The sequence below is a fragment of the Leiobunum rupestre genome, chromosome 11 (assembly GCF_980474605.1).
Source record: "Leiobunum rupestre chromosome 11, qqLeiRupe1.1.hap1, whole genome shotgun sequence".
Taxonomy (NCBI): Eukaryota; Metazoa; Arthropoda; class Arachnida; order Opiliones; family Sclerosomatidae; genus Leiobunum; species Leiobunum rupestre.
Genome location: NC_143394.1, coordinates 19,745,471 through 19,985,814, shown reverse-complemented (window position 1 = coordinate 19,985,814; position 240,344 = coordinate 19,745,471). Strand labels below are relative to the sequence as shown.

Genomic DNA, 240,344 nt, shown 5'->3' with positions numbered 1-240,344 from the left:
AAACGAACTGGTGATTAGCTCGGCCGTAGGCGGCAGCATTCTAGTTACCTATGAGATTTCTATTTTCCAACCACTGCCAGATATCCTGCTAGTCGCGGCGCTTATAGAGATATGAAACTCTAAGGAGTACGAGTCAAGAAACATTCAAGTATCAGCGCCGCCGCTCGGTCGGGAGGAAACGCATTTTTCGCTTATGGCCTCGCAACAGCTTTCTCCGAGACGTCGAGGGGCGCCACCGTCGGGAACAAATAGAGGGTCGCTGGGGGTATTGGGAATTTCGTTCGCCGTTATTTTTTTGGGCAGTTCTAATAAATTCTTATTTTAGCCCTTGCTGTGAAGTTAGGAACAAAGGATATAATATAAGGTTTGCTCAATGACGTGTATATTGAAAGTGGATACTCACAATTACCTAATGCAATTTTTGGCGGTAACTGAGCCCCCCGTTATTGTAAATGCTTTTTAAAATTTTGGCCCTCTCCAATAACTTCGGTTCATTTACTTCTGGTGGTAATAGATAAATTTATCTAAGTTTGCTTTACAAATCTCTAGTGTCTGGGAAATCTTGTTTTTCAGTACCATAAAGCAACTAATTTGATTCTTTAGGGTTCACAGTAAATGTAATTATGAGCTAGAAAAAATAAATTTGTAGTGATCTTTAAGGGGGTTGGACATTCAGAAAATATGTATGGGAATATCTAAAAATTTCCCACCCATAAATCACCTTAATTTATCACAATTTCAATGTACTAATTTTAGTTCCCCAAGTCTTTTATGTTAATGGTCCAATCACCATAAAAAAATTTAAAATTACACATTTTTGAAAAAGTTTCATATTTAGTTTTTTTTTACTGGGAGTTAAAGAAAATAATGGTCAAATATCAACACACCACCGCAAGCGCACCAACGTCTGTTCTACTTTTTTTTTAAACTCTAGACGATATTGAACATTTTGGTATCAAAATTATTGTTTTTGAAACCGTTAATTTTCAAAAGAAAAAGTTAATTTAAAAAAATTAATATCTCCGCGAATTTTCATTTCCGCAAAATAATTTTGATACAGGAATGTTCGATTGTAGTTTACATCTGCCCCAATACTAGTTTTGGGTGACGTAGGGTACGCGACGATTGCATTAATAGTTGTAGACAAAACTAAGATTTTAGTTTCTTATAAAATGTTTTCTATTTGTCATTTTTGTTTTTTCACCAGTATTTTTTTGTTGTTCTAACATTAGGTTAGGTTAGGTTTAGGTTAAGGTTAGGTTAGCAATTTCTGGTACTTTTGTAGCTGATTCGTAATTAATTATCTTGTTCTACATTGAAACCAGCCATCTTTGTAGCTTCTCCGAATGCACATTCCCTGTTTTTCATTAAAATAAAAAAATCATGTTTCTTTTGTAGTTATTCCGTATTTAAATACCCTGTTTTCTAATGAAACAAGCCATTTCTCGCTCTTTTGTAGCTGCTCCGTATTTAAATACCCTGTTTTCTATTAAAACAAGCCTTAGTTTAGTCTACAACTATTAATACAATCGTCGCGTACCCTACGTCACCCAAAACTAGTATTGGGGCAGATGTAAACTACTTCCGAATGTTCAGTATCGTCTAAAGTATCAAAAAAATAAATATATAATGTGTTGATATTCAACCAAAAACGTCTATTAATTTTCTCTATAAGGGGTCAAAAGTCAACGGCCAGAAAATATAGTGGAATTCTTATTTAGGTTCAAATTTGAAAAATTGGCGAATTTAGACTTCCGAAAATTAGGAATATGGTTTCTACACTTGAATTAACCCACTCTAGAAACAATTTTGAGTAAATTTGTTGTGGTTTCTTTTCATAAAATATTCGAAGAATTGAAGTTGACGGATATAGTTTATTTTAATTTCCAAGAAATACAATAACTATCCATGTTATAGTAATGATTTATGTACAATGACTTCTACTTTTTGGTACCATCAGTTTTAAAAGTTACACGTACTTCTCTTCAATAAGTATTACATTTTCTGACAAACTTTCTTAATTTTTACCCCCATAAACACGTATAAAAGAGAAATAAAACATTTACATTCTATTTACAGTAAACTTTCAAAACTTTATATTCTTAAATAAAATACAAAAAAAAGATTTTTTTCAATCTGAATTTCATAGTTTCAGGTTAATTTTAAAAAAGCTCATCGAAATCCAATAAAATTAACTTTGCTTTTGGGGTATGTTGAATATTTACATATATAAAATTTAGTTAATATTTTTGTACAACCATTTTTAAATTTCCAGTGCAGGTGTTATTAACCAAAAATAATGATGCAAAAATATTTAAAATATAAGAATGCTTTACACTTTTCTCGCAAACTAAAAAAGAAATTACGTACTTAAATGGGCAACAAAATAGTTAAATTAGCACTCAATAAATTACCACTTTATCTAGTGATATAAGTCGATAAATTTAAAACTTTAGTTCAAATTATGTTTCGCATAAATTTAGACTTGTGTTTAAATTAAAAAGAAATATAGTCATTATCTGATGTAATGTTTATTCCTTGCCTCTTTTGCATTTTCTGATGATGTTTCATCATCAAGCTGGTCATTTAGTGCTTTCCCAGAATGACCATTCTGGGAAGCTGTTTCATAATTGTCAATCTAGAGAAATGATGTCTGGTGTGGTGCCAGACCCTTTTCTATTTGACATATTAGGTGGTACAGTGTTGTACGAGGCTATCTGAAATGGTAAATGACCATTATTAACTTAATAGTAAACATAGTGTCCTCTCCCTTTGGCCCCGAGTTTGATAGAATTGGCCTTATAAATTTGCATTATCTACATCAGTGGAGCGTTTTGTCGCAACAAAGTGATTATTTGTTTAATTGGTCGATTCCAAGTGTTAGGGGATTTGGGGAATGAAATTAAACATTATTTAAAGAATAACAGAATATATAAATAAATATAAATGTTTCTCATTTAAATCGAGGATCCTGGTGACCCCTTACAAAAGATTTATTTCGAGGTTCGCAGGATTTATTTTGAGAGTCATTGACCTCCTCCATTGCCCCTATTTTCAAGTCTGCTTTCGTAGAGTGGGAAGGAAGACCATTACTTTATGGAAACATATTTATTATGTAACAGAAGTCATAAAAGTATTTAATTATGAGATGAAAGTGCTGTACAGTACTTTCAGGCCCATGCACAGTACAATCGTTGATTTAGTCTTTTTAGTTGAAATAGGGCAGCATAGCAGCCAATACGACTTTATTTTCTTCCACTATGTGCCTGCTAAGCAGACTGAATCCAATGGTTTATGAACTTATCACATTGGCCTCTCTGCGGCTCAATCTAGGTCTAAATAAATTTGGTTCTCAACACCCTGATTTAATGAAGGATCGTAACTGATTAGTCGCCACCTCCCCTTCAAAGTAGGTTTTGTATCTTTGGGTGTACTAAAATTTCATCTACTATTTGACCCTTCAGTAAATTTAAAATAGTAGGTATCACCCTGGGACTAGCGGCACCAATACTGCACCCCTTCCTTGATGAATTTTAAGCTATACTATTATGTGCAAGCCATTGGCACTACATATAAATTTCTTGATGAAACTTTCGAAAGGTGTTTCGAAACCTACTTAATTTCTCTTCCACCCAACAAATTTTGAAAACTAACTTTACAAAATAAAATTTCATCAAGCAGAAGAAATACCATGAGGTATTTAAAAATTAAAATACTAAATACTATCATGAATTCATTGAAATAAATTGATGATACTACGGTAGTATTTCCGTCCCTTCAACCAAATTTCATGATTAAGGAAAAGAAATCTCTACCTCTCTCTCAGTTTCCTTTATTCCTCCATGCTGTTTGCTCCCAGGGTCGTTTGCGACAAATGATTACTTTCCTGGTGTAAAAAGAACTCAACATACACTAAGGCCTAACTACGCTTTAGAAGGTTTAAAGACTTAAGATTCTTTATATTGATTCACAATGCTTAATCTTAGGAACAAGAATATTATTTAGCAAAATTAAATGAAACCGACCACTTGGCCCACCCAATTGTAAAGTTTAAAAAAATTTGCTAAACTCATTCGAAGAGCCTATCAGAGAAGTTCATCAAGAGAGGGGTCTACAAGTCTAAGAATTAAGTTCCAGCTTTTTCCAAATCCAACGTGAAAAAGTAAGAGAAGATCAATATTTTGGGGAAACTAAGCTTTATTAGGTATAGGCCATGGGCTAATAGTCCATGTATAGTCCGAAGTACAGCGTTTGTTTCCCTTATAAAGCTTAGTTTCCTCTAAATGTTGGTCTCTTACTTTTTCACGTTAAACTTACGTCGTTAGTACAACAGTGGTTTCAGTCTTTTATATGCTTCAAGAATTAAATTGAATTGAGGTGAAACTTAAGTAGAGTTAAAGCTATGAAACCTGGGCCAATGGAAGGGAGTTCAGAACCAACTATACTTTTGTCTACACCACTGGAACCAGATTTTTGTACTTTTAAATGCCAAACCCTAATTTGTTGAAGTGCAAAGCGAACTGGCCTAAAACCCAGGGATGAGCCCATAGTTTTGGTCTTATTACAAAAGTAATTTTTTAAAATGGGATTTAGAAATTGACCAGGAAAAATTGTTGGGGAAAAATGCTCTCTCACAATTACGACCGCGTTTGGTGCTTCCCAGCTAAGACCCGTAATTAATCTTTTCAGTTTACATAGAACCACTAAGTGGCCAAAGCAAAAACTCATGAGCAGGCTTGGAAATAAGGGTGGTTTAGTAGTTAAAAACCACAAAATTGCACCACTTTTTAGTATCTAGCACTCATCACTAAAAGCTGCTGCAGTTACTTAAGACCTTTCAATAAAACATCTTCAAGAAAATAGCCAAGAAGTAATGTTTCCAAGAACCAGGGCCTGCAAGTTACTGTTTATATAGTGCTTATTGAAATAATGGAAACTTTTCAACTGTGGAATGCAACAAGTGTTTTGTTTTTAACCAGGTAACTTTTTTGCAAATTAAGGCTTAGCAAAAAACACTTCTGTTCTGTATACAATAGGCCCTTCAATAAAACATCTTCAAGGAAATCCCCCCCCCCGAAGTAATATTTTTGAGAACCAGGACCTGCAAGTTACTGTTTATATAGGGTTTGTTGAAATAATGGGAACTTTCAACCTGTATGGTATGCGTAAGTGTTTCCTTTTAACCATGTAACTCTTTTTGATATATTATGGCTTAGAAAAAACAAGACGTTCTGTTTAAAGGTGAAAAGTTTCCATTATTTTCAACAAGCACCAAATAAACAGTAACTTGCAGGTACAGGCTCTTCGAAATATTAGTTCTTGGCGATTTCCTGGAAGATGTTTCATTTATTCGCCTATTGAAAAGTTTCCATTAATTCAACAAGCACAAAATAAACTAACTTGCAGGTCCTGGCTCTCAGAAATATTACTTCTTGGCAATTTCTTTGAAGATGTTTTACTGAAACATCTATTTCCCAGAAAAAATATAATCAAATCAATCATTAATCTAGCCATAAAACAAGGAATAAAATAATTTCAAGATTCAGTGCTCCAAACGACCACTTTGAGAATTCGAGGCGCTAGGGGTTAGTAGTCCCTAGGACCACTTTCAAAAACTTATTTCGGAGCCCACTACTAAATTGCTGGATTTTTATCTGCTAAGCAGACGCTTTGTGCTTTATAAAAGCAAATTATCTGCTTAGCAGACGAAAATCCAACCAGTGTAGCCAGATTGTGGGAAATTTTCCATATTGTGTGAATTTTTGGGGTCCAATTTGGCTCTTTGGGAAAAAGGTAATTTTTTTTTCAAAAACGTTGATTTTGTGGGAATTTTAATGTCTGCAGGTATTCATCATATGTTTTTTTTTATTTGACTATCAATACTCAATAGAAGGCCCAAAATTGTCTAGAGCAGCAGTGTATGTTTGTGAATCTTGTGATTTTAAAAATTATATCAAGGAGGCGCCTCCTCATACTACAATCAAACAATGCATAGGCCTAGTAACCAAAATGTTTAAAAATTGTAATTTTCCAAAAATTATTTCATGTTTTCCGTTCAGTTTTCGTTGTGGGCAGAGCTAAATAGGGGTGTGGAAACTTTACTATCCAGCAATGGGAATTTTGACTTTCAAATATTGGCTACACTGAATCCAACAGTTTATTAACTTTATACCCTGGCCACTGCATGGCTCTATGTAAACTGTAAAGCCTAATTACTGGATCATGATGTTTACAAACCATACTCTAATAAAATATAGAAAGACTAACCTGTCGATCAGATTCCGTATTTTGAAGCATAGAATATAAGTCAAAACCTAAAATTGAAGATAAAATATGTATGCTTTTGTATTTTATAAAGATTGTTTCCATAACTTACTAGGGTAATTGTTGTACATTGGATTAAGGAAATCCTGCAAAGGGCTTGATACAGGTGGATAATACGGGCTGTTGCTCTCGAGTATAGGCATTGCCGAATACGGGTTAGACGCAAGAGACAAACCCTGGACGGATGCGGTGGAGTTTGTTATCCCTTGATTTGAGCTTGAATTTCCATCCATACTAAGAATTAAATTTAATATTCACATTTATAAATAGATAATTCTTACTATAATATATACCAATATGCGAATAAAATAGTTTTGTTTTTGCCGGGTATCTTAAAATTTGCTACGCTCATTGAAATAAAGATGCCAGAGCTTTTAATCATAGATAGTAACCAAAACAAAAAAAACCCCTTGACCAATATTATATTGAAACTGCAATTAGAATTTCTAATATCTATCAGGCTATTTAAAATGCTGGTTAACAAAATTAAACAAAGAAAATTGCCATGTCTAAATTAACTATTATAAAGAAATTTATTTACTACCAAACTATACAAATAAAGTTTTATGCACCGAAGAATTATGATACATTTCAATTCAATTGGCAAGCTAGCATTTTGCGCCACGTGCAAACCTTGGAGGGGGAGGTAGAAAAACACAAAATGAAATGAATAACTTGGCAGTCAACTCTCCCCCCCACAAATGTTTGATTTTGAACCGCCTGGAATATGGAATATTTAGACATGTGCGAGCCTTGATTTTTGGGTTTCAAGCTGGGCTTCGAGTATGAAAAACTCTTCGGGTATCGAGCGAAGCTTTAAAATTTCATCGAGCTTTCAGGCTTAGCTTAAAAAGTGGTTTGGGGAAATGGAATAATTAGGCTTAGTTTAAAATGGGGGTTTCTAATACTAGAATAATTAGCCTTAGTTTAAAAAGGGGGTTTCTAGTACTCGAATAATTAGGGTTACAGCTTTACCACTAGGTTGTACTATTTCTTCATTAAAAGAATATTTACTGCCACGGCTTTTACATTTGAAGAAATATTTGTTAAGTCTTAACAAGGGATTCCAACAAGAAAATAGTGGACTGATGAACCCCAAACAACTGACAATAAACAGCTAGGACACTGTACATTATGTAACTTATGGTTTTGGTTTAGTTTTATACATTTAAAATCAGTGACCAATCAGAAACCACTAGTACTTGTACCTCACCCAATAAAAAAGCTTACTAGTAGTGCCTTGGTAAGAATCACAGTTTTGAGTACTCGAAAGCTAAGCCTAGGACTCGATTTGAGGCTCGAACCATTTTAGAGCTTTACAACTAAGGCTTTTGGAGCTTTGAGCCGAGTACTTGCACATGCCTAGGAATATTTACTTTCGGTTCTTGGTGGAAAACTACAATTAAAAACAAAGTGCACGCCTATACCTTCGACTGGTGCTTGAATGATGATTTGCAGATGAAATGCAGGTTGTAGTTGTAGTAATGCTCGAAGTTAAAACTGTTTGAGGAGTGTTTGCTCTGGCATTGGTTGATGGAGTCGTAGCTACTGGTGGAGTGCTAGAGGATGTTGTGGCAGCTGCGGTTGTGCTGCGGGACGAGTAGTTGGTTGATGTTGAATTGTTTGATGTATGCGATGAGTTTGAAGAGTTCGAGCACGACGATAATGACGAGGGTGATGGAAGTGAGATGACCTGAATTGATACTGGAATGTTGGGTAAACAGCTTGATGAGTTTTCATTGTTCGTATTGGTGCTGTTATATTGAATAGCGTTGCTATTAGACTGATTTGAATTAGTGGTTGAGTTGGTGTTGTACACAGCCATAGGCGAAGAGGTATCCGTTTCATCGTCATATTCGTCAGTACTGCTGTCGCAGGTCAGATCTATTATTTCCACTTTTTGTTTCTTTTTCTTCTCCTCCGGTTGAGAAGACGCTACAATAGTAATGTGTTAAAAATAATTTGAAATGTCAATGACTTGTAGTAACGTACCAGGTCTCTTTGGTGATGAGTAGGCCGAGCTTGATGGTTGTTTCACGGAACTAGTAGGCGTGCTGATAGTAACTGCCTCTTTCTTCGCTACTAATGGGGTCCAACTTCCATCATCGTGAAATTGAACTTCATTGCACGATGATGGTGCTTTGGTAGTGATTTCCATAAAAAGGCTATTGAGGGAAATTAACATTAGAGTGAATCCATGATTAATTTTTCAATAGAACATACCCATCTATGACAAGATCTTTAAATATTGCAGGTTTGTCACACACAGGACATATCCAAGTTGGTTTTTTCTCGTTCATTTGAAGATACAGAGAGGCGTCAAAACATTGTAAGTGGTTGCAAGTTTTAGCGCGGCACGGGATATGCATTCTCATTTTACCCAACTTTGAAAGAAAGAAAAAAATTAATCCAAGTTATTTTGACTCCGGATATGTAAAAACCTCTAACCGGACACATCAATGAACCTCTTAGACTAGTAGTAGCAATCTCAGAATCGGGATCTTGTTGCAGTTTTTCTTTGACTATTTAAAAAAAATTTTTAAGTAAGCAGGAAATTTTTATAGTTTTTAACCAATATTAAACACATACTCATTGCCCTCGTGTGGTCAGGATTTCTTACACCAACAGAGCGTAGTCTTTGTAAAAGCGTATTGGAGTTTAATCTTTTAACTAGGTATACTCCTATGACATAGCCCTTTACAAAGAAATTGGTTAAACCTAGGCCTACTTTTTCCAATGAAAAAAAATTCAGACTCACTCTGCCATATTCTGATGCCCAGGATACAGTAACATAGTTTGGCACCGTCGGACAGAGTTTGCATAAAGTTGTGATATTGACAGGTCTGCTGGGGCGCTTTGGTTCAACTCCAGGTTTATTAGTTGGAATTGGGTTCTACGAAGGTTTCAGAAAAGTTAAACGTGCAAAATGCAGCGTAGTTCCTTTTTTATTAATCAACATTAAAAAGGTACTTACTGGTAAAGGACATATTTTGGAGTTGACTTTAACGCAAATACTCGGAGGAAAGTTATCTTCCTGTTCGCAACTTGTTTCAAGCAAACAAAAGCGTAGTTGGATTTGTACTGAATACTCATTTTTTATGTTTGGTCGTACATCTCTGAAAACAATTCAAATTAAGAATAAATAACGAAATATATATAGGCACTTTATGGATTAAATGATGGTATTCTAAAAGGCAGGAATAATATAAAAATTATTAACAATTCTTAACTATGATAAGCACCATCATTAAATATTTATTAAGTCACTGAAATTAATTTGGGGTATAAATAGGGTATATTATGTGTGGAAAATGAGTTTGTAATACTAACCTTGACATTGCCACATCATTGGCTTGTTGAGGAGTGAGATGAAATACAAAGTTAGTTTCTTGAAAACGGTTGCTAGAGTTAGGGGCTGAAATTTAAAAAAAATTACTCATTTTAAATTATTAATTGTACCAAAAGCAAATTATATACCAGTGCATAAGCTTGTTGGTTTCAACAATTCTGCAAGTATATCGTAGAAAGGTAAAGCTTTAAAGCGTACATCAGGATGGACTGGAAAGCCAGATGAACCTGAGCTAGATGATATCATTGACGAATGCTTACTACTTCCACTGCTACGATATCCCATTTGAGGATTGCCTGGATGTATGTTCATAGGTACCTGCATCATTGACTGATGCGGCATTACGTAATGAGACACTTTGACGGGTGAAGAAGGGGTGTTGTAATTAGAATCAGATGTCTCGTTATGACTACTGCTCCCGCTATTCAAATCTATATTACTGGTACTTGATGGGTAACGCCTACAGAAACGTGTAAAATTAGTTTAGCTATTTAGCTACAATATTATCCGTTTAAATACTTGTGGAGTTCTCGAATTTTCATAAATATGGGAGTGTTGCGTTGTCTTAATAGTTCAATGGCACGAGCTTGTAGCTCATTCTTTTTCCCAGTTTTATTTTTGCCAGCAAATCCAAGTAGTACTTGAAGCTCAGTCACTCGAAATGATAACACCATTTGCTGTACATAATTTTACCGTTAGACTCCATTCTTATGTAATGTGTGAAAATTTAACCCATGGGCCTCGGTTAAAAATTTCGCGAAAATTTTCTAAAAACCCTAAAACGGGCCTTAGTTATTGCAAATGCTAATGCAAACAATGAACTTCACCCCCTCCCCGCACTCTTAAAAAAATACTAAATTTAATAAAAATAAAATGATAACGAAATAATAAACTTAAGAAATACTTTACATGCAGCGAGTCTTGATTTGAGGCACCAAAACTGCCTAATGTGCGAAAATTTCTACGAAACAAAGTTAACTTACTCTTAAGACCTCCGCTTCCGACATTTTGGCATGGGGGTTAAAATTTTAGAATTTAAAATTTTTATTTTTATATTAACTCTAATTTGCTTTTGCAATAAGATTACCGTTAGATTAATAGTCTTTTTCGAGAAACGTTTGTTATATTTGTACTAAATTTCACCTACGTTTTAATAATCGCGTAGAACATCACAAATACGTTGCCCTCAAATTTTCTTGAATTGTGTGACGTCAGATTTTCTGATTCAATTCAATGACGTTACCTTACCTTTGTTAATAGAGTTGACACACGTACAAATTCAATTCAATTTCAGTTAGCCAATAGAGTCCCTTCTCTCAAAAATTCGAATGTAAGTTTTCATATCATTGGTTTATTTATTTTGGCGCGATTGTTTAAAAGAAGGGATAGTTCTTAAAGGTAAAATGTAGGCCATTATTATTTTTTGTTAAAGAGTATTTGATCAGTTCCATATTATAAAATTTTTATTTAAAACAAAAGCAACATATAATCCTATTTCTCTGAAAAAATAATGTTTTAGTAAAACTGCTATATTATTTAATTATAAAATATATCTTACATTTTAAATACATTAAACATATTTTATCATGTCCAGCGAAAGTTGAACATTTCTTTACAGTTAAATACAAATTTTTATTCTGAAAAGTACCAGTACCTGTTAGTTTACTTTTATATTTGGTTTCTACCAAACTTTAATTTATCTGTTACTTAGATTTTCATGCCTTTTAATGACTAGGTTTGTTATTTAAAGTTATAAAATTCCACTTTTGTGGAATACGGAAAGGTATAACGCTTTAATGAAAGTCAAGACGTAGTTTAAAAAAAATCAATGCGTAAGGTTTGATCTAGGAGTTAGTTGGTTTCATTCAAGGTTTCTTGCAACATGCTTTGCTTTGCATAGTGGGGTATATATGTTTTAGACCTTATTTCAGTTTTTTGGGTAGGGGAGGGAATGCCAAGGAAAATATAGATGAAAAATTAAAACTGTAGCTTTCTCTAGGCATAAAAGGATGAAAGCTACGTATTTATGATACAAACTACTGGCTACTAACATTTAAATACTTTTTTTCTCACTGACTGTCATGCCTTAGCTAAGCATACTGCCAGATATTTGACAGAAGCTTCAGCATTATAAAGATAAACTAAATGTACGACCAGATGTCTGTAAGCCTAACATATCCCAAGATTCTTTCCTCATATCCATTTTCCTTTTTACCAACAGCTTTCTATAATCTCAAAGCATTTGGGGTAGGCATGGTTTGTACTCCGAGATACTGAACCATTATGAGCAGAATTGTTTGCTCCATTTGACCTTACATTATTTATAGTTCTAACAGGAATATAACCTCCAACACGTTCTTTGCGAAAGACCTAAGTAGCAAACCAAGTAGTAAGAAAATGTCTAAAACCATAGGAGGGAGCGGCGAATATTGGAACACTTTGGGGAGGGGGGTGACACAAATACTAGAGTTTATCTTCCCTTTAAAGGGAAAATCTACTTTTTAATTCGCGCCTATCTTTTAATTTTTGTTATCAATCGTCACTATACCAAAATTACAATTTTTTTAAAAGATACGAATGTACAAATGTCTTGTAATGGAATAAGCAAAATAAATAAATGAAGGTTTGGATTGAAGATTATTAACATTTTTCAATGTAATTTGAAGGGAATAAGCCTTCTTTCATTTTCAATTTTCCTTGCCACCAGCCAGAAGCATCTAAAAAACATTTTAAAATTATTTTATAATACTTGTAATCTCCAGTACTTTAAATTAGGCTTAAAGAGAGTATGGACTTCGATGTTTATGGTGCTTTAATGAATTTTAGATTCCTGCCACTTGGTTTAGCAGAAGCTAAGGGAGGTTGACACTTATAACGTTAAAAATAAGTTGTAGCGTGTGTTAGAAGACCTTTTTTAGATTTAGTTCAGACTCCCTTTAGTTAAAATCAATCAAAAACGATGGTGTTATGAAAAATGGTAAATTGAAATTACCTTCTTTAACTATTTCAATAATATCGCCAGCTTTAAGTGATAGTTCGTCAGTGTCTTGAGCATCGTAATCGTATAAAGCTTTACATTTTGGGAGTCCTGGTTTAGGTCTAAGAGCTGGTTTGGGTCTAGTAATATTTGGTGGTGTTTTTTGCCTTGAATCTTTCCTTCTCATACTACAATTGAAGTAAAATAAATTTTACAAAATGAAATAAAAGACAATATCATAAGTCTACAAAATTATTCCAAAAGTATAACTGTTTTTTGAACTAATTATCAGTGAGCTATACACAAAGTGACGTCATCACCAAGAAATTCGCCCACCCACTATAGGCTTTCGCTATGTGAGACGCTAGAGCGAGTGGACGAATAACTGAGTTATTTAGTCTGAGTTACGAATAGCACTGGATAAAAGGTTTGGTATGTGTGTCATACTTGTGGGATAGTTTACTTATGTCAATAGCTTACCCTGCAACGCCAGCGTCGGGAGTAACAAGAAAACTATGATCAATTTTGGAGGGTTGAGACGAATTTGCGGTTTTTTTCAGAACAACTCCTTGGGGTAACAATGGTATTCTTTGGGATGATGTATTTGAATCTGGAATATGAATGGACATTAGCATACTTAACATAATAATTCATATAGCATCAAGAATTTGTATATTTATACACTTGGAATGGATAAGGCTTCATTGCCGGCGTGCTGCATACGGGAAGCATTGCTACGTTTAGTCTTTTCTGGAGAAACGCAGGGGGGGGGGGACAATAAGCTATGGCGAATGTAAGACCATAAGTTTATAATTATTTCGACCTAAGTCTGTCAGTTATCTATAACACATAACTATCAATATAAAATATGTAACATAATCACTCATAAGCATCCCATAAAAGTATTTTCGTTAACGAAATCTTGTTCAAGGTATATGACGTAAATTACGTTATTTCCAGCTCCGTGACGAAAAACGCGTCATCAGCTTTACAATGGCTACGTTCAGCGGGACTCAGCGGACTCAGCGCTGAGGTCAGCGCTGAGCGTTGAGCTTACTGTACGCTTTTTTTAACTTCCGGTTTCTACGTCATGTTGCTCAACGAGCGGTCGGAGGAGCAGGTTTTTCCGTTGCTCATCGGTGTCGTGACGTCATTCGACAAAGTTAAAGGAGGGGTAGCAGACGATATTTTGTTCGTTAAGTCAGCGAACTATGAAATCGTACAACAACTTTTAGATTTTTGTGACGTAGCGTTGATTAAAAGAACTCAACGATAACTCAGCGGTTTTTCTCCGTTGATCTAGTTGTTGAACGCAGCCTTTAACAATCGTTTAACTCGTGTCTCGCAATCACGTGAATTCGTTTCCATGGTAACCTTCTCAATAGCCCAAGGATTATAAGAAATTTTGCATTTTTGAGTTTGTTTATTTTATGTCCTGTGTGAAACAAGGTCTCATTGAATTTTTTTAATATGTAAATGTTATAAGGACGCATACATTATGTTACATATGGCCTAAGCTCATAATTATATTTCCCGTAAGTTTGCCAGTTATATATTTTCCGCGTGTTCAATTTTTAATTTCCAGAATGATAACACATATTTGGCGGACCAAATGATCAGCAGTGGCGTAGCTAGGATTTTAATTAGGGCAAACATTTTTTATAACGAGGGCGTAGTCCTTAAAACTTAATGAGGGACCAGCAACTCTAGAATTTTGGGGTATATTTAGGAAAAAATCGATTATTCGATTACTTGAAATCAAAATAAATCAATAAAATTCCAATATTTTTAAATCTCTAGAAATCCGTGAAATTAAAAAAGAATCGAAAATAACCTTCAAATTAAGAAATCTGTAGAAATAGAAGAAATCTTTTATAATCAGTAAAACAATCTAGAAATTCATGGCACATAAATATAGCGAAATCTTTAATGGAAATCATAAAAATTCTAGATTAGTTTTGAAATCATAAAATCATTGGGAATCGAAGAAATCTTTAGCTTTCGCTGTAAATACCAAAAGTGTGAGAGCATGGACCCTAAACCATTTAGGGTCCATGGTGAGAACTAAGCGCCCTTAAAATTGGTCAGATTCCCATGTTATTTTCAATGGGAAAATTTCCATTTTAATATGTTTTTTGCTTATATTTTGATTAGTTTATTTAAGAAAAAAAGGTTCTTACGAAGCTAGCGCCGTTACGTCACCTAGACTCGTTTCGGTCACGAATTAACCTAACCTAAGCCTTATAAGCAAAGTGAGTAGGACCTATTTTCTGTTATACTACCTCTGGTGGCTAGATTCATTTGACGTAGTTTAAAGGGAATGTAACCTGAGGTATTTGGTGTGGAACACCAACGCAACGTTTGCAGCTATGGCCGCTCTTGCCTTTGGCTATAGAAATGTTTGACACCACTGTAAAGGGATATTTGAAAAATTTAAGGGGTGTTCCATAAATATTGCTTTGCAGGTTATGTTCCCTTTAAAGGACCAACGAATCGTTTCAAATTTTGAAGGTAGGGCTACAGAATAACGTATTCTTGGGCACCCCACACAAGGAGAACGCAACCCGTCAAAAGTTGTGCATTTTATTGTGTAAATTTTTCATTAGTTAAGACGCTTTAGCGCCTGCTGCAGTCGGAAGGGGAAAAAACGGAAATTGTCTTCCCCCTTTACGTAAAACGTTCAGCGTAAAGGTTCGTCCAATGAAATTTGTACACAACACTGCGTTAGCGTGTTTAAAGGCTAGCTGTGTTCTCCTTGTGTTTGTTGCTTCTCGCGGAAATATTACCCGAATTTTTCAGACGATTATGTTAACTTTTAACAAGCACCGCCCGTTTATTCAAGTGGCAATGTAGCATTAGACATTCCGAGTGTATACACTTGTAATTAATTTGCAGGGTTCGTACGAAAATTCAAGAATTGAATTCTCTGACCAAATTACCAACTTTTCCCTGACCATTTTTTGTAGAATAAAAGAATAACAAAAAACAATTTTGTCCAATTTTTTTTGGGGTCAATTTAAAATTCCCTTACTTTTATGGACCATTTTCAAATTCCCTGACTTTTGGAAACATTTTGAAATTCCCCTACTTTTCCCTGACCTTTTGGAAACGTTTTGAAATTCCCCGACTTTTCCCTGACCTTTTGGAAACGTTTTGAAATTCCCCGACTTTTCCCTGACCTTTTGGAAACGTTTTGAAATTCCCCGACTTTTCCCGGACCTTTTGGAAACGTTTTGAAATTCCCCGACTTTTCCCTGACCTTTTGGAAACGTTTTGAAACTCCCCGACTTTTCCCTGACCTTTTGGAAACGTTTTGAAATTCCCCGACTTTTCCCTGACCTTTTGGAAACATTTTGAAATTCCCCGACCTTTCCCTGACCTTTTGGAAACATTTTCAAATTCCCTGTCTTTTCCAGGTCGTGTACGAACCCTGATTTGGGATAAAAACGCGGGTACTTACTGTTGGTCGTAGAAGGAGGGTTCTTTTGATTGGTAGTAATGGGACATTGAGGGGGTGGGTAGTTTGGAGGGGGCGGGGCGTTCCTGTTGGTGGCAGTCGTCTTTTTGGAAGCGCTTTTGTTTTGTACTTGATAGTTATTCTTCGGTGGCTTGTTGTTTCTCGTTTTGAAGGGCATCGCGCTGGGACGCGAATCTTTGGCCAACCCAGGCCCGATGGAAATTGTCAGTAGTTTCCCCGATGCTTTCAAAAAGGCCAAATCAGACGTTCCACTCGTGAATTTCACTTCTCTGATTCCACCACCTCCAAATCCTTCTTTTTTAATATTAAACTTAGTGCTGAAAGGGTAAAGAAGTATTTATCATAAGCTGGCTGTCTATCAGGAAAGTTGGCAGACATACGTGTCAGTGAACAGTAAACCCAGTTTGCGATTGCACTTTTCCTGTAGTTTTTTATTTAACTGGCTGAGAAATTCCGTTTTAAATGCGCTTTCCAATAAAGTGTCGTAGTCATTTTTGACGTGAATTATGAAAAAGTCATCTTGCTTCGTACTACATGATAGTTAAAAGAAAAAATAAAACCATTTTATGGTAGGAAAAATAATTGTATAGGTTAAACCCGTTTTAGTGAATGCGTTGCTTTATTTCGCACAAACTGTTTAATAATTCAGCGTTGCCAGACGTACGATAATTATCGTACACGTCGATAATTTCGAGCTCATTTTAGGGACGTACGATAATTATCGTACACGTCGATAATTTCGAGCTCATTTTAAGGACGTACGTTAATTATCGTACACGTCGATAATTTCGAGCTCATTTTAGGGACGTACGATAATTATCGTACACGTCGATAATTTCGAGCTCATTTTAGGGACGTACGATAATTATCGTACACGTCGATAATTTCGAGCTCATTTTTGGGACGTACGATAATTATCGTACACTTCGATAATTTCGAGCTCATTTTTGGGACGTACGATAATTATCGTACACGTCGATGATTTCGAGCTCATTTTTGGGACGTACGATAATTATCGTACACGTCGATAATTTCGAGCTCATTTTTGGGACGTACGATAATAATCGTACACGTCGATAATTTCTAGCTCGTTTTTGGGACGTACGATAATTATCGTACACGTCGATAATTTCACGTCCTATATTTTCAATGGCGTATTATATAGTACACATTTTTCGATAATTCAGCTTGCGCGTATGATAATGTACTATAATTTGATTTAACAAGTTTAACGTCAGTATTTCACAGAAAATTCAAATTTACCGCCAGTTTTCAGGCGTACGATAATGTATTTTTGAAATCGATAATTTTTAGGATCTGGTACGGTAATTTGAGTTTAAGGAACTGGCAACGCTGCTGTTTATCCTAAACTTTTTCTACGCGTTTTCCAGCGCGGTCTAAACTTGTCTATCGATGGATAACTGTTTTTTTGCCATGGTCATAAAGATGTAGTTAAATATAACTGAATTTGTATTTAGTATTAGTAGTCCATAGCATCTAGGAGCAACAAACACAAGGAGAACGCAGCTAGCCTTTTAACACGCTAACGAAGGGTTGTGTACGAATTTCATTGGACGAGCGTCACCAGCCTTTACGCTGAACGTTTTACGGGCGGGGGGGGGGGGGAGAAAATTTCCAAATTTTCCCCTTCCGACGGCAGCAGGCGCTAAAGCGTCTAGCCAATGAAAAATGTACACAAGAAAATCCACGACTTTCGACGGGTTGCGTTCTCCTTGTGTGGGTGTTGTGTTTGCTGTAACTCGGGGCAAAAATATACAGCAATGGTGTGTTTTACATCGTCAGGTGTTATCAGGAATAGTTTTTCGGTTTCCCCTAAGCCCACCTGAGGCTTATTGAGGAATAATTTTTGTCATAAATAAATAAATATCGTTCTACGCAATGAAACCGAGCTATCTGACGTTTTCGTACGGTGGTGCCTTGGGTTAGTAATAACATAACAAACATAATAACAATAAGTATGACACTTACTATCGCTTTAAAGTGTTGGTTGCACGAAATTTTAGCTATGGCTAATTAATGGTTCATTAGAAAGAGCAAACATTTTATAGCAAGTACAGAAAATATCATCAAAATCGGTTAAGTGGTCTTTGAATTATTATAAAAAGAAGTCAAAATGGTGGAAATCGAGTTTTTCGGCGAATTTCCAGACTTCCCGGCACCCATGACGTCAGAAAATGCGAAGCGTATCATTGGCTAATTGTCTGTAATACATTTCTTTACATCTGGGATTAAAAGCAGGTTGATTTAACACCCAGGAAAAAGTACTACGCGGTAGTAATTGAAATAGGCATACACAAGCCTACGTAGTAGAAAAACGATATGAAACCGAAGGCTCCTTGTAAATTCTTCTTAAAGCGTCGGCTCGCGCGCGCCGCGTAGCGCGCGCGTAAAAAAAATATTTTTTATTTCGATAATAAGCCTAATATTATGATTAAAAACCTCTGGTTTGAAAACTTCTACAAGTAAACAGAATCTCTCCACTTCAGTTCCTTCTATTTTAGGAATAAAACTACAGCTTTGATTTGCCCCAAATTGCTCGTGCTACGGAGGTGAAAATTCGCCGAAAATTTCAGGATTTTGGGGAGCGAAAAAGGTCAGTTTCGGACTCAAAGTTAATACATTTAGGCTTGGAAATTTGTTTCGACAATGACATTTTTGGAAAGAGAATGTCCTGGGCTTCAAAACAAGCCCGCATTCATTCGTTTTTATTACTATCGATTTTTCGTGCAACCAACACTTTAATGCTAATTTTTAGCCGAACCTTTTTTTGGCACTGATACTCTCTTCAAGTTGTGACTTGGACTCGCGACTTACCGTTTTGGATGACTACTTTTTGATAAAAATTTAAGATTAATATCGGAGAGCACGTTCTGGAGTCGCGAGGGGCTTTGGATTTGTTTTGAAGCCCGCGTGCGAATCACGCGTGATTAAAAAACCTGAGCTCGTGGCACCGAGAAAAATTCTTTATTTTTTATCATTTTAGCCTATTTATCGGAAACCAGATATTTCGGCTTAGCGGAAGTCTAGCATATTTTAGACACTAGAGGGCTCTGTGCTGAGAAAACATCTTGATTACGCAATAACTGTGAAAATCAGTTTGGTTGTAAATCTCGTTAATTGTCATGCTTATTGTTATTATGTTACTTATGGTAATAATAATAATAATCAGCTAGGCTAATACCCAAGGTCAACGTTTAATGGTTTTATGTCAGGTGGCCGGGTTACAAGGCGCAGGAGGGTGGTGGAAAGTCAAAACACTACCGTTAACCCCAACAAATTTTTATGGAAAGGAGGAAGCCAAAGAAATCGAGGGAAAACCCTTTTAATTTGCACACGTAAACACCCGAAAAGGTGCAACATTTCGAGAATAATATCAACTACACCAACCTTAAAGTAATTGCCTGTAGATTTTCCAATTCAATCTTACGTTTGATAACTTCTTCCATTCTTCCTTTGTGAGGACCCTTCTTGATCTAGGACACGACGGGAAAATGTTAAACAAAACACCGATGTGACATATGGGCACACCATATTAACCCTACTTCCTTAGATTTTACTGCAATTTAAAGACCCCTGAACTAGGGAAAATGACATTTTTTTATGTAATCACTCCATTTTAGATATAAGGCGAAAACTATTCGCTAGTTTTAGTAAGTTTTAGGAAATAGCGAGCAACTTCAAAATACAGTTTGGCTGTAATAGTATGGAAGAAGTTGGTAGTTTGGGGTAAAAGGTGTACTCTTTTCGTCCCAAAGCGAGCGAACAGTTTTGGCATTTTTCATGCTCTTTGCAACGCGTATTGTAGAAAATATATGAATTCCACCCGCTTCCACCATTGGCTCTCTAAATCCAACCCCAAATATTTGACCTTTGACCTTGACGTGTAATTGTTTTATACAGGGTGTTTCAAAAGGTTATGCAAAAATTTGAAAGAGTTGTAGGGGGTGAGTTGAGAAGTATGCCTGTTTTTCCCCCATTTTCCTACGATGAGTGTAAAGAGCGCCAGAGAGCGTCAAAGCTTACTAGCCCCGGGAAATAGGCTGCAACAACCGCAAAACCAAGCAGCAGGGACTTTAAATACTGTTTAAGTTTACTTTATTTACGCTGGTTACCTCAATTTGTTTACTAAGTCCTTTTTTACCTATCACACGAACCCAAACCTTAATGTTCGCGTTTCCCTGCTGCTTGGTTTTGCGCTTGTTGCAGCCTACTCAAATCCCAAAGTATTAATTTTAGTTCTCCGAAAAAATCTTTAAATTTTGTATGTATAAGGAAGTAAGATTTTGACCATGTGTCCATTTGTCAAAAGTGTACCGATCGAATGTCACCTTTTCACGTCCGATGAGGTACAGATATTTATTGGTGAGAATCATGTCTCTTTTAGCGGCTTTGAATCTGCGGTCGTATTTGTTGACCGTTTCGGCAAACTCGACTTTCTCACGTCGTCCAATCAGAGCCTGAATACTGGGCTGTTGTTCCAGCCCGATGTAATCGCCCACGAAATTCCGGTTTAAGCTGTAACGTCGCCTTTCTTTCTTGTTGAAGAACAAGTCCGAAGCCTGCTCTTTCATCCTCAAATGCTGCTTGTGGGCGAAGTATTTGATGAAGGCTTTTTGGATGACGCGGGCGTAATGGTCGTATTTCCTGTCTCGCATTTCTTCCAGCAGAAACATCTGCGAAGATAAGATCGGCAAAATTTACCAATTTTAAGAAATTATTGGTTGTTCTTAAAATTGCCTGATTTTGTTCGGTTATTCTTAATATTCCCTGATCTTTTCGGTTGTTCTTAAGGCTCGCTGACATTTTTACTTGTTCTTAAATATCACTGACATTATTATTTGTTCTAAAATATCCCTGATATTATTACTTGTTCTTAAATATTCCTGATATTATTACTTGTTCTTAAATATCCCTGATATTATTACTTGTTCTTAAAATTCCTTTACTTTTTATAGTTGTTCCTAAAATCCCTGACATTTTTTACTACTTAAATTTCCCTGACCTTTTTTACTACTTAAATTTCTCTGACCTTTTTTACTACTTCAATTTCCCTGACCTTTTTTACTACTTAAATTTCCCTGACCTTTTTTACTACTTAAATTTCCCTGACTTTATTACTTCGAATCGTTCTTAAAATTGCCTGATCTTTACAGACACTGTGGTAACCTTGGTGTCGAAAAAGGAGAAGCTACCTGATATTTTCAAAACGACTCTGAGGATCACAGCTGAATTCGACGCTTACCGATTCAGGGGTTTTGATGAAAAGTTTGGTTCGACCAAACTGGAACTGGTCTCTGTCCATATTGACGCTTTGGATGATGTGAAGACACCCTTTTTTGACATCACCGACCCAAGCAGGCCACGTCTCTGCCGTTAAAATTGCGTATCTAAAATGTTTTGGAGATATTTGTAAAACATGAACTTCTACTTATTAGTGATAGATTTGTAAAAAAACCTTGAAATACCTTTGCATGAACTTATCGAAAGGCCGTCGGTAGGCAAACCCTGCCCTTCGTACCCGGATATTTTCCATCAGCCCTAAATACTCAACTTGATGACGCACTCTATACGAAATAATTTCGTATTATTAAATGATGATTATAATATTCGTATTGTCGTAACGTACTTGCTTTCTTCCCAATCGTGAGCTTTTTTGGTTTCGTTTGGTTTGATGCAGCGAATATAATGCGGAGTGCAACGCATAAGAGCTTCCACTAATTGGTTTGCTTGATTCTGTCAAAAAAGACATTGTAATTCACGGTTAAGACAGTGTGTAAGAACATTTCGTGGGTCGGGAAATCTTGGAAATGATAATATAAACCTCGTACCCTAGAGTCGAAATGACTGCTTCGCGCGTAGTCAAGAGCGTTTACCCACTTACTGCCGGAACTCCGAAAAAATAGCTCCATAGTGACCATGGTAACCAACTATAGATAAGACTTTAAGGACGCGTTGTTAGCGCAACAGCGCATCATCAAAGTTGGCCGTGATATAACAATACAGTTACTGACGGAGCCCGAGTTCTCGGAGGATACGTGCCGGAAGTGGGTAAACGCTTCGTTAAAAAACCGTCCATCAGAAAGCTCTCAGAATTCGAATCTAGGGTACGGAGTTCTATATTATCTTTGCTCCTCGGGTCCCAAGCTCTCCGTAGGGAAAGGTTAATTTGGTGCTAACATAAGGTAGCGTGGGTGCTCGCGTCACAAGGGACTTCATGGGGATTGTGGTTGGGAGACATTGAATCAGAAATTAATATTCTGGGGCACCTGGGATATCGTATCACTCTAGAGCCACAGTAGTATCATCAACAGCCATAGGCAGAGAGAGAACGCTACTGCTAACCGTCGTACCGTCGACGCGAACCACCCAGCCCCACTTCGCGCACATCCGGGGGGATTAGAATGATTAATGTAGTACCACCGAGAGACACCCAGACCACAAAGGACGGAAGTCAACGTCCAGAAGTGAAGGTACCAAAAGTCGGACATACTACAGCCCAGCGCCCTACGAACAGCTGGAGTAGGAAGTCGGATGGGGGTAGGACGAAATGGTCAATGGTTAAGTCTCTAAATGACCGACCACCTTTGTGCGTTAAAAGTACCAGATACCGACACCCTGGTAAAGCCACCAATTACTGCACCCCATGGCAGTGGTTGGGATACAGGTTCACATAATTGATGCCGTCAGAGGTTTTTGAATGGGGGAATGTGTTTGCCATACAGGGTCGCAGTGATAATTGCGTCACAGGTTTGATTGCGACTTAGGTTCTCTTTTCCTGAGTCGATCGTGTCACTGGTTCGTGGGAAATGGTCCACCCATTGCTGCACCTTCTGCTGGGTTGAGTGGCTTGCGTCACAGTAGTAGGGTACTACTACCCATGCTGGATTTGTCACCTGTCCGGGCTAGGTGGACGCTGGCGTAGGGCACTATGATGATAGACCTCCGGTGGTATGGTCTCTGTTACTAGGTACACCGGGCTATAAATTCTGACACACTGTCACTGGTTCTGTCTGGAGAAGAATAGTGTCACTGGGCTTTAGGGGCAGAATGTATTTGAGACAAAGGCTCACATTAGTGATTCACACGTTGGATTTCTAAGAGTGGATTGTGTTTGGGGTACAAGGTGGTGGTCACATCACTGAGTCTCGGGGGATTATGTATGGCACGCCAAACCGGACAAAATTCTCAATTGGTTGTTACTAGACTCAATCTAGCGCCAACATAGTCAAGACGGTCGAGTCGATATACTCGAACCTCTCGCGTCGACATACTCAAGCCTCTCGCGTCGATATACTCGAGCCTCTTACGTCAACATAGTCAATTCACTCTAGCGTCGACATAGTCAAAACACTCTCGCGTTAACGAAATTAAATTTAATAAACAACATGTTATTCCATAAAATTTCCCGAAACCGGCTTTAAATATGAATAAAATCACGTTAAATATTGAAACATCTTACAATACGCACTGATTACAAATAATGGGAGTACACAAATTAAATCTGAAAGCCCCAGAATGACTGTTATTGAAAAAAATTGTTCGCTAACTATTAGATCTAACAATATAAATAAATTTAATTAACGCCTTAAAACTTAAACGTTCAAAATCATTCGAAAATCAACCGAAAACTATTTTCTTGAACTTGGTGAAGTTCACATTTATCTAGGCTAAGTATGCCAATTCTCCTATTGTACCTTTTAGTAACACCCGGAATTGACTATGTCGACGCGAGAGGCACGAGTGTCGACACGAGAGTGTTTTGACTATGTCGACGCGAGAGTGAATTGACTATGTCGACGCGAGAGTGAATTGACTATGTCGACGCTAGAGTGAATTGACTATGTTGACGTAAGAGGCTCGAGTATATCGACGCGAGAGGCTTGAGTATGTCGACGCGAGAGGTTCGAGTATATCGACGCGACCGTCTTGACTATGTTGGCGCTAGACTGAGTCTAGTAACAACCAATTGAGAATTTTGTCCGGTTTGGCGTGCCATAATTATGCTCATATATGGTTGGTTATCAACGTCGCAATTAGAGTGATGTCTCATGGTCAAATTCTGTTGCAAGTACAGACCCAATGAGGGTCATACGAGATAAAACGGTCTAATGGGATTATGGGAGCAATATTTTGGAATATCCGTTTGTCTATGGACGAGAATAAGGAGAGCTTACCTTAATTTTACTTCCAGCAGTCGTTGGACGGCCTTTAACAGTTCCTTTTAAGTTCTCCATAAACAAACCTTTGACAAATGGTCTATAAAGAAAATATTTCATTAACCTACGAACAAACGTGCCATTTCTGCAATTTTTGTTATTACTTAGTACTAGTTTGCATGAGTTGTATGATATCATTGAATAATACGTCACGGTTCTTTTCGCAAAAGCCATCAACGTCATAGGACACTTTCCCGGCGTAATGGTGGATGGTGAAACCGCCTCCGCATCTTTGGAAGTGTTCATGACTGCTCACAGCCGCGTTTAATTTCTACAGTATGGAAAGATTATTATTAGCAAGATCTCTTTATTGCGCAACACGTTCGTCAGTTTTAGGCCGGGTGAAATCTCACTGCTCTGTTTTGCGCCATCTATACTGGAAACCCCAAACTACTTATAAGAAATTATAGGAACAAATTGTTTTATGGTACTAATTTTGTCTTCTTTATAATTTGTAGTAGTATCTTAGTAATTAAACAGTAGAAATACAATAAAATGATAAGATTCTATAGATGGCGCATCGTAGTGTACAATATGTATTCAGTCTAGCATAATTTTCGCTAGATGGAACGAATTTACGAAGTTATATTTCCCTCTCTACGTACTCGCTTTTCCCCCACCAGAAGCGGGTACGTTTGTAAGGAACGGTTTGCGTTTCGTTATATGTCAGAGATAAGGGGGTGCTCTGACCTCTCCATAAACAGATCTTGTCAATTGGTGTAAGTATATGAAATGAGGAATCTCACCTGTTGAAGTTGACCATCGGCGCCTTCACTAACAGCGTGCATAGTGGCGCACACATCGTCGAGCACACTCATAATTCCGGGAGGAGCTTTGCTCTCAATTAGATCGCAGACTATTTTATTATTAAAATAGTTAATCGGCGTCCATTTAATGCCCTCTTGATTGTATTCTTCCTGTAAGAATATAAAAGTGTTAATTATTTTCTTGGATTTAGTTAAATTGTGAAATATTAATTCTTTCTGAATATGAGATCAGTATTAAATATATTTCCCCTGTCAGAGATGGAATCAGCGCCGTGCTTGGACATTTCGGGCCCCATTTCATATTATGTCATCGTGGGCCCTTCTAACTGAAATTTCATGGAGAAGGGCGAGACGATGGGCCCCCTATCGTACCGGGCCCCTAAAGAACGTGCTTGTGGGCTCGTTTCTGGCAGGCCCGCGGATATTTATCCCCTCTGTTAGTTTCGCTCTAGGAGCAACAAACACAGCACCCGTCAAAAGTCGTGTATTTTCTCGCGTACAGTTTTCATTGGTTAGACGCTTTAGCGCCTGTTGTCGTCGGAAGGGGGGAATTCGGAAACTGTCTCTCCCCCCCGCCCGTAAATCGTGCAGCGTAAAGGTTCGTCCAATGAAATTTGTACACAACACTGCGTGCTTAAAGGCTAGCTGCGTTCTCCTAGGTTTCTCTGTACGAGTTTAGTATTGGGTCTATTGAAATACACCGACATATGTATTCAGAGGAGCGTCACGAAATTGGTCTACAATTTTCTCACGAACTTTAATTTGATTCTACCTTTCACAGATTTGTAGGCAAATGGTTTAGTATAGCAAAAATTCGCTTGATGACTTAGGCTTAAGGTGGTGTTAAATAGGAACATCCTGTTTATTTGTCGAAGTGAAAGAGCATTACCAACCTGTTCGGCTTTAAGGGTGAGCTCGATGAAGATTTGCTGCAGTTTCTCGTTGACGTAGTTGATGCAAAACTGCTCGAAGCCGTTTTTGATAAATATTTCGAAGCCGTAAATATCCAATATCCCCAGAGACAGTTCTTTCTCGTCCGTTTGCATGGCGTCGTTTACAACCTACCGAACCAATTATTTACATGTTAGGTTCACTTTAACCAGGAAACTATAGAGGTATACACTTGGAATGTCTAAGGTTCTATTGGGACGGTTATACGAAAGCGCGTCGAGAAAAAGGCGGGGCTTAACTACGTAAAGTGTAAGACGTAACACGACATTTCGAATTCATTGGTTCGAGGTTTGACGCGAAAAGAAAGCGTCGTCATGGTAACAAATAGGCGGTATTCCCGCGCAAAAAAAGGCTTATAAAACAATGGATTTAAAAACCTCAATATCTTATCGTACTTAATATTTTTCAGTATTTATAATGTTCTTCGCGAAAGAAGTGTAGTGATACCTAATTTCAGGTATTTGTATGGCTTAATGACGAGTTTTCGTCGAATTAGGGTAGCGAGGCGCGAGAGTTTTTGTCGTGAGTTTTCCCGCTTTAAGACACGCCCATTTCTACGAGCTTCATCACGGCCGTAAAAATCTTCCTTAAACATTTCAAGTGTATACCTATACAGGGTATCTCCAATTGATCGGCCCAGGCATTTTTCTCAAAAACTATACTTTCTAGAAATGTGAAATTTGTACTCTCTCGGTTTCCCGCTTTTTGCAGCCTACTTCCACGGGTTAGTAAGCCACACTTTGAAGCTCTCTCGCGACTTTTCCTTGACCTGTTCGAAACATTTTAAAATTCCTTCACTTTTCCTTGACCAAATTCCCTGACTTTTCCCTGGCCTGTTCGAAACATTTTAAAATTCCCTGACTTTTCCTTGACCAAATTCCCTGACTTTTCCTTGACCAAATTTCCTGACTTTTCCCTGGCCTGTTCGAAACATTTTAAAATTCGATGACTTTTCCCTGACCTTTTGGAAACATTTTAAATTCCCTGATTTTCCCTGACCTGTTCGAAACATTTTAAAATTCCCTGAATTTTCCCTGACCTGTTCGAAACATTTTAAAATTCCCTGATTTTCCTTAACCTTTTGGAAACATTTTAAAATTCCCTGACTTTTCCTTGACCAAATTCCCTGACTTTTCCCTGACCTGTTCGAAACATTTTAAAATTCCCTGACTTTTCCCTGACCTGTTCGAAACATTTTAAAATTCCCTGACTTTTCCCTGACCCGTTCGAAACATTTTAAAATTCCCTGACTTTTCCCTGACCTGTTCGAAACATTTTAAAATTCCCTGATTTTCCTTGACCTTTTGGAAACATTTTAAAATTCCCTGACTTTCCTTGACCTTTTGAAAACATTTTAAAATTCCCTGACTTTCCTTGACCTTTTGAAAACATTTTAAAATTCCCTGACTTTCCTTGACCTTTTGGAAACATTTTAAAATTCCCTGACTTTCCTGGACCTTTTGGAAACATTTTAAAATTCCCTGACTTTCCTTGACCTTTTGGAAACATTTTAAAATTCCCCGACTTTCCTTGATCTTTTGGAAACATTTTAAAATTCCCTGACTTTCCTTGACTTTTTGGAAACATTTTAAAATTCCCTGACTTTCCTTGACTTTTTGGAAACATTTTAAAATTCCCTGACTTTCCTTGACCTTTTGAAAACATTTTAAAATTCCCTGACTTTCCTTGACCTTTAGGAAACATTTTAAAATTCCCTGACTTTCCTTGACTTTTTGGAAACATTTTAAAATTCCCTGACTTTCCTTGACTTTTTGGAAACATTTTAAAATTCCCTGACTTTCCTTGACCTTTTGGAAACATTTTAAAATTCCCTGACTTTTCCAGGTTTTACAGGTAGTGTACGGACCCTGTTACCTGATAGTTTTTGTGAATTCGAATGGGAGTTGAATTACCTTGACCAAATAGTCGAAGAGGCGGGCGTAGAGGGCTTTGGCCAGCGCGTCTCTCGTGTGGGACGCTTGTTCCACGTTCAGATTGACGTTGATGACTTCCTTCTGGTTTCCCCATTTACTATCCATCACTCGTGATATTAACTTCTCGTTCAATAAGCCGCCATCGACTCCGAGCAAATAAGCCGGGAAATCCAAAACTATGAAATCAAATAAAGTGCTTTTCAACCATGACTATGAAACATAAGCACGATTGCCACAAAATTTTTAGTTTCAAATTCTCTGACTATTCCCGGTTTTCCCTGACCATTTTAAAAGATTTTCCCTGACTTTTAAGGCCAAAATCTTTATTTTATATTTTACTTTTATCAGAAGTTAATAAATTCAAATGGACTTAAATTTCAGTAAATGTTGAAAGTTTTTGACAAATTTTAAAGGAAATAAATGATAATCATAGAAATTATGATAGATCTAGAGTAAACTTATCTTCAAAAAGTGTGAAAAGAAAATCGAGTTCTCTGACCTTTTAAAATTCTTAAAATTCCCTGACCTTTCCCTAACTTTTTAGGCCCATTTTTAAATTTCTTGATTTCCCTGACGTGTGGCAACACTGATTAGTAACAAAACTATCGAATAAAACCTTTTTAACTATTAATTTAATTCCAGTTTATTTTTAATAAATATTTCACTTTATATCACGAAAATATACTTAGAAAGAATGACTATTTTGAGACGATCCCCTGGTGTGCGAAAAGGGAGGAGCTTAAATCGCTTCCAAATACGTCAGGGAAACAATGAGGTCAAAATTTACTCCAGCTCTTCAATCGCGTCATAGGATGTCCGTTTGAGGGCTGATTTCACTTTGGTTTAGGGGGAAGGAGTTTACTTTTTGAGCGTAAGGGAGATTGTACAAATAAATTCTTAATATCATAACAGATTGTCACCGGAAGGTGGACATTGTCGAAATACCACCACGGAATCAATATAGTCCGCCCGGGTATGTGATCGCGTTGTTCGCAGTGTTCGAACTCGCAGACTGAGACAGCTCTGCTAAGAACAGTACACGAGACAACATTTTACCCAAGATCGTTCCAAGGGATCTAGTCATTTCATTTCATACATTTTAAGATACTTTTAATGATGAAATCTTTTAATTATTAAAAGATACTTGATAATTCTAAGACCACATGTAAAACTCTCAGGATAGCTGGGACCGTATTTGGGGTAAAGAAATATATACTGGTATTTTAGACTTTTCAGATAAAGTCCACATCTTTTGGGCTAGCTTCTTTTAAACTATGAATTGATTGAATGGGTTGGTTTTTAACCCCTTTCCGATACAATCTAATAATCTGGTTGAGAAGTAACCTATTTGAAATTCTAACTTTAATCCAACCAAACCATGGTATCCGACTAGACAGGTGGACCAAATTACTATAAATGGAAATGAGATAGCGATGTTTCTCCCAAAACGGAAAGGTTGTACCATCAGAAGTTCATAGTAAACCTCTTCGAAGGCAACTATTTTACGTGTGTACTGGAAAAATTGTTTCGACGAGTGTGTGCTGGCGGAGGTGCATCTAAATAAAGTGCGTCGATTAATGAAGGCACTGCTACCGTTTGCGCATGCCCGGTAAGTATAGTTATTGAAGGAAATACTACAGACTGTATAGCAGACGATGGGACGTTCTAAGACCGCGTCCGTAGTTGACGTTGTGGCAGTGCCGGATTAAGGACTAAGCCTACTAGGCCCAGACCTATGGGCCCCCACCACTGATGAAAACAATGGATTTCTCACTAATTCGGATTAAGAGAAAAACATATCAGGCTTGTTGCTTTATTATTTGAAAAATCATTATTCTCGTGACATAAGCTCAGCTTCGAGTTTCGCGTTTTTAGGCTTTCCTTACATATGCCCCCATCAACTTACAATTGTTAGTGCATAGGGCCCCACCTTCAGTAAATCCGGTACCGCGTTGTGGTCACATACCGGTGCGATACAAATTAAAGTAATCCTGTTGACCACACTGATACTCTTCCGTATTGCTTTTAGAGAGCTACTATTCCAGTGACGCAGTGAGAGGTAATAATTTGGATCAGCTCGGTCGGAAATTCATCTTTTAAATTTAAAGGTCCACAGCATCGTTGGGATAATTCCGGACCAATTTTCGGTAGCACCTCCCCTTTCGTCACGTGACTCAGGCATACCTTCCCGCTTCTCAAAACCTTAGAGAGGTTAAGCCAGCCCCAGTAAAAGTGAAAGGGACACTTAAGCCTGGACCTCCCTTAACCCACCTATTAGGCTCGGCTCTAGATCCACTCAGAGCTACTCAGACTTTGAAAACCTATTTTGGATTAGACGCCGACGCCGATCGTTTTTTACGCCGCCAACGACGCTGCCGATGTTTTCTCGGCGCGCCGCCGACGGTGTATAATATTTTTTAACAGGGCTACAGCAGCTTTAACAAAAATGTAGTTCTTTCTTTATCACATTTCAATTATTACTTTGATAGTGCAAATAAAAGAGTTTATTTTCTACCGAATTTTAATATAAACGCCGCCGCCGCCGCCGTTACATTTTGGTTCAACGCCGCCTCCGACAAAAAAAAGTCGGCGCAACGCCGATCGTGCCGCCACCGCCAATGGAAAATCACCGGATCGCCGCCGCTGGTCAAAAGTTCGAAGCGTCGGGGTATATTTTGGATCATCCTCTCTAAACAAACGCCATTAAAACCGATAAATGGCACGATATTGTCTTTGCTCGGGGGTAGTTGGGAAACAGATACTTCTTCCGGAAGGAGATATCTTATTTACGTCTGTTGTTATCGAATATCGAGGTAAATATTGGATCTTGCTGGTGGGAGTCGGGGCGGGGGAATGGAATATTTATTGGTAACTTACAGCCTGGGTCTGAAACAGCAGCGTAGTTTCCGTTTTCGTCGAAGAGAACATTTCCCAGGTGGAGAACTCCCGCCACGATTTCAAGGACGTTTTGTTGGTCTTTCTCGGTCATGCCCATCACAGACATTGCTTTCTGTAATCGGAAAATAAAGAGGAATCAGTTAGCGGGAGTGACTGGGACCTAGGAGCAACAAACACAACACCCCACACAAGGAGAACGCCACCCGTCGAAAGTCGTGCATTTTCTTGCGTAGTTTTCATTGGTTAGACGCTTTAGAGTTTGCTGCCGTCGGAAGGAGAAAATTCGGAAATTGTCTTCCCCCTTTCCGTAAAACGAGCAGCTTAAAGGCTTGCCCAATGAAATTTGTACACAACACTGCGTTAGCGTGTTTAAAGGCTAGCTGCGTTCTCCTTGTGTTTATTGCTAATAATTGAGTCAGTGTTGACGGATATGACGCTATTGTTCCAAAAGTTTGCCGAAATCACTCAATTTCCCGCCAAAACTTATCGGGACCAGTGGCGTAACCAGAATTCGGGTTCGGAGGGCACACACAATTGAATAAATTAAATTAAAAATAAAAAGATTGTTCATATAATCATACATTTCGAGGGGGCCGTGCCCCTTGTACCCCCTGCCTACGCCACTGATTGGGACCCAAATAATGGTTTAGTAAGCAATAGGCTTAGTTAGTGCTTCCAATGAGTAGAAGGAAAGTAAGGGCGAGACATCGATCCCGGGGTCGGGGTCAGGTTCGGGATCGGGGTCCGGGATTTAAGGGGTGAAATGGGGGTAAAATCATCGAAAAGTCAATGTATTTAGGGTATTTCTCGCGACGATTTGTTTTCTCATATATCAACATATTATGTCCAGGCCAACTTGTTCATATATCTCCGCTTATCTCGAAAGATACTTGAACGTATATCTTATCGCGTTTTATCGTACGGAATAAGTTGAAATGATGTAAAAAGTGATAACCTGAGTGGGAGATAGCGCGCGTGCGCGGATTTCCTGGGGCGCGGATTACCCGGGAGGCGCGGTTAATTTGAATTTAAGAGTGTTTTGACGTTATGGAATATGGGACGCGGTTAACGTGCGCGGATTGGGGCGCGGTTAATTTGAATTTAAAACATGGATTTGAGTGTTTTGACGTCATGGAATATTCGTTGTTAAAGTAGAATGGAAATATTTTTAAACTTCATTTTAATATCATTGTAGAATGCTTGACACTTGAACCTATCTCACGAGTATTTCTTTAAACGAATATTTTAAGTATGAGAAACGTATCGTTCTCAAGTATTGTAATTGAGGATCGGGTAAATTCCTATATACGTAACGCGATACACTTCGAAATGCGTATACGTAGAATGGAATTAATTTTAAACCGCGCGCGTGCGCGGATTACCTGGGAGGCGCGGATTGCCCGGGCGCGCGGTTAATTTGAATTTAAAACATGGATTCCCTCTCCGAAATAATTTATGTACCCAAAATTGGACCGCAAGTTTTTTTCTTTTAGGGGAATCTCTATGGGAGTTTAACATTACAATAAAGCTAATAGGTCCAGTTTGGGGTACTTTTGGTCCGAAATGGGGTACATAGGGCCGAAAATGGTGACTTTGGTCGTTTTAAGGGTACTTTTGGTCTATTTTGGTCCATTTTTGGGTACATCAGAAAAGCAGTTGGAAAAACGAAGAGCCTTATTTTTTTCCACCCATCTCCAAACTCCAAAAATTTATTGCTATAATTTATTTATCCCTTCCGTAGGTATAAAATAAGATAAAAACCACTTACCTATATTTTAATTACGGTAAATTAAAAATACTTAATTAGTGTACTAAGTTACGTTTAAAAGAACCTTTTGTAACAATTCCAATATGTAAATATAGGTATAAGGATTGAAAAAATACTTAAAGTGGTTTTACTGATAAACTCTAAAGGAATTTAACTTTAAAGGGTATCTTAGATTATTGTTTTTAATTTTATTCAAGTTGAAAACGTATTAAGAGTCCTTCAAAGTACTATAAAAGGATTTTATTTACGAACTTAATTCATATTTTCTTCAAACTTTCAATTCACTTTTATTACTATTTAAATAAGGTAAAATATAATTCTTATACACAAATATAGTCAGAAAGATACTATAAATCACTAAAATTAAAATTAAATTAAATTTGTGTGGATAAGATTTGTAAATATCATTTTGAAACTAATAACTTTCACGCTTTATTTAAGTCAAGCCAATAAAAACAATTACCTATATTTTAAATACGGTAAAATATAAATACATTTCCGATATGTAAATAGGTAGGATAACACTATGAAAAGTTCCTTTTTCTTCTTTTAATACGACAACACACAACTCTGATACGCGAATATATAAAGAAAATATAAAAAAAATTTACTCTACGTTCGATACGTTAAAATACATTTCCGATACACAAATATAGATAAAGAAATACTATAAAATGTAAAAAGGTAGAAAAATACTACACATTAACCATTATGAATTTAAGCTTACAACATCCTTCACGTATAGAGCATAACATATATGTTCAGAGTTAACTTGTTTCCTCGTTATCTTTATCGCATGTGTTTTAAATAGCGTATGGAACAAGTTAAGAATGTACTGAAATGGTGTATGTTTAAACCTCGTAGAATAAAGAGTAAAACATATGTTCAGAGTCGGCTTGATTACTAAAGCGAATAACACAGAGACGTTTCCGGTAGGAAGAAAAATACTACAACACTCTCTATACTCTACATTCAACACGTTAAAATATACTTCCGAAATGCCAATATAGGTAGTAAAATACTACAAAATTTCTATACTTTACCTTCAATACGTTAAATTACATTCCAATATGTAAATATAGGAGGAAAAATACTACAAAAGCCTCTTTTCTTGGCGTTCAATATGTTAAAATAGATTTCTGAAATGCAAATGTAGGTAGTAAATACTACAAAATCTCTATACTCTACCTTCAATACGTTAAATTACATTCCAATATGTAAATATAGGTAGTAAATACTACAAAAGCCTCTTTTCTTGGCGTTCAATATGTTAAAATAGATTTCTGAAATGCAAATATAGGTAGTAATTACTACAAAAGCCTCTTACTCTACGTTCAATACGTTAAATTAATGATATGCCTCCGATCGAATCGTTCATTTTTTCCTATTTAAATATACGCATTTAAATTAGAATTGCTTCTAGTGTTCGGCAGTCGATTAATTTTTATCCAAAAATTTTCCGATTTATTTAAAAAACGTTGGTAAAAAGAATATCATTTTAACTTATTTAATTGTGTTTTTTACCCAACCAAGCATTTATTTGAATAAAAGTGGTATTTATTTAAATAACCAATAGTTAAATAAAAATTGTTAAATGTTTAAATAATCGAAAGTGAACAAGCCTATTTTTTAAATAAAACAAACAGACTTTAGAGTTGATAAGATTTGTAAATATCATTTGTAACTAATAATTTTCACGCTTTATTTAAGTCAAGCAATTACATTTTTAAAAATGAAAGAAGTTAAACAATATAAAAATTTGTAAATATTGTAAATATTTTTAGGTAATAAAGAAATTAAGAAATGTTTTAATTAATTAAAATATATATATATATATATATTGGAATTGTTACAAAAGGTTCTTTTAAACGTAACTTAGTACATTAATTTATTTTGGAAGTTCAAAACGTATTAAGAGCCCTTCAGAGTACTATAAAAGGATTTCATTTACAAACTAAATTAATATTTTCTTCAAACTTTCAATTCGTTATAATTTGAATTTAAATGAAAACATCATGGATTATAGGTGCGTAATCTACTATTTGACCGAACGGATTAAAAAAATACTTAAAGTAAGTGGTTTTACTGATAAACTAAAGGAATTTAACTTTAAAGGGTATCTTAGATTATTGTTTTTAATATTATTCAAGTTCAAAACGTATTAAGAGTCCTTCAAAGTAATTTAAAAGAATTTTATTTACGAACTAAATCCATATTTTAGAAGTTAGTTTGTATGAAATACTTACTAATACCTGAAAAATGGACTTTAGAGTTGATAAGATTTGTAAATATCATTTGAAACTAATAATTTTCACGCTTTATTTAAGTCAAGCAATTACATTTTTAAAAATGAAAGAAGTTAAACAATATAAAAATTTGTAAATATTGTAAATATTTTTAGGTAATAAAGAAATTAAGAAATGTTTTAATTAAAATATCTTTCATTTTCTACTACATTTTTAAAAATGAAAGAAGTTTAACAATATAATTATTCTAATATAATTTCAAAATCAGGTATTATTTAAAGTACAAATGCATAATTTCGTGAAGCAATTCTTATTTAAATACTTTTATTTAATTAATTTGTGTATCTGAAATGTATTAATTGAAAAATAAGTGGGTTTTACTATTTATCACGGTTTTTTATATATATATATATATTGGAATTGTTACAAAAGGTTCTTTTAAACGTAACTTAGTACATTAATTTATTTTGGAAGTTCAAAACGTATTAAGAGCCCTTCAGAGTACTATAAAAGGATTTCATTTACAAACTAAATTAATATTTTCTTCAAACTTTTAATTCGTTATAATTTGAATTTAAATGAAAACATCATGGATTATAGGTGCGTAATCTACTATTAGACCGAACTAATTAAAAAAAATACTTAAAGTAAGTGGTTTTACTGATAAACTCTAAAGGAATTTTGGAATTTTCTAGAATAGCAAAGTAAAACTAAAACGTAAACCAAGTTTAAAACGAAACTAATAACTGGGAGAAAGGTTGAAATAAGTAATTCTAATTTAAATGCGTATATTTAAATAGGAAAAAATGAACGTATTGAACGTAGAGTAAGAGGCTTTTGTAGTAATTACTACCTATATTTGCATTTCAGAAATCTATTTTAACATATTGAACGCCAAGAAAAGAGGCTTTTGTAGTATTTACTACCTATATTTGCATTTCAGAAATCTATTTTAACATATTGAACGCCAAGAAAAGAGGCTTTTGTAGTATTTACTACCTATATTTACATATTGGAATGTAATTTAACGTATTGAAGGTAGAGTATAGAGATTTTGTAATATTTACTACCTACATTTGCATTTCAGAAATCTATTTTAACATATTGAACGCCAAGAAAAGAGGCTTTTGTAGTATTTTTCCTCCTATATTTACATATTGGAATGTAATTTAACGTATTGAAGGTAAAGTATAGAGATTTTGTAGTATTTTACTACCTATATTGGCATTTCGGAAGTATATTTTAACGTGTTGAATGTAGAGTATAGAGAGTGTTGTAGTATTTTTCTTCCTACCGGAAACGTCTCTGTGTTATTCGCTTTAGTAATCAAGCCGACTCTGAACATATGTTTTACTCTTTATTCTACGTGGTTTAAACATACACCATTTCAGTACATTCTTAACTTGTTTCATACGCTATTTAAAACACATGCGATAAAGATAACGAGGAAACAAGTTAACTCTGAACATATATGTTATGCTCTATACGTGAAGGATGTTGTAAGCTTAAATTCATAATGGTTAATGTGTAGTATTTTTCTACCTTTTTACATTTTATAGTATTTCTTTATCTATATTTGTGTATCGGAAATGTATTTTAACGTATCGAACGTAGAGTAAATTTTTTTTTTAATATTTTCTTTATATATTCGCGTATCAGAGTTGTGTGTTGTCGTATTAAAAGAAGAAAAAGGAACTTTTCATAGTGTTATTCTACCTATTTACATATCGGAAATGTATTTATATTTTACCGTATTTAAAATATAGGTAATTGTTTTTATTGGCTTGACTTAAATAAAGCGTGAAAGTTATTAGTTTCAAAATGATATTTACAAATCTTATCCACACAAATTTAATTTAATTTTAATTTTAGTGATTTATAGTATCTTTCTGACTATATTTGTGTATAAGAATTATATTTTACCTTATTTAAATAGTAATAAAAGTGAATTGAAAGTTTGAAGAAAATATGAATTAAGTTCGTAAATAAAATCCTTTTATAGTACTTTGAAGGACTCTTAATACGTTTTCAACTTGAATAAAATTAAAAACAATAATCTAAGATACCCTTTAAAGTTAAATTCCTTTAGAGTTTATCAGTAAAACCACTTTAAGTATTTTTTCAATCCTTATACCTATATTTACATATTGGAATTGTTACAAAAGGTTCTTTTAAACGTAACTTAGTACACTAATTAAGTATTTTTAATTTACCGTAATTAAAATATAGGTAAGTGGTTTTTATCTTATTTTATACCTACGGAAGGGATAAATAAATTATAGCAATAAATTTTTGGAGTTTGGAGATGGGTGGAAAAAAATAAGGCTCTTCGTTTTTCCAACTGCTTTTCTGATGTACCCAAAAATGGACCAAAATAGACCAAAAGTACCCTTAAAACGACCAAAGTCACCATTTTCGGCCCTATGTACCCCATTTCGGACCAAAAGTACCCCAAACTGGACCTATTAGCTTTATTGTAATGTTAAACTCCCATAGAGATTCCCCTAAAAGAAAAAAACTTGCGGTCCAATTTTGGGTACATAAATTATTTCGGAGAGGGAATCCATGTTTTAAATTCAAATTAACCGCGCGCCCGGGCAATCCGCGCCTCCCAGGTAATCCGCGCACGCGCGCGGTTTAAAATTAATTCCATTCTACGTATACGCATTTCGAAGTGTATCGCGTTACGTATATAGGAATTTACCCGATCCTCAATTACAATACTTGAGAACGATACGTTTCTCATACTTAAAATATTCGTTTAAAGAAATACTCGTGAGATAGGTTCAAGTGTCAAGCATTCTACAATGATATTAAAATGAAGTTTAAAAATATTTCCATTCTACTTTAACAACGAATATTCCATGACGTCAAAACACTCAAATCCATGTTTTAAATTCAAATTAACCGCGCCCCAATCCGCGCACGTTAACCGCGTCCCATATTCCATAACGTCAAAACACTCTTAAATTCAAATTAACCGCGCCTCCCGGGTAATCCGCGCCCCAGGAAATCCGCGCACGCGCGCTATCTCCCACTCAGGTTATCACTTTTTACATCATTTCAACTTATTCCGTACGATAAAACGCGATAAGATATACGTTCAAGTATCTTTCGAGATAAGCGGAGATATATGAACAAGTTGGCCTGGACATAATATGTTGATATATGAGAAAACAAATCGTCGCGAGAAATACCCTAAATACATTGACTTTTCGATGATTTTACCCCCATTTCACCCCTTAAATCCCGGACCCCGATCCCGAACCTGACCCCGACCCCGGGATCGATGTCTCGCCCTTACTTTCCTTCTACTCCAATGGCCAACTGATCAGGTTATTAAGGTCGTAATTTTTAGATAGCTGAAGGTAATCAGTTATTCAGGTCAGGTTAATCTTTAATATTCCCCCTCAGCCAGCAATCTGTTTTCAAATTGAATCTGTTTCATTAATTCATCAGATTCAGTTAGCTGAACAGCACGGTCTGACTTCTACATAAACATGTGGAAAGCAAATCGATAAATGTAAGAAATCTGAAATATGCTCTTGACGAGGTCATGGGGCCCATAATTAAGCTCAAGCCTAGGGGCCCGAGACGAGGTTATGGGGTCCATAATTAAGCTCAAGCCTAGGGGCCCGAGACGAGGTTATGGGGCCCATAATTAAGCTCAAGCCTAGGGGCCCGAGACGAGGTTATGGGGCCCATAATTAAGCTCAAGCCTAGGGGCTCGAGACGAGGTTATGGGGCCCATAATTAAGCTCAAGCCTAGGGGCCCGAGACGAGGTTATGGGGTTTATAATTAATCTCAAGCCTAGGGGTCCGAGACGAGGTCATGCGGTTCGTAAGTAAGCTCAAGTCTAGGTGTCCGAGACGAGGTCATGGGGCCCATAATTAAGCTCAAGCCTAGGGGCCCGAGACGAGGTTATGGGGCCCATAATTAAGCTCAAGCCTAGGGGCCCGAGAGGAGGTTATGGGGCCCATAATTAAGCCCAAGCCTAGGGGCCCGAGACGAGGTTATGGGGCCCATAATTAAGCTCAAGCCTAGGGGCCCGAGAGGAGGTTATGGGGCCCATAATTAAGCTCAAGCACAGGGACGAGCTGCAATTTTGGCGCCCCCTATCGGCTCCTGTCTAGTTGCATTCGCTCCCCCTAGATGTCGTTAGCGTAATAATCAAAACAAGTTCCGTAAGTATCAAAATTTTGCCTAAAAGGTGTGGCAAATTAGGAGCTTCTCGCATTGATTGGCTTCTCGGAATCACGTGACTATTAATTATTTAAACACCTGGTTTCGGGAAGCCAATAGACGGCGGACAACTCGCCATTCGATTTAGGTCCCGGAATTTGCTGCCATCTAGGAGCAACAAACACAAGGAGAACACAACTAGCCTTAAACACGCTAACGCAGTGTAGTGTACAAATTTCCTGAACGAGCCTTTACGCTGAACCTTTTACGGAAAGGGGGAAGACAATTTCCGAATTCCCCCCCTCCGACGGCAGCAGGCGCTAAAACGTCGAACCAATGAAAAATGTACACAAGAAAATTCACGACTTTTGACTGGTTGCGTTATCCTTGTGTGGGGTGTTGTGTTTGTTGCTCCTAGCTGCCACCTAGAAGCGCTTTTAGAAGCATTTTTGTAACCTTTTTTTAACTTTTTTTATTGAGCTGCCAATTGCTTAGTTAGTCACATGTAATCACTATTTATTTTATATTAAAAAATTCGCGCTCAGAAAATATATTGCAGAATAGTTCTTTTTATAAAATAAACTTGGCCATCTTGTTGAAATGTTGCCTCCCCGCTTTAGCTGTGGATCCGTTTTCTCTCCCACTAAAGAGTTTATGAACTCATTCTTAGGCATTGGCTGAACTATTCCAGGGCAACAATTCAACAAGCTAGGCAAGCGTAAAGACATTTTATAAAATCAACGCAGAAGGAGCTATAGAGTAATGGCACTGTGACGTCCTATAGATAAAAAATTTGCGACCAAAATGGCGGCCATGGCCAAAGCTACGGAGTGCTACTACTCTATTCCGAGTTTTCACCCTGTGCCACAAGCTGGGATCGAACCCGGGTGATGAAGATTTCGAACATAAAATATTAAGAACATCTTAAAGGCTGAAAGTGCGTTCTTCTGGCAATTAAACATTTTATTATCCGATATATTTTATTACAAAATTGGCCAACGTAGCTTCCTATTTTTATATTAACTGGAACATTTAATGAATTTTGAACAATTTTGTTTTCTCGATTTATCGATTTTTTAAAACGAAAATACTTTTATTTTTGTCAAATAGATGGCCTTGCGGTTTCTGTAATGGCATAATAACTATGATAATAAAGCTTTGTCATAGGCGAATACCTTTGGCTTGCCCTCGAGCCAATTTCGAGTTGCACTTTAGTTGGGACTGAATATAAAAGTTGGTAGTGGTGTAGCTCTGTACACGTTATATCGATTAAGACCTCTAGGTGTCACCTTTAACGTAGAAGGAATCTATTCCCTAGAATGACACTGAGTTTGATTGATTGGTAGATTAGACATGTTGAGACCGCCTAGAGAATCGGCAAACCCGATCAGGCGTTTGTTAAACTGGGTCTGTTCCGGGCCTTACTATAGAACTTTGATTAGTTCAAATTACTTGAAAATACGCCAATCTTTAAGCCACGCCCACAATTTTTAAAACAAGGGTTTTTTTATTTCAAAACAAGGACACGTACGCTATTTGTGGAAATTGCAAATCTAAAAGTCACTCTGGCAACTTTGCAATGGCGCCTTTTCCACGATGAATATTATTTTCAAAGAACTTTCTTAGTTTGAATTTTACTAGATTCCCTTTAGTGAAATCCTAAAATACAGGAATCCATACCTCTACTTGGAATGCTCCTCGCGGCAGATTTTCGTCTCGATGTGGCTGACGGTTTTTTTGACGTCACTATGTTAACTTAACAAACAACAACGTGAGAGGGGAGCGCGCAGAAGGGATTTTTTTTTATCGCATAGGCGGGGCCAAAGCCGTCAGAGTGATCTTACCATACGGGATACGGCAGGATAAGCATTCCAAGTAAAGGTATGGATTCCTGTAGAATACAATTGGCCATATAGGTCCATAAGAGGAGGAGCTACTCGATTTTAACCCAAATTCTTTTCAAATGCCCGTGTGTCCCTTTAAGATGTATTAAACTTTTACGCCGCTTTCAAATGTTTGTTTGAAACCAGAATGTATTTATTTATATTAGGGAAAATGACGATATTGATCAAATTATACTCCAGCTCTTCAATCGCGTCATAGGATGTCCGTTTTAGGGCTGATTTCACTTTGGAGTTTACTTTTCGAGCGTAAGGGAGATTGGGAGCACGCTAAAAATAGTTTCAAGTATAAATACACCTTAATAATAAATAAATTCTTAATATTACAACAGATTGTCACCGGAAGGTGGACATTGTCGAAATACCGCCACGGAATCAATATAGTCCGCCCGGGTATGTGCTCGCGTTGTTCGCAGTGTTCGAACTCGCAGACTGAGACAGCTCTGCTAAGAACAGTACACGAGACAACATTTTACCCAAGATCGTTCCAAGTGATCTAGTCATTTCAATTCAAACATTTTAAGATGCTTTTAATGAGCGAGAGAGAGAGAGAGATCATATTTCTCTATGTATGCTTGTAAAACTTTCGGGTTAGCCGGCACCGCTACACTATATTATACCACCATATTTCAAACATTTTAATTTAGTGTTGTAAGTCGGAAAATTTTCCGGAAAATGACCGAGGCCTCTTTGCCGGAAAATTTTCCGGATTTCTCCGAAAAAAATAAAAAAAAGTTTTAATTCCATGATTAGTCTAATATATTGTTTACAAATTTAAATAAAGAGGTATTTTCGCCTAATTTTTTCGAATAATAAAGTAAAACTAAACCTCTAGACTAGTTTAAACTTATTAACAATGTAACAATATTATTGTTTTAGTATGTTTACTGATATTAGACATTTCATATCGATAAAAAGTTAAAAACATTAAAAACCTTTAAAAAGTAATATATGTGTTTAATTTTTTTATTTTTCCTATTTGCGGAAAATTTTCCGCATTTCATTTTTCCGGAAAATTAACAATCATTTAATTATTAAAAGATACTTAATAGGGAGAACGCCTAAAATAAGTCTAAAGAAATGTATTATTGTAGAAATCTAAATTTATAGTTCTTTGGGACTGCCAAGTTTTCGCACGCGCTTCAGTTTGCGAAAAGTGTCAAGATGGCAACCCTGCGCCGGTGCAGCGAGTGGTTTTCTCACGCTCCAGAGATGATGAGTTCGCAGTAGATGATGAGAAACGTAGTATTGAGGAAGGCGGAGACCTTTCTTCGTTCCGCGGGAAGCAATAAAGCGCTGCCCCCTGGTGGCCTCCCCGGGAAGGAATTATTGAATCTGATCTTCTTCTCTTTGTTTGGTTGGCGGACCGCTTTTTCTCGTAGCGCGGAGTCCATGTCATATTGCTTACCCCTGTCATGGCCGCGCCGAAGACGGTTCCCAAGCAGGCTATTAGTTGGCAGCGACTCTATCTATATTTCATGGCGTTTATAGAGTTTGCCCGTTATTGATTGCCTTTATTGGAGAGAGACTGATCTAAAAATAACATTTCAACGCGTTTGCGCCTGTTGGCATTCTTCTCCTTTGTTGTAAAAAAGAATATCGGCCGCTTGATATTCGTGGGTATATCCTCTTTGACAGCCCAGTCAAAGGCGGGCTAGACAGTATTCGTTGCCTTTGGGCACTTTTTTGGTACTCATACCGTTGACCCGGTTTTCGACGTGACGGCTTTTCAGCGACTGGACGATTGGACGCGGTGTAAATACTAACACTATGATTGGACGCGGTGTAAATACCAACACTATGATTGGACCCGGTGTAAATACCAACACTATGATTGGACGCGGTGTAAATACCAACACTATGATTGGACGCGGTGTAAATACCAACACTATGATTGGATGCGGTGTAAATACCAACACTATGATTGGACCCGGTGTAAATACCAACACTATGATTGGACCCGGTGTAAATACCAACACTATGATTGGACCCGGTGTAAATACCAACACTATGATTGGACACGGTCTAAATGCCAACTCTACGATTGGACGCGGTGTAATGCCCACACTATGATTGGACGCGGTGTAATGTCCACACTATGATTGGACGCGGTGTAAAGCCCACACTGTGATTGGACGCGGTGTAAAGCCCACACTATGATTGGACGCGGTGTAATGCCCACACTATGATTGTACGCGGTGTAAAGCCCACACTATGATTGGACGTGGTGTAAATACCAACACTATGATTGGACGCGGTGTAAATACCAACACTATGATTGGACGGGGTGTAAATACCAACACTATGATTGGACGTGGTGTAAAGCCCACACTATGATTGGACGTGGTGTAAATACCAACACTATGATTGGACGCGGTGTAAATACCAACACTATGATTGGACGCGGTGTAAAGCCCACACTATGATTGGACGTGGTGTAAATACCAACACTATGATTGGACGCAGTGTAAATACCAACACTATGATTGGACGGGGTGTAAATACCAACACTATGATTGGACGTGGTGTAAAGCCCACACTATGATTGGACGCGGTTTAAATACCAACACTATGATTGGACGCGGTGTAAATACCAACACTATGATTGGACGCGGTGTAAAGCCCACACTATGATTGGACGTGGTGTAAATACCAACACTATGATTGGACGCGGTGTAAATACCAACACTATGATTGGACGGGGTGTAAATACCAACACTATGATTGGACGGGGTGTAAAGCCCACACTATGATTGGACGCGGTGTAAATACCAACACTATGATTGGACGCGGTGTAAAGCCCAACACTATGATTGGACGTGGTGTAAAGCCCGCACTATGATTGGACGTGGTGTAAATACCAACACTATGATTGGACGCGGTCTAAATGCCAACTCTACGATTGGACACGGTGTTAATGCCAACTCTATGATTAGACGCGGTGTTCGTTTTCACAACGTAATTTTAATTTAACACTGATTTTATGTGGTATTCAGTAGGACTTAACTAGGTGAAAATTCTAAGATAAAATAATATTCCATTCAAGGTACCAACTATTTCCATATAACATATGTGTGGTTGCTATTTTTGAAACGACTTATAACTTTTTAGGATTTCCCAAAGTAACTTTTCTGAAGAGTGCACAATTCCGAGCTTCCCAGACGGTTTTAAGGCTTAAGTTAAGCGCGTGAATACAGAGTAGACGTAGATTTTAAAAGACTATCCTCCGTATCAGAAAATGGAAAGTTACGTGATAGCCATTTCCAAGCAATATGAAACCGCGGACTATCTATCATTTTCTCCGAGAGGAAAGCACGCCCAGTCTTCTTGTAGAGAGATTTTTCTTGTAGTAAGAAACGCGTTAGAAAAGATTTTACGAGGGTTTAAATGGAGCATAGATTCGTCGGAAATCATCCTCAACAATAAACAAACTTGCGGAAATAACCAAAGTTACACGAAAAATATCCGCGGTCCAATAAATTTGAAGCGCTTTTGAGTTTTACTATAGCTTCTTTTCAAAGACGGCTTTATCACGGTTATTCAACTTTTAGGAGGTTGGATTACAACGCAATATCAGTGTTTTACAATACGTCAGACTTTTATCTTGATTTGTCAACAGCGCCTTTTTTTGGATAAATTTCTATTAATTATGAAAATAATTTTAATTTACTTTTGTAAATTGAAAAATATTTTCAGTAAATGTTTATTGAAATTATGGGTACATTTACTGAATGTTATTAACAAAGTTAATAAATAAGTTACCTAGATAGCGCTCCCGTGCAATAATGATAAAAGAGGGGAAATTTCGGGGAAAGCGAGTCTGACGTATTACGTGACACAATAGTATATATAGTTGAAACAACTTCCACCAAAGGACACACCATTTGTAACAATAATTCGTTAAATATTTAAAATAAATAAGAAATTAATAAGAACCTTCAAAGCTCTTAGTCCTAATAATTCGTAAAATATTTCATATTTTAAATATTCATTTACGAAGTACCTTCAAAGTTGATAAAAACTGACTGACTTTTAAAACATTATCCGCGTTAAATAAATCCCCGTCAAAGTGCAATATAGAGTTTGTGTTACCGCTACTGGACGTACAACAAGTTTGTCTACGGCTTTTCTTTACTGTACTTTACACTACCAAAGCTGTTCATTTTTCTATTCAAAGTTCTGGCAGCATGTTCGTGACGAAGGCAAATCAGTAGTGAATAATTTTATTGAAGCCCCTTTTAATGACCTCTAGTTTGATTTTATTAATGTAGATGGCGCCATATTTTCTATGTACTTGAGGGGGCATGGAAGGGGGCAGTTAAGAGTTCAACGTGTAAAGCATTTTGGACCAAACGGTGCAAAGGCATGTAGGGATAGAAACGCGTAGGGAATTATTACCAAAGTTTCTTGAAAATCGTGCGCGTCGTTAGTTCCTTCCACCTTGAAAGAGCCGCTCTGGTTCAGGTAGAAGAAGTACTCCGGAGTCGTTATGCCGCACGTATCTAAGACACAAAAGAAAAGTAAAAAAATAAATTCTCTCTCTCTGCTCCGAAAAAGAAAAGTGGGGGGGGGGGGGGGGATGCTACCATTTCTGGGTAATGATCAAGTGTGTAAACTCAAGGAGCTACACCCTAAAGGTGTGTCTGTTTTTGCCCACTTTGCGCTCAGGTAGAAGCCTTCCCCTTATCTATAGACTTTGTTTCGCGCCAAAACGTGTGATTTTGGAAAATTCCGTCTTTGTTCCTACGTCAGATGGCGCCAGGATTTTAAAAGGTGTAGGTTAATATTTTGTCTCAAAATTGGGCAGACTTTAAATTTTTATAAATTTTGCACAATGTAAACGACCTGGCTTGGGACCATATAATAATAATAACTAGAGAAGCCTCTATGGCAGCTATAATCGATTTGCGGGCTCCAAGTAAAATGAAAAGTAATACAACGCTTTGCTTATTTATAAGTTAAATTTTTGAACAAACTATTGCATATAGTGAAATAACGATATCTAATTGGTTGCGAAAATATTGCATTTATATTAATGCTATATTTTGAAAAATACATTTTTCACTAAGGTTACCTTAGCTATATACAAAAAAATATAAGAAAATATACTGCCTTCAAAAATAAAAACCCATCATAATGATTATAGGCAACCATATTGCAACATAAGATTGTAGGCGATGGTATTGCAACATAAGAGTATCATTTTGAAACTGAGATCTTATTTATGTAAATAAGAACTAGCAAGTCTGTCAATAAGTTTGCACAATAATGTAGTGTTGTAAGTCGGAAAATTTTTACCGTATTTTTTCCGATAACAATAAAAAAAGTTTCATTCCATGATTAGTCTGATATATTGTTTGCAAATTTAAATAAAGCGGTATTTTCGCCTCGATTTTCGAATCTGAAAGTAAAACTAAACATCTAGACTAGTTTAAACCAATTAAAAATGTAACACTATCAATGTTTTGTAGTATGTTTACTGATATTAGACATTTTATATCAATAAAAAGTAAAAAACATTTTTATTTTTCCAATTTGCGGAAAATTTTCCGCATTTTATTTTTCCGGAAAATTAACAATCATTTAATTATTAAAAGATACTTGATAGGGAGAACGCCTAAAATAAGTCTAATGAAATGTATTATTGTAGAAATCTAAATTTATAGTTCTTTGGGACTGCCAAGTTTTCGCACGCGCTTCAGTTTGCGAAAAGTGTCAAGATGGCAACCCTGCGCCGGTGCAGCGAGTGGTTTTCTCACGAGATGATGAGTTCGCAGTAGTTGATGAAATTTTTCCGCATTTTTCCGGAAAATTAACAATACTACAATAATGTAATGACGAATTTTAGTGTTGCTCTATATCTCCCTCATACTCTAACAGTAAGCTCTTATCCCCTTAAAAATCAATTCTGATTGGTTTCCTAAAACTGACTTTTGACCTGTGTCAAAGGATAATTAGACTACGATAAATTATCGATTTTCTCTTCTTAAAGGCCTAGGTTTTCTTCTGCCTGTTTTCCTTTAAGTTTACTTCCCGCCGCGCAAATATCCTGGTGGTAGGCCAACGTGTTCCGCGTTGGCCTACCACCAGGATATTTGCGCGGCGGGAAGTAAACTTAAAGGAAAACAGGCAGAAGAAAACCTAGGCCTTTAAGTTATGTATATAATATTATGTATATTTGGGCATACGTCGTTTTGGCTCCCACTCCGTAAATATAACTATGGAGATTATAATAACAAAACGAGCTATCTGTATTTACGGCCAATTACGTTATTAAAGAAGCGTGAAAGGTCTTTGATCAAGCCGGAGTTCTGAGTGCGGATTTGGAAAACGCGCTGCTTGTCGGGCCAAGGGTTAGGCCAAGGCTTAGAAGAAGAGACTGTGGCGCAACCCAGCTGCGTTTGACAGTCGGAAGATGTAAAAATTGGTGATTTTCTTGGAGGGGGTATTTCGAGATGGACGCGGTCGTTCGGGCGGAGACGAAAGGAAGGACCTTTTACACCTGCATCCCGTTGCCACGGAAACGAACCACGTACCTCTTCCTGAAATCTAGGGACCCTCCTCCCAATATTTGGGCTACCGTAACGCCCTCTTCTGGGACCAAAATATGGGACCAATTAAGCCAAGTTATCTGATCAAAGAAAGTTTCTCAAAATTGCGCTTCTTTTGTCGATAAAAAGTAAGTGCCGCTTCCTGGTGACGGCTTTTGGAACTAAAATACGAGATGGAATTGAACAATTTTTATGGGCTTCGTTTAATTTAGTAAGGTGCTCGTAATAATTGATAGATGTCGCTCGGTTATTTTATATGAACGAATTTGAAATTTGGAAAATATTAAATAATATTAATGTAATTTAATTATTTAATTATATTTGTACAATTGTTTTGTAATTCGCCATAATTAAAGATCTAACAAATATTTCGAGAGCATGATCAGTTTTCGAAGTGAGAGCGGCTCAAAGTGAAACTTGAATTGGCAAAATTATACCGCGCAGTTGAACGGACGAAAAAGCATCGAGTGTTTAGACTAAAATAAAAGATACTAGTAAAAAAACCTATATTTTTAATATAGTGAGAGCTTTCAAAGTAATTTCAAAAGAGTAGTTTAAATTTTTCGCGTTTTGCCGTTACTCTTTGGAGCATTTTGCAACCTTATTGGAAACGGGATTGCGACGGATTCAAATGACAGGCATTATTTGGTCTGTAGAAAATACTTACTTTTCATTTCTTCAGTGAAACCGGCACAAAACTGATAGAAAATGTGGAAATTCCTTTCTTCGGGGTTCTGCTTCACTACTCGAGACTGAAAATTTAAAGAAATATCTCATATATAATATAATAATATATATGAAAATAAATATAAAACATAATTTATAATATACATGTAGGAAAATAAATATAAAACATAATTTATAATATACATGTAGGAAAATAAATATAAAACATAATTTATAATATACATGTAGGAAAATAAATATAAAACAATTTATAATATACATGTAGGAAAATAAATATAAAACATAATTTATAATATACATGTAGGAAAATAAATATAAAACATAATATATAATATAAATGTAGGAAAATACATATAAAACATAATATATAATATAAATGTAGGAAAATACATATAAAACATAATATATAATATAAATGTAGGAAAATAAATATGAAACATAATATATAATATAAATGTAGGAAAATAACTATAAAACATAATTTATAATAAACATGTAGGAAATTAAATATAAAACAAAATATACAGGGTGTTTCAAAAGTTGTGCAAATATTTTATGGAGTTGTAGGGGGTGAGTTGAGAAGTATGCCTGTTTTTCCCCATTTTCCTACGATGAGTTAAAAGAGCGCCAGAGAGCTTTAAGGTGTGGCCTACTAGCCCCTGGAAGTAGGCTGCAACAGGGCAAAACCAAGCAGCAGGGAAATGCGAACATTAAGGATTGGGTTCTCAATTGAACGGTATCAGTGGTTCCAAATATTGACTCCTCCCACATTACCCATGCCATCTAACGGTATAAATCGGTACTGAATTGAGCTAGAAATCTATTTTGTATTAAGAATAATAACAAAGGAGTTTAAGGTAGAGTTCTTAATTAGACGGTATCAGTGGTTCCAAATATTGACTCCTCCCACATTACCCGTGCCATCTAACGGTATAAATCGGTACTGAAGGTATAGAGTTTCAAAACCTCGCCGCCTGGCGGGAAAGCAAGAGAAAAATAAAGGTAGACCTCACCTTTTCGAGGAGAAAATTGGAAACTTGTCCACCGTGGGGTTCTCCGCCTCGACTGAATTGGATTTCCACGTACTTGCCCTGAAAATAGAGGGCGCAATATACGGAGCTATATTAAAGCGTCCCTTTAAACGAGCGACCATAAATTTGAAGCGTCGAAACTTACAAATCGGGATGAATTGTTGTTTCTGGCCGTTTTAGCGTTCCCGAACGCCTCCAACAACGGGTTCGACTCCAGAATTATGTCCTTCACTCGCTGCAATATAAAAAATATCTTGTATACTTCAAATTACTTTAACGCTCTTCAGTGGCCGGGAATTTATCTTATGGCAGCGCCATCTCGCGGCGTTGCGAAGAAATCGTTTTAGTGTTTGTTTTAAACCCGAATGTATTAATATAATGACTATATTCCTCGTCGCCAATCGCCGTCATGGTCTTATTGGTTCCTTAAAGCAGGTTCCCAGCCAATAGTGACCAGAAATATATAGGGATTATAGGATTCAAAATTTCAAAATTATAGGATAATTATAGGATCAAAATTACAAAACTTATAGGATAATTATAGGATAAAAATTTCAAAATTATAGGATAATTAAAGGATCAAAATTTCAAAATTATAGGATAATTATAGGATTTAAATTTCAAAAATTATAAGAAAATTATAGGATCAAAATTTCAAAATTATAGGATAATTATAGGATCACATTTTCAAAAATTATAGGATAATTAAAGAATCAAAAATTAAAAATTATAGGACTAAATTACCAATTTAAAGGTGTTTTATAGGATTAAAATATAGAAATGTGTAGGTTTTATCGAGTGCATTTAAACGGAGTCATAACTGCGTAAGACAGATTAGTAAAGGAAATTCCAAATCTTTTAAAATTCGCTCTTTCGTGATTTGTAGATGGCGCCAATTCGTGCGAATATTAAACCCCCACAAAGCTCTTAAACTTTAACATTTTTAATATATTGATTAGCCTCACGCGTACTTAAGAAAAATATCGCTGAATTATTAAATCAAGACGTAAAAAAATTGTTAAGTTCGAAGCACCATCTGTGTAAATTTCCACTAAGTTTATATTGAAATAAAAAAGAAATAGCTACACTAGCGCTACCTATCTTTCGATGTCGAAACTAAAGTATATATCGATAAAAGCCTAGGGCCAGATTCTAATACTATCTTTTATTATTCCTAAGGATCAAACATTGTCCTTTAAAAAAATGGAAATGATCCTTTGTGTCCGAGATTTCTTATTCTACTGCTATACCTAAGAAAAATGTCTTTAGTAAGGAGCAAAAACTGAATCAAAAAATCGTCTACTAAAACGCACTTCGACTTGTTTTTCACGTAACTAGCTTCAGTTACACCAGGTGGCAGAAATCAGAAATTCTTTGAACCATCATACCATAAGTAACATAATAACGATAAGAATGTTAATTAAGAAAAATTATCACTGATTTTCAGAGCTATTGCGCAATCCAGAGCCACCTAGTGTTTTAATATGCTTGATGAGAAATCTACAACTGCCAAAGACGATAACACGCTGCTCACAAAGAGTACCCGAGGTGTTTATTGCCGATTTTGTTCAAAGTCGGCCGTAATGTAGACCTATATGAGATATGAAATTTCCCAAAAGGAGACGTTGCACTACCCATTTTATTTGCCATGGCAACCGAATATGGTTTTGACCACTTATAACCAAAAAATCTCCATTTAAAAAAGCATGGGATTTTCTCGGTTTCACAGGGTCCTAGCTACGAAAAGTTTTAAAAAAAATTTCAAATCACGAAAGGGGTAATTTGGACCACATTTAGGTGAATGTCATCACGTTTGGGTAAATTATAACAAATTTCATATCTCATTTAGGTCTACATTACGCCCGACTTTGAACAAAATCGGCCATAAACACCTCGGGTACTCTCCTTGTGAGTGCGAGTGCAAGTCGAAGTCGGAGGTGCTCAAGAGTGTCAGTGTCGAAAAAAGGTTCGGTCAGGAAATTATAATTAAAACAATAGGAAGTGTTATACTTATTGTTATTATGTTATTTATGATCATACTGATACGCTTTTCAAGATTAGGTAAGGGTAAACCAATATTATTCCTTACACCGTAGAGGTATAAGGAATAATATTAATTCTTCTTATATTTTAAATTGAGCTGCAGAGGTGAATTAGTAATTAATTAAAAGAATAGTGAGTACATTTTCCAAAGATAGTTTCGTATGAATAAAGGTATAGTTATTTATAATTATTTATTTGTAATAGTTCCCCCAATTCAAAGCATTTAAAAATTTAATAAGATTGAAAAAAGCGGAGATTTATCTGGTATCGTTACCTGGTAGTTTTAAGATCTACTAACGAAGATAATTTTCAGTCGTTATCCACATTATGATTTAGGGGTCATTCGAAAAGTAGCGTTGGGAGAATAGAACTTGTCCTACTTTTTACGATAATGTTACTTATGCTAGATGTTGAGTTGCTGGTAAAAAGATTTGGACTTTACCTGAACTTTAGGCCCTCCACCGGAAACTTGGGCGATGTATTGCATAATGAATTTTGCTGCTACTGTTTTGCCAGCTCCACTTTCACCACTAAAATTTAAAGAAATTTTTTATTAATTTTCACCACTAGACTGCCATAGGTTTACTAAACAATGTTTTAATAGACGCTTGAACGTGCAAGCAAAGTTTTACATGGTCTTTGTAAAGGCGGATTTTCAAACGGACGAAAACGCCGCGATGGTAAGAGCGTCGACGCGAAAACCTTGTGTTAGGCCTAACCGAGAATTTTTGCGTTTTTAGGTGTCGACGCGAAAATATTGTGTTAGGCCTAACGGATAATATTTGCGTTTTTGGTGTCGACGCGAAAACCTTGTGTTAGGCCTAACGAATAATTTTTGCGTTTTTTGGTGTCGACGCGAAAACCTTGTGTTCGGCCTAACGGATAATTTTTGCGTCGACGCGAAAAAATTATGTTAGGCCTAACGGATAATTTTTGGGTCTTTTGGTGTCGACGCGAAAACCTTGTGTTAGGCCTAACGGATAATTTTTGGTTCTTTTGGTGTCGACGCGAAAACCTTGATTTAGGCCTAACGGATAATTTTTGTGTCGACGCGAAAAAATTATGTTAGGCCTAACGGATAATTTTTGGGTCTTTTGGTGTCGACGCGAAAACCTTGTGTTAAGCCTAACGGAGAATGTTTGCGTATTTTGGTGTCGACGCGAAAACCTTGCGGTAAGTATAACGGATAATTTTTGCGTCGACGCGAAAATATTATGTTAGGCCTAACGGATAATTTTTGTGTTTTTTGGCTACGCAAGCTAGCGGGTAAAAATACTGAAAATACGCAAAATGTAAAATGCAAACTAGTTTCCTAGAAACTCGAAATGCGAAATGTAAAATGCAAACTAGTTTCCTAGAAACTCGAAATACGAAATGTAAAATGCAAAATACTTTTTCTAACTCAAAATGCATTTTGAACAACCCTGGACATGAAGGCTTTCACCCCACACTATTTTTTCTTCGTAAACGTTTTTTTTAATCAACATAATCCCGCATTCCCGCGTAGGTACATGTTTCAAGCGAATAACATAAGCAAGATAGGTAGATGGATACTTATCTCGTAATATAAATCTTATATACTTCTGGTAGAAATAAATACATTCTAAAGGTCGAAAGTTCCGCGCATGATTACACCTTACATCAATCTGAGTAAAGGTCCAAGGTTACAAAGACCCTTAAAACATTCTTGCAGTAATTCCTGACATATTACGTTCGGTGAATAACGTAGTTCCAGAAAGAACGCGCGTGTTTACCTTGTACAATCTCCATCACTAAAGCGGATTGATCCAATTAAAAAACCCAAGTTTAAACCAGCCGGTTTTTTTTGGTAAAACAAAATTCTTTTACAAGTATACTTTTTCCAAAGTACTTAGAGTGGAGCTCTCAGAGTAATTGCGGCAATGGCCTGACGAGAAAACTGAAACAGGGAGAATGGCCGAACGATGATGGGTACGTGAAAACCAAATTCTATTACGCCGTCTCTTCTCTAATTTCAATTAACGAATTAAGGGGGAGGACCTTGTTGAAAGATACAATGACTTAATTCCTAATTTTAGGTAATTAAGTTGAGAAGTCGATCAGGCAAACGCCTGATCATCCCCGTCTTCCGCGTTTTTACTACGTCCATTTTGGATTACGGACGTAGTTATAGTCTCTCGATTGACGTTCACAATATGGTTTCAATTAATAATTCAAGAATTTTTCACTTTTTTGCTTGACCCAATTACTAAACAAGTTAATCACTTTGATTTCGACAAAATATATCCGTAACTAGCCATTTTTATTTATTTTTATTTATTAATTTTTTATTTTTCTTGTAAACAAATTAACTTAAGTAGGATTTTTTAGAAACTATAGTAGGGTTTTGTAGAAACTTTTGTAGTATTTTGTTGAAACTTTAGCAGGATTTTGTAGTAAATTTAGCAGGATTTTGTAGAAACTTTAATAGGATTTTGTAGAAAATTTAGTAGGAGTTTTTAGAAACAATAGTAGGGTTTTGTAGAAACTTAAGTAGGATTTTATTGAATAAAGTAACATTGGTCTTCTTGTTTTGATGTTGCTGCGGCGTCACGGGTGACGTATCGATGACGTTTTACTACGAAAAAACCTGAGGCACCCGGTTTTTAATGACCTACATAAAAAATGTTCAGCAAGCGTAGTTTAATTTATAAAATACATAGAAAATCTGAGCAAAACTAAAATATTAAATAGTAATTAAATTTAATTCCGATTTCATTTAATTCAAGATTAGCTAATTGATAAAAGTAAAATACCAGTTAATTATATAGGAAAAGAGCCATTAATTTAATAAAAATCAATAAATTCAATAAAATAAAAAAAACTCCGATTTAAATAAAAAAATCGATTGATTTGATTTTGTTGGCCGTTACGTGAAAAAGCCCAAACGATATTAACATTATAATTTATTGGTATGACAATTATTGATTTAAATACTTAAGAGTGAATTCTTTGTCGTAAATAACGTATTTCAAAATCGATTTAATCGGTTATCATAAATTCTATCGATGTTTTATTATTTTGAAATTATACTTTGAAATGCTTTAGACAGATGGCGATATTGTCGGTATATTTATCAATTTATAACCACACTGCACTAATCATGGGCCAATAATCTAAGGGGACTCACTGTTCAGGATTTAAAAAGCACCCGTTAATACTAAAGCCGGCTAAAATATAAACAGCGTAGACTTTTACTTATGTCACTCATTTTATAAGTAGAAAATTGTCTGCTGTTATTGTTGTAATTTATAAATAACTGTATTAAATAATTAAATTATTTTGATTTTCTCATAGTTTTTGTTAATGCCCAAAGCGAGGCGGCGAGCCTTTCAAAATTTAACCTACCCGTGACCTCCTCAATTAGAGGATAATTTGAACTCCCCAGAAATTTGTTCAAATATTGTAAAATTTTAATTTAAAAAAAGCCCAAATAATCTTGATGTTTTCAAGTGGCTATAACCAGTTTTATCCAGGTATAAACGGTATGGCTGGTTCTATGCCAACCCTGACTTGTCCTACCACATAGCTGAATATTTTAAATTTAAAATTTTTTAACACCGTCCTGTCTTATAAATAATTTATAAAATGTTATCGGAATTAAGTTAAGGTAGTGCCTTGGGTATTAGCCTAGCTGATTATTAATATTATTCTATTGATACGGGTTTCTATCGGACCTCCTTAAGTTGATAGTGCTAATTGAGCTGGGAACAACGCTATACGTGAGAGAGGATAATTTTCATAATTATAGTTTAATCTAACTGTAGAGTAAATTAGTCCTTCAATATAGGACTTGGTATAATAACGCAACACCGCATTTCAATTTGAAAATTAAACACATTAGTCCTAATCTCTTCCGGGACTCCATTCTACCAAAACTATTTCGTATTCTTTGATATTTTAATAATTTGCATATGTTTGCAGTTTCTAGTTGAGGTTTCGCAATTTATAAAAGCAAACTTAATATATAAGATAAATCATCCAATTGAAAGTCCCATAATACGTAAGATTTTCACCGTGCCGCCATCAGTAATGAAATAGCGCCACTCGGTGGTCACTTCGGCAACTATACTTTAGCGTATTATATATATATTAAAATATTAAATTCAATTTTATTTTTAAACAAAAGGTAATTTTACATAGATGTAAGGGACTAAATCGAGACGATTTGTGCCCTTTAAACATTTTAAACTAATGAATGTTACTTATGAAGCCACTAAAATTAATTTAAACAATGCAATTACATTTAATAATAGCAAAAAATATCATATTTTCCTAAAGAATATTTAAAGTATATAGCAGAACACTGTTTAAAGTAATCCGTACATTAACCAAATTACCGTTGACCTCACCAAGTTTTTTACACTATATATTTAGTGTATATATGTATAGCAAAACACCGCTTGTATACGGTGGAATTTTGAATAGAAAAAAAGACATCGTTTGAAAAATCGAACTTTCAACTAATATGTGGCAGTAGTTTCTTAAATAAAAAGTCCCACTCTAAGCCTTGGTCTATGGCGTTACCTTTGTGAATGAACATATCGTTGCACGGAGGTAATTAGCGGTTGACTTGTTCGTGTTGGAAATGTTAACGCTATCCGAGAGCGTGGTTTGAGTATGATTGATAACCGAGCAAAAGACAACTTGTCATGCACCTTTCAGAAGCCGTGATGGCTGAAGATACTTTTACAAAACTAACACGAATGCAAGCTCTCTTTTATAGACTGGCGAAAGTTACGCGTCAGAAGCGGAATTTTAAAAGTTGCCTCAGAAGTATTGGAGGAAAGTTGGTATGATTTTGTTGAAACTGTAGAGTCTGTAGTAGGGTTTTGTAGAAACTTAAGTAGGATTTTGTTGAAACTTTAGTGGAATTTTTTAGAAACTATAGTAGGGTTTTGTAGAAACTTTTGTAGTATTTTGTAGAAACTTTTGTAGTATTTTGTTGAAACTTTAGTAGGATTTTAAAGAAACGTTAGTAGGATTTTGTAGAAAATTTAGCAGGATTTTGTAGAAAATTTAATAGGATTTTGTAGAAACTTTAGTAGGATGTTATAGAAAGTTTAGTAGGATTTTTTAGAAACTATAGTAGGGTTTTGTAGAAACTTTAGCAGGATTTTGTAGAAAATTTAATAGGCTTTTGTAGAAACGTTTAGCAGGATTTTGTAGAAAATTTAATAGGATTTTGTAGAAACTTAAGTAGGATTTTATAGAAAATTTAGAAGGATCTTGTAGAAACTTAAGTAGGAACTTGTAGAAACTTTAGTAGGGTCTTGTAGAAACGTTAGTTGTATTTTGTAGAAACTTGAGTAAAAATTGTTTTTTTTATCAGTTGGAAAGAAACGTTTTTAGCAGGAGTTTAAAGTTCTTATATACTGCAATTTAAAGATACCAATTAGCAAGGGTCAGTTGAAATTGGTGCTTTTATAAATAGGCAGTCTAATCCTAGCAGGGAAGAGTGAGCTTACGTCATTATTCAATGCAATTACAGACTAGAACGTAGCAGAAAATACCAATTTTACATACTACTGTGCGGTGTATGGAAATATAGATTTTCTACTGTGTGCTAGACTGTAATGACGTAAGCTTGGCCTTCCTTTTAAGTCCAATATGAATTTATTATTTTAATAAATAAAATCATTTTTTAAATAGTTTTGTCTACTAGAATTTAAACGGAATGTTGAACAATAATTTACTGATGATATGAAATAATTTAATTTACAAACGAAAAATGAAATCTGAACCCCTAAATTAAATGCTATGGATCACTAAAATTATTCTACGAATCTTTGTAAAATATTTATTGAAATAAAATACAAATCAAAGGAAGATTTTTATAAAAGTTTACTTAGAGAAGCTCAATTTCACTAAGGAATAAAAGCACTTTGCAACAAAAAATATACATCATCTGAGGCTTATGGTTAACCATCTAAACTTTAACACGAGCCATGAGCCAAAAGCTACCTGAGAGCGAAACGTCATAGAATTTCGAGGAAAATATTTCCGTTTATTGAGAACTTTCTACAATTCCTAGATCTCATTTTTTGAGAGGGATAAAGAGAATGTGGAAACTAAAAAAAGGAACAAGTCTTAAACGAAATCTCTTTTGAAAAAACGCCGCCAGATGGGAGGGAATGCCTTCTTTTTATTTAACTTTTTTTGTTAATCTAATTCCCGCTCCGGGTACCTGTTATTGTGATCATTCAATGGTGGAATATCTTCTTCAGTTCTCTCTCCCGCCACAAATGACTAAATAACTTGGCAAGAGCTCTTATCTTCCAAGTATCTACATCCCGTATCAGAACGGAAAACTAAGCTCATAATAGCGTTCTAAGCCAGTGTAGGTAGCGTATTCTCAGTTAGTACACGTATTCTTTCATTCGCGATCGAGAGATTCCCCAAAGGTATAAGCGACGTACCCGCTTGCAAACAATTTGGACAGGGACGTTCTTAAAGCTTCACTTTTAATTAAGACGATTACACTACTAAGAACATGTAAATTATTTATTTAATAATATGTCTAGTATTATGGTAATATGATAATTTATTTATTTAATAATATGTCTAGTATTATGGTAATATGATAATTTATTTATTTAATAATATGTCTAGTATTATGGTAATATGATCATTTATTTATTTAATAATATACCTAGTATTATGGTAATATGATCATTTATTTATTTAATAATATGTCTAGTATTATGGTAAGTTGATCATTTATTTATTTAATAATATGTCTAGTATTATGGTAATATGATCATTTATTTATTTAATAATATGTCTAGTATTATGGTAATATGATCATTTATTTATTTAACAATATGTCTAGTAATATGATACCACCCTTTTTTGTTACTAACTAAAATATATTTATGTTATAAATTCGCAACGCATAATTTTCTATATTCAAAGAATAGGTCTTTTTATAAAGTAACATTGGCCTTCTTGTTTTTATGACGTTTTTCTACAAAAAGCCATGGACATAAGGGTAAATTCGACGAGGCACCCTGTTTTTTAGGGTTAATTCGACGAGGCACGCTGTTTTTAAGCCTGAACTGAACTGAACTTCTACGAATTTCGTGACGAATGAACTACATAAAAACCAGTTCAGCAAGCGTAGCTTATTTTATAGAAAAGGCCTATTTTCTTAATTCATTTAGTTGACTTATTTTATCTCAAATTTCAATAACCAGTCGTTACTTTCAAATTATAGTTTTTTAAACTGGCCTGATAGATGGCGACACCGTCTATGTATTTCGATTTCTAGTTAAGCCTTTTCCAAAGACAGCGTAGTTTCTCAAATCCTCTTAATTTTCCATTTTACCAACTGAACTTAGATTTGATCAAAATTATCAAAAAAGGACATTCCTGATTTTACTCGATAATAACAATGAAAGTAAATATTTCTAGAAACAGTTACGCAATCTATCAAGAAAATCTTAAAATTTTCTTCACAACACGCGTAATTTCATTAGCTTCCCACGCCCGTCACAAAGAAGGCGTAAAGCTAAAAAATAATCTAAAATTTCATCTTTATCCGTGTTTCTTCTGGAATTCTAAGAAAAATGTGTGTATGGTTTAAAAAAGGGGAAAATCTTTCTCATCAGAAGGTTCTCTCTCTTCCGCGCTCGCGGGAGGTTGAGAATTCTCCGGATGATTAACGAAGTAGAATTTTGGAATTCATAACATTGGAGACACTCAACAGTATCGCCTCATTAAAACCTTCAATGGGGTCTCTAGCAGCGTCATCTTCTCAATCTAACCTTGCCCGCTTTCGACGTATCTACCCAACCCAAATTCCCGAAAAGAAACACATATTTACTACATGTATAGTTACATCGAGGCTTAGCATCACTTGTAGGGATGTACCGATATATCGGCCTATTTTTCTAATATCGGTATCGGCCAATATCGGCTTAAGTGAATCCGATATTGCAGGGTTGGCGAGGTGGTTTTAACCACCTGGTTTAACCTGGTTTAATCCTCGTTGAAAAAACCCAAAAAAAATTCGGATTTTTCAAAAATTCAATAACGCTCCAAGAAACTATAAAAACAAGAAAATAAACCGGAAACGTTTTGTTAATCAGCAAAATGTTTGCTTTAAATAAACTTCAAATTGTGAGACTTTAGTTAGTTAGTTCAGTGGTTTTTCTTCATCTTATTGATTGTTCTAATCATTAAATATCTATAGTCTATTTAAGTTTATAGGTTCTTTAAGATCTTCAACTTCTTAGTATAATTATTTATTAAGATACCTATTTATCTTAACTAGTTTCTCAGCTTTTTTCGTAGTCCAACTGGGTCCAAAAGTAGAAAACAGCCAACAAACTTTATCTACTTCCATCCAAACTGGATCGATCATTCTACCACAAAATGATGCCAACTCTCTTTAGGCATCTGGATCTTGAGAGGTTAAGGTAAGAGTCGCGGCTGAAGCTTTAAAATACTTAACGGACAGATAAAATAGTAGCAGACACTACAGACCATGACTTTACGCGCTTTGGTAGGGTGCGCCATAGCTTCAATCTTTTCTCGCTCATAGCGCTAGTCTAGAACGATAGTAGAAACACCCAATTCTTCTATTAGAGGAAGAAGTTTTCTCTCTAGAAACCTTTATTGTTTCATATTTAGTGTTTATTTTTTAAATGCATGATCCTTAATTTACATATAAACAACTATATCTGAGCTATAAATTTATTATTTTCATTATAGTTTGGATATTTATTCAAATATAATTTCTTAATAATGCGGTACGTGGTTTTAGATTCACGAAAGGCGTTTAGTGGGAGAATTCCTCAAAAACCACTGGTTAGAAAAATGAGGGGAGGGAATTATGTATTGCCCCGAATTCCTGAAAAAGTTATACTCCCTTTAAAGGGGGTTTCCCCCGAGTTCTTCGGTTTCCCCTTCCATAAAAACTTGTAGAGGTTAACGGTAATAGTTAGCTCGCGTGGCATGTAGGGCTTGCTACCACCCTCCTACGCGTTGTAACCCGGCAACCTGTTTAAAGGCATAATAAGTCGCTAGATGACTTGGGCCTAAGGTGGTGCCTTGGGTATTAGCCTAGCTGATTATTATTTATTTTATTATTAGAAGCAGTAAAGTATGGCAAAAATAAATATTTTAAAAAATCCGGATAAAACCATTTAAATCCGGTTTTACCGTCAAAAACCGGACCAAAGGTTTTTTTTTTCCAGGAAAACCCGGTTTTTTGCCAACCCTGAAGCTTGTCATATAGTAAATATATTCGTCTTACTGGGTGATCTAGTCGTTGAGATCCAAACTATGCTAATATTAACGACCCTCCGACCAGGCTTACCTACTTCGAAGTGTGTACGAAGGCTGTCGACGGGGAGAATCTACGCTTGGAATGTTAGTTTCATCAATTATCTAAACGGTTACGGCGCTATTAATAATATTGATCCATACCGTAGGAGTATATCCAACGTGCTTAAATGTGTAATTTCAAAATTAATATCGGAACTCCATTCAGATTAAATGGCGTTAGCTACTGGTCCGAAAATAGCTAGGTGAAGTATCGTTGCCCGTACGACGGTATTCAATATACTGCGCTTGTTAGAATTTGAAAATGCTCCGAAAACTAACAGCTAGAAAATTTAACTAACAGAAAGGTTAATCATTCACTCTTAAAAAAAGAGGTTTTTTAATGGTATATTAAGGGTCTAATATATATAAAAAACACTCTTCAGGCTCAATATATACACCCTTAAGGGTTTCTTGTCCCAAATTTAAAAACCGAAAAGTTTGTATAAACGGTATACGTAGATAGTTATTTAACACCAGTAGGGTGTAGCTCCCTTAAGGCGGTAGTCTAGTATCCTAAAAAGAGTAGTCTAGTATCCTAAAAAGAGTAGTCTAGTATCCTAAAAAGAGTAGTCTAGTATCCTAAAAAGAGTAGTCTAGTATCCTAAAAAGAGTAGTCTAGTATCCTAAAATGAGTAGTCTTGAACCCAAAAGGAGTATCTATCAGGGCCGTAGCTAGAGAAAATGGCGCCAGGGGCGAGCTGCAATTTTGGCGCCCCCTAATATAATAATAAGGAACAATTTTGGCACCCCTATACCCTATCGCACGCATGGCACCAGCCCTACCTACGGCCCTGGTAGCTATGGACCCGAAAATTAGTAGTCTAGTACCCTTAAAGGAGTAGCTATGGACCCTGAAAGGAGTAGCTATGGACCCTGAAAGGAGTAGCTATGGACCCTGAAAGGAGTAGCTATGGACCCTGAAAGGAGTAGCTATGGACCCTGAAAGGAGTAGCTATGGACCCTGAAAGGAGTAGCTAAGGACCCTGAAAGGAGTAGCTATGGACCCTGAAAGGAGTAGCTATGGACCCTGAAAGGAGTAGCTAAGGACCCTGGAAGGAGTAGCTATGGACCCTGAAAGGAGTAGCTATGGACCCTGAAAGGAGTAGCTAAGGACCCTGGAAGGAGTAGCAATGGACCCTGAAAGGAGTAGCTAAGGACCCTGAAGGAAATAGTTTTATATCACAGACGGTGAAATAAAGGCACGAAAACGGAGGACAAAATCACGCCAAACCGTGTAAGTAAACACTCTAAAAGGAAAAATGCTATTTAAGGTGAAAATAACATCCTTTATAAACCTGTTAACGATATCAGAAAAAAACCCTTAAAGGTTTAAAAATAAACCTTTTTTTTAAGATTGTTAGACATTTGACATGTATAGTAGAAACATGTAGCTGAGTAACTTTATACACCCTAAAAGTTTCCCCGTTCACGTTTCCGAGGGGTGGCTTAACCCGTCTATTAAGAACATAGTGCATAATATAGCAGTTGGAAGTTCCCGTAACGTTTTCATTGCTTAACTTCGCTGGTAGCTGTGGGATTTGCAGGCTGCTCCTGAAGGCGAAAAATGTATAACGCTTTGTTAGCTCTCAGAAACCTAACGAACTGAACACCTTAATCAATTTTAGTCGGATTATCTCCGTTACAAACCACTAATAAGCGCATAAGATGGCGCGGACAGTATTGAAACAATTTGGTCAAGGCGACATTAAGTACTACAGGTTATATTCCCTTTAAATTATATTAAAATTATGTTATATGATAAAATCACCTAAAGTTGAACCGATTTGGTTTCCTGCTTTGCTCAAAGTCTCCAATCCATGAGTTTTTATTATTTCTTATATTTTGTATTAGCAAGAATGTATAGTATTCAGGTTGGGCGTGTCTTTACCCTACCCGCGAAAGATTGCGCAAGGAAAGGTGGAGGGCGTGGTTTTTCTTCCGGGAATCAGTGACTAGGAAAAAATATTTCATGTTTTTTTTTTCAGATACAAGTTCTATGACTTTTCCAGCTTTCCTTGACCATTTCCAAGATTAACGCTAATTTAATTTAGGAAAACATTTGACCAGTAAGTTTTAGACTATATTTAAGTAAACGTTTTCTATTTGCAACTAAAATGAAATTCCCAGACTTTTATAATAGTTCATGAAATTCCTCGACTTTTATAACAGTTCTTGAAATTCCCTGACTTTGTAACTAGTTCCTAAGATTCCCCGACTATTGTACTAGTTGTAAAAAATCCTCGACTTTTATAATAGTTCATGAAATTCCTCGACTTTTATAACAGTTCTTGAAATTCCCTGACTTTGTAACTAGTTCCTAAGATTCCCCGACTATTATACTAGTTGTAAAAAATCCTCGACTTTTATAATTAAAATTCCCCAACTTTTATACTAGTTTTTAAAATATATCGACGAATATACTAGTTTTTGAAATTCCCCGACTATTATACTAGTTTTTAAATTTCCCCGAATATTATACCAGTTTTCAAAATTTATCGACTATTATACTAGTTTTTGAAATTCCCTGACTGTTATACTAATTTTTGAAATTTATCAACTATTATACTAGTTTTTTTAAATTTATCAAATATTATACTAGTTTTTGAAATTTATCAACTATTTATTATACTAGTTTTTGAAATTTATCAACTATTTATTATACTAGTTTTTGAAATTTATCAACTATTATACTAGTTTTTGAAATTTATCAACTATTATACTAGTTTTTGAAATTTATCAACTATTATACTAGTTTTAGAAATTCCCCAACTATTATAATAGTTTTTAAAATTTATCGACTATTGTACTAGTTTTTGAAATTCCCAGACTATTATACTACTTTTTAAAATTTATCGACTATTATAATAGTTCTTAAAATTTCCAGACTATTGTACTAGTTCTTAAAATTTCCAGACTATTGTACTAGTTCTTAAAATTCCCCGACTATTATACTAGTTTTTGAAATGGTTAACTTCAAACCAAAGTGGCTTTCCTCTTTTCAGTTTTAGTTCCAAAAAATATAAAAATTGAATTTATAAGGTTTTTACAAAAGCACACAAATTATTACAAACGACCGTAACTTCCAAGTTAAAGGTCAAATCAAACCTGACTCGCGCACGATTTTAGGTGTAACTAATTAGGGAAAGTGGTAAACAATGAATACGGTAGGTGTCTTTGCTGTGGCCGCTAATTGCCAAACTATTCATAAAAGTTTGATTAGAATCTCGCGAAAGGGTTAGGAAGGGAGCGTTAGCTATTTTTAAACCGGGTAAGATGTGGTAGCGAACTTTATTGGTTCGTAGTTTATTTTTCTAAGATAGCTTCCGAGTGATTTGGACGTAAATCCTGCCCCCTGGTGGCCGCTTCTGGCAACCGATTTCGTCATTTAACTAGACCCCCTGGACCGCGTCCGACACGTTCTGCAATTCACGAAATTCTCCCAAGAGTGGCTCGGATTTTAGGTTAAGCGAATGCCAATGTTTCGGATATGTTTGTTTTGCGACTAAGAAATCGTGTAGCTTCATTTTCATTTTTTTAAACTGTTTATTTAGTTTGTGTAATCACCCTGTTATATTTAAATTTATTAATTATCATTAAATCTTTCAAAATGAACTAGTTTTCAATTTTCTTAAAGGTGCTTTAAATTTTCAAAATAAAACTGGTTTTAAAGTTTCCAAAAAAGGTAGTTTTCGATTATCAGAAAAAAAGGTAGTTTTCAATAATCAGAAAAAAGGTAGTTTTCAATTATCAGAAAAAGGTAGTTTTCAATTATCAGAAAAAGGTAGTTTTCAATTATCAGAAAAAGGTAGTTTTCAATTTTCAAAAAGAGGTGGTTTTCCGTTTATATAAATGAGCCAATATTTACCTTCTTAATGATTATATAATTTATTACGTTTCTTTTACTTTGAGAAGAATTCATCTATATATTTGTCAAAAAAGCCAGTATTATGTTTTTATATCAGCTAATATTCATTAATTTTTTTCAATAAGGCTATACCATTTTCTTCATGTGTTTACTAATATTCATTAATTTTTTCAATAAGGCTATACCATTTTTTTCATGTGTTTACTAATATTTTTTTCAAAAAGGATATACCATTTTTTCATGTGTATACTAAAATTATTTTTCAAAAAGCTCTAGTATTAAAAAGGCTCTATTATTTATTTATGTCTACAAAAAGCTCTAATATCAAAATTATTTAGAATTTATTTCTGTATTCAAGAATCTCTGGTATTTATTTGTCTCCGAAATACTCTAGTATTAAAAAAGGCTCTAGTATTTATTTTTTTAAAAAATATAAACAAATCAGTTTTTAAAAAGCGTACATATTTTGTCCAAAGACGTATTCAATTTCAAACCCGTATTAAATTTAAAAAAATCTATTAAATTTTTCATAAGTAATATTTTCCAAAGAAGAAAATAAATATTAAATTTTAATAAAATAAATATTTATTTTCAAATATGAACTCTTATATTTGATGTTATATTAAAATTTAAATATTCGTAGAATTTCAAAGGAATATTAAAGAAATCCCACCGATATCTAAAATTAATTTGATTTTTCAAAAATCAATTTCTGATTCCAGATAATTCCAATTTTAAAAATATCTAAACATTTACGGTAGATTTTAATAAAACTCTAGAAAATACCAAACCAAATTAAATAATAAAAATTCTCGCAAAGCGCAATTTAAAGGCGATTCCGCGTGAAAAATGGCAAGCCACGAAATTTGGAAAACCGTCAGAAAAAAAGCAATTTTTTTACGTTCCATCGTAGTAAAATATCCGGGAGCTGAAGCTACGGTGAAAGAGGGGGACCAAAATGTCTATTTTCGGTAGAAAGCGGAAACGGTAGGCGATGCTCCTGCGCTCGAGAGACAGACTCGAGGGGTGTCGAGGCGGACCAATGGCAACCCTTTCCGCCAGTTCGAGTACATCTCGACGCGAAAAGCGTGTTCTCTGGCTCTCTCACAATCAGCCAGCCACTCTCAGAAGGAAGGTAGTTTAGCGAGGCAGCGGGATGAATATTTCAGACTCTGCGCTCGCCTCTTCAGTTACTTTTCACGCAGTCGACGTTTTTCTTCCATTTGCCGACGACAAACTTTGTATTTTAACTTCGATTATCAGCGTTATTTGTGATTCACCTTTTACGCTCTTTCGGTGTTGTTTGTAAATCTACTAAGAAGTTTAAATCAACGCGCGTTTTCAAAATCAACTTTCTTCCTAAGCGTAAGTTTCTTTAGCAACTTGTTGATTGACTTGGTTTAATTTAACACTTGTTGCGTCTCTTAAATTAAATTAATTTCATTTTTTATTCTGGTTGGGGATCGCGCGTTCGTATTACGTGGATTTGACTAGTGATAAATAGTTAGTTTAAATTAAACGTGAACAAAAAAATTGATCTTGCAATGGTTGCAAAATCAAATAATTTATTAAATATGGTTTTTAGTGTATTTAAAACTTTGTAAATGTTTATTTAGAAGAGTTTACCAGCGGCGTAGTTTAGTCTCAAACATCCGTTAATATACTGCAACCACAAGTTTATTTGCATTTAGTGTACAATGTTTACTTTTCGAACCGAAATGTTATCTAACATGGGAACTAATAATAATAATCAGCTAGGCTAATACCCAAGGCACCACCTTAGGCCTAAGTCGTCAAGCGACTTTTTGAAGCCTTTAATTCAGGTGGCCGGGTTACAATGCGTAGGAGGGTGGTGGCCAGCCCTGCATGCCACGCGATCGAGCCAACAGCTCCCTACGCTAACTATTACTAAATCAGTAGGGGTCCCTGAGTCTAGTCTAAAAATAAAAATGTCGCGTACTCTACTGTACCATCAATGTTTACTTTTACTTCTACTGCCTTATTTTTAACTGTATTAAAGTAATGTTTTAAATGAAATTGATTTGTAACGTATTTTATTTGATGGTTTAGTTGATCTTTCCGCGGGTCGTGTAACGATTCAATTAGTTAATTAAGCTTTTCTCATTTAGGCAACGGCTCCCTGTTACGTTAATCACAATAAAGCGGGACTAACGACACAGCCAATTAGCGTTTAAGGTTGTAGACAAATATTTGATAGGATAACGGTTTTTATCAGTGCTGTTTCATTTAAATAACTCATTACTAATTAGACCAGATTTGGGGTATTTATAAAAAAAAACACCCCAGATAATTATACTTTATCTAAGAAATTTCATTATTTAATCGAAACTCGCAAACTTTCCTCTTAAATTTCAAGTCACGTTAATTAAAATCCTAAATTTAATTTAATTAAGTTACGCAACCGAAACTAGTAATAGCTCAAACCAATTTGAAAGCTTTCCAATCCAAAATTATTCAAATTTCCCTAAAGTAAACAGTTTCAAATTAGCTCTGCAGAATTTTAAGCTTCGTTCTGTGATTCCAATATGTCTGCGTCAGATCAGCTAGATTATCTTCAAAACACTACAAAAATGTCAAAGTATATGCAATGAAAAGTGTCATCAAACTTCCATTTGTTTAAAAAGGTGATTCATTTTAAAAATGACCTATAATCCTTTTAGACTCTTAAAGTTTTAAAACGCGTCCATGCGTTTTACATTTAATTTTATTTTCAAAATGTTTTGGAAATTCAAAATTTTATAGACAATGCAATATTTTTAAAACTTAAGAAATTTTAGACTGCAATATTCTTTTAAATGCAGTATTTTTAAAAATGCAACAATTTTTTTAAAAATGTAACATCTTTTTAAAAACGCAACAAAATTTTAAAAACGCAACAAAATTTTAAAAATGCATCAAAATTTTAAAAATGCAACAAAATTTTAAAAATGCAACAAAATTTTAGAAACGCAACAAAATTTTAAAAATGCAACAACATTTTAAAATTTCAACATCTTTCTAAAATTTCAACATCTTTCTAAAATTTCAACATCTTTCTAAAATTGCAAAATCTTTCCAAAATTGCAACCTCTTTCAAAAATTGCAACCTCTTTCCAAATTGCAACCTCTTTCTGAAATTGCTACATCTTTCTAAAATTGCTACATCTTTCAAAAAATGCAAAACAAAATTTTAAAAATGCAGCATACTTTTAAAAATGCGATATTTTTTTTAAAAAAAGGCAATAATTTTAAAAAGACTATTTTAAAAAATTCAATATTTAAAAAAATTCTATATTTTTTAAAATACTATATTTTTAAAAATTCTATGTTTCGAGACCCGCAAAATTTTTCGAAAACATAAATTTAATTATTTAAAAATTCTTAAAAAATTCTGGAAATTTGAAAACGAAAAAGATCCCTGAATTTAGTACCCACCTTTTTGTCTGCTCAAACCAATTTTGTCGCCTTCTACATTTTGAACAAACGAATATGAAATCTACTTAGCAACCAAAATAAAACAAAGTTGCATCAGTTGACATTTGAAATCGTCATACAATGAGGCCCCTCCAGATTTTTTATTTTTACCAACGCTTTGACATTCTGCTCATTTATTTATGAAAGAAACCAAACAATAAGGTACTTCAAGCGCTAGCGGAATGCTTGACAATTTTTTCCCTCTGTATGTCTGCGGCTAACGCTACTCGAGTTTTCAGGATGGATTAGGACACGGCCTTAAAAAGGCCAACTCCCGAAAGCCCAGGGACCCGCTGGCCCATTTGAATAGATAACGCCATCTGTGAGAAATATTTCCAAACAAGGATTTTGCAAACGTTTTCAAAATGCACCGCCTACGGGTTTTATAGTGACGAAGTTAAGCAACAACGAGTAGAAATTATCGAGGGAATTTTATAACGTTTTGACAGCGCTGTCAAGTTAGCCTGACGAAACGCTTGCACAGCATCGTGAAAGCCTAGACGTTGCCGATTAAACTATCTAATATTCTAATACCCTTAATGATTAAAATGATGATAAAAAGAACTTAATTAAATTTGAAGAGCTTTAACGAAATCTGTATAAACGTTCAAAAAATTACTTTAAGGGAAACCCTGCGTGTAATTTTAGGAACACGTTTAGATCTAATTGGGAGATAAAACTTTGATATGTATTGTTGAATTTGTTCAGGGATTTTATTCATCATTTATTTTAAATAAAAATCCTTAACTTGTCGAACCAACTCAAAACCATACATTTTGACAATGTATAAATCCATATTTTATGTGAATGGCGTAAGGTAAATGGATGGGCTTTCGTTTTATTTTCATAATAGGCACTAATTTCAGGGCTCCCACTGATTATTATTTTAATTATTGGAATTATAGGAACTTAGCAAAGAAAATATTGGAATTTATGGGTAAACAGGGTTCGTAAAAAATTTCCGGAATTAAAATCCCTGACATTTCCAGGTTTTCCCTGACCAAATTGCCAAATTTTCCCTGACCATTTTTGTAGAATAAATTAATGTTTCGAGGAAAAATATGTAATTTTAATACATCTTCAAAAATTTATTTTCCTTTTTTTTGGACCATTTTAAAATTCCCTGACTATTCCCTGAACACTGCCTACTAAATACTAGGCCTGGAAATAGAAAAATAGAGGGGGTGGAACCATAGATTTCCAGAACGTCCCTAGGTGTCGCCTTTCTGCGGAAAATAAAAGCGGGAATTTTGAATTTCTTATTAAAGGTAGAGTACATTTTTCTATTTCCTACATGTATGGAAGCGAAAAAGAGGGGAAAGCCTGAGTGTAAAACCGAACCTTAAAATTCAAATAACGAGAAATATTAAAATTCAATAAAGTATTTAGTAGGCAGTGCCCTGAACATTTGGAATTATTTTCAAATTCCCTGACCTTTTGGAAACATTTTAAAATTCCCTGATTTTTCCAGGTTTTCCAGATCGTGTACGAACCCTGGTAAAAATATCTTAAAAAATATAATTATATAGGAACATCTTCCCCATAATAAGTGGGGCACTGGGTGAAAACTCTGAACTACTTCTTCCGCGTTGAGTTTGCAAGTTCTCTCCCCACTGGTAAAAGGGGTTTTCCCTGAGTTCTTCCATAAAAACTTGTAGAGGTTAACGGTAATAATTAGTGTAGGGAGCTGTTGGCCCGAGTGGCATGTAGGGCTTGCTATCACCCTCCTACGCAATGTAACCCGGCCACCTGTTTAAAGGCATAATAAGTCGCTAGATGACTTGGGTCTAAGGTGGTGCCTTGGGTATTCGCCTAGCAGCCCTAGCTGATTATTATTATTAAAAATCCGTATAACAAAAGTTCAAAACTTAATTTTTTTCTATCATACTTAATATGGCTTTAATATTAACTTAAAACGTGTTCCATAATTAAAATATGAAACATATTTTAGTGATTTGGTGCATGTAAGCAGCCATGAAAATAAGTGCTAAACACCGTTCTAGAGGTAATATACATAATTAATATCAAGTTAGAGCCCCGCTAAGTTATTTTTTAAAGATTTCCTTTAAGTTCAGGTAGGGATGCACCGATATGGGTACAGCCGATATCGGCTATTCGTGGCCGATAATACCGACCGATATATCGGCGGTAACAAAGTTATCTTTCATAACAATAAAGTATATGATAAAATCAAGACGGTTCAGTACACTGTCATACCATTTTATTATAATTTTTCATTAAAAAAACGTTTGCAATATGTTTCTTTTCATTACACGTGATACATATTTTATCTCACAAATCAAATATCGTTGTTTTGAATTGTTTACACTCGTAACCCCCTGTCTAAAAAAACGAATGATCTAACTTATGAATTCTGGCCAATCAAATTAAATATTATCATTAGTTAGTTAATTGATAATTTTCTTATTTTTAAATGTTTTTCTGAAAATATTTTTCTAATACCGCTATCAGCCAATATCAACTTCGCTTAAGCCGATATTGGGCGATACCGATATTAGAAAAATTTACCGATATATCGGTGCATCCCTAAGTTAAGGTGTTTAGTACATTTCCCATAAGCGTTTCAGCAGCTATCTAATGGCAATTTTTAAAATTATATGGATTTAAAGGTACAATTTCTTAAAAATAGGAAAAAATAAGAACAATTTGAAAATATTGGAATTATAGGAATTCTGAGAGCCATGAAGTTTAAAATCCGCTAAATACACATTTCCATTTTGATCTTTAATTATTTAAAAACATATTTAAAATTGACGTCACACTTTAGATATTTTTAGCGAATTTATAGCGAATTATATATTCTGTTTTTGTTTCAATTCTTCTTAATACGTAACAGCTTTTTAAATTTGCTTATTTTGCGATCGAGTAATTAACTAATTAAAAGATGAGGTTTTGATATGTGCAGGCTCTTATTCGACAATTTATTTGAGCGTTACCGTAACAATACTGCGCGAAGCCTAGGGAATCCTCACCCCATCTAGTGGCAGAAAATGTAACTAAACATTTACAGGGTTTCCCTTTAAGCCTTAACCTTAATTATGTGACACTAAGTGTGAAACGACAAAATAGTCGTAACAAAAAGTCATTCGTGAAGTGAAATTCATCTGATTGAACCGTAACCCGTTTTCCCTGCGCTGAGCAGCAAAGCAGTCTTAATCCCTATAAGGATGTTCTTCTTAATGGAATGGCAAATGCCTAAAAGACACGTGTTGAATGCCAGCTGGTTTTGGAGTAATTATGCTTAATAGTTATGATTAATCGAAAACTGGATTTTATATCAGTTCTGGCCCCTAATAATCTTTCAAATCATGATAAAATTCGATTAATCGTTACGAATTATACAGAAAATAGATTATTCGTAAAGTATTATTTACACAATCGATTAACCCTTTAGTTTTAGATAATAAATGTATTAATCGTTAAACAAGTATTACTTTTCAATTCGATTAATCGTTTATCGTTGCATTCAAATCTATTAATCTGTATGTAATACATTTAAATCGATTAAACTTTAAGTAATACATTAAATCGATTATTCTCTAACCAATATATTAAAATCGATTATTCTCTAACCAATATATTAAAATCGATTATTCTCTAACCAATATATTAAAATCGATTATTCTTTAACCAATATATTCAAATGAATTAATCGTTATATTGCATTTTGATTGATTAATACATAAGAATTTAGAATTAAATATAAATTTGATTTGATTATATCGATTAATTTATAAGAATTATGTATAAATTGGATTTGATTTTATCGATTAATTAATAAGAATTATATAAAAAATTTATTTGATTATATCGATTAATTAATAAGAATTATATAAAAAATTTATTTGATTACATCAATTAATGAATAAGAATTATATATAATTTTTTTTATTATATCGATTAATTAATAAGAATTATATATAAAATTTAATTTGATTATATCGATTAAATACTAATTATATAAAAATTGGATTTGATTACATCGATTAATTAATAAGAATTATATATAACGACTAATTTAAGAATATATATTATGGCCTATTTTTGAGCTACAAACGCCTGTAGAAGTGTTCATCACGCAATACACCGGTGTCCAGGAAGAAGCCGCCTTAAACCCACCTTTCGGAAAGACTTAAAAAATACTCTTAAACCAAATTTATTTCCGGAAATTTCTCTTTAATTTCCTCATACAGCGATTCATGCAACACTTTGCAATTTTATCAGGGAACTAGCGCGAAAAGCACTCATTAGGAAATTGTTAGAAATTTGATCTAATCTCCGCCAGATGGAGAAGCGCTGTAGGCCAGCCGCGGATTTTAAGGTACCATTTCAGCCAAGATTATATTTCGGTGGCGTTCTTTTTCGAGATAAGTTTTTTTAAAGCTACGGCCGGAGAATCTGTTAAAATAGTAATGGTGGAGGAGGTGCAAAAGATCTTTCTTCGAGATTAAGACTAAATTATCCAACTTAGCGTGGAACGAGAAAAGTTTCGTAAGGTACTGTCTTAGTTAAATATTTATATGATTTTTAGATTTTCTCTCTTTCATTTTATATTAGAAGTTACGCTCAAAAAAGTGACACCAAAAATATTTAATATCCGCCTTAAATTTAAGGCCGACCTAATTTAAGGTTATGGTTAGGAAAATTAGATAACAATTGTTTATTTATCTTATTTTAAGTTTTCTAAAAAATTATTTCAGTCTTCGCGTACAAAGTTTTTTAATCAGTTATTTAATAAGATTAAGTTTTAATTTTATTGGGTTAATATTATTAAATAAGATTAAGTATTAATTTTATTGGGTTAATCTTATTAAATAATATTCAATTTTAATATTAATTTAATTTATTTAATGTTTGGATAGTTGTAGTTTCTTATGATAAATAAATATAATTTGTAGTTTCTTTTTAATATTTTTGAGCATTTAAAGTTAGTTTAAACTGAATTTCAAGTATTGTTGGATTTATCTATTTTATTATTTACATTGTCAAATAATTGCTCTTAATTCGTTATCGTTAACGAATTAGTGATCCTAAATAGTCGTTGTTTTTAAAGGGTCATTATCGTGTTATTGGTTTATAAAAAATATTGGCGATTTGTTGGTCATCGAATATTTTCAGGAAAATAGTAGTTTTCAAAATAAGTCTTATTTTCTTGAATAACGTAATCGGTATGGAATAATTGGTCTTAAACAGTCGTTACTGAAAAATTGGTCTTAAACAGTCGTTACTGAAAAATTGGTCTTACGTAATCGGTATCGAATAATTGTTCCTAAACTGTCGTTACTGAAACATTGGTCTTACCTAATCGTTATCGAACAATAGTCATCGAATAATTTTTCTTTCGTAATCGTTATTGATTAAAAGTTATCAAATAATTTTTTTTACGTAATCGTTATTGAGTGATAGTTATTGAATAATTTTTTCTTAAGTTATTGTTATTGAGTAATAGTTATCGAATAATTGGTCTTAAACAGTCGTTACTGAAAGATTGGTCTTACCTAATAGTTATTGAACAGTAGTCATCGAAAATGTTTACTTTCGTAATCGTTATTGATTAATAGTAATCGAATAATTTTTCTTACGTCATCGTTATTGAATAATAGTTATCGAATAATTTTTCGTACGTAATCGCTATTGAATAATTGGTCTTTCGTAATCTTCACTGAATAATCGTTATCGACTAATTGGATTTCAATAGCGTTGATCAATCTCAATGACTTTATTAATAAAAAAATTTAGCAATTAACTTACTTCAGTTCCTTTAGCTATGTAAGTAAATAATTAATCCAACTAATCTAAATATTCTAAGCCCAGTTAAAGATTTAGACACGGAGCAGCTTGGTCGCCTTTTAACTTTTAAAGTTTCGCCCCCTTCTTTAGCGTTGGTCATTTTGCTCTTAGGCGCTAGATACTTTGATACCTCCATTGAGAAGCACTTCCCGAAATGAAGCTATACTTACTTGTTAGTACCAACTAGAACGACAAGACAATAAACAAGACTTTGCCTAAATTTAGACTTCAGGCAGAGAAAATGATGATAGGTAAAAGTGGCTCTCGCTTTCAGCGCTGATTATAATTACAATCACGGTGCAGTTGGGCCAACGACGAAATTAGATTAAATCTGCGAAAGACTACAAAAGGCACCTGCTTAATTCAACCTTCCGCATCCAGACCCCGGAACTAATTAAGTCTTCGCCGTAATTTCTACCATTATCAACTTTATTTTTCACAATTACAATGGGCGATCATATTTTGTCACCCAGTGCGTTATTTCAAAAATTTATTTTATAATTTTTTTTCCGGAATATTTATATCCGAAAGTTAATAATATTATTTCGTAAGTATGACACTCCATTGCCTTCTTATTATAAATGTTTACGTAGCCTTTTACAAACTGGCGTGATAACGTCACTATGCGAATAATTCTCATTAAATATAAGGGCTTTAAACTATGTCTATTTTAGCGTACAGCTCTAGGGCTATAGGCGGCGCCATCTTCGTTAGCGGCGTATTTGAAAAATATAGCAAATAATTTAAAATTTTATTGAAGTGGTTCATAAGCTCTTTAAGGGTCCAAAATCCGTCGAATATATCAGGTATTTTCAGGTTAGTTGCTAAGCTAATGACTTGTAGCTAAGGGTTAACACGGATTAGGCAACCTAATTCTTTCCTTGGAGAATTGAAAATTTTGTCCATTTTCTGTTTTTAATGGACTAATTCCTGGTTTTAGCTTTTGCCTTTTTTATTATTTCCCTAATTGAGTTAATTAAGATTTAATTCTATGGTAATGGTCTCACCGTAGTCCAGTTGTGGATTAATTTCGTTTTTAACGCTAATCCCCAAGCGAAGGTTGAATTTTACGCGCAAGTGGGAACGCCAAGGCTTTTGATGAAAAGTTTATTTAAAAATGTAACTAGATATTTTTCTGATGGAATCTTTTACTGCTTACGCAACCAAATTATAGTTAATGCACAATTGTAATTAAATTAAAAACCCTTTTAAGGAACGAAATATTGAAAGTTCAAGTTAAGCCTTTTTTAAATATTTTTAAACGTTAATAGTATTTCGACATTTTGTGGAACGTAGTTCATAAAAGAATGTATTAGTTTAAAACAAGTTGCCTCTAGGCAAATTCTACTTTTGAGATCAAAGCTGTAAATTCAAGTTTCTTTCAATCGCCCGGTAATTGTAGTATAGCAGTTTTTAACAAACCAGAAAGAAAGTTAAAATTAATGTAATATAATTAATATAATAATAATAATAATAATAATAATAATAATAATAATAATAATAATAATAATAATAATAATAATAATAATAATAATAATAATAATAATAATAATAATAATAATAATATAATTAGAGAACAATGTAACATAAGAGTATAATACTCAAGATAAGAATATTTGGTGTCGGATAAAACCCCTACCAATATTACTACTCTAAAAACAATGACACACTTTTGGTAATTAAGTCACTTTTGAGAATATTTAATTAATATTTTACAACAAGGATATATATTGGTGTATAAATTATGTATAAGTATATATAAAAATCGCGCAAAATGCTTGACATTTTAAGTGTCATATAGTGTCCAAACTGATAATTCAGAGGTAATGAATTCGAAACCCGCTGACGTAACAATAAAATAAAATACAAAACGAATAATTATCATTATTAATTAAGTTATTTTTAATGGAAATAGGATAAATGAACACCAACAAGCCATCCGACCGACCAACCGTCCGGCCTAGCTGGATAAAGCTAACACTTTTGATCCCAAAAGTAAAAAATTAATTGATAAAATCAGGGTAAGAAATTTGAAATTCGCCGAAAACTTGGCCAGAAATGATTAAAAGCATTCGGTCATAATATTATTCAAGAACGTAATTTGGTCTAACTCGGACTAAATTAGGCAGCTCACGTTTCTGCTTCTTGATTTATCACCGACGGCGTTTCTCGATAGAGAGGTTCAGCATCGCGAGTTACCAACGTATAGGTAGCCACATTGCCAAGGTAACGTGGCGATTCCGCCGTTCCAGTTAAAACCACGTAGCTGAACCTCCCTAATACTCGAGATCCAAGCTCGCCAAGCTTAAAAAAGTGGACATACACGGCCTAGAGACGGGATTACTGACGTGTGATGCACGCTGAGGCGGGTTTGACGAATGATGGAAGAGTGGCCGCGTCTCAAGTAGAGACACGACCGAAAATTGACTCGAGGACTCTACGTCCTGGTCGTTTGTTCCTCCGTGCTGGGCTGCTCAACGCCAACCAAGTTCCAGCACGCGATGTTGGTTTTTTACCACCCCCGGAGTCGACGAAACAGGAAAGCCTATTCCACATAAAGGTTGCGCGCCGATGGCGAGAACGCGTCTAGGCTACTGAGAACGTGTGCGTGTTTGTGGATTCTAGTAACCATTTTCGCTACCACCGAATGTGCATAGTAAACCATCTTTATGATTACATTTACTAATTGGCCGAACAAACTCCATATTTCACTAACTTTTCAATAATTTAATAAATTTAATTATAATTTATTAATTAATATCAATTTATGCATAAATAAACTATAACTTATTAATTAATATCAATTTATGCATAAATAAACTATAACTTATTAATTAATATCAATTTATGAATAAATAAACTATAACTTATTAATTAATATCAATTTATGAATAAATAAACAATAACTTATTAATTAATATCAATTTATGAATAAATACACTATAACTTATTAATTAATATCAATTTATGAATAAATAAACTATAACTTATTAATTAATATCAATTTATGAATAAATAAACTACAACTTATTAATTAATATTAATTTGAATAATTTACATGCGTTTTTGCCTTGTGCATATTATAAGTAGAAAAATTAGAAAAAAAATCGACTTTTAAAAATAAAATCTTTTATTTTAACACTACATGTTTTGACGTGCACCCACGTCTAACACCTGACGACGACGTGGGTGCTATAACTATAACTAATTAATTAATATTAATTTATGAATAAATAAACTACAACTTATTAATTAATATTAACAAATAAGCTATAGTTTATTAATAACTTATTAATTAATATGCTATAGTTTATTAATAACTTATTAATTAACAAGCTATAGTTTATTAATAACTTATTAATTAATATTAATTTATGAATAAATAAACTAAATAATTAATTAATATTTTACTAATTAATTAAATGAATCACGTTCATTATAATACTGTTTCCCTGATTGCATGTTCTTAGTTGCGAAAATGAGTTCTTGGTAGGTAGTACGCTATAGCTCCGTTTCTAAACCCGTTTCTAAACCCGTTTTTAAACACCGATTTAATCTGGTAGATGGCGCTCTCGCAATGCGAACATAAATTGCCAAAACCCGTTTCCATTATTCGGGAATAGTTGATTCGATCATGAAGCCTTAAATCCTTGGAGTGACTATCAGCTTCCTCTCAGAAAATCACGTATTTCTCGCAACAAAGCAAAAATCATTTATTTGCGAATGCTACGATATATGAGGCTTTTTGTCAAAATTCCAAGGTAAAGATCTCCAATCAGTTGGAAAGGGGTTAGCCAAGGGATCGCCATTTGCTCATTTTGCGCACGGGATATTAGACTTTTTAAATATTAGGAGCTTAAATTTTCTTCGAGTTGCTTGTACACTGATTCCTCGGAGAGTACGCAAAGCAAGATTACGCGGAGAGTACACGAAGATAACGCAAAGCAAGCTTACGCGGACAGTACACGAAGAGAACGCAAAGCAAGATTACGCGGACAGTACACGAAGAGTACGCAAAGCAAGATTACGCGGACAGTACACGAAGAGTACGCAAAGCAAGCTTACGCGGACAGTACACGAAGAGTACGCAAAGCAAGATTACGTGGACAGTACACGAAAAGTACGCAAGCAAGATTACGCGGACAGTACACGAAGAGTACGCCAAGCAAGATTACGCGGACAGTACACGAAGAGTACGCAAAGCAAGATTACGCGGACAGTTCACGAAGAGTACGCAAAGCAAGATTACGCGGACAGTTCACGAAGAGTACGCAAAGCAAGATTACGCGGACAGTACACGAAGAGTACGCAAAACAAGATTACGCGGACAGTACACGAAGAGTACGCAAAACAAGATTACGCGGACAGTACACGAAGAGTACGCAAAACAAGATTACGCGGACAGTACACGAAGAGTACGCAAAACAAGATTACGCGGACAGTACACGAAGAGTACGCAAAACAAGATTACGCGGACAGTACACGAAGAGTACGCAAAGCAAGATTACGCGGACAGTTCACGAAGAGTACGCAAAGCAAGATTACGCGGACAGTACACGAAGAGTAAGCAAAGCAAGATTACGCGGACAGTACACGAAGAGTACGCAAAGCAAGATTACGCGGACAGTACACGAAGAGTACGCAAAGCAAGATTACGCGGACAGTACACGAAGAGTACGCAAAGCAAGATTACGCGGACAGTACACGAAGAGTACGCAAGCAAGATTACGCGGACAATACACGAAGAGTACGCCAAGCAAGATTACGCGGACAGTACACGAAGAGTACGCAAAACAAGATTACGCGGACAGTACACGAAGAGTACGCAAAACAAGATTACGCGGACAGTACACGAAGAGTACGCCAAGCAAGATTACGCGGACAGTACACGAAGAGTACGCAAAACAAGATTACGCGGACAGTACACGAAGAGTACGCAAAACAAGATTACGCGGACAGTACACGAAGAGTACGCAAAACAAGATTACGCGGACAGTACACGAAGAGTACGCAAAACAAGATTACGCGGACAGTACACGAAGAGTACGCAAAACAAGATTACGCGGACAGTACACGAAGAGTACGCAAAACAAGATTACGCGGACAGTACACGAAGAGTACGCAAAACAAGATTACGCGGACAGTACACGAAGAGTACGCAAAACAAGATTACGCGGACAATACACGAAGAGTACGCAAAGCAAGATTACGCGGACAGTACACGAAGAGTACGCAAGCAAGATTACGCGGACAATACACGAAGAGTACGCCAAGCAAGATTACGCGGACAGTACACGAAGAGTACGCAAAACAAGATTACGCGGACAGTACACGAAGAGTACGCAAAACAAGATTACGCGGACAGTTCACGAAGAGTACGCAAAGCAAGATTACGCGGACAGTTCACGAAGAGTACGCAAGCAAGATTACGCGGACAGTACACGAAGAGTACGCAAAGCAAGATTACGCGGACAGTACACGAAGAGTACGCAAAGCAAGATTACGCGGACAGTACACGAAGAGTACGCAAAGCAAGATTACGCGGACAGTACACGAAGAGTACGCAAGCAAGATTACGCGGACAATACACGAAGAGTACGCCAAGCAAGATTACGCGGACAGTACACGAAGAGTACGCAAAACAAGATTACGCGGACAGTACACGAAGAGTACGCAAAACAAGATTACGCGGACAGTACACGAAGAGTACGCAAAACAAGATTACGCGGACAGTACACGAAGAGTACGCAAAACAAGATTACGCGGACAGTACACGAAGAGTACGCAAAACAAGATTACGCGGACAGTACACGAAGAGTACGCAAAACAAGATTACGCGGACAGTACACGAAGAGTACGCAAGCAAGATTACGCGGACAATACACGAAGAGTACGCCAAGCAAGATTACGCGGACAATACACGAAGAGTACGCCAAGCAAGATTACGCGGACAGTACACGAGGAGTACGCAAAACAAGATTACGCGGACAGTACACGAAGAGTACGCAAGACAAGATTACGCGGACAGTACACGAAGAGTACGCAAAGCAAGATTACGCGGACAGTACACGAAGAGTACGCAAAACAAGATTACGCGGACAGTACACGAAGAGTACGCAAAACAAGATTACGCGGACAGTACACGAAGAGTACGCAAAACAAGATTACGCGGACAGTACACGAAGAGTACGCAAAACAAGATTACGCGGACAGTACACGAAGAGTACGCAAGACAAGATTACGCGGACAGTACACGAAGAGTACGCAAAACAAGATTACGCGGACAGTACACGAAGAGTACGCAAAACAAGATTACGCGGACAGTACACGAAGAGTACGCAAGACAAGATTACGCGGACAGTACACGAAGAGTACGCAAAGCAAGATTACGCGGACAGTACACGAAGAGTACGCAAAGCAAGATTACGCGGACAGTACACGAAGAGTACGCAAAGCAAGATTACGTGGACAGTACACGAAGACAGATTATTCGTAGAACACGCGAAGCGAGATTATTCCTTCGAAATGTTCCTTAATGCAGTACCTTTCTCACTGGTGATAAATCTCGATGCTACCCTAAAAATATCCGTTACTAAAAACAAAATGGCGTCAGACTCTCGTCCGGACATTGAGTGATGGACGCGTAAGAAAAGCGTGTTTCCTTTCGCGAAACATAGATGGCGCTATAATAGTACAGAACGATGGATGTGCTAATGAGCTCGCGCAACAGCAAAAAAAGTAAACTAGATATCGAGTTAAAGCTGCCCTGTCCTTTATTATCTATAGTCTATGCGGACGCGTTTACCCAGCTACGGTCCTTATCGTCACTTTCTTTTCAGAGGACTTAAAGCCTCGGTCCTCGAAATAGGACGAGGCTAGTACGGTTGGCTGGCGCTCTCACAAGCCGACACTCTGGTGTCTTCGGGTTGAAATGATGAGGCCTAAAGTGCCCCTAAACAAACTGTTCTTTACACCAAGTGTTGGGCTTCACTTCACCCGTTAATATATTTTATACGTTTTTTTTTTATCGGATAGTTCTTTCCTATCTGGGGTATATTGATTTACTGCTAGAAAGCAATTTGTTAAAATAGGTTAAGCTATTTTAAAACTGTGGTCGCCATCTTGCTGTAAAATAGGCCAACTGAAGGTCTAATTCTATTAATTTCGATTTAGTTCATTATTAGTATCTATGCGTAAAATGTGGCTATTGTTTCTATAGAAAACCACAAGTAATATGTGGAAACCTGCTCTTGTAAAAGAAATATTATGTACTTCTGGTTGTATTAAGTGGCAAGAGAGTCGTTAAAATTTCACTTATTTCTAGTCTCCAGAAACCGGGCCGGAAAAGTGGCAAATTATGATTGCTCGGAAGCTACGGAAAAGGAGTGAGCTATCTGAGATTTTAAATGATTTTGTGGCCCATTTAAGCTTGTCTAAGCGCTTTTTGAAGGCCCTGTGAAGTGCTGTTATTGTATTTACAATTTACGACTTGTTGATAGTGTCCTAAAGCACGAATTCGTTTCAATCAAAACATTAGAAGGCCGAGAAAACAGCTACATTAAATGGACGGAAATTGAACTATGACTTTTTAATAGAACGCGGTAATCCGCTACTGCCAAAAATATTTTACCTAATAACTAATTAATAATAATAATAATAATAATAATAATAATAATAATAATAATAATAATAATAATAATAATAATAATAATAATAATAATAATAATAATAATAATGGAAATGGAAATGGAAACTTGTTTATTGTGTATCAAAACAACACTATTACAGCGTCAGCTAGTTGACACACATTGCATAAAAAATTATATGTACAAAGTGTTTAAAAATGACCGAAAGGTTAAAAGCATAATATAATTTTAATTGACAACAGTTTTCATGGCTCCTACGTATTAAGAGCCGGTAAAGTTTTAAGTTCAGATAATTTACAGCTAAATAAATCGACTACTTCAGTATATTTGTTTGCAGTTCTTAAAATTCGGTTAATGGGGTTTAAAAGACTTTTAGAAATTTTGAACAATTGGGGGTGCCTTGTATAATAGTTAGGGACAACAAAGTTTATATTGGAAAGTAAGTCCTCGCTAGGAATCTGATTTTTTAACAATTTATATAAAAATATTAGTTCGGATTTTTCCCGGGTTACAGATAATTTATCAATTAATAATAATAATAATAATAATAATAATTATAATAATAATTATAATAATAATAATAATAATTATAATAATAATTATAATAATAATTATAATAATAATTATAATAATAATTATAATAATAATTATAATAATAATTATAATAATAATAATTCATTATTAGCTGACAAAACTTTTCATAATCTATTTAACCAGTTCTTAGTTTCACAGTTGAGCGACTTTCCTGGCTTAAGCGAGAAGAGCATCAAATGGTGGGACGTTTTTAAAACCAAAATTAAAACCTTCGTCAAATAGTTCTCATTTAAGAATAGCAAAAATGATAACGACGAAATTATCAAACTACAAAACGAACTATTAAACCACGATCAGACCGAGGAAGAGCGTTCCACCATAAAGACGCATCTAAACTCCCTGGAGACCAAAAAATCAGAAGCCGCTCTTCCGGGTAGCAAAATTAATCACCAAACTCTCGCTAATACTCCATCACACTACCTATTTAATTTAGAATACGCTAGAAAAAGCATTAACTGCATTAAAACTATTAGAAAATCTGACGGTGAATTAACATCGAATCATTTAGAAATTTTACGCGAAGCTTCAAAATTCTATAGTGACCTCTTTAAAACCTCTAAACCGAGTCCGGAAAAGATAACCGAATACATCCAAATCTTACCAACATTAGACAACTCAAACAACAGCATTTGCAACAGCGACCTAACGTTAGCCGATATCGACAAGGTAATAGCTTCTCTGGAGAACAATAAGTCTCCCGGATCAGACGGTATAACTAACGAGTTACTAAAGTTTATGTGGCCCAAAATTCGTACTTTCTTCTTTACTGTCTACAAATCCTCTATAAAGTTCAATAAATTGCCCGATAGCTTCACCACTTCTATCATTACTTTAATTTATAAGAAAGGCGATCCGCATTGCCTGCAAAACTTTCGTCCAATTTATCTACAAAATAATGACTCTAAACTTCTATCTAAATGCTTCGCGTTAAAATTATCCCCAGCTTTGCAATCTATAATTGATGAGAACCAGACATACTCCCTACCGGGCAGAACGATCCATAGCAACATTAACACCCTAAGAGACATCCTTGATTACGTATCGGACCACCCTGACCAGGAGCTGGCGATAGTATCACTTGATCAGGCCAAAGCTTTCGATCGCGTGGACCATGGCTACCTCCTTGATATACTTCGACATATCGGTATATCAGGTCAGCTTTTCCAGTACATTCAATTAAGTTACAATAACGCCGCTGCTCGACTTAAAATTAATGGTACCCTTTCCGCGAAATTTTCCGTTAACTCTGGGATAAGACAGGGAGACCCCTTATCCAGCCTTTTGTTCATCCTTTCTTTAGAACCCTTTCTTCGCCACTGTCGAGTGGCCCTGACGGACGTTAGCTTCAGGCCATCGCTACTTACCGCTGCTCTGATTTACCTCTGTTTTGCCGACGATCTCAACATCTTTCTGTCGGCGAACGAGGCCTTTGAGCTGCTTGCCGTGGAAATAGCTCGTTATTGCGAAGTCAGTAACGCGCGATTCAACACGAGCAAGAGTAATGGGCTGTGGCTTGGAGCTTGGTCCGGTAGAACGGACACCCCTCTGGGTCTGTCATGGTCAAGCGACGGCATCAAAATTTTAGGCATCGACTTCACCCCTAACGAGAACTGGCAATCTCGCTTATTGGACACTTTCTTAAACAATTTCCAAATCACTCTATCGTCCAAGACTAGTTTCCTGGAGAACCTTTCGTACAAGAGCAGAGCGTTACTATGCAACAATGAATTATCAAAATTGTGGTATTTCTTACCATGCATACCTTTACCAGACCACTACATTAAAAAAATTAAATCCACCTGCAGTCGATTCATTTGGAATAGTAAAAAGCATTGGCTCCCACTTGATATTCTTTTCAATTCGTGCAAGAACGGCGGTATCGGTCTATACGATCCACTCATTCAATTTAAAAAATTTCACATTCAAACCATCAAAAGAATTACTAACATCCAAAATTTAACTGAAACCGAATTCTTTCTTCACAATATAAAACGATCGAACCCGTATTGTTACGGATTAGAGGCCCTCGCGTATAAAATGAACTACACCAAACTTAACACGCAACAATTTTATTGCTCCATTCTCGAGACCTGGAACTCTCTAGATCACAAGATGGAGCCCCCGTCCTCATTTAAAGACCTACTAAGTGAACCATTATTTGACAACCCCTTCATAAACACCCACCTTGAACCGTACTGGAAATTGGCGGATTTCCGATATGTCAAAGACATCATCAACACTACTGACCGAAACTTTAAGACAATAGAAGAAATCTTTCCTAATAACGCACCCAGAATCAGACACGCTAAAAACCAATTAGATAATATCATTACTCAAATCTCCAAAATTTTTCCCAATATTCGAACGCTGTTTAAACGACACTCCCTTATCCCAAACCCCTTTAACATGACAGACCGTCTATTCTACACTCAAAATCAAAAAATCGTCCCAATAAAAACCATCTCCAAAAATGTAATTTCGAAGTTATTCCCAAAGAGCGTAAACCCACTCGAGAATATCCCTCAAATTATTCAATGTGAGGACTCGTCCGGTATAAATTGGAACTTTTGCTGGTCGAGTACCTTCAACGCCCAGGAAAACAACTTGATTTATAGATTATATTTCGGTAAAATACTAACTCCAGTTTCGGCCTCCCACGCTTTTCCAAATTTTAATAAAAACTGTCCCCTGTGTAATGCCTCCCCAGCAGACTTTTCCCACATATATTTCACGTGCCCCACTGTCATCCTTTTTCTAAATTTCATTGAAAAAACTATTCGAGACTTTGATAAAACCTTCTCATTAAATATAAAAAATTATTGGGTTCTAGACCTAACTAAAGATGATTTCTATTTTGTCAAATGTTTAATTCTAACTACAGCAAAATTATCAATTTATTCTCTCTCTCTGTGTCACGACGCTTTGCAACACCCTCTAAATTTTTTTAAAAAACGATTCAATGAAAAAATCAAACAATTTGTCTTAACTGAAAACTGCCAACAGGGCTTAAACCTAAAAAACATAGCGCATACCCTGAATAAAGTAAACATCTGTGATATTGACCCAGGCTGATAACCCATATGAATACTAATTTACTCAAAAAAAAATTCCAGATTGCAACAAGCTATTTCCAAGGTAAAATCTTATACTGCTTTGAACTTGTAAAGTGTTAATTTCCCCGCTTCCAAATGCTACCATTGTCGAAAATGACCCAAAGATTCGGATTCAAATTCCTTAAAAAAAACCACACACGTATAATAATGTTTCTTTCTTCCACCATTTGTAAAACTTCATTGTAAAATAAAAGACGTCTATAATAATAATAATTATAATAATAATAATAATAATAATAATAATAATAATAATAATAATAATAATAATAATAATAATAATAATAATAATAATAATAATAATAATAATAATAATAATAATAATAATAATAATAATAATAATAATAATAATAATAATAATAATAATAATAATAATAATAATAATAATAATAATAATAATAATAATAATAATAATAATAATAATAATAATAATAATAATAATAATAATAATAATAATAATAATAATAATAATAATAATAATAATAATAATAATAATAATAATAATAATAATAATAATAATAATAATAATAATAATAATAATAATAATAATAATAATAATAATAATAATAATAATAATAATAATAATAATTATAATAATTATAATAATAATAATAATAATAATAATTATAATAATTATAATAATTATAATAATTATAATAATTATAATAATAATAATAATTATAATAATAATAATCAGCTAGGCTAATACCGAAGGCGTGGTCTTAATCAAAATAGCGTATCAGGAATTTTACTACCAAACATAATTTTGATCTTGCGAGGGTAATATTAAAGTTTATTCCTACTAAACCGAAAAGTGAATATAGAACTTAAAGTTAATATAGAACTGAATAACTAAACCTAAACAGAAAAGTTAGTATAGAACTGAATAACTATACCTAAACAGAAAAGTTAGTATAGAACTGAATTGTTTAGACTAAACTGAAAGGTAATATAGAAATGAATTACTTAGACTAAACTGAAAAGTTAATATAGAACCAAATTATTTAGACTAAACCGAAAAGTTAATATAGAATAAATTACTTAGACTAAACTGAAAAGTTAATATAGAACCGAATTATTTAGACTAAACCGAAAAGTTAATATAGAACTAAATTGTTTAGACTAAACTGAAAGTCAATATCGAACTGAATTGTTTAGACTAAACTGAAAGTCAATATAGAACCTCTAAGTTTTCCTACTCAACCAAATATGTCGAAATTAATATTAAAGTCTTTTCAAATTGAAACACACGTACTTAGAAATTATAATGATAGTAATTAATGAAAAAAGTATAATACGTTAGTAGAGGCGAAAATATTGGCGAAACATTTGGTATTCACTCTTTTTACTTGAGGTAACAAGCAATAACTAACCTTTTCAGTTTACATAGATTGCCTCAGTAGCCAACTCACACATTTCTAGAATTAAAAAAGTCATGTACCTTTAAATGAGCTTATTTGGATTAAAGAGGGCGCTACGTTATGCAGCACGATACCACGCGCCATTTTTGATAATTTAAAACATTCCCAAAATGAAGTTTCGTGACAGCTAGGAACAACAAAAAACACAAGAAGAACGCAGCTAGCCTTAAGACACGCTAAAGCAATGTTGTGTAAAATTCTCATTAGTTTTCATGGTTTTCTCTAGTGATAGGCTATTTTACGATCTCCAGAATTGTCTGCTAGAACTCGGATTATCGTGCCCTGAATTAAGCCTCGCTTTTCAATAGTCTTAGAATTGTTAATTTACTATAATTTTTAGTTTTAAAACTTAACGTTTATCGTTATTATACCTAAAATATTTATTAAGAATGGTAGGAACTTTTTATTTATTTATTTCAAAATTAAATATAATATTTAAGTTTATAATAAATTAAATATAATATTTAAGTTTATAATAAATTAAATATAATATTTAAGTTTATAATAAATTAAATATAATATTTAAGTTTATAATAAATTAAATATAATATTTAAGTTTATAATAAATTAAATATAATATTTAAGTTTATAATAAATTAAATATAATATTTAAGTTTATAATAAAGTAAATATAATATTTAAGTTTATAATAAATTAAATATAATATTTAAGTTTATAATAAAGTAAATATAATATTTAAGTTTATAATAAATTAAATATAATATTTAAGTTTATAATAAATTAAATATAATATTTAAGTTTATAATAAATTAAATTTAAACTATTTTAAAATCAAAGCGAAGTAGTAAAAGAAAATGCATCAGCAGACGAAACTTTTTCATTGGTCTCTGCATTTAAAAAAATTAGCCAATGAAATCTGTACACAAGAAAATACACGACTTTTGACGGGTTGCGTTCTCCTTGTGTGGGGTGCTGTGGTCAGGGTTGGACATAAAGATATATTTTTTTAATAGTCAGCCTGACTAGTAAGCCTCCTATCTTAATTTATTTATGTAGTCACTGACTAGTGGGGGTAAAAACGGGGGTATAAAAACAATAAGGACAACCAACATTTTGCTTTACTCGTCAAAATTAAAATAGGAGTTTATTATCATGACTTTGGCCGATCACAAATTTTTCATTGATAATATCATCAAATGACGCATTAATTTGAGATAGAAATTCTAAATCAGAATTTGTATGAGGTGAAGTGGACTCTCTGGACTCTTGATTTTCTACAAGCTCTACAAGCATGTTGTGATTTTTTTTAAATCAAATGGGATTCATGAATGATGAATTTATGATACGCCATGTTCGCCATTTTTTATGAATATTTAGGTCAATTTTTCACTAGTCAAATTGACTAGTGAGCCCCCAGATTTCGATTAATTTTAGTAATCAGAGCATTTATTTTAGTAGTCAAATGCCGTGACTAGTGCACTTTCTTGAGTACATTTTTCATTGGTTAAACGCTTTAGCGCCTGCTGCCGTCGGAAGTGGAAAAAGCCGAAATTGTCTCCCCCGTTCCCCCTTTCCATAAATCGTGCAGCGTAAAGGTTCGTCCAATGAACTTTGTACACAACACGGCGTTAGCGTGTTTTAAGGCTAGCTGCGTTCTCCTTGTGTTTGTTGCTCCTAGGAAAAAAGCAGTTGTAAGCTTGTAATATTTTATTTTGGCAGGGTTTCCAAGAGGAACAGTCGGTCTGATGAGCTCGTCGTACCTGGCCGTGGACCCCCTGTCCTCCGAGTCGTCCAAAAACGTCATTTCCGTCCCCGTTCCACGCAACCCTACATCGATACAACTAAGGGAGTTCGCCGGTACAACGCCAAACACTAACAACGACGGTTCGCGGCACGCCGCGGCGGCTAGCCTAACTACCACGTCGAAAGGCGACTCTCCTCTTCCCAGTGTACCTCTGATCGTCACGGATACTCCGGAAGTTAGTCCAAGTTCAAATGACGCCAAACAGGCCGACGACAGCGGCGGTTCGGCGAATAACTCGAGACTGGTTCTGTCGCCAGCGGGCAGCGCGTCCAGCGTGACGTCAGCGGCGGCCGTCGAGGCCGGCGTGCCCCTTCTGGAGGGTCACCGGAAGCTGCGAGCCAGCGTCTTAATGGCCAGGCCCTCGACGCCAATCTCCAGCAGCTGTCCGGCGGCTATGCACTCCTCGAGCCTGCGAGCCAACAAGAAGGCGCTGATTCCGCTGGAGCCCATCGGACATCACCGGAACACCTGCTCCAAGTGAGTTACCATTTTTTTCGACCTTTATATACAGGGTGTCTACATTTGATCGGCCCAGGTATTTTTCTCAAAAACTATACTTTCTAGAAATGTGAAATTTTCAGTGTGTACTCTCTAGGGGGAGATCGTTGTTATTTGTAAATTTCGGAAAAATCGTGAAATTTTTCACGGTTTTAGAAGTGTTAGTTTTTAAACGCTACGTGGTAAACGAAAAGTTTCAAATTTGTTTGTTTTTCATGACCAAATATTTCAGTGACGAAATGTCCGATTTCCCCCCTACCAATTCCGTTAAAGGTTTTCGAGTATGCTCTACAACTTGCTCATTGAAACTTTTCGTCTACCACGTGGCGTTCAAAAACTAACAATGATCTCCCCCGAGAGAGTACACACTGAAAATTTCACATTTCTAGAAAGTATAGTTTTTGAGAAAAATACCTGGGCCGATCAAATGTAGACACCCTGTATATTCGTCGCCTTTCGGCCCAAAGGGGTTTGTCGCGGGGTTAGAGGTCGAGCGTCGGGTTAGAGGCGGCTGAAAATTGAGTCATTTGTCTGATGTCATCTCTTTTCGACCAATTAAAATACGTGTAGCGTACGGGGAATGTTCGTTTGATGTTTCGAGAATGATCCGAAAACGTGGCTCATCCAATTTCGCTAGGAATTTCTGGCGTTAATTCAATTGTGATTTTTCTCCAATTCTACGTTTCTACAAGTTAAATTTCTACGTTTATTTAATTAGTATTTTAAAAATTTCTACGTCTATCCATTTAGTATTTTAAAAATTTCTACGTCTATCCAAATAGTATTTTAAAAATTTCTACGTCTATCCAAATAGTATTTTAAAAAAATTATTCAATTAATATTTCATATCCTACGTGCATTCAATTAGTATCCAATAACGTCGTGATTCCGAAAAAGATTGGTTACTTTCTGGTGTATGGTGTATTTTTTAATTTTCAACGCGCGTGCAAAATCGCTCGCGCCACAATCCATTAATATAACAAGAGCGCGTGCCCACAGAATTAAATCTTTTGTACATGTATTTGTCGATATTATATTTCAGAATCACCTATTAGTATTTTAAAAAACTTACGTGTATCCAATTAGTATTTCAGAAATTCTTACATTTATTTAATGGGTATTTTAAAAATGTATACGTTTATTCAATTAATATTTAAAAAATTTTACGTGTATTTAATTAGTTTCAAAAATTTCTACATATTTCAAACAATTTTGTTTTTCCAATTTCTACATGTGTCCAATTAGTATTTAAAAAATTTCTAGTTTTATTCAATTAGTATTTCATAAATTTCTACGTGTGTCCAATTAGTATTTCATAAATTTCTACATGTGTCCAATTAGTATTTAAAAAATTTCTAGTTTTATTCAATTAGTATTTCATAAATTTCTACGTGTGTCCAATTAGTATTTCATAAATTTCTACGTGTGTCCAATTAGTATTTAAAAATTTCTAGTTTTATTCAATTAGTATCTCTAAAATGTCAACGTTTATTCAATTAGTATGTCAAATATTTCTACGTTTATTCAATTAGTATGCCAAATATTTCAACGTTTATTTAATTAGTATTACAAAAATGTGTACGTTTATTCGAATAGTACATAAAAAATGTGTACGTTTATTAAATTAGTATATAAAATTTGTACATTTATTCAATTAGTATTTAATAATTTTTACGTTTATTCAATTAGTATTAAAAAAATTGTACGTTTATTGGTATCTTCCCATTGCGCCGAATCCCATTAGACCGAATTCCGCCAATGGTTTTGATGAAATTAGCCCAAAGGCGGGTTTTGTATTTTTCTTATCTACCGAAGCAATATTCACAATTGAGCAACCACTTTAAAAAATTTAGTGGAAATAGTTAGGCTTAGGAAAGGAAAGGAAATTGTGGTGGTTGACCACTTTAAAAATTGCCTGGTTAGGTTAGGTTAGGTAACACTGCATGCTGTTCTGACAGATGCTGAAACGGATAAAACCGAATCCTAAACCCGGAGAAGTGCGGGTTTTTCGGTCGAATGGGACAATCCTATTAGACCGAATCCTAATTCTGCCAAAGTGCGGCTTTTTCGGTCGAATGGGATTCGGCCCAATGGAACAGATTTCGTTTATTCAATTAGTATTTAAAAATTTGTACGTTTATTCAATTAGTATTTAAAAAAAACATGAGTGAATTAAATTCCTTTTTGACCATTTTGCTCATTATATTTAGGTATATCCAAATGACATAAATGTTTTCGTTTATCCACTTGTTTTATCTTAGGCTTTATCCAATATTGGCATAAATGTTTTTGTTCATACAAATTTCCAACTTTTGCACAATTGGTAGATATTTATCGCTTTGGCACAATTGTCATTACTTAATTTACAATTATTACCTTTAATTTAACTTTAATTCAATTTATAAAAGCCGCGTAATTGTCTAGTGTGAGTTACGCAATGCTCTAAGGAAGCTAACCAACAAAGCAGTTCGCGCGGCCACCTACCGACACTCCCGCGAAAACTCATATCAATAAAAATGTCCATTTGTAAGACAGCGAGAAACGTAAAACTTTTAAATTATTCCCGACGGAATCTCGGGAAATAAGCCGCGACTGGCTCAAATTAGAAGGCTGGTTCGAAGACAATACCTTTGGCCAATTGGGAAATGGCGGGCTCTCGACGACAGACGGTCGTCTGGGAAGACGAAATAAGAAATACACTAAGTCCCTCTCAATAACTTTCATTGTCTCGTGTAGAGGGAGAAAGTCTAAAGGCTAGTTCCCACTTGGCGAATTTTCGAGACGAATAAAATTTTCGCGCAACGAATTAAGACGCGTTTTTTCGGTCGCTGGGGAAGTGGTTCTCACTTTAGCGCGAAAATTTAAAAACGCTGAAAACAACTCGTGCGGGTTTTTAGCAATGTTTTAGGCCTAACATAAAACATCAGTTCAAAATGAACCAAATGGATGTTCAAATTCAAATTCAAAAAACGTTTTATTAATTTAAATCATTAATGTGGAGTGGAGGGCCAAGTCGTCAAGCGATTTATAGCCCTGTTGATAATTTCAATAAAATTAATTTAATTGTACTTAATGTCTTATTGGTTTATGCAATATACAATAAGTATATGTCCCCAAAAGATAGACGTTTTTGGGTTAGGGAAATTTAAATTACCTTTACTTCAGTATCTTGGTCAAGTTGGCTGAGCCGCTTTTCTAAAGACCTAGGCTTAATAAGTGACGGACGGGAGAGATCGAGGGAACGCGTTTTCTGATTGGCTGAAGCTTTTTATCGCCAAGGTGTGGACGTCAAAAAATAGAACATTCGCTAGATACCGCGGAGACGCGAATTTAGCGGCGAATTTGAAAAAATCACGAATTTTATTCGCGAGCGTCAATTTTCATCGCGAAAATTGTTTTTTTTCGCTAAGTGGGAACTAGGCTTAAAGGAACTCGTTCTTTAGCGACGCGATACAAGTCTGACTCGAGGCTCGTGAAATAACAACAGACCAAGAAAAGCAAGATTGCTTTTTCCAGCCGATTACAAAGCTTCTTGTTTTCTTAATAAGAAAAAATACTATTTCTATTTCTTCGAGTGCTCGCTCTGGTTTTCAGTCGGAGAAACGCGCTACTTTTAAATGTACTGTATTCATACGCTTTCTACTGCCGCTTCAAAACGTGGTTTTTGATTTTTTATAGTTAATATCAAATTAATCAATTTTTTGTTATTTAAATTGTTTATTTTATTTTATTTTATTGAATTTATTGATTTTGAACAATTAATGACTCTATTTTGTAATTGATAAATACTTTACACATATAATCTAAAATTAAATAAAACCGTAATTAAATTTAATTACGATTTAACATTTTAGTGTGATCACATTGGTTTTGTATCGGAATAGTTTATTAACCTAGTTTTTGTTATTCCTCTATTGAAATACAATACGTGATTTAAATCAATGATTTTATGAAAAAATATAACTTGATTCAAGTTATATTTTAAATCAATGATTTTATGAAAATATAACTTGATACAAGTTATGATTTAAATCAATGATTTTATGAAAACTATAACTTGATTTAAATTATGATGGAAATCAAATTGATTTGAATCAGTGTATCCTGCTACAATCTGTCTTTTATCATTAATAAAGATGTGCAATATTAAAATTACCATTTATTTTTTATGCAATCAAAAAGGATACGGAACTTATTAGATTACATTTTACATTAGTTGAAATTCAGCCTTGGTCACAAATAAAAATACCTATTTTAACAGCGATTTAAATTAGGCCAACTTTATCAATCATTAACTCCGGCCACATTTAGAAGGCAATCTAGCGAGCTAGGTTATGTGAACAGGGGCGTAGGAACGTTCTAGAAGTTGGAGGGGGCAAAGTGAAACGAACAGGGGTCTGGAGAATGGTTTTTAATTTTTAATGGAGTGTAGCTTCTCCGAATGCATGTGTACTGTTTAACACTATGTAAATTGGCGGGAAAAGACTGAAATTTAAACACAGTTGGGGTTCTATAAGCTTTATATGCTTTTAAAATGAGAATTTGAGTCTTTTGAAGATTTGACCAAAACGTTGGAGGGGGCAATATCATTAGTTCCCCTCCTAGCAAAATTCTAGGGAAGGGCATTGCCCCCCCCCCGCCCCGGTCTCTACGCCCCTGGATGTGATTAATAGTACTTAGAATAATTTCCGATTTCGCCGTACATTAAGCGATGTTGAAAAGGTCCTTTTCGGAGTTATTTTTCCGTAAGCCCAAATGCGGATTGCAAATGGTTATAGCATCTCGAAGAAAACAGTTTCTTCGCAATTTATGAGCCGTTGAAAGGGACGAAATGCAGAGGCGCCAAACCAAAGCGCCAGCAAAATAGAACAATACAAACGGGCAAAGGCCTAAGTAATCTTCCCGGGTAAGAAATTGAAATGTAGTTGTATTTAAAAACACGACCTTTGACCTTTCAACAACAAAAAAAGGTGGAAAAATACGACGACAAAAGTCGATGGCGGTATTTTAAGTATATTTCAGGTAACGCGGGACCGGCGAAGGGAACAACGGACAAAATAAACGAACTAACTTTTTCCCCCTCAAAAGTTCCTGAAATTTATTTCCTGTGGTGACTTTTCTTCGCTTATACAAATAGGTAAATTCGATTTGGTGGATATAGACGTATGACAAAACTGCCTAAGGCCCGCTCACAAACTATATTTTGACGTATTAGAAACAAAATATCGTAACTTTGAAAGTTCAAAGTTTGATTCCCGTTTTATAGGATCGTGCAAGACTGACGTATCTGCGTATTTTCACATTTTATTGAAATTTTACTTCACATTTCAGTGTGATTAAACTCATGTTTCTGCGGTAGGAGGCTTGTGGTAAGATGCTGAATCAATCTTCCAAATGTAAAAAAATATATATTTGAGCTAATAGAAGCATAATATTGTAACGGCATTATTTCATTTATTATTAAAATTTTTCGGGTACCAATACTGTTTTCCTGGAAGACAATGATAACTTGAATTTCAAAATTTTGTATTCAATAAGTATTCGGTATTGTGTTGACAGAAGTGTTATATAACTGCTAAACAAATTTTTAATTATAATTTTATAATAAAATTTTTATAATTTTATAATTAGCATAGCTATAATTGCATAATTATAATTTATAATTATAATTGCATGGTTATTATTTGGTTAAATATAATTACATAATTATAATTTGGTTTAAATATAACTTAATAATTAGAATTTCATGATAAGGGTTTAAAAATAATTATCAGGGTTTAAATATAATTTGGAAATTAAAATTTTATAATTATAAGGGTTTAAATATAATTTCATAATTAAAATTTCTTAATTATAAGGGTTTAAATATAATTTCATAATTATAAGGGTTTAAATATAATTTCATAATTATAAGGGTTTAAATATAATTTCATGATTCAAATTTTATAACTATAAGGGTTTAAATTAAATTTTAAAACTATAAGGGTTTTAACATAATTTAATAACTATAAGGGTTTAAATATAACTTCATAATTATAAGGGTTTAAATAAAATTTCATAATTATAAGGGTTTAAATGTAATTTCATAACTATAAGGGTTTAAATATAATTTTATAACTATAAGGGTTTAAATGTAATTTCCTAACTATAAGGGTTTAAATGTAATTTCCTAACTATAAGGGTTTAAATGTAATTTCCTAACTATAAGGGTTTAAATGTAATTTCCTAACTATAAGGGTTTAAATGTAATTTCCTAACTATAAGGGTTTAAATGTAATTTCATAACTATAAGGGTTTAAATGTAATTTCGTAATTACAATGTTTTAATTAGAATTGCAAAATTAAAATTTCATAATTATAATGGTTTAATTATAATTTAAATTTTATATCGTAAAATACTGCATAGATTTAAAGTTGCAGGTGTGTCTAGACATTTTCGACTGCTAAAACTAAAATACATTAACTAAAAAAAGTATGGAAGACATATTAGTGTATATTTAACATCGAAACAATGCCATTTAAAAATATCTTAAGAATATTTATTTAAAGGAAAAGTCCAGGTTGGGTAAAACTTGGGTCTATTTGAAAGATCATGTTTAAATATACTCAAAAATATCAGTCGCAAAATTGTATCTTTTTTTAATGACGATAAATTAATTTTTAAACGAGCGAAATTAACCGCCAAGCGAGCTGCCATTTTCTTTCGCCTTCCCTCCGCAGACCGCACGCGGAGCAAGCGCGCGTGGGGAACAGATCGCTGTTAAAGCCTGTTATAACGCGAACAGCGCGTGATTAAAGTCCTGAAACGTCACCCCGAAACAAAAAATGGCAGATCGCTTGGCGGTAAATTTGGCTCGTTTAAAAATTAATTTCTCGTCATTAAAAATTGAGTTTATTTAAACATGATCTTTCAATTAGACCCAAGTTTTACCCAACCTGGACTTTTCCTTTGAAGATTTTATCTTACCCCTTAAATTGACCATTACCAAACGTTACGTTTAAGTAAAGATTTGAAGTTCCGACATTTCCGCTCTGATGGGAATATTTTATCCATCCCAGAAATGAAATGTATCTTATTTTTTTGGGTTGCGAGGGTTCCGTTACGCAGTTTATGTTAAAAAAATTCTATAAATAAATCTGTTGAGATTTTTAGTGCTAGTATTATAAACATCCAATACGGCCTCAAGGGTAACGCATTGATGAAGCCTTCCTTGGCTGTGTCAAAACGCCTAGCGTTATGTATATTTGGAAAATGAATATTTAAGGTATTTTTTTGCCACATTTTTTTGTATGGGGGTTTAAAATTAAACAAATTCCAATCACCAGGGACGTTTTACGAGATTTTAAATTTGTATACAAGAAGTAAATTTTGAAGCTTTGTAAAAACAAAAGCTAATTTAAAATACACGTATCTTTTCGTTTTGGAATCTATCAAAAGTTGTGGAATGATCGAGTGGAGAAAATTCTTTACAAATACGCTGAAAAAGAAATTTGGTGTTTTCTGTAATGTTTACAACCGATTCCCAGTTGCGTTATCTGTACCGAATTAATAATTACACTAGATCATAATTAATAAATTTACGTTCAGATATTATCAAATTAGTTTATATAGGTCAAAAATTTAAAATAGAGATTTATTTAACATATCACGAGAACTTGTTGAGGTTAACTAGTGTTGTAAGCCGGAAAATTTTCCGGATATTGACCGACGCCTTTTTCCGGAAAAGTTTCCGTATTTTTCCGAAAAAAATAAAAATTAGTTTTAATTCCATAGTATAATATTGTTGGCAAATTTAAATAAAGCGGCATTTTCGCCTAATTTTTTCGAATCTAAAAGTAAAACTAAACCTCTAGACTAGCTTTAATCTGATTAACAATGTAACGGTATTAATGTTTTGTAGTATGTTTACGGTTATTAGACATTTTATATCGATAAAAAAATTAAAAAAATTAAAAGCCTTTAAAAAGGAATTAATGTTTCAATTTTTTATTTTTCCGATTTGCGGAAAAATTTCGGCAATATTTCTGGAAATTTTTCCGCATTTTATTTTTCCGGAAAATTAACAACACTAAGGTTAACGGAAATATTAAGTGTAGGGAGCTGTTGGCTCGCGTGGCATGATGGGTTTTCCACCATTCTCCTACGCATTGCAACCCGGCCACCTGAATTAAGGGACTCTTGATCCTACGAAAAAGGGCCCATAAAACAAAAAATTGGCGAAAAATATTTGATAATAATTTGTATATTTCTTAAAATTCTACTGAAGTTTATTAAAAGGAACACATAAAATTAATTTAGAGGGTGAAACTAAATATTTTGCTCGCCTTAGGAGATTACAAAGGGCCCCCAAAAACCTTCTGAAGGGGCCCAAAAAAAAACTTGGGCCCCACGTAAATTCTTGAAAGATAATACGTAGTAAAACCATATATATATATATATAATATTCTCTTTGAGTATGACTTGTTTTTTACATACAAACGTTTAACTGACGAGGAGACTACCCGAGGTGATAATCACCGATTTTGTTGAAACTAGGTGGGTATGTAGACCTTATGGTAACACGAAATTTCACCAAGGGGAAAGTTGCAATGGGCAACCGAAAATGTTTTTGACAACACAGTCTGTATTGGAAATAACAATTGATCAATTTTTACATATTTTGATCAAATTGACCAAAATTCATAAAAATATAATAAAATTCATTTCATTTGTCAATTTTGATCTATTTTTTTTAAATTAAAAAAAAATTTCACAGGGGGTGCCCTTAGAAGTGCTCAGATTCCCATGTTATTTTCAATGAGAAAATATACGTACTGTGTTGTTAAAAACATTTTCGGTCGCCATGGCAAAACTAATGCCCATTGCAATTTTTCCCTTGGTGAAATTTCATGTTACCATAAGGTCTACATACCCACCTAGTTTCAACCAAATCGGTGATTATCACCTCGGGTAGTCTCCTCGTGAGAGTTACCCGCGATGACGTCACTCTGAATAACTCTCAGTAAAATATTTCCTACGGGTGAAATATTTACGGAAAACATAATAAGCCTATGGTAAAACGCCGCTTTAAATAATCCTTCCTCTGGTTTGAAAAACGTCTCGCGTGATGGCGCCGCTGTCGGGACATTCGAACTTGTCGAAACTCGTGTCAGAAAAAATGCCCGAAATGCATTAGAAATGGTCGAATAGGGGGGACCTTGGCCCCGCGAGTAAAAGCGATATCGGCGCGGAAAGTACAACAGAAGGCACTTAAGCTCGCTGGTCTGGGGATCCGTGAGCGCGGTGAGCAACGTTCAAGCCTAAAAAACCCAGGATCGTCTGAAACGTTCTTATTTTGGTTCGCCGCTATGTTTGTGTTCTTTTTTAAGAGCCGTTGATTCCGCGGAGGCTTTGAGTGCTTGTAGGCAAATACGAGAGACTCGCTGTTATCTTTAAATTCGAAACTCGAGGGGGACGTGGTTTTAACTTATTTTTAAAACGGTTCAATTTATTAGCTTACCCAAATACATCTACAATAAGTCTTCCTAATAAGTACTCTGGCCGGTTTTCGTTTTTTTTTACCCGAAAAGGATTAATTTTCTGGTCGAGCCTTCGTGCGTCCTTCACCACTTCTAATTAATTGTAATTAAAAAGAGATGTTTGCCTTTTGTATGAGAATAGAATATTGGGTTCCGTGATAAACTAGAATATTGTTTTCCGTATTAAAAAGGAAGATTGGGTTACGAGATGCACTAGAAGACGGGTTTCCGTAACGAACTAGAAGACGGGTTTCCGTAATGAACTAGAAGACCGGTTTCCGTAACGAACTAGAAGACGGGTTTCCGTAACGAACTAGAAGACGGGTTTCCGTAATGAACTAGAAGACCGGTTTCCGTAATGAACTAGAAGACGGGTTTCCGTAACGAACTAGAAGACGGGTTTCCGTAACGAACTAGAAGACGGGTTTCCGTAACGAACTAGAAGACGGGTTTCCGTAACGAACTAGAAGACGGGTTTCCGTAATGAACTAGAAGACGGGTTTCCGTAATGAACTAGAAGACGGGTTTCCGTAATGAACTAGAAGACGGGTTTCCGTAATGAACTAGAAGACGGGTTTCCGTAATGAACTAGAAGACGGGTTTCCGTAATGAACTAGAAGACCGGTTTCCGTAACGAACTAGAAGACGGGTTTCCGTAACGAACTAGAAGACGGGTTTCCGTAACGAACTAGAAGACGGGTTTTCGTAACGAACTAGAAGACGGGTTTCCGTAACGAACTAGAAGACGGGTTTCCGTAATGAACTAGAAGACGGGTTTCCGTAACGAACTAGAAGACGGGTTTCCGTAATGAACTAGAAGACCGGTTTCCGTAACGAACTAGAAGACGGGTTTCCGTAACGAACTAGAAGACGGGTTTCCGTAACGAACTAGAAGACGGGTTTCCGTAACGAACTAGAAGACGGGTTTCCGTAACGAACTAGAAGACGGGTTTCCGTAACGAACTAGAAGACTGGTTTCCGTAACGAACTAGAAGACTGGTTTCCGTAATGAACTAGAAGACGGGTTTCCGTAATGAACTAGAAGACGGGTTTCCGTAATGAACTAGAAGACGGGTTTCCGTAATGAACTAGAAGACGGGTTTCCGTAATGAACTAGAAGACCGGTTTCCGTAACGAACTAGAAGACGGGTTTCCGTAATGAACTAGAAGACGGGTTTCCGTAACGAACTAGAAGACGGGTTTCCGTAACGAACTAGAAGACGGGTTTCCGTAATGAACTAGAAGACGGGTTTCCGTAATGAACTAGAAGACGGGTTTCCGTAATGAACTAGAAGACGGGTTTCCGTAATGAACTAGAAGACGGGTTTCCGTAACGAACTAGAAGACGGGTTTCCGTAACGAACTAGAAGACCGGTTTCCGTAACGAACTAGAAGACGGGTTTCCGTAATGAACTAGAAGACGGGTTTCCGTAACGAACTAGAAGACGGGTTTCCGTAACGAACTAGAAGACGGGTTTCCGTAACGAACTAGAAGACTGGTTTTCGTAATGAACTAGAAGACGGGTTTCCGTAATGAACTAGAAGACGGGTTTCCGTAATGAACTAGAAGACGGGTTTCCGTAATGAACTAGAAGACGGGTTTCCGTAATGAACTAGAAGACGGGTTTCCGTAATGAACTAGAAGACCGGTTTCCGTAACGAACTAGAAGACGGGTTTCCGTAATGAACTAGAAGACGGGTTTCCGTAACGAACTAGAAGACGGGTTTCCGTAACGAACTAGAAGACGGGTTTCCGTAATGAACTAGAAGACGGGTTTCCGTAATGAACTAGAAGACGGGTTTCCGTAACGAACTAGAAGACGGGTTTCCGTAACGAACTAGAAGACCGGTTTCCGTAACGAACTAGAAGACGGGTTTCCGTAATGAACTAGAAGACGGGTTTCCGTAACGAACTAGAAGACGGGTTTCCGTAACGAACTAGAAGACGGGTTTCCGTAACGAACTAGAAGACTGGTTTTCGTAACGAACTAGAAGACGGGTTTCCGTAATGAACTAGAAGACGGGTTTCCGTAACGAACTAGAAGACGGGTTTCCGTAACGAACTAGAAGACTGGTTTTCGTAACGAACTAGAAGACGGGTTTCCGTAATGAACTAGAAGACGGGTTTCCGTAATGAACTAGAAGACGGGTTTCCGTAACGAACTAGAAGACGGGTTTCCGTAATGAACTAGAAGACGGGTTTCCGTAACGAACTAGAAGACGGGTTTCCGTAATGAACTAGAAGACGGGTTTCCGTAACAAACTAGAAGACGGGTTTCCGTAACGAACTAGAAGACGGGTTTCCGTAATGAACTAGAAGACGGGTTTCCGTAATGAACTAGAAGACTGGTTTCCGTAACGAACTAGAAGACGGGTTTCCGTAACGAACTAGAAGACGGGTTTCCGTAACGAACGAGAAGACTGGTTTCCGTAATGAACTAGAAGACTGGTTTTCGTAATGAACTAGAAGACGGGTTTCCGTAATGAACTAGAAGACGGGTTTCCGTAATGAACTAGAAGACTGGTTTCCGTAATGAACTAGAAGACGGGTTTCCGTAACGAACTAGAAGACTGGTTTTCGTAATGAACTAGAAGACTGGTTTCCGTAATGAACTAGAAGACGGGTTTCCGTAATGAACTAGAAGACGGGTTTCCGTAATGAACTAGAAGACGGGTTTCCGTAACGAACTAGATGAGTGATTTTCGTAATGAACTAGAATACGAGTTTCTGTAATGAACTAGAAGACGGGTTTCCGTAATGAACTAGAAGACGGGTTTCCGTAATGAACTAGAAGACGGGTTTCCGTAACGAACTAGAAGACGGGTTTCCGTAACGAACTAGAAGACTGGTTTCCGTAATGAACTAGAAGACTGGTTTCCGTAATGAACTAGAAGACGGGTTTCCGTAATGAACTAGAAGACGGGTTTCCGTAACGAACTAGAAGACGGGTTTCCGTAATGAACTAGAAGACGGGTTTCCGTAATAAACTAGAAGACGGGTTTCCGTAATGAACTAGAAGACGGGTTTCCGTAACGAACTAGAAGACGGGTTTCCGTAACGAACTAGAAGACCGGTTTCCGTAACGAACTAGAAGACGGGTTTCCGTAATGAACTAGAAGACGGGTTTCCGTAACGAACTAGAAGACGGGTTTCCGTAACGAACTAGAAGACGGGTTTCCGTAACGAACTAGAAGACTGGTTTTCGTAACGAACTAGAAGACGGGTTTCCGTAATGAACTAGAAGACGGGTTTCCGTAATGAACTAGAAGACGGGTTTCCGTAACGAACTAGAAGACGGGTTTCCGTAACGAACTAGAAGACTGGTTTTCGTAACGAACTAGAAGACGGGTTTCCGTAATGAACTAGAAGACGGGTTTCCGTAATGAACTAGAAGACGGGTTTCCGTAATGAACTAGAAGACTGGTTTCCGTAATGAACTAGAAGACGGGTTTCCGTAACGAACTAGAAGACTGGTTTTCGTAATGAACTAGAAGACTGGTTTCCGTAATGAACTAGAAGACGGGTTTCCGTAATGAACTAGAAGACGGGTTTCCGTAATGAACTAGAAGACGGGTTTCCGTAACGAACTAGATGAGTGGTTTTCGTAATGAACTAGAATACGAGTTTCTGTAATGAACTAGAAGACGGGTTTCCGTAATGAACTAGAAGACGGGTTTCCGTAATGAACTAGAAGACGGGTTTCCGTAACGAACTAGAAGACGGGTTTCCGTAACGAACTAGAAGACGGGTTTCCGTAACGAACTAGAAGACGGGTTTCCGTAACGAACTAGAAGACGGGTTTCCGTAACGAACTAGAAGACGGGTTTCCGTAACGAACTAGAAGACTGGTTTCCGTAATGAACTAGAAGACTGGTTTCCGTAATGAACTAGAAGACGGGTTTCCGTAATGAACTAGAAGACGGGTTTCCGTAACGAACTAGAAGACGGGTTTCCGTAATGAACTAGAAGACGGGTTTCCGTAATGAACTAGAAGACGGGTTTCCGTAATGAACTAGCAGACGGGTTTCCGTAACGAACTAGAAGACGGGTTTCCGTAACGAACTAGAAGACCGGTTTCCGTAACGAACTAGAAGACGGGTTTCCGTAATGAACTAGAAGACGGGTTTCCGTAACGAACTAGAAGACGGGTTTCCGTAACGAACTAGAAGACGGGTTTCCGTAACGAACTAGAAGACTGGTTTTCGTAACGAACTAGAAGACGGGTTTCCGTAATGAACTAGAAGACGGGTTTCCGTAATGAACTAGAAGACGGGTTTCCGTAACGAACTAGAAGACGGGTTTCCGTAACGAACTAGAAGACTGGTTTTCGTAACGAACTAGAAGACGGGTTTCCGTAATGAACTAGAAGACGGGTTTCCGTAATGAACTAGAAGACGGGTTTCCGTAATGAACTAGAAGACGGGTTTCCGTAACGAACTAGAAGACGGGTTTCCGTAACGAACTAGAAGACGGGTTTCCGTAACGAACTAGAAGACGGGTTTCCGTAACGAACTAGAAGACGGGTTTCCGTAACGAACTAGAAGACTGGTTTCCGTAATGAACTAGAAGACTGGTTTCCGTAATGAACTAGAAGACGGGTTTCCGTAATGAACTAGAAGACGGGTTTCCGTAACGAACTAGAAGACGGGTTTCCGTAATGAACTAGAAGACGGGTTTCCGTAATGAACTAGAAGACGGGTTTCCGTAATGAACTAGCAGACGGGTTTCCGTAACGAACTAGAAGACGGGTTTCCGTAACGAACTAGAAGACCGGTTTCCGTAACGAACTAGAAGACGGGTTTCCGTAATGAACTAGAAGACGGGTTTCCGTAACGAACTAGAAGACGGGTTTCCGTAACGAACTAGAAGACGGGTTTCCGTAACGAACTAGAAGACTGGTTTTCGTAACGAACTAGAAGACGGGTTTCCGTAATGAACTAGAAGACGGGTTTCCGTAATGAACTAGAAGACGGGTTTCCGTAACGAACTAGAAGACGGGTTTCCGTAACGAACTAGAAGACTGGTTTTCGTAACGAACTAGAAGACGGGTTTCCGTAATGAACTAGAAGACGGGTTTCCGTAATGAACTAGAAGACGGGTTTCCGTAATGAACTAGAAGACGGGTTTCCGTAACGAACTAGAAGACGGGTTTCCGTAACGAACTAGAAGACGGGTTTCCGTAATGAACTAGAAGACGGGTTTCCGTAACAAACTAGAAGACGGGTTTCCGTAACGAACTAGAAGACGGGTTTCCGTAATGAACTAGAAGACGGGTTTCCGTAATGAACTAGAAGACTGGTTTCCGTAACGAACTAGAAGACGGGTTTCCGTAACGAACTAGAAGACGGGTTTCCGTAACGAACGAGAAGACTGGTTTCCGTAATGAACTAGAAGACTGGTTTTCGTAATGAACTAGAAGACGGGTTTCCGTAATGAACTAGAAGACGGGTTTCCGTAATGAACTAGAAGACTGGTTTCCGTAATGAACTAGAAGACGGGTTTCCGTAACGAACTAGAAGACTGGTTTTCGTAATGAACTAGAAGACTGGTTTCCGTAATGAACTAGAAGACGGGTTTCCGTAATGAACTAGAAGACGGGTTTCCGTAATGAACTAGAAGACGGGTTTCCGTAACGAACTAGATGAGTGGTTTTCGTAATGAACTAGAATACGAGTTTCTGTAATGAACTAGAAGACGGGTTTCCGTAATGAACTAGAAGACGGGTTTCCGTAATGAACTAGAAGACGGGTTTCCGTAACGAACTAGAAGACGGGTTTCCGTAACGAACTAGAAGACGGGTTTCCGTAACGAACTAGAAGACGGGTTTTCGTAATGAACTAGAATACGAGTTTCTGTAATGAACTAGAAGACGGGTTTCCGTAACGAACTAGAAGACTGGTTTCCGTAACGAACTAGAAGACGGGTTTCCGTAATGAACTAGAAGACTGGTTTCCGTAATGAACTAGAAGACTGGTTTCCGTAATGAACTAGAAGACGGGTTTCCGTAACGAACTAGAAGACTGGTTTTCGTAATGAACTAGAAGACTGGTTTTCGTAATGAACTAGAAGACTGGTTTCCGTAATGAACTAGAAGACGGGTTTCCGTAATGAACTAGAAGACGGGTTTCCGTAACGAACTAGATGAGTGGTTTTCGTAATGAACTAGAATACGAGTTTCTGTAATGAACTAGAAGACGGGTTTCCGTAATGAACTAGAAGACGGGTTTCCGTAATGAACTAGAAGACGGGTTTCCGTAATGAACTAGAAGACGGGTTTCCGTAATGAACTAGAAGACGGGTTTCCGTAATGAACTAGAAGACGGGTTTCCGTAATGAACTAGAAGACGGGTTTCCGTAACGAACTAGAAGACGGGTTTCCGTAACGAACTAGAAGACGGGTTTCCGTAATGAACTAGAAGACGGGTTTCCGTAATGAACTAGAAGACGTGTTTCCGTAACGAACTAGAAGACGGGTTTCCGTAATGAACTAGAAGACGGGTTTCCGTAATGAACTAGAAGACGGGTTTATGTAATGAACTAGAAGACGGGTTTCCGTAATGAACTAGAAGACGGGTTTCCGTAACGAACTAGAAGACGGGTTTCCGTAACGAACTAGAAGACGGGTTTCAGTAACGAACTAGAAGACGGGTTTCCGTAACGAACTAGAAGACGGGTTTCCGTAACGAACTAGAAGACGGGTTTCCGTAACGAACTAGAAGACTGGTTTCCGTAACGAACTAGAAGACGGGTTTCCGTAATGAACTAGAAGACTGGTTTCCGTAATGAACTAGAAGACTGGTTTTCGTAATGAACTAGAAGACGGGTTTCCGTAATGAACTAGAAGACGGGTTTCCGTAATGAACTAGAAGACTGGTTTCCGTAATGAACTAGAAGACGTGTTTCCGTAACGAACTAGAAGACGGGTTTCCGTAATGAACTAGAAGACGGGTTTCCGTAATGAACTAGAAGACGGGTTTCCGTAATGAACTAGAAGACGGGTTTCCGTAATGAACTAGAAGACGGGTTTCCGTAATGAACTAGAAGACGGGTTTCCGTAATGAACTAGAAGACGGGTTTCCGTAATGAACTAGAAGACGGGTTTCCGTAATGAACTAGAAGACGGGTTTCCGTAATGAACTAGAAGACGGGTTTCCGTAATGAACTAGAAGACGGGTTTCCGTAATGAACTAGAAGACCGGTTTCCGTAATGAATTTGAAGGCCGGTTTCGTGATGAACAATTTATGATCTCGTGTCGAAAGAGACAATTTATGGTTCAGTATCGAAATAGAAAAAGATTCCGCATCGAAATAGACTAATAAAGGTTCGGAATCGAAACAGTCAAATTAAGGTCCCGTATCGAAATATACCATTTATGATTCCGTGTCGAAATGCACATTTAATGGCCCCGTATCAAAATAGACATTCCGTTCTAAAATCGTTACATGTTGAAAGAAATGATCTACTCCATGTTAGAATAGACTATTTCCACGTCGAAATAGGCGATATATTTGGCGTTAAAATAGACGATCTTGCCCGTGGAAATTGTTTCTTAATAGTTGAACCATTCAGCGGGTGATTTATAGCCGCTTCATTCGTCTGTAGCGTATTTATTTGGTTCCACGGACTAACTTTTAAATATTTCACCGCTTAAGATGGTCGGGCGCTTATCAGAACAAAATTTATAAGACGTCTTCGCCGAGGGCTGCGTAGGCGCAGTCAATGATTCCGTTTTTAGCTGGAATCTCCGCCAATGATGGATGTTTGGGGCTCTGGGGTGTACGCTATTAGCCACATGGCCGCCTGAGGTGCAGACGCGTTATTTAGGATAGACTGCTTCTGCTACAAATATGATTTATTGCCCAAAGCACTATACTTCTTATTCGGGAGCGCGATGGAGCTCACCCGATACTTCACGACGTTGTTGTAAGGTGAGATGATAGCGGTTGTAGCGTATTGCCAGGTTAGTTCTTACTTACTTACCTTCTAAAGTTAGCTACTACATTTTTTTTACGGATTCATATTTATTGGCCGACGAAAGTTGGTTGTAGTTACTTTTTATAGGTATGGAACCTTGACAGAGTAGTTTATAATAACTGGCACTGTATTGTTGATCTAAATTTAGTCTTGTAACAAGAAAATAAGATGTTAATACGCAACTGTCTTGTCAATTTGCTTTTCGAATTGTAATAGACATTGAGTCTCCAAGCGAACAAAAGGGCATTGACCACACTTTTATTAGTTTTGCCATTTAGAAATTGCTCTGTTTAGGTTTGTAATCGATCGGGTTTTCTAGTAAGTTGTCAAAAAAGAGATATTGTTCCGTTGCCAAGATAGAGATTGTTCCATTGCGGACATAGATATTGGTCCGTTTTCAAAACAGATTGTTCTATTGCGAAGTAAGAGATTGTTCCATTGCCAAGATAAATATTGTTCCATTGCGGAGATAAAGATTTTTCCATTGCGGAGATAGAGATAGTTCCATTGCCAAGATAGAGATTGTTAAATTGCGGAGATAGATATTGTTCCATTGCCAAGATAGAGATTGTTCCATTGCCAGGATAGAGATTGTTTCATTGCCATGATAGAGATGGTTCCATTGCGGAGATAGATATTATTCCATTGCCAAGATAGAGGTTGTTCTATTGCCAAGATAGAGAGATTGTTCCTTTGCCAGGATAGAGATTGTTTCATTGCCAAGATAGAGATTGTTCCATTGCGGAGATAGAGATAGTTCCTTTGCCAAGATAAAGATTGTTCCATTGCGGATATAGATATTGTTCCATTGCCAGGATAGAGATTGTTTCATTGCGGAGATAGATATGGTTCCATTGCCCGGATAGATATTGTTTCATTTCCAAGATAGAGATTGTTCCATTGGCCAGATTTCCATTGCGGAGATAGAGATTGTTCCATTGCCAAGATAGAGATTGTTCCATTGCGGAGTTAGATATTGATCCATTGCCCAGATAGAGATAGTTCCTTGGCCAAGATAGAGATTGTTCCATTGCGGAGATAGATATTGTTCCATTGCCAGGATAGAGATTGTTTCATTTCCAAGATAGAGATTGTTCCATTGCGGAGATAGATATTATTCCATTGCCAAGATAGATATTGTTCTATTGCCAAGATAGAGAGATTGTTCTATTGCCAAGATAGAGAGATTGTTCCATTTCCAGGATAGGGAGATTGTTCCATTGCCAGGATAGAGATTGTTTCATTGCCATGATAGAGATGGTTCCATTGCGGAGATAGATATTATTCCATTACCAAGATAGAGATTGTTCTATTGCCAAGATAGAGATTGTTCCATTGCCAAGATAGAGATTGTTCCATTGCCAAGATAGAGATTGTTCCATTGCCAAGATAGAGATTGTTCCATTGCCAAGATAGAGATTGTTCCATTGCCAAGATAGAGATTGTTCCATTGCGGAGATAGAGATTGTTCCATTGCCAAGATAGAGATTGTTCCATTGCGGAGATAGAGATTGTTCCATTGCCAAGATAGAGATTGTTCCATTGCGGAGATAGAGATTGTTCCATTGCCAGGATAGAGATTGTTTCATTGCCAGGATAGAGATTGTTTCATTGCCAGGATAGAGATTGTTTCATTGCCAAGATAGAGATTGTTTCATTGCCAAGATAGAGATTGTTCCATTGCGGAGATAGATATTATTCCATTGCCAAGATAGAAATAGTTCTATTGCCAAGATAGAGAGATTGTTCCATTGCCAGGATAGAGATTGTTCCATTACGGAGATAGATATTGTTTCGTTATCAAAACAGATAGTTTCATTGTCAAAATAGATATTGTTCCGTTTTCAAAACAGATTGTTCCATTGCGGAGATAGAGATTGTTCCATTGGGAAGATAGATTGTTCCATTGAGGAGATAGCGAGTTTTCCGATAAAAACAATTTAAACGGAATAAACACAAGGATATGTATTTATTTTGAAATTGAGCTTTCGACCCGTATGTCTTTGTCAAACTAACAGAAAAATAAAATCAGTCATAAGGTTTCTGGCCGTTTTCTCTCGGCAGCCATTTTATTTATATTTTAGGTAGAGAGCCTAACGAATGCTTCTATGAAAGAATACCCTCGCGAAAATAATACGCTTTGAAAATTAATACCCTACCACCATCAGGGCGCGAGCAAAGCCGGAAATAGCCAAACCCCTCCAAAAGGACGTCATAAAAAATAAATATAGGTTGTCGTGTCTACGCTTGTTCGAATCGTCATAATATTCGGAAACCAAATCTGGTTTCAATTTTTAAATCGGATTTGTGGTTGTAAAGGTATTGAAGAAATATAGATGACGGAAAACATGAAAATTAACCCTTATTTAATTTTTAATAGAAACAAAGCACACGACAAATTGATCGAGACTGTACTACACTAACAATTGTAAGATAAATAAATGTTGACACCTTAGTGGTTTCGTTTAAATTACGCACACCGGTTCTGATTATTTATGGGATAAATCGCTCTTAACGTTAGATCTATGGCGGATTCTAACTTATAGCGAGCTAGAATATTATAAACTTATGATGATAGTCTGCATTTTTCGATGCAAATATTATTTTCGACTTTCGAAGTAACAAAAGCGGAACCACCAAAGGAACCTTTTAAAATTTCTCTCAATGTAGATAAACCTTTAAGGTACATTGTAGACCTTTTATTGGGAAACAAAATGAAGCTAACTCGGAAAATGAGGTCAAACGTGGTTATTTTTTCCTCCGCCATTTTATTTTCCAACCAAGGAAAAAGAAAAACGTAGCCCCACAAACACGTTTTGATTCCGTTAAAGGAAACCTCGGTATCAGGATAACTTGAGATAGCGGCTACATTTCATCTTTCGTGTTCTTCCACCTCTAGTTCTCTCAACAAAATGGGACCCCAATATCCAACAGAGATACGGCCATTTTTTAGCGTTCCAAAAAAATCTTGATAGATTTTACTAGCGTGTAAGTAGTAAATAAATTTTGTTTGTGAAATTTTTAATTTTTAGTATTTTAGTAACGTATTTTCAACCTTTCTAAAAGAAGCTAAATTTTCAGTTTTCCACCTCTACGAGTGAGTTCAACAGTTAAGATTACTAAATTGTAGAGCAACCTAGACCTCGAAAATGACCGAGTAGTCGCACAGTCTTAGTAGATAGAGATAATTAATACCAATAGAATGACGCCAGAATTAAATTTATATCGAGTGCTGTTGAAGAGAATTCGTACACCGTAATTTCCAATCGGGGGGCGAAATTTCCCCCTTTGGTTAAAAACCACGGCTCAGCACTGGCCTAGGTAAATAGAAAGAACTAATAGCAAAAGAATGACGCCTTAGATAAATTCGAGGGGTAAGACAGTCCTAGATAATCTGTACACCGAGTTCGTGCATTTAGCACTGTTAAAGGTACATATTTTCAAGAGTTCGTGAGTTCCATTTGTGTCTTACCCCTCGGATAAATTTATATCGAGTGCCGTTGAAGAGAATTCGCCGATTCCCGGGGAACTATACGGAGCTATAGCTGTATTATTCACCACCACCACAGCATACATCAGCAGTGAAAGTAACAGCATCTTCCTCTACAAGAGGCTAAAAAAGCTGACGTGGTGGAAGGGTTGCGTCGCTACTCGCTCTATATTTGCCATCTCTATTTTTTCCAAAAAATTATGTTTGTGATAAATATTACGATAGTTATTTTTTTTTAAAGTTTTGAATCATATATAAGTGTTTTATTTCTTGGTACGTGAGCTCACGTAGACATCGTAGGGCTATTTTTAGACAGTCGTTGGAGAAACCCAAATGGTATTTCGGAGGCGGGTCTCGCTCAGATCGAGCCTTCGCGTCGAATTCTTCAGGCCTTCATTACGATTGGGCACACAGGGTCGGTGATTATTTGTGCAAGGACGTTCTGTCCGCTAAATGACGCGTACCACGGTAATTGGAATGTTCACGTGATGTTCACATTGCGGATGCAAATTCAAGCTATCGTAGAGTTCTTTTCATTTTTGTTATTTGTTCGTGGCGAGATAACGCTTAAATACGCATTTTTATTGTGGTTGTAATTCCGGTTAACGTCTGCTTTAGCAGTATAATTTCATTATGAGGATTAAACGTTTTTTTGCGGTGGTTAATATTTCTTTGGGGTTGAACGAAAATAAATATTTTTAGGGTACATTCTTGTGGCGCGAAACAAGTTATTGGGAGTAAAGAAATTTACTTCTTAATTAACGGTGAAAAAAAGTTTTATTTTTTGGGTGAGAATAGATATCTTTTAACGAAGAGATATTACGGAATACAAAATAATTTTGAAATAAAAGTTACAACTTGCATCGAAAATATTAATTGTTTTGTGAAAATAGATGTTAATTAGTTTTGCCGTGAAAATAGATGTTAATTAATTAATTTGGCTATGAAAATAGATATTCATTCATTAATTTTGCTATGAAAATCGATATTCATTTATTAATTTTGCTATGAAAATCGATATTCATTTATTAATTTTGCTATGAAAATCGATATTCATTTATTAATTTTGCTATGAAAATCGATATTCGTTCATTAATTTCGCTGTGAAAATAGATATGAAATCATAATTTTTCTGAGAAAATAGATATGAAATCATAATTTCGCTGTGAAAATTTATATGAAATCATAATTTTGCTGTGAAAATAGATATTAAATCATAACTTTGCTGAGAAAATAGATAGCAATTCATAATTTTAGAGTGAAAATAGGCATTCATTGATTTTGTTCTGATAATAGATATTCATTAAAATTGCTTTGAAAATAGACATTCTTTTTGGAGTTAAAACACATTTGTTTGTGAAAATAAATACTCGTATTTCTGAGAAAATAGATATTCGTATTTTTGAAAAAAATAGATATTCGTATTTTTGAAAAAATAGATATTCGTATTTTTGAAAAATAGATATTCGTATTTTTGAAAAAATAGATATTCGTATTTTTGAAAATATATATATACATTCGTTCTAGATTGAAAATAGATATTCGTTCTAGAGGTAAAAATAAATAATTTTGTCTAATTTGCTGTTAAATTTAAAAAAGAAAAAAGAAATTACATTATAAAAAACTGCTCAACTGTAAAAGCAGTTACATTCTTTATGCATAAAATTTAAAAACGGACTAAGTACGTTCATAAAACACGGGAGTTTCTTTACTGAAATGTTATTCATCCTGGTTTAAATTTAAAATATTTAAATCGAATATAGCATTTAAAAGTTTTTATTCCAAAGTTTTTGGTGCTTCTAAGAGAAGCCTTACCAGATATTTAGGAGCAATTTCCATATTCATAAAGTATGAGGCCCGGCTACTAACAAGTCTTGATTCTGAGATACGATCTTAATACCGCTCCACTCAAACGTTCCTCATTGGCGCAAAAATGTCGTAACTCTAAAAATGCCAGTTTACATGGGTTCCATGCTTTTAAGGGAGTTATTTTAAATTAAATTATTCTTTCTCAAATACTGCTAATGTTATTAGCTTGAAACATGTACCCGCGCAGGCTCCGGCCTATTTTACAAAATATGTTTCAATAGAAAAAATGGTATATTCCCATTCGATCGAAATCCCATTCGACCGAATTCAATATGTTTCCGAAATATAGCCCAAAAGGCGGATTCGGTTCATTGGGACCTTTTGTTTTGTTTTTTAATTCTGCCCCGAGATATAGCATGGTACGCAAAAAACGTTATACCTAAGGGTTATACCCTAGGGTGGCGCGCTTTAATAAATATATTTATGCTTTGAACTTTTTATTTATATCAAGAATACAAGTCGCGTTTCTACACGAATAATAACTAGATTTATTTACCGTTTTGTTTAAGCGAAACAAATAATCATTCTTAATGTACAAAAACCCTCCTTTGTAAGCTATTTTCTCCATTTTAGCTAACTGGCTCCAATAAGAGGTTAACGGTAATAGTTAGTGTAGGGAGCTGTTGGCTCGAACGCGTGACATGCAGGGCTTGCCACCACCCTCCTACGCATTGTAACCCGGCCACCTGAATTAAAAGGCTTTAAAAGTCGCTCGATGACTTAGGCCTAAGGTGGTGCCTTGGGTATTAGCCTAGCTGATTATTATTATTATTATTATTATTTTATAAGACTATCAACACTTATTTATATAAGAAGTAAACCTATTTAAAAAACGTCTCATAAAAACGAAATTTGATGTACTATAAAAAATAATATAAACGTGCAAAATTGGGCTGTAAAACGCACAATTGGGGTATTTTCGATCGATTGGGGCTCAATGTTAAATCGTTTTCGAACGAATGGGATTTCGGTCGAATGGGACCAAAGCGAAAAAAATAGTGCGTTAGAAATTGTTTATTTTAACGATTTTTGTAAGACCAGGCAAATTTATTTATTCAAAAACTGGTTCCTGCAACCAAATTGTTAATTCTGGAAAATGAATGATTGTTTTTAGCCATTGATATTAAAGGGAATATAACCTCCAAAGCAATCTTAATGGAAGACCCCTTCAATTTTACAAATTTCCCTGCACAGTGGCGCCAAACATTTCTAAAGCCAAAGGCAGAAGCGGCCAGAATTGCAAACGTAGGGGTTCCACGCCAAATACCTGAGGTTATATTCCCTTTAAGTACGTTTCTTCAATTGCTACTTTAATGATCTCAATTTCGCCCAAAATGAGCGCTACCATATTTTAGTCCTCGGCCGTTGAAATGTTTGTCGTCCGAATATATTACAGTGAGAGTTCAATGCACATATTTGAAGAGACGAGCGTGAAAATTGGGCCAGCCAACGGGCATGGCAATGGCGCCGTAAAATTGGCGTAAACAAAGACTTTTAATCCTTTATTCACAAGCGCTTATTTCGCGCGGAAAGTTGTAAAACTGGACTGGTAATATTCTTCAAGCGGCATTAGTTTTAAGCCTACTTAAAGCGACTCCAAGTTTGATCGCGCCCTGGGAAATACGGCCTTGAGTTCACACTTCATAGTGACTATTTTCTTGGATCTTAACCCGGAAAATTCTTCAGCCGTTTCATTTATAATTGGCCGATACTAGAACTTGAATCGTGCACTTTTTACTCCTAAAATCAACTGTTCCGGTGGTGATAATTACTCTACACCGTAAACTATAGACCAATGACAGCGTGATATTTGAACTACACTTTCTACGCCTCCTCAAAAGCGAGAGTAAAGATAAATAATGGATTTGGTCGTCTTTTACAACAGTAGAAGTTAATGAAAAGTAGTTATCGGATAAATTCCAAATTTTTAACAGGCATTTTCAAGAGAGGATTTTTTCGACGTAGGGAAAATGCCTCCTACCCGATAACTTATTTTAATTAACTTCTCATGGCCAGTCAATAGTTAGTATAATGGGTCCAGTTTTAGAGTTCATAACATGCGAAATGTATTTAGCATAAATGTTTTTTATTTACAAGCTAACTTAAATTCCGGATTTTTAGACTTATTTTTAAAATTCCCGGACTTTTCCCTGATTTTTACACCCATATTCAAATTCCCTGACTTTTCCCTGATTTTTAGACCCATATTACTTTTCCCTGATTTTAGACCCATATTCAAATTCCCTGACTTTTCCTTGATTTTTAGACCCATATTCAAATTCCCTGACTTTTCCCTGATTTTAAGACGCATATTCAAATTCCGTGACTTTTCCCCTGATTTTTAGACCCATATTCCAATTCCCTGACTTTTCCCCTGATTTTTAGACGCATATTCAAATTCCCTGACTTTTCCCCTGATTTTTAGACCCATATTCCAATTCCCTGACTTTTCCCTGATTTTAAGATGCATATTCCAATTCCCTGACTTTTCCCTGATTTTAAGACGCATATTCCAATTCCCTGACTTTTCACTGATTTTTAGAACCATATTCAAAATCCCTGACTTTTCCCTGATTTTTAGACCCATATTCAAAATCCCTGACTTTTCCCTGATTTTTAGACCCATATTCAAAATCCCTGACTTTCCTCTGATTTTAAGACGCATATTCAAATTCCCTGACTTTTCCCTGATTTTAAGACGCATATTCAAATTCCCTGACTTTTCACTAATTTTTAGACCCATATTCAAATTCCCAAACTTTTCCCTGACTTTTAGACCCATGTTCAAATTCCCTGACTTTTCTCGGAATTCCAGGTTTTCCAGGTACCGTGGCAACCCTGTATTATATTGCCACTGAAACTGAAATAATAATTTATTAGATAAATGCGCTATTTTTAAAAATATCCCTTATTTTTTCCCCATTAATAAATTTTTTTCTACGCGTAACAAACACCCAAAGACGCGATGTATAAAGGTAATTGCTTCTAATAAAGCTGGTCGTAAAATGGAGCGGTTATACTTCATATCTCGGCACGAGGGAACTGGTCTGGAATACCTTCGTCAAACAAAGCCAGCAAAGGTCAAACTCTTCCAAACGGAACTAATTCAGTTTCGCGCGAGCTATATAAGGAAACTATAGCCGAGGCTTACAACGAAAACCAATTAAGATTTCGGAAACAACTAACTCTCGCGGATTTCAATAGGCCTATACGGAACCCAAGCGACTACGCTTTTAAAAGTGGGTTCGTCTATATTCCTTTTCCTTTCCGCTAGGGTGCGCTCAGACTCGAAATACGATCTCATCCCTGATTGGCCACCGACACGAGCGCCACCTTGTATTACGAGTTGACAGGAATTTAACGGCAGTGTTGCCATATCACGCGTTAAAACTAGCTTCTTGGAAATCGCAAACGTGTTATTTTGAACTAGAACGTTTGCCCGATGCGTCGCTGCGCAAATTGGTACTCCGCTGCGCTTCTGTGGAAATAAAGTAATTACTATTGCTGATTTTTGAAAATGGTCATCTGACCTGATGGCGAACATTGTCCCTTGGTAGTTTTATTATAAATGAAGTGGTATGTTATTTCATTTTTAATTTTTATTTATCGTAATTTAGTTCAGTTATATCTTCAGCTAAAGTATATTTCTGGAGTGGGCTAATACATGGAAGAATTGAGATACCAGATCGATTTGATTAAAATTTAACTGGAGGAGCTTACTAGTTAAAGGGGTTTTTCTTCGGTTTCCCCTTTCCATAAAAACTTGTGGAGGTTAACGGTAATAGTTAGTGTAGGCTAGGAGCAACAAACACAGCACCCCACACAAGGAGAACGCAACCCCCGAAAAGTCGTGCATTTTTCATTGGTTAGACGCTTTAGCGCCTGCTGCCGTCGGAAGGGCCAAATTCGGAAATTGTCTTCATCCCAGCCCGTAAAATGTTCAGCGTAAAGGCTAGTCCAATGAAATTTGTACACAACACTGCGTTAGCGTGTTTAAAGGCTAGCTGCGTTCTCCTTGTATTTGTTGCTCCTAGGTTTAGGGAGCTGTTAGCTCGCGTGGCACGAAGGGCTTGCCACCACCCTCCTACGCATTGTAACCCGGCCACATGAATGAATAGCTTTAAAAGTCGCTCGATGACTTGGGCCTAAGATGGTGCCTTGCGTATTAGCCTAGCTGATTATTATTATTATTATTATTTAAATGAGATTAGGTGCAACGCTAAAAATAATCTGAACATACTCGTACTCCCGAAGTATAAATACCAAGAACGTATTATTTTTAGCCTCGCATCCAATCCCCCTCAACAAAGTAATTCTCCCTGAATATAAATAAATACATTCTTCATTTTTACTTACGTTTTAACATCTAATTATAAAATTTTCAATTTTAAAGGAACCACATGTTTAAGGTTTTTCCTTTCATTAATAAAGATCAAATATTGACGAGATAAATTTTCATTGAAGCCTTTTTTCATCCTCCATTGATACATCCGAGTAAATTGGGTGCGCACTAATCGAAAACGACGTCTTGGAGGTGTGTGTCCGCGCTAACAACGGATTGGATTTGAGGGCCGATTTTATTGCAGCGGGAACAGTTGAATGGAAACGTCCGAATTGGCCGATGGGCTAAAAAGGGTCAGAAAACTCGATTCCAAGTATCGCGGCGTTTGGCCGAGGCTTAGCCGCCCTTTCTTTGTCTGAACGTTTTCTAAGCCTCGCCCTTGTCCTACAGGCGAAAACGCGCGTCTCATCTCGAAAGAAGATGAGCGAAATTGGAGGGGGCATACGTGCCCCGCGCCTTAAGGACTCACTGCCTTTATTATTGCGCCCACGAGAAGGGACAGGTTGGGCAGCGCCCAACTGTTGGCTCCTTCCGTTGAAAAACGTCCGTTTTCATTAGGTGGTTTTTTTCGCCTGTCCGAGGACAAAAAGTGTCAACTTTTTACCCTAAAACGTTTCATTCGTCTGTTCTCGGGATAAGATTTAGCCTATCCCGATTTTTGTTTGCTTGATCCAGAGCTCAAAGCTTATATAGAAAATTCGTCTGTTTAAATTTCGTTTAACGAAAACACGACAGGTTTTGAACATCTTCACATGTGTCAAGCTTTTAATAACGATAATCCAATTGTTAAATGCTAAGGTGGTGCCTGGGGTATTAGCCTAGCTGATTATTATTATTAAATAAATGAGAAAAATATTAATGACCTCACCACCGGTCGCCATCTTAAAACAAAACTACGGCTGCTACGACAAATAAATAACATTTAAAGGCCGACTACATAAATCTTCGGTTTACTCTGTCTTTCACTGGAAGTAGGCTTACTGCAATACACGTGTGCCATGCAGTCAGCCTACTTCCAGTGAAAGACAGAGTAAACCGAAGATTTATGTAGTCGGCCTTTAACCTTTAACTACTCCCTTCTTACTCCAACTCGTTCTTTTCTTTAAGATATAATTGGAGTAAAATGACTACACTTTTTAACCTGCTCAAAAAACCCACAACAGGCGAAAAAAACCACCTATTACCACAAAATTTTCAGATTCAAATTCCCTGACTATTCCCTGTTTTCCCTGACAACTTTAATAGATTTTCTAGTGTTGTAAGTCGAAACATCTAGAAGTAAAACTAAACCTCTAGACTAGCTTTAAACTGATTAACAATGTAACACTATTAATGTTTGGTAGTATGTTTACGGTTATTAGACATTTTATATAGATAAAAAAAATAAACAATTAAAAAGTAATTTATGTTTAAATTTTTTATTTCTCCGTTTTGCTAGGCATTCTCTCTAAGTAGAAATAAATATATTTTTGATCAAATTTAAATCGTAGTTTTCCTACTCATCTCCTCGATTTAAAAGTGGCAAAATGAATATTTAATGCCTATATTGTATATCGGGATATATTAAAAATTGGCAGTATTACCTTGAATAATATATTTATTAGTTTTTTTACCACAGACATCACCGTTACTCGTTAAAATAGTTTTACAACGAAACTCCTTCCTTTGTTTTAATGTTATCACTAAAGTACGAATTGGACGCCAAAAATTCCAATTTTTTTGAGTTTATGTCGTTTTTGACCTAAAACTTTCTAAATTATATTTTAAATTCTCAGCTGGAAAGTAACTTGGCCTAAAATTTGTATTATGTGAACCGGAATTTTGATTTTCGAGCATGCGCCGTGTTGCAAATTTTCTTCTGAAGCGGCAGATGGTCGTATTATAACTCCGTCCTCGTCTCGAAGTCGTCGAGGACGAAATAAAAAGCACTCGCGGGAGAACGCGGGATCGTTTTGAGCACCCTGAGAAAAGTTTTTATTAACAAACGAAATGGAAAAGTATCGAAAGAGCGAGTCCGGGGGGAGTAAAAAGGTGGAAAAAATCTTATTAAAACTCCCGTTTGGTTCGGACAGTCGCGGATAAATTCGAAAAGCGCCCTCTTTTGACGGAAATTTACGGCTGCGAAAAACGTAATAAAGAAACGAAGTAATTGCTTGTCAAGAAAATACATTAAATGTTTGTTGCCTTAAGACCCTTTAAAGGCTAGCGCAGTTTCTTCAGGGATGAAATCAGTGTTCCGTTGACCTTTCAGATCTTACTCTGAGGGCAAATAAGAATCTAATGACATATAATTTGTCCCAAGTCGTACCTGTATTTGTCTTTAAAAATTAAATTTTGTCATATTTTTGATCAGGATATTTCGAAAAAAATATGAATTTTGACATTTTCAGAATATATTGATAATTAAGGTCTAACCAAGGAATTTAGACATTTTCGGAATATTTTGATAATTAGGTTGAAGCAAAGAATTTGGATATTTTCAGAATTTATTGATATTTTAGGTCGAACCCAAGAATTTTTACATTTTCAGAATTTATTGATATTTTAGGTCGAACCCAAGAATTTTTACATTTTCAGAATTTATTGATATTTTAGGTCGAAGCCAAGAATTTTCACATTTTCAGACTGTATTGATAATTAAGGTCGAAGCAAAGAATTTTGACATTTTCAGAATATATTGATAATTATGCAAGAACTAATTAAATTTAATTAAGATTAATTTCCGTTTCAGATGTAAGAAAATATCAATCAGTTGTCAGATAAATTGTCGTTAAAGTTTTTAAAAGGAATAATATAAAACACGTTTAAAATTTCAAATAATATTCGATTTAAATCAAATATATTTCCAAAGAAATGAAAAAATCTTCAAAAAATCTTTTGGAAATCCTCTCAGGATAGTGTTTTTGATTTGCCGTTTCTTATAAATAATGGATTTCATTATTAATTCCGAACCAACCGAAATTGCTTTTTACCTCAAATCTTAACGCAAAGAAACTATGATTTATTTCCTAATTTAGACCTTGTTTTGAACATACGCGTAATAACCTTTCGATAATATTTTGACTGTAATCGAAATGTCAAATTTAAATTATTTTATCGCAAGTTCATTTCATTATCGGAAATAAATTGCATTTTTTGTTCTGTCCATTCACTTTCATATTAAGGCTTTTATACGATATATATATATATATATATTTTTTTTTTTAATTCGGCTCTAAACAAAGTTGATAAGACATTAGATTCAGTTGATGTTTTAGGTAATTTGATATGTTGTTCGATTTCAATAATTTGATGTTTAAATTTCGGTTTGGAAAATAAAGATTTTAATTGAAATGAAAGATAGTTAAATTTGGGTCGTTCTGTTACCAAAATCGAAGCTATAAATTTTGTTGATCTTTAACCAAAATCAAAGTTTTAAATTGTGTTGTTCTTTTACTGGAATTGAGATTCTTTTACCAAAATTATTGGGTTGTTCTTTTACTAGAATTGAGGTTCTTTTACCAAAATTGAAGTTCTAAATTTGGTTGTTCTTTTACCAAAATTGATGCTCTTAATTATGTTGTTCTTATATAAAAATCCAGGTTCTAAATTGGGTGGTTCTTTTACCAAAATTAAGGTTCTTCTACCAAAATTGAGGTTCTAAATTTAATAGTACGGTTACTAAAATTGAGGTTCTAAATTGAGTTTTTTTAGCCAAAATTGGGCTCGACTTACGTTTGTTCTTTAGCCACATTTAAGACGAAATATAAATATCTAAACTCAGTTGAACTAGAACAATGAGGCTTTACACTATCGGCTATTATTCAAAACTCTATAAAACTCGGTTGCTATTCAGCTCAAAACAAGGCTCGAAACTTAGTTGCTAGACTCAATATAATAAGAGTGAACATTGAGTTGGGAATATTAATCTAGAGATCCAATCAAATCTGCTCCCCGCGAAACAAGTTTTTGAAAAATACGAATGTGCCGTCTGCTCTAAAATGACGAGCAAACGTTATCATATGACCCGTGGCGCCATCCATTATTTTGAAGAAAAAAAAATCTTTTTGCTTGAAAAGGCGTCTTATTTGAACGAATCATTGAGAGATAGACGGCGCCACGGGTAGAATGATAACGTTTTCTCGTCATTTGGGACGCCGATGGGAGCAGACGACAGTATTCTTATTTTTAAAAACTTGTTTCGCGAAATACTGAAATCCGACGTTTCGATTGGACCTCTAGATTAATATTCCCAACTCAATGAGAGTGAAACTACGTTATACCTCTGCCATCTTGTTCAGTGAACCAGGCGAGGCTTTAGTTGACGTATGCAAATCATTGCGAGTTCTCGACAGCCGGAATACGTGCTGTTTTCTATACATACTATGACGAATGCCTCGTCTTCCCATTCATCCTGCTCGGAGAGGCGAGGGTGCGCGACGAAGGCTCGAAACTTTAAAACCCCTTCGAAGCGCTCCCAAAGGCCTTTCGCAAACGAGACGGGTCATTTCAAAGCCCTTTGAGGTTGTGTTTACATCTCAATTCACACTTTCCTAAATGAAAACCGCGATGTGGAAACACTAAGCCTATTATTTTTGGGCCTTGTGGACTGACACGAAGAGCGCAAAGGCTTAATGAAGGGCTCAGCGTCGTATCTAAGAGTAGTTTCAATTCGAGTTATTTAGCCTCGCTATTCTAGCCCCTACAAACTGGAAATCTAGAATTTATTTTGGGTTTTTATTTTTAACATTCTAGGTGTTGAAAGTTATAGTCTAACAATTTACGGATTGTAGGAGTGGTGGGTTTAACTATCGTTTTAAACTTTACTCGCTTCATTTGATTATTTAATAATAATCAGCTAGGCTAATACCCAAGACACCTATTTAATATGATAGATGGACTTCTTAAAGGTAATATAACCTCCAACGCGTTCTTTAACGAATTTATAGAGATTACCTCCGAAATAATAGGAATTTTAAAAGTTGGTCAACTCTAGGAAATATTAAACTTGGAAAAGTAATTATTTTTATCAAACCCTAACGTTACTGGGCTTCGTTTCTTTGAATATTTGTACGAAAAATTAATTTATTTAAAAAATTATTTAATTTTGATCTGAAAGTATAATTTGATTCGACCAACTTGTTTTAATTTATGCAGGGAAATAGGAGCTCCTTTGACGCCACCAGCGGATTTGCTTTACAAAAGAAGAAGACACCCACCGTTGGTGAAAGGGTAAGCTAATGCATTTTCATTTTCTGAGTTTACCAGCTGGTTGGGAAAACCACCCAATTGTGCGATATCGCACCTTTCATTTTCTCGTTCCAAAATTATCGAAGTCGGCTACTTTCCATTGTGCTGTATTCCAATATATGTTTTAAATGTTAAATTAAAATGGGGCTCTACGTTATCGAAGTCAGTTTCCACCACTTTTTTATCCCGCACCTTTCATTTTACGTGTTTGCAGCTGATTGGGAAAACCACCCAATTGCGCTACATCGCAATATATTTTTTTAAATGTTAAATTATAATGTGGGCTCTACATTATCGAAGTCAGTTTCCACTTGGATATTAACCAGCAACTTTAATTTCACCTGTTTGCCAGCTGATCGGAAAAACCGTCAATTGCGCTATATCACAATATATTTTTTAAATGTTAACTTTAAAACATTTTATAATTTGGGCTCTACATTATCGAAGTCAGTTTCCACCACGTTTTTAACTGGCACCTTTAATTGTACGTGTTTGCCAGCTGAATGGGAAAACCACCCAATTGCGCTAAATTGCGATGTATTATTTAAATGTTTAAATTTATCGAAATCAATTTGAATTAACAATGGTCCATTTCGACGCCAGTGCTAATAATAGGTACCTACCTTGATATTTATTACCGCGTCCGTTTTCCAATAACGCATAAGCTTTGAATGATAAAGTTTCATAATTACCCGCTCGAAGCGTTTTATCTCATTTTCCGGGATGATTTCAATTCAATAGACAGGCCGGATTCCGCGCCAGCCGTATCGGGCGTTGAATCCGACGCGCCGCCGTTCACGCCGCCGCGCCGCCTTTTTGAATAATTTTCGGTGCGTCTTTTCCTACTTCCTGTGTTTCCTTATAATTACCATTTAATTTTTTTATATAATTTCAAATATTTTTAAGGCTTACGCCGCCACCAGTGTTACCTAAATATCACTTTTTTACCGTGTCAGTGGCCAAAAGTGGCAAAAAGTGACAAATATGGCAAAAAGTGACAAATATGGCAAAAAGTGGTAAATATAGCAAAAAGTGGTAAATATGGTAAAAAGTGGCAAATATGACAAAAAGTGACAAATAGTGACTAATAATCAGTAAATGCGTTTAAATGATGTAAATAATATCTTTCAGATATGTAGCATCACTTTCAGTTTTTCACCAAATAACCATTAAAAACACATTGGGTATTAGCTCTATTTAAAAAAATATATATATATATATATATATATATATATATATATATATATATATATATATATATATATATATATATATATATATAGCAGACGAATTGAAACAAATCGTTGAAAAATAGCCAAAATAAATAAGTTGATTGGGCTATAATTGAGTTTCTAGCCGAAAACCTAGCAACTAATCCAGTATATTTGTCGAAAATAGCACAAATATATTTTTCTTTGGTATGTTTTGTTATTTTTATAAAATTTTGGCATATTAGCCAGTAAAAGTTTTATTCACCATGTCGGTATTTACCACTTTTAGCCACATTATTTGACAGAAGACAATTACCACTTCGGAACCCTGGCCTCCACAAGCCGCCGCCGCTGAACAGAAATAACCGTACGCCGCCGCTGAACGCCCGGAAAATGAGAAACGCCGCCGCCGACAATTTGACATCGGCGTCGGACTCTAATCGGGCGTACTAATTTGCCTATTAGCATTTCGATATGCCATTGGCTTAACTAATTTTAAAAATATTGAAATAATTTTCTTTTTAATTATTTTTTTATGAAATATAGAACCTTTTTTGTTTAACAAAATAGTTGAGTTGAATACAAAACATTTTCTCTTAAAGTGGCTACTCAAAATGAGGCTCAGTCTAGTTTTTAATCTCAAGAGTTCATTATAGTTGAAACTTTTTAATGATTTAATATTTCGAAAACTTTATTTCAAACACCGTAGTTCAATATAGTTCAAGTGGTTTAATTACCTTTGGCATTATGAAGTTAGACCAAATTTATACCCGTGTACTGTTTATAATAAAATGGCTTAATACGGCAGATAATTGTCTCAAACGGTACCAGGACTTTGATCATTATTTTGAAGATAATTGTTGTTTGAATTTGTCCCTTATGAAATTCGACTTTCCGTTGCTATTCAACTCGTTTTGAAATTTTTAATATTTAGGCTTAGCTTCTCTATTCGGTGTTATACGCTTTGTCGGTTTCAAACAAAAATACACGCAGCGCCTCTCGTGGCGAGATCACGCGTAAGTTGGTTAAAAGTTTTTCCCCGCCCGCATTGAAATTAATGTAAAGTTGGCGATAATTAAACGTTAATTAACCTACCAAATGATATAAGAAATATTCAACTGACAATTTTTCCCGTTTATATGAACTTAAATGTGATAAAAAATCGTCTTGAAAAATAGTTTATCGCTTTATAACATTCAAAAATAATATTTTTAACGCGTCATGTAGATAATCGAACAGCTGCTCGTCTAGGTAAAGTTTGCGTTGTCAACGCGCGTATTAGAAAGCAAAATGAGATTTTTGAAAGTAGGTTGTAATTCGGAACGATATTATTACTTTTCGCGAATTTTGTCATCAGTGAATTATAAATATAACTTGAGGAAAAAACAACTGTTCAAAAACAATAATATCCCTTTTTTCCTTTAAAAAAATTAATTTTTAATAGTTCATCCTGGCTAAAGCAGTTCAAAAACTATTTCGCTTTACTTTTTAGGAAAAAAACCAGTTTCCTTTGACCTTTAGAAAATTGCTTTCATAGTATGGCAGTAAAATTTGTTTCGCGCATAATAACGAAACCGTCAAAACGGCCAACTTAAAAGCACGTGATCAGAATACTAAAGTTGTTCGAATTATCGTATCTTGATTAAAGCTGGCTTACTATCACAACAGTGTCAAATTGACATTTGACACTATTCCAAAGTGTCCACAGAGACCTATTCATAATATTTCGGACACCATAATGACTCCAGACAATCGATTATAATTCAAGTGACAGTAAAATCGAAGTTGACATAGAGACGCTTCCTCGGGGAAGTTTAGCCGTGAAGATAGCCAAGAAACAATGTCTTACCTGATGATGACGCATTGATTTTCGTGGTCGATTAACATGTTCCGGTACATTGAGTCCGATAATGCGTAGATATGTGGAGGGTTTTCGTAAGGTGCCTGAAATGGAGAAGGAATTCGAATATCCATTACAATTCACATATTTTAATTACATTGAGTTAAAGCGTGGTTCTTTAATTTAAACAGATAGGCAAAAGATTTTATAAACTTTAAAATATTTTATAGGATTTAAAAGATTTTATAGGATTTGAAAGATTTTATAGGATTTAAAAGATTTTAAAGGATTTAAAATATTTTATAGGATTTTAAAGGATTTAAAAGATTTAATAGGATTTCAAAGATTTTATAGGATTTGAAAGATTTTATAGGATTTAAAAGATTTTATAGGATTTGAAAGATTTTATAAGATTTGAAAGATTTAATAAAATTTAAGACTTAATAAGATTTAAGACTTAATAGGATTTAAAAGATTTTATAGGATTTAAAAGATTTTATAGGACTTAAACGATTTTATAGGACTTAAACGATTTTAAAGTATTAATAGATTGATATTAGTCAAAATCAACCCTGTTTTCCAGCGACTTATTAACAGGGTTGCCATACATTTTCGATGTGAAATAAATAATTTAGAACGAAAAAGGCATGGCAACCCCGTTAAAATAGCATCTGCTTCGCCATGTTCCACAGGCAAGCTTCCGAAAAGCGCCGCTTGAGGGAAATAGGAATAACGCCCATTCTAAGACTTTAATCAGGCGTAAGATATATAGTAGTAAATCTTATAGGATATACTGCTACATAGTAATAATTGGAAACGGATAGTTGTTAATCTCCATTTTATAGAGAACCTACTAAATCATTTTGAAGGTGGTAATAGGATATGCAGAGCAAAATATATTAACGTTTTAGTAGAAATACTACAATATAGTATGATTATTTGAGACGATAAAAGTAAATATTCCAGTTTTTACCTCTCCGAGGGGACTTTGTACCCTAGGAGGGGTTATACAACCACCGTGTCTGTCTGTCTGTCTGTCTGTGGGTGGGTGGGTCTGTCTGTCTGTCTGTCAGGCCTGCGAACGCGTTCGCATTTTCGAGGCAAAGGGTAATCACTGCGTACGCAGTTTCTTAGAATCAGGGAAAAGGTTTTTCCAAAAGCGCCCTCTTTTTGTCATTGTGTGTTGTATATTTTTTTAAACGGCCGGGATTCGAACCCGAGCCCTCTTGAACTACAGGTGAGCGTTCTACCGCAGAACCACGGATACAGTTACGCTTCACTGAAAATTAAAAACTCTTCCGAGGAGAGGTATATTTTGGCTTGCCAACTTGTATTAATTTGGGGTAGGTCCGATGGGCCGAAGACCAACCGATCGAAAGGGGGTCCATCGGATCGAAGCCCATCGACTCGAAGAAAAGCACCAACCAGTCGAAAGTTATTAAAATAAGTTTTTATACGTGTAAAGGGGAAAAGGTTTCAACGGATCGAAAAGGAGTAAATCGTAAAAAAAAATACTAAATACTAAATACTAGTGTTTAAGTTTAATGGTTTCGATGTCAGTAGACACAAAAATGACGCCTTTTGTGGGGTTAGGTCAGGTTAGGTGCCACCTTTTCCAAAATACCATTATGTAAAATCCTACCCTATATTTACACTATGGTAAGTGCATTTATTTAATCCAACAGTCATTTAAAACATATTTTTCGATCCGTTGAAACGTTTTACAGTTAACTAATAATTAAATAATTTAATAAAAATCGGACCCAGACCATTAATTTTACAGTAATTTTATTTTTGATTTTTGGAACTCAATATTGTGATAAAGTGAAAATTAAAATTTTAATAAAGATTTTAATAAAGATTTTAATTTTTTATTTTGATAGAAGATCATTAACAATGTTGTATTAAGTCTTCAAATTCCAGTCACTTTAAATCAAAGTTTTTATGTTTTTAAAAAATCATTAACTTGAATCATCTAAAATAATTCAATGAAATTATGAATATATTCAAAATAATACCAGTAGCAAACTACGTAAATTTTTAAATTATTTAGTTCAAATGTGTAATCGATTTTTTCCAATGAGAAAAATTAAATAAATTGCTAGAAAGACTACTTATATGAATATACTTGGTCCATGTTTAGCGTTCGTCCCCCTATGAATTACAATTGTGTAAGTAGTTCAATGAACTAAAAAATAGTTTTCAGCTGCAGTCAAATTCCATTTGGTTTACGACGCTCTATATGTATTTACAAATATAAACAAACCCAAATCTACGTTATCCGTTGTTCAAATACACCTCCAAAGAAATAGTAAATCTTACGTGCAGATGCCATAAAACTGCTTAAAATGAGTTATTCTGGTTTATTCCCCTAATGCCATAACAATAAAAAGCTTTTTTTAATTCATTGCCAGTAAGCATTTTAAACCTCGAAACGTGCATTTTTTGATATTTGATTTTTTATATATTTCTGTATATAAAATAATGAACTGAATGTTGCTAAAACATTTTTGCCAATTCTTAGCATTAGAGTAGCGTTGATCGCGAACCTCCGCGCGTCCTAAGCCTTTGTCGGGAATCCTAGCTAAGCCTCGGTTGCGATGGAAATGGTGTATATATATAAAGGGACTTTTTTATGTAGCCATCTTTCTTATTCGGAAGATGTTCCGGGATGGAAAATACAAATTGCGGAAGTGATTTCTCTTCTCACTGAGTGCGTCGCCGACATTTTTGCGTAGAGCCGTATTTCATTTTAGCCATATCTCTCCGGCAAAGGATTTACAGACTCGAGGGGTCCTATTTTACTACCATTTGCTGGCTTGTCGGATTCTTTTAGAATAATAAAGCCAAAATATCCCAAATTTCGCTCCCAAATATTTCCAAATGTAGTCTTCGAATATTTCGAATGGTGGTTCCCGAATATTTTGAAATGTGGTCTCCGAATGTTTCCAGATGTGGTCTCCGAATGTTTCCAGATGTGGTCTCCGAATGTTTCCAGGTGTGGTCTCCGAATGTTTCGAAATGTGGTCTCCAAATGTTTCCAGATGTGGTTCCTGAAAATTCCTAAAGGCGATCTCCGACTGTTTCCAGATGTGGTTCCCGATTGTTTATAAATGTGGTCTCCGAATGTTTCCAGATGTGGTTCCTGAAAATTCAAAATTGCGATCTCCGAATGTTTCCAGATGTGGTTACCGAATGTTACCAGATGTGGTCTCCAAATGTTTCCAAATGTGGTCTCCGAATGTTTCCAGATGTGGTTCCTGAAAATTCCAAATTGCGATCTCCGAATATTTCCAGATGTGGTTACCGAATGTTACCAGATGTGGTCTTCAAATGTTTCCAAATGTGGTTACCGAATGTTACCAGATGTGGTCTTCAAATGTTTCCAAATGTGGTCTCCAAATGTTTCCAGATGTGGTTCCTGAAAATTCCAAATTGCGATCTCCGAATGTTACCAGATGTGGTCTCCAAATGTGGTCTCCGAATGTTTCCAGATGTGGTTCTCGAAAATTCCCAAATGCCTTCTCCGAATAATTCCAGATGTGGTTCCCGAAAATTCCCAAATGTGTTCTCCGAATGATTCCAGATGTGGTTCCCGAAAATTTACAAATGCGGTCTCCGAATGTTTCCAGATGTGGTTCCCGAAAATTTCCAATGTGATCTTCGAATGTTTCCATATTTGTTAAAACTTTATAAATGTTTTCAATATTTGATGTAATTGTGCCATAATTGTGAAAAAAATAAGGCGTAGGATGGGGCTCTCCAAATGAGTTGGAAAAATAGTCCAATTGCCGATTTTCGAAATCATTCCGGCAGTCCTGTAAAGAGTAAGGAACGGCCGACGCCATTGACGTAGAAAAGGCTAGACGATGTTAAGCCTCGGCTAAACACAAAAGACGTTCGTTTGAAAGGAAATGTATAAAGGCGGCGGAAGTGAAGCCCCTCGAAAGAATGAAAACTTCTCCTCGTTGTCGTAACTTTAAGCGACTTGCTCTGAGCAAACGCCGCGAACTAAAACTCGTAACGACGGCTCCGTCACTCGCATTATTCGATTCCCTTTTGCCAAAATGTTCGAGTAAAATCGGCCGACTACAAAATACATGTAAACGATAGAGATGCCCGGAATGATTCTCCCGGTTTTACCGCAAAGTTTGGTATGTTGACTAGAGCCTCTCGCTAATACATTTTCGGTCGGTAGACTGTCTTCCGCCAGCCTGTACTAGACGCAGGGACGACTTTATTCGATAACAGACTCGCTTCGGCGGCGGCCTTTGCTCTGGTTATGGACAACCAGGGTGCTCCTTTTATTTGTATGCGGACGGAAATTGCAAAGACGCTTCTGTCTAGGATTGACAATAGGTGGCGGTAGTACCCCACACCCACCCCTGCTAAGCATTTTCTTAGACGGTTCTCGGTTTTAGCTTATAGTCTTTAAGGGTGCGTATGAAATTGGACCTTGTGTCGGTCGCCGTATTTTAAGTTTGATTCTGGTAATAATTTCCTTAATTTTTATACAGTTATTTTGTTCTACATTCTCAGAGTAGTCAAAAGTTAATGAACCCAATTTATTGGATCCGATAGGTTAATTTTTAAGGGGAATTTTCCATAAGGCAAAGGGCAGGGTTCAAATCTGACGCAAGTAGTTGGTATCCCCCACTCGATACCATGTTGTCGTGTCCTTTTAAAAGTTCGAAAAAGGACATTGACGAGTGTCTTTAAAAATGAGCACCCTATTTTGTCAGCTTTCCTTAAAAAATACACGTACAACTATATTTAAAATTGCTGAGGCAATTTGAACCGTTTTCTTTTAAAATTCCCCATCTTAATATTAACCATCTTAAGCTAGGTTTTCGGAAAATTTAAACAAATCATTGTAAACAGTTAAATAACGTTATCTCATTAATTATGTTAATATTTCATTTATTATAATGCTATATTTTGGAATATACTTTATTCGCGTAGGACACCTTAATTATATACCAAAAATTGACCTTCAGAAGATGTAGATACACTATTATAAATTGTACTTTTTTGCTGCATCTAGGTGCACAGAACATATACTGCAAACCGATTTCACTGATATTTCCAGGTTTAGCCAATGATATTTAAAAGATAACGTCAATAACAACTAAGTTTTATCTTATTATGTCGCAAACACTTTCTGTCTATGCCGTTGCTAACTCAATCAACTTTTTCATGTGTGGGTGAAGAGAAGTAAGAAAGACTTTCTGAACCCTCATAAATTTCCCTGATTTAAAAGAAATTTAAATTTCTAGTGTTGTAAGTCGGAAAATATTCCCGAAAAAAAGTTTTAATTCCATGATTAGTCTAATATTGTTTGCAAATTTAAATAAAGCGGCATTTTCGCCTCATTTTTTCGAATCTAAAAGTAAAACTAAACCTCTAGACTAGTTTAAACTGATTAACAAAGTAACACTATTAATGTTTTGTAGTATGTTTACTGATATTATAGATTGTATATCGATAAAAAGTTCAAAACATTAAAAACCTTTAAAAGCTTTTCCGCATTTTGGAAATTTTTCCGGAAAATTAACAACATTAGAAATTTCCCTGACGTTTCTGCAGTTTCCATATATTTACAGGTTTTTCAGTGCTGTATAAAAAAATCCCAAGATAGCAGTGTTTCCCGTCAAAGTTTATTAGAAATTGTTTTTCGCGCGCATTGCCTGTGCACCCTGTGTAAGCAAGCGGCTTTGTTTATGTCACTGACCAACTTGTTTCTATCTAGGTGAGGGATTTTGTAAGGCGGAAGACGCGTAGAGCTTTCCTTTTTATTGCTTTCGACCATTTTCTCGGTCATCTTAGCATTATAACGGCCTAAACGATAATCTCCTAGTACAGAGCACGAGATGTGCTAAGATTACTGAAAAAGACGCGGTTTAACTTATACCTCTGGCCTTCTCTATCGCTTTCTAGTTAAACTGACGATGAAAAGCCGATCTAGCTTCTTGGAATACGAAAACAGATTTTAATTCGAGCCACGATACTTTAAGGAATCTGGATTACACCAAATCCCTGGAAACCCCTTGGAATAAAAACGACTTTTTCGCGTGATTGTAGAGAAAGTTTCACCATCTTCTCGAACTCGTTGACGATTTTGTTTTGGTTAACGTTTTTAAATAGACGTTTAAATAGCTTAAAATATTCAAAATTGATAAATTTTTAGAATCTTCTTGTTGGAATGCGTTAAGAGTGGAGTAGTGTGGTTAGCACTTTCGCCTTACAGTAAGAGGAGCCGGGTTCGATTCCATCTAATGGCACAAGTTGAAAAATCGAAACAGCCTTTACCTTGTTTATTTTCAGACCGGTTAAAAGGGTTTTCCCTAGAGTTTTTCGTTTTCCCCTTTTCAGCAGGGACAGGGTTGGCATAGAACCAGCCATACCGGTTAAAGCCACCTGGTTAAATCCGGTTATAGCCACTTGAAAAAATCCAGATTTTTGTGGCTTTTTTTTTAAATTACAATATGAATATTTTAGTAAATTAATAGTTTTTATTTAGAAATTTTGTTTATTTTTTGTTTCATATTTAGAAACCGGTTTACTTTTACCAGTTCGCTGCCTCGCTTCTGTCGATGCGTCATACACAAAAACTAGGGGGAATTTCCCGGGGAAATCAAAAATAATTCAGTTACTTTATATTGTTATTTCGCTTTATTTGTTTAGTTTCTTATTTACGACAATAACTGCAGACAATTTCTACTTACATAAGTAAAAGGTACTGTTGATATTTTAGCTGGATATAACTGAAAAAAACTGGTTATAGCCCATTAAAACCACTGGTCTGGATTTTTTCAAAAAAAGCCGGCTTTTTTCCAACCCTGAGCAGGGAGAAGCGAACATTAAGGTTTGGCTTTCGTGTGATAGGTTTAAAATGAATTTGTAAATAAATCGAGGTAACCTAGGTAAAAAAGTAAACTTAAATAGTATTTAAAGTCCCTAGTAGGTCACACCTTAAAGCTCTCTGGCGCTCTTTTAACTCATCGTAGGAAAATGGGGAAAAAACAGGAATACTTCTCAACTCACCCCCTACAACTCCCTAAAAAATTTTGCATAACCTTTTGAAACAACCTGTATATAGGCAAATCTTTAGACAGAAAAATCCATTGATGTAAGTTTGTACGATTTAAGTTAAACTTTCTGAACCCTTATAATATCCCTGATTTATACTAACAAATGGAAATTCTCCGGATATTTCGTTTCTATCGATTATTTAATTCCCTGTTATTTCCAGGTATTTCTAGGTCTGTATGAACCCTGTTCAGTATTTTTGTAAGAATTACGAAAAATTATTTTCGTCAGTGAACGTGGAAAATCACGGAAACCAACTTATAAACGAAAAACAATGTTTTACGAACTAATTTTGACCAATGTGAAAAGTTCTAAAATCAGGCAATCAATCAAACGGCATCTACGAATAAAATACTCCCAGTTGCAAAAATATACCACAGATGGAGACACCGTCCGTATACGCCTATCGTACAAACTAAAACGACTATATTCAATCTAACAAAAAACCCGCTAAGATAACAAATTGGAATGCCTCACTACAATTCGCGCAAAGATCCTATAATTAAAAGCAATCCTACCGCTTCCAATTAAAACTTATAATTACGAAGTACGCCTTATAAAAAAATGCTTAAGTGTCCCTATGAAAAAACCAGAACCGAAAGGTAGCCCCCTGTCCCTCAAAGAACAACCTTTTAACCCAAGTTCGGAAAACTTGGATAACAAACAAAGCGAGTCTTTTAAACTTTTATATTTAAAAATTTACGGGGAGGAGTTGGCACCATGAAAGGATTCATGGTCCAAATTGTAGCCCCTATAGGGGCTTAATTAAAACAAAGGACGTCCGTTTTTAATTAGAATCTCGAGCTCTCGCGAAAACAGAATGGGAACAAAGACTTTTTCGAAAACACTAGATCTGCGTCCTCGTCGTCATTCCAGAACCCTCGTGTGTAGTCCCTACTTCACTTTTATAGTCTTTGTAGTCTGTTTCGCTGATGGAGAGTTGTTTTGGGGATAAATTAGCTGGTCTGATAGAAGACGGTATGGCCGTTTGCTGAGGGGTTGTTCATTCAGGCTGGGACTCGAGTTTAAACAAAGAGCCGAGCGGATGGATTTCCGTACACGAATGATTTGGGTATGATTAAAGCTAGTGTCGGCTTTATCCAAAGGACGATGATAGAGTTGGAAAATAGTTACAATCGCTATTAAAATCAAGTGTCCTTGTTGATGATTGGCTCTTTGTAAGTATCGTGTTCACGTATAAATTTGAGTACGTTTGGATCATATTTCCAAATTTAGAAATACAATAAAGACTAAAGTACCCTCTTTAATTATATTATATTACTATCAAGAATGGATGGATATTAATATAAAGAGATACTATTATATTATTATACTATATTACTATCATGAAAATATTAAATCAATATCATTAAAATATTAAATTAATATCATTAAAATATTAAATTAATATCATTAAAATAATAAATTAGTATCATTAAAATATGAAATCAATATCATTAAAATATTAAATTAATATCATTAAAATATTAAATTAATATCATTAAAATAATAAATTAGTATCATTAAAATATGAAATCAATATCATTAAAATATTAAATTAATATCATTAAAATAATAAATTAGTATCATTAAAATATTAAATTAATATCATTAAAATATTAGATTAATATCATTAAAATATTAGATTAATATCATTAAAATATTAGATTAATATCATTAAAATATTAAATTAATATCATTAAAATATTAAATTAATATCATTAAAATATTAAATTAATATCATTAAAATATTAAATTAATATCATTAAAATATTAAATTAATATCATTAAAATATTAAATTAATATCATTAAAATATTAAATTAATATCATTAAAATATTAAATTAATATCATTTAAATATTAAATTAATATCATTTAAATATTAAATTAATATCATTTAAATATTAAATTAATATCATTTAAATATTAAATTAATATCATTTAAATATTAAATTAATATCATTTAAATATTAAATTAATATCATTTAAATATTAAATTAACATCATTCAAATATTAAATTAAATTAAACAAATTTGAAGAAATTAAAATACTTACAAATAGCTCGTACCAATAGGTCTTCTAGCAAACATAAATACGCGAATCTAATTTTGCTAAATATTATTGGTCAACACAGGTCGTAGACCAAGTTGCTCCATGTGTATGGATAAAATCATAAAAATGTGTTGGCCACACAAACCTTTTATAAGTTAAGATTTACAGAATAGCCTACCTACAAATATTTAAATAAAGTACTTTTTGTACAAATTCAAAACGAAATGAAAATAATTATTTTAAATATCTTTATTAATATAAATTGACCTATTATGTTATTTGCGCTTTCAACGGCCAAATTTTAGGTTATTCAGGCCGTAATTTTCAGATGTCGGAAGATAACCAGTTAGTCAGATAAGGTTAATATTTTATATTCCCCTGAACCAGCAGCAATTTGATTCATAATCTCAGGTAACCGATCTGGACTGATTTGCTATAATTAATCTCATCAGATTAAGTTAGCTGAACATTTACATGTTTCTGATTTCTAAATTTAGTATATAATATTTTATGTAAAGCAAATCAAAATGAACATCAATTGATCCGATAAAATCTGAGCGTAAATTTCGATAATCTAATATCTGATCTATCGCAAATATTTTCTCGGTTCAAATAACGCAACTGTTATCTGAGGATCGGTTGGAAGTTCTATATATAATGAGGGAAATGTTTCAGAGCAGCACTAACAAGGAGACATCCCGACGTGTTTCTCCCCGTTTTTTTCTCAAACTCGGGGGTTAATTAGTCGTTCATGTACCTTGAAAGCTTCTAAACTTAATAAACTCGCTCTGTTTGTGCGGATGAAGTTAAATAATGAGTAGTTTAGAAAAAGAAAAGGTTGGGGAAAATGACCCCAGGGCCGTAGCTAGAGAAAATGGCGCCAGGGGCAAGCTGCAATTTTGGAACCCCCTAATATAATAATATGGACCAATTTTGGCGCCCCTATACCCTATCGCGCGCACGGCGCCCGGGGCCGCCGCCCAGCCCTAGCTGCGGCCCTGAATGACCACACGGTTCGGTTCAGAGATCACTTTCCGAAAATGGAACAAGCGTTATTAAAACCCATACCAAGCCTATAGAAGACTCTTTTAAGAAGAGTTAGGCCTAGGCTCAAAAGAATCTGCAAAGACTCCAACCTTGTAGATGCCCCAGAAAAGCTCAACCTGAATTTCAACTATTTTTTTCAATAAACCTGCTTCTTTTATTTGAAAATGCAAATTTATTTTAGAACCTGAGTCTCCAAAAGCTTCATTAATTTGCAAATTAATCGCATTAACAGCACTTGGCAGTATATTGTAGTTCATTTTAGCTCCTAAGCCTTGGTTGTTCAAACCGGTTTGTTTACGAAAATAATGGCCGTCGGTTTATTAGACGTAGAGCTAATTGCGCAACGGTATAATCGGCATTCGAGATTCGATGACGTCAAATATAACGTAGGGTACCGATGACGCAATATCTGTGAAGCAAACCGTTAGTGAAGAAATAGAGCTAGTGGCATAGATATGAGTATTACGTTACATATGGTAGTAGAGTTGTTTAAAGCAAGTGGTGGCTCCTGTCTAGTTGCATTCGCTCCCACTAGATGTCGTTAGCGTAATAATTAAAACAAGTTGAGTAAGCATCAAAATCTTAGAAGGTGTGGCCAATTGGGAGCTTCTCGCGTTGATTGGCTTTACGGAATCACGTGACTATTGCCTTTTTAAACACGTGGTTTAAAAAGGTTTAAGTCCCGGAAGGTGCTGCCACCTAGAAGCGCTTTTAGAAGTATTTTTTTAAACTTTTTTATTTTTATTTTTTTGAGCCGTCACTTGCTTTAACGCCTTTTTGGACAGTCCCTTGAAAAGCCCGTTACTGGTCCCGTCTTTAAATTGAGCAGATACCGGCTCCTAGATTGATATCATCCTCTCTCTGCGGTACAGAGCAGCCGACGCGTACAGAGGGAAGGAGTAGCCGTTAATTAGGCGCTATCCTGGACACCTAATCAAGACAGCGTCGCTCTTATTCGGAGCGGCTGCTCTTTTTATCCATCGGCGACTCTTTTCTGATTAGCGGAAGGCGGCGCTGCGAGCGCTGGTGGCCTGGGGCCAGAAGACACGGGGCCTTTTTGTCTTAATAGATCTCTTTTTATGGTTGCAAAAGGTTTAGTTTATCCGCTAACTGTTTAGGCCGCCCAACAACTACTCCCATAAAACGACGTGACGTACTTTCGCCGATTGCTATTTTATTCTTCCCGGATAAACTATCGTAACTCTCAATTTCACTAAAATGTAGGTAAACCGAAACCAACAGTTGTCTAATTTTCTTTCAGTGCATTTCGTGCAAAAACTATTTTAAAATTTTGGTGTGACTATGTATTGATACCGCAATTTAAGTGCCAATTTCACCAAGTTTAGAAATAAATGCTATTTGCCGTGTTACCAAAAAGTCAAATGTTTCTCTAATTGGAAAATTGTGGAGAAGTGGCCAATATTGACTAATAAAGAAATTAATTGTTTGGTTCAAATTTTAAAAACTCTTTATTTTATACTTTCATTAGGTAGAATACAACGAAAGTAGTACAAGTTTGGTTGCTAGTTCTTTAATCTGATTCAGAGTCTCTCTGATTTATAATTTTCGAAAACTTATTAGTAAAAAAGTTATTGACCACTATTTGTCACATTGCCTCGTAAACTGATAATCATCAAGGCCGGAAATTTTAACTAATTTCCATAATACTACCAACCTGTAGTTTTTCACCTCGCTTTATTGGTTATTTGACGAGAATGATACAAATTTATGAACAGCTATCAATTCATTGTGAAAGGCTCAATTTCAGCCTAAATATTGGCTCATTTTCCAAGTACCTAACTACAAATAATCAGCTAGGCTAATACCTAGAGCGATTAATTCATGCCACGCGAGCCAACACTACACTTATTACACTTATTAAAACCGTTTTAAGTCTCTTTTCACCGTTAACCCCTACTTTTGCAAAGTTGTTCGTTTGATAACGTTCACAACCTACAGCTCTTAAAGAACCATACACCGATTTTCAATACAGGTTATTTGTTTGAGCTTAAAAAAAGTTATTTTTCCAAAAACTATAATAGCTACTAGGCAGTATGACGTATATAATACGTCACCCACGCTTTTTCCAATTGGCGAATACAAAACTTAAGACTAACGACTAAAACAATATCAACTTTTAAAATGGTTTTTGTCGTTAGTCGCCTGGAAGGCCTATAGGCCGAAGTACCGCGCTTGTTACTCTAATAAAGCTTATTTCCCCCTAAATGTTGGTCTCCACTTACTTTTTCGCGTTTCACTTACTTTTTCGGTAACCTAACATTTGGGAAGTTAACGTATTTTGGCACTGAGACAATGGCATCAGCCAATTCCCTGAAACTAATAGGGACAAACAGTGGTTCAACACTTTAGATTGTTCCAGACTTTCAGTAATGGGCCAGGATTGACCAATTAGTGAGACTGAATGTGGAAATAAATGTGGAAGGATTCGTTGAAGTGGTTTGACCCGTTCGGTGACTTCAACTGTATTCTGAAGTGTGTGAATTGTCCTGGTGTCTTGCCTTAGAAATACTTTTCTTTCTAAGCTTGGCAGAAACCTTTAAAATACTTAATTTGGATTATCAAATGCGTCTCAAATGCCCGGAAAAAATTTATCGTATCTTTGAGATGTGTCATTTGCTTCTAAAACCAAAGGCGTTTAAAGAATTTTCATCCCAAACTTTAATTTTTATTTGCTTTTAAAAAATGTCTTCCTTAGAGAAATGCACCCAAGCAACAGTTTAGACATGTCGAATTATAATTTGTTCTCTCGGAAAATGTAGAAATCTTCGAGAAAAAACGTCAGCAGAAATGGGTGCTTTAAACATTGTTAGTTTAAAAGAAACGTCTTTTATTATAAATTACTTCTGTAGACATTTATCTCCTGTAAAATACTTCTGTAGAAATTTATCTCCTGTAAAATACTTCTGTAGAAATTTATCTCCTGTAAAATACTTCTGTAGAAATTTATCTCCTGTAAAATACTTCTGTAGAAATTTATCTTCAGTAAAATGGCTCTGTAGAAATTTATCTTCAGTAAAATGGCTCTGTAGAATTTTCTCTTTTCGTAAAACGCTTCTGTAGAATTTTCTCTTTTCGTAAAACGCTTCCGTAGAAAATAATGTTTGCAAAAAGCACTTCTATACACATTTTTCTCGGTAGAAAGCTTCTGTAAACATTTTTTTTGTTAAAGGCTTCTGTAGAAATTTTTTGTTAAAGGCTTCTGTAGAAATTATTTTGTAAAAGGCTTCCGTAGACATTTTGTTTGGAAAATAAATGTCTCTTTTGTGAAGAATAGAAACGAACCTCTTGGAAATCATTTCTTGGAATTGTTCCTTTCGGAAATACATTCATAGAAATTCCTTTGTGATAAATGATTCCATTCGCCTTTTTGGAAAACGCCTTTCTAGTGTACTCAATATTGATCATTGAGTATTGCTTTTATTCAATTGCAGTTTGATTATTACATCCAAATATTTATCCCCGATAATTTCTTTCATCAGATATTTCTTTAAGATATTCTATTTAAAATACTACTTTTTAATAAAAATTTCACTTATGAAGCTGTTTGATAAAATTCTGCTGAAAAATGCTATTTTATAAAATAATCCTTAATAATTTGTTCTTTGATAAATTCTATATAATAAATCTTAATGAATTTCTCCATGATAAATTCTATATAACTCTTAATAAATTGCTCGATCATAAGTTTAATATAGTAAATCTGAATAAATTGCTCACTGATAAATAATTCTTAATAAATTGTTCTTTTGGCAAATTCCTCTAGAAGGTTATCGCGGAAGCTTTTGAAGAGTTTTATTCGGAATAGCTTTACCTTCTTAAAGGGAGTATGAACCAAATGGAAAAACCTTCAGCTAACGCGGGAAATGTGAAATTCGTTGATAAAATTCCCTTTAATGGCTTCGATGTAAGTTTAAAAATTGCTCACTTGTAAAGTTTAAACAAACCTTCAGAATTTTCCTAGGAGAACGAACCATAGTTTCTTCCGCTTAAAACTAGTTCAGTGGAAAACATGGCGTAGCGTTTTAAACTCAATTTCCTTGCTATAAATATTTCATGTGAATTTCGGTGGATCATCTTCTAAATCTGACATGTTTCGGAAACACAAACTCATAAGCCCGTACAGATGTAATCGAGGGTGACTGCTAGCGACCCCTACAGAAAGAAGCGCTTTCTTCGAAGGCGGTAGCCCTATGAGACACACAGACCTTGTATTGATTTATTTAGTTCACAGAGGTCGCTCGTAACGCGCGAAACTACGCCGCTTTTAACGAGAAGAGATTTCCTGCGAGGATGTAGGCAGCCATCTAGCGGATGTATTAGTTTTCTCGTAATAGAAAGAGAATCCCCATAGAAATTCGGGAGGCAACTTGTCACGAAAGTTGGGCGAGACAAAATTGCCATTCATTAAACCCCTGTAAGGGCTCTTTCCAAGTGCCAGAAGTCGAAATATAGAAACCTTGAAAACCTCATTTTTTCGCGGTTTCTATAAAACGAAAAACATCTGAGAACCGTCAAGTTGATAAGAATGATTACCATTTGGTAGAAAGATTTCTTTATTTCTAGCTAACTGGACGATTTTCCCAAAATAAAATCAGTAATGGGTTGCCATAGTTTTTGAAATCTAATTCCCTGTCTTCTCTAGGTTTTCACTGACCTTTTCTAGAGATTTTTTCCTGATTATTTTGAGCCAAAATTTTGAACTTTTAATCTATACTTTAATAAACGTTTTCCAGTGACATTTTTAATATTTCTTTTCAAATTCACTGAGTTTTCACCCCGTTTTTAAATTCATTGACTTTATGACTCATTTTAAACTTCACTGACTTTTCACCCCATTTTCAAATTTCTTTGACTTTTCACCCCGTTTTCAAATTCACTGACTTTTCGACCCGTTTTCAAATTCACTGACTATTCGCCCCGTTTTCAAATTCACTGACTTTTCGACCCGTTTTCAAATTCACTGACTTTTCGACCCGTTTTCAAATTCATTAACTTTTCGACCCGTTTTCAAATTCATTAACTTTTCGCCCCGTTTTCAAATTCATTGACTTTTCGACCGTTTTCAAATTCACTGACTTTTCGCCCCGTTTTCAAATTCATTGACTTTTCGACCCGTTTTCAAATTCCCGGACTTTTCTAGGTTTTCCAGGTATTGTGACGAGTTGTTACGTTTCCGATCTTGTAACATTTGTAAGAATGTCCTTTAGATAATGCACAACGTGAATTGACAATCCCTTAAAACTTACGATTGCAATGTAAATTGTAGCCAATCTGGTGTTCTTTTTTGTAAAATATAATTCTTAAGTATTCTTACAAATCGTACCAGAGCAACAAGAGTCAGATCTGAAAAAAAACCTCAAGTTGGCAGGGACTGTCGATATTTTAAGATATCTTACCATCTTAACCTCGATCTTAAAGGGGAACGGTCAAGCTTTAACCAGTTAGATAGCCCTATAGTCCGTTAAAAACTAAAATTTATGGCAAAAACCGCAAAAAAAAATATTAAGCGGTTAATTTTTAAAAAATAAAGCAATTTCGGGAAATTGAAAAGCGCGCGTCTGCTGCGACACCTGGTGAGAAATCGGTGAGACACTCCCTGCTTGATTAAAATTAAAAAGCGCGCACTGCTGGAGACGCAAAATATTTTTTTTTTGCACGCGCGGCGCGTTCCCATTATACGAGACCTAAGCTGGCGATATACCATAAGATGGCGGCGAAAATTCAAACCCAACTACTTGGCGTTATTTTGCGTTTCAACTTTTTGGGCCAAAAACTATTTTTTCAAGACAAAATAAGGTACGTGTAAGCTAGGAGCAACAAACACAAGGAGAACGCAGCTAGCCTTTAAACACGCTACCGCAGTGTTGTGTACAAATTTCATTGGACGAACCTTTACACTGAACGTTTTAAGGGGCGTGGGGAAGCCAATTTCTGTATTTTCCCCTTTCGAAGGAAGCAGGCGCTCAAGGGTCTAACCAATGAAAATTGTACGCAAGAAAATGCACGACTTTTGACGGGTTGCGTTCTCCTTGTGTGGGGTGCTGTGTTATTGCTCCTAGGTGTAAGTATATTGAACGTCTTGTTGATATTTTGATATGCAAATAAGGCGATAATTGGAAAAGCTGGGCCGTTCCCCTTTAAAATGTTCAAAACATAATCGGTGATTACAACTTCAATACTACGCTACAATTCCACGGGTGACGGGACTAAGTAAAACATACGGCTTCCTCCAACGCTATGGAAAGGATATTACATAAAAGCGGGAATAAGAAAGTCATGCTAGAAAAACGAGCGTTTCTTTTATACAAAGTCTGTTATAAGTTTCGATAGCGTTTGAGCGATCAACAGATTCTTTGCAAAGGGACCAAAAAGCTCTTTAGAAAGACGGGAAATTGGCAACGAGATTCCGTAAGCCTCGGTCCCGAACAAAAAAGGAAGTCATTAGGGGAAAATATTTCCTTTTTTCGCCGTCTCCGTCACCGACTTTAGCCAAAATAGAATTCTATTGTTTAGAAGTATTTCTTTTTTATTAGCTACGGTACTCACCGCTCCTTGGTAATGCTCCACTTCTTTGTCCGTGAAGTAAGGCATGTGTTTGAACGGATTCACTGATATGAGGACGGGTCCGATATACGTCTGAAAATTGCTGGTTAAGGATTTCACTTTTTTGTTATTCTGGGTTGACGTTATTTCGTCGACATTAAAATGTCGTTACGGTTCTATTTCAATTTTTAACGATTGCCCCTTTTAATTTAATTTAGTAGGTGATATCAAACATAGTCACTCGCTAACAAGGAGAGTACCCGAGGTGTTTATTACCGATTTGGTTCAAAGTCGGGCGTAATATCAGATATGAAATTTCACAAAAGGAGACGTTGCACTACCCATTCGATTTGCCATGGCAACCGAATATTTTTTCAGTTTTTTTGCGTTTAACTACATAATTTAATTAATCCACGGAATAGCACACTTCTGTATCTGATGTTTATTAAAAAAATGTTATACAAAAACCCTTGCAAGGGTTCAACGGTATTGCATTTTTTACTCGATAGCTCTGTTCAGAAAAACCCCAAAATCTACCAATCCAATCGGTGAGGCTATTAAGCAGCTTAAAGCGAACATGATTTCGAACTAACCCATATGATATACATACATATAATGATGTTACTTATAATACAAAACGCCTTTACGTAAAAAGCTCCGGTTTGATTTATAGTTCAACTTTGCGCCGCCAACTTTAACAGGCGCTATAATCGTGACTGCCCGTACTCGTAATAGTTGTAAGAAAAATAAAAACCTTTCCCGTGCCTAGATGGCGTTGTTCAGTTCTTTTTTTTCTGCTTTTATGAATCTCTTGATAGGGTTTTTTCGCGTGTCGCTAAATGGGGCATCCAAATCTCTCTAGCCCAAAAGATATCGAATCTCCCCCCCCCCCCCCTGGCCAGGGATGGTTTACAGGCTCAATGGAGTGCTTAGGAAAGCCCCACTACGCCGCTAAATCTTTATTATGTCTCATTTTTGAAGCGAAGTTCGGCCCTGGTGGCGCGATGGGGAAATGTAATTCCTATTTAGAGTGGCTTTTTAGACGGAAAAATTGCGTCTACGAATTGTAACACCGGCTTTAAACGATCCCTTGGCTTCGGATTAAATTTGGACATGACCAAATTCGTGATTCGCTTTCCAAATATTTCCAGCTTAGTACATTGACGTTTAGCAGAGTAGATTTTTTGATTACCTAATTTATTGACCTCATAATTAGATTTAGATAAACAGTATTACTGTAGAAATAATTTGACTATTTTCGTAAATATTACTTTCATTATATCCCGAGATATTAATTTGATTAGATAACAATTTCCATAAATATTAATTTCATTATATCCCGAGATATTAATTTGATTAGATAACAATTTCCATAAATATTACTTTCATTATATCCCGAGATATTAATTTAGTTAGATAACAATTTCCATAAATATTAATTTCATTATATCCCGAAATATTAATTTCATTAGATAACAATTTCATAATTTTAATTAATATTAATTTGATTAGATAACAATTTCATAATTTCAATTAATATTAATTTGATTAGATAACAATTTTATAATTTTAGTTAATATTACTTTGATTAGATAACAATTTCATAATTTCAATTAATATTTATTTGATTAGATAACAATTTCATAATTTCAATTAATATTAATTTGATTAGATAACAATTTCATAATTTCAATTAATATTAATTTGATTAGATAACAATTTCATAATTTCAATTAATATTTATTTGATTAGATAACAATTTCATAATTTCAATTAATATTAATTTGATTAGATAAAAATTTCATAATATCAATTAATATTTATTTGATTAGATAACAATTTCATAATTTCAATTAATATTAATTTGATTAGATAACAATTTCATAATTTCAATTAATATTAATTTGATTAGATAACAATTTCATAATTTCAATTAATATTAATTTTATTAGATAACAATTTCATCATTTCAATTAATATTAATTTTATTAGATAACAATTTCATAATTTCAATTAATATTAATTTTATTAGATAACAATTTCATTTATATTAGTTTCATTATTTTCATTTATATTAGTTTCATTATTTGCATTTATATTAGTTTCATTATTTAATTAAAAATATATATTATAAATTTTCCCATTAATATTAATTTGATAATTTCCATTAATATTAGTTTCATTATTTCCATTAATATTGATTTCATTATTTTCATTTATATTAATTTTATTATTTCCATTAATATTAATTTCATTATTTCCATTAATATTAATTTCATTATTTCCATTATTATTAATTTGATAATGAGATATTTCGATAAAGTATATAGAATTTTTAAAACACTTGCTATAATTTCCAAGTGAAGTGATTTACCAGTAATAAAATTTAATGTATAGTTTATAAGACTTTTCTCGACACGAAATCAAAGACAAAAGTTATCTGAACTTTTCTACCTGGCCTCATCGAATTCGGGACATAGCGGTATATGAAAGCGAAACAAGGGACAGATAATCCTTTTGTTCCGTAATAATTCAGGCGCTTAGAGCGAGGGGCGCTGGAGAATGAACGGAAATTGGTTACTGGCTCCATCTAGTAGCGAAAGTAACGAAGTACTTATACTTAAGCTTTGAGAAGAAGCTTATATATTTTAGACAAGTGAGTAAGTCAATATTGGAGTTCCCTTCGGTCGCAACGACTTTCCCTTAATGGTCTTTTTCAGTCAATTTATAGAAGGACTTTTGAGTTTATTTCCCAACGCTTCTAGCGTCTTCTTCTTAAACTACTCGATGAAAACCTGGGTGCAAGACTGTTTCAAATGTAGCTAGCCATTGTGATATTGAAACGGAAACCAAATTAATATTTACGGAACTAACCAAATTAATATTTACGGAACTAACTAAATAAATATTTACAGAACTAATTAAATTAATATTTACCGAACTAATTAAATTAATATTTATGCAAATATTCAAATTAATATTTATGAAAATAATAAAATTAATATTCATGCAAATATTCAAATTAATATTTATGGAAATAATCAATTTAATATTCATGCAAATATTCAAATTAATATAAATGGAAATAATCAAATTAAAATTTATTGGTAATCAAATTAATATTTATGCAAATATTCAAATTAATATTTATGCAAATATTCAAATTAATATTTATGGAAATAATCAAATTAATATTCATGCAAATATTCAAATTAATATAAATGGAAATAATAAAATTAATATTCATGCAAATATTCAAATTAATATAAATGGAAATAATAAAATTAATATTCATGCAAATATTCAAATTAATATAAATGGAAATAATAAAATTAATATTCATGCAAATATTCAAATTAATATAAATGGAAATAATAAAATTAATATTCATGCAAATATTCAAATTAATATAAATGGAAATAATAAAATTAAAATTTATTGGTAATCAAATTAATATTTATTGGTAATCAAATTAATATGGAAATAATTAAATACATATTTATTGATAGTCAAATTAATATTGAATGACGAGCCACGGCTCGAAACGTCTCTTCATTTTAATCAAATTATTTATTTTATAACATAATCACGGTTTTAATTCTTCGCAAATTTTCACAAACTGAATTTAAATAAATATTTCTTGATAATCAAATAAATATTTCTTGATAATCAAATAAATATTTCTTGATAATCAAATAAATATTTCTTGATAATCAAATAAATATTTCTTGATAATCAAATAAATATTTCTTGATAATCAAATAAATATTTCTTGATAATCAAATAAATATTTCTTGATAATCAAATAAACATTTCTTTTATAATCAAATAAATATTTCTTGATAATCAAATAAATATTTCTTGATAATCAAATAAATATTTATGGCAATAATCTAAATAATATGTACGGAACTAATCAAATTAATATGTACCTAAATAATCTGGATTTTATATTGATTTAATTCTGATTTTAAGTTGGTGAAATCCAAATTTAATCAAAGACCTATATTTTATCCCGATGATTAATTCTTTTAAATACATAAGGTTAATATATTATAACTATGATTTAATCAGTTAAATAAATCTTTTTTTTAAATAAATACGCTTGTGAACATATTTATTTATTTCAATAATTAGAGAAACGTATTAATCTTTTAATAAAAATGAACATTTCATCATATTAATCACATTAAGTGTAAAATTTTGATCATTTGAAAATAATCGATATTCAGTCCAAGATATTTTTGTAAAAATTAATTCGCTTTACCCGAAAGGTATTTACTGGCAAAGCGTTTTCGAAGAGACTGTACACGACGCTTTGCGATGTTATATCCACTAGTTCCATTAAAAGTTTAGAACCTTAAATTTTTTGGTTTTCGGGAAACAAACATAGTTACACCAAACCTTTGAAGTTCTAAAATCGGTCTTAAAACGGCAAGGACCCCGCTGCCCGCATTTTATTTGTAGAAGTGTTTCGCTAACGGTCTCCCAAACGGAAACTCCAAAGGTTTGCCAAATCGTCTTCACTTTTAGCCTCTTAAGCCTGCAGCGAAGCTACTAAAATTGACCTATGTTCGGAAAATACGGCGAATTTCATACTAGATTTAAGTGTTATTAACGAAAGTGTTATTTTAAGAAAACTCTAAGTAAAGATAAAAGTTATTTAATAATATATTTTTTTATTCTTCCCTATTTATATCATCAACAGTTCAAATTAAAAAAAAATATTGTAGTAGCTAAATAGATACTACACTTTGATCTTTGACTGTGGGAGAACAGCGTTTAGCTTGAAAATCGGAGGATGTAGTGGCCGATCCCGTTGATTAATATATCATTAACTACTAATGACATATTAATGAACCTTAAAAAATGAAAACGAACCAGCCATCCATTTTTTTTTAAACTTTAACTTTGATCTCAAAAGTAAAAAAAGAACATAATATTTGTAAAAAACTCAAGTTGATATCTATAAAATATTAGATCGTTTTTTAACTATGGTAATGTTACCCAAAACATTGAACTACCTCTTTTGTAAGAAAAGCGAGGCCATTTCTCTCAAATAGTGTGTGGTGTGAAACTCCCAAAAACAACACCCGATGACGCGCTTGTTTCTTTTTCTTATAGACGGAAATTTAACGTTTCGGATTAGAATGAAAGGAATGAAAGATATTTCTAAGGTATAGCCAAGGTTTAAAGTTCTCGAATAATAGAGAGGTTAAGAACGTAAAATATTCCTAGATATACGTCGAGCTTCCAGAATATATACTTGAATTTCCTAGGGCATAACGCGTTTATATCTAGAAAGCGTTAGGCTTAGGAATTGAACCTAAATCGCCGGGTATTCTTAACGTATTATACGAATTTCACGAATTTTACGTTCTTAACTCAATTATAAAGTATTTTATTAACCAAGGAAAAATTTTATTTCAAATTCAAACTTTGGTTAGTATCTTTACTAAAAAAATGCGGTTACTCGAAATTTCTGATAATCGTTGTTAATAAATTAAATTAATTATTATAATTAAACTAATTAATATTATAATAGTGCAATTTTGGAATTGACACACTCTCAGTGAAGAACGCTTGTTATGCAACATAAATTTACCAAATTTTGGTCAAGAGAACATTTTTTAATATATTATCTGTTTAGTATAAAGTTACCATCGTTTTCATCGGGCACTAGATAATAATTAAGCTGAAAAGGCATAAAATTGGAACCAAAATTTTTGAAACAGGAACCCACTTGCGACCAATTTTAAACCAAGTTAATTCTTTATTTTGAACTAAATTGCGCCTCATTTTTGACCTTTTTGTAAAGTAAAGAATTAAAATATTTTAAGCCGGTGGTATTTTCCCCTGATTTACTGAAAATACGGTACTCTAGGGAACAAATCTCGATTTTAGGGACTTTTAACCCTGAAATCACTAAGATATCAGAACCCTGAATGACCCATGCGTTGAATTTGCATGTTCTCTTCCCTTTGGCTAAAGAGGTTTTCCAGGAATTCTTCTTCCTAAAAATACTGGCTGAGGTTAACGATAAAAATCTGTTAGCTTGCGTGGTATGAAGGGCCTATCACCATCCTCGTACGCGTTGTAACCGGGCCCACTGATTTAAAGGCATTAAAAGTCGCTTGATGACTTGGGCCTAATGAAATTTACTACAACCATAAGTAACATAATAACCATAAGTATGGCCCAGAATGAATTCGGTTAATGATAGCCTGTCGTGGAGTCATTGCGAAATAGGAAGTTTCCGAACAGGAAACTCGTCCCTTCTTAAAGTTTCCATTGGCCAAATAGTTGGTTATTTTGGTGGCGAGAAATACGAGCGTACACTCGTTTAGGTTTGAAAGTCGAAAAAAAACTAACTTCTGAAATAGTGTTTGTAATAGTTATTTTTATCTTCCGATTTAATAATTCATCATTATTTTCCAAAAGTGAGCGTTATTTACACTTTTGAAAGCATTTAAATTTTCAATAGGCCTTGGCTGGTCCGTCAAAAAGGCGATAATTGTCAGTCTGTCGGTACGTAATGGTTTGCGTTGTCATTGATGAAACAGACTATCATTAACAAATTGAGTTAATAGGAAGTGTCATACTTATGTTTATTATGTTACTTATGCTACAACTAAATTGGAAAATGTTGATCAGCAGCAAAGTTAAACTTATTATAAAATCCTAAAAATTAGGCTCAGATTTTCCAAATCTGTGATTCCGACCCGTAAAACATTAAAGTAGTTTTCAGCCTAGGCCCTCATTCTCAAAAGCAACAGTTTTGAGTTACTATATTTGTATCCTGAGATAGCGGAAACGTTCTAAATTTATTCCTAATATTATTTAAAATCGCTGGCGGAAGGGTACAAACATGATGTTTCATCTACATAAAAAGTAAAGATATCGAGATATAAAATTTCCAATTTTGAATATTTTTGACATTCTTTCGTATGACTGGCAATAAAAAGAAATTCCCCGTTCCGATTAAAGAGATTTTCCTATTATTTGGGGAGGAAAACTTTTTCTACGACAAAGGCTTTAAGAAATTCAAATTTTTTCAACATATTTTCTGACGTGCAAAAACTCGAGTCTTTACAATGTTTTAAACGGTCTGTCATAGCAATGATTTATAACGCTGTAAAATGGGAAAGTCTCGAAATGTAGATTTGTGTCGGGTTTTGCAAGTAGTGTTTGAGATGGAAACCAGACCGTATTTTGTTATAGATTTGGCAGAAAGTCTAAAAAACAGTCGAGGCTAGATTTATTGTCTGCACGTTTTCATCGTCTGGCCATCTGCCCTACGTCCCTTTCGCTAGCTTTAGAAAAAGACCATACACCAATGAATGGGACTCGCGAGGTTGTCTTCGCTATTTCGGTGCAGAAATGTGGTTACTCTAAAAAATTGGGAATTTTAAATCTTATTTTAATAAATTAGATGGCGAAGCCTCAGTAAAAAAAATAGTTTCTCAAAAATTTAATTTTTTATTTTAATAAATTATACGGTGAGACCTCAGTTCAAAATGTGGTTTCTCAAAAATGAAGTTTCTGATTTTAATTAAATAAATGATGAAACCTCAGTACAAAAATATGGTTTCTCGAAAATAATTTCTGATTTTAATAAATTAGATGGTTAAACCTCAGTACAAAATGTGTTTTATCAAAAATAGAATTTCCTATTTCAATAAATTAGATGGTGAAACCTCAGTATAAAATGTGTTTTTTCAAAAACGGAATTTCTTATTTCAATTAATTAAATGTGGAAACCTCAGTACAAAATGTGGTTTCTAAAAAGTTTAATTTCTGATTTTAATAAATTAAATGTTGAAACCACAGTACAAAAATGTGGTTTATCAAAAATGGAATTTCTGATTTTAATAAATTAGATGAAAAACCTCAGTACAAAAATGTAGTTTCTCCAAAATTTAATTTCTGATTTTAATTAATTAGATCGTGACACCTCAGTACTAAAATGTGGTTTCTCGAAAATTTAATTTAATATTTTCATAAATTAGATGAAAAACCTAGGTACAAAAATGTAGTTTCTCAAAAATTTCATTTCTGATTTTAATTAATTAGATGGTGAAACCTCATTGCAAAATGTGGTTTCTCAAAAATTTCATTTCTGATTTTAATTAATTAGATGGTGAAACCTCATTGCAAAATGTGGTTTCTCAAAAATTTTATTTCTGATTTTAATTAATTAGATGGTGAAACCTCATTGCAAAATGTGGTTTCTCAAAAATTTTATTTCTGATTTTAATTAATTAGATGGTGAAACCTCATTGCAAAATGTGGTTTCTCAAAAATTTTATTTCTGATTTTAATTGATTAAATGTTGAAACACAAAATGTGGTTTCTCAAAAATTTTATTTCTGATTTTAATTAATTAGATGGTGAAACCTCATTGCAAAATGTGGTTTCTCAAAAATTTCATTTCTGATTTTAATTAATTGGATGGTGAAACCTCATTGCAAAATGTGGTTTCTCAAAAATTTTATTTCTGATTTTAATTAATTAGATGGTGAAACCTCATTGCAAAATGTGGTTTCTCAAAAATTTTATTTCTGATTTTAATTGATTAAATGTTGAAACACAAAATGTGGTTTCTCAAAAATTTATTTCTAATTTTAATAAATTAGATTAAAAACCTCAGTACAAAAATATGGTTACTGAAAAAATCATGTATGAAATTGGAAATTGAATTTCTGATTTCAATAAATTAAATGGTAAAATCTAATGTGCAAATGTCTCTCAATACAATATTTGGTAACTTCCACTGCTTTCAAAATGCCCAATAGGTAGATAGGATAATATGTAACTTAGAAGATAGGTATTTAATTTTTATAAACAAATTATAATTAAAAAATTTACTTAATACCAATAAAATATTATCTATATTATTTGTGTTAATTTTTAGCCTAAAACGTTTAAGAGACCATCCGTTACATGCAAGCACGTAGATATAGAAAGTCTAAGGGGGGGGGGGGCGGGTTATAACACAACCAGATGAAATCGCGAGCGCGAAATTTTTCGTTAGCAATAACGCATATTTAAAGTACTGGCTAGACTCGGGACGAGTGACAATGACATTTCCGCGCGTGTATCAAACGAAGTTTTTTAATACTTTTGCGAGAAAAAGATAATATTAATGATCCTATTAATATATTTAATATATTAATATATTTTACTGTGCTGCGTTGCGGATATTTCAATTCATTTTTACGTCTTACTGTTTATTTCTTAATGTTGCGCTCCTTTCGTAAGAAAGGAATCGGGTCCTAAGGGGGGGTTTGAACCCCCTAAACCCCCCCCTTATATACGTCCTTGGTTACATGCAATAATAATCAGCTAGGCTAATATCCAAGGCACCACCTTAGGCCTAAGTCATCAAGCGACTTTTGAAGCCTTTAATTCCGGTGGCCGGGTTACAATGCGTAGGAGGGTGGTGACAAGCCCATCATGCCACGCGAGCCAACTGCTCTCTACACACACTATTACCCTTCACCTCAACAAGTTTTTATGGAAAGGGGAAACCGAAGAATTCGGGGGGAAATCCCTTTAACCAGTGGGGAGAGAACTTGCAAACTCTACGCGGAAGGACTAGTCATCTCGAATAATTGGCAAAAAAAAACCCCCATAAGAATTCTTGCAGTACGTTTCTGTTGCTACGTTAATTGGAGATTTGAACCAAATGAAAATTCTTAATTTTAATTTCGTAATCTTAAAAATGAAACTAGTCAGTATTCCGGCCATGTTTTCAGTTATTTGACAAATACCACAAGTACATATAAAAGAAAGTCTGGGACCTGGGTCGGTCAATTGAGAGGCCACCATAAAAAGTAGTTTTTTCCGACTTTTATAAGACAAAACTAAACTAATAAGTTTAAATATAATTAATCAAAGTTTGGCTGTATTAAAACAAGCATCATATTTTTCACATAACCATACAGAGCTACAAAAATATTTTGAACAAAAAGCCGATAATTTGTAATAGTTTTATTGGTTCTTTTGGTATCGTGTTCTGGGGCGCATTTAGATGCAGCTCAACCGCGATGAATACTAAACTTTATCCCTTGTTTACTTTTGGTAAAACTCTTATTAAACAAATTTAAACAAACTACACTCCAACGTAGAATCCCGCGCTTTACGAGTCCAGTGCGTTGGTAGATGGTCTACAATCCATTCCCATTTTAGGTAGTTCAGCGTATCGGGTGTCTAGACCCAGGTTGAAAGAATCGGCGCGCTAGACTACTAACACTTTTTCATTTGAAAGGTTTTGAGAACCATCACGACTTCGGGGACCAATACGGGGGAGTTCTTACGCTAAAATATCCCTAAAAGCTGCCTAGGCTTAGCGGAAAGAATCTAAGCTAAGGAACGAAATAAATATGGCGATAGAGGGAGTTCCCATCGACCCAATTTTATAAAAATTGGCCAAGAGGAAACCTTTGGTAGTAAAGACACGTGCACGACCCATAAAACGGCGCCCCCTACATTTACCCTTCAAATTTGGAAAAGGGAAATTTAAGAGAGTTTTTATTTAAAACTTTGTCCGGTGTATTACTCAGATTTAATTTTGAAAAAACGTTCGGAAAAGTTTTAAAAGCTTTATTTTATTTATGACGTGTTTATAAAGTATTAATTTGATTACTTTAAGCTAAATTGCTCACACCATAAAACGCGTAGAAAATAGGCGAAAATTATGCCTCGAAAATATTTTATATATTTGGTTTTTAAACTGAAATTTATTTTAAATATACTTTTGATTACGATCGTGGTTAAATATCGGTTTTCGTGTAGTACCTGAATTGGCTTCGCAAGTCACTGGTTGACTTAGACCTGTGTGGTTCCTTTGGTGTTAGCTACGCTAATTATATTATAATTAAATGTTGTTTTCAGCAGTAATTTCTACCGCTTCCATCTGAGCCGTGTTAATAATTACGATAGATTCGAAGGCATTATTGTTGTTATTATACAGGTTGTTAACTGAAAAAAGAAACAGGGGCAATAACTCAAATATGTTTTAGCTGGGAATTTGTTACCGGTCTAAACCCAAAGCGGATAGTCGAAATTTCTATTTGCTTTTCAGAAGATTATATATAAACTATACGTATAAGTCAGATAACTGTTTAGCCGTTGGAAGCACCTGTAAGTACAGGCTAGTGTATTAGAGTCCGCTGTTTTAAATAATACAACAGTTTAGTCCTATCAGAAAATAGAACTGCTGAAGATGGCGCCACAGTACAATTTCGTATATTTGCCACGTACATGAGGCGTCACTTTAAAGACATACTCTGTGACATACGACGTCAGGGCCCTCACTCAAATCTTCAAATTTTTTTTATAGTAAAAATAGGATTATATTTAAAAAAATATAGGATTTTACAGAACTATTTTTCAAAATTATAGGATTTTATGGGACTTTTTTCAAAATTATAGGATTTTATAGGACATTTTTTCAAAATTATAGGATTTTATAGGACTATTTTTTCAAAATTATAGGATTTTATAGGCCTATATATGCTATTTCATTTATTAACTTAATGCATTTAAAAACAAAATCTATATTTAGGGAAATAAATCTTTGATTTTCACTTAAAAAATAGAAACTATTTAACCATTTTATCCCAAAATTATAATTGCAGCTAACCATGTTAACAATAATAAAAATATAGACTAGAATGACTTTGTATAAGAATTTAGCCTATAGATAAATCTAGCAATTTAACTGACTTGCGAGTGGCGGCATTTGAAATGGGCGAAATATCAAAATTATAGATTTTATAGGACTTTTTGGGAATTTTGCTAAAAATATAGGATGTTATAGGACATTTTTGAAAATATAGGATTTTATAGGAATTATAGGATCTCTGTAGCCCTGCATACGACCGGCTATTAGCGTTCCATCTTATTTGGATAAACTAAAATAAATCAATGCATTATGTTTATAAACCGAGATTGTTGTCGTTAGTTCTTTCTATAAATTAACCGGTCCCTCTTGTTTTAATGTTAACTACTTATTCGTGTAGTTAAATTTACCCGCGTCTCCTTTACACGTTTAATTGTTCGAACTTAACCTCTCATCCTTATTTAGAATGAAATTATTTAATTGTACCGCAAGCTGTATTGTAGAAGCAATAAATAAAGCCTAACCCGCAATTTTGAAATTCCTCGCTTTGAGATTGATTTCCAGAGCAGATAAAACGGCTTGACCAAGTTTTGGGTTTTTTATCTGGTTGGATTTTTTTGGAAAGTCATTACTTGGAATTGCTATCCATCTAACGGTTTTTTAAACGGATCTGCGCTGCTGAGTGTTTTTTGGTAGCGAAACGAAAAGGCGGGGTACAGGTGTTACTTCAACGCGCGCTCATCAGCCCGTGATTTTTATAAAACAAAAAAATTGCCAAAACAAGATGGTTAAGTTATTGTGTTAAGTTCTTTACACCATCCGGTATAGGCATTTTAAAGTTAGAGCCAAACTAGTGCTCGGAATTGTTTATTCATTATTCACAAAATTTCCGATTTATTTAACAAAAGTTGGTAAAAAGAATATCATTTTAACTTATTTAATTATGTTTTTTACGCAACCAAGCATTTATTTGAATTAAAATGGTATTTATTTAAATAATTGTTCGTTTTGTTTAAATAATATGCTTATCCACTTTCGATTATTTAAACATTTTACAATTATTATTCAAATATTGGTTATTTAAATAAATATTATTTAAATATCGCCGAAGTTATTTTATCCATGGATAAAAGTTAATCGAACACCGACCTCTAAGCCAAACCAATTCGCTACCGAAAACTATCACTACGCCCCCTTTGGTTCGCTATTGAAACCTAGATAGGTAGCGGCTAAAGCAGACGCTATTAGTTTTTCCTCATCGTTATTCGTAAATTTGATTTTATAAATAATGATACTTTCATTTTAATATAATTTTATATTTTCATTCTTGATTTTAACATCGACATTCGTTCCGAATGTAATAGTTACATTTACTTTTTATATTGAAGGGTGAAACTAAAACGTAACTTGTTAGGATGTGCCCCTACTGTCAACGACCTCAGCTAGATGGCAGCAGTTTCTAAACACATTTTTTTACGTTTTGGCGCTAATGTATTCATGGCTTTCATTTTTCAAACTGGGCGGAACTATCCAACGGCACAAATGCATTAACTATTCAACGCATTTCCCTACCGACGCTTAAATACAACCACTAAGCCTTTGCAAACGTAAAGACAGTACTGCATATATTTAATTCACCTGTACTAATTGTACTAGTAACACTATGTGAGTGTTTAAGTAATTTAAATTGAGATTTATCATTCAAATTTTAACGGGTTTTTGTAACTGATTAATAGAGACTTGGCTACATGACGTAGATATTACGTCACCCATGCTTTTTCCAATTGTAAATAAAAAAATCTAACCATAGTTAATTTATGTTGAGTATTTATAATCAAGTGTTGATTGAGATTAAATTAATTTTATCAATGTTATTTTTATGTATATTTTTTAATGAAAGCTTAAGGGGAATATAATCTGATCTGACTAACTGATAACCTTCAGAAATCTGAAAATTACAACCAGAATAATAGTCATTGAATTGGGAATAATACTACTAGAATTACAATTACGATTTCGGTTGCCATGGTTTCCCGGGACCTGTTCTGATAAGACTATACGAAATTCATCTTTATAATTAGGCGGTAGCGCCATCTATATTTTGTAAAGTTATATGGCTAAAAATAAATAATTATGAGCTAACTCACCGTTGAGTTATAAAGGATCGTGTTGACAGAATAAAATTATTTTTAAACAACTTCAAAGGTTTGTTTGTTACGAGTAATCATACATTTCAATTTCGCATCAGGTTCGCGAAAAAATTCAATTGCAACATAATGGCCACCACTAGAGACAGATGCCGCCACGGTAGAACAATAAAGTTGATAAAGTCTCCTTATTGAACGAAATTGGTCCCGCGCAAGCCAGATTTAGTTGAACCTCTATTTATTCCCAACTCAATGATAATAGTAGTTAATACCATAAACTCGTGTAGGTTTAGCCTAAGGCTGTATATTCACCGTTATTTTAATAGTATGGTGTTAATCACATTAACAAACGTGTTCATTCATTCCGAAAGGCATTTTGCCGGTGGCAATTCAACAAAAGTTATGACGCGGTACGTTAGACAGGTTAAGCCACCCTCAAAAACGTGTGTGGAGAAACTTGTAGGAGTGTAGACGTAGGTTTATTATGTACAATCTACAAGTTATCACTACACGTTTTCGAGGAGTGGCTTAACCCGTTTTTTGCGGCAGAAACGGCGAAAATGAACGTAGAAATGTAAGCAGCGCGGTACTGAACAGCGTGAATTACGGGCCACCTTGACACCTTCCTAGTTTGTCAAAAGTGAAATTACAAGCACTCTAGGTGATCTTATTATCTTCGCGTGGTATAAAGCGAGGAGCACCCTAGGGCCAGATTGTTTTTAATTGTGTTTTTTGTGGACTTATTAATCATCTTTTATGGGAGGCGAAGGCGGGGAAAAAACTGTAACAAGAACTCGCGCCTCGACTAAAACATTAATAGAAACAAGCTAGTCATGGGCAAAATGCGAGTGCACCTTTTGGGTACCGTTTCTAGTTAGCGACATCTGGTGTATTGGGTTGGCTACTTTGATATTTCATTAATTATGATTTGCAATAATTGCGCAATTTAATAAAATGTGGTTGGGTTTTGTCAAAAAGGATTTAAATTTTTGTCGATAGAAATAGATACATTGTACTTTTTGGAAGGTGAAGATACCACTTTTGGGATGAGTCATAATTGGATTACGATATTTTTTGGGTCAAAACAGCATTACAGTACCTCTTAGCGTTAAAACAGCATTACCGTACCTTTTGGGGTCCAGATAAAATTTCGGTACTTTTTGGAGTGTAAATTGCATCGCCATACTTTTTGAGGTCAAAATAGCATTTCTATACCTTTTCAGGTCAAAATAGCTTCATCATACTTTTTGGAGTCCAAATAGCATCGCCATACCTTTTCGGGTCAATATGGAATGTCAGTACGTTTTGGAGTCAAAATAGCATTTCTATACCTTGAAGGGGTCAAAATAGCATCTCCATACCTTTAAGGGGTCAAAATAGCATCTCCATACCTTTAAGGGGTCAAAATAGCATCTCCATACCTTAAAGGGGTCAAAATAGCATCGCTATACCTTTTGGGGTCAAGGTAAAATTTCAGTACTTTTTGGAGTCCAGATAGCATCGCCATACCTTTTGGGGTCAAGGTAAAATTTCAGTACTTTTTGGAGTCCAAATAGCATTTCTATACCTTTAAGGGGTCAAAATAGCATCTCCATACCTTATGGGATCAAAATAGTATTAGCGCACCTTTTGAGGTCAAAATAGTATTAGCGTACCTTTTGAGATCCAAATAGAATTAGCGTACCTTTTGAGGTTAAAATAGCTTAACCGCACTTTTTGTGGCCAAAATATCATTTTTGAACTCTTTGTGGTCAAAATTAGTGCTCGGAATTGTTTATTCATTATCCACAAAATTTCCGATTTATTAAACAAAAGTTGGTAAAAAGAATATAATTTTAACTTATTTAATTATGTTTTTTACGCAACCAAGCATTCATTTGAATTAAAATGGTATTTATTTAAATAATTGTTTGTTTTGTTTAAATAATAGGCTTATCCTCTTTCGATTATTTAAACATTTTACAATTATTATTCAAATATTGGTTATTTAAATAAATATTATTAAATATAGCCGAAGTTATTTTATCCATGGATAAAAATTAATCGAACACCGACCTCTAAGCCAAACCAATTCGCTACCGAAAACTATCACTACGCCCCCTTTGGTTCGCTATTGAAACCTAGATAGGTAGCGGCTAAAGCAGACGCTATTAGTTTTTCCTCATCGTTATTCGTAAATTTGATTTTATAAATAATGATACTTTCATTTTAATATAATTTTATATTTTCATTCTTGATTTTAACATCGACATTCGTTCCGAATGTAATAGTTACATTTACTTTTTATATTGAAGGGTGAAACTAAAACGTAACTTGTTAGGATGTGCCCCTACTGTCAACGACCTCAGCTAGATGGCAGCAGTTTCTAAACACATTTTTTTACGTTTTGGCGCTAATGTATTCATGGCTTTCATTTTTCAAACTGGGCGGAACTATCCAACGGCACAAATGCATTAACTATTCAACGCATTTCCCTACCGACGCTTAAATACAATCACTAAGCCTTTGCAAACGTAAAGACAGTACTGCATATATTTAATTCACCTGTACTAATTGTACTAGTAACACTATGTGAGTGTTTAAGTAATTTAAATTGAGATTTATCATTCAAATTTTAACGGGTTTTTGTAACTGATTAATAGAGACTTGGCCACATGACGTAGATATTACGTCACCCATGCTTTTTCCAATTGTAAATAAAAAAATCTAACCATAGTTAATTTATGTTGAGTATTTATAATCAAGTGTTGATTGAGATTAAATTAATTTTATCAATGTTATTTTTATGTATATTTTTTAATGAAAGCTTAAGGGGAATATAATCTGATCTGACTAACTGATAACCTTCAGAAATCTGAAAATTACAACCAGAATAATAGTCATTGAATTGGGAATAATACTACTAGAATTACAATTACGATTTCGGTTGCCATGGTTTCCCGGGACCTGTTCTGATAAGACTATACGAAATTCATCTTTATAATTAGGCGGTAGCGCCATCTATATTTTGTAAAGTTATATGGCTAAAAATAAATAATTATGAGCTAACTCACCGTTGAGTTATAAAGGATCGTGTTGACAGAATAAAATTATTTTTAAACAACTTCAAAGGTTTGTTTGTTACGAGTAATCATACATTTCAATTTCGCATCAGGTTCGCGAAAAAATTCAATTGCAACATAATGGCCACCACTAGAGACAGATGCCGCCACGGTAGAACGATAAAGTTGATAAAGTCTCCTTATTGAACGAAATTGGTCCCGCGCAAGCCAGATTTAGTTGAACCTCTATTTATTCCCAACTCAATGATAATAGTAGTTAATACCATAAACTCGTGTAGGTTTAGCCTAAGGCTGTATATTCACCGTTATTTTAATAGTATGGTGTTAATCACATTAACAAACGTGTTCATTCATTCCGAAAGGCATTTTGCCGGTGGCAATTCAACAAAAGTTATGACGCTGTACGTTAGACAGGTTAAGCCACCCTCAAAAACGTGTGTGGAGAAACTTGTAGGAGTGTAGACGTAGGTTTATTATGAACAATCTACAAGCTATCACTACACGTTTTCGAGGAGTGGCTTAACCCGTTTTTTTGCGGCAGAAACGGCGAAAATGAACGTAGAAATGTAAGCAGCGCGGTACTGAACAGCGTGAATTACGGGCCACCTTGACACCTTCCTAGTTTGTCAAAAGTGAAATTACCAGCACTCTAGGTGATCTTATTATCTTCGCGGGGTATAAAGCGAGGAGCACCCTAGGGCCAGATTGTTTTTAATTGTGTTTTTTGTGGACTTATTAATCATCTTTTATGGGAGGCGAAGGCGGGGAAAAAACTGTAACAAGAACTCGCGCCTCGACTAAAACATTAATAGAAACAAGCTAGCCATGGGCATAATGCGAGTGCACCTTTTGGGTACCGTTTCTAGTTAGCGACATCTGGTGTATTGGGTTGGCTACTTTGATATTTCATTAATTATAATTTGCAATAATTGCGCAATTTAATAAAATGTGGTTGGGTTTTGTCAAAAAGGATTTAAATTTTTGTCGATAGAAATAGATACATTGTACTTTTTGGAAGGTGAAGATACCACTTTTGGGATGAGTCATAATTGGATTACGATATTTTTTGGGTCAAAACAGCATTAGAGTACCTCTTAGCGTTAAAACAGCATTACCGTACCTTTTGGAGTCCAGATAAAATTTCGGTACTTTTTGGAGTTTAAATTGCATCGCCATACTTTTTGAGGTCAAAATAGCATTTCTATACCTTTTCAGGTCAAAATAGCTTCATCATACTTTTTGGAGTCCAAATAGCATCGCCATACCTTTTCGGGTCAATATGGAATGTCGGTACGTTTTGGAGTCAAAATAGCATTTCTATACCTTGAAGGGGTCAAAATAGCATCTCCATACCTTTAAGGGGTCAAAATAGCATCTCCATACCTTTAAGGGGTCAAAATAGCATCTCCATACCTTAAAGGGGTCAAAATAGCATCGCTATACCTTTTGGGGTCAAGGTAAAATTTCAATACTTTTTGGAGTCCAAATAGCATCGCCATACCTTTTGGGGTCAAGGTAAAATTTCAGTACTTTTTGGAGTCCAAATAGCATTTCTATACCTTTAAGGGGTCAAAATAGCATCTCCATACCTTATGGGATCAAAATAGTATTAGCGCACCTTTTGAGGTCAAAATAGTATTAGCGTACCTTTTGAGATCCAAATAGAATTAGCGTACCTTTTGAGGTTAAAATAGCTTAACCGCACTTTTTGTGGCTAAAATATCATTTTTGAACTCTTTGTGGTCAAAATTAGTGCTCGGAATTGTTTATTCATTATCCACAAAATTTCCGATTTATTAAACAAAAGTTGGTAAAAAGAATATAATTTTAACTTATTTAATTATGTTTTTTACGCAACCAAGCATTCATTTGAATTAAAATGGTATTTATTTAAATAATTGTTTGTTTTGTTTAAATAATAGGCTTATCCTCTTTCGATTATTTAAACATTTTACAATTATTATTCAAATATTGGTTATTTAAATAAATATTATTAAATATAGCCGAAGTTATTTTATCCATGGATAAAAATTAATCGAACGCCGACCTCTAGTCAAAAAAGCATTACAGTACTTTTGGGATCAAAATAGCATTAGGATACCTTTTGATGTGAAAATTGTACTAGCGTAATTTTTTAATTCAAAATAGCTTTACCGCACCTTTGGGGTCAAAATAGCATTACAATAAAAATAGAAATAGTTTACTTTTGGGGAATCATAATATCAGCATTCTGTTGTCAAAACAAATATACAGTTCTATCATAATAAAAATAGAATCTTTCTTATGCTTCTATAGATTGATTCATTTCGACTGAAAATTTCCACAATTTTGCGGAAAATACAAGTTAAAATAAACGGGAATTTTTCTATAGATAGTTTCCGTCAAAATAGCCAGAAACCACCTTTTACAAAATTAAACCATAACATATAATAGCGTTATTCCACGCGTAATTAAACCCGGACTTTACAACCGTGCCAATTTTAAAAGCTGCGTCAAAAACCTATAAAAAAGGGGGCAAAACTAAAACATTCCGTAGATGGGTAATTGGCCTTTCTGCCGGGTGGGGGCGCTGCTTATTCTATCAAGCTAACAAAAAAGGCTTAAGCGTAGGCAAGCTCTTCCCAACTTCCGCTAAGAAATTTAAAACCTACATAATGAACCCACACGGAGTCTCGATAAAAAATACTCTTATAAAATCTTAGCCTGTTTGAAACAATGTAAAGTTAAATGGACACTTCGCGTTACAAAATCTGTAAAAAGACAACTTAAGATGGCAACAATGGAAGATCCATTGGGTGTGGTATATAGTTCGTTGTATTTTTTTTTATTAAAGAGGGCACGTGGTACTGGGAGTGGTGCGTTGATAGATTTCAACGTGTAAAAAATGTCATTAAACTTTAAAGACCCCCGTGATGCTAAAAATGATACAAAGCGGATTTTTTTCGATCGGGGCATTTTTAGATCAAAAACTATAAAACGATTTATGTCATTTTAAGGCTATTATAAAGATTAATGGGTCAATTTAATTTTAATACGTGTTAATGGGAAAACTGATCAGTTTCTGCGAAATTTATAAGTTAAGAATCTTACCATATCAGGTATTCAATTGTAAAATAGGCGTTTCAATATGGAACTCTATCACAAGTTCTAAGCTACTAAAAATAGTTTTTTGAAAAATTAAGAAATTCCACATTTTAAAATACCCTGAAATATTCCCATTTCACATCTTAAAATAAATTGAAATTAGCATATTTAACATTTTAAAATACCATGAAATTTTCCCATATAACATTTTAAAATACCCTGAAATTTTCCCCTTTAACATTTTAAAATACCCTGAAATTTTCGAATTTCACATTTTAAAATATCCAGAAATTTTCCCCTTTAACATTTTAAAATACCCTGAATATTTTCACTTAACATTTTAAATATGGTCGATGTGATCTGGGGGTATGTGTGATCACCCCTATTATTTTCCTAAATATTATTATAATAAAATATTTGATGAATAGATATTGAAATATACTTAATTGAACACATTTTGTGTATTTTCAATATTAATTTAAATTAAATTTTGTTTTTAAAAACTTTTAGTTAAGAAAACGATATACTCTTCTACGTGTGTTTAGAGATTTTATGCCCAAAAGAAAAGTTCTGTAACTTTTTTCCTAACTGGCAAACCAATTTCGTATTTTGCTATTTTGTAGTCTGCTTATCTTTTTACCTGCTGGGAAAATGTGGTATTTTTGCTAATAATTTGAGGTTTTCAAAATTTAATCTGTAAAAACTCTTTCTAAATTTTAAGTGTGGGGTAAGTGTCATCAGTTAATCAATGTTAAATTTTGGTAAAATAATTTATGGTTTATAAGACAACTTTTATAATTTTCTTCATGTAAACTAAGGAAAGCAACTTCAGTTTATTATTTTAGAGCTACGAAAAAATATAGTTTTATTGGGACACCATATTTAACCTCTGTATGTAATTTCCTTGCGATTGGTCAAGGATTTCACGTGATCACAATTACCCCACCCCTATCACACTTGAACCGCATTTTGGGGGTAAGTGTGATAAGTAAAAGAGTTAAATTAAATAATTAATATTTAAATAACTATTTATTGGATATTAAATTTGATTGCGTAGTTATGTTGGATAAAGTGGCCATATTAATGGAACCAATTCTTAAGAGGGTGCTATTTTTAGTTTAGGAGTAATTTCAAGTTAGCTCCCAAAAAATATTTTAATCACACTTACCTTCATTGACCTTACCCTGAAAATTTCCATTTGATATTTTAAAACCCATGAAAATTTCCATTTGACATTTTAAATAATATGAAAATTAACATTTAACCTTTTATATACCCTGAAAATTTTGGATCTATGAAATGTAAAGTTCTAGTGAAAAATTCTTTGATTAAGAAATGGTTGACGATCTTAATTAAACACTATTTCATGGAAAACAAAAGGAGCTTTCAAAGAATGTCGAACGCGGGTTTTTGTGAAACATTTTTATCACCGACCTAAATAAAAAAGGATACGAAAATTTGGTCGTCCATGTAACGCTTTTTGAGATTTTCCACAATTGAGTCTTCGTTGATTTTGGCCAGCAAAACCATGTCGTCCACTCCGCTGCGTTTGACATTTTGACTCTGCCAGTGGTACACCTGTAGAAATTCAAAATTCAATTCGGATTAGATTTGTGCATCTACAAAACGCGGATCTAAAGATTTTGATCATAGAATGTGTTTATGACATTGTAAAAGTCGCTTGGAAAGAGAGATTTCCCAAAACCAAATAGCCGTTTCAAAAATTCGATTTTCCCCAAACCGAATAGGCATTTAAAATATTCAATTTTCCCCAAACCGAATAGGCATTTAAAATATTCAATTTTCCCCAAACCGAATAGGCGTTTCAAAAGTTAGATTTTTCCCAAAGCCGAATAAGCATTTAAAATATTCGATTTTCCCAAAACGAAATCTCATTGTAGTTCGATATTTCGAAAAGTCATAAAGTCGTTTAAAAATAAGATCCGAAAAAGTTAAGCTTTTAATTAAACAAGTTAACGTCAATTTAGCAAAATTTGTAGTTCGTAGCTTGGTGAAATAATTAAGAAACAAGCAAATACAGTCTAACAATGTTATTTTAGAACTATAAATAGGCGATACCAAAACCAAACACATCCGTTTTCCAAATAATCTCCTCGATATTCAATTCGATTTTATCTGATATTATAAATACTGTTAATTATATCCTGAAGGGCGCTCATAAATACTCGGTGTAGAGGTAAAATATATCGCGGTTCCACTTCGTTGCAATTTAGGCCTAAAAACTTAATTAAGGAAATGATAGGGAACTTTTTATAACCTCTCAAAACACTATCAAACTCGCTGAAGCAAATAACCCACACTTTTTAAAACTTTCATTTATGTCCCTTTTAACTTGATTCCTCGTTCATTTTGCTTTTAGTATGGTTTTTTTACCACTAATTTCCCTTTAATTTTACGCTACCCGAAATTGCAAATCATTTCCTGAACCGTTTCTACTCTGCAAGCTGAAAACTTGAGTGTTTTTGTACGTATGGATAAATTAGACTTGTTCGTATTACCATTTTAGGCTCTTTCATTTTCACGTTCCAAAGAATTTCATTTACTTAATAAATTTATCCGTTAATTAGTTTTTTACTAAACTTGTACGGGACTAGTTGTTCACATTCCATTTCCGGTAACAAAACCGCCTGGAAGTACGCATCTATGATTTTCTGTATTCTATATACAGAAATATGTACTTGTAGAAAATCTCAATAGTCTCGAATATATGAATTTTCAAAGCTCTTTGGAAATTGGAGCTAGTTAATTATTTCACAGATCTACGGGACCAGATTCCAGTCGATGGCAAAAACTGGTCTCATTGACCAGTGATTCCCAATTTATGACGAAATAATCTGATCACATTTATCTGGTATACCCATTTTTAGAACAAATGAATTGGTGCCATTGACCAATGATCCCCAGTTTTCGAACAAGTAAACTGGTCCTATTGACCAGTAACCCCCAGTTTTGGAACAAGTAAACTGGTCCTATTGACCAGTAACCCCCAGTTTTGGAACAAGTAAACTGGTACTATTGACCAGTAACCCCCAGTTTTGAAACAAATAAACTGGTCCCATTGACCAGTAACCCCCAGTTTTTGAACAAGTAAACTGGTCCTATTGACCAGTAACCCCCAGTTTTGGAACAAGTAAACTGCTCCTATTGACCAGTAACCCCCAGTTTTGGAACAAGTAAACTGGTCCCATTGACCAGTAACCCCCAGTTTTGGAACAAGTAAACTGGTCCCATTGATCAATGATCCCCAGTTTTGGAACAAGTAAACTGGTCCCATTGATCAATGATCCCCAGTTTTGGAACAAGTAAACTGGTCCCATTGATCAATGATCCCCAGTTTTGGAACAAGTAAACTGGTCCCATTGATCAATGATCCCCAGTTTTGGAACAAGTAAACTGGTCCCATTGACCAGTAACCCCCAGTTTTGGAACAAGTAAACTGGTCCCATTGACCAATGATCCCCCGATTGAGAACAAACAAACTGGTTCCATTGATCAATGATCACCAGTTTTTGAACATGTAAACTGGTCCCATTGGCCAAAGATCCCAAACTCAAAAATATAAACCGGTTAATTATTTTTATAATTTGATAACAACAGGGCCCCCACTCAAATCTTCAATTTTTTTATAATAAAAATAGGTTTTTATTTCTAAAAATATAGGAGTTTATATGCTATTTCATTTACTAACTTTATGCATTTAAAAAACAAAATCTATATTTAGTGAAATAAATCTTAAATTTTCACTTGAAAAACAGAAACTATTGAACCATTTCGTCACAAAAATATACTAGTAGCTAACCATGTTAACAATAACAAAAGTATAGACTAGAGTGACTTGGTATAGGAATTTATCCTATAGCTAAATCTAGCAATTAAACAGAGTGGCGGGATTTGAAATGGGCAAAATATCAAAATTATAGGATTTTATAGGACTTTTTAGGGGTTTTGCTATAAATATAGGATGTTATAGGACATTTTTGAAAATATAGGATTTTATAGGAATTATAGGACCTCTGGGGGCCCTGTAACAACCATCTTCTAAATTTTAAAATGATGGACCAAGAAATTAATAGAGGGACTCGCAATTATATATCTCCTGCCAAAGTCGGTAATAGTTCTTTTTATAAAATAACCTTGGCCATCTTGTTGAAATGTTGCCTCCTCGCTTCAGCTGTGGATCCGTTTTCTCTCCCGACTAAAGAGTTTATGAACTTATTCATAGGCATTGGCTTAACTATTCCAGGGCAACATTTAAACAAGTTGGTCAAGCGTAAAGACATTTTATAAAATCCACTATTATTGGATCCATTTAAAAACTAGACCCGTTGTCAAGCGGGTTCTACTTCGAAGGTTCTATGTGGTGTAGGGGTGGTTTTATGGTACGAACAAGAGCCGTGCTAATTAGAAACTTAAAAGGGTATAAATAGTTTGGCTAATCTCATTAGCGCGTGGCGTACGGTATATCAATCAACGGAAGCAATTAAGATTGAGCATCGCATCGTGGCCTTCACGCTCGATCCGGCCAAAAAGAATTAGGAAGTGAATGCTGAAATACGAAAACGGTTTGGTTTCGCTCTCGTTAATCAACTCTTTCGGGGCGAGTCTGGGCTGCCTTGTTTAGTCTTCCGAAGCAAGCCTTGGCCGGGAAAACAGCGACACATAGTGCTTGTTTACCACATTGGTGGAATCTCCAGTAATCTTGGTTGTTTACATAATTTAGGCCTAATATGGCTCATTCACACGACTTTCTTGGCCAGCAGAGAGGTCGGGCATCTCTCCAGGGAAGAGATTTTACACAATTCTATTTTTAAAAGATTTTAGCTCGACATTTGCTACAGATTTCAAAGCCGTGATTTAAATATTTTGGAGATGTTGTTATGTATATTTCCAAGTTTCTAAGTAAAAATATTTTTGTAAATTCCTTAACTTAATTAAAATTCGTTCCCATATTTTTTAAGTTCGTTCCCACATTTTTAAGTCCATTTCCATATTTTTAAGTTCGTTTCCATATTTTTAAGTTCGTTCTTATATTTTTAAGTTCGTTCTTATATTTTTAAGTTCGTTCTTATATTTTTAAGTTCGTTCTTATATTTTTAAGTTCATTCCCATATTTTTAAGTTGGTTTTCAGATTTTTGTAAGTTTATCTGCTAGTTTTTAAATAAATTTCCAGATTTTTTAGCCAATTTCTTGAATTTTGAGTAAATTTAATTTTTTTTACAAATTACCAAATTTTTGAGTAAATTTCTAGGTTTTTGAGTAAATTTTTCTGATTCTAATGTAAATTTTCACTATCAAAAGCGGTGATTTTTCGGACTCCACCAAAAATACAGTATCTTTTAAATTGCTCGATCCAAGCGTTTTTCGCGACGGAAAATTGACAAAGTTACAGGGTATATACAACGCATTTGAATTTGTAAAATTCTAAATGGTCGTTCCGATTCTCTATACTCAGGGCCGGATTACCCTGGCCCTAGAGCACCAAGCCTACAAGGGGCACCAGGAGGTTTCGAAAAAATTAAAAGTACAAGCATTTTATCATTTACTTTTCACAATTTTTTTCGGGAGTAATTTTAGTAAATGTGTCTACATTTTTCGATACCATGTAAAGCAAGCATTTATTAACGTCATTAAAATATTAGCTAAGTCTACAATAGAATTGTATTTTCCATTCATTTGTCAATTATAAATTGAAAAGGCTCAAGCATATGGGAACGTTGTAGAGTCCGACGCCGATGTATAAATGATCAGCGGCGGCGTGTCTCATTTTAAGAGCCTTCGGCGGTGGCACGCCGACATATTTTCAACGGCGGCGGCGTAAGGATAATTTAACCAGCGGCGGCGGCGCTCTCCGGCGTAACAGTGGCGGTCCTGGCGGATGCAGGGGGGGTGGGGCACCCCCCCTCTTTGACGTATAAGATTTGCATGTTATTACACTCATATCTCAAAATGTCATTTAGCGCCCCTTTGAGTGTTTCTGTATCCATCACTGCAGCGAAATCATTAAAAAGGCCCACATTGAACAATAATTATAATGACTTGGATTTTTTTAGAAAATAGGAAAATAGCACGACGTCGCGCCGAAGAAACGTCGTCGGCGGCGGCGGCGGCGGCGGCGGCGCGTCGAGAATAAGGGAAAAGCCGGCTTGGCGGCGTCGGATTCTAGAACGTTGTTTCTCAAGAATAACGAGGCATACTTAATTAGATTGAATAACTTCGAAGAATGATTTGATTAGGCAGTGGTTTCACTGTAAATACTAAATGGTAAACTAACCTTTGTACGTTTAACAAAAACATAAACAATAGCGGTAGATATGCTGGTCTAAAAAGATATACTACGTCCCACAAAGTTGGTTCGTGCGAACAGATCTGTAGAAAGACAAAGTTGGTTCGTGCGAATAGGCCTGTAGAAAGACCAAGTTGGTTCGTGCGAATAGGCCTGTAGAAAGACAAAGTTGGTTCGTGCGAACAGGCCTGTAGAAAGACAAAGTTGGTTCGTGCGAACAGGCCTGTAGAAAGACAAAGTTGGTTCGTGCGAACAGGCCTGTAGAAAGACAAAGTTGGTTCGTGCGAACAGGCCTGTAGAAAGACAAAGTTGGTTCGTGCGAACAGGCCTGTAGAAAGACAAAGTTGGTTCGTGCGAACAGGCCTGTAGAAAGACAAAGTTGGTTCGTGCGAACAGGCCTGTAGAAAGACAAAGTTGGTTCGTGCGAACAGGCCTGTAGAAAGACAAAGTTGGTTCGTGCGAACAGGCCTGTAGAAAGACAAAGTTGGTTCGTGCGAACAGGCCTGTAGAAAGACAAAGTTGGTTCGTGCGAACAGGCCTGTAGAAAGACAAAGTTGGTTCGTGCGAATAGGCCTGCAGAAAGATAAATTTGGTTCGTGCGAACAGGCCTGTAGAAAGACAAAGTTGGTTCGTGCGAATAGGCCTGTAGAGAGACAAAGTTGGTTCGTGCGAATAGGCCTGTAGAAAGACAAAGTTGGTTCGTGCGAACAGATCTGTAGAAAGACAAAGTTGGTTCGTGCGAACAGATCTGTAGAAAGACAAAGTTGGTTCGTGCGAATAGGCCTGTAGAAAGACAAAGTTGGTTCGTGCGAATAGGCCTGTAGAAAGACAAAGTTGGTTCGTGCGAACAGATCTGTAGAAAGACAAAGTTGGTTCGTGCGAACAGATCTGTAGAAAGACAAAGTTGGTTCGTGCGAATAGGATTCTAGAAAGACAAAGTTGGTTCGTGCGAAGAGGCCTGTAGAAAGACAAAGTTGGTTCGTGCGAATAGGCCTGTAGAAAGACAAAGTTGGTTCGTGCGAACAGGCCTGTAGAAAGACAAAGTTGGTTCTTGCGAACAGATCTGTAAAGACAAAGTTGGTTCGTGCGAATAGGATTCTAGAAAGACAAAGTTGGTTCGTGCGAATAGGCCTGTAGAAAGACAAAGTTGGTTCGTGCGAATAGGCCTGTAGAAAGACAAAGTTGGTTCGTGCAAATAGGCCTGTAGAAAGACAAAGTTGGTTCGTGCGAACAGATCTGTAGAAAGACAAAGTTGGTTCGTGCGAATAGGATTCTAGAAAGACAAAGTTGGTTCGTGCGAAGAGGCCTGTAGAAAGACAAAGTTGGTTCGTGCGAATAGGCCTGTAGAAAGATAAAGTTGGTTCGTGCGAACAGGCCTGTAGAAAGACAAAGTTGGTTCGTGCGAACAGGCCTGTAGAAAGACAAAGTTGGTTCGTGCGAACAGGCCTGTAGAAAGACAAAGTTGCTTCGTGCGCACAGATCTGTAGAATGACAAACGCGAGACACTATAGAGGTTGAGGACACCCACAAAACGTCCAGCGTACCAGGCTATTTGGAAGCGCTTCTTAAGCCTAACACGTGTAGAAAAAGCCGTTATAAAAGGCTTAAGGAAGACGCGGGATAAGCCTGGTAGGCTGATGCAGCGTCGTATTTGGAAGTGAAGGAAGGGAAACGTCGCTTCCGCTTCCGGTTTGGGGATGTCGGACGCGGAAGGAGCGACTCGGAGCTCCTCGATAACTCGCCTTGGTTGGATTTCCTTTGTAATTATGAAAGTGTCACAGCTACAACGGCACACGCTGAAAGGCCACCTCGGATTTACAAGAAATATGAACATGCCCTCGATTTTTGTCGTTACGATCTTAACTCGCGTAATAAAATTTACCAACATTTGTTTTACCAGAAGTATATAATATCGCTCTTAAGAGAGAAGTATCGAGTATCCATCGAAGCTATAAAGTGAAACGCGAGCTTTCGCAGGCAGTTTCTAACGACTTAGTGGCAGGGGCCCTTAGGCACAGAAAAATTTGGCGCCCCTTGGAATTGGTCAGCTAAGGAGGGGCGTATCGGTTTATAATAAATAATTAAATATATTTTAGTGTCCCCAAACCTTTTCGGCGTTATTTTGAGTAGGGGCAAGCCAAGTACATGGACCGTGGGGCTTTACCAGAGTTTTGGCGCCTCTAGAAAAATGGCGCCCTAGGAACGTGCCTACTTTTCCTAATGGTTAATACGCCCCTGCTTAGTGGTAACATTTACCACTGATAACGATGTGAAATGTAAAAGATAAAGTATGTATTTTTTAGGGACTATTTGTAGCGTAGTTCCCAATCAGTTTCACACTCCAATACACCTTTAGTAAAAGGTGGGTAAAAATGCCGACCCACCCGTAACATTTTTAATTTACACATGATATCTTGCCATAGACCCCTTTTCCGCAGAAATTTACTACAAAGCACTTACTCGTATTATTTTGCCATAGCCCTTACACGTGAAATTTTTCCATAGCCTTTACACGTGAAATTTTGCCATAGCCCTGACACATTGAATTTTGCCATAGCCCTGACACGTGGAATTTTGTCATAGCCCTGACACGTGGAATTTTGTCATAGCCCTGACACGTGGAATTTTGTCATAGCCCTGACACGTGGAATTTTGTCATAGCCCTGACACGTGAAATTTTTCCATAGCCCTGACACGTGAAATTTTTCCATAGCCCTGACACATTGAATATTGTCATAGCCCTGACACATTGAATTTTGTCATAGCCCTTACACGTGAAATTTTGCCATAGCCCTGACACATTGAATATTGTCATAGCCCTGACACATTGAATTTTGCCATAACCCTTACAAATGGAATTTTGCCATAGCCCTGCACATTGAATTTTGCCACAGCCCTTACACATTGAATATTTTCATAGCCCTGATACATTGAATTTTTCCATAACCCTTACATATGAAATTTTGCCATAGAACTTAGATGTGAAATTTTGCCATAGCCCTTACACAATAAATTTTACCATAGCCCCTACAAATGGAATTTTGCCATAGCCCTTACACGTGACATTTTACCATAGATCCCTTTTGCGTAAACTTTTACTATAAAGCGCTGGCACAAATAATTATAGCACAGAGCCCTTATCCTTAAACATTTACCACAGAGTCCTGAAGCAAAGAATGTAATGTACTGGCAACCAGATCTAATGATATTCATATATACTCCGAGTATATATAAACGCCAAACGGCGTAAATACAAATTAGTAGGGCTTCGATACATTACACCTACTTCAAAGTGTGGTTTGAAAAAGCGCTTTCATCGTGAATACACCTTTAGAGACCACCCCCGAAGGGTTATTTTAACAACAACAACCTTCTTCGCTACCTGCCGCAGCGCTTCAGCCATTCGTCACGAGTACTCCAGAATTAGCAATTTTCGATTAGATCACTCGAAACAACGGAATCGGCGAAATTTGGTTTCGGGGAAAGGCGGCGTTTAAATGGCAAAACCGAAAAATGACGCATCATTTTTCTGGCTAATTACAGCCTTTTCCCCGTGTCTGGAGGGCTGGGCCAAATAATACAGACGCGGGTTTTTGGGATTTCCCTTACGCCTTGCTGCAACTACTGCAATCGCTATTCTTGTGCGTTATTAAAAATGTGGGCAGCAGTGGTCTGATTAAAATGATATAAATTTACATTGAATTAAAAACAAAAAAAAACCACGAATTTAATGCGTAAGTAAAATTAGTTATTTATTTTAAAATAAATAACTAATTTTTACTTACGCATTAAATTCGTGGTTTTTTTTATTTTTAATTCAATCAAGTGGCGTAAGGTGTTTCAACTTAAATTTATATAAATTTACATATTTTAAAGGAATATAAATTTACAATTAATATGAAAATAAATTTAAATTTTAAAGGAATATAAATTTACAATTAATATGAAAATAAATTTAAATTTTAAAGGAATATAAATTTACAATTAATATGAAAATAAATTTAAATTTTAAAGGAATATAAATTTACAATTAATATGAAAATAAATTTAAATTTTAAAGGAATATAAATTTACAATTAATATGAAAATAAATTTAAATTTTAAAGGAATATAAATTTACAATTAATATGAAAATAAATTTAAATTTTAAAGGAATATAAATTTACAATTAATATGAAAATAAATTTAAATTTTAAAGGAATATAAATTTACAATTAATATGAAAATAAATTTAAATTTTAAAGGAATATAAATTTACAATTAATATGAAAATAAATTTAAATTTTAAAGGAATATAAATTTACAATTAATATGAAAATAAATTTAAATTTTAAAGGAATATAAATTTACAACTAATATGAAAATACATTTAAATTTTAAAGGAATATAAATTTACAATTAATATGAAAATAAATTTAAATTTTAAAGGAATATAAATTTACAATTAATATGAAAATAAATTTAAATTTTAAAGGAATATAAATTTACAATTAATATGAAAATAAATTTAAATTTTAAAGGAATATAAATTTACAATTAATATGAAAATAAATTTAAATTTTAAAGGAATATAAATTTACAATTAATATGAAAATAAATTTAAATTTTAAAGGAATATAAATTTACAATTAATATGAAAATAAATTTAAATTTTAAAGGAATATAAATTTACAATTAATATGAAAATACATTTAAATTTTAAAGGAATATAAATTTACAATTAATATGAAAATACATTTAAATTTTAAAGGAATATAAATTTACAATTAATATGAAAATAAATTTAAATTTTAAAGGAATATAAATTTACAATTAATATGAAAATAAATTTAAATTTTAAAGGAATATAAATTTACAATTAATATGAAAATAAATTTAAATTTTAAAGGAATATAAATTTACAATTAATATGAAAATAAATTTAAATTTTAAAGGAATATAAATTTACAATTAATATGAAAATAAATTTAAATTTTAAAGGAATATAAATTTACAATTAATATGAAATAACATTTAAATTTTAAAGGAATATAAATTTACAATTAATATGAAAATACATTTAAATTTTAAAGGAATATAAATTTACAATTAATATGAAAATAAATTTAAATTTTAAAGGAATATAAATTTACAATTAATATGAAAATAAATTTAAATTTTAAAGGAATATAAATTTACAATTAATATGAAAATAAATTTAAATTTTAAAGGAATATAAATTTACAATTAATATGAAAATAAATTTAAATTTTAAAGGAATATAAATTTACAATTAATATGAAAATAAATTTAAATTTTAAAGGAATATAAATTTAAATTTTAAAGGAATATAAATTTAAATTTTAAAGGAATATAAATTTAAATTTTAAAGGAATATAAATTTAAATTTTAAAGGAATATAAATTTAAATTTTAAAGGAATATAAATTTACAATTAATATGAAAATAAATTTAAATTTTAAAGGAATATAAATTTACAATTAATATGAAAATACATTTAAATTTTAAAGGAATATAAATTTACAATTAATATGAAAATACATTTAAATTTTAAAGGAATATAAATTTACAATTAATATGAAAATAAATTTAAATTTTAAAGGAATATAAATTTACAATTAATATGAAAAAAAATTTAAATTTTAAAGGAATATAAATTTACAATTAATATGAAATAACATTTAAATTTTAAAGGAATATAAATTTACAATTAATATGAAAATACATTTAAATTTTAAAGGAATATAAATTTACAATTAATATGAAAATACATTTCAATATAAAATTAATATGAAAATACATTTCAATATAAAATTAATATGAAAATACATTTCAATATAAAATTAATATGAAATTACATTTCAATTTCAATTTACAATTAATATGAGATTATATTTCATTTTCAATTTACAATTATATGAGATTACATTTCATTTTCAATTTACAATTAATATGTAAAAACATTTCAATTTAAAATTAATATGAAATTACATTTCATTTTCAATTTACAATTAATATGAAATTACATTTCAGTTTCAATTTTAATTTACAATTAATATGAAATTACATTTCAGTTTCAATTTTAATTTACAATTAATATGAAATTATATTTCAATTTCACTTTTAATTTACAATTAATATGAAATTACATTTCGATTTCAATTTTAATTTACAATTAATATGAAATTACATTTCAATTTCAATTTTAATTTACAATTAATATGAAATTACATTTCAATTTCACTTTTAATTTACAATTAATATGAAATTACATTTCAATTTCACTTTTAATTTACAATTAATATGAAATTACATTTCAATTTCAATTTTAATTTACAATTAATATGAAATTACATTTCAATTTCACTTTTAATTTACAATTAATATGAAATTACATTTCAATTTCAATTTTAATTTACAATTAATATGAAATTACATTTCAATTTCACTTTTAATTTACAATTAATATGAAATTACATTTCAATTTCAATTTTAATTTACAATTAATATGAAATTACATTTCAATTTCAATTTTAATTTACAATTAATATGAAATTACATTTCAATTTCAATTTTAATTTACAATTAATATGAAATTACATTTCAATTTCAATTTACAATTAATATGAAATTACATTTCAATTTCAATTTTAATTTACAATTAATATGAAATTACATTTCAATTTACAATTAATATGAAATTTTTTTTCAATTTAAAATTAATATGAAATTACATTTCAATTTACAATTAATATGAAATTACATTTCAATTTACAATTAATATGAAATTACATTTCAATTTAAAATTAATATGAAATTACATTTCAATTTACAATTAATATGAAATTATATTTCAATTTACAATTAATATGAAATTACATTTCAATTTACAATTAATATGAAATTACATTTCAATTTAAAATTAATATGAAATTACATTTCAATTTACAATTAATATGAAATTACATTTCAATTTACAATTAATATGAAATTACATTTCAATTTACAATTAATATGAAATTACATTTCAATTTACAATTAATATGAAATTAATTTCAATTTCAATTTTAATTTACAATTAATATGAAATTACATGTCAATTTCAATTTTAATTTACAATTAATATGAAATTACATGTCAATTTCAATTTACAATTAATATAAAATACATTTAAATTTAAAATTTAAGTTAATATGAAATACATTTTAATTTAAAATTTAAATTAATATGAAATATATTTTAGTTTAAAATTTAAATTAATATGAAATACATTTAAATTTAAAATTTAAATTTATATGACATACATTTTAATTTAAAATTTAAATTAATATGAAATATATTTTAATTTAAAATTTAAATTAATATGAAATACATTTAAATTTAAAATTAACAATTAATATAAAATACATTTAAATTTGTTGCAGCCTACTTCCAGGGGCTAGTAGGCCACACTTTGAAGCTCTCTGGCGCCCCCTCGAACGCGTCTCCCCTCTTTAGGAGTTTTTACCCCGCGCAACCTCCTGTTTTTACAACTGTAGTTTTGTTGTCGTCTACTCTTCAAGTTCATCACCCAAAAAGTTACCTAGGAGTTGATTAAAAAAAGTTTCTTTTATTTCAAATTACATTATAAAATTAAATACTTACAATTCCAAATAATCCGTTCAGCTAAAGTTAAGCTACTTTCTACCAAACCGTAAAAAGTTTGAATTTTTATTATTTACTATAAAATCATTAATGCATTTTTCCCACAAAGCTTTGTATAAAGATTCGAACGTGTTTTCCTAATTGTCATTGAATTCCAGTATCTTTTTGTAGCTCTCCGTGAAACTAAAATGGCAATTCCCTATCCAACGTTTTTGTTCTTTAAAAACTTCATCTAATTTAACTGATTTTAATTTTTGTTTCAATAGTTTTAGTGTTACTTTCGACTCCCCGACCATTTCGAAATTTAGGGTTAGGTTTGTCCAGATTATCTAGCAGACGACTATACTAGGGAACTTGAGGTCCAGGATATTTTTAGTAGGAGATTTTTAAGCCAATGAAAATCGTAAGAGAAAACACGTATGCTCTGACGTCAAAATGATGGAAAAAAACGGTCCCCTAGATAGAGACGGAAATCGGCCAAGATAACCATTCCAAGTTCGAGGTATGAATTCCTGACACTATATATACATACGTGTATACACTATATACATACGTGTATACACTATATACATACGTGTATACACTATATACATACGTTTATACACTATATACATACGTTTATACACTATATACATACGTTTATACACTATATACATACGTTTATACACTATATACATACGTTTATACACTATATATACAAACGTTTATACACTATATATACAAACGTTTATACACTATATATACAAACGTTAATACACTATATACAATATTAAATACCATTTTTAATTATGCGCCGAATGTAAATTACACTAGATTCCAATCCAGAAATTTCTTTGTCCAAGGTAAAACACTTTTGTTACCAGTCCCCATGACGAACTTGTTATTAGTGAAATATTTAATTTGTAAGGCGACCGGTAAAATATATATCGACTTCCCACTATAACAAATAGCTGCGCGCGCTCTGGCTTCTGTGGGCAGAGGCGGAGAGAAAGGATTTAACGGGTAGAAGGCCGGGCCCACGAGGGGCCCCCACGCAACGACCAAATTCGACGAACTTCGGAGTAAGCGAACCTTTTCGGGATGCGCCGCTGCCCTTCCACGTAATTCGCTCTAGACCCCGACGCCGCCGTTGTTTTTTGCGCCGCCGCCGAACGATTTTGAACGGCGCGCCCCCGGCGCCGATGTATTCTCGGCACGCCGACGACGGTTTATAATATTTTTTAACAGCGCTACCAGATTTCCCGTTGATATCAGTCTCTTTGCAGTTGTATCAAAAATATAGTTCTTTCTTTGGTGTGTACTCTTAACGTCTTAAGCTCCTAGAAAATGGATTTCTAAAACGTCATACAATGAAAACGAAATTTCATAAAACGCCGCGCCACGCCGCCGCAGACAAAAAACTTGAATAGGCCTTCCTATTAAATAAGCTACGTTTTCTGAACATTTTTTAGTATAGCTCATTCGTCACGAAATACGTAGAATTTCAGTTCAGTTTATGCTTAAGAACAGGCTGAGCGTCCATGGCTTTTTGTAGAAAAACGTCATCGATACGTCACCCGTGACGCAGCAGAAATATCAAAACAATAAGGCCTATTTTATTATTGAATTTACGATTTAAGTTTGGGAAACTAATTTCGCCAACGAAACGAAATATAAATCTCAACACCTGTTTAATAATAGGACGATAATTTACGATTGCAATTTGAAAAATACCGAGCAAATCAATAAAAGGTATAAAATTAAAAATTAAATCAAATGATTTTTTCAAAAATCACGAAATCCGCTTAAAAGATTATGAAATCAAATGATTTTTTCAAAAATCACGAAATCCGCCTACAAGATTATGAAATCAAATGAATTTTCCAAAAATCACGAAATCCACTTACAAGATTATGATATCAAATGAATTTTTCAAAAATCACGAAATCCGCTTACAAGATTACGAAATCAAATGATTTTTTCAAAAAATCACGAAATCCGCTTACAAGATTATGAAATCAAATGATTTTTTCCAAAAATCACGAAATCCGCTTGCAAGATTATGAAATCAAATGAATTTTTCCAAAATCACGAAATCCGCTTACAAGATTATGAAATCAAATGATTTTTTAAAAAATCACGAAATCCGCTTAAAAGATTATGAAATCAAATGATTTTTTCAAAAATCACGAAATCCGCCTACAAGATTATGAAATCAAATGAATTTTCCAAAAATCACGAAATCCACTTACAAGATTATGATATCAAACGAATTTTTCAAAAATCACGAAATCCGCTTACAAGATTACGAAATCAAATGATTTTTTCCAAAAAATCACGAAATCCGCTTAAAAGATTATGAAATCAAATTAATTTTTCAAAAATCACGAAATCCGCTTACAAGATTATGAAATCAAATGAATTTTTTCAAAAATCACGAAATCCGCTTTCAAGATTATGAAATCAAATGATTTTTTCCAAAAATCACGAAATCCGCCTACAAGATTATGAAATCAAATGAATTTTCCAAAAATCACGAAATCCACTTACAAGATTATGATATCAAATGAATTTTTCAAAAATCACGAAATCCGCTTACAAGATTACGAAATCAAATGATTTTTTCAAAAAATCACGAAATCCGCTTACAAGATTATGAAATCAAATGATTTTTTCCAAAAATCACGAAATCCGCTTACAAGATTATGAAATCAAATGAATTTTTCCAAAATCACGAAATCCGCTTACAAGATTATGAAATCAAATGATTTTTTAAAAAATCACGAAATCCGCTTAAAAGATTATGAAATCAAATGATTTTTTCAAAAATCACGAAATCCGCCTACAAGATTATGAAATCAAATGAATTTTCCAAAAATCACGAAATCCACTTACAAGATTATGATATCAAACGAATTTTTCAAAAATCACGAAATCCGCTTACAAGATTACGAAATCAAATGATTTTTCCAAAAATCACGAAATCCGCTTACAAGATTATGAAATCAAATGAATTTTTTCAAAAATCACGAAATCCGCTTTCAAGATAAAATGATTTTTCCAAAAATCACGAAATCCGCTTAGAAGAATATGAAATCAAATGATTTTTCCAAAAATCACGAAATCCGCTTACAAGATTATGAAATCAAAAGATTTTCCCAAAAATCACGAAATCCGCTTACAAGATTATGAAATCCAATGATTTTTCCAAAAATCACGAAATCCGCTTACAAGATTATGAAATCAAATGAATTTTTTCAAAAATCACGAAATCCGCTTTCAAGATAAAATGATTTTTCCAAAAATCACGAAATCCGCTTAGAAGAATATGAAATCAAATGATTTTTCCAAAAATCACGAAATCCGCTTACAAGATTATGAAATCAAATGATTTTTCCAAAATCACGAAATCAGCTTACAAAATTATAAAATCCAATGATTTTTTTTCCAAAATCACGAAATCAGCTTACAAAATTATGAAATACAATAAACCAACAAAAATTGAAAAATCTGAGAACAGATTTGGTTATAGTTCTATAACAGCAGGGATCCCTCCAGTAGCCAAAGAGTTAGCCATACTTATGGAACGGACCGTAAATTATAGACTTATGATATGACAAACGTCGTGAGACTCGTGACAGGCAATTGAACACTAAAGCTAGACATATTTATCATTTCCAGGTACTTTAGTACGCGACTACGCGTACATTGTAAATCTCAACTAAGTCGACAAAAATTTCACTTATTTGTGTTTCAAAAGGTGCCTCACCTTATTTCAAACGTACGTACACTTTAACGCGTTCCCGACCTTGACTACGGTGTCAAGTAAGGCGTAAATATAAATTTCGCTGACAAGCGGATCAGTCCCTCGTTCCCTACTTTATTACGCGACTGAAGCTCCCCCTCGCGAGACATTTGGGCCCATTTTTATTGATAGTTCCCGTTAGATGCTAATCAAATTCGGTATAAATCTTCTTCCCGATGCTTCCCGCATTTTATTGGCCCTATTCTTTCGGTAACGAGCGCCATCTCTCGAAAGGTTCGTTAATTCGCGCGCCAGATATAATTCGATTAAAAAAGAGCCAAGACCCGAAGTGGAGCCAGCACTTTTTACCGTTTTCTAATCATTCTTTACTTTCATGACGCCATCTCGTGGCTGAAAAATGATTCTTAAAAGTAATTGATATTCAGCGCTACGCTTGTACGAGGACTTACAATCAGATATTGTTTTAAATTGGATAGCGCGGAAAATAGAAAGAGGAATAGAAATTTTATGTCAGGATATGCGAGGGCTACTCACTTCCGGTAATTTTATAGCAAAATGTGGTAGTTTTCAAATTTCGAAATAATTTTAAAGTTTCCTGGAAGCTATAGTTCCCATTAATTTAATATATTTTCTTTGAAGTTATAAATAATTTTCAAATTTAAATATGGGATTTGTATTTTTGAAATTTAAATATGGGATTTGTATTTTTGAAATTTAAATATGAGATTTGTATTTTTGAAATTTAAATATGGGATTTGTATTTTTGAAATTTGAATATGGGATTTGTATTTTTCAAATTTAAATATGGGATTTGAATTTTTGAAATTTGAATATGGGATTTTTATTTTTAAAATTTAAATAAGGGATTTGTATTTTTGAAATTTAATATGGGATTTGTATTTTTTAAATTTAAATATGGGATTTGTATTTGTCAAATTTAAATGTGGGATTTGTATTTGTCAAATTTAAATGTGGGATTTGTTGTTTTGAAATTTAAATATGGGATTTGTATTTGTCAAATTTAAATGTGGGATTTGTTGTTTTGAAATTTAAATATGGGATTTGTATTTGTCAAATTTAAATGTGGGATTTGTTGTTTTGAAATTTAAATATGGGATTTGTATTTGTCAAATTTAAATGTGGGATTTGTATTTGTCAAATTTAAATGTGGGATTTGTTGTTTTGAAATTTAAATATGATATAATTAATTTTGAAATTTAAATATGAGATAATAAATTTTGAAATTTAAATGAGATAATTAATTTTGAAATTTAAATATGGTATAAGTATTTTTGAAATTTAAATATGAGATAATTAATTTTGAAATTTAAATGAGATAAGTATTTTGGAAATTTGAATATGGGATTTGTATTTTTGAAATTTAAATATGGGATTTGTATTTTTGAAATTTAAATATGGGATTTGTATTTTTGAAACTTGAATATGGGATTTGTATTTTTCAAATTTAAATATGGGATTTGTATTTTTGAAATTTAAATATGGGATTTGTATTTGTCAAATTTAAATGTGGGATTTGTATTTGTCAAATTTAAATGTGGGATTTGTTGTTTTGAAATTTAAATATGAGATAATTAATTTTGAAATTTAAATATGAGATAATAAATTTTGAAATTTAAATATGGTATAAGTATTTTTGAAATTTAAATATGAGATAATTAATTTTGAAATTTAAATATGAGATAATTAATTTTGAAATTTAAATGAGATAAGTATTTTGGAAATTTGAATATGGGATTTGTATTTTGGAAATTTGAATATGGGATTTGTATTTTTGAAATTTAAATGAGATAAGTATTTTGGAAATTTGAATATGGGATTTGTAATTTTGAAATTTAAATATGGGATAAGTATTTTTGAAATTTAAATATGGGATAAGTATTTTTGAAATTTAAATATGGGATAAGTATTTTTGAAATTTAAATATGGTAAATTTCTGAACTTTTTGCGATGAAAATGTTTGAAGTTTGAATTTGGGAAGCAAAATTTTAAAATTTCATTTGGGGATAATTATATAAAATTTTATGGTAGTATAAATTTGTTTTAAGTTTTATTTTATGACACATAGTTTTGAATTTCGATTAGGAAAATAATATTTTTACACTTTTTGGAGCAAATATTAAATTCGATTTTTAGAGAGATTTATTTCGCAAATTTATCTTCTCGTTAAATTTAGATTAAATTCAATTTTTGAATAGCACGTTTCGTAATTTAATTAATTTAATTGAAAAATCAATATTGAGAGGCAAATAACCAAGAGATAGCGCCCAAAAGAAGGCCAATATTTTGCTTTAACAAAAATCTGCAAACCTCTCCAATTTTTTTGTCCACCAACGAACCAAAACCCAACTTTAACCGAGAATACGAAACCCATTTAATTCGCCAACTTGCGAAGAATTTTCTACTTGTAAATTATCGGCTATTCAAAACGGGCCATCTTTCATCGAGGCGCTCCGTTGAAAATTGATTTAACTACACGCATTGTCCGATGTTCCTCAAATACGCAAAGCGCTTATCATCAGCCCGAAGAATTCGCAATCAATAAACCCATACTTCGACGAAAAATACGGTAACTCGAAAAAGTTTGTTTTCGCGAAATTGCAATGTGGAATTTACCGTCAATCTGATATTACCTGATTTGTGCGACTTTAATTCAAAACAAACCACATTTTGAAATTAATTTTTATGGAAAATATAGTACCAATTTTTAAATATAAATAAAAATGAATTCAGACTTTTTCAATGATCAAACGCAATTTTCTAGAATTAAAAAACTGAAAATTCTATAGAAAATTGATGAAATTAATGTTATAGACAAATCAAATTTACAATAATTAATTTAAATTTTAGCTAGCCTTGATTAATTTAAGTACATTAATTTGACATTCAAATTTTATTAGTTCTATAAACATAAGCTCATGTTCGTGTCTAAGAATCAGGGTTGACACATTTTTGGCTTTTTTGATAAAAAGTAAATCAACAGATTTTAAATTAATCGGATTATTTATTTTATTGAACTTATTGATTTCCATTTTCACTCTAATTGATGGATACGTTGCTTTTAGCGGTTACATAATCAAACATTAAATAAAATCTCAATTAATGTTAATTACTTTATAAGATTTTAGTTTGGTCAGATATGTTTTGTATTAGAATTATTTTGAAACTATTTTTTATATCGCAATTGAAGGAATGATTAAATCAGTTAAAAGCAATTGAAAATTTCTTACCATTAACATTTTAGTTTATTTCAGTTTTTCTTTGTATTTCGAATAGTTTTAAAAAGCAAAATTTTTATTCCTCCATTGAAATGTGATTTAAATCAACGATTTTTTAATAGAATTACTTGTTAAAAATCAATGATTTAAATAAATCACCTAAGTTCACCTTTGCCAAAAATGCGAGTTACTATATTTTGAACTGCAACGCGACAGCACAGAAAGCGGGAAGATTTCCGAAATTAAATTTCTGAAGCGGCATGCGAAAGCATCCTAGCACTCTCTTTAAAAATGAGGAAATGGTTCGACGGGACAGGGCAGGCACAGGGATTGGGAATAAAATTCGCCGCGTGTGAAAAGTGTCAAATTAAATCGATAGATTCGATGACGTTGATATTAAAATCTATTTTCCTATTTTCAAACGTTCATCTCATTTAATTAGTCTAATATTGAAATATTGGGTTTTTGGTCCGTTATCGCCGTTTTCAAATGAGTTTTTTTTATATCGGGCTTGTTTTTTAGGTTTTTTTTGTATTTGAGAAAAGGTTGGATGGGCAATTTTAATTTCGCAAATAAAAATTGCACCTGATATTAAAATAGCACAACATTTCAGATTAAAATTTCCTGACTTATAAGAGATTTCCCTGACCTTCTTAAGGTCAAAATTAGACAGTTTTACCTTTATCTGAAGTTAATGAATTACATCAAACTTATATTTTAGTTATGTTTCAACTAATAAACCTTTTATGGCAACGTTGAAAAAGTGATCAAAGCTAAATAACAATCACATAATTTGTCACAGAATTATAGTACAATTACCTTCATACAATAGTAGAAGGAAAGTGAGGGTGTGGCATCGATCCCGGGTTCGGGTTTGGGTTCGGGATCGAAATCCGGGATTTAAGGGATGAAATGGGGGTAAAATCATCGAAAAGTCAATGTATTTAGGGTATTTCTCGCGACGATTTGTTTTTTCGTATATCAACATATTGTGTTCAGGCCAGCTTGTTCATTTATCTACGCTTATCTCGAAAGATACTTGAACGTATATCTTATCAAGTTTTATCGTACGGAATAAGTTGAAATGATGTAAAAATTGATAACCTAGGCGACGCGTGCGCAGATTACCCCGGGGGACGCGGTTAATTTGAATTGAAGTGTTTTGACGTCATGGAATATTCGTTGTTAAAGTAGAATGGAAATAATTCATGTACCCAAAATTGGACCGCAAGTTTTTTTCTTTTAGGGGAATCTCTATGGGAGTTTAACATTACAATAAAGCTAATAGGTCCAGTTTGGGGTACTTTTGGTCCGAAATGGGGTACATAGGGCCGAAAATGGTGACTTTGGTCGTTTTAAGGGTACTTTTGTTCTATTTTGGTCCATTTTTGGGTACATCAGAAAAGCAGTTGGAAAAACGAAGAGCCTTATTTTTTTTCCCACCCATCTCCAAACTCCAAAAATTTATTGCTTTAATTTATTTATCGCTTCCGTAGGTATAAAATAAGATAAAAACCACTTACCTATATTTTAATTACGGTAAATTAAAAATACTTAATTAGTGTACTAAGTTACGTTTAAAAGAACCTTTTGTAACAATTCCAATATGTAAATATAGGTATAAGGATTGAAAAAATACTTAAAGTGGTTTTACTGATAAACTCTAAAGGAATTTAACTTTAAAGGGTATCTTAGATTATTGTTTTTAATTTTATTCAAGTTGAAAACGTATTAAGAGTCCTTCAAAGTACTATAAAAGGATTTTATTTACGAACTTAATTCATATTTTCTTCAAACTTTCAATTCGCTTTTATTACTATTTAAATACGGTAAAATATAATTCTTATACACAAATATAGTCAGAAAGATACTATAAAACACTAAAATTAAAATTAAATTAAATTTGTGTGGATAAGATTTGTAAATATCATTTTGAAACTAATAACTTTCACGCTTTATGTAAGTCAAGCCAATAAAAACAATTACCTATATTTTAAATACGGTAAAATATAAATACATTTCCGATATGTAAATAGGTAGAATAACACAATGAAAAGTTCCTTTTTCTTCTTTTAATACGACAACACACAACTCTGATACGCAAATATATAAAGAAAATATAAAAAAAAAATTTACTCTACGTTCGATACGTTAAAATACATTTCCGATACACAAATATAGATAAAGAAATACTATAAAATGTAAAAAGGTAGAAAAATACTACACATTAACCATTATGAATTTAAGCTTACAACATCCTTCACGTATAGAGCATAACATATATGTTCAGAGTTAACTTGTTTCCTCGTTATCTTTATCGCATGTGTTTTAAATAGCGTATGGAATAAGTTAAGAATGTACTGAAGAAAAATACTACAACACTCTCTATACTCTACATTCAACACGTTAAAATATACTTCCGAAATGCCAATATAGGTAGTAAAATACTACAAAATCTCTATACTTTACCTTCAATACGTTAAATTACATTCCAATATGTAAATATACGAGGAAAAATACTACAAAAGCCTCTTTTCTTGGCGTTCAATATGTTAAAATAGATTTCTGAAATGCAAATGTAGGTAGTAAATACTACAAAATCTCTATACTCTACCTTCAATACGTTAAATTACATTCCAATATGTAAATATAGGTAGTAAATACTACAAAAGCCTCTTTTCTTGGCGTTCAATATGTTAAAATAGATTTCTGAAATGCAAATATAGGTAGTAAATACTACAAAAGCCTCTTTTCTTGGCGTTCAATATGTTAAAATAGATTTCTGAAATGCAAATATAGGTAGTAATTACTACAATTTAAAAAACGTTGGTAAAAAGAATATCATTTTAACTTATTTAATTGTGATTTTTACCCAACCAAGCATTTATTTGAATAAAAGTGGTATTTATTTAAATAACCAATAGTTAAATAAAAATTGTTAAATGTTTAAATAATCGAAAGTGAACAAGCCTATTTTTTAAATAAAACAAACAGACTTTAGAGTTGATAAGATTTGTAAATATCATTTGAAACTAATAATTTTCACGCTTTATTTAAGTCAAGCAATTACATTTTTAAAAATGAAAGAAGTTAAACAATATAAAAATTTGTAAATATTGTAAATATTTTTAGGTAATAAAGAAATTAAGAAATGTTTTAATTAAAATATCTTTCATTTCTAATACATTTTTAAAAATGAAAGAAGTTTAACAATATAATTATTCTAATATAATTTCAAAATCAGGTATTATTTAAAGTACAAATGCATAATTTAGTGAAGCAATTCTTATTTAAATACTTTTATTTAATTAATTTGTGTATCTGAAATGTATTTATTGAAAAATAAGTGGGTTTTACTATTTATCACGGTTTTTTATATATATATATATATATATATATATATTGGAATTGTTACAAAAGGTTCTTTTAAACGTAACTTAGTACATTAATTTATTTTGGAAGTTCAAAACGTATTAAGAGCCCTTCAGAGTACTATAAAAGGATTTCATTTACAAACTAAATTAATATTTTCTTCAAACTTTCAATTCGTTATAATTCGAATTTAAATGAAAACATCATGGATTATAGGTGCGTAATCTACTATTAGACCGAACGGATAAAAAAATACTTAAAGTAAGTGGTTTTACTGATAAACTCTAAAGGAATTTTGGAATTTTCTAGAATAGCAAAGTAAAACTAAAACGTAAACCAAGTTTAAAACGAAACTAATAACTGGGAGAAAGGTTGAAGTAAGTAATTTTTTTGATTTTTCGTTTTTTAATTTTTGAGTTCCCTATATTATTATAAACTAAATTAAATATAATTTATGAAAATTTGTGATAAAAGATCTGCTCCTTCGTGTTTTACATATATTTAAAAACTCGAGATTTTAATGAATGGTTTTCAAAGCATGAAAAATATAGCAGATCCTTTGATTTTAATTGTAGTTAGTAGTTACTTAAAAAAAAAGTCGCTAGCTGACTTGGAGCTGGTGTAGTTAAATTTTAAAAATGTGTATTTTAAATTTTGTTTGTAAAAGTTTTTTTGAAAAAGTTTAGTATTATAGTTTAAATTTATTAAATAAAATAAAATAAAATATAAATTATACATTTGGTTTAGTATTTTACTATTGCAAGTAAAATTAATAGTAATTTCAATTACTTTTTTAGTTTTTTTTTTGACAAATATGCAAACTATTTAGTTATTTCAAAAACAAATACGTCGAATTATTTGGTATTCGAAATACTATTGGTTAGTTTTCATATCTTTAATTTTATTTTTCAGAACAATTTCTCTTTGTCTAGCTTCTTCTAACTTTAATTTAGATGGCCTTAAAGCCAAGTATTTAACAAATTTTGTAACCAAGTAGATGGAGCTTTAAACAATTTTTCTGTCATGTAGTCAAGGAAATGTTCAAATATACGTGTATTTGGTCATTTTGATGGTCAAATAGCCCAGTATGGAACTGCGAGATGATAGTCAGACATTGAGACGCGGGTGGCGCCCGTGCCCCAGCGTCCGCGCCAGCCCCGTCGGTGCCCCATTTCACATTTCAGACGTCGACGGAGGCTCGGGGCACCATCAGGGCGAGGGCGCGGACGCTGGGGCACGGGCGCCACCCGCGTCTCAATGTCTGACTATCATCTCGCAGTTCCATACTGGGCTATTTGACCATCAAAATGACCAAATACACGTATATTTGAACATTTCCTTGACTACATGACAGAAAAATTGTTTAAAGCTCCATCTACTTGGTTACAAAATTTGTTAAATACTTGGCTTTAAGGCCATCTAAATTAAAGTTAGAAGAAGCTAGACAAAGAGAAATTGTTCTGAAAAATAAAATTAAAGATATAAAAACTAACCAATAGTATTTCGAATACCAAATAATTCGACGTATTTGTTTTTGAAATAACTAAATAGTTTGCATATTTGTCAAAAAAAAACTAAAAAAGTAATTGAAATTACTATTAATTTTACTTGCAATAGTAAAATACTAAACCAAATGTATAATTTATATTTTATTTTATTTTATTTAATAAATTTAAACTATAATACTAAACTTTTTCAAAAAAACTTTTACAAACAAAATTTAAAATACACATTTTTAAAATTTAACTACACCAGCTCCAAGTCAGCTAGCGACTTTTTTTTAAGTAACTACTAACTACAATTAAAATCAAAGGATCTGCTATATTTTTCATGCTTTGAAAACAATTCATTAAAATCTCGAGTTTTTAAATATATGTAAAACACGAAGGAGCAGATCTTTTATCACAAATTTTCATAAATTATATTTAATTTAGTTTATAATAATATAGGGAACTCAAAAATTAAAAAACGAAAAATCAAAAAAAATACTTACTTCAACCTTTCTCCCAGTTATTAGTTTCGTTTTAAACTTGGTTTACGTTTTAGTTTTACTTTGCTATTCTAGAAAATTCCAAAATTCCTTTAGAGTTTATCAGTAAAACCACTTACTTTAAGTATTTTTTTATCCGTTCGGTCTAATAGTAGATTACGCACCTATAATCCATGATGTTTTCATTTAAATTCGAATTATAACGAATTGAAAGTTTGAAGAAAATATTAATTTAGTTTGTAAATGAAATCCTTTTATAGTACTCTGAAGGGCTCTTAATACGTTTTGAACTTCCAAAATAAATTAATGTACTAAGTTACGTTTAAAAGAACCTTTTGTAACAATTCCAATATATATATATATATATATATAAAACCGTGATAAATAGTAAAACCCACTTATTTTTCAATAAATACATTTCAGATACACAAATTAATTAAATAAAAGTATTTAAATAAGAATTGCTTCACTAAATTATTCATTTGTACTTTAAATAATACCTGATTTTGAAATTATATTAGAATAATTATATTGTTAAACTTCTTTCATTTTTAAAAATGTAGTAGAAAATGAAAGATATTTTAATTAAAACATTTCTTAATTTCTTTATTACCTAAAAATATTTACAATATTTACAAATTTTTATATTGTTTAACTTCTTTCATTTTTAAAAATGTAATTGCTTGACTTAAATAAAGCGTGAAAATTATTAGTTTCAAATGATATTTACAAATCTTATCAACTCTAAAGTCCATTTTTCAGGTATTAGTAAGTATTTCATACAAACTAACTTCTAAAATATGGATTTAGTTCGTAAATAAAATTCTTTTAAATTACTTTGAAGGACTCTTTATACGTTTTGAATTTGAATAATATTAAAAACAATAATCTAAGATACCCTTTAAAGTTAAATCCCTTTAGTTTATCAGTAAAACCACTTACTTTAAGTATTTTTTAATCCGTTCGGTCTAATAGTAGATTACGCACCTATAATCCATGATGTTTTCATTTAAATTCGAATTATAACGAATTGAAAGTTTGAAGAAAATATTAATTTAGTTTGTAAATGAAATCCTTTTATAGTACTCTGAAGGGCTCTTAATACGTTTTGAACTTCCAAAATAAATTAATGTACTAAGTTACGTTTAAAAGAACCTTTTGTAACAATTCCAATATATATATATATATATATAAAACCGTGATAAATAGTAAAACCCACTTATTTTTCAATAAATACATTTCAGATACACAAATTAATTAAATAAAAGTATTTAAATAAGAATTGCTTCACTAAATTATGCATTTTACTTTAAATAATACCTGATTTTGAAATTATATTAGAATAATTATATTGTTAAACTTCTTTCATTTTTAAAAATGTATTAGAAAATGAAAGATATTTTAATTAAAACATTTCTTAATTTCTTTATTACCTAAAAATATTTACAATATTTACAAATTTTTATATTGTTTAACTTCTTTCATTTTTAAAAATGTAATTGCTTGACTTAAATAAAGCGTGAAAATTATTAGTTTCAAATGATATTTACAAATCTTATCAACTCTAAAGTCTGTTTGTTTTATTTAAAAAATAGGCTTGTTCACTTTCGATTATTTAAACATTTAACAATTTTTATTTAACTATTGGTTATTTAAATAAATACCACTTTTATTCAAATAAATGCTTGGTTGGGTAAAAAACACAATTAAATAAGTTAAAATGATATTCTTTTTACCAACGTTTTTTAAATTGTAGTAATTACTACCTATATTTGCATTTCAGAAATCTATTTTAACATATTGAACGCCAAGAAAAGAGGCTTTTGTAGTATTTACTACCTACATTTGCATTTCAGAAATCTATTTTAACATATTGAACGCCAAGAAAAGAGGCTTTTGTAGTATTTTTCCTCCTATATTTACATATTGGAATGTAATTTAACGTATTGAAGGTAAAGTATAGAGATTTTGTAGTATTTTACTACCTATATTGGCATTTCGGAAGTATATTTTAACGTGTTGAATGTAGAGTATAGAGAGTGTTGTAGTATTTTTCTTCCTACGTGACTACACCGGAAACGTCTCTGTGTTATTCGCTTTAGTAATCAAGCCGACTCTGAACATATGTTTTACTCTTTATTCTACGAGGTTTAAACATACACCATTTCAGTACATTCTTAACTTATTCCATACGCTATTTAAAACACATGCGATAAAGATTACGAGGAAACAAGTTAACTCTGAACATATATGTTATGCTCTATACGTGAAGGATGTTGTAAGCTTAAATTCATAATGGTTAATGTGTAGTATTTTTCTACCTTTTTACATTTTATAGTATTTCTTTATCTATATTTGTGTATCGGAAATGTATTTTAACGTATCGAACGTAGAGTAAATTTTTTTTTATATTTTCTTTATATATTTGCGTATCAGAGTTGTGTGTTGTCGTATTAAAAGAAGAAAAAGGAACTTTTCATAGTGTTATTCTACCTATTTACATATCGGAAATGTATTTATATTTTACCGTATTTAAAATATAGGTAATTGTTTTTATTGGCTTGACTTAAATAAAGCGTGAAAGTTATTAGTTTCAAAATGATATTTACAAATCTTATCCACACAAATTTAATTTAATTTTAATTTTAGTGTTTTATAGTATCTTTCTGACTATATTTGTGTATAAGAATTATATTTTACCGTATTTAAATAGTAATAAAAGCGAATTGAAAGTTTGAAGAAAATATGAATTAAGTTCGTAAATAAAATCCTTTTATAGTACTTTGAAGGACTCTTAATACGTTTTCAACTTGAATAAAATTAAAAACAATAATCTAAGATACCCTTTAAAGTTAAATTCCTTTAGAGTTTATCAGTAAAACCACTTTAAGTATTTTTTCAATCCTTATACCTATATTTACATATTGGAATTGTTACCAAAGGTTCTTTTAAACGTAACTTAGTACACTAATTAAGTATTTTTAATTTACCGTAATTAAAATATAGGTAAGTGGTTTTTATCTTATTTTATACCTACGGAAGCGATAAATAAATTAAAGCAATAAATTTTTGGAGTTTGGAGATGGGTGGGAAAAAAAATAAGGCTCTTCGTTTTTCCAACTGCTTTTCTGATGTACCCAAAAATGGACCAAAATAGAACAAAAGTACCCTTAAAACGACCAAAGTCACCATTTTCGGCCCTATGTACCCCATTTCGGACCAAAAGTACCCCAAACTGGACCTATTAGCTTTATTGTAATGTTAAACTCCCATAGAGATTCCCCTAAAAGAAAAAAACTTGCGGTCCAATTTTGGGTACATGAATTATTTCGGAGAGGGAATCCATGTTTTAAATTCAAATTAACCGCGCGCCCGGGCAATCCGCGCCTCCCAGGTAATCCACGCCTCCCAGGTAATCCACGCACGCGCGCGCTATCTTCCTGCCTAGGTTATTAATCATACAACTTACATAATTTCTACTTATTTCGTACGATAAAACGCGATTGAGATATTCGTTTTAAGAAATACTCGTGAGATTGGTTCAAGTGTCAAGCATACTACAATGATTTTAAAATGAAGTTTAAAAATATTTCCATTCTACTTTAACAACGAATATTCCATGACGTCAAAACACTTCAATTCAAATTAACCGCGTCCCCCGGGGTAATCTGCGCACGCGTCGCCTAGGTTATCAATTTTTACATCATTTCAACTTATTCCGTACGATAAAACTTGATAAGATATACGTTCAAGTATCTTTCGAGATAAGCGTAGATAAATGAACAAGTTGGCATGGACACAATATGTTGATATACGAAAAAACAAATCGTCGCGAGAAATACCCTAAATACATTGACTTTTCGATGATTTTACCCCCATTTCATCCCTTAAATCCCGGATTTCGATCCCGAACCCAAACCCGAACCCGGGATCGATGCCACACCCTCACTTTCCTTCTACTTACAATTTTCAAGATTAATTTAAACTCCCAGACTTTTTACAATTTTTAAAAATGCTTCGACCTTTACCCAACACAGTGGCCAAGGTGTAGACAAATTTTAGAGGAGATCCCCAAATTCTAACATTGGGCCCAAAAAAATTATAGGCTAAAATGTTTGGTGGTTAAGTTTTAAATTAGCTATTTTGTTAACTTTATAAAATAAAGAAGGTTACCCAAAATCTTTCCAAGGGGGCCAAAAATTTAAATAGAAGCCCTGAAAAATTTTCAATTTCTTATTAAATGAGATAAAATGTCTACTGGCATTCTTGAATTAAAACTTTGCTGCAAGATGCATATCTTATTACGAGAATCTGTCAAAATCACCACAAAAAGCGCCGCGTAATGACTTTAGCACCTCGTCCCTTCAAAAATCCGGTTTGCGGCTTTTTAATGACAAAGGATATTTTATCTGATTGTAAACTAGATCAGAGTACTAGGAATTTCTACGATTCGGAAGTTCGATAAAGAGACCAACGATTTTGAACAGATGCTTTTCTGTCAAACGCTTAAAGGGACTATACACCTCACCTACACATATTGAATAGATCTTTTTATAAAGTAATGTGGTTTTCTTGTTTAAATGTTGCTCTTACGTCACAGTCTTTTACTTTTACTAGGCTACGAGCGCTCGCTACAGCCGCGAGAAGAATAGCTTTTTCTAGCGCGTGTGCAAACATGGTGCAAACCGCTCGCGCGAAGAATACACTAATAAAGTTGTGTCTTGTGACGTTAAGCTGCGTTCAGACTATGTGAAAATATGACGTTAGCATCGGTGGTGTCGTTTCGGTTATGTTGGTCGCGTCGGTTTGTTCATTTCACTGTTCAGAAAGGAACCAACCTTGCACATAGATTAACATAAAAAGTGATTGTTCATCCAATCAGAACTCAGTAATAACGGCATAAAAATTGAAATAATTTTTTATCCACCTCTGATTGGTTATAGTATTTCTATGGTTCTAAAGGTCGCCACTACCTAGAGTCAGCGCTGATGAGGCATAAGGCTAATTGTCTGCTATGAACTTTTTGAGGGCAACGAAATGCAAAAATGTAAACGACACGCGTGAAAATTTAAAGTATCTGTTGAGAAGTCTGAACGGTGTAAGAAATCGAAAGAACCGACATGATCGACGCAAACGTCATATTTTCACATAGTCTGAACGCTGCTTAAGAGCAACATTTTAACAAGTTAGGCAAGACCACTTTTTATTTTATAAAACCCACAATTTTTCTTAATTGTAATAATTTTGAAGATCGAGATAACCATTTTTATTGTTATTATAAGATAATATCATAGAATCTTCTTTATTGTTAAATTATAAAACAATATCATATACTCTTTTTTATTAAAATTTTTCCAGATTTACAAAAAAATTAATATACATTTTTAAACTTTCCAAAATATTTTATTAATTTTTTTTAAATTTCTTAAATCTTTATATTATTTTTTTTTAATTTTCCAAATCATTTTATGTAAATTTATCAATATATTTAAAATCTTTACATGTAAATTTATCAATATATTTAAAATCTTTACATGTAAATTTATCACTATTTTCAAAATCTGTATATGTAAATTTATCAATATTTTTAAAATCGTTAAAGCCATTAATTCGGTTTTCCTGGTTACAATGCGTACGAGGGTGGTGGCAAGCCCTGCATGCCACGCGAGCCAACAGCCCCCTACACTAACTAAAATACCTAAGTATTTGTCTCTGATTGTACGTGAAAAAACATAACCGAAATGAGTCAAAACACTGCGAAAAAGTAGTCCCAGGCGTCGTGTTCGAAATTTCATAGAAGATGAAACCGTTATTATCCAAGATTACCAAACGCACACAATAGTTGAAGTGTTTTTCGCGTGTATTTCACCGTCGGTTTGAAATCGTCAAAATCCGCGATGCTTTTGACTTTCTAGTCGCGCTTAGTTTGACGTGCCGGTAATCGCTGACCTTAACGCGCTATCTTAGTTCAACAAGCGAGATTACACGCTCCAACAGTTTGCAGGAAATACTCGTCCCGATATTGGCGCTCTGGCTTGAGTGACGTTTATCGTCTAGTACGTGACGGAGTATCCTCTGTTTATTTTCGTATTATGTATTTCAATTTTGTCGTTTTTGTGATGGAATTAAAAAAACACACATCGTTGCTTTCGCGCGAGCAATCATGCATGTTTCTATTTGCATGGCCCTATCTCACCTCACATTCTATTCACCGAAGTTGAATTCGAATTGTTTAGAGAAACGTTCAGTGGGAAGTAATGGAAAATAGTGGGAAGTAATGGAAAATAGCGGGAAATAGGAGGAAATAATAGAAAAAGTGGAAAATAGTGGGGTATAGTAGGGGGGAAATGGGAAATAGTAAAAAATAATGGGAAACAGAGAAAACAAAATGGGAAATAATGAAAAGTTATGGGAAAAAATGAAACGATATGGGGAAAACAGTGGAAAATTATGGGAAATAATGAATAGTTATGATAAATAAAATTGAAATTAATATGAATAAAATTAAAATTGATATGAATACAATTTAAATCTAAACAATTAAAATTGAAATTCAAACCAATAAAATTGAAATTAATGCAAATAAAATTTAAATTAATACAAATAAAATTTAAATTAATACAAATAAAATTTAAATTAATACAAAAAAATTAATGCAAATAAAATTTAAATTAATACAAATAAAATTTAAATTAATACAAATAAAATTTAAATTAATACAAAAAAAAATTAATAGAAATAAAATTGAAATTAATAGAAATAAAATTGAAATTAATAGAAATAAATTTGAAATTAATACAAATAAAATTGAAATTAATACCAATAAAATTGAAATTAATACAAGTAAATATTAATACTTTCGATTATTTCAGCATTTTCATAGCCACGACAAGCATTTTTGTATATTATCATAAATACATTTAAACACAATAGACGATTTTTAAACCGGGTTTTTAAAAAATTGACCAGTTAAAGTAAAATTGATTTCAATCAGAAAACCCTGCTTAGTAAATATCGAAACGGTTTTAAAGAACCATGACCATTTTGTCGGTTGAGTTTGTACCGCAAAAGAGGGGAGAGAAATGGAGGAAAAACCCACAGCGGAACGTTCGTCAAGGTCACGCGCGTATCGCGGGGTAAGGTCACGCTCACTGAGTTTCCACTTCTTGACAATTAACTGCAAAGGGTAGCGGGTTTTCGCCGACTGCATTTTCAATCTAAAAAAATTGTATAAAGCAATTTCAATAAAGCTTAATACATTCGCGTGATCGTCTCACGCGTGGACGATATAAACGCCCACGTGCGAAGCCTAGATTTGATCCCCCTAGCTATTAAAAATTCTCTGAGTGCTTTCACCGTCACCAAAGTGGGCGAAAGTGCTTTCAAGATGCCAATGCATGATTTTTCGATTAATTTTTTATGATAATGACTTAGAATTTTTGTTGTGGTATCATTTTAAACACGCACAAGGAGAATGCAAATTATGTTTAGAACACCAAAGGACACGATGTTCGAGGTCATTCATTATTTTGGTGGTTGAATTGCCGTTAATCTTTGAGGTTTAAACTAGTCTGTAAAGATTATTGCAGGTGGGTTTAGTCTATTTAGATCATACCCGTTGATACTTTAGTTCAATCTATTGCATTTACAATTGTTAGTTAGTAATTGTTCAATTGGTGTTCGTGACGATTTTCACCTAGTTCGTGACGCCTTTCTCCTAGTTCGCGCCTATTTTACTCTAATTCGTGACAATTGTACCCTAGTTCGTGATGATTTTCCCCTAGTTCGTGATGATTTACACTAATTCGTGAGGATTTTAGCTTAGTTCGTGACAATTGTACCCTAGTTCGTGATGATTTTACCCTAATTCGTGACAATTGTACCCTAGTTCGTGTAGATTTTAACCTAGTTCGTGACAATTGTACCCTAGTTCGTGATGATTTTACCCTAATTCGTGACAATTGTACCCTAGTTCGTGTAGATTTTAACCTAGTTCGTGACAATTGTACCCTAGTTCGCGATGATTTTACCCTAGTTCGTGACAATTGTATCCTAGTTCGTGATGATTTTACTCTAGTTCGCGATGATTGTAACCTAGTTCGTGATAATTTTACCCTGGTTCGTGATGATTTTACCCTAATTCGTGACAATTGTACCCTAGTTCGTGTAGATTTTAACCTAGTTCGTGACAATTGTACCCTAGTTCGTGATGATTTTACCCTAGTTCGCGATGATTTTACCCTAGTTCGTGACAATTGTATCCTAGTTCATGACAATTGTACCCTAGTTCGTGATGATTTTACCCTAGTTCGCGATGATTTTACCCTAAATCGTGACAATTTTACCCTGGTTCATGCTGATTGTACCCTAGTTCGTGATGATTTTACCATGAATCGTGACAATTTTACCCTGGTTCATGATGATTTTACCCTAGTTCTTGATGATTTTACCCTAGTTCTTGATGATTTTACCCTAGTTCGTGATGATTTTACCATGAATCGTGACAATTTAACCCTGGTTCATGATGCTTTTACCCTAGTTCTTGATGATTTTACCCTAAATCGTGACAATTTTACCCTGGTTCATGAGGATTTTACCCTAGTTCGTGATGATTTTACCCTAAATCGCGACAATTTTACCCTGGTTCGTGATGATTTTACCCTAGTTCGCGATGATTTTACCCTAAATCGCGACAATTTTACCCTGGTTCGTAATGATTTTACCCTGGTTCATGAGGATTTTACCCTAAATCGCGACAATTTTACCCTGGTTCGTAATGATTTTACCCTGGTTCATGAGGATTTTACCCTAAATCGTGACAATTTTACCCTGGTTCATGCTGATTATACCCTAGTTCGGGATGATTTTACCATGAATCGTGACAATTTTACCCTGGTTCATGATGATTTTACCCTAGTTCGTGATGATTTTACCCTAGTTCGTGATGATTTTACCCTAGTTCGGGATGATTTTACCCTAAATCGTGACAATTTTACCCTGGTTCATGCTGATTGTACCCTAGTTCGTGATGATTTTACCATGAATCGTGACAATTTTACCCTGGTTCATGATGATTTTACCCTAGTTCTTGATGATTTTACCCTAGTTCTTGATGATTTTACCCTAGTTCTTGATGATTTTACCCTAGTTCGTGATGATTTTACCCTAGTTCGTGATGATTTTACCATGAATCGTGACAATTTAACCCTGGTTCATGATGCTTTTACCCTAGTTCTTGATGATTTTACCCTAAATCGTGACAATTTTACCCTGGTTCATGAGGATTTTACCCTAGTTCGTGATGATTTTACCCTAAATCGCGACAATTTTACCCTGGTTCGTGATGATTTTACCCTAGTTCGCGATGATTTTACCCTAAATCGCGACAATTTTACCCTGGTTCGTAATGATTTTACCCTGGTTCATGAGGATTTTACCCTAAATCGTGACAATTTTACCCTGGTTCATGCTGATTGTACCCTAGTTCGTGATGATTTTACCATGAATCGTGACAATTTTACCCTGGTTCATGAGGATTTTACTCTAGTTCGTGATGATTTTACCCTAAATCGCGACAATTTTACCCTGGTTCGTGATGATTTTACCCTAGTTCGGGATGATTTTACCCTAAATCGTGATGATTTTACCCTGGTTCATGAGGATATACCCTAGTTAGTGATGATTTTACCCTAAATCGTGACAATTTTAACCTGGTTCGTGATGATTTTACCCTAGTTCTTGATGATTTACCCTAAATCGTGACAATTTTACCCTGGTTCATGAGGATTTTACCCTAGTTCGTGATGATTTTACCCTAAATCGCGACAATTTTACCCTGGTTCGTGATGATTTTACCCTAGTTCGCGATGATTTTACCCTAGTTCGTGACAATTTTACCCTGGTTCGTGATGACTTTCCCCTAGTAGTGAGTGTAGGGAGCTGTTGGCTCGCGTGGCATGAAGGGCTTGCCGCTTTCCACCACCCTCATACACATTTTCACCCGGTCACCTGTTTAAAGGCTTTAAAAGTTGCTCGATGACTTAGGCCTAAGGTGGTGCCAAGGGTAATAGCCTAGCTGATTATTATTATTATTAGTTCACGACAATTTTTCCCTAGTTCGTGAAAGCTAACTCTACTCTAAAGATTATAACATTTAGTTAGATCATACCCATTGAATTTAGTTATAGTTTAGCTCATTCTATTTAATTTAGTTAATAATTGTTCAAACTATTTTCGGGTCTCTGACAATTTTATCCGAAACCAATTTTAATTTAAAGATAGGTAATGAAGTACAAATATTCGATTTTCTGGAAAGGATTGCTAATTTCGCGGGCTTTCTCTGTCGTTATGTAACCATGAATTGAATACACGAAAACCTGTTTATGAGACCGTAAAAGTATTGGTGACATCATTTTGACGTAAGACGATAAATTTCACTTGAGATAACGATGTAACTTAAAATCATTTGGCAAGCGAAGATAAAAGTTGAGAAAAAAAACACAGCTTTAAAACTAGTGGAGAAAATGTTTTTATTTAATATTAAAAATAGTCCAAATATATAATAACAAGAATGCAATTGAAAATGTTATTTTCTTAGTGATTTAATTCAAAGTTTAAATTTATCAAATTTTTCAAATCCTAAAATAAACTTAATACATCATAAAATTACGAAATTTAACAAAATCAACTAAAAAAACAATATATAAATCAATTAGTCAGCAAACAGGGGCTTTATTACACGTTTAAAATTAAATTAAATGTTTTAATTATTTTATCATTAATTAACTGTTTAAAAAGTTTGCTATTTTTAATTATTTTATTTATTTATTTAAATTAATTAATTTTTTAATTAATAAAATAAAATAAAAAAATATATAATAAACAAAAATAAAAAAAATATATAATAAACAAAAATAAAAAAAATTATAATTAGTACAACAAAATATATCCTACTATAATAACGTTATTATTTTGTTCCATAATAAGTATTTTCATAAGAACGTTTCATAATTATCATCAAATTATTCAAATATTCATATGAATATCTGCTATGGAGTTCATATTTGCTAGACATAGATTTGAGTTACGCGAACTTAACCGAAGGCTAACTTAAGGCCGCAAGTTGCACAATGGTTTGTTTTGATTTAACCAAGTGAACCTCGTGTTTTTGTCGTTTTGACACGCTGTTTCCCCGTTTGCACGCTCAATTTAATATCACGATAAAAAAGAACAAACTGCAGTTTCTACAACAAATGTTTCTTTGTGTTAGAACCTCTTTTCATTATTTCCATAAGACCTCTTTTCTTTGTTAATTAATTTCCCTTAAAAGGACCGCGTTCTTACTTGGACGATTATCTCAAAATCGTGTTTATGAGTTTATCAGCTATTACCCGTACCTTAACCCACCCAAGTTTTAATCAGAATGATTCAGATAAGACTTTATTTCATACTTCTAGGATTAAGTTTATTTGTACGCTCAAATATAAAGAAAATAGATGCAAATTACGACTGAAACTTTATTTTTAAGGAAGGTGCAAAAACCACAATGAAAACAATGTTAAAATTTCCATGTTTTGGTTAAATTTCACCCATTTCTTAAATTATATTTACAATTTTCCATAAATGTTTTCGCCACCACGCGAAAGATCAATTTTGACCAGCAGTTAAAAAAAAACTTAAAGGGAATAGAAACTAAATTGAAAAATCGTTTGTAACGTAGCTAGCGCCAATCGCCCAGCTTATGTTAAACCTAGTAGTAGAAACGGAAAATTTAATAAAATCAAATCAAATCAAAATTTTAATTAATTAAATTTAATTACTACTATTAATTTTGTGTGTTCTGAACTGACATTACCACAGGATAGAAAAACAATCGGCCTAGAACATTTTTCTCAGTGATACTATTTATAGAAATTAACTTGTCATAAAAGTAATGTAAGTTTTTGCTTCGAGTGAAACGTACGACTTTGTAATCATTACTATCCTAAATTTAGAATCTTGTATACCTCATTTTTAGACGTAAAAACTATTTTATTAATAATTTTCCTGATCTTCAATTCTATTTTTAAAACTTTTACCCCTTTGGCTGAACTTGTTACAATAACAAAATAGAAATTTCCAAGAGGTCGTTAATACTTTTTGCCTCGGGTAAACGGTCTATAATAAAGAAAATTTACGTATACAGTTATTTATTTTTTCCATTGTATGTTTGACAATATAATTTAAATATATTTATAGCGTAACAACCTTAAAAACACAATAGAAAATAATTTAAAACATAAAAATGTGACGTACAATTTTTAACTTTAGCGCTTTATTATATATTAGACTTAATACTTTAAACTCGTACCAGAAAACCTACGACGCAAAATTAATTTATCAAACGCGGGTTTAGTAGATGTAGCAAGACCAACGACGGTAAATGAAACGGAAACCTCGACACAGTTTAAACGAAAATAAACACTACTATACACTGTGCCATTCAACTCTTCAGATTTAAAAATAAAAAAATGAACTTTATAATAATAGAAAATGAAACGGCCGCATTTTTATTCGAACTTCATAAACCACCAACTTTTTTTTAAGTAGGCGAAGCGGCAATATACTTATATATTCAGCCGCCATCGAATACGGTAGAGCCGGGCAGGGAGGCCAGGCACCGTACTTGTAGACGACCAAGGCCCGCGAGACGCAAAAAGCCCCGGAGTCGCAAAAAGCCCGGAGATCGAGATAAGCACGCGCGCTGAAGAGGCGAAAGTACTCGCAATAATTACCAAAATAAAAAAAGACAACCGTCACGACTTACCATTTTGGAAACTGAATTGATTTTGCGACGCGTAATTTGTATTCCACAATTCGCACCGAAAGTTTTCACTAAAAATCACAAACTACGCTAAAGCTACGCGGGAGACCCCTAAGCCGCTAACCCATATCTTCGTAGAATACCGATATGTTTAGTTTTCTGCTACGAAGCGCGGCCGACTTCGATTGTAGTGCCTCGTTGGAGAGATAAAACGTTTTGGTAACTATGGACTGTGCCACAATCCCTCCGAGCTAGTGAATTAGGGAGGGATTGCAAAAGCAGGGAGAAGCCTCTCGGTATACGGATGAGTTGTTTCCTGACGTCATTTCCTTTTTTTAACCGCCTCGCCTACTTTAGGGGACATCCCTACATGAATGAAGTACTCGATGTCAAGGCCTTACTCTATGCGATTGATAAAATATAGTAACTCCCATTTTGGGAAATTAATATAGGCATTGATACTCAGATACAAAAACGCGTTTATTCAAGATAGTTAGTCTAAATGTGAATAGAATTTAACTAATGAATAAAACTTTATTTGCCAATCCAACGTTATTATTGTACAAAATATATATTTTTATGTATTGTAACCCTGAACATGGTCTAAATAAGCCAAAACTATAGTCGTACTCCAATTTTATAAAATTTTTATTGAACATAAAAAATACCGTTGGTTTTATAGAAACGGTTAATTCATTAATTATGCACAAGTAGCCTTAATCATTTTCTAAATATAATTTAACTAAATTATGTAGAATTTTAAATAAATTATTTTGTGAATTTAAACCGTTACCTCTCATTATTAATTTCAATGGTAGGAAATATATAATTAGAATTAAAATAGTTAAAATTAAATTCCGATGTATTACCATAAGTAACATAGTATGATAAGAACTACACTTAATACTGTTTTAAAGCTAATTTTCTGACCGAACCAGTTTTCCGGCACTGACATTCTCAGCCAGCTCCGACTTGGACTCTCAACCGAACTGTGTAGTATATTATCATCCTTAGTCTACTTAGACACTAGGGGGCTCTGTACTGAACTAAACCTGAAAATTAGTTGAATGATAATTTTTCCTACTTGTCGTACTTATGATTATTATGTTACTCTTGATATTCCATATACTGAAAACTTAACATTAACAAATAAAATATTTAAAATTTCATGTATTACTAAAATTTCAGTGTAAAATTTTGGTGACTTTTATATTAAATATAAAATAACTCAAACCAAGCATTTTATCAAAACTGATATTTTGGAGTTACAATATATTTTCGTAGCGAATTTATTACGAAATGAGGCGTTACGTAGAATGAGTAATTTTGTGACTAACTCCCAAGGAAAACTGAAAAAAGAAATAAAGATTTAATCTCGTTTTATTTTAAGTGTTTTATATTAGCCTCGAGCGGTACTTACGCGGAAGTCTCGGTTGGAATTTTATCTTGTTTATTCTTGAATATTTTCTTGAGCTGTTATGTCACTTTCGGTTTTGTCGCGAGTATTTTTCGTAATTTCTATCCACACTGTGACCCATTTCGGTTAGACAATGTTCTATTTTGGCAATTGTATATTAGACGCTATTGTTTTTAACAAACTAAATAAAAATAAAACTTCGTTTCTGGCGAGGATTTTGTAATATTCACAACCGAAACTAAATCTACAACAACACATTTTACTGCTGTTCTATAATTGTTCTATAGTCAGAGAAAGCATCTAAACTTCTGTTTTGGTATATAGTCTTTAATAAAGATGCTAATGCGAGTCAAAGAATTGTAAACTCCAATGATTATTTGGACACTCTCGTATGATTAAATCATGATTAGAGTAGATTAAAATTAACTCCGTAGCTTTCGCTGTACCAAAATTAAAAATGATTAAATCGTGATTAAATTTTTTATAATATTTATAGTATTAATACACGCGGATAAACTTATAAAAATATCGCGATAAACCTTCCAAATTCGAAATATGCATTTCCAAGATTTGATACCAGTGCAATTTTTATTATACGATTACAAAATCTGACCATAAATTGAAGCTAATTTTTACAACTTGTTTTTTCCGGGCTTTATGTTGTGTTTTAAAATGTTGAAAATGGAAAATGATGATTGATAATAAAAATCCTTTTTTTTTGGTCGGCTAAACTCGTAAATTAGCCAAACTAAAAATAACCCAATTTGATTAGTTTCAAAAATAGGCGCGTTTTGGCTAAAAACAGCCATGTTTCATTTATTTAAAATCATTGAAATCAGTTGAATTTAATTTGTTTTGTATGGCTTTGACGCGAGATCGTAGTTGAATTGATTTTTATAATTAAAAGATATAATACTAATTTATTTGTAGATACAACGAAACTTTGAAAAACATGGAAAGTTTCTTTGAAGTTTATTCTTTTCAAACCTGAAAACTATTCAACCCATCTTATGCAAATATTAAAGACTACCAAAAACTGATTAAAAATGGTTCGTAATACCATACAAATACAGAAATCGTTAGGCTAAGGAAAGACTAAATTTTCCTGATGTTTTCGCTAGATGTATCTCAATTTCTTAACCTCTCTATTACCAATTTCGATTTTGGTATCGAGGAAGAAATCCAATTCGATTTTTATCAGAAAACGGAGGAAATTGCTTTCAATTTCCAGCAAATAAATATTTGCTACTTTCCTTTTTATCTCGCCAGGTGGAGCCACTGATCAGAGAAAGAGAGAGAGTTAGAGAGAGAGTTAGGAAGCGCACAGCGCCCTCGTAGTCCGTACTTGAAAATCACTTTGCACGAGATTTATAGATAATATGGTGTAGCAGGAAGAGAGGAGGGAGGGGGAGGGGTGTTTTTCAGTACGCCTTTAAATTCCGATTTCAGAACTTTATGATACCGGGTGATGTTTTAGTTGATGTAATGAGAAGTAGAACCCATTCATGAAACTGAGCACTCACGAAATTGATCAATCTTTCCAAATCTTATGTTTTGAAATTTCATTAACGCTGATTAGTAAATGGTCTTGCGTTTTTTTTTAGGTTTTTACAGTTACCAAGACCGTTACACCTGTATTTATTGCATAGAATTAGAATTAATTAGTGTTGTAAATCGGAAAATTTTCCGGAAAATGACCGAGGCCTTTTTTCCGGAAAATTTTCCGTATTTTTCCGAAAAAAATAAAAAAAGTTTTCATTCCGTGATTAGTCTAATATATTGTTTGCAAATTTAAATAAAGCGGCATTTTCGCCTCATTTTTTCGAATCTAAAAGTAAAACTAGACCTCTAGACTAGTTTAAACTGATAAACAATGTAACACTATTAATGTTTTGTAGTATGTTTACTGTTATTAGACATTTTATATCGATAAAAAGTTTAAAACATTAAAAACGCTTCAAAAGTAATTTATGTTTCAATTTTTTATTTTTCCGGAAAATTAACGACCCTAGAATTAATTAATATTTTTTAAAGCATGTTTTGTTTCTTAACATGATTTTAAGATGATATACTATTTGGTATGGTTTTAATCAACACTGTTTCTTATTAATACCTGCTTAAATCGTTAGATAAACTTCGTCGCCGCTAGATGGCAGGTTTTTATTATAATTAAAGACATTCCTTTGGCGCTAGATGGCAGGATAGATTTATAAATTTTACGGTCATCAAAGAATTGCCTTGGCACTAGATGGCAGGATAGATTTATAAATTTTACGGTCATCAAAGAATTGCCTTGGCACTAGATGGCAGGATAGATTTATAAATTTTACGGTCATCAAAGAATTGCCTTGGCACTAGATGGCAGGATAGATTTATAAATTTTACGGTCATCAAAGAATTGCCTTGGCACTAGATGGCAGGATAGATTTATAAATTTTACGGTCATCAAAGAATTGCCTTGGCACTAGATGGCAGGGTTCAGGTCTTATTCTTATTATCATCAGTGAACTTTGGCGATAGATGGCACAGTAGAGATATTATTGTTATTATCATCGACAGTATGGTTAGCACTTTCACCTCGAAGCAAAGGGAACACCTCCATGTACCTTAAAAAACCTGCGAGGGAAAAGTTGCTACGGGCTTTCGTTTTGCCATGGCAACCGAAAACGTTTTTGACAACATGATTTGGAATTATTTCCATTGAAAATAACATGGGAATCTGAAGCCTTTTAGAAAATGAAAAATTTCAAAAACGTTAAAAATACATTTAAATTGATTTTACAAATTAAATTTAATCCAGTTTAAATGCAATTTCGTTATTGTTATTTTCAATGGAAATAATTCCAAATCATGTTGTCAAAAACGTTTTCGGTTGCTATGGCAAAATGAAAGCCCGTCGCAACTTTTCCCTCGCAAGTTTTTCTAGTTACATGGCAATGTACATTAACCCGACTTTGAACAAAATCGGTGATTATCACCTCGGGTCGTCTCCTTGTAAGTTGAATGAATGAATGAATGAATGAATAGCTTTATTACCGTCCACAAGTACAGTGGTCCCTTTTTTATGTTCAGGTAGGGGTAAAACACTACCGGTACAATGATACATAGATTAAAATATTAAAACTACCAATACAAATAAAATAAGAAATAAATAAAATTAATGGTATATACAATGAGAGCAATAAAAGCAGGAACAACTATTATAGGAAGTTGGTGGGGTCCTATGTAAGGAATGCCTAAAAACGCGAAACTCACGTGTGCCGAAGCAGCGCTTATGTCACCTAGGAGCAACAAACACAACACCTTACACAAGGAGAACGCAACCCGTCAAAAGTCGTGGATTTTCTTGCGTACGTTTTTCATTGGCTAGACACTTTAGCGCCTGCTGCCGTCGGAAGGGGAAAATTCGGAAATTGTCTTCCCCCCCGCCCGTAAAACGTTTAACGTAAGGGCTGGTGACGCTCGTCCAATGAAATTCGTACACAACCCTTCGTTATCGTGTTTAAAGGCTAGCTGCGTTCTCCTTGTGTTTGTTGCTCCTAGATGTCACGAGGATAATGATTTTTTATTATTTTTTTAAAGCAACAAGCCGGATATGTTTTTCTCTTAAACCGAATTAGTGAAAAATCCATTGATTTCATCAGTTGCGGGGACCTTCTGTTGTTGTTGGCCCAAAGGCCTAGTCCTTAATCCTGGATTGCCACCACCCTCCTACGAAATTTTAATAATACTAATCAGCTAGGATACCCAAAGCACCACCTCAGGCCTAATTCATCAAGCGACCTTTAATTCAGGTTGCCGGGTTACAATACGTAGGAGGGTGGTGGCAAGCCCTCATGCCACGCGAGCCAACAGCTCCCTAGACTAACTATTACCGTTAAACTCAACAAGTTTTTATGGAAAGGGAAACCGAATAGCTCGGGGGAAAACCCCTTAAACTAGTGGGGAAAGAACTTGCAAACTCAACGCGGAAGGAGTTGCACCGAGTTTTTCACCCAGTGCCACAAGCTGGGATCGAACCCGGCTCCTCTTGCTGCGAGGCGAAAGTGCTAACCACTCCGCCACCCTACGGGCCACCTGATTTAATGGCATTAAATATCACTAGATGACTTGAGCCTAAGACTAAGGTAGTGCCTTGGATATTAGCCGAGCCGATTGTTATTTATAAAACCAAAAATAACGTCCTTAACGCTAGATGGCATAGCAGAGCTCTTATTTTTATAATCATCATCAAAACAAAGAGTATAAAAACTACGTAACCTAGAGATATAATGACGGTCGAAAGCAGTAAAGGAAGTTGTAGCAACCGGGGGGGAAGGCACTCAGTGAATTTGCACTTCAAATTTCGGTACCGCAGCGCCACTACGGCAGTTTTAAGTGGCAATCATTTTGATTTAGTTCAACATTCTTGAAAATTCCTTAAGGACTTGGCTACCTTTAGGACTTGGCAACGGTAGAGAACAAACGCCTTATTCTTCACTTTTTGAAAATAAACACCGAAACAACGAATCCACAAATTCTAACTAAAAAAATCACGAAACAGTAACCAATTACTGTCACTTTTTTGAATTGACAGATATTAGACAATTAAATATCCAAAATGCCAAATTTAGCACCTCCGCAACACCGTAACTGCCATTGTTCTCCGGTATTATTATTTATTGTACTAAAAACTGCCGTAGTGGCGCTGCGGTACCGAAATTTGAAGTGCAAATTCACTGAGTGCCTTCCCTCCCGGTTGCTACAACTTCCTTTACTGCTTTCGACCGTCATTATATCTCTAGGTTACATAGTTTTTATACTCTTTGATCAAAAACGTTTTTCGACGCTAGATATCAGCTTTGAGGAGCAGAATATTGTTTTAAATGTTGAAATATCGTTGTCCCGTTTTTCTACCGACTTGTTTGACAAAGTATGGTCCTTTAATCACGCAATATCCTCATATTGTACCGTAATAGAAATGAGCCAACGTCCATTTGAAGATACTGGTCGAAACAAACCTGCTATTTCTGTCGTATCAAAGCTAACGGGTCTCTCAATTGGAAATAGCTTGACCATGACCTACCTCATATAGATTAGGCGCGGGGCCAACGGGCAGTTACGTGACGATTAGGCCTAGTTAACTATACCTCAAAACAAACTCCCAGCGGAGCCAAGGCTTAAGCGTGACCCTTTAACACTGGACGTAGTTTTTTGCCCTTTATAAGAGCCAGCCACTTTTGTAAGATTGCTTCGTGAAATAAGTTTGAAAGTTTGACCCCGTTTCGGCCCCTCCGAGACTTATTGGCCAAAAACGTTCAAACCGGGCCAAATTCGTGCGAGGGTCGAAATCCGGCCAATAAGTGAACTGGAGTAATCTTCTTAAAATCCCGACAACTCCTTTTCCGGTTTAGCCTTCCGGCGCGTTTTACATTAGGGAAACGTACTGCAATCTGGGTGGTAGTTGTCGCCGCCGTGTTGAATAGTTTCGCATTTTTGTCTGTATTGCAACGAAATTTAAAATATTTATTGCTAGGATGATTTTTTTACATTCAACGAATACGTTGAAACCGGTCAGATAGATGGCGCCATTGTTTCTATAGTTTTACGTGAAGTTACGACATTTTTTTAAACCAAATTTGACTAGATGCGAAGTGTGGCAGTTTTGGACGCATTTCCAACGAAAAAGCCGTCATTAGATTTTTTGAGGTTTATGATAATAATTAGGATCACAAATTATTTTCCAATCTTAAACAAGTTTAAAACACACATTTAAAAAAATTGCGATTAGGTAAATTGTATAGCCAATAAAAAACCTTTATTCAAACAACAAATACACCAGAAAAAACGCTTATCTTAGTTTTTCGACGATGCGATACAAAATAAGCACATCTGAAAAATTGGACCGGCGACAAAATAATTTTTCAATAATTATATCTTTTTTAAATTTTAAATTTAAATTTTCCCGTTCATTTTTAATACACGCTTAAATTTAAAAAAAATTAAGACAACATTCATAATTTCTGAGCCCGTAATTTCTTCCTCGTTAAATGCAACGACAGAAAAATCTAATTGCCACACAGGGGCGCGTTTATACCACTAGAGGCACTGTAGGCGCAGTGTGATTTTAGCCCCATTTTATGGTCGTTTTCCGAGACGTAACAAAAAGTAAGAATGTCACCCCCTCTCGATTTCGAAAAATACAGTCCCTAAAAAACGGGTTATCTACTGCGCCTAGACGTTAAATCGCCCCTGGTGCAACCACTTTGTCGCGTCCACGACGCGCTTGTTTTCTCCATAGAAAATTCCCGAAAGAGAGCATAACATAATTTGTAGGTTTTGATGCAAAACTCGCTCGCTTTTATGAGATTTCTTTTACTTTTTCATTATTGGTTAGGTGTTGGCCCTACGAATTTCCCAGCCACGAACTTAAAAGCGGTATTGGCGCGAATAAATGGCGAGGGACTACGAAACGTTTTGTATCATTAATTTGTTTACCTTCACTGGCTGATGCTATAGCCGCCTCCTCTCCAAACCATTTCAACTTCTATTTTCGTAAATTTCGTGTTCGGGTTGAAGAAAACATTACGCTATTGATCCAAAATAATAAACAAATAAAAGTATGGTTTTGTAATAAAGTTTGCTAGTAAATTTCCCCTAGTACAATATTTGGTTAATTAATTACGATGCAGGTAGTAATTGTGCATATTAATAAAGCCATGTACCAAAAGTAAATGAAGCTCATTTACTTCTGCTTGCACCATAATTAATTAATTAATTATTCGGCATAGAAAACTTTTCCTTGGCACCGTAATTCCATAATTATTAAGCATTACCAAACGTTTGCGTGTTAAATTATCTCTAACTATAAACATAAGTAACAATATTGTTTGATACTACCTATTGTTCTCATGCTATTTTTTGAAAATCAGGAAAGTGGTAATTAAAATTTGGAATTTTTAAAAAAAATTTTCCTGAAACCGAGAAAATCCCATGCTTTTTTAAATGTAGATATTTTGTTTTAAGTGGTCAAAAACATTTTCGGTTGCCATAGCAAATCGAATGGGTAGTGCAACGTCTCCTTTTGAGAAATTTCATATCTCATATAGGTCTACATTACGCCCGACTTTGAACAAAATTGGCTACACCTCGGCTACTACCCTTGTGAGTAGTATACCAATAACTAAGCTTTGATTGCGCAAAAGCTCTAAAAATCTGTTCGGTGATAATTTTTCCTAATTGTCATACTTATGTTACTTATGCGATAAATAAATGTTTAAGGTACTTTTCGATGTTAATTTCTCTTCTAAAATAAATATTTAATTATGGAACGTCAATTTATCTCGTTGCATAATTATTGAAAATGTAGCATAAATTAGAAATATTCAAAAATGCATTCAAGAAAATATTCGAAACACAGATCGACTGCAATGTTAGTCTTTTCAGATTACATAGAGCCACAAAATGCAATTTTAAAAAGGCTAATTGGTCAACAAAATGGGTTCTTTTTAGTGTTGTAAGTAGGAAAAATTTCCGTATTTTTCCGAAAAAAATTAACAAAAGTTTGCAAATGTAAATAAAGCGGCATAAAACTAAACCTTTAGACTAGTTTAAACTGATTAACAATGTAACACTATTAATGTTTTGTGGTATGTTTACTATTATTAGACATTTTATAACGATAAAAAAATTAAAAAATTAAAAGCCTTTAAAAAGGAATTAATGTTTCAAATTTTATTTTTACAAAATGCGGAAAATTTCTTGGGAAATTTTCTGGAAATTTTTCCGCATTTTATTTTTCCGGAAAATTAACAACACTAGTTTTTTGCTTCGGGGCAGCGACTACGTGTGGTTCTAAATCATTAGTTTCAAGGATAAAAACCAAAGTTGGTGTCGACCTAAGGAAAATACCATAATATTGGAAAGTAAATTATCTAAGGGACTGCCAGTTTATAAATAGGGCGGATGTCTCGTATGTACCGTACACGGGCTGAAAATCTAGGTTCGTCGGATCAATAGCAGGCAGCGAACACTTTCCAAAGTAAGTGGGATGGGCTCGCTTCTAATAGCGGCGAATCTGTAAAAAGCGTTCGATTGAGAATTTTGGAGCCAAATTTCTAAAAAATCCTTTTAAGTTACCAAAATCTCCCGACAGATGCCGTCCCGTTCTTTATCCCCCTGCCATTTATTTCGGTTATAGCCGACGAGGCTTAGCACGCAAACGCTCTAGTTCCACTACGCGGCTCTACACCTGTCCGTCGCTATAGCAACCAATACTTTGGCGTCTAGCCTTTTGGCCAAACTATAGGCGCTCGTTCCTCGAGCATGAAACATTGAAGTGACCAGGTGACGGGACTACTCCTCGCGGGCCGGACAGTATTCGCGAGAGGTATTTCGGCGATCCTTTGTATGCCAGATTTTATCGATAGTAGGAACAGTTTTCGAGACTTGTCATGAAGAATTCTTTGCGAGGCCTGGGATCTCCCATCGCTTTCTTCCGGCGCTCGGCCGGAGGGGGCCATCGGAGGCGACACTCGGCCCACGGAACAACTAGGTATGAGCTGGTGGCGCGTCCCGGACAGGGACCCGCTAGGGGTGATCAGGGACTTCCGAGGCCCGTTGGTGGAGGCACCGGGCGCACGACTGCAGAGTAAGGATTTCTAACACAGTCTCCCTTCGAAACAAATATAAATACGAAACTCCGATTGCTTCAATCCACTTCTGTTCTTTACAGTTTAATTATACTGGGATTCTTTCTGATCACCCCGTCGGCAATTCAGGCACATCCATTTGGATTTTACGGTGTCTTTGCACTTTGTACGTTAGTTTAGTTTGTAGTTTAGTTTCTGAACAAATTTTTAAAATTGAAGTTGAAGTTTTTGTCGAGTTGGGTCTGCTCGAGCGAGATAAGCGGAACATCTCACGATTAGGAGGGTTCTTTCACTCGGTTTCCACTAGCGCGCGTAACGGCCCCTTACCCAACTTTGGAGCGTACAATGTGTTTGTCACGGGAGCTAGTGGAAACCAAACTTTGAAATGTGCAGTTATTGAGCCATTTGAGCGAGTAGCAGGGCCAAGCGTTTGATGGAAGAAATTTTTGTGTTAAATATGTGACAGAGTGTTGATATTGGGTATAAAGTGTTAAAGAATGTTGATATTTGGTACATGTGTTTGAGAGTGTGAATATTGGGTAAAATAGGTTAGAGGGAGTGGATATTGGGTAAAGGTGTTAGAGGGTGTGGATATTGGGTAAAGGTGTTAGAGGGTGTGGATATTGGGTAAAGGTGTTAGTTTTGATATTTGGTAATTGTGATTGGGAGTGTGAATATTGGGTAAAGGTGTTAGAGAGTGTTGATATTGAGTAAAATATTTTAGAGAGTGTTGATATTGGGTAAAAGAGCAAGAATGATAATATTGGGTATAATGAGTGCTGTTTTCTAAAATTCGTTGATATTAGGTAAATTCGTTAAAGACTTGATATGGGTAAAATATGTGTAATAGGGTTGAATTTGGGTATAATGTGTTCTATTGTGTTGATATTGGTTAAAATGTGTACAAATAGGGTTGATATTGGACAAATGTATCAGGATAAAGTTGATAATGTTGAAAAAGTGTTGATATTGGTAAAATATGTGACAGAGTGTTGATATTGGGTAAAATGTGAGAAAGTTGATATTGGGTAAAATATGAGAGAGAAAGTTGATATTGGGTAAAATATGAGAGAGAGTTGATATTGTGAAAAATGTGAGAGAGAGTTGATATTGGGTAAAATGTGAGAAAGTTGATATTGGATAAAATATGAAAGAGAGTTGATATTGGGTAAAATGTGAGAGCTTGTTGATATTTTGAAAAATGTGAGAGAGAGTTGATTCGGTGAAAAATGTGAGAGAGAGTTGATATTGGGTAAAATGTGTGAAAGTTGATATTGGGTAAAATGTGAGAAAGTTGATATTGGGTAAAATGTGAGAGTTGATATTGGGTAAAATGTGAGAGCTTGTTGATATTTTGAAAAATGTGAGACAGTTGATATTGGGTAAAATATGAAAGAGAGTTGATATTGGGTAAAATATGAGAGAGAGTTGATATTGGGTAAAATATGAGAGAGAGTTGATATTGGGTAAAATGTGAGAGAGAGTTGATATTGGGTAAAATAATAATAATAATAATAATAATAATAATAATAATAATAATAATAATAATAATATTGGTTAAAATGTGTACAAATAGGGTTGATATTGGACAAATGTATCAGGATAAAGTTGATAATGTTGAAAAAGTGTTGATATTGGTAAAATATGTGACAGAGTGTTGATATTGGGTAAAATGTGAGAAAGTTGATATTGGGTAAAATATGAGAGAGAAAGTTGATATTGGGTAAAATATGAGAGAGAAAGTTGATATTGGGTAAAATATGACAGGGTGTTGATATTGTGAAAAATGTGAGAGAGAGTTGATATTGGGTAAAATGTGAGAGAGAGTTGATATTGTGAAAAATGTGAGAGAGTTGATATTGGGTAAAATGTGAGAGAGTTGATATTGGGTAAAATGTGAGAGAGTTGATTTTTGGTAAAATGTGCGAGGTAGTTGATATTGGATAAAATGTGAAAAATAGTTGATTTTGGGTAAATTGTGAGAGATAGCCTTGATAATGGGTAAAACGGGTAAAGCAATGTAGATATTTGGTAAATGTGTATGACAACCCAATGTTTGAGAGATTGTTAACATTGGGTTAAAATGAGTGAATATTTAATGGGCGTGAAGGAATTAGAAAGTTACTTGTCACTCTATTGACGTAGACCCAACTCGAATAACAGCACATAATAGAAAGTTACCAGAAAACAATTTAGCATAATATAAAATAATGAAAGCAAATCGTTAATATCGTTTGTTGAAAGCCGTCAAGGTGACCTATATCCTTTGATAAAACTGTTCAATCGCTTTTAAAAAATGTATCGTGGTGTCATATCGTAATTAACTTTCGCGATCGCCAACGTCGGTCATCAGCGTCCGCTCCGTCGCCCTGACGGCTATGGCCGCACGTTACATTCACTTCCGACTAATAATTTGCCCGTACCTTTTACTCTTTCGGGTTACGCGGATACCGCGACGACGAAAAGTATAGGACAGTTAAAAAAGATGACTTTCCGTGCGAGCGTCCGAGGTGAACTTTCTCTGGAAGTCGTTGTTCGAACCCTGTGCACGTTAGACCGTAGTCGGACCGACGCCCCGAATTTCTAGTCAATCACTGCCTTAAAGTTACAACGTTTTAAATCCATAAATCAGTATTATCCTTTCTACACTAGTGGAGATTGAAGTTTCAAAATCTAAGCAAATCGATTTTAGCGTTTTTAATTTTTGGTCGCTCTATGAAATACGAATGGACCATTTCCACCTTCACGTGAACTAAAAATAAAGATTTAAAAAAGTGCAAATATAGTTTCAAATTTAACTAATTCTTCCCAGTTTTTTAAATATTATTCAATATTTTTCTTAAAATAAGTATATATAATTTAATTTTTCAGAACTCCTATCTCCAGTGATTTTGATTAGTCTGATTTAGAAGAATTAGTTAGTAGAAATTAAGCAAGATTAACAAATATTAATTTTGTGCATATATAAAAAATAAAAAAAAATACATATTATCTTCCGAAACATATATAGTAATGAATCTAGATTATTTTTAGATTATTTATTCTGGGTATATTAATAATAAATAATACACGACCCACAAAATGGCATGAAATTTAAACAATTCTGTCACGTGTATTTATTGCTGTATTGTTTTATGCGCAACAGGATAGTGTTCCAGAACTTTATTTTACAAAAACCTTGTGGAATTTTGTTAGAAATCATATTCAAATGAATAGCTCTTTCTATAAAATATTATATACACAAACATGTATAAAAAGTGTTATTTTTTGGAGCGCGCGCTTCCTAATATTTCCGTGTAGCGGGTCTCGTGCGTTTTCGCGCGAGCTCAACATAAACAAAAATATGCGCGCGCTCTCTAACTTTAACTGCACGCTGAATCTAACGTAATCACGTGACCTCTCGTATTTTATAATTATAAAGAGCTATTAAATGAAAAATACACTTTTTTGGGTTTTCGACTAGATCTACAAAATAAAATAGATTTTATTCCGAAAATTTGCATAATTTTGCATATAAATTCAGTGTTTAATTTTAATTAAATTTCGAATATTTCACTTTTACAGTTTTTGAGGTAGATGCTTAGAGCAAATTGGGACACTAAATTGGCACGTTGACAATATACAGGTTACACATGCGCTAAAAAACGCGAAAAAAAGTGTAGACGTAGCTTTATTGTGTACAGACTGTTTATAATACACGTTCTCACTACGCGTTTTCTTGAGCGAGCTTCACCTCTGTATTAAGACTTTTGTACGTATTTTTATAACTGCAAGATACCATACTAATTTGAATTTATTTCCGCGAAATGAGCTTACTGCAAGAGAATGCTCAAAGAGGGATTAATTGACACGCTAAAAATAATCTCAACAAAGTAATTCTCCATAAGTAGAAACATAAGTTTATAAAATTGTTACATAAGTGCGACACTTTCTATTCTTCACATACAAAAGTTATACTGATAACTTATTCACAAGACAGACTGTATTACGGGTTCCGTCACCGTTTTGCGTCTGCTGGCTAACGCGTCACACGTGGCTTTTGACAGTGCCTCGCTAGGAGTTTTTCTACACTTGATGACGTCACTAACAAGGAGAGTACCCGAGGTGTTTGTTGCCGATTTTGTTCAAAGTCGGGCGTAATGTAGACCTATATGAGGTATGAAATACCCTTGGTACCACCTTAAAGCCGGGTTACAATACGAAATGGGTAATTAAAAAAATTGGAATTTTTAAAAAAAAAATCGGGAAACCGAGAAAATCCCATGCATTTTTAAATGTAGATTTTTTTGGTTTTAAGTGGTCAAAAACATATTCGGTTGCCATGGCAAATCGAATGGGTAGTGCAACGTCTCCTTTTGGGAAATTTAATATCTCATGTAGGTCAACATTACGGCCGACTTTGAACCAAATTGGCAATAAACCCCTTGTCAGCTACTAGCTCTCGGTAGAATATTCCCCAAAGTGACAAACTTATGAAACAATATTAGAGACTAATACGGTAGAAATAAATATCTTTTTTGTTTCGACTAATAACCAAAACCAGTTTCTGAAAAGTGGGTCAAATGGTACTTAGATCGTTTTTGCGTCCGAAATGTCAAGGTAGATGGACGGCATTCGTTGGCGGGCACGGCTCACGAGGCGTGATTTCCCAATCATATATATGAAAAGAAAGGCCAAACAAAATTGTTCGGACCCTAAAAATAGGTTACAATCGATGCGCGGCCAGCGTCCACCGTCGCCGTGTGTCCGTGTGTCGTAATTTTAGAAGTTTCCGGCGCGTCTCGCTACAATGGAAACCCAGAAGTGACGCCCACACCGAATCGCGAGTCCTCATGCCCTGCCTTCTACTAGAACTACTCTGAGGGCGCCGAGGGTGTCCCCGTCACTCTATGTCCAGGGCAGCGTTGCCAGACGTACGATAATTATCGTATACGTCGATATTTTCGAGCTCATTTTTGGGACGTACGATAATTATCGTATACGTCGATATTTTCGAGCTCATTTTTGGGACGTACGATAATTATCGTCCAAGTCGATAATTTCGAGCTCATTTTTGGCATACTATATAGTAAGCATTTTTCGATAATTTAGCTTGCGCGTACGATTATGTACTATAATTTTTAAATTGGCTGAAGAAATGAGAATTTCAAACGTAAGTTTTCAATTCGTCGAACTTTAAGTGTTATTAAAAAAATTGTTTTAACATGTTTAACGTCAGTATTTCACAGAAAATTCAAATTTAGTTTTCTGGCGTACGATAATGTCTTTTTGAAATCGAGATATGTTTGGCTCTGGTACGATAATTTTAGTTTCAAAACTGGCAACGCTGGTCCAGGGTCACCCTTGGAAGCCCTGACTACATTCTTGGACAGTTAGATTTTAATACTAATTTCTGGTCAATCCTTGAATTAAATAACGATTAATTGGGTTAAAAAATGTTTTTTAAATTTTAATTTTTCCAATTAAAATTATTAAATTGTGAATAAAATAATAATGATTAAATTGTGATTAAAATAATAATGATTAAATTGTTATTAAAATAATTATGATTAAATTGCAATTAAAATGACTAAATCACGTTTAAAATAATTATGATTAAATTGCAATTAAAATGACTAAATTATGTTTAAAATAATTATGATTAAATTGCAATTAAAATAATTAAATCATGTTTAAAATAATTATGATTAAATTGCAATTAAAATAACTAAATCATGTTTAAATAATTATGATTAAATTGCAATTAAAATGACTAAATCATGTTTAAAAAGATTAAATCATGCTTAAAATGATTAAATTATGTTTAAAATGATTAAATTATGTTTAAATGATTAAATCATGTTTAAAATGATTAAATCATGTTTAAAATGATTAGATCATGTTTAAAATGATTAAATTGCAAATGAAATGATTAAATCATGTTTAAAAAGATTTAAATTGCAATTTAAATTAATAAGTCCGGTTTCAAATTATGAAATTAAAATTAAAATGATTAAATCATGGTTAAAAATATAAAATTTCAATTAAAAGTATTAAATATGGTTTAAAATGATTAAATTGCAATTAATATGAATAAATTGCTATTCATATGATTAAATTGCAATTAATATGAATAAATTGCAATTAATATGATTAAATTGTGATTAAAGTTGTTAAAATGATTTAATTGCGATTAAAATTGTTAAAATGATTAAAGTTGTTAAAATGATTTAATTGCGATTAAAATTGTTAAAATGATTAAATTGCGATTAAAATTGTTAAAATGATTAAAGTTGTTAAAATGATTTAATTGCGATTAAAATTGTTAAAATGATTTAATTGCGATTAAAATTGTTAAAATGATTAAAGTTGTTAAAATGATTTAATTGCGATTAAAATTGTTAAAATGATTAAATTGCGATTAAAATTGCTAAAATGATTAAATGGCAATAATATGATTAAATTGCGATTAAAATTGTTAAAATAATTAGATTTCCGTAAAAATCACAATAAATTTTATTGCGGTTAATTTTTTTAAATCGTCATTAAGATGATTAACCTTTGAGAAGTTGCAGTCCAACATATTTGATCGATTTTTCGTGGCCAGGACGATTAATCTCCGATTCAAATGGCTGTACGATGTGACATGATTATTGGGACATTTTAAGAGTAATATAGAATTAAAATTGGATGAAAACTAAGGTGTCTTTAAAACGTTAATAACAACTCGAAGAAACCTAAACGTTAATAAAATGTTTCGTCCAAAAGCAAATTTGGAAACAATTCGTCTTTCCCAATTAATTTGTGTTGACAATGTTTGTATTAGATGATCTCTGAAATAGGCAGAATAGGCGTAACCGCCTCGGGCTGGCATATTTTAGACTCATTAGTTCTAAAATAATAATGGACAGAAATAGGAAATACGCGACAAAGGCGTCTATCAATTAAATTACGTGACTTTAATGTCCAAACAGCGTCACATCAGCCACCGAAAAGTTCCCAATGTTCTCCCAAAGAAAGAACGGGTTCGGCCGTAATCGATGGTCAGCGCGACCTTTACGGACAAATTAATGGGGCGTATGACCATCATTATTCCTTGACCAGAGTTTCCACTTCGACCCGTTCGAAAGATAAATTATTTTACAGGTATACCCGAAACTAAAACAGAGAATAGGACTCTTCTAAGGAAACCAGTCTTTTACACCTGGTTACCGATTTTCGGACATTTCATTGTGATTTACGATGATTTTCCATGTGAATTACAGGGATTTCCGTTCCATGTACACTTGATTACTTAAGTGACTAAGCCCTAAACTTCCGTTCAAAAAAATTCTTTACTTATATACCCTACATCGCTTTGCAGATCGCAACCTGAGGGCGAAGGTCAAGCAAGTGGAGATACTTGACTTTTGAAAGAATTTCTGAATACCAATCATTAAGTGTTTGTACATTAGGCTGCGTTAATAATTTATTTTTAATTACATTTTATGATTTTAACCTTATTTTTAATAAGTTTCTTGTATTAGCTTGTTATTGCAATTATTCTTAAAATAAAACTTGAAGATGGTTTTTAGACTTGGTTGGTATATTTACCGTAGTTACTGTTAGAATTTCTCAATATAGTTGTGAACCAAGCCCGCAAGCATTGTATCTATAATTTAGTTTTTAGTTGTGAGATTAGTAACGAACCATGAATTTATGTATCTTTAAAGTTGTATGAAATGCTATAGCGGAAGCTAAGTAATAAGGAATTTTGAATTATTGAGAACTGATACCCTAATTAAGCCCATTCCTCAACCGCACTTTACGCCATCTAGTATCAGTCATTAAATTTACTTTTCTTTTATCTTTCGGTAATTGTACGCTAATTTGGTTAGCGCGCCTAAATTTAAGCTGAATTTAACTAACTAAATTGTCTATTTATCTTCTCATTTATTGCGTCAAGAAAAAATTAAAGCGTGATTCTAATATTCCTTGACAGATGGCGATAATGGCTGATATTAGCTCCAAGTATTACTTCTTAGACTGGAAATAAGGCCGGCTCGTAAGCTCTTAGTAATCCTATAAATGTTCCTGGTATCAAAGCATATAGGCTTACTGGGGTATAAACGTTTAAAAGGCCATTCACGATTCACCTAACATCCTCGTTGTGGCGACGTTGATTCAATCACACAGCGCCATCTGACTTGAGAGACAAGTGAAGTTCGTTACTTTAACGTTAGCCTCAGTATGGGTTAAAAAAACCCTTATCAATCGCAAAGTAAATTGAAACGACCTCTTTATCAGTCGGGCAGCCAGACCCTGAGCCAACTCACCTAAAATTAATAAGGCTTCTTCTCCCCAGAGGGGGCTGCGGTCGGCGTACAATAGGTGGCACTCGTCATCAGCGCGTAACGAGCGTGTCGCCGAATTTTAAGCCAGTCGCTCAGGGCACGATTGTTGTTTTTATCTTTGTACCACAGACGGCTTTAATCTGCTTTTGCTTTTTGGCGAAGGGCAATTTTTTGCCGCTGTCCAAACAGAATTTCCATCCCGTTATTCTCCTAGTATAAATAATACGCGCGGGAAAGCCCTCTGAGTGGAAAAGGGGAATTTCATTTAAGCCGTCAGATCCTATCAGGATTCGCTGAGATGAACAAGTTTGGGCGGCTCAAAAAAAGGGCTTTTTCTGGCATCTCAAGAACCCATTTACGCGATTAAGAACGTATTAGAGATATTTATGTGGTGTAATTTATGTTCATTAGCGGAAACGTTTGGTTGAGTGTACTAACTTGTAAGTCACGAGCCAGATTTCCCGCACGATACTGAAATCGTTGGAATTCTGGTTATTTTAGTTAGTTTTTTACTCGAAGATCTATTTGGTCCCAGATTCCCGTCTTTTTGTTTGCAGGAATCCATACCTTTACTTGGAATGTTTACCGATGTGGCGGACGGTTATTTGATGTCACTATGTTAACTTAACAAACAACAACGTGAGAGGGGAGCGCGTGCAAAGGGGATTGGTTCTCTCGTAGGCGGGGCCAAAGCCGTCAGAGTGATCTTAGCATACGCGATACGCTGGGATAAACATACTTGTATAGGTATGGATTCCTGGGACAAGCTATTTGTAAGTTTTAAATTTTCTTTAAATATGTTTAGGTTTTAGCTTTTTTATCGTTTTTCATTATGGACTATTTTACTTATTCGCGTTTTTTATAACTTTTTGCAATGAAGTCCATAGCCGTGGTTCCTCTAAAATTAATTATTTGCTAAATCAACAATAGTGTTGGATTTTAAGCACACTTTTTAACGGCTTATCTGCTTCTAATATGAAGAGAAAGCTCAACGGATTGTTTGAATACATTTTTAAAGTTACTTTAGCTAGATTTAACGTACTCACTATAGTTTTGAAAATATGAAATATTTCAAGGGTAGTTGAACGCGTATCTCATTTTGCTAATTTTTCTTTATCTTGTTTTAATATAGCTCTTACGTCACAGTCTCTTACTTTTACAAGGCTACGAGCGCGCGTTACAGTCGCCAGAGGAATATAGGTTTTTTCCAGCGCACGTGCAAATAGCTCGTGCGGAGAATACACTAATATTCTATTTTATATTTTTATTCATTTTGTTTTATAGAAACATTATATCAAATTCTTAAGCAAAAAATGTAGATGACTTTATTCATGAAATATATTCTAATTTTTATTATTTCTTTTCACCTGTTTTCGGACTAAAAGTGTACTCTTTTTAACCTAAAAAACCCGTCAACCTGTTTAAAGGCATTGAAAGCCGCTAGATGACTTCGGCCTAAGATGGCGCCTTCGGTATTAGCCTAGCTAAAAAGGCAGCCATTTTGGAAAAACGTTTTTACTCCGACTCGAACTATTCGCCACCACGAAATCGGACACTCTTCTTACCCTACTCCGAAATCCCGGAACAAGCGAAAAGGGCAGATCATTTTTTATTGGCAAACACTTAAGGTTTCCACTTATAATTGGGCATATTGCACTTGCTAAAATCCCTATTATGTTTAAATAATCTTACCATGAACGAAATTATTGATACTTTTGGAGATGAACTAGGTTGAGAAAATTTGTGGAAATCCCTTGGCACCAGAGAGGGGGGGGGGGGAGGAAAACCATCACTAGCGTGCACTTCATTCGTGAAGACGTCAGTTTTAAGGAACCAATGAGATACGGAGATACAAAAGCCGCGTTCACACTTTGCCTTGATATCGATTCAAAGCGATTGAAAACCTTCGGAATGAGTTGTGTGAATCAGGATAAATCGTTTTAAACCAATTTAAACCGTTTTCTCCCGATTCAAAACCTTCCGAATGAGTTGTGTGAATCAGGATAAATCGTTTTAAACCAATTTAAACCGTTTTCTCCCGATTCAAAACCTTCCGAATGAGTTGTGTGAATCAGGATAAATCGTTTTAAACCAATTTAAACCGTTTTCTCCCGCTTACCTGTAAACGTAGCTAGAACTCCTTCGAAACGTTTTGAGTCGATTTGAATCGATAGCAAGGCAAAGTGTGAACCAGAGTTGGAATGGAAACCGTCATACCAGTTATAACCACCTGTTTAAAACCGGTTAAAGTCACTTAAAAAATCCAGATTTTTTGGGCTTTTTTTTAAATTAAATTTTTACAATATTGTACTAAAATAATAGCGTTGAGTTTGCATGTTCTCTCCCCACTGGTTTAAGGGGTATTCCCCCGAGCTCTTCGGTTTCGCCTTCCGTAAAAACATAAGGTTAAAGGTAATAGTTCGCGTAGGGGACTGTTGGCTCGCGTGGCATGAAGGGCTTGCCACCACCCTCCTACGCATTGTAACCCGGCCACCTGTTTAAAGGCATTAAAAGTCGCTAGATGACTTGGGCCTAAGGTGGTGCCTTGGGTATTAGCCTAGCTGATTATTATTATTATTAAAACCACTAGTCTGGCTTTTTCCCAGCCCTGGTGTGAACGCGGCTTAACATGACCGTGTCCCGTATTTTAGGAAATAGCATGGGTGACGTCACTTGAGCCGCGTTCACACTTACCCCTTAAATCGTTTCGTTTAGATAACTAGTTTTCGAAACTAGCGTGAGAAATCACTTCGTGTTGGTTCGGGAAGCAACTTGTCCAAGTCCACTCGCTTAGAATCGCTTTCAAAACGACAAGGCGGGGAAGTCAAATTGCTCGTATTTTCCAAAATAATGGGGATAAAATTCTAAATAATGTCCAATAATATTACTGTATGTATAGTAAACATGATTAACTAATTGTTTTGGGGTACATTTTAATATTTTCAAAATTCTAGTCATAATTTGAAATGGCGTTAAGCCTTGGCTATAAGCGAACCGGGCTGAAGCGATTTCGCACGTGTGAACCAAGAATTATCGTCGGCGGTCAAAACTGCCATACAAACCGACCTAAACTGGGTTTGAGGCTCTAGTGTAAACGTGGCTTTGGCGTCTCTTTGGGTGTACACTATCCCATTCACTGGAACCCGAAATGGGGAACGGACGCGGTAAAAAGAAAAGTCACGTACGAGGCAATCGGATTTGGTGTTCGTTGTCGTTCCGCCGCATTGTCCACTGTGGAGTGGCGTGGCTTTAGTCCTCCCGTTATTACGGAAACAATTTTACTTATTCTTTTAATTTGTCTCAATTGAATCAACGAACCCCGGCAGCGATTCCGGTCCGAGGCCCAGTCTTAGTGAAAGCTTTAAAAGGATTTAGCCCTGAAATTAATGGAATTGTTCTTCACCGTTTCCGTACCATTTCCCAAAGCGACTTCGACTCTCACCCATTTTTTTCTTTTCATTCGCACTCCGACAAAAAATAAAAGTACCGCTCTGTCGGCTTCATGCTGGCTGGTTCGCTGACTGGGTGGGTGGCTTTCAGAATTCGGTGGAGCACGAACGAACAGACAGTTTCATAATCAAGCGAAAATTGAGCTATTGTGCTAAATTACATTTTTTTCTCTTCAGATTTGTGTTGAAATAGCAAATTATTCTTTAGTTTAATATTTTTCATAAATGTATGAAGTTCAACGGATTGTTTTTCATACCGAATTTCTAGACATTCGCTTTTAAAAAAGGTGAAATAAAATTGGCAATCGCCATGTATATTTGTACATTTTCTATTATACCCCGTTTAAAAATGGATGTGGCTAAGTAATGAAATGTAAAAACGTCCCGTCGAATTTCAATTCCACCCACACAGAGAGCGCCATCTATTGGTTTAAGAAATATACCAGCCTTTTTAACTAAAAGTAAAGGTCAAGCAGGTCTAAAAACTCCTATTGGAAAAGAAACAGGTTTTTGTTTTAACTTTGCAATTATGACCATATTAAACTAAATAAGGTTTAAAATACTAAGAAAAATTTAGTATTTAGTCAACCTAATCAAGGATTCATATTTAAAATTTCTGACAAATGTCAGGTATCTCGACCTTTCTCTCTAAACTTTTGAGTCCACTAAACAAAAATTTTAATTTGGGCTTAACCGACTTGTTAGTTTCTGTTTCTAGTGGCGCTATCTTTCGGTAGAGTCTGGTCCTTAACTCCCCGCGCGAGCTGTTTTTATCAATTCCCCAGTGAACTAAATGCGCCTTAGACGAAATGGAATAAAGATAGTAGAGAGGTTAATCAAGCCCTCATAGACCATTTAACGCCAACTTTGGCGCTGTTTCACAGCGCTACCAAGCTATCTTGTCGGTACGTCCGCGAAGTACGGTGGATTAAGCCTAGACGTACGTCCGTAACGTCGGACGCTTAGCCTCTTTAGTCAGGAACCAGTATATTCAGTGGTATGGAGGGTTTTCCAATCTAACTGCGGAGGATTCTCGGAACCAAATATTTAAGTTGACGTGACTAGAATGCTCTCAGCCAGATTATAAACCTATTTTTCTGTTTCTCTTATTTTTCCAACCCAAGTCAACTACCCGTATTTAATGCACTTTTCTCGAGATTTTTTCTTTTCACAGTAAACTCTTTATTTTCTTTAATTGTTTTGTGACTTCGTGTCTTAAATGTGAACTATTTAATCTCTCGATTGCTGGTAATTCTCAATTTTGATCCGGTCTTATTTTAAAGCATCTTAAAAAGAACCTAGAAATCAGTTGATTGTATTAATATCAAACCTGATATTAGCGAAAACATACTACTATGCAAATTCTATTTCGAAACGTTTGTGTCTGTCTGTCTGTCTGTGTGGCATCGATGTGGTAGTCTTTTAATAATCAGGTGAACAAATCGAAAGTAATTACGGGAAATTGCTTAAGGATATCAGTAAAAATCACTGGGACGCTAGTCAAAATCACGGATAAAGTAGTGGAAATCAGAGGAAATCACTGAGAACCTACTGGAAATCATTTGTAAAGTAGTGGAAATCAGAGGAAATCACTGAGAACCTACTGTAAATAATTTCGAAAGTAGTGGAAATCAGAGGCAATCACTGAGAACCTACTGAAAATCATTTGAAAAGTAGTGGAAATCAGAGGAAATCACTGAGAACCTACTGTAAATAATTTCGAAAGTAGTGGAAATCAGAGGCAATCACTGAGAACCTACTGAAAATCATTTGGAAAGTAGTGGAAATCAGATCAAATCACTGAGAACCTACTGTAAATAATTTGGAAAGTAGTGGAAATCAGAGGAAATCACTGATAACCTACTGTAAATCATTAAGAAAGTAGTGGAAATCACTGGAAAACGTTTGGAAACCAGTGGAAATAACCGCGAAAATAGTGGAAATAATTTAGAATCTATTGGAAATCAGTGGAAATAACTGATAAACTACTGGAAACCAATGGAAATAACTGATAAACTAGTGGAAATCATTTGGGAACTATTGTAAATCAGTGTAAATCACCGATAAACTAGTGGAAACCAATGTAAATAACTGACAAACTAGTGGAAATCAGTGGAAATAGCTGGGGATGTTAAAACATAGATAATTTGTAAAGAAATTTATGATTTATTTCTATATTTTAATTCCCCTTTATAAGTCGTAATATTTGTTCTCCATTTTTTTCATGATATATTTGGCGACTGTAATTTTGAATCTCTTTTGTTTTTGTGTCAAAAAACACGGCCACCAATTTTTGCGACCCCCATTTTAGAACTTTTAGATTTGTTTTCTTACTATTTCTTGCTACGTAGCAGTAAATATATTGAATTTTTCTACTCGAGCGGAAGAGCCTAGGAAACTTAAATTTTGGTCCTTTTTTTGACTTCAACCAAATATTATTATAAATAAAGTTTTAGTATTTTTTAACGTCAAATTCCAATCGTTTGCAATCGTTGATTTTGATTGTGAGTTTTAAATCGTGGGTACTAATTGCACGAAATCTTGCGCTTGTCACTCATTTTGAAAGCGGTAGAAATAATTTTGAAAGCAGTGGAAATCATTTTGAAAGCGGTAGAAATCATTATGAAAGCGGTAGAAATCATTTTGAAAGCGGATAAAAATCATTTTCAAAGCGGTAAAAATAATTTTGAAAGCGGTAGAAATCATTTTGAAAGCGGTAGAAATCATTTTGAAAGCGGTAGAAATCATTTTGAAAGCGGTAAAAATCATTTTGAAAGCAGTGGAAATCATTTTGAAAGCGGTAGAAATCATTTTGAAAGCGGTAGAAATCATTATGAAAGCGGTAGAAATCATTTTGAAAGCGGTAGAAATCATTTTGAAAGCGGTAAAAATCATTTTGAAAGCGGTAAAAATCCTTTTGAAAGCGGTAGAAATCATTTTGAAAGCGGTAAAAATCATTTTGAAAGCGGTAAAAATCATTTTGAAAGCAGTGGAAATCATTTTGAATTCGGTAGAAATCATTTGTTAAGTAGTAGAAATCATTATGAAAGTAGTAGAAATCATTATGAAAGTAGTAGAAATCATTATGAAAGCAGTATAAATCATTTTGAAAGCAGTAGAAATCATTTTGAAAGTAGTAGTTCTAAATAATTTTGAAAGTAGTAGAAATCATTTTGAAAGCGGTCGAAATCATTTGGAAATCAGTAGAAATCATTTTGAAAGCCGTGGAAATCTTTTGAAAGCGGTAGAAATAATTTTAAAAGCAATGGAAATCATTTTGAAAGCGGTCGAAATCATTTGTTAAGCAGTAGAAATAATTTGGAAATCGGTAGAAATAATTTTGAAAGCGGTCGAAATCATTTTGAAAGCGGTAGAAATAATTTTAAAAGCCGTGGAAATCATTTTGAAAGCGGTAGAAATAATTTTAAAAGCAGTGGAAATCATTTTGAAAGCGGTCGAAATCATTTTGAAAGCCGTGGAAATCATTTTGAAAGCGGTAGAAATAATTTTAAAAGCAGTGGAAATCATTTTGAAAGCGGTCGAAATCATTTGTTAAGCAGTAGAAATAATTTGGAAATCGGTAGAAATAATTTTGAAAGCGGTCGAAATCATTTTGAAAGCGGTAGAAATCATTTGTTAAGTAGTAGAAATCATTATGAAAGTAGTAGAAATCATTATGAAAGTAGTAGAAATCATTATGAAAGTAGTAGAAATCATTATGAAAGTAGTAGAAATCATTATGAAAGTAGTAGAAATCATTATGAAAGTAGTAGAAATCATTATGAAAGTAGTAGAAATCATTATGAAAGTAGTGTAAATCACTGAATATTTTTCAAAAAGCCGTGATCAGGTGTACAAAGATTTAATGAGCAGTGTTTCTTTCAGAAAATTATCTTCGGGGGGGGGGGGTTTCAGACATCCGGGGGTGCCGGTATACAGTGGCGAGCGTAGCACTCCCTGCACGCCTGACAGTGGCGTCGGAAAAACGGGAAGCTCCGGGGGGGGGGGGGGGGGTAGACTTTTTCCGGAGAGAAAGAAACACTGTTAATGAGCCAAGTAAGCGAATCACGCTACTTATGTCCATTCCTCAACTTGAGATACCTTTGGTTTGTCATGTATATTTAAATACTTTCATTAATTCGGTGGATCTTCAGAACTTTGCATAATAGTTGTCAATGTGAAAAGCACGCAAATGACGCTGTTTATGTCCACTCTGCCAGTGGTGTCGCTAGGGTGTTTTAAGTTGCGCTTGAGCACAGTTTTCGACTGTTGCTAAGTAAAGCACTTTGAGTTTTCTACTACAAAATATGTCGATTTACATTAATAAAGGTATTTAATATTAATATTTTCACTACGTTTGGTTCAATCAAAAGGATGTGTTTGAAGATAATTAGATTTAAATATATTTCGCTAAGCCTCGGTGACCAAAATCGGCCTTTCTTTTAAAGCAAGTGGCAGCTCTATCAAAAAAAGTAAAGCGAAAGGCGAGTTGTCTGCCATCTATTGGCTTCCAGAAACCACGTGTTTAATAAGTTAATAGTCACGTGATTCCGAAAAGCCAATCAACGCGAGCTCTCAATTTTCCAAACCATTTAGCAGACTTGTAAATAGTGTATATTTTTAGGAGAGTCCACTGGACCCGGACCCCTCCGCCGATCTATTTTTTCGACGAGTCCAGGACTCTTCCCTTTTCCTTCGCCCCCCCCCTCGTTTAAATTTATATGTTCTTTAATCTCTCTTTATTCCTCCATATTATATTCGAAAATAAATGGCACCTAACCAGGCAAAGCCTATAAAATTTTCATTGTAATTATAAAAGAGACAGTCAGTTATCGAACTACAGCATCAAAGTTTACATATTTTCATATATAACCGTGATCGGGTAAATTAAAATGCTCGTAAATATTATCACAATTAATTTAACCATTAAAGTCTTCATTCCAAACCCATAGAGCTTAAATTTGTGTTTTGGTGGCGGTCAGTATACACTATACAGATGCCTCAGAGAGAAAAATAATTCCACTTTTTATTTAATTCTCGAAATTTTCACTCTTTTTACACAGCTAATGATATAATTTGAGGGAGTCCCGTAGACTCTTTACCCCCTTCTAAAGACTTTTTTTAGGGGTCCCGTGATTTTTTTCAGGGGTTTTTGTCACTTTTGACGCGTGGACTGCCGCTATTTACAAGTCTGCCATTTAGGCTAGATTTAGTTGCTCACTGAACTTGTTTTTATTATTACGCTACCGACATCTAGTGGGAGCCAATGCAACTAGACAGGAGCCGTCACTTGTCTGGTCCAACAAAAGCGTTCGTGAGGACAACACGTTATCAAAATGTTTTTCCTATTCACACGAAACAACTCTGTTTGCCAACAATGTTTTACAATAATATTGACTCGTGTAAATTATCTGCGACATAGGGTCCGAAATCCGGCGTCAAAACGGTCAGCCGATAACACGTAGCTCGAAATTTGGCTTGGAACGAGCGATTATATCGCATTAGGATGCAAGGCCAAACTCACGAAACATGCAAGATTCTAGGCTAGTTGCAGGTGCTTCCCCTTGAAAACGTGTAAAAACTAAGGAGATATTGTAGGAAAGAAGATTGTACACCACTAAAAGTTTATCCTACACGTTTTCTAGCTCTATATAATACTTACTGATTTATTTATGAAATTTCTAACACCATTTTAACACACGTTTTATATTAAAAATATAAAAAAATTATATTTGGAAAAATTCTGCATGAAAAGTATAAACTGTTGACGCCATCTGGTATGACTTCGGGTACATAAAAATCGTCCCCTAATGTCGTTACACCAATTTGCTTTCTATACCAAAATAATTACAGTAAAAATAATACTTCGTAAGTATGCACTTAGCAATTGTAAGATCATTATTACATTAAAAATTAAGTTCATATTAAGTATTATATTATTTAATAAACACATTTAAAGAAATTAATAATTTCCATAATTCATTACGTGAGTTTAAAAACATCGTAACTGTGGGTACATTCAGTATTTCTTTCAGGCATCTCTCCGGGGGGGGCGAAGCCCCCCCGGAAAAAGCCTATCGCTCCCCCGGAGCTTCCCCTTTTTCAGACGCCACTTCCAGGCGTGCATGGAGTGCTACGCGCGCCACTGGATACTGGCACCCCCGGATGTCTGGGAAACCCCCCCCCCCCCGAAGAAAATTTTCTGAAAGAAACACTGGGTACATTAAAGCTAGAGTGTATGGTTGTATTAATCTAAGGTAACGATTTATGCTGAATTTTAACATATTTGCCACCAGGTTTTACAAAACCTAGGAGTTAGTGGCGCTACTTACGTTATAAACAAGGCGTTGCCCGTGTTACCAGACCTAAGTAGATAAAATACTCTTAGAAACGCGGAAAATGTCGAGTAATGCGAAATCTGTGGCCACGCTGCCGCATACAACAAAACAAATAAAATTTGTATTCTATTTTGAAAAACAAAAGTGCTTCGCTAATTAATATTTAGTTTAAAAATGAAATATTTGAAATAAGAGCTTTGAAGTTTCTAAATTAATCAACATATGGTTAAAAAATTAAATATTTTAAAATAGAGCTTTAAAAATTCTAAATTAATTAATATTTAGTTAAAAATAATATCATTAAAATTAGAGTTTTCAATATTCTAAATTAATTAATATTATGTTAAAAAATTAATTATTTAAAATAAGAGCTTTGCAATATGAGTCGCTAGATAAATTTAGCCTACGGTGGTGCCAAGCAAAAAAATATTATAAATTAATAAATATTCAGTTAAAATATTAAATATTTTACTAATTATTATTTATGATTAGTTTTAAAAAGAGCCTTAAAAGTTTCCATTAACGGACAAAGGATGGCGTCACCAAACTCTTTCCGCCGTCGACAAATTATTTTAGTGTGCGGTTACGAGTCCCGTTGAATGTAAGTAGTCCGTGGTTTCTACTGCGTTAGATGTCTCGACTATTTGCAGAAATATATGCCCGTGCAGAAATTATTAAAGTAACCAAGATTAATCTAGCTCCGTTTCAAAAATAGAAAAATTCTAAAACGACGAACGATTAAATGAAAATATGGGATAAGGTTTTAAAGCTCGCGCTTTAATTGCCAAAAGGCATCAAATGGCTTCGGCGAACGCCCCTAAAATGAAACGCTTTTATCTTGGTCGATTTTTATTCCGCTAGATGGAGCCTCAAAGCCTTTATTGGAACGGGGGGAGCTCAAGGTATAACTAACGAAGCACCCCGTTCCTTCGCCCCCTTCAGCGTTTAATTAGGAGAACCTCTAGGTTGGATTAAAACCGTAACCGGTCGAAAAGAGTTCGCCTTAAAACTTTCACCAGTTTAAACGCTTCAAAGAATAAAAGCCGTAATAACACGACGACCCCGAGCCAAAATCACGTAACTTCAATTTATCGTTTCACCCAACGGCCAGCTTATAATTTAATGACGATATAATATGCAGAATCTAATATATGAGACCGATTTTTGGTCATTCGTTGGTGGATTGGAAACTTAAATTTACCAAAGCTATTCAAGTTTTGTAATGTAATGCGTTTCACTAAATTAAAGAAAAGGCTTAACTTTCAATTTTGTCTAGTATAAGCAAAGATAATATATAAACAACGTATCCTGGATTCGAAATAAAGGCCTCGCTCGTAGTCAATAGGGTTTACCCACTTCCTGCCAGGACCTCCATAGTTACCGACTATAGATAAGACCACGGCCAACTTTGATACAGCGCGTCATCAAAGTTGGCCGTGATGACGACAAATGGAGGACGATTTTCGGAGGTCACGTGCCGGAAGTGGGTACAAAACCGTTAATCAGAAAGCTCTCAGAACTCGAATCTATTATCTTTGGTTTAAGTAAAGACAAAGGTAAGTTAAGGTGACTATAGACTACTTTTCATTTTATTGGGGGGTTCACAAACTGTTTTTTTAAGGTGCACTGGGGGGTTCACAAACTGGTTTTTTAAGGTGCCCTGGGGGTTCACAAAGTGGTTTTTTAAGGTGCCCTCGGGGGTTCACAAACTGGTTTCTTAAGGTGCCCTCGGGGGTTCACAAACTGGTTTCTTAAGGTGCCCTGGGGGTTCACAAAGTGGTTTTTTAAGGTGCCCACGGGGGTTCACAAACTGGTTTCTTAAGGTGCCCTCGGGGGTTCACAAACTGGTTTCTTAAGGTACCCTAGGGGTTCACAAACTGGTTTTTTAAGGTGCCATGGGGGTTCACAAACTGTTTTTTAAGGTGCCCTGGGGGTTCACAAACTGTTTTTTAAGGTGCCCTGGGGGGTTCACAAACTGGTTTTTTAAGGTGCCCTGGGGGTTCACAAACTGTTTTTTAAGGTGCCCTGGGGGGTTCACAGACTGTTTTTTTAAGGTGCCCTGGGGGTTCACAAACTGTTTTTTTAAGGTGCCCTGGGGGTTCACAAACTGTTTTTTTTATGGTGCCATGTTGGTTCACAAACTTTTTTAGGTGCCCTGGGGGGTTCACAGACTGGTTTTTATGCGCCCTGAAAGATCCTCTTCTAGTTAATTCGTAGGTTCCAAAACATAAAATTTCCCTTCTGTAAAATTTGTTAAAGTCTTTCGGTTAAAAATATTAATCTACACAATCTTAAAACTCTGGCATTGCCTTGGGTTACTGCAAAGCTAGTGTGACAAATACGACGGGTAAAGGCGTCTATAGTGGTCAATATTTTACACTGATTTACTCCATTTTGGAAACATTTTGGTTTGGTGTGATATAGAACTATGTAACACCTAGGAGGAACAAACACAGCAGCCCACACAAGAGGAACGCAACTCGTCAAAAGTCGTGCATTTTCTTGCGTACATTTTTCATTGGTTAGATGCATTATCGCCTGCTGCCGGTGGAAAGGGAAAATTCGGAAATTGTCTTCCCCGCCCGTAAAACGTTCAGCCTAAAGGCTCATCCAATGAAATTTGTACACAACACTGCGTTAGCGTGTTTGAAAGCTAGCTGCGTTCTCCTTGTGTTTGTTGCTCCTAAGTAACACTATCCATCTCTTTCCATAAGCCAGAGGGCGCTGTCACTTATGAAATCGTATATAGCTCTTTTATACGTTATCAACAGCTTAAACGGGTTCATAGTACATGACATTTTTTGTCCAAACATAAAGAAAACATCGTTAAATCACAAACGGCGTATATGTAGTTAGATCGTATACGCTTTCAGTTGACTAATGGTTGTCTGACCTTCAGCAGGGTCGGGGCGATCAACGTTGTCGTGTCTCGAGACCATTTTCACCATCCACTCTTCTTTATTCCAGGAACGGTACGGTGAACTGTTTTAGTTTTATCGTCTGCCGTCATCGCCGTGTTTGGTCTGTATTCTTCGCCTTCAACTAGAATAGAATGCGCGCTAAGCCTCGACCCGACCGAGTCCTACCTGTAATAGTCCAAAAGTGTCGAAAAGGGAAAGCTTAGACGGACGAATGATGGCTTTTGCGCCCGGATCGTTCTCTTTTGAAATGAAATCGCCATTATATCTCTCGTTTTCAATGCTTTTTCTCTTTCTGGCTCTTTATTTTGATCTCAGTCGACGTTTCGATCCCGTTTGACGATATTCCAGACGGTGTTTCGACTCAGAAATACGTCAATAATTACTTTGTTTTCGTAGGGAAGATTTTCTTGCTCAAACACAGCTATGAATGATATCTTTCCCGTTGCTTTTTCACTATGTTTGCCAAAGAAGATATACATGTTATAAGATTATACTAGGTTAACTCAATTTAGTATCGATTTTAGATGTCCTTGCTCTATGTGGGAGTAGTCAAAGTCTTAAAATATGGGCAACTCTATTCGATTGTTCTTCTATACTCGAAATAAAAGTTAACCGAGACAACTAAAGCGTTCGGCATTTCACATTAATAAAAATCCGAGTAACTTCATTATCTTCTGTTAGTTGAAATAAGAGCACCCACCGATATAACATTATCTCGTAACTTACGGACTTAGCACTCAAGCTCGCCCAGAAAAATCATCGTGATAATTTACGTAGAAAAATTAGCATCCGTTGAAGAAAGTTTCATATTAGTGACAGACTATAAATTTAACTAGGAGACATGACTCCTGATTTCACCTAACTCTAATCTAATAATATTGCACATAGTGGACTATATTTCAGGTGGAGGTCGTAAAATCCCCGCCTTTGGTAGTGGCCGTAGGTAACAGGGACTTCGAGTATAGGCATTACAATTAATGTGCACTTGAATAACAATCCATATGAAATCATATGATGACATATCCTTTACTACAGCACCATGTGTTTAAAAAATGTTTCTGGATGTTATACCATGTACAACATAATCTCTGATAAGTATGCCTCTGTATAACGTTTCCATAAAAACATTTCAATGAAACCGTGTTTCACACTGAGCTTACATTTAAAATAGACGCTAGCACCTAGAAGCAACAAACACAAGGAGAACGCAGCTAGCCTTTAAACACGCTAACGCAGTGTTGTGTAAAAATTTCATTGCACGAATCTTTACGGTGAACGTTTTACGGGCGGGGGGGGGGGGGGGGTTTGAGAGACATTTCCGAATTTTCCCCTTCCGACGGCAGAAGGCGCTAAAGCGTTTAACCAATACTGGTGTGCAAAATATTTGGTGAGACCATATAATTCAATCGAATACCAAATCGAATAGCGCTTTACCAAGTTCGCGAATATAATATTCGATTTTCGTGTTCAAATACTTGAATATTCGAAACGGGAGGGGAAATGTATTTGGTATTTTCAAATAGTTTGCGAACTGGTCGAATAAGCGCGGGCGTTTTTCAAACGAGTCCATATTTTTTTTTAGGCCCAAGGACCATATATAAAGAGAACCTTGCATATCCATATTCTGTATACTGAATCCTCTTAGCGAAAGGCAGAATCTTATTTATTGGCTTTCTGTTTTGGAATTTTCTAGAATATCAAAGTAAAACTAAAACCAAGTCCAAAACAAAATGAAACTGTGAGAAAGGTTGTAGCATAAGTAACATAATAACTATAAGTATAACACTTCCTATTCTCCCAATGATAAATTCCTAAATGATAGTCTGTCTCGGCAATGACCATATAAATCATTACATCCTAAGGACTGACAATAAAAAATGAACACAAGAAAATGCACGACTTTTGACGGCTCGCGTTCTCCTTGTGTAGGTGTTTGTTGCTCCTAGCTAGCATAAACTCTATTAAAGTCTTATTCAACTTGTTAAAAATTTCCACGTGCCTCTTGATATTTTAGTACAAAATGGCTCGAGCGATTTCACGCGATCTCCCTAAAATAATAAAAATGCGCGAGACTTTTACGCTAAAATATCAAGGAGCGCGTGGAACTTTTTAACAAGTTGAACAAGACATATTTAATTTACGCTAGCGCCTATTTTTAGTAAAGTGTAAATGCAATTTTTTTCTATTTTCATTGTACTATTGAAAAGGTTACCATGGAAACACAATATCGTAATCGCGAGGAACGAACTAAACTTTAGATTGTCATAGCCACAAACTCGTGAGGATTTCTGAGAGTTTTCAAAATCCGCTTCCTTGCCCATCAATAAAGTTGATGACGCGTTTTTGTTGATGGAGTTGGAAGGGACGTAATTGACGTCATATCCAGTGAACAGTATTCCTTAAAGAAAATTCCATTATAGAATTGATTTTGTTACGTATCAAACATCAAATCAAATGTAAAATAGAGAGTTTTAGCACGTGCATTGAAATGTGGAGCAAAAATATATATTAGGGTCACGTCAAAATTCTAAGAAGGAATTCTTCTCTTGAGAATAGTTTTTCGTGAGAATTTTTCTCCCCGTCAAATGTAAAAAGATTCTTCTAAAGATAGCGGCTTACGAGAATGCCACGAATGTTGTAAACTAAGCCTTGAGACAATAAATATTATTTTTACACGATTTCACGACAATATATGAAGGAAGAAAACATTTTATTTATAATTTAAAAGGAAATATTTCACTATAAATTAACTTAACATTCGGTTTTCTCTGAATTTCATTGTCGTCCACAAAAATATCATAATGTTTATTTTCTTGGAATATTAGCTGCCATTTTTATTTTTAATATCCCCCTTTTGACCAAGTGAAAATGTTCGAAGGCATTCTCACTCTTCTCGAGAGACCTCGCGAGAAGAGATTACGTCACCCTCGGCGAGAAGGAGCGTCAAAATTTTGAGAATTCTTAGAATTTTGACGCGCCCAAGGCCTACCGATAATTTTTTAAATTGTAAATGAAAAATTATAAATGTAAAAATTTTGATTACGTCATAAATGTTTTAAATATTTAAATGGTATGAATTATTAATTATGACAACCTTATTTCCCTTTTTTAGTTTGTAAATTGTCTATGGTATTTACGGTATACAACTAAAATCGAAACGTATTTATTAGAGCGTGTTAAATGATCCTTTGAAAACCGGCAGTTTATAGAAAAATGTCGAAAATTCCAAGTCCGCCATTTCTAGGCACTTGCTTTCTAAAATACTTCCAACTTGATCGTGAAGGTTTAAATCGCACTTCGTTTCGGAATTCCGCGTCCAGTCATATATTTTGACGCCTAAATTGCTTTAGAACGTCTTTGGTGACACTGGGCCGCTTGTTAATGTCGAGATTCGTCGGCAGCCGTTGACTTTTACAAGCGTGTCAATCTAGGCCGAGTTTTTCTTCCCGCGCTAAACCTAGGCTTATTTTTTCTAGTCCTTTTCCCCCGACTCTTACTCAAAATTAAATTGGCGGAGGTTTACCCGTCCTCCAACTGTTATTTTTGTATTATTGGATTTCGAGACGTGCCAGGAATGTTTGATTGGCTGCTAGGAAACCAAGCTGCTCAGCCGGAAAGGACAATAAAATCGCCGAGACAGCATAACGCGTCAATCCTGGGGACAATATACATTTCTTTTTTCGGAATTTTATAACTGGGAACTAACTTTTGCGGATTCCTACGCGAGTGGGGTTTTTTGAGTTAGTTTTATTGGTCGTGTCTTCTAGTTCTGGTAGAAACTAATAGGCTAGCTAAGACTCGAGACCAGTTGCCTGTACAATTTTCACTAGGCCTATCATTTTTCGACTGCCTGAAAAGAAATTGTTCGCCTGTATTGGGGCATTTAGAGGGGTTCTACGAGGGGAAGGTCACTCCTTTGAATGAAATTGTTCGCCTGTATTGGGGCATTTAGAGGGGTTCTACGAGGGGAAGGTCACTCCTTTGAATGAAATTGTTCCCCTGTATTGGGGCATTTAGAGGGGTTCTACGAGGGGAAGGTCACTCCTTTGAATGAAATTGTTCGCCTGTATTGGGGCATTTAGAGGGGTTCTACGAGGGGAAGGTCACTCCTTTGAATGAAATTGTTCGCCTGTATTGGGGCATTTAGAGGGGTTCTAAGAGGGGAAGGTCACTCCTTTGAATATTAGGTCACCATCGTATGATTAAATCTGATTCAAATCAATTCTGTAGCTTTTAGACATTATACAGATTTTTAATTTGGCCCATAGTGGTGCTAATATGACGTCAGGGTGAGGACCATAACTAGGAACTGCCAGCCAAGGCCATACTTGGGGCCGACCGAAAAGGGCCCACCGGGAGCTTTTATTTATATTTTACTCGGAGCCCAGAAATTGTAGTTACGGCCCTAGTCAGTGCTGAACCCCAGCAGGAGCAAACGTTTTACACCAAAAGCACCAATTTCTACCAATAAAATCTTGGAACAACTCCTTCCGCGTTGAGTTGCAAGTTCTATCCCCCGAGTTCTTTGGTTTCCCCTCTCCATTAAAAATTGTTGAGGTGAAGGGTAATAGTGTGTGTAGAGAGCTGTTGGCTCACGTGGCATGATGGGCTTGTCACCACCCTCCTACGTATTGTAACCCGTCCACCTGATTTAAAGGCATTAAAAGTCGCTAGCTGACTTGAGCCTCAGGTGGTACCTTGGGTATTTGCCTAGCTGATTATTATTATTATTATTATTATTATTATTAGTTTTCGGTGTAGTGTAAATAGATATTTTAAAGCTAATAATTTGGAAAATATCAATAAAACTATTCAATACTAGATAATTCAAAATGTTTTGGAATTTTGTACCTACTACTACGCAGAAAACAACGAACATAGGCTAAATGTTTCATTTCCTGTTTTGCATAATAAAGAAACCGAAATCAGTGGTTAGATAACAAAACAGCCTAGCTATCAAATATCTCCCGAATAATTTAATAAATAATATATCCATAGATGATTTACGAATCAGTGCTATTCATTTTAAATTCAAAATATATATGGATTTAAATTTCGATAATACAGTTTCCGAGAATACGGTAATCCTTTGGGATGAGGTTGTAAGCCTTCTTGGCCCGGAAATAGAGGAACACGTAATAAATGTCCCTTTATATAATTTCAACCAGTCAATATTGGAAAGTTTTAAGCCTATAACGGAGTGCTTCCGAATGAGGGTGGATTACTCTGCTGTCGAGATAGTATAGAGATTTAGCCCTTCGTTTTAAACGTGTTGAAAGAACGTCTAGAGGGTGTCTTATTTATTAAAGCACAATAAAAGTGACGTGAGGAAACCTATGTGGCAGAATCTGTTTAAATTGCATAATAGCACGGACGAAAGGGGGAAAACTATTCTGCAGAATCTGCTTAATTGCAAAATAACACTGATGAAAGGCGGTAAATGTGGCATGATTTAGTTCAATGAAAGTCCGCATCTGACGCTACCGTAAAACGCCAAAGGCAATAGCAAACGGTGCAGTATGATCAGTTTCTGCCACGTAGCTTACTCCAAGCAACTTTTTTTACCCTTTAACCATACGACATGTCGAGTGTTAAATTGTTATTCAATTCAATTCAATTCAAATCCAGTTTTTTTTGCACATGTTTACAACACTTTTCTCAGTCCTACAGATTATAAATCGAAATAATTTTAATTCGATTTTCTCCTAAATTCTTCGGTGTCCTCTTGCAAAGGTAAATTAGTGTGAGTTAATGTAGTTAGCTACCTCCCGCCAGGGGTGGTGTTTCAAAATCTATCCTTTTTAGAGACAAGGCCCCGCAGACTGTTTTCCATACACTTTTTCCCTTCGCGCTTACTCGAACGGGCTTAGCCTGTATAGTCTGCGTAATTCTTTGAAATGAATTTCAGTGGCTCACTCGAGTGTCGTTCGATTTCCAGCGACTTCCAACGCTAGTTTGTCTTGATTTAATTAAGTTCCTGATCGCTCCCCGGTGAGGTAGCTGCCTACTGCTAGATATCTCTGCCCTTCAAGAGACGTTAGTAACATAATGCCGTAACTAGGAAATACCCATTTCAAATATTTCACGGTGGAATTTATATACGATCAAATAACCACTGTCAGTAATGGAACGTATTGTTGCAATTTCTTAAGTTTCTTTATGTCACCAGATTTTATTTAATGTTTTTATGGTAATTTCTTATTTGTGTAGTCTTGGTGACCACTTTGATTCAGCTTTGCCTCAGTGCAGTGGCCATTAAATTCTATTTAGTGGCGTAGACAAGGGAGGTTTCCGGGTCCAGACCCCCTTGAGCCTACCTTTGACTGTACTAAATTTCCACCCCTTCTCAACCCCCTCTTAACATTCACATAGTTTGACCACCCCTCTTGACGAATTTCTGGCTACGCCACTGTGGGGAACTACGAATTTTTCAACGACAATGATTTTATTACTATTTCTATTTAAATCCGAACATGACCTGACTAAGTTTATTTAGTAGAAATTTAGCTTTAAAAAGAAATTGAAATAAACAATTACACACTACGAATACTTTAATGTTATTGTTCCTACATTTACCTTATTATTACAATTGAAAAACGTTACTTCGTTCCAATACAAAAGGAATGTTTGGTAAATTTTATGTAATTATTAAATAAACCATATTTATTTTGTTAAAGTAAGTTTTTGAACAAGTTTTAATTTAAACTTAAGCCTTTACTCTAGTGTAAACTCCACTTATTGCATTACATTTTAGAAAATAAATAGAACTTGAACTTGAAAGAAATTACGAAATAATAGACAGATTACGCCAGCACCAGAAAACGTGTAGGGGAAACTGATATGAAATTCAGACGTTACCGATCTATTTCGTCGATGTTTATCGGCTTTGTAAAGTGTAAACGCGTACAAAACAGGCGTGGAGAAAGCTATTTGGCAGAATCTGCTTAAATTGCACAATAACACTGACAAAACGGGGTAAACTATGAGACCGAATCTGCTTAAATTGCACAATAGCACTGACAAAAAGGGGAAAGCTACGTAGCAGAAGCTGCTTAAATTGCACAATAACACTGACGAAAAGGAGAAAACTACGTAGCAGAATCTGCTTAATTGCACAATAAAACTGACGAAAAGGAGAAAACTATGTGGCCGAATCTGCTTAAATAGCACAATAGCACTGACAAAAAGGGGAAAGCTACGTAGCAGAATCTGCCTAAATAGCACCATAAAACTGACCAAAAACTGGAACACTATGTTGCAGAATCCACTTAAATTGCACAACGACACTGACGAAAGGGGGACAATGTGCCATGATCTATTTAAATGAAAGTACCTCGATTTCCTTCATATTTCACTGTTACGATATTTGTCCTCCAAAGTATATGTACACAGAGTGGCTCCCTCTTTTGTGGTTTGAATAGAAGCTCTACACCTTCGGGGGGAATTAGCCCTCGACAGCCATATACATCGTCGTTGATTACGAAGATTCCGCAGCCCTAATTCATTCTTTACTTTTAATAATGCGGCTTTCTGTCCGGAATCTGCGTCGTTAATTTATTACTTCGGGGGTAACATCTGTTATTGCGTAATACCATAATAGAAAGCTCTTCTCCATTCACGGATCGATTTCAAAGTTTTCCTCCCTTATTCTCCTAATTGACTGATAGAATTTCGATTATTTTTATTTATTTCGAAACTTGGAAAGAATAGGAGAATATTTATGCGTTTATTGTTAACAATAATTAATGGAAATATAAGTTATTTGGAAACTGAAAGTATTCCGTTTGCACGCCTTAGGTGGTTGGAAACTTCCAAAGTAAAACCGTAATTAAGAGAGGCTCTTTTGGTCACCGAAGCTATTTTGAAAATGTAACGTTAAATATCAAACGATTTAAATGAAATTTTTGAACAAACAAACACGTAACAAAATTTCGATTTTGTGTGATCTTACGTATTTGAGATCCACGTAAATAATATGAAAACCATTAATTAATTTAAATTAAATTAATAGAACAATGAGAGATCAACTGATAGATGAAGGTATTTATACGATCCGCGGGAATCATGGTTGAAATTTCCCCGGCACAAGAGGGCGGGGGGAAGGAAAAACGTCACCTAGGCTGGTGTGCTTCAATCGTATCAGTTTAAAGTCACCAATGATAAACCAGGCTGATTTGATTTTGTTAAGGAGAACGATGGTTTCATTACCAGAACGGCATTAAAAATCACATTTAAAATAATGTCCATAAATGACACACCGTGTACAAGGTCTCCTTGTTCGTTTTATTCCACGGGCTTAACTTCAATAAAGCTTAAGAATAAGTGAAGATTAATTGAAATTCGAAGTGCTCATTTGACCTTGATGCCGATCCTCCGAACTCTTAACCTCACTAGCGACACTCTGGAATTACTCTACAATAATATATAAGTAGCTTTGTAGCTCAGCCAAATTAGGAGACAGAGGAATATTTAGTGAAATCATTTCGTCCAAGCGCCTGAAGCTAAAACCATGTTCTAATGACCACTCGTACAGTGACTTGGCTAATTAGGCGCGGCTAGTTGGAGTACTTGTTTCGGAGTCTCATTAGGCGGATTCCAGCTCATTTCACGGTGGCTGCTAATCCGGAGAGAGCGCCAGAGTTTATCACCTTCTCAAGGGCTTATCCCGTTATCAGATTCTAATAATCGCGATGTTCAATGTCATAATTGACGAGTTTACTGAGCCTAACAATTTTACATCATATTCTTTATTTTAACCATGCTTATTTTATATTGATTTAATTTTTGAATTTAGTTTTGGACTATATTTTGAAATCAGTCAGATTAAATAGTTACAGATATTTTACGCATAAATTGAACTAGTGCTGAAAATGGTTTGCACGATAGTAACGAGTAGAGTTTTAATTAAATTTTATGTTCACAGTAATTGCAACAATTTGCATGACGTAGCGCTTAGGAATTGGTTCTCGTTAACGTTAAATACTCCTGTTTATCATAGCATTTAAAAAAAATTATATATATAATTTAATATGGGGATCTCCAGTTACCTCTAGCCCGATTAACGCTAAATTAGCTTAGCTTCTTGTTTCTATATCTAATTAATAACTTAACCTAAAATTACTATACTTATTTAAAGCATTTCAGTTAAGTTTAGTCAAGTAAACGGGTATCGTACAGG

General features: G+C 34.3%; 2 protein-coding genes across 7 annotated transcripts; both read right to left on the bottom strand.

Annotated features, from left to right (window-relative positions):
• Window positions 1-1,854: 1,854 nt before the first annotated feature.
• On the bottom strand, window positions 1,855-10,838 carry LOC149921957 (E3 SUMO-protein ligase PIAS2-like). Of its 6 annotated transcripts, none has more exons than XM_090164177.1 (15): window positions 10,657-10,811; window positions 10,193-10,350; window positions 9,802-10,133; window positions 9,655-9,739; window positions 9,299-9,440; window positions 9,083-9,217; window positions 8,914-9,019; window positions 8,773-8,846; window positions 8,548-8,708; window positions 8,317-8,489; window positions 7,752-8,259; window positions 6,377-6,558; window positions 6,268-6,314; window positions 3,820-3,886; window positions 1,855-2,719 (listed from the first exon to the last, which is right to left on the bottom strand). In XM_090164177.1, the coding sequence occupies exons 1-14, from the start codon at window positions 10,678-10,680 to the stop codon at window positions 3,833-3,835; spliced, it is 2,181 nt and encodes a 726-aa protein (XP_090020303.1). In that variant the 5' UTR covers window positions 10,681-10,811; the 3' UTR covers window positions 1,855-2,719; window positions 3,820-3,832. The 6 variants fall into 6 exon arrangements, with proteins under 6 accessions (XP_090020303.1, XP_090020302.1, XP_090020300.1 ...); XM_090164178.1 differs by having other exon boundaries at window positions 2,649-2,717; window positions 3,816-3,886; XM_090164176.1 differs by lacking the exons at window positions 3,820-3,886; window positions 10,657-10,811 and adding an exon at window positions 10,821-10,838 and having other exon boundaries at window positions 1,855-2,717.
• A 344-nt stretch (window positions 10,839-11,182) lies between these two features.
• On the bottom strand, window positions 11,183-200,326 carry LOC149921956 (unconventional myosin-Ie-like). The gene is made up of 25 exons (XM_090162099.1): window positions 200,103-200,326; window positions 162,459-162,584; window positions 141,091-141,180; window positions 124,343-124,437; window positions 51,768-51,855; window positions 49,428-49,517; window positions 49,265-49,342; window positions 48,232-48,316; window positions 45,412-45,515; window positions 30,895-31,027; window positions 27,997-28,193; window positions 26,026-26,193; window positions 25,112-25,282; window positions 24,470-24,636; window positions 24,324-24,405; window positions 21,776-21,882; window positions 21,615-21,713; window positions 21,392-21,536; window positions 20,478-20,822; window positions 19,537-19,622; window positions 16,509-16,658; window positions 16,111-16,445; window positions 13,131-13,260; window positions 12,666-12,838; window positions 11,183-12,390 (listed from the first exon to the last, which is right to left on the bottom strand). The coding sequence occupies exons 1-25, from the start codon at window positions 200,103-200,105 to the stop codon at window positions 12,314-12,316; spliced, it is 3,324 nt and encodes a 1,107-aa protein (XP_090018225.1). The 5' UTR covers window positions 200,106-200,326; the 3' UTR covers window positions 11,183-12,313.
• Between the last annotated feature and the right edge of the window lie 40,018 nt (window positions 200,327-240,344).

Coding starts and splice junctions, on each gene's coding strand:
- LOC149921957 (XM_090164174.1), bottom strand. CDS start 10,680: ATGTCGGAAGCGGAGGTCTTAAGA. Junction 10,351..10,656: donor CGGAAGCGGAGGTCTTAAGA/GTAAGTTAACTT, acceptor AATTATGTACAG/CAAATGGTGTTATCATTTCG. Junction 9,020..9,082: donor GGGCATCAGAATATGGCAGA/GTGAGTCTGAAT, acceptor TTCTTTGTAAAG/GGCTATGTCATAGGAGTATA.
- LOC149921956 (XM_090162099.1), bottom strand. Junction 124,438..141,090: donor TGGAGCATTACCAAGGAGCG/GTGAGTACCGTA, acceptor TCTCCATTTCAG/GCACCTTACGAAAACCCTCC. Junction 28,194..30,894: donor TGCTGTTTCAGACCCAGGCT/GTAAGTTACCAA, acceptor TTGATTTCATAG/TTTTGGATTTCCCGGCTTAT.